The sequence below is a fragment of the Brachionichthys hirsutus genome, unplaced genomic scaffold, assembly GCF_040956055.1.
Source record: "Brachionichthys hirsutus isolate HB-005 unplaced genomic scaffold, CSIRO-AGI_Bhir_v1 contig_978, whole genome shotgun sequence".
NCBI classification, from domain to species: Eukaryota; Metazoa; Chordata; class Actinopteri; order Lophiiformes; family Brachionichthyidae; genus Brachionichthys; species Brachionichthys hirsutus.
Genome location: NW_027180388.1, coordinates 1 through 250,455, shown reverse-complemented (window position 1 = coordinate 250,455; position 250,455 = coordinate 1). Strand labels below are relative to the sequence as shown.

Sequence of the window (250,455 nt, the reverse complement as noted above, 5' to 3'; positions counted from 1 at the left end):
TACAATAGAAATAAATTAAAACTGTTTATAATGTTTGTTGCATGCAGCATGAAGATTAGGATAATAAACAAAATTAAATTAGTTTGCATTGAGTTAGATGTGAGAATTAAGTTTCCCTCATCGATAATTTAGAGCAGGAATCAGGTGATGGAAGCTTCTTTTTGCATAAATAGAGGGAGAAACAGCTTGGCTGTGTCAACAGGACGTAAAATCCGCCCACAGCACCTGCTAATGTCACTAATTAAAGAGTTATGTCATCTTATGTAAAAAAGAAAAGAAAAGATGGTTTCTCCTTCTGGTTGCCTGGCAACATCAACTACCAGAGTCAAGTTTTCAAGCACATTTTCCAAACTGTTGTTAAGTTCATCGGCTGAATGAATGATAATGATGTAGGATGTTTTCGCCTGGATTCTTTTATCACAGATCATCTTTTTGAGTAAATGTGCTGTGCATATGAATGTGAGCTAAGCAATGGAGTGGGTATTATTTACCCCCCCCCCCCCCCCCAAAAAAAAAAACCTGTACGCTTTTATTTGGTCCAAGGAGAGGTGCCAGGTCTGTACACCCCAGAGGAAATGGAGCCTCTCCTCTCCCCCCTCAAAGATGCTGCTTCTCAGGATGGATTCACCGGCCCACTCTACAACTACTTTTCCTATAGTATGTAAAGTGTATTTATTTTTATTGGATCCATGTGATCACATTCATAATTTCTGTCAGGGTTTCTCAAATGCTACCGGCAGTTTTTCTTGAGGCTTGGTCGGAACGGTGCAGCATTTGGTAAAGAACAAGTAAAACCTTGAAGGATATCCGAGAGGAAGATCATACTTTTGGTTGTGCCACTCTTTGCTGGATGAAAAGAGCGGTGGAACACTGAGCTAGAAACTGACAGAAGAGAGAGGAGAAGGAGAAAGAGAAGGGCCTTTTTTCTTGTGATTCAACACACCCACACCTCCACATGGCCTTGCGTGGAGGTGAGTCTTTGCTGGATTTTGTGTGAATTCCAACAAATAACACATCAAGCACCAACGCACGCTCACATCTTCATCTAACAGACTGCAGAGGAGAGAGACAGGGACGGCGATGTAACCTGCTCGCTGTCGCTGTGGACTAAAAAACTCACTATGCGAAGGATGCCCTGAAGTGCACTCAACGTGCAAAGTAATACCTGACAAAATAACACATGGGGTCTGTGCAGATAAGGGACCATGCTTCTATTGGGCCATAAGTAATGACTGGGAGATGCTGCTGGTGTTTCTGCTATGCACAACCATATTTAGACATGAGTGTAATGATTTTGAAATATATACTGTATCTGCCCGTATAGCAGCTCTTCTTCCAGAGCTTTGAAGGAGGTAAACACTCTCTGAGGGCCTTTCTGTTCCTCCTTCTGCCTCTCTTCTGTCGTTGCATCTTTCCCCCCCTGCCTCCTTTCTGTGCGAGGTGAGTGCAGTGCAGAAATAGAGTAGTGTCGCTGAGGTGGACGTTTCTGCTAAAGGATCACATCAGCGATGCTACGATTGTCAATGTCATCCCACTAAAAACCTCTTCTCAGTCCAACTCCCTCAGGGACGTACAAGCTAAACATTATCACCGACACTAAAGCTAGTGCCACTCTCTGTCTCTTTGTCATGTCGTCGTGACATTGTGTGAAAGCACCTCCCCACTGTTCTTCTTCACTATTCTGTTCCTTTCTGAATACCACACACCTTTAGGAATCCAGCAGAACCTCCACATTGTTCTGATAATGGACTGCTCCAACTCTAACTTTACCATCAATTGTGAGAGCAACCCAGCTTTCTACCGCAAGTGTTCTGTCCAGTGGATGGAAGGATGGTCTGAAAGCAGCATGAGGAAGGTGAGTCCAAGAAGAGGAGGACAGTTGTTGATGAGGGTCATTCAGTCTGAGATTAATAAATCTGCCTAAAAATGTATTTATACATCCCTGGAGAGATTAAAAAACAGAATCACGTCGCCCCGATATTTGTCAGTAGCTTGTATCTCCAGACCTCATACTGAACCCATTACTGCAGGGCTTAAGAAGTGCATTTCATTAACCTGCAATACCTGAAATTGAAAGTTGAAAACTTATTTTAACAAATTTGTTGAAGGTGTTTGTTTTTTTTATTTTGCATTTATTAAGGCTGTTTATTCAAATTATGAATGTGTTGCGTTTGACTTGTCAGATTCCTGAACTACTGCTCAGTAAGACTGAAGGAGGAGGCAGGCATGAAGGAGAAAAGGCCACCAAGGGTAAAAGTTCAGGTAGGACCAAAAATACTTAAAGTTGTAAAGTATATAATCATTTTAAAATGTCCTGTTTTGATAACCCATTTGAATTGTGTGAGTTTATTTTCATAAAAATTGGTAATTTCCCTGATTCTAATTGTTCTGGTCTTTTATGAAATTTATCTCACAGTTATCACGATTACAACCATAGTTCTATAAATAGAATAATACAGAAAGACATGAACCAACCATAAATTCGATTTTGGAAGAACTTAAATCTGAGACATATTTATTTTGACAAAAAAAATTGTTTTTTTTTGTTTTTAAGCATTTCCTACATTTAAATCAGTTTGCTGTCACAATCGTCATCCTTGTCTTCTCCCCGCAGGCTCAGCTCTGGGAGATCTGTGTTGTTCGTTCCTCATGGTTCATGAGTCCTGCAGAGAGCATGGAGCAACACCCAGCCAATACATGGCCTTTTTGAACGTTTACGCTGGGCTATACCGCAGAAAAAAGAGCCAGCTGACAACAAGACAGCAGCATTTACAGGTACAGCAGTGAACAGCTATAGTTGTTGTTGTTGTTTCTGTATGTTTTATGTTTTATTTTTTTTATTAAAATCTAGAAGTAAAAGCCCATTCAATAATCCAGTTTAACATTGTGGTGACATCTGCAGATAGTTTATTAGAAGTAGAATACAAATACTAATCAAATCTACACATCAGCATGTTGACAAAATCCACATAGATTAGTAAACAATCACTGGGTTTCGAGTATTTCAAGTCTTTCTCAGTCTGTCTTGATTAGTTTATTGATTGATAACTGTTTTTAATGTAATTACAAAGTGTCTCTATGGTCTCTGCAGGCAGGAGTTTCAAAGCTGAACGAAGCGAAGGTATTGGTCGATGAGTTGAAGGGGCGGGCTGCAGAGCAGAGTGCACTGCTCAAATCTAAACAACAGGAGGCAGATTCTGCCCTGCAGGAAATCACCCTCTCCATGCAGGTGTGTGTGTAGTTCAGTGTTTATGACTGGATGTAACCTTGACACTCGGTGGCAGCAGAACAGCTGCCCTGCAGGGATTCGTGTCTTCTCCGTGTGGCATCTATCCACCTCTCAACCCTCCCCGCTGGCCTCTTGCCTTCTCTCTGTCCTCTCTTTCCTCCCTGTCCTCTCTTTTGCCTCCTCATCAACATTGTTTTCCACTACACCAGCCACTCTTAGTCTGTCCATAATTCCATTCCCTCCTGGATGGATGGGTGGATTGTAGATCTATGCTGAGAACGAGACCCCCTTTTATCAATTATTATATCCTTTTTTATATCTCTATGGTGGGATGTTGCGTTTTGAGTGAGTTGTAGGGAAAGTGGAAGACAGAAGGAAAAACCGTCAGTTTGTAGAGTGATAATTAATAACTAGACTCATTGCATTGGGCTGTAACAGCCTTGTCTCCTGCAGCGATGGAATCAGCAGGGAGGGAAGAGGAGGAAGTCTGGGGACAAAGAGATGATGCGTTGGCACAAACCAGGTGGAAAAGTGAAAGAGACTTGGGGAAGATGTTGAGTGGGAGGAATAAGAATCAGTGAATGAAGAAGGGAAATAAGATTTAGAAAGGTAAAAGTGAGTCTATGGCTTGTGAGAAGAGGTCAAGACTTGACAAGGTGAGAATCGGAACAATGAAGTGACAGTCGTGAAGTGATTAGTTTTGGATAATGTGATGAAATTGATAGATTCCAGGCATATACTATCGAGCTGAGAAAGAGGGAGGTGTTGCCAAATGTTCATCCTCTCTCTCTCTTTTCATCTTCAATGCCTGTCTGACTCTGACACTTCATATTTTCTTTCATCTTTGCTCTTTTTATGGGGACTGGTGCTGAGTGTGTGAGACGCATGTTTGAAGTACTGAAAGAGGAGAACTCATTTACATTCTGAAAGGGCGTTTATCGAATTTGAAGCTGTCGTGTCTTTAGTTCCGGGGTTAAGTTTTCTGAGTGAATAGTGAGCATGTTGTGCTCTATAATATTGTGTTCTTTCAGAATTTTAAAAAAATAAAAATGTGTTATCCAGAATGCCAGCGACCAGAAGACGGAAATGGAGAAGATAAAAGGAAAGATGGCTCAAGAAGTGTCCAAGATTGAAGAGAGGAAGGCCAAAATAGATGACGAACTTAAGGAAGTGCAGGCAAGTTGTCAGATTTATTAGAGCAGTTGGCACAGCTGATGCTTTCCCCATACTTTCCATTCCTGCTGTACTCATCCCTACTTTTGTCTGCGTCCTCTCTCTCCTCATCATTGCTTCCCTCCAGCCCTTGGTAGATGAAGCAAAACGTGCAGTTGGAAACATCAAACCTGAATCTCTGTCTGAGATCCGATCGCTCCGCATGCCCCCTGATGTCATCAGAGACATTCTGGAGGGTGTACTGAGATTGATGGGCACCTTTGACACCTCCTGGGTCAGCATGAAAAGGTGAGAGGACAAGACAACAGGAAGAATATGTAAAAACACAAGTGTGTGTTGGTCTCGCTCTTTCAATCTAATGACTATTTCACTTCTTCAGCTGCATTGACGTGACATATAAAGTGAGACCTGTGAAACGCACATATCAGTCCAGTTCTCACTCTTCCTTTTGTCTCTCCGTGTTATTTTTCCTGTAGCTTTCTGGCTAAGCGCGGTGTGAGGGAGGACATAGCTACATTTGAGGCCAGGAACATCACCCCAGAGATTCGCCGGAGTGTGGAAGAGCTACTCAACAGGAACAGGGCATCCTTTGATCCCAAGGTTAGCTTGTCGCGATAGCAGAATAAGAATTAGATGTATGATTAGTGGATGTTAGCGACCACACTTTATTTTACTATAGGCTGTTGTAACTGAGTTGTTTGCGACAACATGCCGATTTTTCTGTTATGTTCAGAATGCAAAGCGCGCTAGTGCGGCAGCTGCTCCTCTGGCTGCCTGGGTCAAAGCCAACGTCCAATACTCCCACGTCCTCGAGAGAATAGAGCCGCTGGAGAGGGAGCAGGCCGGCCTGCTGGAGTACGAACACACGCAAATGCACAAACACGACTCCGATACACCTGAGCGCTTAATTACACCGAGATGTCAAAAACAATCTCGCTGTTGTTTGGCACTGCTCTCTCGGCTGAGTTTTTACATGCAAATTAAAAAAGGTGCTGTGATCACATGCTTTTACATTTGTTTTATATGATTGCTCATCAAGTATACATACAGTGCTTTAAATTATATACAAAGATAATCTCTTCATGATATATACATGAGATGCCTTTGCTAGTTGTAAGTGACTGTGTGTGTGTGTGTGTCGCTTCAGAAACCTGAGGAAAACAGAGAACAGGAAGAATAAACTCGAGCAACAGCTCAACTCTGTTGGAGCCAAAGTCAATGAGTTGAAAGAGAAGTATGACTCCTTCCTAATTTTCATCTATTATTCCAGGCAGCCATCCTTCTATTTTGACTGTGTTTGATTTGTGGAACGAAATACAGTTGAAATGACTTTGTTATTCCTTGTGGATATTTTTCTGGATTTTTTGGGGGGATTTGCCTAAACTTACTTCCCCTTCACTCACTGACATCCATGCAGGATGTCGCCTTTTCACCATTTATAATGATACAAACTTGGTTTTAATCAATAATTTCTCAAGGGCAGGTATTTTTCATCCTCTTTTAAGTTGGCTGGATATTGGCCATCCTCAAAATGTGACCAATCATAGTCCAACAACAATATATTTCTCCTTTGCAACTTGGCTCCTCATCCCACCTCATTGCTCATCACCGCAACTATTTTATGTGTAATGAGATTAAAAGTTGCTACACATGAATTAAACATCAGGGACATGATGATATATTTACAATGACTTTGTTCTATCTTTGTAAAATTAAACAATTGTTTACCAAAGCCCCAATGAACAAGCAAAAACAGAGAAAGATTTGCATAGATGTTATTTTTTTACCATTTATAAAAGCTAAGCATAAAAAGAAAAAAAATCTCCCTGAAAGTGCAAAACAAAACAGGGGAAACAAGGAAACTGCAAAAACAAAAAAAATGCAGTTTGTTGCCTTTGTATTGCAGTTCAGTCATAGATTTGTCCAACAATCTCTCTAACTGATGTCCTTCCAATGTTTCAGGTTTCAGTTGCGTACGACGGAGGCGGCTAAGTTGGAGGCTGAAGTGACAAAAGCACAAGACACGATTACCGCCGCCCAGCAGCTCATATCGCAACTGGACGGAGAACACACCCGTTGGAATGCACAGGTTGTTTGACATATCAATGTTTCAGTTTGTGTAGTGCTTTGGTTGGTTATATTTACTAAGAAAGGGGCCATTTGCCATGTAAGAGCAACAGGATGTGTGCTTGTGTGTGAGGAGAGAGTGATAGCGGGATGTATCCTGCTGTCTTGAGTCCCTTCTGGCTGTTTTTATTCGTCTCTGCAGCATCTGTCTGCACCTTAATTAAGATACTCAATCTCTTCCTGACACACACACATTCACACACACAGCCTCCCAGGCTTTGCTTCCCCTAAGGCCTGCACCAAAGAGCCTTTTTTTCTGGCCCCCATATTTTATATACTCAAATATACATGCATACATCCTTAACTCTTAAACACACCATGCAGTAATTGTGATTTTCTGTTAATGTCTGTGCATCGTTGTATAGCTTTGTCAAGGGAAGATTAAAGAAGGAAGTGTGCACGATTAGAGCGTGAGTGGTTGGAAGTATGGAAATATTGCAGAATGTTAACTATGCAGAGATTCTAGATATTGAGTAATAAAAGCAAAGTATTCGCCAGCCAATCAGACCTCAGAGGGACCTTGTAAGCTACAGGATCTTTGTCTCTCATCAGATGTCCGAGATAAAGAATGAGTTGGATACACTCCCAATGAGGACCATGTTGGCTGCAGCCTTCATCACCTATCTGTCTGCAGCTCCTGAAGACCGAAGAAAACACTGTCTGGAGACATGGATGGCCCAGTCGGGACTAAAAAGTAAATGCACTATTAGCAAATTATCAAGGCAACACAGTGCTAGCTCTTACACTAAGCTCCTGTACCTCCTTCAGACAGTTTCCAAATGAACAGGAACAGTGTGTGTAGAGTAACACATAAAAAACGTTAGTTCCTGTACACACATTTAGGTGCTGTACCTTCTGCATTAATGGCATATACAGCAGGGGGGGTGCTTAACATTTGTGTTGCTGTGGATTGTTGTAGGTAATGTAATGCAGTTTTCACATCATTTTTAATGTATTCTTTCACCCACATGCGTCTCATTCACTATTAAACATAATTATAGTTTTAACGACCTGGCTTGTCCAATCTACAGGAAGTCCTCATATCCATTGAATGGCCTCAGCACATGTTGGTTATCCAGATTGCTTAATGCGACACTTAAAGTGATGTAGTGTTCAGGCGTACAGGGGAGTAACTGTCTAACTGTTCATTACACAATGTCTGATAAAAAAAAAAAAAAGTAGCAGAAATGTTTTTCATGTGAAAATATTCAATTTACCAGAAGATCTGTTTGCTTTTTGTGTCAGAGTTTGACTTGAGGTCATTCCTGTGCTCGGAGAGTGAGCAGTTAATCTGGAAGAGTGAAGGGCTGCCGTCTGACGACCTCTCCATGGAGAATGCACTTGTCATACTGCAGGTTAGACATTAACTTACATGTGTGCCAAATGCTGTTATTACCTCTCTCCCTTTGTGTTTGGTTTTTAGTTACAAATCTGCCTTGATGCAGGATGCTCTCTGTCATTATTCAATTTAATCACAGATATTTTTTCTCTATTTTTATGAGGCTGTAGTTAAATTGATCATAAATTGAACGCACTATTTGTCAGAGTAGAGTGTAAAACAGAATCTCCAACTTCATTTTATTAGTCATATTGAAGATTCTGCCCTTGTCGCCCTTCATCTGTCCTCCGTTTGTCTGTATTGTGTCTGTGTGTTATTTTTTACCATCGCTGCCTTCAGATCAATGCACTCAAGTTACCGGTAAGACGTTATTCCACAATCATCCTTATGGCTCCTGCTTCATTCAGAGCAGCCGCACTCACTCATTCATTTAGCCTTTTTGTGTGTCTCCTGTTTTGTGTTGTATTCATTTGTGTGTGAATGAAATGGCAGCGTATTGAGTTAGTCTGCTGATTATAAAGACTTTAAAGATTTGAGATGGTTTGAGTGAGGAACCAAAATGTACAGGATGAATGGAGGGTGGTGGATTTTTTCTTTTTCTTTTGTCTATATAACTAGATACAGAGGACTAAATGTGTAACCCCACCACACAAACACACACACACACACACACACACACACACACACACACACACACACGCTTCTCCATTCAGTATCTGACCCGCTGTCTGAATAAAATTGACCCAAAACAACATAAACTGAAACTTTTTTTTTGTTGTCATTCCACTCCCAGAGCGTTGCCTGTCCGTTCCTGATCGACCCGTCATCCCGAGCTATAGAGTGGCTCTGCACACACCTGAAACAGCACAGACTAGAGGTTATAAACCAACAGGTAAACAGACACACACACACACAACAATCACATCAAACAACATTAAGCCGCCTTTACTCCGCTCCTCTGTCTTACCAGATATTTACTTGGCCATATTATATGATAGTTAATGATGTCATTATTAGTTAGTAATAGCAGCATGTTTTGGTAATAATTTTGAAATGGTATATTGACTTTGCCAGATGTGGCTCTACTGCATTATAAAGGCATGCCAATGAGTTTTTATAACAGAGAGGGAGATTTTGTGTTTGCTCCTGGAACTCAAACGGAAGGCCGAATTAGATTGATTGATTTGGAAATTAGCTTTAACCTTCCAAAAGGAATAAAAGGCAATTCTTTATCTGAATGTTACTCAAATACCTTTTCTTACATGTTAGTGGGGATAGTACAATATTGTTATGAAATGTTAGAGATGTTTAGGTCATCAACCAGTACTTGAATTTAAAATATAGTTACAATTCCTTCTCTGTATCTCTGCTCTCTTTAGGATAGTAATTTCATGACTTCCCTGGAGCTTGCAGTCCGATTTGGAAAAACACTAATCATCCAAGAAATGGATGGCGTGGAAGCTGTTCTCTACCCACTGCTGAGGAGGGACCTCATAGCGCAAGGTACAGTATGCACCCTCAAAAACACCAATCGCTTTCAAAGGGATTCATTATATACCACATATGGCTTGTCACATCCTTTATTCGTGCGCAGCTGGCTTTGAATTTGCTCTTCTGATTTTAATTGTGATGATTTAATTCAGAGAAGAGAAGAACATTCAAGGTCATGTAAGAAATATTCTCTACTGTGATGTTTAAACTGGAACGGTAGCTAGGTAGAAGTGCTACAAAGGCTATTGTAAAGTTTAATCAGTAGGTGCTTGTTAACAGAAGTTTTAAAGATGCCTTTAATAATTAAGACGATTCACACGGCTGTCTTCTAGGTGAAGATGAAGGTCTATTTGAAAGTAATTGGAAAGAGTGAGGGCAGAGGGTGGGTGAGAAGGATGCGTTTTCGACTTAAAAGCGGTGCTGAACAAGATAGAAAAAGTATGCCAACAGAACCTTGGAGTAACTGCATTGCAGACATTTATAATGGAGAGTTGAAGGGAAAGGCTACATACCTGTAACCGGCAGTGTTTTTGAGGCTCTCTCTCTCTAATCAACATATATGCACACAGGTCCTCGATACATTGTCCAGATAGGAGACAAAGTTGTTGACTACAACGAGGACTTCCGGCTCTTCATGGCAACGCGGAATCCCACCCCGTTCATCCCCCCTGATGCTGCTTCTGTGGTTACGGAGGTGAACTTCACCACCACCAGGGCAGGCTTGCGAGGACAGGTAACCCATGCAACCCTTACTCAAACACAAACCATTACACCACTAACTAACATCCAGATTTAATAATAAAAAAAATCCACAAGGTGAAGTCATGTGCACACTTTAACAGATGAAGTCTATAGTGGGTGGGGGTATTGTCCGTCAACATGTTGTGTAAAATAAAACAATACAAAGAGATGAAATATGTACACCTTTTTATGTATCATATTAAATAATATTAATGATACTAATGATAATAGCAGTAGAATAATATAGTGGATTTACCAGAGAGAGTACAGCATGTATTCCCAATCTGTAGGTCCACATTCTAACATTTTCTGCACGCGTGTCTGAATTAGCTCCTAGCCTTGACCATCCAGCAGGAGAAACCAGAGCTGGAGACTGAAAAAACGAGATTACTGCAGCAAGAGGAGGACAAGAAGATAAAGCTGGCTGGTCTGGAAGAGACTCTGTTAGAGGTACACATGCAGAGACACATTACCCATAATAGTAGCGCTTGTGTTTGTTGCTGCATCACTATCCTTTTATTGAATTATTTATTTTCATTTGTCTACCAAAGCCTAATTCTATACCCTGGATATAAAAATGTGACTCAGTGTAGTGTATAGTCATTATACACCGTTCAGTCACAGTCACATTTTGTGCCTCTTTGGACTGCTCTGTTCGCAGACTTTATTGTTGCCAACAATAAGGTTGTTGACAGAATGATACAATGTGTGCAGACCAAGCAGGAGGAGTTAATAGTGCTGCAACAAGGATGTGATCTGTCACCATATTTCCTCCATTGAACACAGCCAGATGCGTTTGACAAAACATTTACCGGTAGTTAAGCCAGACGCACCAAACATGTGTCTCTGTCATGTTTTTTTTATTTTTATGCACCACCTAACTTTTATAATGTATGCCCTAAATCAACAAAAATAATTTAGCAATTTTGTCTCCCTGCAAATTTCGAATTACCGGTAAAAAATTATGCAAGCTGCAAAAGTAAATTCTTGCAACATGCCTTTCTGCGCACACAGTCAGGATAACATTTTGGACACATGGAGAGCCATCCAAAAGCAGGATGTTAAGGCTTCAGTTATTCCGAACGAGCAATTATTCTAGCATTTTAGGAGCAGGTGTGACTTGACGGTTTCTATGCGCCCGTGGTTTTTCACCTTTTTTCATTTGAATGTATTTAAATGAATTATCAGTTATTTTCAGAGAATGGATCCCACAAGATTATTGGGATGGGTCTAGAAAGGCTGTTCAACAGGCTTTGGTAAAACAACAAATTGTTCCTGAGGCTCATAGATTGCAGAATTCAGGCAATTAACAAATACATGCATACTTTCCCTTTTCTTCTGTAACAATCCACCCCCACCCCTTTTATTTCTCCATTCTTTTTGACTGAAACTTACCTAATCTTGCGTTTGTGTCTGTCCGTCTGTCAGACTCTGGCTACAGCTCAGGGTAATATTCTGGAGAACAAGGAGCTGATCGACAGTCTCAACCAGACAAAGGCCAGCAGCGCCCTGATTCAGGAGTCGCTGCTGGAATCACACAGGCTGCAGGAAGCCCTCGACCAGGTACTGTAATGCATGCACACATAGATGCATGGAAAACCAGCCTCCATTCGCTGCATAAATAGCTACAAATAGACTGCACACTGCACAAGCAGGGGTGTTTTATATGCCTGACACAGCCATCCTCTAGGGAGCACTGTTATACCAGAACTGTTGTTTACTCTCAGTTGTCCATCATTTATCCCACTCCCTGTTTCTGTTCTCTGCTTTGATTTTCCCCTCACATTTCCTGTCTTATCACACCTTATGCTGTCTTTCCTAATGTATCATTTTCTCCCCTTCTATCTTCTTTGAAATAAAAATGTATCTATTGTACTTTTCTGCACATCCATACTCGTATAAATTCCTTCCCATGCCCTCTGTTGTATGTTCTGTAACCCTAAAACATCCATGAGACATCTTCTGCTATTTATCTCTGTCCTTTCCTTTCCCCCTTCTTTCTGTTTTTAACATAGGAGCGGGATGCATACCTGCCTCTAGCAGAGAGTGCCAGCAAGATGTACTTTGTCATCACCGACCTGTCCAAGATCAACAACATGTACCGCTTCAGTCTTTCTTCTTTTCTGCGCCTCTTCCAAAGAGCTCTTCAGGCAAAGAAGGTGACTGGAAGCCACACAAATCCGCCTTGTTGCAATTTTCATCCATTTTCATCATGTTTATCTTGCAGAATACGTTCAAATATTTTTTTCCCTCTAACAGAAAACAACATCAATCCAGCGCTTTCATGTAACTGAACAAATAAATAAATTATCCATCATTTTCTCATATGCATTTTTTCCACACTAAACGATGTCACGCATCAATGCAGCAAAGCTTGGGCAGAACATATGTCAACATTAGTAGAAGTCAATCATTATTTTAATTTCTCACTGTGTAATCTAATTATTCTACTTTGTATTTAATGAGAGTTGTTTGAATTGGTAATTATCCTCACGTAAACTCTGTTTTAAAAATGTGCTTCATCAGACTCAATGGTAGAGGAATAGCTTAATAGCAACTCTAAAGCTCATTAGTTGTTATAAATCTGAAACTTTATTAAGGAAAGCACTAAAACCAAGGTAAATCTTAGCAGGATTTTTGTTATTGTTAATCTGTACAAAAAACAATATGTAAACAGTAATTGGACATTTTATAGGGGTCTACATTGCTAATTACGAGCGAAGCACAGTGATTGGGTAAACTCTGGATTTGCTTGTTGCCTGGCAATATAATAACACGTTTTCCAAAAGGACAAACTATTCCTTTCAACGGCTGTGAACTTTAGGTTGGCCTGAGGACATATACAATATGTGACTTGGTATTTGAAAGAAAATATAAATTGTTGCTACCTTTTCTTTGGCCTACAGAAACACTGTCTAACTGGGCTGTTTTGGGGATTCTCAGCTCAGTGCTGTTGATTTTTGATAACTAAGTCAATCTTGTATGAATAGAGTTTAAATGATTTTATTTCATTTGATGTCAACTTGATTTATTTCGACACAATTTTATTTTCCTTTACAAGTTTATCTCAGTCTGTCCTGTTCAGCTGGACAGCATGATGGATTGTCTGTTTCACCACGGTTCTCTATCCTGAACCCTGTCAGACAGGCACACACACACACACACACACACACACACACACACACACACACACACACACACACACACACACGCACTCGTACACGCAGGCCATTTGGTGGATTGAGCAATAATTCCCCAAATCCTATGAGGATTGTTAGAGCCAGTGCTGTCATCCAAGTATGTCTCCAAGCAGCAGCTGGTCACCACTGTTACGTGTGTTGTGGGTACGCTTGTGTGCCTGTGGACATAGTGAGCGTGATCAGAATGCTGCCTTGATTCATGGGTCGTCACTCCCTTTGCATCTTCTACTTCTTCTTCCAGGGTTGAATCAATAAGTTTAATTTGCCGTCAGCGTCCTACTGTTCCCAGAATTGAGAGGAGAATTTTAGCAGCCATTTTAGCAGCCTGCTCCTACACCGCAGCACACAGGTCTGCGGGCGAAAAACCTGAGGAACTGTCATCTAGTTTTATCTATCTGAAAAGAAGTAAAGCCTGTTAAGGGTCCAGTTAAATGTGCCGGTTTGACGTCCTTAGTCTTTTCAGGTACACTGATGTGACAAAAAAAGACGTTGTTTACCTTGGAATTTCTGGGACACATAAAGCACATGACAAAGAAGTGCTTGTACTGTATCATAATAATGACTGCACATCCCTCCTACCCACTGCCCTTTCTTTCTTCTTTCTTGCTTTCCCCTCTCTCATTGTGTGGGTATTTGTGCATATCTTAGGAAGTGGAGGACACTGATGCCAGAATTGCTGCTTTGGAGTCCAGCTTAAAGAACATGGTGTATGAATACGTCTGCCGGTCGCTGTTCAAGGTAGCACACAACCTTACACGCAGAAATAGAACAAATACAATGATTGGAGTCTGTTTTAAGTTGGTAGTCCAAAATCCAAAATAATCCTGAGCCGAAGAAATATCTTCACTTTGCTAGTATTATTATGGCGGAACTGCTGCATGGGTCAGAAAGAGGACGCAGTATTGGAGAGCTCTAGTTCAAAAGTAGCATGAATGTTAGCGTCACTGCAGCTCAAACCGTATATGTATATATACATACTGACACACAACTTGTAAGGGAAATCAATATTTCCATGTACCTTAATGGCTACTGTAGAGTAGAATGATCCCTCCTTTTATTGTTGTTAAAACTTTGACACAAATGGCATCAACAGCGAGACTAAATACATTTGAACTGATACTTTTAAAAAGAACTCACAGAATGTGTTTGTTGGAGACTGAAATCCATATTTTTTCTTGAGAAAGAACAAAGCTCTTGTGTGTGTTTCCCTCTGTGGCTGATGGTGTGGATGCCGACTGAGTGTCTGTGACACACAAACTGACCCATATCACACAATAATGTCTTGTAAAAAGAAAGCAGCTTTGACACATAAGTATTAGGGGTCATTTGGTTTGGTGTACACGAGTCCCCCCTGGCTAGGTCCTATAGAACCAACACATAGTGAGTATGAGATGCATGAATGTCAGATTGAATTATAGCCTTTTCCGTGTTATAGTCTCACTAAAAGCACATGTTTAAGACTTTGAAGTTCACAGGGAGTCAAAGTAATCTCATGTAAATATTTGATGCTGTGCCCCTTGAATGTAATAATAATAACGTAATGTAATAATCCCATCTGAACGATTGCAGCTTCTGTGGCTGCAAGTGGTTCTTTTTTTGTAGCTAGAATATTATTACACTGATGTACTTTAGCTTTTAATCATGTCCATCGGTATCGATAGCTACTGTGAAAGGCTGAACTGATGCAGTCATTTAAATCATTCCCATACTACAAGGCCAGTATTGAATTGCAAGCTACTCCTTAATTGATTGTCTTTGCCAGCCTGTTGTTAAGTGCATTTGTTTTCCATGCATATAGATGACCAGCACAGATAACGTGTGGCTGTATCTCAGTTTGAATATTATATTGCTGCACTTTCTCTTATTGCATTTTGAGAGTAAATATCGGGATGAATAAAACATGTATTTATCTATTATTTATTCTATCATATGGCTTTTCTTTTTTGCCTCCCCTCTTCTTTTCTATTTTGGATCATTCTCTCTACCCCATTGGAGTCTCTTGGTCGATGTCTTTCTGTTTCGCTCTCTGGGTGGGAGTGGGATAAGCATCTTGATTAGTGGTTGTTTCTATTATCTCTTTCAAACTCCACCAGTGGATGAGAGACAGAAAAAAAAAGGATGGTGAGATCGTGCAGAGATGTTACAACAGCCAGTGTAGTTCTGGACATCACTTGTGCTTTTGTGTTTTCCAACCCTTGCACATGTTGAGCTTCATATTCTAACATGTTAATGAATTATGAGCTAAGATATGCTGAGCAAGTTAAGTCTCATCTTCCTTTTCTTCTTCTTAGGCTGACCAGTTAATGTTCGCTATTCACTTTGTGAGAGGCATGTACCCTGAGCTCTTCCAGGAGAGTGTGAGTATTTGCGGATTTCACATATGCATCATTTGAACACAGCAACATCTTCCAATTCTTAACACTGCTTTTTGCTGTAGGAATGGGACATTTTCACGGGATCTGTCGTGGGAGAAATGTTCAAGAAAGAGGTAAGAGATCTGCCTTTCGTTTCTAATAATGAGAAGATACTGGTTATTCTGTTTTTTGACTCACATTTCTCCTCTTTCAGCACGAGTTTCCTTCTTGGATCGATCAGGAGCGACATGGAGCGCTGGCCATTTTTAAAGTAAACACAATGATATACATGCTGTTGTACACAAACTTCAAGTGCACCATCTGCTGCATATGCAATGTGTAAAAAATAAATAGTTAATGGTTTGTAACCGATCTGCTGATCAACTTAAACCTAGTTCTTGACTTGTCCTCCAGCTTTGAATCTTCTTCCTTCACTTTTTCACAGACTGCATTCCCAGCCCTCTACCAATCGCTGTGTTTAAGTGACTCAGACCTTTGGATGTCCTTCTCTCAAAGCTCGCATTGTGAACAGGAAATCCCATCCTCCATTGCCAAGAAGATTACGCCCTTCCAGCAGGTCATTTTTTTCTTGCTGACTTTTCAGATATGCTGCAGTTTTACTTGATATAAGTGGGAGCAACCTTCTGTTTAACACATTTTAATGGATGCCTGTCTATTCTTTCCTCTTCATGTAACCCTTTTCTCTTTGGATTCCCCAGCTGTTATTGGTTCAGGCAGTCAGACCAGACCGAATGCAAAGCGCTATGGTAGCATTTACTTCCCAAGCCCTGGGTAAGTGTTTCATATGAGGGCTTTTGATTTTTTTTTTACTAGCATCTTATCATGCAGGAGCCAACCAGACAATAGTGGCTATCATGGCCATAGTCTAATGTTTTTTTTTCTTTCTATAACAAATAAAGGGAGGACTCATCATGACACAATCATTTTCAAAGTTCTATTTCTGGCCATCGAGAATAAAATACAATTGCTGCGGTTTCTAACGAAGATGAAACACACCAACGTTTCCAAAAATCTTCATTTTAAAAGTTGGAAAAGACTAAATAATAACATTTGGGACACTAGCCTTAAAAGGAACTAAACATAAATTAGGCTTCCTTTTTGTCACCCAGCCATAGAATGTGTTTTCAGCTTTAACTGATGTTTACAAGGGTTCTTTGTCTGTTTGATCTCTCTTGGTCATACCAGCAGAAGTATCACATCGAAGAACATAATTCTTAGTTGTATTGAAGCTGAACAACCCAAAAAATATACTCACTGAAATGATTAACTGAAGCTGTTGAAAATTACATTTAGCTTCATTTGTATTCTGATAAAGATCTCAGAAGCTTTGCCGGTGTGAATTTGAATAATGAGCTGTAAACACCAGGACTGGCTATATCCTCCTTTATCCCTTTCTTAACTCTTTTCTTCTGTCCTCTCTCTTTGTGCTTTTCATCACTGAGAATGTCAGTCTCCTTGAGTAAATCACAAAGACACACACACACACAGTTATGCTGTTGTTAGAGATAGGTTCGTTTATTGTGCTTAATTAGCCCATTCATTCAGTCGAGATCAAACTAATGGTATGTTGACTTCTGACTGCTGCTGCTAATTGGTGTCAGATAAAACTAATATGGAGATGTTAATATGCTACGAGTGCAAAACTGAATTTCACTCGTGTATGCTGCATGAGACGACATGCTCATTTACTTGTTTTTATATACAGACGCTTACGTTTCGGACGTTTTATGATTATGCATTCATTCAACGTATCATGTTGATCGTATAAAGCTGCATTCACTGCTCATTGCATTGTGCTTCGATATGACCGTAAAAGCTTTGCCCCGTGTGAGAGTCGAACTCACGACCTTCAGATTATGAGACTGACGCGCTGCCTACTGCGCCAACGAGGCTCGAAGCGCTGTGCTTTGTGGCTGAGACTTGTTGTGAGTGCAGTTCTTCTTTTGCAGTTTCATTGACAAGCCCAAAATGGTTGAGCTTTGCCAACACACCATAGGTGTGTTGGCAAAGCTCAACACACCTATGGTGCTTCAACGTATCATGTCAAATACAAATGTCCAAGTTGTTCTCAGCTAAAACTTGGTTCAAGGTTTCCAATTAGAACTTATTTTTCAGAAATTTGACGATTATGCATTCATTCAACGTATCATGTTGATCGTATAAAGCTGCATCCACTGCTCGTTGCATTGTGACGTAAAAGCTTTGCCCCGTGTGAGGGTCGAACTCACGACCTTCAGATTATGAGACTGACGCGCTGCCTACTGCGCCAACGAGGCTTGAAATGCTGTGCTTTGTGGCTTAGGCTTGTTGTGACTGCAGTTTCATTGACAAGCCCAACAATGGTTGAGCTTTGCTAACACACAATAGGTGTCCATAAATTCACATTCAGAAGAGGCCAAACTATTGATTCATGGGACGCTGGTTGAGTTTGCTGCTTTCGTGTTTTCTTTTTGCTCAATTCATGTACACATGACCTAGTTGTTCTAAGATAAAACTTGGATCAAGATTTCCAATCAGAACTTACGTTTTGGAAATTTGATGATTATGCATTCATTCAACGTATCACGTTGATTGTATGAAGCTGCATCCACTGCTTATTGCATTTTGTTGTGTTTTAATATGACCGTAAAAGCTTTGCCCCGTGTGAGGGTCGAACTCACGACCTTCAGATTATGAGACTGACGCGCTGCCTACTGCGCCAACGAGGCTCGAAACGCTGTGCATTGTGGCTGAGACTTGTTGTGACTGCAGTTCTTCGTTTGCAGTTTCATTGACGAGCTCAACACACCTATGGTGCTTCAACGTATCATGTCAAATACAAATGTCCAAGTTGTTCTCAGCTAAAACTTGGTTCAAGGTTTCCAGTTAGAACTTACTTTTCAGAAATTTGACGATTATGCATTCATTCAACGTATCATGTTGATCGTATAAAGCTGCATCCACTGCTCGTTGTATTGTGATGTAAAAGCTTTGCCCCGTGTGAGGGTCGAACTCACGACCTTCAGATTATGAGACCGACGCGCTGCCTACTGCGCCAACGAGGCTTGAAATGCTATGCTTTGTGGCTTAGGCTTGTTGTGACTGCAGTTTCATTGACAAGCCCAACAATGGTTGAGCTTTGCTAACACACAATAGGTGTCCATAAATTCACATTCAGAAGAGGCCAAACTATTGATTCATGGGACGCTGGTTGAGTTTGCTGCTTTCGTGTTTTCTTTTTGCTCAATTCATGTACACATGACCTAGTTGTTCTAAGATAAAACTTGGATCAAGATTTCCAATCAGAACTTACTTTTTGGAAATTTGATGATTATGCATTCATTCAACGTATCACGTTGATTGTATGAAGCTGCATCCACTGCTTATTGCATTTTGTTGTGTTTTAATATGACCGTAAAAGCTTTGCCCCATGTGAGGGTCGAACTCACGACCTTCAGATCATGAGACTGACGCGCTGCCTACTGCGCCAACGAGGCTTGAAACGCTGTGCATTGTGGCTGAGACTTGTTGTGACTGCAGTTCTTCGTTTGCAGTTTCATTGACGAGCCCAAAATGGTTGAGCTCTGCCAACACACCATAGGTGTCCATAAATTCACATTTACAAATACAAATGTCCAAGTTGTTCTCAGCTAAAACTTGGTTCAAGGTTTCCAATCAGAACTTACTTTTCAGAAATGTGATGATTATGCATTCATTCAACGTATCATGTTGATCGTATAAAGCTGCATTCACTGCTCATTGCATTGTGCTTCGATATGACCGTAAAAGCTCTGCCCCGTGTGAGGGTTGAACTCACGACCTTCAGATTATGAGACTGACGCGCTGCCTACTGCGCCAACGAGGCTTGAAGTGCTGTGCTTTGTGGCTGAGACTTGTTGTGAGTGCAGTTCTTCTTTTGCAGTTTCATTGACGAGCCCAAAATGGTTGAGCGATGCCAACACACCATAGTTGTCCATAAATTCACATTCAGAAGAGGAATGCAATGTACTGCCAAACTATTGATTCATGGGACGCTGGTTGAGTTTGCTGCTTTCGTGTTTTCTTTTTGCTCAATTCATGTACACATGACCGAGTTGTTCTAAGATAAAACTTGGTTAAAGGTTTCCAATAAGAACCTACTTTTCAGAAATTTGATGATTATGCATTCATTCAACGTATCATGTTGATCGTATAAAGCTGCATTCACTGCTCATTGCATTGTGCGTCTATATGACCGTAAAAGCTTTGCCCCGTGTGAGGGTCGAACTCACGACCTTCAGATTATGAGACTGACGCGCTGCCTACTGCGCCAACGAGGCCTGAAATGCTGCGCTTTACGGCTGAGACTTGTTGTGACTGCAGTTTCATTGACAAGCCCAACAACGGTTGCTTGTGTAAAATTTTCAAGTTGATTGGGTTACTAGTTTTTGACTTATGCGCTCGGACAGACAAACAAAGAGACAGACAGACAGACAGACAGACAGACAAACAAACAAACGCACCCAATTGCAATACCCTCGCCTCCTCTTCGGCAAGGGTAAAAACAACAGGATTTTCTCCAATGTAACAGTCGCATGTGAATTTTCCTGATCATGTGATACGATGTTAAAAAAACGTCTTTGGAGAGCTTCTTTGGTAAGGGGAAAAGTCCAACTGAGGAGGAAGAAGAGGAGTCGACGACCTCCAAGAAAAGAAAACTTACTTTCACAGACACACTGGAGTCCTACTTAAAACACAGGTTTATCTCCAGCTGGCTGGCTTCGTTAACGAGCAATGGAGGGTTCAAAACTGCTTCGGAACAGAGAGACCAAGAACCTTGGATTAAAAGACAGGAATGTGGAAATTATGAAACAAAAGAATGTGACCATAAAGGACAGAAGCAATTATTGAGACCGCTATGGTGAGTAGATATTGGTCTAATACTTGTTTAATAGTTACTGAAAGTGCGTAGTATAAAGTTTATTGGTAAGATTATATTCCTCTTTCTTAATTTAATTACCCCGAAAAAAATTGCCCGGCATGAAACCGGTCCGTGGCAGGAAAAAGGTTGGGGACCACTGTCCTAAACGATATACCGGGTTACTGTTCCAACATATTCAAAACAGCAAGATATAAAAATGTTCAGGCAGAAGAAATGGGGTCAGAGCACATGGCAGTAGTTTTCACTGCACATTTTTCCAAGATGCTCTGATAATTTTAAGCTGTCGGCAAGAGAATCCTCACCTTCAGGATTTGTCTTTGATTCCTTGATTCTTGCCATGATTTCCAATCACTAGAATTCTGTTGTTTTTTTTGCATGAAAGCAATTAGCCTTTGCACTGAGCGGCTCAAACTCTCAACCTGAGACTGAGATTGATGCTCTGCATACTGTGTGTGCCAACCAAGGTCCAGAGGACAGAGTTCTATTTGGCAAAGTAATATATATTTTGTTGTCACCTTGCACAGATAATTACTTTTAAAGCAATTTTCTGTTTTTGTCATATTTAAATTTGTATTTATATTGTATTTAATTTTTGTCGAGTTTTCTACCATCTGAATTGGAAACGTACGTTTTTTTGAGGCTTCAACTCTAGACCTGTATACTATAGTATGCAGTGTAGTATGCAATATAGTATCACATCACTCAACTGTCAAATATTGTAATAAATATGTCTTGAAGGATCCCAATGGATATACAGTAAGTGTGGAAGCGGATAAAATATGGACAAAGACAGATGTCTTTAACTAGTGTACTGTAACCGCTTCGGTTCCTACTGGGGGGAAACTATTGAATGGAAGTCAGTGTCAGCTGTTGTACAGCTGCTCCAGACTGCTCATAATCGTACTAGCTCACTTGGAGAGACGGTCAAACTTTCACATTGGTCGATTCATCGACTATGGCCAGTTTCCTGCTTCTAAATATTGCTATTATATCAGCCTGTTTTCAACCTTTATTTCAGATTAAGAGACTAATGCACCGCCAAGTGTCAAGAGCTACTATCAAACATGGTAAAAATGAAACGATAGCCATTAAGGGTGACCATGTCTTTGCAGTAGCTGTCTGTGTTTGTCTTATTTGCTGCTATCCAAGTCTTTTTCTCCTATCTCTCTCTCTCAGGGCATTCTGAGAGCACACATTTTACATGTATGTTTTGTTTCTTATTTGTTCATGTGTAGACTTAATAAAACAAACAGTTTGAACATACAGCAGCATGGCAAGGGTGAGTGAGCATTTTTTGAAAGAGCGAGAGAGAGAGGGAGGGGGATTCAAAAATCATGAGGGAAGAAGATTTTGTGTGTGTGTCTGTGTTTTTGGCTGTAAACCAGTATGCTAATGAGGCATGGTCTGTAATCCTTTTACAGCTAATCTCAGTCAATCCCTCCAGTCCAGGCCTGGGCACTGCTCACGCACACAAGCATACCTGGGTGAACACAACCATGCACACTTGTGCTCGCTTGCTGTCTTGATTTCTGAACCTCGCAAAGAATACAATTTCACTTTTTTTCTTTTCATATCTTTCTTATCATTTACCATTTCTGCAAGGGGAAGGCACTTTTTTCTGAAATGAAGTGAAAGGATATTACTGTAATAAAAAACCCGGAGTGCCAGACACCATGAGGCCTGTGCGTCAAATGTCATTAATTCTTAGCCATTCACCTTTTCGTCCACTAAAAGTTTAACTCATAGGGAAACTGTGGTTCTGTATTTTTCAAGTCTGCTCTGTCCTGTTTGTATGACATTAAGCAGGCAGACATTCTTTAAATGCTCCCTGTTTTTGCTGTCACACGTCGCAATCATGTCAGATGATTGTTGTCCTTGTTGTTGCCATGGTGATGTAGATAAAGGTCGCACTTAGATGTTCTACCAAGACCTTGTGCACTTATACAAATATGTATAGATGCAGCAGACTCCAAAAGAATGTTCAAGCTGGGTCGTTGTCCTGGCCAGAACAGAGAGCACTGTGATGCATCTGTCTGTTTGTGCCCGTGTGTGTGTGTGTGTGTGTGTGTGTGTGTCTCTTCCAATCTAATGAATATTTCACTTCAGCTGCATTGCCGTGCAATATGCTGACGTACTGTATATACCGTATACGATTAATGTCAAAACACAGCCACTCGCACTGTATCAATTTGCACCGCAGTTTGTGTGTCAACAATCACTCATCAGATATGAAAATGTATATATTACAGCAGGATTAGAGCTAATATTCAGTGAGAAAACGCACACATGCAGACAAGTACGCGAAAAAGCCTGGCTTCTCAACACCAGGGGGCTGACAAGGTATTCTTCTGCTATGTATGGTGAACACTGCTACACACCTAGCACTCAGTATGCATGGCACATCACCATTGTAATCTCTCTCACACAGTCTGTCTCAGTGTTTCCAGTGTCTCTCTCCATTTGTACAACATCACCAACCCTTCTGCTCTCCCACTTTTATTTTACCCCAGCGTCCTATCCTCGTCAGTCTCAATGTGTTACCACTGTCTATAGCTCCTTTTTCGTCTGCGTACCTCCATCAAATATTCCCTTTTTTTCAACTACTTAACTGGCTTTTCTTTGTCTCCTCCTCATGTACCCTGTCTGCTCAGCAGTTGCAGACCCTCTGACTTTGAATCGCATATTTATTGTACATAAAATATTGCAGCCCTTCTTTGCAGATGTGCATTTTACACCTGCCATTATCTCCCCATCTCTTGTCCTCTGTAGATATGAAAGAGCTCTCCCCTCCTCCCCTGAACCTGCGACGCCTCTACACAGACACCCTGGAATTGGAGCCGGTGTTGATTATCATCTCTCCAGGGGCAGACCCATCCCAGGAGCTTGCAGAACTAGCAGCTGAAACTGTGGGCAGGGACAACTATCACGAGGTAGAGGATAGACAAATAAATGAACAAAGGCATAGCATGTTAGCAAGTGCAACAAAACATCAATAAGCTCTCACACAGCTGCTTTTATGTGGTTAATGCAGCTATTAAAGAATAATGGGTTATTGTTTTGTCTTTTTTGTAATTACATAATTAAATGTACACACAATCCCATCAATGGGAGTTGCTTACGTGATTACTGTAAGTTGTTTAACTGACATAGAGGTATAAATCATTTTAATTACGAGTTACTAAGCTCCATGTGGAAAGTAGAATCTCATTTTGCAAGTATTTCATAATTGCATACATTTTTTTAAAGACCGATTAAATTTTCATTGACATTATCTACTTTTAATGAATGTTAAAAAAAACGTTTTCTCTTCCGATCTCCTCCTTTCTCTTTGTCGGTCTAGATCTCTATGGGCCAGGGACAGGCTGATGTAGCCTTAACTACGCTCAGAGAATGCTCCAGAAACGGAGACTGGCTTTGCCTAAAAAATCTACACCTTGTCACTACATGGTTGCCCCTTCTGGAAAAAGTAGGTACCTAGCGCATGTATGAAGTTTATTCGGTTGATAGAGGGTATGTATGATTTTTTTTTTCTGTAACTGTAATGTAATTATTTGAACTCTCAACTAAAAGATTTCTGTTGATATACTTAGTAGCCAAATTGACTCTCTTACCCTAGAGGCACTGGGTGGATTTGGATAGGCTCAACCTCAAATATCCCCAGGGTCAAACAGGTTAATGAGCATTTACATATAATACTGCAGCCACATTTGTACTAAAGCAGACGAACAACGGAAGCTGTGGATGTTGAATGAAAATTTACAAAATATAAACCAAAAACGTTTACCAAGAGGTTTCCCTCAGTCAATTAAGTAAAAAGCTGCCATCTGCAAACTTCTGGTAAAATATAAGAGCTTGCTGGTGGGCTTCAATGTTTAAACCTGCTTTGCTGTTTATTCATTACATGAAATCACTACATGTACGCAAACACAACAACACAAGACGACAAATTCTGAAGGCTGGAGAAATGTACATATCTAAAATTACCTTTTGTTATTTGCCTGCACATTCACATTTCCTCTCAACCTGTCTGCTCATATTATTTTCTGCGCAGTTGTTTGTGCGGTTGTGTATGTTTGGGTTTCCCTACGCAGTAAGTGTGTTTGTATCAGGCTTACTTTGCCTGTGATAAGCGTATGTGTGTCACTGCTCACTGCATGTTATTTCTTGCTAAATAAGTTCTGTGTGGGTTAATACGTGTCCTCCACTTTCTATTATTAACTCCTGCTCTTTGTGCCGGTGAGCTCTTTATCGCTGCTTTATTGTAGCAGGTCAGATCTCACTGGGAGGCTCAGCTGTTGGCACTGATTGGCTTGTCTGTCTGAGCTCGCCCATGTATCTGTGGGGAGCCCGTACCTCCAGGGGTTAGCCAGAGATCCTTCCTGTCCAGAGTCGTCTGCGCTCCCTGTGTCACTTTAACCTGAGATTATTACAGCTCATTTCTTCTTCTTCTCTACTCAGCTCTCCTCTTTGGTTTTCTCCATTTGTTTCTCCCTCTACATCCTGTCTATCTCCTCACCAGCTTTTCCTGCCGACCCCTCTTCCACTTCACTCTTTCCTTGTCTTATTCTTTGCACGGCAACCGGTGAGGTCGGGTCTTTGCAGTTTAGCTTGAGATGAAAAACTGATGCAACAAGTGGAACAGCGGCGATGGCGAACATGAGAAAAAAAGAAAAGAAAAGAAAACAGTCAATGTAGAAATATTGAAGTATGGAAAGATGAACCGAACCTCAACAAGCAGGTTGAAATTGTTGCAAAGCATCTCTACGTTTCTGCATTTGTTTCCATCTGTTCTGTCCTACTAGATTTCTCCATACAGTGTCTAACTTTTCCAACTTCTTTTGCCATCTGTCTATCCAATCCTTCGATACTTCACTAAATCAGTCGGTCAGTAAGAGCAGGAGAAGGAGAGTGACATACTCATAATTGAAGCTGACAGTGCCGATGTCTTCACATCCCTGTCGGCTTATATTCTTCCACTTGCAGAGCTTTCTGTCTCGTTTTTCACATCATCCACTCCAGCTCTGCGTATGGATCTATCTTTCAGTCTGAGTGCATGTCACTCTACCAATCATATGGAGTCATATGAGAAAAGATAGATACATTTGACTTGTTTTACTCCCACGAATAAATGAATCACTGCACACCAAACCTTTCAGAAATGCATCTATTCAGGCAGACAGTGTCTCCGGAGAAAGCACGGGCGATAGGCTTGTATCTGGAGTTACACTGCGTTAAGATTCTTATTCTTATGTAAAAAAAAAAAAATGTGTACATGCAAATAACACCGGTTTAGATGAAGGCCCAATCCCAAATGATGTAAAATGTGAGCACAAGTCAATGCGGTGTGTGTGTGTGTGTGTGTGTGTGTGTGTGAACATTCAAGCAGATGACCCATGATCCGGAGGCTGTTTTTAATCACAAACCTTCATAGAATGAGTGGTGGGAAGAACACAATGAGAGAAAGAAAGATTGAAATTGAGAGGATGCGATAGTGAAGGAGACGGTGAAAAGAATGGATGAACAAAGAAAAGAGAGAAAGATATAGCACAATAATAAATTACAATAAATAATAGCACACATAGTATGTATGCCATTATTTATGAGATAAATACTTTAATGCTTAGTATCCCATTAGTATCTTGCGTTGACTTCATTTTCCTAAGCGCACAGGGTATCCAAGCGGAAAATTAATTTATGAAGTTGGTTAGCTCAGGACTTTTCATTTCTGAAATGCAGTATACCCACAAAATCATGCTCCATTTTCCTGTGATGATCTTTCTTCGTGTGTTTGTGTGATGCGTCATCTAAAACGCATTTACTGTCACTTGTCCTCAGGAGCTGAATGTGCTTCACCCCAAACCAGGCTTCCGTCTCTGGCTGACAGCAGAGGTTCACCCTAGATTTCCTCTCATCCTGCTGCAGTCCAGCCTGAAGATCACGTATGAGGTACCCACACGTTCTCATGAATCACCACACGCAAACAGCTGTGCAAACAACGCAACCACAATACTCTGGTGTACTTTAACCTGAAACGCAGTGTAGGTTATTGTTAACTAATTCATTCTGAAAAACTTTACGCACATCCGTACATTCTTGTCAACACCCTGGGATCAAGTCCTTCATGATGTGGGTTATGTTCTACTCAAAAGAGAGAAGCGTGGGTCCGGACTCTGTGACTGAAATGTTATTTGTTTAGAACCATGTATCTTCCATTCCCTTATATAATGACTGCACACAAATGGAACCACGCATCTGTACATCTTTACAGAGCAGCATAGTTGTGCAGCTCGTGTGTTAGTAATGCAAGCTTTAGTGCTCAGTCTGTTTGCGATGGGAGTCCTGCTCAAGGGGTTGGCTGCTTCTACGGCCAAGCATTCATACAAAAATCCTCTCTCCTTTGAGTCTGTCCGCTTAGATTGTGTCTCTTTTGACAAATCTATCGTTAATATATGTGAGTATTTTATACTTTTTTGCAAATCACTTATATTCATTACTGCCTGTGCGTGCTGTCAAAATCTACAGCTGAAGCTACCAAATGTTCAGTGAAGCAGATAATGTGTGTTGATGTCATTTTCTATAGCAAGAGCACTTTGTTTCCAGAAGAATTTAATGTACATGACTGTTCCAGTTGAATGCATCATAATAAAATATTTTCGACTCCCTTTTCTCCGTCTGTCTGTCCACAATTTACGCCCCCAACTCCAGGCTCCTCCTGGATTGAAGAAGAATCTGCTGAGAACATACGAGTCATGGACTCCAGAGCAGATCAGTAAAGGTTGGCTCTCCTCTCCTCTCCTCTCCTCTCCTCCTTTCCTCTCCTCTTTTGTCATGACATATTGATCATTTGTTTGTAGGAGGCATCCTGGCAAGAGCCCAATCCTTGTTTTGTTTGGCTTGGTTCCATGCTGTCTGCCAAGAGAGACGCAATTACATACCACAGGTAAAATACACAGACACCTCCACATATACCTGAGTGATCAGAGTTCCTCTACTTCATGTCGGAAAGTAAACTAACACTGTAGTAAAAGGGGGAAAAACACAGTTCCTGTTTAATCGTAGCATGTCAATGTTGCGTATTCCATCTGGTTATCTTTCGAAAACATTAAGTAACCCCCATGTAAGAGATCACGCTAGCACATATCTGTGCAGGTTCTCAGTCATCCAGGTCGAGGTAACTCACAAAGAGCAAAAGCGAAGAATCAACTGGACTTGTTCAAGTTTGATTCTTCGTTTTTACTCTTCGTGATTTACGCTAGCGTAACAGTTTCCCTCCGGGGACAATGAACTATGTGACCTGACCTGACCTTGAAGGTAAATACCAATCAAACATAGATTCCATTCCAGCCTCACAGCAGCTCTAAATAACATTACCGGTAAGTGATACATTTTAATGCGCCACATACGTACAGCTCAAAATGTTCAGAGCTGGGGAACATGACTTTTCCTCATTTGACCCTCAATTCTGCTGATAAAGGATGTCCACATAACACAATAGAGTGTGTAAAAAATGGTTTAATTTGCATTCTTAGAGAAAAACATGCTATTTATTTCCTTAGTTGAACCTCAAGAATTAGCATAAAATGGATAGGAGATCAAAAATCATTGAGAGAAGTGATGCTGAAGAGTTATGAGGCCATAGGGATTAAGGGTGGACTGATTACCATTCCGGTTGTTATGTGGATGTTATATTCAGCATTTTATTCTGTCGATGTAATTTTTCGCTTGTTAGATTTCCATTAATCTAAATTAATTAAAATGTGCTGCGTTCACACTGATGCAGCATCCTCTCCATCTTGACACTTCTCTGGTTTCACTCAACAGCCCTACACACAATTTATCTAATGAGAGGTCTGTCTCATTAAATATTGCAACATCTCTGCAGTTATAAAAGGCTGGTATCGCTTTCTGTTTGTATAGCAATGTATGATTTGGCACACAGGATTATTAAACTCTCGGAAGAAGCAGAGAGAACCTCTATTTACTTGTTTTTTTTCCATCCTTAGTCTGCGCCATTACTCGCAAATGTTTCTTTTCTCTTTGTCTCTCAATCCTTGAACCTCTGCTAAGTGTCTTCATTTGAGAGTGTAATGTTATTTCCCATCCAAGAACATGATCACCCAATTACAGAAGCAGTCCTCTCCACCGTCACTTACTGCCTTCATCCTTCCTCTCCAATTTATTCTTTTCATCTTTTTTCAGTGTGCACAAAATATTTGAAAAGATATACGAGTGGAGTCATTATGGAAGACAATAACACAGTAGACTGAATTGAATGCTCTTTACTGGTACATAAGATCACTGGGCTGTAAGAGTTTGGAAATCCTTTTTATTGCTTCAGATATTTTGTTGTAATTCCTAGAAAATTAGGGTAGGTCAACCTCAAGGAGAAGACAAACACGACCAGAACAACAATCTTTATGCTTGATAAACAGTATGTCAGGGATTTAGACTGTAGTAAGGTAAGTCTTTGTAGTACCGGTACAATAAATATATTTTTTTCCCCTTTCCCAGGGTTGGACTAAGTTCTACGAGTTCTCTCTGTCGGACCTCCGTGCCAGCTTTGAGATCATTGACAGGCTTTTTGAAGGTAAGGGATTGGTAGCAAACATTATAGTAAAGTGGAGACTGCTGCAATGTGGGATTGAATCTGTGTGTTCTTCAATCAATTACCTCTTTAATTGAAGCATGTGGTAGATGCCCACTGTGTGCGTGTTACTGGAGTTTCCTTTTGTTTTCTGAATACATACATCTGTAGCTTTCATTAATCACCATCTACATTTCTACCTCCTTAAGGTGGCAGACCTTTCCAGTGGGAGTTCGTCCACGGTCTTCTGGAGAGCGCCATCTACGGTGGACGTATCGACAACCCCTCTGACCTCCGCATCCTGCGCTCCTATCTGGAGCAGTTCTTCTCCTCGCAGCTCCTCTCAGGTGGCCAGAGATCGAGCAGAAGGGGAACGTGTTTCTTTCCGCCTCAAATCAACCTCCCAAACTCTTGCTCCCTATTGGTAAGTTGTCAGGACATCACAGTTGTCAAAGAATGGATTTTAATGAATATTTGCAGCCATAGTGCTCGATGCAAAGCTCTTGAAGATATTCAAGAAGTATTTCTTGCCAGAGAGAAAAAGCCACTTCTATGGTTCCAATTTACTTAAATTCAAATGTTGTTGTTGGCTTCCTTAAATGGTCAAGTTGTATTGGCAGAGGAGCAAAAACGTAATTAATACTCCCAGTATTTTTCCTGAATAGTTTACCAGCTCAGTGATGGACTTTCCTACGTATTAGGTGTCAGTTTTATTTTAATTTAATGTATAAAGTTGCCAATGCAAATTCATCCAATTAGGTAACCTTAAAGTTGCCTTGCATTCTGTTGACGTAGTGTAGAATTCACAAAGATAAATGAAAGCCCAACCTATCGATTAGATAGATTGAATAAGTTATTACACTGCAGAGCCTTAGAAAGACGACTTCCTGCACAAATGAAGTCGATATGGAAATATCCACATTGAATGTAAGTGACATTGATAATTGATAACGTAAGGAAAGCTGTATCAATCTGTATAAATGCATAGAATTCAGGACTGTGCAGTATTTTTTACCTCCAGTAGGAATGCTATATTTCAAGATTACTATATTATTTCCTCTCTTTGATAATAACAGTAACAAACTGAAGAAACTTTGGGTACATGTTGGTTCTCTGCAGATACTGCGATGATACGCGTGGCCTTATTTTGACATAATTCCAATACTTTTTGGAAATCTACCCACACATTTAGTTGCACTTGCAGATCTACATGTAATAGGAGAGTGGACTATTGGCCTTGGCAGAGATACTCTATCCAACTGCCCTCCTAGTTTATCTTATACTCCCACATTTCAGCCCTAAGAAGCATGCTAGGAGTTTATACTTTTTCAATTTAGCAGCATTTTTGAAAAAAAAAAAGCATTGTGTTGTATTTTAACATGCTCAAATTGACTGTCTTCAGCTTTTCTGTGTGAGCTGTATGTTTTTGTGTTTCTTTCCAGGACTATCGGAACATAATAGAGAATCTCCCAGAGGATGACAGACCTGCCTTCTTTGGTCTGCCTGCCAACATAGAGCGATCCTCCCAGAGAATCATCAGCTCCCAGGTGCAGCCATCGACACAAGCAAACACACTCGATGTATAGCTGTGCACATGTCTTATTTTTTACATGCTCCGTGAAGCACTAACATCCCAGTTCACACATGGGCAGACACTCATCCTCATTGTGAGTTAGAGATGTGCTCTGTGTTTATCGTGAAAAGTGATCAGAACCGATCAGATATTTGAATTGATTACGATGCCTTATTTGCAAAATAATAATAAATAAATACCGGTAATACATAAAAGCATGAAAGTAATAGCAAACAGATCTTTCAAGGAAGAGACCTACATTAAAAGTATAGCACATGCATCAACATGCTGACGTTCTCCGACTTCCGGAGGTTCTAACAAAATGAACAAGTAAGCACTCCCTGCCATAGTGAAGTCAATTTTTCACTTTGGCAGCCGTGTTTTTGCAAGGTCACTGCACTCTTTGTACAGAAAGGCTATTTATCTCCTAATTGCTGTTTGCATTACACAGGATATTACTCAAGCATATTGTAGGTGAAACCTGTGCAGTTAAGTTTTTATGTAGTTCTCTTTTTTTATACAATCTATAGTCTTGCTTGAATCACAGTGTTTGAGTTAATGCATGTTTGAATGTGTATCCTTCAAACCAGCCAGCGACCTCAGTTGTGGTGGAGGGCATCACCTCCCTTCAGGAGACATGAAAGCAGTTTATTTCATGGCCAGGACTTCAATTTAAGGTTAAACCATTATACCAGGCAGCCATCCATTTCCATTTATTTCACTACAAAATAAAATTCACCTTGCAGAGACATGGAACTAGGGTTACATGGGTAATCCATCACAGTGCATATCGTGCCAGATTTGATCAAAGCGGAGGTCATGTTGTTGGTGTGAATTGTTGCCATAGCTCATAGGTGCAAGTGGCTTTTTACGCTGCAGCCATTATACAGGTTTAACAATAGTCCCAAGGCAATTAGTTTTCAAACAGGGTATCAATCAATTTGTTATGTCCTGGCCAAACTTTAGGCATAGAATTTAGCATCTAAGTAATTCCTGGCACACAATACTGATGTCATGCACATAAAAACTTAAATATCCCAGAGTTCTGACTCGATGAAAAAAAGAATTCAAGAAACAAGAGCAAAAAAATCAAAGAACCTCATTTATCTGTCAATGGAATAAAAGCAAAAATAAAAGCGAGTGACATGATGGATTGAGGATTATGCAATAATTATTTCTTCCTGTGTGAAACTAGCTCCAGTAAACTCGGCACACTCAAACCATGTTTAACCACTAGAGCTTGTGTTTTCAGGCTTCCTGCAGCCAACAACATACCATAGTTTAGAGCACACGGGTTCCACAAAGCCACACTCCACCCATGTCTACTTGTCTCTCTTCCTGCTGTCATTTGTCACATTCTCTCTCTATCTCTCTCGCTCTCTCTCACCTTGGCAATCCTCTTGGTTTGGAACTTAACTGTATCCAGTGATGATGTTGTTTCATATGTGACAGGTTGAGAGTTTTTAGTTGTCTTCATCAAATAACTTCTTCACTATGACAAATAGTTTATATGAGATGCAGTCCTGAATTGCACTTGTAATAAACATGACGGTAGCACGATGGTGCAGTGGTAGCACTGTTTGCATAGGATGTTAAATTATGCAGTTGCTGCTTTGTTGCCATTGGTTAAGATAAGAATGATATTTAATATATTTAAATCCCTATACGTTTGACCCCAAGTATATTTCAAATCTCCATCCTCAGCCGCTCTCATTTTTACTGTAGGTGAAATTCTAGATTAGCTATCTGTTTTTTCATCCTTCTCTTCTCTCACTCGTCCCCTCTCTTGCTGTCATTCTCACACACACACACACACACACCCCTTCTGAACAGAGAAGATAAAACGGGTGTTGGTAAAGAGTCCTCCTGGCCAAAATGAAAGCCATTTATCAGGCACTTTGCCTTCCCCATGACACACAGATATGTAGAAAATCACATTAACACACGCTGGGTCAAGATAAAAGCACCGTTCAGGACTCTATGCCTGCATCTAATCCTGCTTGACTAGGCGCTTAAGGGCCTGTTAGCTGATGTGTGTTTTTGGAATGTATTCCTCTGTAGTATTTTAGGTCATGAAACAGTGAAACCAGAGTTATCAATGATGTTGTTCTAATGATTTACTTCTTTAACTCTGCATTGAATGCTTGCTTGTTTATTCCATTTACATTTTGCACATTTTTGTAGAAGACTGAAGCCACACAGACCTATTTTGCATGCGACTTTATGGGTCTATTTATTATAAGGTGGTTGTAAGAAACCGCCGTCATTTATTTTTAGGCAACCTTTTCAAAGCCTGCTGCAGGGCTTCCTGCGTAAACAGGAATGGAATGTGTCAGTTGGAAAAAGGTGCCGCTCTGTTGCCACTTATTTTCTGAATGTCATTAATTTGTTTGTCTGTGTATTTGATTGACTCGTAGGTGATTTCTCAGCTGCGTGTCTTAAGCCGCTCTGTTGCAACCGGTTCAAAGTTTGACAGGGAGCTTTGGTCAAGTGGACTTGCACCCATCTTCCTCTTGTGGAAGAAACTCAACCAGGTTGGTTCAGTTAATATTTCCCATTCTCCTTTGTCGATTTCCACAACTGCTCGGTTTGCTTCCAACTCTGAGGCAGGATCAAACCTCCTTTTATGTTGCCGTTTACTTGCCAAACTGAAAAGCTGGCCAAATGTCAACTTTATTTCATCTTCAGCAAATTTATTAAGTTGACTCCATGCCTGAATCTCATCAGTTCATATTTTTTTCCTTAAAATTTAAGGAATGTGATAACACATCTATAGATCACACCATAATCTTTACATCATTGAAACACTACATGTCTGAATATCTTGTACCATTTTGTCATAAAACTAACTTGTATTTGCTAAATGCTGATTTATTATTCAACATGCTATTACATTCCCCATGCAGCAATAACTAGTCTAAATTAAAACCCGTGAAAGTTCATTGTGAATAAGTAGGGTCTAATTGAACAATGAGGATGATAGCAGGACTCCTGCGGTTGCTTGGAGACTGGCACCTTTCCAAATCAGAAGGACATCTACCTCTTTTTTGAATCATTCAGCCACCGTGTTCCCTCTGTTGTATTCACTCTCATGCTGTCACATACTCTCCTGTTTGCTCATTTGCACTGATGCCTCCCTCTCTTTCTACTCCCGCCTTCCCCCTCTCTCATTTCAAGTAGACGCATTGGCTGTGTTAAACATTGCTAGCGTTTCACTAGCTAGTTACCCACAGATTACAATCTACCTCCGACTGCGTTCAATTAGCGGACCCTTCTGTCATCGGCTAACATCTTGTGGTTGACCATCAGTGGATTTGTGTTCCCTGAATGCACATCCTTATCTTTTCAACTGAACACGGACTGATTGGGTGGCTGGTGGTCATTTTATGTCTGGATAATATAGCATTTGCCTGCTGTCTGTGTATTTCTTTGTACGAATTGAATGTATTTATTTCATCAAATCTTTATAAAGTCTGGATCAAGACCAGGGGAAAGAGACAGCATATGGCATTGTTGGCTGTTATGTGCTTCTGAATGGAGGCAATTGTTTATTGTCTCATTTATATCTCACTCGTTTTTTCTTTCCTCTATCCTGCATTCGCACCATCCCTCTCTCTCTCTCTCTCTATTCTCTACTCTGCCTTTCGCTGGCTAGGACTACATTAATATGGAGTAGTACGCACAACAGAATACATCACAATTACATTTTTTGTGTGTCTTTTTTTGCGCGTAGCATCTGTTGTGCACACACACACTTACAATTGATCCTTCTGCTGACAAATGGAAATGAACTCCCCTGTTTGCATTCTGGGGAAAAAAACCTAATCCAAATGTAATTACAGCTCATTCTTCATTGTGGAAAAACCATTTTAGTTCATGTATGATTGTGCTAAGGAAGCTCACAGGGAACAGAGATGACAGTGTTCAATTGATTAAATTGTCCAAACATCCAGAGCTCTAAGTCAATTAATATGACTATTGTCCAATTATATCTGCTTCCTTCATGCTAACCTGCTTGTCTGTCTACTGTTTGTCAGGGTTCTAAGCTGATACACCAGAACGTGTCTCCGCCTGCTGAAGGTCAGGGGTCACCGGTTCTGTCATTCATCACTCTGGAGCTGTTTAATGCTATCCGCCTGGTCCAGGTGCGTCAGAAATTCAGAAACAAAAATGTAAATATCTGTCTATTGTTTGAAATATAATTTAACAATATATATTACATTACCTTTTGTTTAAAATATTTGTTGTACTTACACTTCTTGTTACTTTCATTTACTTGTTGAAAGTAATTACATTAAAATAAGAACGCTAAAACCGTTAGCTCATTCAGCTAATAACCACTGAAATGGCAGCTCGAGGTAATAATGTTGTTTAATGTCGCTAACCTGTAAGTGTTGTCACAGAGTCTCCACCAATCCCTGTCCGCGTTGAGCAAGGTCACCAGAGGGGCCCAACTGTTGACTCCTGAGGTCCAGAGGCTGGCCACTGCCCTCCTCAATCAAGTGGTAAATTATTCAATCAGATAGTCAAATTATAAAAATGAATACACATGTCTTGGCTGCCTTTGTTTCAACAGCGTCAGATAGAATAGTGTCTGTTATTTGACATTCAGCAGATTTTCTGCTCTGACAGCTCAGCACATTGGATGGAACTTTGATTTATCTCATCATAAAATATACAATAAGTCTTATCTCTTTGACTTAGAGATGGAAGTAAATTATTTCTTTTGACTGGAGGCAAAAGTGGAAAATGTTCCACACAGAGAGGTTTTGTCCACAGGGGCAAACGCAGAGCTGACTGTAAATGTCGAACACACGCAGCGCTTACCCTCCTGCGTTTCAAAGTGGCTGTGATGGGGAGGAGGAGAGCTGCACAATCAAACTTTTACTATGTTTCTGTTTGTAATTTCCTGAGAGAGAGAGAGAGACGCCTTGGCCGTAATTCATTTCTCACTGCTTTGTGACTGTTTTTATTTTAATAAATGGTTCTTTAATCTCATTCCCATCTCTCTCTCCAAACCAATTTCTTCAGTTTTTGTCTCCAGTCAGTTTTTAATTCAGATTAGGCTTGGGACAGACCTGTTTGAAGCGAACTTCACCCAGAGTTACGCAGCAGATAATATCATCCACAACTCCAGATGTGTCAAATAACAGAACTCTTTCTAATGGAATACATTAGCGAGTGCATTAGTGCTTCTATACTGAATACCTTTTTTTTTCTTTTTTAAGAGCACAACGTAGGCAGACAAAAAATTGAAAGCTCCAGGACATCTTCGGCTGCCGAGCGCACCAGTTAAAGGACCACTTTTAAGCAATCATATCCATTTATTTATGTTTTTGGAAGGTGGATCATGGTTAAATTTGTAAAGGTATCGCAGGCACAACTCTGGTTCCATTAGCTACATTGCCCCTCTCCTCATTTGTGCAGTAAGAAATAATTAGATACTTAGAAACTTTCCAAGCATCAGAGGAGAGCAGTGAATGGCAGTGGAAAAACAGAAATAAATATCACCAGAGTCTTTGATCAGGGCTGCTATAATTAATGCGAAAGCATGAGGACAGATGCAATGATGGTGGTTTGACTGATTAAACAATCTCTATGATCAGTGATAAATCGGCACCAGTTACGATAAATTAGCATTTAATCTTAACATCGCGGTCACAGACAGGCTGGTAAGTGATAAAAGGAATGTTCTTATTCAAAATAATGGCTTGCCAGAAAGCCCCCACACGTGGCAAAATATTCAGGGAGTTACCGGTACCTTGAGACTGAATTTGCACCAATTTAATGCCCTGAGAACCGACTGCACAGTCACATGAATGTGTCGTTATTAGCACTGGATAAAAACGAATCTTCCATTCATGTTCACGACTGTCTCATCTACAGCCACTTTTCAGTTCACGGAAGTTGCTGGAGCTTATCCCAGCTGGCTATGGGCGAGTGATGGGGTACACCTCGGACGTGTCGCCAGCACATCGTGGGGCCAGACACAGACAGACAGAAAGCCATTCTTGCACACACTCGTACATTACTGATGATTTTGTAGTAATCAATTCACCTAAAGTTCATGTTTTTGAAGGTGGGAGGAAACCCACGTGGAGCGCATACAAACTCCGTACAGATAGGTTTCAGACCCGGTACTGTGAGGGGACAGCGCTACCCACTACACCACTATACCGCTCGAAATGAATCATAAATGTTTTGTGGGTTTTTTTGTGGGGAGTTTTTGTGGATACATTTTTTCCCAAACTATAAATGTGTATTCTGAAAATCTACCAGAACTTTAATTATATATTTTTTTACTACATGCCACAAAAATAAACAGAATTTAATCAGAACTCTCGTATAATGTTATAATTTATCTACTCTATCATAAAATATTCACAACTATTTTCTAATTGTCATGATTCATCACTAACAGATACTCAAATTTGCACGAATACCATCATATTTTTGGTGTTCAGCTTCCAATTCACAGTTGTTTCTAGGTTATTGACATCTAAAACTGCTTGGTATCTGGAAAGAGTCCTGCCTTTCTTCTTGCCAACCCACATTGGCTGGATCTTATTCCACCGGTCGTAACCAAAACTTAGAGAAAAGCAGGCATATGTTGTTTTCAGTATCAAATATTTCTTCTTCGGCAAAAACATTGTGAGTCTGATACATTTTTGTGTTGTTTCAGGCATATCTTGCAGTATTTTGTGCTCACCATGAGCTTATCTCTCCTGAAGAATAATAATAACACTTGTTTGTTTACTTCCTTCCTCCTTGTGCTTTTTCCCCTCAACAACAGTGCCCTTCAACATGGCAAAATAAATGGGAAGGGCCGGAAGAGCCGATGCAGTACCTCAGAGCTGTGGTAACACGAGCTCTCGCTATACAGGTAATAGCCCCCTGTGACGGTCCTAACAGGATGGAAACTTGGGTTTTCTAATCAGAATAAATGTAAGGATTGAAGGATCCCTTTAATTCATTTCTGCATTTATGTGCTGCCAGGAGCCTTGGCCTCCAGACATGTCGAGTGTTATAGGAGGACACTCTTAGTATTCAAGCAATTTAAAAAAGGACCTTGCATCCAAATACTCCACAGTAGTGCCAGTTCTTATTTTTTGTGTTTGCTTTCTTTCTGTTTCCTCTGGAAAGTGTCTTGAGCCAGAAAAAGTATGCTTTCTTTGCCATTCTTTTCAAATTGCAATTTGTGATTTTAAGCTACATAGTTAACATTTTCCTTTAAGAACCCTGTAGAGCTAAAGAATCCTAGCATTTGTCATATAATAACGTGAGGTTCTGTGAACTGTTTGTAAGTTATAAATTGGTGCTAGGAGGTGAAGATTCTCACTTAGAGGGCTGCAGCTCGGGTTAGGGTTAGGGGGTGTGGGAAGAGTTAGGGGTGCAGCTAGGTTTAGAGTTAGGGGGTGTAAGAAGAGTTGAGGCTGCAGCTCGGTTTAGGGTTAGGGGGGGTGGGAAGAGTTAGGACTGCAGCTAGGTTTAGAGTTAGGGGATGTAGGAAGAGTTAGGGCTACAGCTCGGTTTAGAGTTAGGGTTGTCTGTGTCCTGCTAGCTAATCAGTCTGATGAAGGCCAAAGTGTCTGCTATGCGGAGCTGCTAAAGAACAAAGTACTAGCGGCACTGTTGGACGACCTTGAACATAGTGTTCATACATCAACCATAGAATGCATATTCAGGCCAAATCCTTTGCACCCCTGTGCACCCTGGCTTTTACAGGAAACTTTAGTGCTGGACCTCTGATTAGAGGAGGCGGTCATCCACCAACGGGGAGGATAAATCATCATTTTTACCTTGATCATGCCGCCATGATATATGTCCCTTCTATTCTGGCCACAGAATCCTGATGTTCCATTTCAAATCACATGTTGGAGGAGCATAAAACCAGTATTATTATGTTGAGTGTAAATAAACACGGACTGTGTGACGAGTCTTCGTTACGTTGATAACATGTCGCTGTGTTTAAATAACTTGTGTGTGTTTGTACATAAATTCTTGTAATTGGGGTTCCTCCTTCGTCAGCTTGTTGATGCTGTGATAAAGAAAAAAGACAAGGGCACATAAAATTCTGTACGCAGCACATTTTATGGACTTGCTTTTGCATCTCTTTGTAAGCCTTTCTCGCCTCATTAAAAAAAACACGCCGACTTGCGTACAAATATCGAGGCCACGCACAGATCGATGTCCTCTATGAAAATTAACGTGAATTAAAACTCAGTTTGTAATCTTTGCAAAACTTTGACGAGAGAGAGAACGAATATTTAAATTTCATTATTAAAGCATTCAGTCACTATTTGTTTAAAAGTTCACCCCTCGACCTGAAGATGATTGTCTTATTAACTTTCATTGATCCACTAAATGGGCCTGACTCTCTGTGTAAAATAGGTTTTATGCCTGAACTATTTGCATCTCTGGGTGATTATTTGTTACATGCTCAGTTTATGTTTAATTTATCTTTGTGCGTGTGTGTATGCGTGATGATCCGCGTGTGTATCCAGACTTGGGTGGAACGTGCAGCAAGACAAGCTCTTCTGTCCGACGTCCTGGATCTATCGGAGCTCTTCCACCCTGACACCTTCCTAAACGCTCTAAGACAGGAAACTGCAAGGTGACGCTCGATGCTTTCGCGTATATGTGAGATTTATCGAGCATGCACCCTGACGTTAACGACGACGTGTGATTCTCAGGTCCATGGGATGTTCTATGGATAGTTTGGTGTTTGTCTCATCGTGGAGTCGTCCCATAGCACGGGCCGAGCTGCAAGTCAAGGTAAAACCACATGCAGATCATGCATGCAGACCAACAGGCTGAGTGATGAGTGATTGCAAACGTAAAGTTAAACCGCAAGAATAGAATGCAGAAAAGAAAAGAACGCAGTGCCTTCAGGAGAGGGGAAAGTTGGGAAGAATAGCAAAGAGTTTGCTTTTAGAGACATCTGCTGCTGCTGAGTCACCGCCGGCCTCCTGCGCTTTTGTAACGCATTTGATGGATGCAGATTCTCGCATGCTGCACAATGCCGTTCTTTCTTCTTTCTTCCCCTTTTATGCTCTGATTTAAAGGGCGATATTATTATTTCGTTTCCTATTCAAATCGTCAAAGGAAAAGCTTCTGTCGCGACAATGCAAAGTGTCTAACTTGAATTGTGTGAGATAAAATCTGACAGAAAAAGTAAAGGGGGGGGATAATTGTTGTGAAACAATAAGCTGCCCTACACACACACACACACACACACACACACTCTGGGATTTGTGTCCCACTCCCTCTCTTATTTTTCTTTCACGGATTATGATGATTTGTTGGTCGTCTGTATGTTTGGCTTGACGCCAGGGTTTCCTTTATTGTCTGTCCTCCAGTGGAAAATCCCTCCATCAGTGGACTGAATTCCCTCACATAAACACTCCCTCTCAAACACAATGTATGCTGCATGCTGGTTAATCTGGCGACAGAAATGTGTGTCATCTTTTGTTACATGCACTCCCTGTTGTGTGTCATGTGCAGACTTTTTGGTTTTGTCATCCTTTCATCTTGTTTTTCTGTGTCTCATTCCTTTGTCTAATTTTGTTGGGCTTTGCTCTTCTTCCAGGTCGGAGGTCTCCAGCTGGAAGGCTGTAGTTTTGATGGTGTTCATCTATGTGAGAATCAACATAACTCTCCCAGTGTCTCGGCTGTCCCTCTGTGCTACATGGCCTGGGTTCCTCAGGTATGTGTTTGTGTTTAAATTAGCATGTTATATTGGTATATTGTTGCGTTTGAAGATTTCATTTGTGTGTGTGAAACATGGATATCTGCGGTTCTGTTAAATTCAGTCAGACATGTTTTCAGGTCTAAAAGCCTTGCAGAAAGCTAACATCCCTCCTCAGTGGGATGTTTGGGGATTTCAGCATGGATGACTTTTGTTTGTTGCTGGCATTTGAATTCAAACTGTAACTGCCTGCAGCTTCCATAATGTGTGTTTTCATTCTAGAGCACTGCTGCAGACTCCACGGCATCAGAGGAGAGCATCTGGCTGCCTCTCTACACCAGCTCGGAGAGGGTGAAGGTGGTCACACACATCTGTCTGCCCTGTGGAGCAAACCCCAACCAGTGGATCCAGACTGGAGCCGCTCTCTTCCTCAAACAGCAGTGACAGAGGCTTCGGTCGGGTAAATAATGATTTCAAGAAAGACCGAGGCCACAGACTACTGGATTTTTGTAACCAACACAAAACAGCAGCATCTAAACAGTCATAAGTTTCCACATTTCATGGACATTTATACATCTGTAGATCAGTAATTTATTGTATTTAAAGAAATGATGAAATGTGTTTTGTTTTTTCATCAATGTTCTGTTGTAATTCTGTCCCTTTAGTGTGTTTTTCAACCTCATTTGCTCAAAAATAAAGAGGAAATAAATCATTATTACTTGGATTTATAGTCGTAGTCGTCATTTATATGTTTCAATACGGAGGCTAATGGAAATCTTCCTTATTTTAATTTCGTTTCAGCGTGTATTATTAGTGCTAAGGTGTAAATGATATTGATAAAGCACCAACGTGTGTGTGTGTGTGTGTGTGTGTGTGTGTGTGAGCGAGCGAGCGCTGAAACAGGTATGAGATGAAAGTGCCTGTTAGGTTGTTAGTTGAGGTTGAGTGGATTCAGTGAAGCTATGATGGATGGCCTCAGAGCGGTGGGTGGGAGGTGTGTATGTTTGTGTTTGCTTGTGTTTGAACCCGAGCAGGTAGCATCAGAACTGATTGATGGCTTAATTTAGACTTTCTCCCTCTGAATCCTCCCGTTGTGCGTTCATGTTTATGCTGTCATGCAAACGCTCATGAGCGTGAACGTCCGTGTGTTTGCAAGATGGAGGGGAGAGTTGGAATAAGGGAGGAGTGGATATTGTGTGTGCACTGCAGTGTGACAAAATGGTAGTGAAATGGAACAGCAGGTTTAAAAAAGAGAGAATTGGATTTCGACAAAACACAGCCCTCTGGGTCAGAGGGTGAAGAGAGGCACAGGGATGAAGCCGAGGCAGAGGGATGATGCAGGGAGTGAGTGAGAGTGAGAAAACAGGTAAAGAAAAAAACAGCATGAGAAAATTGTAGTGACACGGAGGTCGGGGGGGGTCAACGGGAAAGAGGTGGATGGAGAGGGTTAGGATGGGTTGTCAGGGAGAGATGGAAATCTAGTAGGAGGATTCAGTTTAATATGGACAATTGATGTCACGAGTTGTTCAGAAAATCTTAATGTCTCACATGTTCACTGGATTTGAAAAACGGCTGCCATTGTTACACTACTCCTCCGTAAATTGTTGTTTTTTTTTTATCATAATCCTGCAGGCAGAGGTGGTAAATTAAAATCAGCATTGCAGCAAACAGTAGGCGCTTGGCTCAGGGCTGGTTTCCAACTCAACGTGATTACAGAGTCTGTCAGGTATGGGAAACTAGCGTGATGAAAGTCGGACTCTGGTTTCGCTGTCTTGAGATGTTTGCTTGGATTTTTTTGATGGGAAACCCATATTTTTGTGAGTCATTTCAGAACAATGGTTCAAAACGCAGTTCATGACACTTTTCTGCCACCGAGGAGAAATAATAGTATGTAATGATATGTAATCATCCCGTCTCAGAGAGGTCGGATGAGTCTGTTTGGGTAATGCGTATTGATGCTCGCTGAGTCACCATCTCGTGGGGCCTGATGAAACAGAAGTGGTAAAGTGTTTTTTCGGCTCCTGCAAGGAGGCTCGGTTTCTCATTCGGTTTTTACGCATTTAAAATGTTCGTCTCTGCTGCAGACTGCAACCACATTCCGGTGGTAGAACCTCAGACGAGTCACAGCCGGCTTGTAAAGTTACGCCGAGGATAGATTTCACTTCAGCTGTAACCGAGCTGTCGTGTCATCGCTAATGGGACACATTATTCAAATAGGGGCATGTAAATGCACCCAATCACCATGTGAGTGGCATCCAAACATTTTCTGTATTCTTCACCCGCTTCATGTTGTGTTCAGATTTGTTTTAAATGCTGTTTCAGCTTAAGACCAGAGCCTCTTTGGAGTACGGACAGATGACGGCTCCAGTTCATCCCAGTGCTTCTCTACTTAGCTCCCCTCAGGATTCTGTAAAGAGCAATTTTAAACCTAAAGAATTGTGTTTCTCATTTTACAATTTCATTTCAAGGTTCTGTTTGGACTGCGTGCCCTTCTGGTTTATCTTCTTCCCTTGATGCCACACAACTAAACTGCCAGGTCTCTCTGAATATTCCCAAAAGTCCAGTCCTCGCTGGGAGTGCTCTTCAGGAACGACAGCAAACTTCATTAAGGCGATAGTCTGACTGTGATATTCTTCCTGTGAAATACAGATCAGCCAGAAGATAAGGGAAACAGTTGAACATAGAAAACGTGACCTGGGGATGTAATTCAGCACCATCCTGTTTATTGATCACAAACAACACACAGCGGTGTTTATTAGTGGGAATTGGAATACGCATACTGTATGTTCTCCCCAGTAAACTGTTCATTTGTGTGTGAGTGTGTGTGTGTGTGTGTGTGTGTGTGACTGTACTCTTTCCCTGGATAAATGTTCCTCCTCCAGTGGAGTCAGTGGGACTGACAGAAAACACAAGGTCACTGATCTGTGATCCTCTCCGGAGACAAAAACACACTTCACTGGCATTTCTTCCATATTTTGTCTTCGTTCCTTTCCTCCTTCTCTTATTGCTCCTCTTTCTTCTCCTTTTAGGCTACCGACTGCTAACTATGACATTTAAAGAACCTTTTCTGTAGAAATTGCTAACCTATAATTCTAAGATTGGATATTCCTCTCGCCTAAAAACTGCCTTAAACCAAATCGAGTTAGTGTCATATTCTCATTAATATTATTGCCTCCAAAAACAAGCTCGGGGTTCCGATTCAGAAAGAGAATATTCTGAAGACGTAGTTAGCATTGGCAATGTGAGTAAAGGGATCACTGTATTCCAGTGGATTGCGTTGTAGATGTATCGTGAGGATAAAGCTTGATACATATTGGTTGATGAATGTGTTTTATTAGGAGGATAACAGTCCCTATCATGGCATCTCATTAGCGCTGTCACCTCACACTAATCAGATCCGAGTTCTCCCCTTCACCCATTCGCTACTCTGCTCAGTCTAACGTACAACACCGGTGAACAGGTGACCCCTGTAGTTTAACCCGCCTCTCAGCCTCTATGGCCTGGAGGAGATCCTTCGCCGCCGTGAACTCGCGGAGGATAAATCTTGCAGGAAATGGATGGATGGATGAACACAGCCTGCATGCTGTTATTTTGTTGGGATGGCCTGGGATGACTCATCTTGGCTGCTGTTCTGATCTGAGTGCATTGAGGGAATTGCATCTATTAAGGTGAAGAGGTTGCCTCAATAAAGTCAATGCACTGGGACCTTTCATCGACGGGGGCAGAGGAGGCGTTCTATGTTCCCACAGCCCCTCAGGTTAGGTTTTTAGATTCACGCTGAGCTTGGATGGAAGCCATGTCTTTCAAATGATCTGCTGCGATTTCCCTCATCATCGAGTTTTGTGAAGGATGTTTGCCAGCTTCTCTTCAAAAGAAAAGAAAAATAACTTGAGTCATCTTCCCAAACAGAACTCGGTATTTAAAATCTGGAGCAGCAGTTTGAATGTATTTGTTTAGAGGTTTCTGCCCGTGACCCTTTTTAAAGTCGGATTCAGCAGTTTTTTTTGTTGTTGTCAGTGCCGCTGAAATTGCTGTCTTTACGAAAGAATTGACATTCAATACAGATGCTGAACAGATGGATCTGGTAGATGCGAAGATCACTTAACGCCATGTGTACCATTCTAAAACTACAAAACCAGCACGTACAGCCAGATGCAGCCATCACAACATCACATCCTCCTCTGTTTTATCTGTAGTATATCCTAGCAGTACCAAACAGAGTATGGAGTCCATAACTTTTTTTATTATTTCTGATAGTCCCACTGAATAGCCTTAGAGGAACGTAAACTGGCATCTTTTTCTATAATCTTGTGCCTCCCGTTTGAAGGCAAGATGGGTGCTGGCGGTTTATCCAGCTATTAGACGTGCTCTTTCCCCATCTGGATCAATGCGTTTGTCTCTGGCCACACATACATCTTATCTGAATCAATCTGATCTTGACTTCCTGCTACATGTAGTGTCAGTTCTCTAATGGCTTGTCACCCCTGTGCAGATTTAGCGATATTTCCATGCTCCAACCTTGCAAAATAAACTGGTGTGTGCGCTCTAACAAGCTTTCTTTTTCCCCGGTCCTAAATTATCTGCAGCTTGCTGCAGCCCAGATGTTGGCTGTAATACAAGCTGAGTTATTCTCTTTCATTGCAACAAGAATGCAGCTGTAAACAGATGCCCTGGAGCTACTGCAGAATCCCACTGCATCTGTGCTCCTATGAAAGAGAGGGGGAGGCTGGAGGAAGGGCTAAAATAAAAAATGGTTATGGGGAGGAGCAAGTGTAAGAATAAAAGCAGACACTCTTCCTCATGTTCATGCACATTGTACACTTTCTGTTTAGCACAAGTGCAGTCCACATATGTAATTTGAGTCTTCTGGGTTTTTTTTAATTTTGTTATTTCACCTTTGCGTTTGCTTTGCGTCTGATTTATATTTTCCATCTTACGTGTTGCTGCAGCCCAAATGTAACTTCTTTATTTTTGAAAGATATATGTTTATTTGCACCTTCTAACCAAAACATAAATAAATAAAAACAAATAATGGATCCCTCAACGCAACACGTGGTGCTAATTCTGCAGTGCTACATGCAATCCTTCAGTCATGCAGATGATGCGAACATAAAGCAACTAAAAAATAGGATTTTTCTTTCAAATAAAGCATCTAAATCATGAACAGTGCGAGAAGAACTACAGAGAAGTGTTGCGTGTTTGTGAATTTGGTTTTGCCCCAGTGATCCTCCGTGCATTCCATTTAATACTGAAGAATGCTCCGCGTTAGAAAGCTGACAGCGGCTAACTGACCAGCTGCATTGACCCCTCCCCTCTGCCGTCACAGCCAACGGAGCGGCATAGATTAATGCCCACTCAGAACGTCAGCCAATCACCGGGGCTGTGCTCTCATCTCCGGCCGGGGATGCCCTTGAGCAAACGCACATGCACTCGTGCATTGAAGCGGGAATGCACACGCTTGGCGCTCACAAACACAGCTGCTCACTCGCCACTTAATTCACCGTCCTCCGAGGGCAGCCGACCACTCAGTGCTGATGTTTATGGTTTCTCTGAACCTGCAAATCACCTTTGTAACAGCTGGGCAGATTTATAACAACGGCCCGTTTACCGCCCTTTAGACACACTATAGATCACCCCCCCACCCCCCGCCCGGCTCCCATGCGTACACTAGAGGAGGATGACACACATCCTCAGACATCAGGTGATCCGGTCCATGTGTAAACCATGCTTACCTTACTTTTACACATTTGCCTGAGCTGATATCCTTCTTTCTTTGTTTCCGCCGTCTGAATCCGCAGAATTGTCTGTTGAGAAGAAGGGGGTGTTGGGACGTGACGGACGCCTCAACGTGGTGTTTTCTTTATGACTGTGGCCTCAGAGGCTTTACTGTGTAAAGCACTGAGATGAAGGTGAAAATCCTTCATGGATTTTGCAGTTTATTTTGTCATTTCTTCAGCTTGCAGGGGTCAATCCCCAGCGGAGTCTTGTTAAAAATTGCCAACCCCATCAGTTTGCTTGTTGATTTGTGGCAAAAGTGCAAAGCTCTGAGAGGAATTGCGAGTTTAAAGAGGATCTATGTCCGTGACGATGCGTGCAGCGTGGTGTCGGGTGTGTGACGGCGCTGCAGCATTTTCATCATTTTTTTTCCCGCTCACCTGTGTGTGTTTATTTTTTGATGACTCATCGTGACCTTGCTGCAGGGAGGAGAGGCATAGCCAGGGAAGTGCCAGTAACCATCAGGCCTGCAGATTCAGGCTGCGCTGGCCAATTTGAGTCATTTGAATTCTTAAGAAAATTAAAATCCACTCTATTCGTTAGTGTGTTGCTCTCATCCTGCAGAGAATGCTCAGCGTGAAGATGTAGCTAATTTTTTCGTAATGCCAGGTGGTTGGCGGAAGCTTCCCCTCCTGTGCTGTTGGTGTCTACGTCGTTTCTCGCCGTCGCAGCGCCGAATGTGTCGTTTCCTCAAAAAACATTCTTATTTATCATAAGCGCGGCGATTCTGCACCGCCCACGTTGTGGTTTGTTCTCAAGAAGCGCAAATCTTCTCGGTGAAGTGGTCCAATATCTCGGGAATAAAGCACACAATACTCTGACAGCGGCAAAAGAAGCTTCACGAACAAGTTCTTCGTTATGTTTCTAGCTGCATCCTATGTGTCTAGATTTAAAAGTCAAATTAAAAGAGTTGCCGTCGTCCGCTGAAGATGCTGATTATCACCAGCCGCAAAGGTTCTTAGGGATTCAGGAATGGGTTCCATCCAGCCACGTGCGTGTTTATGATTCACACTTCAAACCAGACAGGCGTTCTCAAAATCCATTAAAGAACAGCAAATGATTTTTTGTGGAGAGTTTTATTCGCCGCTGTTGTGGAATGAGTTGAAAAAGGACTGCCAAAAGATAATTGATGAGAGTTATTGCCTTTTGAATTTTCCACTTATCTCACAAGGTTATAAGTTTGATCAAAATCCAATTGGAGGTATGAGATTGACACTTTATGAAGTGGATTACCGTCTATTGCCGTTGTCTGTTCTGCTTCTATGCTCTGACTTGTTTTTGATCATCTTTGACTTTCCTGTTTGCCATCAGTGTTGCATCAGCGGAGTCTCCTTCCAGACTTGCTCCTTTCACATCACCTGTCTCGAGGAGCATTAAATGCACCCTCGAAAATATTTGTTCCTTTCTAAATACTTTGCATTTGTATCTTTAAACACGCGGAAGTGCAACGCGTGTTTGGCGAGATGTGAGCAGAGACAAGTGGAGAATTTCAAGTCTGATGTCATTCATTCATTCAAAAACAGGCAGAACCATAGCAGAACACTATTTTAAGTACCCTTCTTCCTCTGTGCTAACTCCACGACTGAATAGTCAGTTTATCTGTGAGATGAAATTATCTGGACTAAATTTAGACGCAGAGCAGACATTTTCACTGGCGGGGTTTGGGCTTTCAAAAAAGGAAATAAGTTCAGTCAGTGAGGCGGAGAAAGAGGCTTAAGTAGACGTGGAGAAAAGGAGGGAAATCTAGGACACCAACACAGGAAAAGAAAGGAAGATAAGAAGCATGGGAGGGGGGGTTGGTAGATTTGGTAGATTTTAATAAACTTATAGAAAAGGAAAGATAGATGGAAAGGAAAAAAATATTTGTATTGAAAAGGTTAAAAAAAAAGGCGAGGCACACTGTAGCGCCAAGACTTTTATTGGAAGGAAATAGATAATAGATCAAGAGAAGAGAGTAGAGGAGGGAATGTAGAAATAACGAATCCCCGTCTTCTTTCTGCTGCGGAGGGGAAGGAGAACTAACAATTTGAAAAAGGACAAGGAGAAAACAGTATTAAGGATGCTGGTAGTAGAAGAGTGCAATGGCTAAAGGGGGGGCACTAATATATATAAAGGATGGAAATTTCAAATCATTAAAGCATTTATTTGACATTGGATCCTCTCAACGCATCATTAAATTGCTTTTATGTTTTAACAATTAACCCAAAGTCCTAATTTTGGGTCCGTTTGATTCACATTATTTAACAACTTAACATTGCTGAAAAACAAACCAAACAATATGCAACCAAGACCCAAAGAGACTCATTTCTTCCTCCTGAACATTCTATTACACTAATAAATATATATATAATGTATATAATATATAATATATAAATGTATCCCTGACTCAGAATTTTGCGCAGACATGAATAATTTCCTGGAAGTTTCCACCAACATCATCAAAAAGAGGTCAGACGCTCGCAGACTCTTCATAAATTATTTAGCTGGGGGGCATCCAGAGCAGCCAGTTGGGACTGGACCTCATGCCAGTGTGTGTGTGTGTGTGTGTGTGGATGTGCGTGCGTGCATGCGCCTGTTCACAGTTGTGTTTGTTTGGGTGTGTCCATCTAAGATTACACCCTTCAGTGTCTCTTGTGTGGTTACATATCTGTGTGTCGATGAGTTATGGCGGTTGGACCGACGTGTGAGAACAGACTTCCTCTCATGACGCACGCACACACACACATACTGCATTTACAGACTGATTGTCAGGTTCAGAAAATCACACACATTCAGGTAATTGCAATTACAACCTACGGAATACCGAAGGTCACAGCTGCGCTGCATTCAACATGGAGCCTCTGGTGCCGTTTGTGATTACCGCCGTGAAATTCAGGCCGATCCAGGAAAGCCGTCCTCCGGTGATGATTGCATAACCTCAGGTAATCTGAGATGCGGAATGGCCTCTCTGTGAGGTGAGTCCGACCGAACAGCTGGACCCGGAGAGGATCGACACCTTCCTTGGTCCTTCTCTTCAGTCTAACTTTGTTTCAGTCGTAATATTCTCTGATGGTCTGACATGAAATGGAAGGAAACGAATGAGAAAAGCAGCTCATTCCCCTCCTTAATTTGATTTAAACCGTCCACATGGTGATCTGGATCATCATCAAAAGGTTCTAAATTGTTCTTGGTATCTTTATACACCAACCATGAGAAGTAAAAGTGAATCAGAGTTGATGTGTATTTTTAACGGGTTTTTGAATCCATAAATGGGGTTTTCAATGTAAAAATGGAATATTTTTTCCTGATCTTATTCTGGGTCCTATCCAGATTAAATTTGGTGGTGAGATTGAGGCCCCCACGATACATGGTTGTGTCAAATTCCAGCCGCAAAATTGATAATGTTTCTGAACATTTCAGTCATCTACAATCCAGGGTCTCTTCTGGATTATTACCAAAGTGTAATCATCTGTTCCTGGTAACATCCCCAACATTTCCTGAACATTTCGTCAAGCTCCGTCCTTAACTTTTTGCGTTATCGTGCTAACAAACAGACAAACAGACCTCCGTCGAGGCAGGTGGCGCAGGTCGTTGAGCGGGTCGTCCTATGGTCGAGAGGTTCGATTCCCGGCTCCGGCACATGTGTACACTGTCGTTGTGTCCTTGGGCAAGACACTTCATCCACGTTGCCTGTGTGAATGTAGTGAACGAGTGAATGTCGGTGGTGGTCAGGAGGGCCCGTGGCGCAAATCGGCAGCCTGTCAGTCTGCCCCCGGGTAGCTGTGGCTAAAAGCTTACTTACCACCACCGAGTATGGTGTAAATGAATAATGCACAATGTAATCAACATGTTATTATTAACATGCCAGAGTGTTTTAAGATGCAAGAAGTCCAGTTGGAGTAAAAGATTATTCTGTGAAAAGACTTATCAGAAGCAAAGACAGTGCAAACAGGGCTTCCAAATCTTAGAGACTGGACGGTTATCTGTGCTGCAGTTACGTTATTGTTAGTGTGAACTAAAATTTAAAGTACGTTTTGAAACACCAGATGAAGAACAGAATACTGAATAGAAGAACCGGAGACAGAGACATGATAGCAAGTGATTTCTTCACCATGTTCATACGTTGTGTTGTAAGTGTACAACACTGTTACTGGCTAGTTAATGGTACCAGCAGAACCGCAGCAGCTGGTATGAATGAAAACCAGTAGGAAGTCCTTTAAACGGCGCATTTAATGAGGTTCCGTAAAATAAGACGGCAGGCGGGTTTGGATTAAATGTTTTACTGATGGGAAATAAGTGAGCCAGAAGAGGAGAGATCTATTCAAGGGTTTGGATCTTAATCATCTCTGAGGAGACATTTGCTGTAATTTGTACATTCGTTGATCTCCAGAGGATTGATTTCACCGACGCTGGAGATCGTCTGTCACATATGTGACAGATTGCTAATGAACACAGTTCACACTCTCATGCACTTCTGCGTTTTATATGAATCGTATAAAACTGTTTTTTGCAGATGTTATGTTTCATCTTTAGATTTGCTAAACCTTTCCAGTAGCCTGCTGGCACTCATACTTGTTTTAAAGCTGGTGAAGCTGCAGACGGTGGCGTGTTAATTCACAGTCTAGACAGAAGAGACGTTACAATTTCCTGTCAGTGGAGGAATTTGCTGAACTGACTTGGTTTCCTTCCATAGCCTTATCTCAATGATCATATTTGCCGACTTCAGAATCTTGTTTCGTTTGTCGGAGGCGTGAACTGATCTCCTTTGCTGGATATCCAGATGTGGTCGGGACGGGTTTATGTATTTCCTTTGTTGTTGAACTCATAGAAGCGTCTCGCGTTTGGTTTGTCGGGGCTCTGATCTAAAGATGGATAAATACAGCGAAGCGTTTCACCGCATCTGTATTCCAGTAATGTGATCAGGAACATGACCTCACAGCTACCAAAACGTTCCCAGAGAAAAATCCATTATGGTGTGTCTGTGTGTGTGTGTGTCAGATGCTCTTTGTAGCCTTCCTTACCATGTGCTTCCTGTTGTTTTCACCTTTTTCGGTCTGAGCAGACACAGATATCCCAGAAGGGTTTTTTTTCCCTCTCTCTTTCACACACACACACACACTCTCACCCCCCCCCCCCCCACACACACACAGACCTAGTACTTTCCTGCTTTTCACTAAATGAAATTTGTCACATTGCGTTGTTGTTGAAGGCAGGTGATCATTGCAGCACGATTACCTCACAGAGGGATGGGAGGAGGCGGGATCAGGGTAATGCCTGGCCAATTGGAAGTGATTTTAATCACATTTAAGCAATTCCTCTTCCTCTCTCTGTCTTCCTTCCTTCCTTTCAGTAAATGCAACGTCCCAAACGTGACTCTCCAGAAACTAAAGAAACAAACATACAAACACATTTCTTGTGTTCCTGTCTTCATTAAACTTTTCTCAGCATTCCTTGCATCCCATCCTCCTTTGGGAATATTTTTCTGCAGAGAATCCCGCTTGGAGCCTGAACTTGCAGCAGCGTCCCATCGACAGAGACACACACCTCACGTCTTGATGTGCACTTTGAGTTAATCATTTATTTAATGGAACAGCTTGGATCTGAGAATGTCATTTTTATTGGACTATTTTAAACGTGCAAGTGAGTACTTACAAGAACGACTGTCCTTTTTCCTCCTGATGTCTGCAGGTTCCTCACATATGGTCTTGCTCCATTATTCAAAGGACGTATCTAATATTCATACCTAAATGAAGGCTTTCCCATAATGTAGTGTGAAAGCTGGGGTAGATGGGAACAAGAAGGACCAGGAGGACGGATGGACCTGGGAATCCAGATGGATGGAGGAATGTGTGGGTTGTGGACGATGGCGATGTGAGAAGCTGGAGGACAACCAAGGAGAAAAGGAGGGCAGAAGTAAACGCTTCACCCACACTCCTCTCATCCTAGGAGACGGGTGAGTCCGAGGCGTTTGAAGCACTTCAGGAAATAAGTGACCGCATTTATGTAAAAGTGCATCAATATTGTGTCATGACGTTTCTCCTCGGGTGGACAGGCCGACTCCTGCTCCTCCCGCTCAGCTCCATGTGTGCGAAGCCGGGCAGTGCTGCCTCGATACGTTCTTCAGTCACGGGTCACATTCTCACCATCCTTTCCTCCTCGCCTCGATGACTTCATCAGCTCCTCTCCACCTCCTCATCATCTGTCTTTGTGTCACTTCTGTCTGTCTCTCTAAACACTCCCTTCTCTTCGAGTCTTTCTTCTGTCTCTGCTTCTCCACACCTTTCTCCGTCCTTCTCTTTCTCATCCAGCACCGTCTGACACCCTGTTCTCATTACGTACCCTGACAGGCCTCCTCCCTCAATCTCTCCCAACAGGCCAGTTTGAACTTTCTGTTTTATTACATGCTCATGTCAGAATTAATTTCGACATCATTCAACACATTACAGCACTAAGACATCCCAAAGCGACCCAAAAGCAGGAGAATAGAGACAGATTTGTCTTTGGGTTCCTCTTTCTGACTGTAATGTTTGTGCTGTTAGGGATTGTCATTGAGTCCCCCCATTTAGGATGGGGATCCCGAGCCGATTGGGGGACCCGGCGGTAGCTCCCATTACAATCAATCATTGCGTGCTGCAATCATCAAGTTCAGATAGATAGTACATTTATTTAGCTTTAAACTGGAAGTTCACGGTTCCTTCTCTGTTAATTCAGCAGCTCCTGAAGCAGCACTCATACCTCCAGAGGAGATAATCACGCCTTCCCGACAACCACTGACCAGAAAAGGAGATGTGGAAACGTTTTGAGCGCGGCAGAGAGGGCTTGAAGGCATCGTGCATGTTAGAAACCTCCTCCATGACTAATAGGTGATAAGGTTGAACATGGACAGTCCCTTTTCCCTGATGCCGCCAGAAGCACACTTAAATGAACATGAAAGAAAATACAGGAAATGAGGAATGCATGAGAAGCATAATTGGACACAAAGCAAAGTATAACACATGAACAGGAGAATAAACAGTAAAAAAAAAAGAAGGAATTATTTGGTTTTGATATCTTGATATTTTATTTTCCAATTTCTAATTTGAAACTAATAATACTAATAATAATTTTTGTTTAACTGTCCTGTTACACCATATATTTGACCAAACAAACTATTGGTATATAAATTATAATATTAAAACACAGGAAACTCACAGATCGGATAAAAAACAAAATACAAAGACACTGGTGGCAGCAACGCCAGAAACACTTTATTTATGAAGAGAACCAGCTGGTATTTTTGACAAAACAAAAAGAGAGAAAATAACACCAATAAATTATTTAAGTAAAGAACACATTTTATCAGGAATAGTTCTATGAATTCAGCAAAGCTGGTTGAGTTTCTTTTTATTGCATGACAACTATAAACAAACTTTCTCTGAGCTGAAAATCACAATCCTCCCGAGGGAAGCTGAAAGCCGGGACAAAACGAAGCCTGATGATAATGATGATGATGATGTGGTGGTTTAGAGGATCTGGGCTACAAAATCCAAACACAAGCAGGTCTGAAATGTCTAAAGCTGCTGCGGTTCTGGGAGTGAAAACAAACTGGATGTCAGGAATAAGAGGAATGTCACTTCACAGCACGCAACAATGGAATGTGCTAATAACACCGGAAAATTGTCAGACAGGATGCACATACGCACGCACACACACACACAAAGCATATCCCAAGTATCAGTTTCCAGCAGAAATGAGGAACATCAACCTAATCCAGCAGAGCTCCTTTTCACTGTGGGCCAGTTTTGATTCTGAAGAATGAAACTATGTGACAAAACAAAGTCCGACTCACTGCGGACGTGCACCGGTGCTGACCAGCTGCCAACTTATTTGTGCTCTACCTCACCTGGGACTCATCTGCTGGTAATCTATAAATAGGCAGCTGGCTTGATTGCCCCCCCCCCCCCCCCCCAAAAAAAAAAAACCCTCCAGGTCACTTTTCCTGAGTGTTTTAACTCTAAGCAGCGCAGTTTTATCCAAGTGAGCAGAATTCCTGCGAGCAGTCGGAATGTAAGTAACGCTCAGAAAACTGGGCAGAGCGCTGCGGCCTCATCTGACACATCCAACCAATGTGAGTGATGGAGGGAAGGGAAGAGAGGAAAACAGATAGAGAGAGATAGAGAAAGGAAAAGAGGAATTATTTGGGTGACCGAACAGAAAGAAGGACGTGTGGAATGTAGGAAAAACAAAGGGCTGCAGAATGAAAACAGCAGTGAGGAATTTGGTATAAATAACTGCACTTATCGTTAGGTTAGTGTGAAAGCCTCGGGTGTGTGTGTGTACGTGTGTGTGTGTGTACAATCCAGATCTGGAGGGTTGTGGTTAGCCTAATTTCACATCAAGATAAAGTGTTATTTTGGTTTACGCTTCCTCCAACCTCTCTCCCTCCTTCCGTCTGTCTCTCACTCGCTCATTGCAGCGTGCTCCTGACAGAAGCGCCGGATGATTCGAGAATCGCTCTTATTACGGCACAAAGAAATTGAATAAAAAAAGTTGTTTACACAGCAGCGGGATTCACTTTCTGTTGAGCTCCTCCAATAGCAAAGCAAAGCTCGTCATTTTCAAAGCAATGCATGCATTATCTTCGCATTAATATGTAGGATTTTCCTTTAAATCCATCACATTTTTGTACGTTATATGTTTTAGGGGTTGATTGAAAAGGATATCCATCATTTTAAGTGTCCAAGGTGCAGTTAAATTGGATCTCGAACATCTTTTGGCTGGACATTCATGCGTTTGCAAGCCCGGCCTGCGAACAGAGGAGGGTCGGTGGTTTACTTGCAAGAACAAGTCACTGAGCACGACGAGCGCTGCATTTGTCTTTTCTGCTGCAATGTGTTACTGCAATGATTTTATTATACAAAGTCTGTTGCAAAAATAGATGAGAGGAAAACAATTGTCCAACAGTTCCAGACGTGGAGTTTCTCAGCGAGGGGGCTGGGAGAGACACACACACTCGCACTTTTCATGGTGCGTGAGGAAGATCTCAGCGATGACCCAGCGCACCCGCGGCCTCCGGTGGCGCTGGTACAGCGTGATCTCTGGGGCGTACTTCAGCACCTGGAGGAGATGAGGAGACAAAGGCAGAGGAAAGGAAGTGGATTTATTGTCACCAGGTAAGTAAAATACTTCCAGGGAAAATATTCATCAGCTAATGACATGTCTTTTTTAAGAAGCGTCACTCTTGGTAAATAAGATAAGATGCACACAACACAAAATAAAACAAAAAAATAAATAAAGGACTTCAACATACACCAACAAGGTTTCAAATAATGCAGCAGTGTGCTGTGAAACTTGGAGGCGTATGAAGACAATCAGGAACCCACCCCTCCCTTTATCAAGCATAACCAGCCCCAGTGGAGTTTCTGTTCTGTTCCGTAGAAAGACAAAACAGTTCACAGTAACTCAGTCCAAACATCAAACGTGAGATTAAAAAAAAATAAAAATAATTGTTGACAATTTTCTATATTGTAATTTTTAAAAAAGGGGTTACATGAATTTACAATTAAATCCTACAAAATGACAGTGAACTGAAGACAGAGTTTGATTTCGTCAGCATTGTATTTTCTGTTTTTTTCTTCTTTTTTTTTGCAGGTGCCTCTCGATGATAAAAAAAAATAGAGTGAAAGCAGTAATTGTTCCACCACAGACTGAATTTGTTCTCCAAAGCGGCCCGTGATTTACATCAGGACTGTCCTGCACTGAAACAATAGCGTGAGTAATAATGCCTTTCTTCAGAACTTAATCCAGTGACGGAAGCAGTTACAGTTACTGCCTGCTGGGACACACACACACACACACACATCCATGTACAACTCCAATCCAAATCCCACTTTTGTCTAAATGTTCCATTGTGTAATTCCTGACGCAGAGAAAACCCCACAGACCAAGTTTCAATCATGAAGCTATTTGCTAACAAAGACACAAAGAGATGGAGGGAAAACGGAGAGAAGAATGAATGGCGGGCTTAAAGAAAAAGAATGGTGCACTGCAGAGGGATACATTGAAAATGGGGAAAAGGGAAGAATGGAAGGATGATGGTTGATAGAGAGCGAGAGAGAGATGGACTGCTACCGATACACCAAGAGTGATAGAAAGTGATGAGGAAGAGGAGGCTGACATATGAAGTAATAAATGAAAAAACGTGAGTATGAGGCTACATCCTGAACTCTTCATCCCTCCTCCAACTTCCTGTTCTTCAGTCTCATAGAATAGAAGCCACAGCGAATGGGTCGGAAGGCCGTGTCCACCAGCGTGTCTTTCTCTTCGATGTCCTACCTCGTGCAGCTTCAGCGCCGTCTTGGAGGCCTGACAGGCGCATCCGTTGTTCCAGTTATCGGTTCCGCAGCCACAGTTGCCTCCGCAGCGCTTCACCAGCAGACATCGAGGGAAGAAGACGGCGTTGGTGGCTCTCAACTCCTCGCGCAGGTTCACGGAGTAGTTTCGAGGAGTGCAGCTGTACCGCTTGACGTCGTCATAGAGACGGTTCAGATCAACTGGACAGTGAGGTAGAGACAGAGAGACAATAGCTTGTTAGGTTTTTGTCTCATCCCTTCCTGCTTTGCTGTGGCGTTTTCCAGATCGTCTTTCACTCCCAGCGGAAATGTTCGTCTTCTTTTTGTGAATAAGCACAAAGATATCAGGTACGAGTTACGAGTAAATAATGAAAACACTTTGTGATTTATTCTGATATCATCATAAATAGAAATGTGTGGCATACTGGAGATGGAGAAACACGAATGGAACCAGAGGAGGGAGATGAACGAGATCAATCTGCTGCAATTCACATGAGAAATAGGCTCAATATTGATTGAATGGCAATGGATGAGAGATGGAGTAGGACTATTAGATAGGAGGACAATCGCAACAAAAATGGACTGTCGAGGAACAGATGGAGAGAAAGAGGTGAAGAAACGGTGAAATAAAGGTGAAGAAAGACAAAATAAACCAGAAGAAGACGCAGGAGGGTCCGTCCATTGATTGCCGATAGAGTTATTGATTGCGGTGCTTCTTTGTGTCATCACAATGAACTTGTTTTGTGCATAGAACCTTTGCTCAGCTGCAATAGTTCAAAACTATGGGAAAAGTTAATGGGAAATATTGGATTCAAACGCTGGTCCGGGGAAGAAGACCATGATATAAGAAGAAAGGATAAATGCATGAAGGGGAATAAGATTCTTCTGAAGAATACAATGGTAACATTTATCACGCCTTTTATCTGCAAGCAAAGCACTGAGGGTACTTATTAGTGAAAACACCTCATTCATTGGTATCGAGAGAATTGGTATTCAGAAGCTTGATTAACATGACGCAGCACCAATAAAGGCGTATTTGGATGTAAAAAAATAAAGCACTCCCTTTTCAAAAACAGCTAAAGGCGATCAGTGCGAGCAGGAAGGACTGGAGCAATTTGTGTGCTTTACTCTGATTTAGTTGCGACACTAATATAAAGCTTTGTAAAAGGTTTAATGGCTTCTAGAGGTTCAGCGGAGAAGACTCGACCCCCCCACTGGTCCACAGCGGCGCTTCTCTCTCTCTACAGAAACCACTTTAGGAGGTTTAGGAGCGTTGCCCTCAGCGACTTCAAGAAGAAACTGTTGATGTGTTCACCTTAATGGCTGAATGCAACTGTCCTTTGTTCATTAGACGGAGACACGCAAACAAAAAGCACTAAACTGTTCTGACTGAGTAGCTCCTTTAAATCTCCCTCCTCAGGCATCGAAGGTGGATTGAATGTACTCTAACTGGAGAGTCGACTCCTCTCAGTGACCGTGACTGCATACCGTACTTCGTTTGCATACTCCAAAATCCATCGAGGTACAGAATAAGTTAACGGTAGTGGCAGACCATCCCATCTCTGTTCCCGGGCGGAGGCAAAAATAAAATATGGTAGAAGCGAGATTTGGTTGTGTGGGCTGTTTCCAGCGCCAGTACGAGCTGGACTTGGTTGGTTGCACAATAAGTAGAGTCTAAAAAGCACATCAAGCCAATTAGAGAGCGCAGCCTGGTGAATCCTAAAAAAGGCCATTTTCAGAGAAGATGAAGGGAATTTTCTTGGGTCATCATTTGTGTTTTCATCTGATGGAAGTAAAATCAGCTTCTACAGCCCTTCAGAGAACCAAAGGACTTATTGAGAGCTCTGTGGAGCTCGGAGAGATCGGCAAAATGATTTGTTGAGTGGGTTACTGTTCATGAGAGACGGCATGTAGGAAACTACAGTGGATCTGATCATAGACTGCGGAGACATAGACAGAGATGGAGGTAGAAGCTGCACGATTTCTCCTGACAGGCTTGGCTCTTGTTGTATAAAGCAGTAACGCAGCACAATAAATGCTAACATAATGTTAGATTAAAGATGGAAAAGAAATGCTGTTCAAAATGTCCTATTTTGACTAAAGTCAAACACCCGATTTGAAGCCAGTGTCATTTTCATGGTTGGAGTCCAGAATAGTGCCGGACCTCGGAGAAAGGCTCCGGTCATGCGGGAGTGTGTTGCTGTGTCGACTCTTCGGGTCTGTGAGCTCACAGAGCTGAGCTGGGCCCTTTTTCAGAGGCGTAAGTGCCATCTAAAAAAAAAAATCAATGAACCTTGTCAGAAAAAATATACGAAGAACGATGGCTAGCAAGATTCTGAGAATGACACGCGGTAGCCAGGATGAAAAAAGAGAAGCAACCATGAGTGTGTGTGACATTATAAAACACACTCTGTTCAGAAGCTGTGCACAAAGCTATGAATGTAAGAATATTACAGAGTTTAAATGTGTTTCTGTGTTAGATGCATGTGTGTTGGTAACGCAGATTTAACAATGTTCTATTTTGTATCGAGATTGGACCTACTGTCATTCACAACACCTATGCGTGTGTGTGTGTGCGTGCATGTGTGTGTGTGTGTGTTTAATATAAACAAAGCTAAGCTGCTGACTGTGGCATATTTCTGCTCGACTGCACAGGTTGAATTTCAAATTAGATAGACCAGGACAACAAAGACCTGCAGCACTGATGCACCTCTCAGCCCCCCCCCCCCCAATGTAAGGAACCATCATGCACAAAATATTAACTGAAGCACAGCTGTAGGAAGGCAGATGAAAGGGAAGAGGCTTGAAGGAAATCAAGTTGGAAGTGGTTTCCACTATGAAGAAATCTATTCTGCTACTGATTCCAGGTCAGCTGGTCCTGTTTCGTGTTAAATATGTCACCGACCGGTTTAGACCAACGGACGCACGTCCCTCATTCCGTGACGCACTAACATATTCAGGATGCGGCGGGTCGCAGGAGCTGGTTTAGTTTCTTGTGATGTTCTCTTACATTTACTTAAACCACCTGTTTCAAGTTCTAAGTTTTTTTTTTTCCACATCAAAATCCATTACATGTTTCTCTAATGCACCAACATTTCATGCAAAATGTGTGTGAGTGTGTGTGTGTGGGCAGATACATCTATTGATCAGAAATCAAATATCTTAGCAGGCTTTGTATGCCCCACGCTTCAGTGTGACCGGAACGCGCATAAGATGGACAGGATCATGCGTGGCTTCTGGAACCGAGATCGCTTACCTTTATTGCGCCTGCTTGCCAGATGATAAGCCCTGGATTTGTAATATATGTGTGTTTGAGTGTAAATGCTCTCCAGGTCCTGCCTCCAGGTGTCTGGGCTCAGGGTTCGGAAGAGCTGCTCCACAGTGTCAAAGACAGCAATGGTCTTGTCCAAATCCTCCAAAGAGAAAGGGACGACTGTGACTGTTTCTGGTACCTGCTCTCCCCCGGTGTCCTGCAAAGAGGTCAGAAATTCTTCAATTAGTAATTTAAATATATTCGAACTTCAGCAAAGGTGCATTGTTAGGATTTTAACTAAAACCTTGGAAAATAGTGTCTTTATTATTTCATGCACCATTATTCTAACTTTTATATAACATCAACTAAAGTGTCGGTGATGTATGTGAGCATCAGATATTATAATATGCAGAGAACAGACAGACAAATGTTTTGGAAGATTTGGAGATTATCAGCAACAGATTCGACCCTGAATTAAAGTTTTTCTTTATATTTTTTCAACGCATCTCAGCTTCACTTCTTAACATTTCAGAGTGAACTGAAAAACTGACTTCCAAGCCTAAGAGTTTCTCTGCAGTTAAAAGTTTTGCTGTAACTTGTAGTAGAGCGGTTTCACGCTTCGCATCTACATCAAGCAGACGACAGGCTACACTGCGGGGGGGGGGGGTTTACCGACGTAAGAGCTGCATTCACTTAGTTTGGCCACCCGTGGGTAAAACCATAAATCATTCCACATACACACCAATGGATTAGCCATAGGGAGCTATTTGAAAGCTCAGTATCCATCAGAGCCCCCAGGACTCTGTGAAATGTAGTTGGTGTTGGGGATCGAACAAACCATGCTTCCAGTTAATGGACAAACCGCTCTGCCGCCCAAGCCGCATCACCGCACATGGTTTATCATACGCGTTTCAGTATCCAGCCAAAACATCTGATATAGAAATGGATTTTAAGAAGAGCCACATTTTGTCACTTTCCGTCTCGACTTGGCCGCGTTTTCCTGAGGAAGAAGGAGAATGTGACCTTGAACTTTGGGATCAGTTCATCAGATTAGTGAATTCACGAGAATTGCAGACGTATGGATGGATGCACAATTAAAAATCTACATTATTTTTTTCACATTTTATTTACTACCTTAAGGGAAATTCCTTCTCTGCATTTGTCTCATCCCTGAGGAGCAGTTGCCCCCATGGAGCGCCGAGGGAGCAAATTGGGGTTTGGTATCTTGCTGACGGAGCTTTCGACAGGTGGACCGCAGGGGATGTGGATCGATCCACCAACCCTTCAATAAGTGGACGACCACTCTACCACCCCTGGGCTACAGCTGCCCTCAGAATGACAGCATGATCCCCCCCAAATTAATGTCAAATATCCATTAGGATACTTTTCTGATACAATTAGCATTCCTTCATACAATAACGTATTTAAAATGTTTTTCACAAAAGGGTCTAAGATGCTCTGCTTTCTAATAAACCATCACATTTGTAGCAGAAAACGTCAACACATCCTGACGTATATTAATTACAATAGTCGCAGATATCACAGATCTTACATATAGGTATGCTCAAATTACACTAATGCAGTTTTGTCCAAGTAAACATGCCATATTTAGCAGTGTCGACTACAATTGGGCGGGATGTTGTGTATAGGTGCTGCATTATCACGTAAGCAGATGTTCCATCTGCAGAAACGCGATGAAACCATCGTTTCTAACAAAGGAATTAAAAGTTCTAAAATCACCGACTCATCAGTAGTTTGAAAGCGAAACTTTCAGGATGATTTCTGTATTTCTAAAAGATTTTGCATTCATTTCCTGATCTTTCTCTGTGTGTGCACGACTCACCGACATGGGTCCGGTGACGGCCTCCCAGTTGCTGTTGGATGCAGGCAGAGGAGAGTCGTACTGCAGAAATGCACAGCAGAAATAATTGATCAGCAACTGCTCAACTGAACCAACGATGAATGAGAAGCAATACGGAAGAGACGACAAGGAAAGGAGGCAAGTGAATGAATAAAACACACCCATGCAGTCTCTTACTGGATATCAAATCTCTGTGAGGCGCTGAAAATGCCCCCAGGTCAATCTGCAACAGTTAATCTGTCTGCACCCGGGTTCAGAGACACAGCGCCCTCACTTTGTCTCAGCCTGTGCATCTGCTAATGTAATAACCTGTCAGTGTGTGAAGGCTTTAGTTTACCAGACCGGTGCATGCGGCCCATGTGGACGCTGCAAACCACATCCTAAACAGCTGTGAGGGTTTCCTGTGTGTGTGTGTGTGTGTGTGTGCGTGAGTGCATGTTTACAGATTCTCGGTCTCATTTCCTTTTAAGGTTATACGCTTCGTTTCAGACACATATGGGCCACTTAACGGGGTTTGAAGAGAGGTTGCAGAGCCAGGAACCAGAACCTCTGAACTCACAGACTGTTTTAGCGCCGCTCGTTTGAACCTAGGCAGCACGACATAATGCTAAGTTTGAAGTCTAAATATACACACAATAAAATACATTTACATACACAGTGTTCCACTTCCGTGATGAATAAATGCCAGAGTCACACCTTTTATAGTGTAAGGCCATTTTTTAAAGTGTTGTAGTTTGATTGACAGCTTTTACACATGCCTGAAGGAAGTGAAAGGAATTCTAAGTAGTCAACTGAGCAACAACTCAAAGAAAGACAAGCATTAAAATACGCAATTTGGCTGTATTTTATTTTGTGGCGTCTCATAAAATGAAATGACCGATTATGTACGAACTAAAGACGTCGTTTTTAAAGATATTCTGTTCGTGGATCTTTTTTATGGAAGATGTTTATCAAGAAGATGAATTGTTATCTGAATGTGCACTCTTTTATGATTTTCTATTCTAGAAACTAAAAGTTATACTTTCAGGCGCTATTTACCCGTAGAGAAGACAAGCCCTTATTTACAGTGGCAGTCCGGCGGAGTGGACACCGGTGATGTGCCCTTTGCAACCTCTATTTGTTACAATTGGACAGTGGAGCAGCTCAGGATTAAGTGTGTAGTAGATGGGGAAGAAGGCCAGAGCATTTCCCTGTCACCTTTTACTCTGCATGACCAGTTATCTCCTTTACAGACAGGGCATTAAAGTTAGTAGATAAATCACGCCGGCCACATTTATTGTGTCTCATCTGTGCCTCAGTATAAGCCAGTGGTTCTCAAATGGTGGGGCGCGACCCCCAAGGGGCGCGCGGTGCGATGTCAGGGGGGGCGCCTGTGACCGCGGAGAAAATGCTTTTTTTTGCCTTACGAGATTAAAGTGTAATTGCACATCCACTCCAGTAGTTGGCAGTGGCGCCCTGATTGTCACAGTGCGCGCAGGGTTGTAAGAGCGGTTGTAAACAAACAATCTACGGTGGGGGAAGAAGAAAGACCTGGCTTCCTCATTTTGCTAAAAGCACAATTCTTTTTTCATTTTGGTTTTATAGGTTAAAGTGTTTTATATTTTGTGCTCCCTAGTTAATGTTGCTGATCAATTTTAATGTGTTATTATTTATTGATGTTATTTAATTTAATTTATTATTTAATTGTATAAATTGTAGTTTAAGGATTAAAAAAAAAAGTAAGGCAAATTGATGCACTTCAAATATTTTATGTTGCAGACAAATTTTTTTTTAATAAAGTTATTCTTTGTTGTAAGTTGATCTATATTTCTTTCTTTTTCATATTTCTTTGTATGTTAATAAGGATACAACAGTGTTTTTTTTGGGGGGGGGGGGGGGGGGGGCGCGAAAAGTTTTTTTCCTTCCTGGGGGGGCGTGACAGAAAATAATTGAGAAGCACTGGTATGAGCTTAGGTCAGAAAAATGCTCTTTCCCTTGCAGCCTAGTGGCTTTTGTGCTTATGGCAGTTTAATGTGACGCTTCCTGTCTTAATATTAAGAGTCTTAAGTGATGCCTGAAAGAACACAATCAGGGACACAAACTGATTAAATGCGGTTTCCTCCTTATGACAGGTGAGGAGAGCAGTCATTTAGGAGGAGTTCAGTGTAGCGCCGGTGCTCCTCCACAACTTGAGGCGTCAGCTGAGGTGGTTTGGGCATTTGGAGGAGGTGGCTGGGGGAGAGGGTAGTTCGCGCTGCTCTACTGAGACAGTTGTCATGGGAACCAGGACCCGAATAAGCAGAAGAAAACTGATGGATGACGCATCCAATTAGGTTGTGTATTTAAATTAGTATAAAGCAGCAGCAGCAACATCACAAACGCATCATTCAGAAAGTTAGAATGTGATACTGAGGCCTATTTACCCATAAATGTCCAGAAAGCACCTGGATACTATTCCTTGAGCAGCAGTTTCCCCCTGCAGCAACTGCCTTTGCAGCCCTCCTAGGAATTTACCCAACAAAGATACCACCACAGTCAGAAAAATCCATATCGAGAGCTAACAAACGCAAGAAGAGGTCTATGAAGTTCTGAAGTTGAACAAAGTCAAACTGAGAGCTGCTTCTGGTCATATCGCTCAGGCACTATCACCCCAAAATGTTTTACTTGTGCAATTAAAAGCACCCCTTGCTTAATTTAGTTTGTACCGCTGACGACTGACGCAGCCTCTGAAAATAAGATTTGAAAAAGATCAGACAAAAATGATTTAGGGAAAAAAACAATGACATGAATAACTAGAAAAGCACGGCAAGCAGCTCATTCCCCTCCTAATTGGATTTATTGATCTATTAGGTGGATTTACACCGTCCACATGGTGATCTGGATCATCATCAGAAGGTCCGGACAGACGGACGGTGGAGATAATTACCAAAAGATACATGGACCGTGGAGACACAACGGTCCTCTGATTAAAGAGCATTCTTTAGAGCGGTCTGAAATAGCAGCAGTACAGATAATCCTTTCTGCATATCACAGGTTGTACTTTACCTCGAGGATCCCGTTTGTCTGTGATGATTACTGCCAAACACACAAGGTTGGCGCTGATAGTCAGTCTGCAGGGACACAGTTTGGTACCAGACCACACACCAAAAGTGTGTGGCGAGATTTCAGACTCCATTCATACTTAAGACTGAAGATACTTTGGGCCTGGTTCAAGTTTGATTCAATCAATATCCTTTGGTTTGAGCTCAACATTGGTAGAGTCACAACAAGCAACCCACGTTTCTCTAAAATGGGCTGACTTAAACATGCAATAACTTTTAAGATGCTCATTAACCACAACTCCAGCTGCTTTCATTGCTTTCATTCATTTCTTTTTTTGATATTTTCCTGTGTTTTAGTCATCAGGGAAGCGTAGAAGCAGCTTTCCTGTGGCTCTCTGGCTAAGAGTAAAATTGTGTTCAATGTTGATTTTACTTTGCTCCTGTTCTCGCCCTGTCTCCCTCGCCCTGATGCTGTTATCTACCTCAGTCCACTACCTCATGAATGCGCGGTTTCATGCCGCCTCTCTAAGTTCAGCTTGTTTTGGTCATTAGCTGACGTGCTGATAGCCTCTCAGACACATGTTCCATCCTCCCAGAGCTGCCTCTCCCGATTCTCTCTTACCGTTCCTTCCTCTCTCTGCTTCCTCACCCCATCTCTCTTATCAGCCCCTCTTGATTTAAACCCGGTCTACGTTTCAGCCACACACAGAGCTGGTTTGGCTGAAGGCAAGGTGTGTGTGTGTGTGTGTGTGTGTGTGTGTGTGCGCGTCTACATGCTAAAAATGAAATGAGATAACACAATACATGTTACGCGAACAAACTTTATACGAGATGTCATTAAAATCCGTCAAGTGGTTTATATGTAATAGACAGATAAAGCCCAATGGAGCTACATTAAAGAGGAGAAGATCCCTCCCAACCCCGCCTCCACCAAGTCTCTTAAAAATCCTTCAAGCAGTTTTGATCCTGCTTACAGGAAGATAAACAGTACAGTCAACATTTCCTGTTCGACTGGGCGGATTCTTCCTAAAATTTAATAAGCTGTTCCCATCCGCAATGCCTTATCTCCAATAAAAGATTCATCCAACTCTGTTCGTAACTAAATAATCAAATAAATAAAAAATGAACAGATTATTTTACCTCCTTTTGCAACAAAACAAAACAAAACAAAAAAGTGCTGCAGGGGACTTCAAATACGATCCCTTCGTTTGCGTCTTCGGTTCGCCTCGGCCCCAGTCGTGCATTCAAATTCCGAAAATCTTTTCGACTTCCGAGGCATTTTAAACTCAGTTTTTTTGCTCGAAAAGCAAGTTGTTGGAGAACCGAGTCGTCGATATCAAAACTAAATGAAAGTGAAGATTATCTGGAAATACAAAATCTCTCTATCTGTGCTCACCTTTCTTTTCTGTCATAATAATAAGCGAGGCCACCAGATCAATCCCGTTTGTGATGCATCCTCTCATAAAAAAGGAAGCCAGGGTAAGTCTTTAAAATCCTCTCTCCCTTTCCCCCTTCCGATAATATGATGGCAGTACATCTTCAAATCAGAATCCCTCTCTCTTTCCTTTCTTCTCCTGACAAAATGACAAAGCTAATCTCCTTATCTGTTCCTTTGACTGCCTTTAAGAGAACCTTTCCCCCTACCGCCCCCTATCCTTCCGTCTCCTCTGCTGTCGAGTGGACATGTGAGGAAGAGAACAGCTGGCTAATACGTTTTGTCATTTTACCGACAGTGTTACCAGATCCTACCTCTCTTCCTTCCTTACATCCCACCCATCATCCCGTCTCTCTCTTTTGCTTAATGCCGAGTGGCGGTGCTTTGTAAAAGAGTGAAAGACACATTCTTTGGCAGTAGCGGGACAAAAAAAAGTGTGTTATAGTGTGAGACGTCTCACCAGCAGCGAGTAGTAAACCTTGAAGCCCGGCTTTGCAACGAAGTAGTCGTCAGACTTGAAGATGACTCGGAGCATGTTGGTTTTGGAGTTAAGACTCGGCGGCGCCTTCTGCCCACACCAACGACCCCAAATTATAGTGCTGGTCTCCGAGCGGTCCTCCACTTCTATAAAGTCGTACCTGGAGCAAGAGACAGAGAGGTGCGGAGGCAGACGGTCGTGTAAAGATGTAGGACGGAAAATGGTGCAAAGACAATTTCAACTGGAAAAAGCAAACCCAAGTGGTGACTGTCTCGTGTCTATCCTCAGCGATGGCATGAAGGCGGCGCAGTAATATGTGTCAAAGAATGATATCGAACGTCGCCTTAGCAAAAAAAAGCCAACCATCCCAGTGGTCAATGCTTTATATCATCTGGAAAACGAGAAGTTTGGTTTGGTTTTACAGATGCAGCTCAAGTGGTGAGAAAAAAAAACACGAATGATGCAATTTCAAGTCACCACGCTGGCAAAGTATTTGAAGACTTTTCCTGTCTTGCAGGAAAGGTTTCTGGGTGAAAAAGAAGACATTCCAGCAATCAATACCCATGACAAATACATTTAATGAGTCCATGGAAAAAAAAAAACTGGGCAAAGCTACTTTGTGTGTTTTTCTACCTCTCCAAATCTGTCCTCCCCTCGTCCCCCCCCAACCCCACCCCCACACTATCGCCGAGATGGCCGAGGTATATCTGAGGATTAAAGATTTTCTCGTCTAATTCCTCAAGGACGAACTTAAACTGCCTGCCATGGAATGAATGTTGAACTGTCCATCTCCGTCTCAACATCTCTCGCCCTTTTTTAATTATATTCACTCACACGCTTTTAATCACAGTTTAATGTGAACACATTGACAAATCATCCACACACCTCGTCTTCTCGGCCCGAGTTTTGTCTCCATAAAGTTTTCCGGTCCTGTTTTTCATTGGACTAATTTTTTTCATTTGCACAAATAGACAACAGCCATTTGGATCCTCTTTCCCATTCCTTTTATACTCTGTTACTTCCTCCCTGTTCTCCACCCTTTTACCTCCATCTCTCGGAATATCAGTGTCGTACCTGCACACTCCGTTCTCAGCCTCCTCCAGGCTGAAGTGTCCATCAAACTCCAGGTGAATGCAGCTTCCCGGCGGCGACAGCAGCTTCCATGACAGCAGCAGGTTGCGGGGGTAAGCGTTGGGGAAGCGTGGGCTGCTGATGGCTCCGCCCACCGGCGTCACTGTGATGTTTTCCTCTTTGCGATAAAAGTCTGCGGCGAGGCGATTGCTGTCTGTTAGTGTTTACAACCAATCAGTTATCCCAGTTGCGGTTGTGGAACCAGCAACCGTGAAGATAATAACATGATAATATATAATTTATACAATTATTTTGTACCTTTTTTCTTTTTAATCAATCAAACTAGATATTTAAAATTGTTTTGCTTGGTAGATGTGTCAGTGACAGACAGAACCAGCGTAGCTACTTCCACTTCCTTGCTTCCTCGCTAAGCTAAACCCTAGCGTCGTATTTACAGACAGATAATGCAAGTTGAAGTATTTTATTATATAACACCTTACAATAAATTAAATAAATGCTTTTAAGAGCTGAAGTATTTATTTAACTGTGACCTTGTACCAGTGGGGTTTAGCATTTGTAATGTGAAAAGGAACAAACTAAGACAAACACAAAAATGTGGACCACATTGAAGCCAATGTTAGAGCAATCCTGACGGCACACACAACTTGGTGAATCTCCCTCCCTGTCTGCAAAACAAAATGTGGCTGAGTGACTATATATACTTTCTTTCTGAAGTTGTGTTTAAAATACAATCACACACAATCACAATCAGTAAGTACACTCACAGCTCATTTTCACAACTAGATCCCCATCACTTTATAGCTGAAATTAGAAAATAAATTACACACACACACAAAGGTCAGGCTGTTTGCTGAAGCAGGCTGACGGGGCTTTATTTTCTGAGCAGTGTGTGGTTTTGTGAGAGGGAGAGCTGAATGCCTAATCAGGGAACCACAGCCTGCTCCCCTGGGAGAGGATGATGAAGATTTAGCTTTCTCCTCCACCTCTTCACTGCAAACCTCCTCATTGCTCCTCCAGTCCTATCCCATTTCTTGCTCTCCTCCTCTCTCTCCTCCTCTCTCTACTGCCCCTCTTTCCTTCCATCATTGATCTTGTTTGATCTTCATGAATTCTTCTGGAGTCACACCCTCAAACGATTTTGAGGTTCAATAATTAAAAATGCAAGTTTGTCATGTGTGCATGTATGCATTTGTGTATGTGTACCTGTGCTCCTCGTGACTAGTGACTCAAGCCATTTGGGGTGGGGGGGAGTGCAACAAGCATGCCACAACCATGTCCAATTGAGTTCTGGGTATTCTCTTAAACATATTTTTTTTAGTCATCCGTGGATTCTGAGTTTATTTGGTTGTTTTCACGCATCTGATTTCTAATTTTTGCCTCCTTTAAAATGTTCTCCATGCTCGTCAAATTGGGGAAGATAATCAATTCATTCTCCTGTGTTTTTGTTTATTAGCATGAGTTTATTAGCATGAGGTGAAGTGAGCTGCCAGGGTCTCCGCAGTGTGAGCTTGCTGTGAATCTCGCATGCGTGAGTGCGTGTTCATGTGTGAGTGTTGAGGCCAGAGCTGGCTTGGAATGGAATTCTTCCACTCTGCTGATCAGGAGCCCAACTGTGGTGTTCATTCAGTTATAAAAGTGCTATAACTTTTTATTATTATCCAACATTGCAAGAGTGTGCTCCGTACAAACATTTTGTGTTTGTGCACATAACACAAAGATAGATAGATAAGTTGATATGATGTTTAAGGAAATAAAATAAAATATGTAGTGTGCAGAATTAAGCAAAAGTGATGAATGCATAGCAGTTTTACTTTAATTCTTTTTTTTTACTATATGACCCTAAAAGTTTTGCCCCGTGAGAAGCTTGAACTCTCGACCTTCAGATTGTGAGACTGACGCGCTGCCCACTGCGCCAACGAGGCCTGAGGTTACTTCCTCTGTGCTTGTAATAAGTTGTAACTGTCAACAGTTGTCCACTCCACACACAGTTTCACTTTTGAAAGAAGGGCTTGAAATCAAGAATAAAAACAGGATTCCAATAAATAAATAAATAAATAACAATATCTGTCCTGATAATTTAAGTCAAGGGTGTTAGCTTGCGATGTCTATGCATATCAGACTTGGCCACACGGCGTATGACCCTGCTGGCTCCATTGAGTTGGTTACACTGTGCTGTATGACAAAAGTAAAAGAAATGCAATAATTGAATTTTCCGAACGTGACATAAGACTTTGGGTCAATCAGTTGGATTTTTTGCTGTAAAAATGTTTTTTTTTAATTATGCAAGAAACCAGGTGGATAGCGTTTCAACATGACCGTAAACGCTTTGCCCCGTGTGAGGGTCGAACTCACGACCTTCAGATTATGAGACTGACGCGCTGCCTACTGCGCCAACGAGGCTTGTTCACAGTATGAAGCTGCATCCACTGCTCATTGCATTGTGTTTCGATATGACCGTAAAAGCCCTGCCCCGTGTGAGGGTTGAACTCACGACCTTCAGATTATGAGACTGACGCGCTGCCTACTGCGCCAACGAGGCTTGAAACGCCGTGCTTTGTGGCTGAGACTTGTTGTGAGTGCAGTTCTTCTTTTGCAGTTTCATTGACGAGCCCAAAATGGTTGAGCTCTGCCAACACACCATCGTTGTCCATAAATTCACATTTACAAATACAAATGTCCAAGTTGTTCTCAGCTAAAGCTTGGTTCAAGGTTTCCAATCAGAAATTACTTTTCAGAAATGTGATGATTATGCATTCATTCAACGTATCATGTTGATCGTATAAAGCTGCATTCACTGCTCATTGCATTGTGCTTCGATATGACCGTGAAAGCTTTGCCCCGTGTGAGGGTTGAACTCACGACCTTCAGATTATGAGACTGACGCGCTGCCTACTGCGCCAAAGGGGCTTGAAATGCTGTGCTTTGTGGCTGAGACTTGTTGTGAGTGCAGTTCTTCTTTTGCAGTTTCATTGACGAGCCCAAAATGGTTGAGCGATGCCAACACACCATAGTTGTCCATAAATTCACATTCAGAAGAGGAATGCAATGTACTGCCAAACTATTGATTCATGGGACGCTGGTTGAGTTTGCTGCTTTCGTGTTTTCTTTTTGCTCAATTCATGTACACATGACCTAGTTGTTCTAAGATAAAACTTGGTTAAGGGTTTCCAATAAGAACCCACTTTTCAGAAATTTGATGATTATGCATTCATTCAACGTATCATGTTGATAGTATGAAGCTGCATCCACTGCTCATTGCATTGTGCTTCGATATGACTGTAAAAGCCTTGCCCCGTGTGAGGGTCGAACTCACGACCTTCAGATTATGAGACTGACGCGCTGCCTACTGCGCCAACGAGGCTTGAAATGCTGTGCTTTGTGGCTTAGGCTTGTTGTGACTGCAGTTTCATTGACAAGCCCAATAATGGTTGAGCTTTGCCAACACACCATAGGTGTCCATAAATTCACATTCAGAAGAGGAATGCAATGTACTGCCAAACTATTGATTCATGGGATGCTGGTTGAGTTTGCTGCTTTCGTGTTTTCTTTCTGCTCAATTCATGTACAAATGACCGAGTTGTTCTAAGATAAAGCTTAGTTAAAGGTTTCCAATCAGAAATTGCATTTGTGAAATTTTATGATTATGCATTCATTCAAGTTATCATGTTGATAGGAAAGATGTATTCACTGCTCATTGCATTGTTTCGATATGACCGCAAAAGCTCCGCCCCGTGCGAGGGTCGAACTCACGACCTTCAGATTATGAGACTGACGCGCTGCCTACTGCGCCAACGAGGCTCACAAGCGCAGGCATGATCTGGTAGGTTGTCATTGTTGTGAGTAGATCCATTTATGTTATTAAATGTCGGTTTCACCTGCCAACAAGCACATGGGGAATTTGTTTAATATTAAAAGGTAAGTAGACTTAAAAATATTTGAGTCTTTCATGACAGTGGTGACCAAAGCTGTAGTCAGTGATAAATACAAAATATCCATACATTTTTTTTTTTTGCAACAGTTGTGTTTTTTCATCCATCCATTCTTGTTTCTTGGTGCTTTTGTTAGGATCCTTCAGACTTTTCTACAGCATCAAAACCACAGAACTGGTGGAATCCTCCTCTTTAAACTGCCTTTTAGAGATCCTGCCTGTATTCTAAACCCATCTTTCTTTATCTCTGTTCTCTTCCAAGTTTAAACTTCCACAGTCAGAGGAAATAAAATGCGAGATGTGTTGAAGATATCACCGACGGACTGACTCACACTCCTAAATTTAAACTTCTTTGCACACGCACAATGTCTGACAGTGGCAATTAAGCTTTCAGTCTCTCAATCCGACGCATTACGTGTGACAGTGATGCTGCACGATGGTGTTATGTGCATTTGTTTTTGGATTTGCCAGGTTTCAGGGGAAATTCTTCCTTGCCTGTGTGTGTGTGTTTGAATGGGTGCATGTCTGCCAGGATGTAAGGGGTAATTTCTAACTAATTACACTTGGCTCTCCCACCCTCCAGAGTCAGAGTGTGATGTTCTTCATTCCTGTGAGATCTATTTTAGATCCATGTGCCAATCACACTCTGTTCACACAGAAAACAGCACAAACAGTACCTCCGCAGAGGAAAAAGCTGAAGCCACAATATGAGAACAGACGATGAAGACGAGATATTAACCTTCATCCTAAAATTAAACGTCACGCGCTTTTCTTCCAAGTCGGTGTGCAGAGTGCATTTTTCCTGAGTGACAGTTTGCATACGTTGCTGCTTCACTCAGAGACACCGTCCCTGAAGACATTACCTATAACAAGACAGCCCCATTTCCTCCGTCTGCCTCCGTCTGCCTAAAACACCCCGTCTGACTTTCATCTTGTCAAAATGAATTCTCTTAGGCCTCAGCGTGAGCTTACAGGACACACATGATTCACTTTGAGCTGCACAAAACTCCCCAGAGAAATGTTGCTGTTCTCATTCTTGGTGGCATTCCCAGTTTCTATATGAAAAATAAGTTTGGAACTAAAACGTAAGCCCTACAGGCAGTGTGTCTTGTTTCATTGTTAAATTAATATATATATTTATTTTTCTTACTTTTTGATCTGTCCCTTCAATCTAAGGCGGAGAGAAACTACAAAATCTACCAGGCTGCAGTTTTGAGGTTCTTGTATTTCAATTTTTTGGTAATTTAATATTCGACTCCGCTGCAACTCGGGCATACTGGTATTTTGTCTTCACTTCATTCCTGTTACAGCTTTACCGTAGTTGCTATGGATACCTCCTGTTCTTGTTTTAGTTTAATAATATAAAATATAATCTATAAATAATTTAGGACATACCACTTTGGATTATGATAAATTAGGATGCTCATTACACATTAAAGCTTCAATAATTTAAATGCAATAACACAATAAACATGATTCTCACAAATGTGATTCATTCTTGCATCCTTAGTATTTTATAGGCTAACTTTTTTCTTTCTTTACTGATGCAAAATATGAATGCACTATTTCTGCTTTTAAAAGTATAATAAAGAATCCAAAAATGAAATAGAATGTTTAAATTTAAAAAGTGCTTCTGAGTAATATCCTTAATGAAATTGTGTGTTTCATGACAGTCTCACTGAGTCCAAGGATGCAAACGAAATCCACCCCTTCTCTTACTGAACATGTACAGGTTTATGAGACATATCCTTAGCCACTTCCATGTGGCTGACAAGGTGTGTGTGTGTGCGTGTGTGTGTGTGTGTGTGTGTGTGTGTGTGCGTGCATCAGTTGTCTGCATTTGAAATCTTTCATTGGCTCCTATGCTTTGCAGCTCTGTCATGACTAATCAGTATTAGATTAGGATCCTTATTTCCCACTAATGCTCACACAAGAACAGAGACATGAAACACACACACACACACACGCACACACACACACACACAAACACACACCTGGAGATAACACTGCATGCCCAGAAGTGTCAGCTTTAGTCAGCATCTGCTCTCAACCTGCATTTCCCCTTCTCCGTCTTCTTCGCTCTCTCCACCCTGCAGCATATTCTTCACCTTCATTTACCACTCTTGTTGACCCTGACAGACACGTTTTATTTTAACTGTTTGTTTTCAGAAAAGAATATTTGACATGTATGTTCGTGTTTTAAAGTCTTTCACATCTATGGAAGCAAAGTCAGACAGCAGTTCCTGAGGCGTGGTAGATGCTTGTCTTGGTCTTGTCCCTTTCTTTTGTGGAGGGAGGCTGCAGTGGAATGTGAGGCTGAAGCGGCGTGATTTTGTCGTAAAAACCGACTCGGTCATAAGTCGGCCCTTAAATTAATAAGTATATTATGCTGCATCATGATTCTGTAAATGAGGAGTAGAAAGGGACAATTTCCTCACGATAGACATTGTGGGTGAGACCGCAGAAACTGAAGCTTTCCTGTATGTCGTAAAGAAAGAACAGGCTACCTTCATTATGCTCCTTCAGTTGGACACAACAGTAGTGCCGACATTAGAAGGATGACCACAAGAATTTCCATCGGAATTTCTTCGGCAGTGTGTCCAGAAACCACAGTTAGCTCCAAACACGGAGCTGCGCCAGAGCTGCTAATGAGTCAACAGACGTTGATAGAAAATGAATATTAGGAATTCAAAAAGGGATCAATAATACTTTGATTCCTACCAATGACGCCAATTTGTTTGGTGATTTTATTTGTGTGTGTGTGTGTGTGTGTGTGTGCGTTACCGCATGTCACTTTGAAGTTACCACAAAGGCATGTCCTGTGACACGGACAAAAGAGGTTAAACCAACAGTCGCGCACAGCAAAACACGGTGCTCGTTCAGTCTGTTCAAAAACACACTAAGCTCAAAGAGTAAAGAGAGGGAGGAGACAGACAAAAGGAGGAGGACAAAAAGAAGCTGAGGAAGGTCGAGAAATGATCAGAAAGGAGGAGACGGAGCGTGGATGACAGAGAAGAGGGGAGTCGGAGATTGCAGGCGAGAAGAGGAGAAAGGGACGCATGAAATAAATGCTAACACAGACACACTTGTAAAATGACAACAAAGCACCGCGATAACTCGACACGTCAGAGCAACAAAGCCTTTGAGTTACACCCATAAATAGGCAAAGTTAAGAACTGCTTTGTGTGCATCGGTGAAATCACGCTCTTCTTTGTGCTTTGTTGTGATGTTTGTAGAATGTCATAACTTTTGTTGTGCCTTCTGTGTCACAGACAGACACCAGAAAGCTGACTCGTGATGCAGAATGGCCCCTTTCAGTTGGTCTGCCTTCTGATACATTCACTCACGAGTGTCATCATCATTATCATCCACTCATGCCGCTCAGGCAGCGCCGACGCGAGACCAGTTAGTGCGGACACATTTGCCTAATGGGCACAAAGAAGCGGAAGGAGCTGTACTCAGCAATTCAAAATACGATGATTGATACGTAGCTATAAATGTTTACTCCGACTCATTTCAAGGATGCCATTTATGAACATCTTGTTAATTTGAATTATCCACTTTGATGGAAACCAACCGCATTTGCTGGATGTTAAAGGTGATGTGCACCAAACCTGTTGTGGCTAAAACGTGGGTGCTGTCACATGGCAGAATTCACCTTGACTTGTTTTTCCTGTACAGCCATCCTTTCTTTTTATACGCCATCAACATAATAGCCTCAGTGTCTTGTAGCTCCGAGGTCGTGTCTGCATCACACTGAGCTGCCGCCTCTGCTTTCTCATTTGCCTTGTGTCAGTCCACTGAGCTTGCATCCATCCTCTGCAGTGATGTGCTAAATTTTAACACCTTTGTGAGTTGCTAAAAAATGCAGAGGGGAAGGGGCGGGGGGGGCATCAGTCAGCAGTGAGGACGCGTCAGCTGGGACTGGCATTACGGATGCACCGGACGTAACACGCAGATGCATTGGCAACACACGCATGGAAATGCAGGGGTATTCAGGCACTGAGGTTTACGCATTCATGGACACAAATACACGAATACACAAATATAGGCTGATGGGCATTGACACAGGAATACATACAGATGGAGTAAGGAGGGAAAAGAGAGAGAGCCTCGGGAAAAGGGTGGGATTCCCATCTGTGCAAAAATTCCATGAAAGCTTTCAGGGCAAAGAAAAAACGGACATGAAAAGAATGATCAACGCAGCCTAAAAGCGTCACAGTCAACAGCTCTATCTTTATAATCAGTGCTTTGCAGCATTTATTTCATTTAACAGCTTTATTAAACTCAGCAAACAATTATATAAGGTATCATACTTTAGAACTGTAAAGTTTACTTTTTATTTTTAAATCAGAGTATGAGGGTAAAATCATGTCGTGTTTATATGGTTGGTAAGCACCTATGCTGATTCTCGAAAACCCACCGATAGTCAACACAATATTAATTCACAAGGATCGTGCTGCTAAAACAGAGGGATGGAGGAGAAGTTGGACGTCTGGCAGAATGCTCTAGCTCGCTAAAAGTGACCACAAAAAGAAAAAATCATCGAAAAAGAAAGAGAAATGGATGTGACAAAGAGAGGTGAAGAAGAACTTGATAGATCAGGAAAAAGAAATCCATGAAAGCTGGTGGGTGTGGGAAGCCGGCTCAAGTGGTAACGACAGACAGGGAGGAGTAGGATAGAGAGAAGAAAACGGATGACGGATGAGAGAGCTTTGTCCCTGCGTAACCTCCTCCACTGTGATGGAGTGTATTCACCAGCACTTCATCAGCGACCCCCCCTCCCCGTGTGTGTGTGTGTGTGTGTGTGTAATATGTGGCTTGATTACGAGCATGGCATGTGCATTATCTTCAATGTCATGTCTTTGTCACGCCGTCTGGAATATGAACGGCAAGAAATTGGAGTGGTCCAAACCATGAATCGCTGCTACTGTAAATCAAACAAGTGCTACGTGTGTGTGTGTGTGTGTGGGTGTGTGTGTGGGTGTGTGTGCATGTGCTGGCTCTGAGCATTGGCTGTGATGATGCTGAGCAGATGCCGATGTTTTGACAGCCATCCTGCTTGACATCAGCCGTGCACAAGTGTGCATTGGTGTATGTGAATATGTGAATGTCAGGAAGTGTGTCCAAGTGTGTGGTCGGAGTTAGACACTGCTCCGCCCATCAGTGTGTATCTGACCTTCTATCGATCACTGGGATCACTTATCCTGCTGCAGGCTTCACAGTAGCACATTACGCCATCCTCTTGCCATTTCTTTGCCCTTCGACTGTATCCAGTCTCTCTTTTGCTCCTCTTTCTGTTTCTCATCCCCCCCCCCCCCCTCTGATATACTGCTAACAATGCGTTCCATCTTTTCTTCCAGGTCCCCTATCCCCATTTCTCCCTCCCTCTCCTCTGTATTTGTATTCCCCACACTCCCGTCTCCCCCTCTGCTCTCTCTGCCGCTCAGATACCGAATTCAGAGAGTAAATGATGAAATGAAAACAGGAGAGGGGACGCTAGTAAAGACAAGGGGAAACAGAGCCGCAGCGAGGGAGACAGCTGGAGAAACGCTGAGGTGCTCAGATGGAGAATCAGAGAGAGTACGGGAAATATGGGCAGAAACGTTGACAGTCGGAGGGGGAAAGATAAAAGTGTTTGACAGAGGAGGGGAAAATGAATCCTTTTCATTCGTGTCACAGCACCATTGTCAGCGTAACAAAGACATAGCTCTCACGGTGCACTAGAGGATTTCTCTGTTAGAAAGACATGGAGGCACACACATAAAACACACGACGTAAATACACAGTGTTTAGCTCAGTCCTTCAGCGAGGGTGAATCTCCCGGGGTGGAAGACGCTACTGCTCTCATCTTTCTGCAGTGTCACTTCTGACATTTGTCATGTTCTTACCCTCACTTAGCCCCACTAGCAGAAGCCCACTGGCACCAGATTTTGTTTTATATATATATATATTTTTTCCTTTTAGGTTCTGGATCTTTAACATGAAAGTTTCGGCGACATTCAAAGCTTCATTTATTGGTATCATTTTAAATATTCTTCCTTCACAGAGGCTTCCCTTTAAAGTGGACCATTAGCTACATGGCTCATTTTTCTGTACTCGCCGCTGTATGGACTGAACCATCCATCTTGCCTTCTCTTTCTTTTCTGCTCTCCTCGGCTGTAAACTCTGTCCTCTTAGTGACATGCAAACTGAGTTAGGGTAGCCAAAGGAATCCGCGGAGATAAGGAAATCTGAAGTGTGGAATTCATTGTTCTGGATTATCTGCATGCATGTGGATGATCAGAGGGGAATGCATCATTCATTTAAAGAATGATCAGGTTTCCTTCACGGTGAATATTCAGCTGTTGTCTGAATAGCCTTGAATTCTGATCAGACCATCTGTACACACCAGAAATTCCTTATCCCCCTCCCCACATGCACTTAACTGCTTCCTGCAATCTCCCACTTTATTCTCTGTCCATTTGGCTCGTCGCTGCTCTTTCCACCTCACCAAGCTGACGGGGCAGAAAGGTGGAGGGACAGAACTTTTAACTTGGCATATCTCTCTGTACACACCCTTTCCCTCTTCTCCTCCTCCTCCTCTGTGCCCTCCAACCCCTATATAAACTCCCTTAAAAACTCCTTTTCTCCTGCTGCCCTTTTCCTCCTACAATCACACCACACCCAATGAGTCTAAATCTATTTCCACTTTTGTTGTACAGTCTCCTCTTCGGCTTCAACGTCTAAATGGCAACCCTCCCTGCTTTCTCTCTCCAGGGCAGGAAAAGACCATCTGCCAAATGTTTACGGGGTGGGGTAACTTTTGCTCAGGTCATCCATGTGTAACACGTGTGGGTGAGTGTTTATTGGAGAGTTCCCTTGAAAAGGAGATCCTGCAATTGTTTGTGCATGTGTGTGTGTGTGTGTGAGTGTCCTCCTGGGTGGGTAAACTGCGAGTGTGACTCATGAATTCCAGTATCTCCAAGACACTCCTCCCTGTTGTGAAAGGTAATATTCAGGGTGTTTTTTTTTAGGCTTCAGATTTTGTTTTATTTTTAAATGATCTTATATTCACGTTAGATTTTAGGATGGTTTTGCAAAAGCTTCAAAACACAACAAATGTCTTGATTTAGAAAGGTAGACAAAATGTATTGTCCTTGTGCAGGCAGCATCGTTTGGGGTGACAGTGCTGCTGTGAATGGCCTCATAGAGCCAACAGGTTAAAACGGCTTTCGATTAAAAACAGCTGTAGATGAAGATGGGGGTGAGAAGATAAAAGCAGAAATGAGAAAGGGGGTGATTGAAGAAGGGGGGATCTGGATAGATGGAGTGATATGCAAGCAAGGCACAGACTGATAAGACAGCACTGAGAGAGGAAGGCAGCAGATAAGAGAATACCCATTGGAAGGAAGAAGAAGAAGAAGAAGAAGAAGATGAATGAGGAAGATGTGCCGGGAGCCTTTATAAATAGTAACATGGTCTTTGATATGTTGCATGGTGTCTGAAGGGTTCACCTCTAAAAGCAGCATCTCAGTGCCTTCATCCTTACGAAGGATGAATATGTGTTCTTGTGCACAAGGTCCAACATCCGCCTTTAAGTCAATCAATCATCGGAAACCAATCTCCTAGAATTCTAATATACGTTTGAGGTTACTGGGTTTGTAACAGCTCCCATTCACATTTGGTGAATCCAGATCTTTAATTGGATCACGGTGTGGGACGGAGGGAAGTGAGCGGAGAAGAATTACACCTGGGAGGTGACAAGCTGCCCATTTATTTTTTCCTATAGTGTGTGGATGTGCATACAACTGTCAATTTATATAGGGGAACTCAGAGATAGCAAGATTTAGTGCATTTAGTGATTTGTTTCATTCTGCTGACAATGAATTCAAACAGTCAAACAAACCAATAGACAATAGTTGAAACGACAAAATTCTATCCCCAAAATACAAAAGAGTGACGTTGCACATTCCAAGTCGCCCATGTGTATGGAAAAAAAGTAACGATTTCCACTGTAGCCTGATAACAATTCAAATGGCTTTATTCTACAAATGTTTCCCAACCCCTCTGACCTCTTTCCGCAATGGTCGGCAAAAATGAGCAAACAAACACAGTAGGAAAAAGCTTGAGGGGAAATTCCTTGAAGTGAGCAAAGGCATTTTGTCAGAACACTCATGCATACACACATTCAGCTACGCAAAGGCGCGCACACACACACACACACAAAACAACAACCGAACGCCGTCTTGTCTTTGAACCTCCTGTGGCAGGACGATTATCTGTGTCATTGTTTAATGGCTGCTGGTGCCGTTGTGATTGAACCGCTGCTGTGCCATTAAGCCCCTCCTGGAGTCTCTACATAAATGAAACACATTTTCAAGGCAGCGTCCGAGGGCAGGAGCCTTGGATAAATGTTAACGGCTATCTTACCCTTCATTTGAAGCACTAAAACAATCATTTTCTGACAACCTCATCACCAGGGAGTTCCCAAATGCTCCATTAGTTTGATAGATGACTTGTGTGGACAGCCCAGGGAAATGTGCAACGGAGAAATAAGTCCTTAACTTCCTGTTTCAATTTTTTTTTTTTTACCAAAATTGAACTCGAGCATCCCAACTGATGCGGTGTGAGAGGTGGGGCACGCCCCGAACAAGATGCCAGTTCATCGGAGAGCAAACACTCACGGACAAATGACCCTTCTCACACTTGCACACCTGTGGGAAATTTAGACGTTTGCACGCTTCCCTTTTGTTTCTGTGGTTTATGTGGGAACCCTGCAGGCATCCCGCTGTCCAGACAACATGCAGTAGTGGTGCATCGCAAAGTGCACGTCAATAAGCTCGTGTAAATGTCACCGGAATCCTCACAGGTTGAATCCAAAGCAGCTGGACTTCTTCACCTCTCGTGATGCGTTCACTGCCCTGATGGACTGGTGTGACTTCAGGTGTTTGACCTCCTCTGAGCTGTCATTCTTATCCTGACATTTTTTTGGCAACAAGCCGTTTTATTATCATCGCGCGTGTATTTTACTCCTGCCTATCTGCCCTGTGTCATGGCATCCCTGTTCAGAATTCAGAAACGACTTGGCTCCTCTTTATTAAGCTCACGGACTCTAAAGGCTTCATCTTCAATGTAGAAAACGGCCTTCATAAAGGACTTGTCTGGCAGATGCATTTAGATTTCACAATCTGACAGAGCAGCTTGCCATCCAACCGACACCCCCCCCCCCCCCCCCCCTCTCCTGTTTGCACCCTCTTTGTAGTGTTTAACTCTGTTGCTGCCTTCTCGCTCACAACAGGTCATCCACTCCATCGAATCACGTAGGCCATCTGCTACACTTATAATAATTGATTGCTGTTGTGAATTAACACCAAGAGACAACCAGTTACTGCGAGACGTCCCGGCTGCAGGTGGAAAAGAACCAGATTTGATACAGTAAAGTCTGATTATAGGAACCTTTTCTGACAGAGAAACAACAGACAGGACCATGTTATTATTTATAAACATGTTGCACATTAAGCCAAAAAGAGAGAAAAGAAAAAGCACAACAAATGGAATAATGAAGACAGGATCTCACCGTCTCTCCTCATGTTGCCCCTCATCACTCTGGCGGTGGAGACCTGAGCCCCCACGACCCCGCACATGGCCCCCAGCAATAAAACCATCCGCATGTGGAGAACCCCTGGTCCACTCATGGTGCTTAGAACAGTACAACGCGCGTTTCAGAGAGCTCGGTGAACGTCCTCCCCGCCTCGCAACTTTTATTATCCTGTTCTGCGACCCGCAAAATGAGCCTCTCGTGGCTGAATCCTGACGCACAAGATGTCCCGACGCGCCCCCGAAGCAAAGTGTCTTCTTCTTAAAGTTTGGAGGTGGAGGTGGAAATAGCTCCGTTCACGGTCAGATATCAGCCAACAGGCGCCGAACTTCTTATCGCCATGGAGTAAATAAATTCTCTTCAGTCATCGCATAGTTTCCATCTCAGGCGTCTGCGCTGAAAGGAGTCAGCGCCTCAAACTGTGCGTGTGCGTGCGTGTGTGTGTGTGTGTGTGAGAGAGCGAGTTGTTGGCGCGGGAGGTCAGTAGGGAGAAAAAAGTACAGTACACTTTAAAAAGCATCTATCTATCTATCTATCTATCTATCTATCTAGCTATCTATCTATCTATCTATCTATCTATCCATCATCTATCATCTATCTCTCTATATCCTGTCCATTTTTTTCTCATCCTCATATTTATTTATATATTTGCATTTTTATCATGAATAAAATGCTTAGAAATGAAAAACAACAAATATGCATTGATGCCATCTCACCATCTTGTTTATCTTTGTTTGCTCTCTGATGTTTTCGTTCCTCCGCATATTAAAAGAAGCCGTCGGTCCAACACGATGCTCGGCACCGCTGCACTTGTTGAATATTCTATTGAGTAAATCCTGGAAATGAATGAATCGGCTGAAATCGTTCGACAGGCAGCTTTGAATAATCCAAAGGCAGCCAGGCTTTCTGTTGGAAGTCATTTCAGTAAGTGCATTTCAGAGTGGTTTATTCTCCATTGTGAAATGTCAAGCTTCTACATGCATAGTTTGAAGGGAGAAACAAAGCGGTGCCATCAGCGCTTTCACTGAATTTGTGACCACAGACATTCTCTCAACACCACTCTCAAGTTTATCCATTACTCCCTCATTCAGAATCTGTTTTCCTCACCCATTGCGTCCCCCCAGCACCCCCCATTCACTCTCATTGCTCATCTCTTCTCATTCTAATACTCAGACCTTACGAGCTGAACTTGTGGGTTCTGCTGACTCAGCACTACCCACTGCTCCACCATTAATCGAGCAATCGGCTAATGAGTAACGGTACACCTTTAAAACTTAGAAGCACTTAGGGAATGATCTAGGTTATTAATAGAGAGAGGAAATTAATTACAATTAAAAGCTGTTAGACTACCCCGCCGCGCTTCAGTGGCAAACGCCCCAGGAGGGTGAATCTCTCAGTACATATAAGGATCAATGGCATGCACAAATATATCTCACACACACGCACACACACACACACACACACACACACAGAGATTCATTTGAATCTTCATTTATCTCTATTTATAAGGAACGGCATGTTAAGGTAATACTTTTAATCAGAATGATGCTCAGTAATAATACTTTGCTACTAGCCCTGCAATGTGTGTGTGTGTACCTTGCATTTAAAATGGAAAAGCATCTCTGCTCAAAATGCCACCATCCTGACACCATAAGCCAGAATTTAATGTGGCAGAAAGCATCATTCTCTTTTGTACTCTTTTGTTCTCTTTTTTTAACCTACCCTGTCTCAACCTTACCTCCTTATCGCTCCATCCTTCCATCCTTTGGCTTAATGTCAGATGTGGGAGGGGGGGATTACCTTTGGTAGAGGGAAACGTGACCAGTGTTCTAGTGGGTGCAGCTGAATGTGTGTGTGTATTTTTGTGTGTTTTGATATAATGTGTGTGTGCTGAGCAAAGGTCGCAGACTCCTGACATAAAAACTGAGGTAACCTTTTACTCTTGCAGTCAAAGATGCAGTGAAGAAAAACACATTACCTTTAGAACGAGTGAGTCATGAAGCAAGGTGGATGGAAGGAACATTTTATCCTTTACGTTTTAACTGCAGAATCAATTTATTATTACATATTTGGGAACATTTTTAGCACGCAGACGTTTTTTGTTTTTGTTTTTTGGAGACAGGCTGCAATTTAAAGTTATTGTCCGTGCTATAGAAAAACCTTTGCAGTCTTTTCAAACCCTCGGGGATTTAATCTAAATAAAATAACCCGCTTATCAGTCTGACACAGTTCTCTTTAGTTTACATACAGTAAGCACACATGTCCAGAAAAAGTGGACATTAAAAGCAAAAACTCACAGACATGTTCGCATAAGTGAAGTGTTTACAATCAAACATACAGATATTGGAGCCATTTGTGAATTTGATCATTTATTTACACCAACATGGGCAACCTTTGTGCACCTACAGGCTATGCAGGTGATATAATGAGCATATATACACCGAAAATAAGTCAATGCAGGATGATGCACTCTCAAAGCAGAGCAGATGGGAAAATGCATGGTTTAAAATGCGACTTGAATGCACTAGACAAATATTAAACATACACAACACCCACTGACACAGCTGATAAGATTTAATTACCACAGTTCAACCTCATTGTCGAGCCGTAAAATGTGAAACTAAATCCTTTACAGTCATTAAAATAATGTAAAACACTCCCTGCTTGAGCATTAAACACCGGAGTAAAGCACAGACACAAACAATCAGGAGCCAGTTAAATTTAACCCTTTACAGGCCGCACCATGAAGTAATCGTCAGAACACTCAAATTTTGGGAAAATAAGGTCTTCTGACTTATGTAACTTTTGCAAAATCCGGATTTTTTTTTCATGGATATGCATGTGTTGGCTTGCATCTATCGGCTTTTTTGGGGGGGGGGGGGGGAAAATCAAATTTCTGAAGTAGAAGGGTCAAAATCCTGAAAGGCCATGTGTATCAAATATGATACGTTTGGCAATTAAGGGGATAAAAAGTCATATTTAAAAATGTTTCTTGGAACTTCAATTTTGTGTTGGTTTTTACTTTTGATCTATTGTACAGATCATTAACTTGTATTCTTCTTATTTGTTTTTGATTACTTATAATCACCATTGACGTGCAGATATTTCCGAAGGCTGGTTGTTTCTGCGCCATGTTTCTGATACGGTTCAGGGGAGCAAAAGCTAAAGAAGAAGAAAGAAGCAATCTATATGAGGATATGTAAGGAAACAGGCAAAGTTTTAGGTGTCAAACTAAAGAAAGATTGATTGATTTTTTTTCCCAGGTAATGCATTGTCTTATTTGCTAAACAAGCTGTGTTTTTGAACTGAATTCTAAATATATATATCAGCGCCGCAGCAAAGAATCACTAATGTGTAAGAAATTCTAACTGACATTGACATGATAACTGATAGTCCAGCCCACTACTACGGTAAAATGATAAATGTGCTGTGTTTGTATGTGGCTTATAAAAGATCAATAAAGATTAAGGTTTGAATATTTATTTTATTGTTAAATCCCTGAGCCAACGTTTTTCTTACGATTGTCTCCATCGCTAATGTTCACACAACTGCAGTGTATTACAGATCTGCAATTATGTTTTCAGGATCCTTGCATTGCTTCCTTGTGTGTGTGTGTGTGTGTGTGTCTGTGTGTGTGTGTCTGTGTGGTGTGTGTGAAGCTGTAAATGCATGGGCATCCAAGGTTGTTTCTCATTCCCTGCAGGAGAGAGCCCCCGACGGATCATTAATCCCTTTGCTTCACTGGTGGTATTTAGCATGTTACGTGACTGGATAACCCGATGTCTCTCTCTCTCGCTCTCTCTCTCTCTCACACACAAGAACACACATTCAAACAAGGACTCCTTCCACATCTTCTTTTTCTACTGTTTACTGAAAATGCATCTGAGGAGTCAGGGATTTACGGAGTGTGGGATTCCCTGATGTGTGTTTTTCCCCAATTCTGTCCGAGCCTGAAGGACATCTACTTGATTCAGTGGAACAATGTAGCTTCTGGTGGAAATTTGCCCCTGGCACAAAAAAAAAAGATTTTGTTTCTTCATGTCATTTAATAATTTAAAATATTTCTGCAGACACCATGCAGTGTTTAAAAATCTGAGAAATATACAACAATAATTCTGTATTCTGATTCACAGGAAAGCTAATTCTGATTCTGAAATGAAATTTCTGCCAGTTTCTTGTCCAGTAACTCAATAATTACAAACTTTACTAGAAAAGCACTCAGAGAGCGCAGACCTGCGCCAAGCAGCTCATTCTCCTCCTATTTTTAACCTATTTTTGAATCCGTAAATGGGGGTTTCAATGTTAAAATGAAATATTTTTTACTGGACCCAATATTAATTAAATATAAATTAAATATGAATTAATTATTCATTAATTGTGGATCAGTTCTGTTCTGTTCTTTGGTCAACACTCACATTGCTTTGTTTTCATTTCATGTCAGGTAATTATAAAAAGAAAAATCTAGTCCGTGAATCTAGTCCACTCCTGGATGGTGAGTGCAGCCTCACCTGTGATATTTGTGTCACATCATGCCAGCGGGAGACGGCGATCATGTGACCACAACTTCAGTGTCCAAAACTTTTGATTCAGCAATATATTTTTCAGCCCATTGCGCTGTTGCCATCATTCGTAGCTGGAGAGTTCATTCCCTCTCCTTCTGTGCCTTTGTTTGCTCTGTTTCATGTTAATCTTTATATCCTCCTTGCATCTTCCCCTTTAACAGTCTCCCCTCCATTGTGATGGACTAATTGTCTCCTCTCTGTCCAACCTGTTCCAAATCTCTGTTTTTGTGTGTGTTTCCTTTCTTTAATGTCAGTTCTTCCTATGCTCATGTGGATTATTCCCTCTATGTTTCTGGTTCAACTCATTTTGGTCTTTGGACTCAATTCCTATCAGCACCCCTGTGAATGCTCCCTGTTTTCTTAAAATCACTGGACTGCTTTTCCCTGTCTCTGAGTATGCATTTTGATCCTGATGCTTAAATCTCTATCAGTGTTCAACAAGTGAAGGAAAATGTGATTACCATCAGTGTGTACAGTATTTAATACATTAGCAATTGGTACAAAAATGAATCTGATTGATTGATCAAATAAGTGAAGATAGAGATTGTAAAAGTCCTCTCATGCAATCGCAGATAATATGAGAAGCACCCACTCAATGTGGAACCAGGTCAGCCTTTAATGTTGGAGTTTGACATTTCTCTAAGCCACACTCATCCAGGAAGAATCTTTTGTGGAGCCACAACACGGAGCTGAAGTCGACGGTTGAGCGGCCCCTTAGAGTCAGCTGATATTTAGTCTTTATGCTTCAGGATCGAGCCAATCATCCGACTCTCACGGGGCTCCTCCTCCTCCTCATTCATTTCGGTCACTGCTCCTCGAATTGATTAATACAAATCTTAATTTAAGCGCAGATGATGAGTAAGGGCAAAGGACACCCTCAAGGCTCAGCAAGCTTACAAGTGCAGGTGAATGCTGACTCCTTAAGGAACTTGTCAGCTGAGCACCTCGAGGCTAACAGCTGTCAGCTGAGTTGTTGCCTGGGATAGCTGACTCTTAGCGCTTTTTAAGAATCAATATTGAACTTTCAGAGGTTCACAGTCACAAGAAAAATGTTTCAGATTCTCATTATGGTTGTGTTGCTTCTCTGAGAATGTGACTTTCTCTCTTTAAGTTTAATCAGTGCTTGCAGCGCCCAGCCCCTTAGGGTGTTGTCGCCACCCTTAAAGCCCATTACATTAATGTAACCACAAGCATACAGTTCATAGCTAACCGGGTGATTTATTTAGCGTCTTCCCTTCAAATTCCTCAAAGTGTATTCTGCACGCATTTCACCATTATTACAGCATTCTTGCAGGAAGGCATGTGATCGTTGTGAAAGCAGGGACGTACGGTATCTTGGATTATCTTTCTATCCACCTAATGTGTTATAAATGTCCCTGGACTGAGGAAACTGGGAGAAACTCGACACGTAAAAGGTTCGTTATTCAAGTGAAAGACGGCCTTTATGTGTCAGATGTACTCCGGTTACGAAGTCCCAGACAAATCAAATGTTCTGCCCTTTGAATTTATTGTTGAGGAAAGCAAATGGTAATATTGAAGTTGACACCTAACTACCGGTACTAATATTATAATTTTTGCTGTAATTTTTGAAAAACAATTATGTACTGTATTTATTTATTTATTTAATTAATTGCAATTCTATACATATTCTCTAAGGGGGGATGATTACGATTCCATGTACTGCACTCATAAAAAAACAGAAAGGTAGAGATTGGTGTTGTGGGATGAATGAAGTGAACAGATCAATTTCTTTTCCCTTGGCCCCGCCCATACCTGCGCTGTTGTTGCATAGAGGCGGGCCGGTGTCATTTCCCCGCTAACTCTCCCTGTCTTCCCCTCTCCGCTGCTCCTGCTATCACTTAATTCCCATCACCTGTGTTCCTGTCAGCACCTGCAACCCGTCAGTCATCAGCCCGGACTCTATATATGCTCAGCTCAGTCGCCACACCCTTGCCAGATTGTCAGTGATGTTTCCTGCTCTCCAGCACTTCAACCCAACCTCCCTCTTCGCCTTCCCCTTGGGATCGTTCTGCCTGCCTGCCTGGATTTCCTGGTTTGTGACCCCTGCCTGCCGCTTGGACCTTCCTTGTGCCTTCCCCCTCGGATCTGTCTGCCTGACCTGTCTGCCTGACCTAGCCGACAATAAAAGCTGTTTTTGTGTTTCCACTCGACCGCCTCGCATTTGGGTTCTTACCTGCCTTGGGCCGTGACAGAGAGATTGCTATCGTTTTTACGTCTCACCCTTGAAACAAAAAAAACAAGCAAAAATGTCTAGTGTTCATATTCCAATTATTTACCTGCTGATTACTTATTCATTTTGGGCTTTCAGTGCGACATGATTGGCAGAAATTAAATACATTCTGGTGAAATAATTATTTCAAGCAGTCACTCTCCAATGGAGGCGTACTTCTTGTCGGTGCAAATGCTGCTGTCAGCCTGTTGCTGTTATTACACTCCCCTTCAGGCACTCTGAATGAAAGCACCGGCTTACATTCACGTAATGTACATTACATTGTACGGTATATTTCCTTATTCTTACAGTAAAAGCCTCGGGGTAAGAAATTTCTTTTTTTCTCTTGGCAGGTATTCATATCTCTTCTATGTGTGGAAGCAAAATGGGTCTGTGTGTGTGAGAGAGAGAGATAGAGAGAGAATTGGTAAAGTGATGCCTATATCTGACTGGTGGACCAATCACAGCCCATGCTATGTGATGCAGACTGTACTCCAGAGAGCTAATATGCTAATACATACAGCACTGAAGAGGGATGAGTGGGCAGGAGGTTGAGTTATGGCCACTCCTAATGGGAAAAGGTTGAAGGGAGAAGAGGAAGGCATCAGGCTTTTGTTGAATTATGATTCATCACACTTAATCAGACCTTAAGCGATTTAATTTAACCGTAAATAATAATGGAAATATTATGGGTAATTTAAATACTAAAACTGAACTTTGGGAATTCCAATGAACCTCACCTAATGCTAGAGCCAAATAGAAAATGTTAGCATGCTAAGATGCTGAAGTAATGATGATAAATGACGTTTGATCTGCTTGCAGGTTTTGTCACGTTGCTGTGACATCTTTCTCAGGCTATCACTTCTTCACTCTTCCACCGTTTCTTTGCGTCAGCACTTCTCTCTTTTTTTCATAATATGTATTTTTAATACATTGTTTCAGCAGAGCATTCAATCTTTCAACATTTCATATAAGCTCCTTATACTCCTCTTCCCTCTGCTATCCATCTCAATTTCTTCTTCTTGCCTTTTGTTCCTGCATGGCTCCTATCGACTTCACGGTCTCTTTCATCCTCTGTTGTTTGCCATCCTTTCCCTCCTTCTCAAATCCCCTCCCGTTTTTTAAATTCCATCCTCAGTGCCTTTCATCTTCCATCCCTCCGTCCCGCTGTGCTCTGCCACCGCCCTCTTCCCTCCATTCTCTAATCATTTCTTTTTTTATTATTTCCCCGGCAGACAGCTCTACCGCTGGTCCATTTAGTCACAGGCTTTTAATTAGGCGAAAGCAGATTAGAAGGCCACTCTCTACCCTGGTAATTGTGCACACACACACACCCACACACACACAATGGAAATGTAAGGACATTATTTTCAGCTATGCCATTTATGATTTCTTGCTTGTCTTATTTTGTCCGAACATTTCCCAGCACCTAACATAAGATAATTGTTCCATTTGAAAAATTAATAAACTCCACCACACTCAATTTGTCAAACAGTGACCGGGGGGGGGGGGGGGGGGGGGGGGGGGGCATGGTGCGTCTATTCCTGTGGGAAACACAAGCTGGCTCAATGCTTTATATGTTATGCGGTGCATATCAGTGTGTATGTCAATGAGATTTTTGTGTTTGTACGTGTGCATGTATTTTTCCCCTCCTACCAATGACATAATTTGAAGACTCTGCAAATTCCGATCCATCGTGGAAAAGCATAGATTCTACATCATATTTGTGCCTATCATGGCAGGTTGGGCCTATCAGAGCTCTCCAGACACAGCTGTTAAGTCATTAAAAGGATTTAGATGATTCATTTCTAAGTCTAATGGTCTGGTTAAAGCGACGTCTAGAGAGCAGCAATATGGCAGATTGACAACAGGAATAACAACAGTTACTCCTGTTATGGTATCTGCAAAGTGGAGGCTTAAAGTAATCCCACTTGATCATGTTGAGAGATCGGAGTAAACAGAGGGAATTAAGACTCCTGGAAACCGTTCCTGTACTCGTGTGAGAGAAAAGAAGCCCAACGCAATTGTTGGAACCTCCATTGTTAAATGAAGAGATTGAAAACTTGAATCAAGCTTGTTCCAAAAGTTGAGATCATAGCTGGCAGGAAAGTTCATTCCCTTTCCAACGAATTCTGCGTTCCTGATCACGATACTGCAGATTGGCACTAAGCTCTTATTTAGATTAAATAAAATATGTTTTGATTCTTTTCAGTGCAAATATATCCTCCCTGGGAATGTTTGTGGATGATCGTGTGCATACTGTGTGTGTGTGTGTGTGTGTGTGAGCGTGAGCGAGCCTCTTAACATCCTGCGATTGCCATCAAACTCCTGTTAACCTGTGGTCTTCCTCCGTGTGCATGTGTTTTAGTGTTTGCATGAGCCTGAAGCATGTTAGGTGTTCTCTCTGTCTGTCTGTGTATTCAGTAAACATGTTCAAAGAGTAAATTGATGCACATTTGTGTGTGTGTGTGTTATTCCTTCTAATGGTGGAATGAATAAACATGAATGTGTCCCTTCTTGTTTCCTCCCAGCAGGCAGCCACTGTGATATGCAGCATCAACAGCTGTTGTTCCAGCAATAGGACAACGGAGCTCCACTTCATCTTGACATGCATCCTGCTGCACCTTTTCACTATGTGAGTCCTTTAAAGCTTAGATGATGACCTGATGATGCCAGTAGAACCACAGAATGTGTCTCTTGATGCTGTTGGACTGCCTAGGCATCCACAATCATTAAGAACTGAATCAAAAAGCAGAATTGGAATCAGACTTGTTCAAATCCATACAGTGCACAAGCCAATTTAGCTCTAACCTGCTACTCATAATCCGCCAATTTATTTATTCTCCAATGATACTTAAATGCCGCTGATTCTTAAAATGAGAAGAAAACACAAGCAGTGTGTTCGGTGATGGAGAAATTGTATAATTAACTTCAATGGCAAATTAACCTTTGGTTGGAATTTGATTTGAAGATTGTCGCCTTTTTCTTCTTCATGAATGTTGACTGGACTTAAAATTCCACCTCCTCATTTCAAAATACTTTTGCTCTCTCCTTCTGTTTATTTGCGGCTAATGAAGTGGTCCCACAGAGCGAGTTAGTGAGGCTTTAATTTGTTTTTTTTTTTTTTTTTACTTGAGTCATTTCTTGCATGTGTCAGCGTTTCGGAGAGAAAACGTCTATATTCTGTCTGTGCATTTATTTCCATCTCTATGCATTTAGGCATCTGCCTGCTAGTATCCCTTCCTCACCCAATCCGACTGAACAGTGGTTTCAGGTTCGGGTATTACAGAGTTAGGGTGGAACCAATGAAAAGTGTGCACACGCACAGACCCAGATAGTTATTAACGATGTCTGTTCAAACTCCAATAAATCTCTCCAGGGCTGTTCTTTTCTTACATCCTTCTTTCAGCCCTAAGTCAGGAGCAACATCTCATTGAGCAGCAGCTTACCCTCCGTATGTGTGCTTTTGTATTTCTTCAAGTGCGACGTCTCTACAATGAGCGCTGTTAAGTAGAATAATTATATTGTTACACTGTAAAGGGACGTTTTTAGGATGGTGGGCAGTGAAAACACTCCAAATTCCTCCACTTTGCTGCGCTCTTCTTAATTCCATTAATATAATATGATCTGATGTGTTGCTCTTTTACACACACAAAAAAAATATGACAAGTGGAACAAAGTATGTTGTCCTCCTTGGTTCTTGTAAAGTGCCTTGATGTCTGATTTGATGCTACATTAATAAAATATATCAAATTGTCAAGCAAGGAGCTGGGATTAATTTCTAATTATAAACCCACCTTTGTGCAACAATTTGTGGTTCAACATTTTGAATTTGCCATCAAAGTTGAAGCTGAGCTGGAAGGCATAGAGCTCTGATTGTAGCAGTCCGTCTAGAGTACAGTCCAACCCTCACCTGCTTTAAAGTCATGAGCTCTGATAGTGAGCAAAAAAAATTAAAATTAGACACAAGCAGCCACAATGAGATTCCTCAATTGAGGGATGCTGGGCTCCTCTTGGAGATAAGGTGAGGAGCTCTGACCTCTGAAGGGAGCTGGGAGGAGAGCCTCTCCAGGAGGTTCTGGCATTTAGTCTGGAATGATCTATTCTATTTCATTTGGCCTGGGAATGCCTCAGTATCCCTCGTAATGATCTGAAAAGTGCTGATGGATGGATGGATGGATGGATAGATGGTGTGTTTTGTACATTTCTCTAAGACAATCGGGTTTTAGGGCTGCAGAGGAGGTTAATCGAAGAGGCTCATTAAACAAAGATTCCCCTTGTCTCCATCTTTCTCTTCATCTCTACATCAGCTGCAGGACCGCCTTTATCAACCATTTACCTTCAGCCTCAGTAAGTCTGTCTCCATCTATCCCCATCGCTCTCTCCCTCTCTCTACACACACACACACATGCATTTTGAAACTTTCAACTTGACTTGAAATCCGACGTGCAATTTGAAGCAAGGTTTTTCATGCAAATGCCACAAAAGATACCAGAATAATTTTAGACATGCACATCTCTGCTATCGAATAAAGAATCCAAGGCTTCTCTTAGTGCCACATTGTCTGTGAATTCCAGTCTTCTTCCCTTCAATTCTTCAGGAAGGTCAACATTATCTTCCAAGCGACAAAACAGTCAAGGCCTCGTCATCAGTTATGTTTGACAACGTCCTAATTTTGTGCGAATTATCTGGTGTTGCGTGTCTGCAGGCTCTGTTTCTGTGCTCAGTGAATTAATACTGTAACTGCCAATAACACCCCCCCCCCCCCACCCCCCCTTCACACACACTCACACACACACATTCTAATGTCTTCTTGCATCTATTGAAGTGTGCGCCACATCATCTAAAGTAAAACACGATTTATGCAATTTGAACCGCAGCCAATGATCTGTCATCTGCATGCGGTTCTCATCTGTACGATTGATGCGTGCTTCTCCCACATGGGATCGTGGTGCACAGCAGTCAGCAGAACATGTTGACTTACACATTAAAAATGATGACTTGATGATGGAGGATATCCTGGAATTTTTTGTGCAGGCCTTTAGACATGCTGTACAATATGTTGGAGCACACAGAATCTCCTCTGGGTGGCATTTCGCCTTGAACTGAATCGCAATATTAATAATAGCCGAAGTTTTATTGCAGCTGGTTTGCTAGCTCACAGTGGTATTTGTACTGTGAAAGAAATCAGATAGAGACCACAATTACCTTCCATGTGTGTTTGTATGTGTGCGTGCATGTTAATCACTGTTTGTAATGCTGCTCCCAGTAAAACTAGAGCAGCAGTAAAACGACCCAATTACCCTCCAAGCCCTTCGAGATGGAGAGGGACAGAAGGTAAGAAGGGATGGAGGAAAGAATAAATGAATCGAGGGCAATTAGGTAACAGAGAGTTGGTAGCTTTAAACCAGCTGGAACAGGATTATTTTACCAAATGTTTCTCAAATAGTCCTTAAAAACAACTCAAATGGAATGTTGGGATGAGATGAAACATGGCAATAGTTTACAGATGTTTGGATAACACAAACACACACTTTCTTTTGTTGCTTAATTGATGCTCACATCAGAGGTTTCATCTTAATTTAATTCATCCCTTACATGTGTTTCAATCTACCTCTATCAATCACACAGATGGAATTCAATTGATGCTTGCATTTTAAGTTGAGGTGTAATTGGCTAATAAAACTGGAGACACCCATGCCGTTTGATTTTGGGTTAAGTCTTGAGTCATGCCTTTGAGATTAAAAGCAGATACTTATTGAGATTAAACTTTTACAAACTTATGTGATCAAAAGGGACACAAGTCAGATGTTCTTTGTTGCATTTGATGTTTCAGCTTTCACTGGTCAGGCTTTGTTAAAAATCTGTATCTGACATCAGAGTGACGAGTTCTGCACCATGGCCGCACTTTCACAGCAAAGCTATAAGAAATAAAGCATCATCGATAAGTCTGTGGGCAAAAACAGAATTTTATTGACACATTTTCCCATCAGTCTCAGAGGGAGAAAAACCAAAGGACTCTGATAGGCATCAGACTGAGGCTTATATTATATATGAAAGCTGTGTTAACATGATTTCATGTGGGTTCTGTTCACGACCTGCTTGTTTGAGCAGGTTGTTTGAGTTCCCTCACAATTATGACCCTTTTTTGTTTGCAGGCTTGAATTGTAAATGTATTTGTGTGCAATCCTGCCATGTCAGACATCTAATTAATTACAGATCGCGTGTAGCTGTCAATGTGAACCATCGAGATCCAATGAAAAGATCAGATTCCATATTCCTGAGTAAGATATAGGCCTGCAGTGTGAACACGGCCTCGGACAGCATTTGCAAAGGGCATGTCTGCAGCATTGACATTAATGATCATACTGCACGCTACCTGATCTCCTTTCAGATGTCAGCCGTGTCTCTTTGGACGTGGCATCGCTAGAAATGCTGCTTCGCCTGCTCTACGTATCACAGAATGACATAAATAATATGAGCGATCAGTTTAACTGGATTCATCTGGCTCTGTTAGAAGATGGCAGCTGAAACGTTCAGACACAATTTGGTGTGTGAGAAAACATGCGTTTGTGTGTGTGTGTGTGTGCGTGTGTTTATAAATATGCATGCACACCCAAAAGAAAGATGTGCATGCATAAGTCATGTTATGAATCATTTCTCCTCTAGCATGAGTGTCGTGTGTGTGTGTGTGTGTGTGTGTGCGTGCCTAAGCCTCAGAGGTTCCCCTTGTCATGCTTTCTGAAATTTGCCCGTCGGCTGTCTTCCACCGAACAGCTGCTCTCTCCTCAAAGGCTCTCTCTCATCTTCTGCTCTCTTTCCTCTCAAGACCTTTCTTTTCGCTCTTTCTATCTCATTTGGTATCATTTGTTGGTATGAGCATCTATTTCACACACGTCGTTAAACCCATGAGTTCGCATCCGATGCGACACCCCAACATGTCCAATCATTTGCATGAACTTGCAGAGTAGTTGCAGCCGTTTCATGTTAACCAGGAGTTGGAAGCGTGTTTCTAATCCTCACCTCGTCGCCCTCTGCTGTCAGTCAGGGGTAAGATTCATGGGTTTGTGACAGGAAGTGTTCGTATACCCAGAGATAAGATGCAAGGAGGGTTGAGATTTTGTTGAATTCAGCTCAGGTACAGGCTAAATCCTATTCAAGTCTCTCTTTTAATTCAGTGGGTGCAAGTTTCTTTGGGTGGGGGGGGGGGGGCAGCATGGTTGTGCAGTAGGTAGCGTTGTTGCCTCAGTGATTGTCTCGTCTACAAGTAGATGGATGGACCCCCCACACACACACACAATTTCTAGGAACAGATGAATGTTTATCATTAACCGTTACATTTGCTTATCACTGTCAGTGTTAATCCCACCTCACCTCTATTCCTCCATCTACCTTTCAGCTGGATGAGGAAGGGTAAATGAAAAATGCCAAAGAGGCAGTTGCCTCTTTCTGCTGACCAAACAGTAACAGACTGTTGAATATTGGATTAGAAAAGCAGGCATGGGTCCCTGCGATGATATGGAGGCGGCGTTCTCATGTCTTACGGCCTTTTTGCTCATTGTTTGCATGCCCTTGTGTTTTTCATTGCTGCTCCTAGCACACCTAGCCCTCTTTTACCTGTCCATCAGTCCTTCCATTCTCTCTGTGTGTTTCTGACAAACTCTTTTCCCATCTACATCCCCCCCCCTCCCTCGATGGGTCTTTAGATTTTTAATGAGTCTATATTTAACTTTGTTGGAAAGGAGGACTGCTTCATTTTACCCTGAAAAGCATTTCTCCTGTCACCTTGGACATTTTTCCTATCTGCCACATTAGGTTAATGTCTCTTCTTTGCCTTGTTCCGGTCCCTTATATTATTCTAAGAGATTCGTTATGACCTATCTGATACATTAGTCGAGGAAACGGCGGCCAAATCAGCTTGTAGCCAAATAAAAACCTGTCTTTTCCATTAAGAAACTCTAGTCCTGCTCATATTTCATGCATTTGTGTGAGTGTCTATATGGATTATCTGCTTTTAAAAAATGCAGCCATCCATATTTTAAATGACCAGCAGGGTTTTCACCATCTTACCACCAAATAAGACTTCATGGTTATCTTTGAAGACCTATTGAAAAGTTGCATCGTCTTTTCTTCTCGGTGACGGTCTGACCTTTTCGATTGCTTTTCAGCACTCCATTGTGCAGGAAACTATATCCCAATTCTTTTTTGTGAAAGAAAATAAAAACATAAATCCCAGGCTCAAACATAAGGACTAAGATGCAACTGGGAAGGAAACTGTTTTAGTTTTAATCAATTTTCTTCTTTTATATATATTTCTTTAAATAATTCATAAGCTTCACTCTGGCATAAAGATAAAAACATTTTTATGTGATTCTATTGCCCATAATATTAGATTTATAGATTTATAACTAAACTAGACAAAAAATCATGACTCCTCATGGAAACTGTGGCCATTTCAGGCAGGTTCCTCCGGCACAGAAAAGGTATAGCTGTGTGGAAGAGCTTAGGGAAAATACAATGGCAGGAAACACACACACTCATACACAGACACACACGAATGATATTGTGGACTGTGGAAAAATTATTTTGAATGCATAAAGGCTCAAGAGAGAACACAGACACAGCGGACTGGATACAAACAACCCAGATGTGCAGTACTGCGCTTGTCTCAGCTGTTCATGTTTGGTTGTTCTGCTGACCCGTCAAATTTTAAGCAGATTTTGGTGTCATGGAAGTTGTTCTTTTTTTTTTATTCCCGTTTGGCGCTACGTGAGCATCCCTCTTCTCTGGGTAGCGATCACTTCCACATTCTTCGCTCCTCGCAGGTCTTTTAGCCCCTTCACCTTCATTTCACCTCCTCCTTGCCTCCTTTAGATTGTTGCTTTGTAACAAAAGGGGAGGTGACCTGTTAGATGTTTTTGGTCCTTCATCTTTTTCTTTTTCTTTTGTTATTCATGACCTCTGACAAATGCAGCTCTTCTAACTCCTTTGTGTTGTTTCACAATTTTCTTTGCGTGTTTTCATATAGATTATTGCTATCAAAAATGTACTTATTCAAACAAAATTAAGAAATACTCCACCATGGGTTAATTTAACAAAGACAGAAAGAAGTTAAATAGCAGTCTTGTTGCACATCTAGAAAACAACAACAAATTAGAATTCTGAAGGCAGCAGCTTTTCTGTTTCTGAGTTCAACTTGCTCAAACTGTTCCTAATTAAATGAGTAGAATCAGACAAATAACTGACAATAAGAAACAGTTTTGACACTATTCAGATTGAGATGTGGTTTCATTCTAATTACCCCCTCTCCTACATGTACAGTATTCCTTCTGGTGCCCATGCATCTGTCGGAATGAACACGAGTGAATGTCTAGAGACAAATGCCTGCATGTATGCCAGGAAAGGGATGGGTTCCTTTTATAATATATCATCATCCTGCATGGCTCTGTGTGTGTGTGTGTGTGTGTGTCAAGGCCAGATGATGGAGGATGATAGCAGGTGACCAGGAAACAGGGAACTCAAAGAAATTCCTCAGGGCGTGGGAGAGTGCAGCCGCAGCAATGTGCCAACACAGCAACTACATTCTGAAAAATGGACTTCTCCAGATCTGTAGCTGTTTTTGTTTTTGTTTTTACTTGAAAACTTTAAAATTGGCCCCTTTGTTCCCAAAAAGTATTGTATTGTAGACAAATGAACTCCTGGTGTGCATCTCTCTGTCGGGGTTCCCGTGTGATAAAGTAAAACAGAATATCCATTATTTTTCTTCTTCTTGTACTTAGTCTTAACATCTGTGTCCATGATACTTGGATCGATGATGAGTCTTGGGACAGAATGGAATCTATTCAATCTGATAGGAATCAGGATAAAGGGCTGGTTCTAGGATTATTTTATGTTTCTATGTCTATGTCAGCTGTTGAAGTTATGTTACACGTCAGATACAGATAAGGATCCAACATTAGGCATTGAAAGACAATGAAAAGTATTCAGCGGTGAATGTGTGTATTTATTACCTCCGCCGAGGCGCGGGCGTTATGTGATCGCCGGCGTTTGTCCGTTCGTCCGTTTGTCCACCCACTAGCAACATAACTCAAAAAGTCCTGGACGGATCTTGATTAAATTTTCAGGAAATGTTCAGAATGTTACCAGAAACGGATGATTATATTTTGGTGATGATCCAGAAGAGATTTATCATTAGACAAAGATAAATGTACATACAATAAATACTACAGAATCTAAAGCTCCAAACTAACACCTAACTAGGAAACATAAAAAAACAAACTGACTGTCAAATGACACACAACTCCACACAGAAAGAAAGCGCCCAGGTGGAATTGAACCAAAGATCTTCTTGATGTGTGGTAACAGTGCTACCCGCTGCACCGACCATTAAACCACTTAAAAATGTATTAACATAACCTACCAAAATATATTTACAAACAAAAAGTACACATTGAAATCTAAAAATCAAACCGTTAAATAATGTATTTCAAAATATTTCAATTTCAAAATGTACAGTAGTACTACCCACTCGGGAGTGGGTGGGCAGCCATTACTCTGGAATCAGACAAAGTGCAGATGGAAGAGACTAGCAAATAGCCTCAAACGCCCTACACCACAACCTTGATTTGAAGGTCACCCTGCTCCGTGGTCAGATGCTTCTTCGCATCTCTGAGATATCATGAAGATCAAATGGCCACACTGACAGGTGTAGCGGGAATCCTTCTGCTGTAATGAGCAGAAGATGGAATGATGTATTGGTATAGGGGAGGCAGGATGGGGCTGTTGGTCTTAACCTGCAGTCTGCATGGGAGGGAGAATACTGATGAGACTGCAACACACAAATGGTGTGTGAGGAGGAGAGCGAGGTGTGTGGGGGGGGTAGAAGCAGAGAGAAATGACAGAAAACAGTGGGAGGTAATGGCGATGGTGAAAGGGAGATAAATGGTATAAGAAAGTTAATAACAAGCTTTGCAGCTCCTCGGCTCAGAGAAAAGCCGACGGGAGAGACAAGGAAAATGTCTGAAATGTGCATTCTCTCTAAGGTGAAGCAAATAAGATGAGCGACGTAGATACTTCTTCAATATGAAATAATGAAAAGCAAAGATAAAGCGTAACAACATTTATGAAAACTGCAATCACTACCAAAGATCACAACGAAATAAAACAAAACACAGAACAGAGTTTTTGCATCGAACCTTTATCAACCAGGAGAAATCTGCAGCTAAGTTAAAAGACATTATTTTCAGAGTGACCTGGCCAGCACATAAAGGAATATTGTCATGTAAAAAAATACCGGCAGTTTTGCACGTTTTCATTTCTACCCATGTGTGATGTCATAACATAGTCTCTTATTTATGACTCGTAAAGTTTTAATGTTGTGGCTCGGTATCAGAACGTCGGTAGTTCGATCCCCCCGGTCAAGGCAGTCTACATGTCGAGGTACTGACCATGACCCTTGGGCAAGATCCTGAACCTGTGTGAGTGGTCACCGCTCACTAATGAGCAGCCTCTACCGTATGGATTTAACTCCTCTTGCACTGATCTTTCCCAGAATGCCACAGTAGCTGGATGGTGACTATTCTCAGTCTGTTTTCCTTGGTTTTCCACACACGGTCTGTTTGACACCAGTGAGCTCAGTCGATTGTGTGTCTATCCTCATCTCTGTCTGGCGAGCTGGACTCGGGGTTCAGCACTTCCACTGCATATTTTACAAAAGTTCCTTTCTGCAGTGCAGCTGCATGAATTTCTCAAAAACTCAGTCCTGCCTCCACAGAGAGAAGTCCTTTTTTTGTGTGTGATTATACAGCATAGCAAACATTTGCACTGTGTGCTGCTAGTCGCGAAAAAAACACAGAAAACTTTGTATTCAGTACTCGGAGTCTCTGCTTAGTGTGTTTGAAAATAGGCAATTATATTCACAAGTAACATGAGGAAAAGGAGGACTCAAACGCAGACAGCTAAGGTGCAGTCCAGGATTTATTGGACTAAACTAGAACTTCTCCTTACTTTCCCTTTCAGTTTTCATCTCTGCACAACATCCTGACTCTTATTTCTCCTTCCCCCTGCATTGTCTCCTCACCAATCGCCTCTTCCCTCTCTTCTCATTTCATTCTCTTCTCATGCATCACTGTCCAACCAACTCACTTCTCCTCTCCTCTCCGCTCCCGTTCCTCTTATCCCCTGTCTCGCTCTCCGTGCTGGAAGGTGAAAATGGAACGAGAGTGAATGAGCGCCGCTGGAAATCCCACATGAGATTCTGAAGGCCTGAGCAGTTATTAATTAGTCGAGATATTCACATCTGCGTAAGCTGTGGGGAGGGGAAACGTGGAAAATCCTGCATGTGTACAGAAATGTATGCACAAATAAACTCAGCACGATGTGCACAAGGGAGATGAGAGGAATACTCTGGTCTTGCATCATTCATTGTTGAACCTACAGAACGGGAACGCCGGGGCTTGAGACAACTTTTTGGGGCATGATTAGGTTTGAAGTTTAAGACCTTGGCCTTGCAGATCTGAGCTGTAAAGGATTATTCTACTTAAAAGAAAACTTTTGACTAGCTTTGTCTCACTTCAGTATGATTGTGAGAATAAATAAGTTTAAGCCTCTCTCCATAATGCCCCACCCGAGCCCCCTGCTCAGGGCTGATCAAATAAGATCAGACAAATTATGTTACTGGAAGGCCTTTTTCTTTTCTTTTTGTGCAGGAAGCACCGGCAGTATTCTGTCCACCACAGTCATCTTTATCTGCTCCTTTTTTTATATATTTTATTATTCATCAATCCTTTAACTTCTCAGTATAAAATTTAAACTGTTTCCACTTCAGCCCTTTCTACTGGTGACATTTCCACTTTTCTCTGTTCACATTTGTTGAATGCTATTAATTCTTGGTTGTTATTATCATCTTAATCATTATCATCATCATTATGATTATTATCATTATGATCATTATCACAGTGTGTCTAACTCGGACCAGGGAGTAATTTATACAATCAGTGCTTGTGCCAGACAGATTGCATCAAACACTGTCATATATTTGGAACCTACTCATTCATCTTGTGTAACTGCTGGGGGGCGGGGAGGACGGATGGACGGGACCATGTAGAAAACAACCAATCACGCATTCAACCATCAATTTAGAGTCACCTATTCACTGATTTTACAAGCGAGAGAACCACACACCCACGGGGAGAACATGCTGAGTTGGTGTGAAGCGTCTTCACTGACCGGTCTAACAGCTGTTACTGATAAGGCAGTTAAAAAAAGAGGCTTCCAAATATTAATAACTAACCACAAAGCTCTCTGTATAAAACACGTATGATTAACCGTGCACTGCTGTCACATTGGTAATGGCTATAATCAAGCGTTTTGCAGTACTTAAAAGGGGTCATGTATTCATGTGTGTATGCGTGTGCACGCTCGTGCATGTCCATTCCCCAGTCATCTAATGGAGGAGTTGGGAGAAGCTTTTCGACAGGGACTAGGTCGTTGGGAATTTCTGCATTGAAGGAGGGACCAATTTCGCATGACAAATTAGTGGCTGAGTTAAGTGCGTTTCTACATCTCAGCTGTAAGGGCTCATTAAATTGACTTTAACCACAAGGCCAACACGACATGGTTATTTGTAGATCTGTGTGCCAGTTGGTTGTATTTATAGGTGTACTTCTTCACAAGTCTCACAAGCACTGACAAAAATATAATATATTAGAAGAAATTAGAGTCTATGAACGTGAATGTGTTGTTTTGTCATTGTTTGGCATCCAGATTGACTAAAAAATGAAAGAGCAGAAGCCACAGAAAATAGACGTCTTACACTTTTTACCTGTTCCACAGTTTAGCATATTTTTGATGCAACAGTAAAGTTGCTGTTCACGGCAAAAAGGTTTATTTATTAGCCTAACTCCTGTTTATTTTTTACGTCCGCCATGGAGGTTATGTTTTTCACTGTTTGTTAGCAGGATTGAAAACCCCATTTATGGATTCAGAAAACAACTCCGATTCAATTTTACTTTTCAATGGTTGGTGTATAAAGATATCAAGAACCATTTTTTAGAACATTTTGGTGATGATCCAGATCACCATGTGGACTGCGTAAATCTAAATACAAGGGGAATGAGCAGCTTGGCGGAGGTCTGTGTTCTCTGAGTGCTTTTCTAGTTTGTAAATGTAATCATGAACAATGGAATGATTAGTTTTAAAGAAAATGTCAACTATTGATGGAGTAAAGTCCATTTTTCAGGTTCACCTGTGCATACTAAGGTGCAACGCACAAACATTTGTCTTTATTTCCTTGATTGATCACAGGTGTTTTTGAATCAGAGAGCCAGCTCTCTTTCCAAAGACAGTGCACCTGTACCTCCCTTCTTGCTGTTTAATCCTTGCTAATTGTCTTAATTACATCACCTGCAGTGATACCCCAGCTGGAGAAATGGTAAGTGCACCTCTGCTGTCTGCCATTCATGCATGAGTCACAGCAGCTTAACGAAATGAATTGCTTAAATATCCCGCCACAGGATGTCATGTTAATTAATGCCCTGTCTGAAAAGAGGTCACGCCATCATTCCTGCTAAATGGTTTCAGGTGAATCACCCATCCTCCTATTAATGCCGAACCTCTGGAGGGGATACATTGAGATGTCCATGCAGGTGTGTCTTTAAATATTGTACAACATTTTTTCTCAGTTGGGTGCCAGAAAAAACGAATACAAACATTACCTGTTTTTTATTGTGTAATGTCATGAGCGATCCAAGCACCTCTAGTGCATTTTAATGAGCAGAGTGTAATTGTCTTGTGAGGCTTCCTGTGCAGACACCCTTTAAACAGCAGTAAAATAGAGCGCCATTAACTTTAGAACAGTTTTTTATTTGGGGGGGGTCAGTGGTTCTGTCATTTTCTGCTGCTTCAACACAGCAACGTCCCAAGCGACGCCTTGCTTCTCTCCAAACACCAGTGCTGAGAACGAGCATGAGAAATTTGCTGGACCCAAGTCGTAAGATGGAACCTGAAATCCTGCAGTCTGAAAAAGCATTTAACAAGATGTGGCCGAGTTAAAAACATTATCTTTGAATTCTTCCTATCTCTTTTGGAGACACACCTTTACTCGTGCAAGTGAATTCTTTTCATTAAATTGAAGTCTGAAGGTTACAGAGGCAGAAATGTTTGAATGAAACAGTAACCAGTTTTGAATGTTTTGTGATGTCTGATTGAGATGAAATCAGACTGAGCATTGCCGTTTTACTGTATGCGTCATCTAATTAAACATGAACATAACAAGCCTGCTTTTAAAATCAATATTCTTTGTATAAAATCCAAGAAAAGCACAGAATAATTGTCTTTTTTTCTCTCTCGAGGCAGAACGCAAATCAACAGTTTGAGCAAAATTTAAGAAACATTTTTCAGCCCTTTTTTGATTACCGATATATCGACGGAAACATCAAAATAAATGCCCCATTATGTCCATAGACCTGCGTGGTAACCCTAACCCTATAATGAAGCCTCACCTTTCATATGGCTGCAGAGAATTCCTCCAGTTTCTGCTTTGAGCCGGCCTGAGAGTAATTGGCCTCCACAGGGAGCAGAATCCGACCCTGCACAGACTCTCATCTTCTTACTTTAAGTTTCAATACGACTTATTTGGTTCTTCAGCATATTTTAAAAATAACTTCCGCAGATTGCCAGACATACACAAATATACATCATAAAGTCATCCTTCAAGGCATTTCACCCACTGAAAGCTCTTTTTTACTGCAATTAAGTTGTGTAAAAAGAACCCAAAGACTCTTCACGTCATGAATAATTAATAAGTCAGTTCCTTGCAGCTTACATACAACTGGTCACGCAAGTGTGTGTGCACGTATGTCCATGTATGTGTATTGTATGGTTGTGAATAAGTGTGTGATTGTGTATTGTTTTCCAGAGAAACAAAAGGGAGATAAATGTTTCAACACATTAACGTGTGTTTCACATGCAGCAGCAGCGGAACACGCATGAGCGACAGGCAGATCCGTGTATAAAACATGTTTTACAGAAAGACACAAACGCAACGTCAGACATGAAAAGAAGTTTAAGTCTCTCTACATTTGAATTTGCAAACATGTGCCTTATATTTAAGCTTGTTTAGTTTACATAAAAAAGACAGACTAGTTAGCACAAGAGTTTAAAGATCCACACCAGTGAACATCACCTCCGACTGACAACCTGCAGCTCAGCTACTTTAAACAGGTTGTGTGTCAGTAAATGAATCATCAGCAGATGTTCAAACACCCGAGACGCTCACACGATCCTAAACAACCTGAGCCCCAGCTGGCCCGACTACTAAATAGTGTGTTTCTATACAGTGTTCCTATAACCTTAGCCTTCACTGATGATGCGTAAATCAAATGTGGAAGGATCCAAAGCGAGTCTGATGTATAAAGAGTTGATTCACCATCACCGATACTGTGCTGCACGAGGCCCAGGCCAGATTACTTATTATAAGGATGCAGATTCAGTGAACAGCACATTGACTCACCGATACATCAGCAATGATCCAACATACATGCGGGTATATCACAGGCTGGAATAATTGAGCTGGCGGGCCCCAGAATGCAGAGACGGAGGCAAAATAAAAGAAAATGCAAACAGCTTTATTTAATACTGAGGAATATACAGGGTGACAGTAGTCGGGAAACAAACAACAACTAAATAACTAAAGCTCGGACTGGCTGATGTCCTATAAAAACGATTAAAAAAAAATAAAGCAGAAACTAAAGACTAATACTAGACGGTGGGCAGGCGCTGGAAAAAAACAAATCAAATACACTGCCAGACAAACAACACAAATCTTACGGTCTTGAAAGAGCAGGAAAAAGACACATGAGAGGACACATAATATATGGAGGCACACAAAGACATGATCTGACGCTGGAGCATCAGCAGGGCCGGGTCTAAAGAGCAGGCAGTAATGAGAGGGAAATGAATGCCAGGTGTGTCTCAAGGTGTTCTGCTGACTCTCCCGTGGCCACGCCCACAGTGCAAAACAAGGAAACACAGGATCAGAATGGCAAATCAAACAGGAGACCATGACCGAACATGCAGTAGTGTGTGTGCGAGAGCGGATGATCATGAAATGACAGGTCAGATAAAAATAGAGTGGAAGCGGTGCAGGCGATGGGGGTAAGTAAACCTGGAGTCTTTTATTATGAATGACATGACTGCACCACCTGTGGCGGTGCCGGCTGGCACCACATGAAAGATCGTGAAAATGCCAAAGTGGAATCAGATTGAAAGATGGAGCCTGGCTATACAGAAATGGTCGAAACCACGGAGACATGTAAAATAGTTATTTGTCTCAGATTCCAAGCAGAAAAAGGAACCAGTCTGTAACCAGGAATGATTTAATGGTGGAATGTTTCTACTTTATATCAGCCAGTGTTGAATCTGAGGGGTTTCCACCTATTGACAGCAAGCACACGAGGCGTTCAAGCACCCACGTCCTACGATTGGTCAGACGGCAGGTTTTCCTGTTGGTGCTTCCAGTAACTGCAACCTCTTTATTGGAGGTACTTGATGAACTGTTGCTGCACGTCGGTCCGGAGTGACTCGGCGGTTTGTGTGATGGCAGGATAAATGTCAGGAGTGGCCGTCCGTCATTCGGCCTCGTTTTTGCACACGTCACAACCTATATCTGAGTAACCTCTGCCAACTGGTAAAAGGTGTTTGCTGTTGTAAACATGCTAAGCCTCTGTCTTGGGTAATTGTCTACCCACACTGCCGTGCTGCTGTGTTCCTGTGCTGACACTCTGGTGATAGAACCACAAGGTTTCAGTGTGAATCTGGGGAGGCGGGATGCAAGCAGATGTGTTCACCGGCATGATCACGCACAGTATGTGCAGCTGAGACGGTGTAGGGGTAATTACAGGTGATATTCCCTCACATTACACAAACATATTAAATAACTAAAGGTCTTATTTCTATTTCAGCACCTGGGTAGTCGGCAGGGGACGCACCCACTGCGAGATGATTTATTAATGGCAGAGAGAGGAAGGGAGGGCAGCATAAGGGCAAGTCCCAAATGATTGCTCTTAATGAACACGGAGTCAGAAGATAGTTTGAGCTTTATAGTTTTTGCTACAACAAAGTTATCTTTTATTGATGGAACAAAATAAGCATTTAAAAGCTCCCTGCAGACGTTGTGTGTGTGCCAGACAGCGAGGCATTACAGGAGGATCGATGTCACAAAATGATTGAGACTAAATTCCTTTATTTATTTATTTTTTTCTCTTTTGTCATCTAAATAACTCGTGCAACCCGCTAAAGGATCTAGCAAAATCAATACAAAAAACACATGTTATAGGTTACTTAAGGGAAATTGCTTATTGACAGGAACATATTGATTTTATGATGCATGTCTACCTTAATAAAAAGCCTGCGTCCAATGCAACAGGAAATGCATTTATAGTTGAATAAGTTTCAGATTTTTGTTTTGAGTGAGAAATGTTCTCAAAGGTTTGCCGTTTAGGAGAGCAGGGTGAATTCACGGTTTATGTATTCATACAGTTCACACCCACAGGTTCTACGTCTGGAGAAACTCCAACTGAGAAATCCACACATCAGCCAGATTATTCCTCCTCCAGGCACAGTTTCATTTTACCAAGAGTCGGAAAAAGCGACACCTACTTACCCACAACGGAGGAGAAAAGATGGCCTTTTTCGCTTCCAGACTAAAAAACTTCCAGACTCTTTAGAGATATTCACTGGACAGGCACCAGCAACAAACCGGAACTGTAAAATCAGAGTAAATTATATTCTATCAAACAGCCTTTTGCAGATTAGTCACAGGAAATGGAAACCATATTCATGCTTTTAAAAGAAGTGGCAGTGTGCACCGTGTGAGAGGTCATTTGTCTTCCTTACATCGCACATCCTGCGATGCGATCGTTGCATTTGAGCACATGTTGAGAGCATCGTTCATTAAAGGCGCTATTCGCAAAGATTCATGCAGTAAAAGAGCTCTATACATTTTCAGGTATGGCATGACAAAGAAAGAATCCCTATAAATGCTAAAAGAAAATTACAATTACACACTAACATATCTAAATGTATCTTGGGTGATATAAAGAGAAAACACTCAGTATGGACAAAAAGGGGGGGGGGGGGGGGGTCGAGCGCAAATGCACGGGAGGATGGGAGTGGTGCAAGAAACTGCAGGAGCTAAAATGTTATTAGGAACATGCAATTATGGTCCACCAAAGAGTGACAAGGAATTTTATAGGAAGGATTCCTTGGAGGGACAGACAAAGAAAAAGAATCTAAGATATGTGTGGCATGTGATTTAGCGTCGAGAGGAGATGCAATATTCAAACGGCAAAGAATCAAATGAAAATGAGCTGAACAAGAACTATTAAGGAGACACTCATGATAGTGAATTCATTCAGAGAGAAATTGGAGGGAGACAGTTGTGAGGATGGTGAAGACAGAAGGGCTGGAAAAATGAGAGTAAAAGTGTGGTGCAGAAAGCGATGGAGAAGGGAAGGGGGTGAAGCGGCAGGTGGCAACAAGCTCAGAAAGGGGGCTCGCCTTCCGCTCAGCTGTGTGTCTTGGCCGACTGTGAAAGGCAACTCTTTTCCTGTCAGCATTGGAAACCCACAGGGCGCCATTGTGCCAGACTCGGAGGGACAGAGACGGAGAGCGACGGACAGGGGTTTGAATAATTTACAGGAATTATTGACAAAGTTTCTGAAGGTTAAGTGTTTGTTGATATTCAAGTCACGCTGGTTTGCTTTAAACTGCCTCACCTTTCATTTCGTTGTTGCTTATCTATGTGGCCGGGCTGATCCAGAGACAGATCTGTGTTGCCTCGAGTCCAAATCACCTTAATGAAAAAAATGAGGCAGCCTTCAAATAAGACAGTTACTCTCAGTGCAGCCGAGGCCCAAAATCCTCAGACCCCGCCCTTCCCATTTGTTTGTGTTTGCCAATAAATTACATTATGGGGAAAGCTGCCTGCTTTTTGCCTACAGTCTGTCCTCATGCCAGTCAGAGATCCCTGGCCAAGACGGTCCTTTAGAGAGATGTTTCTTTCAACCTGTTGAGGGGGAATCCAGAAGCACGTTTCAGATGGGTCAATCCCATAGGGGCTGCCATTGGAAGCCAACAAATAATAGCTGGTTGTTGTTGGCTACAAACACAAAGAGTGAACAACACTCCCAACATCATCCATCCATTTTCTTGTGCAGCCGCTTTTCCGGTTTGCGGGACACAGGAGTTGCTTGAGCCTATCCCATCTCGCTATGGGTGAGAGGCGGGGTACGCCTCGGGAACGTCCACACAGATGGACCAACCATTCTCACACACACTCACACACTACTGATGCTTTGAAATAATAATTTGGCTAATTTGCATGTTTTTGGAGGTGGGAGGAAACCGGAGAACCCGGAGAAAACCCACGCGGGCATGGGAAGAACAAACAAACTCTGCACAGATAGGATTAGATCCCGATACTTTCTTGCTTTGAGGCGACAGCACTACCCACTACACCATTGCACTGCCCCACTCCCAACATTTAATGAGACATTTCAGATTTGTTTTTATTTTTGTGGCGTGTTCAAATATCAAATGTGAACTATGTCATGAACGAAATAAATCAGTTTGGCTTCCATTGCGACTTCTGACTTTTTTTTTTTCGTTCTCAATCTCCAAGAATTTATGAGGGTTAGTGTAAAAATTAAATTAATTTTTTCCCCAATCTGTCCAGACAGTAGCTGCTCTCTATTTCTGTTGAGTTCAGATCAATTTCTCACAGTCTGAGGTCTGCTGCAGTGAATCTTACAAATGTCCAACCAGGTCGTTTTCCCACTCAACTGACTGTAACTGCACTCTGTGTCGTCTCACAACCATTGGTTTGTCTTCCATAGGAGGGGCGGTGGCATATATGTTGCAGCAGTGACACAACGCCAGATAATGTTGCTCGCAATAATTGAATGAAAGGGCGTAAACAAAAATCAGTAAGAACAAAGAAGGGGGTTTCAAAGAACGAGTGAAGATGAGATGCAAAAAAGGAATCAGTGAAAGAAGTGGTTCAGAAATATGTGCAGGAAGAGCCTGGAAGCAGTCGTGAACAGAAAAGGGAGATTCAGGCAGATGGATAAGGGATGTGAGAGAAGAAGTGAAGTGCTTGATGAATAAAATATGTTTCTGCACTCATCAGAAGGGGGCACAGAGAATCAGGGAAATCCCTCTGCTTTTCTGGCCGTTCTCTTGCTCCACTTTGTCACGCTTTAATTGCTTTTCTCGCTGTGTCTGTTATGCTGTCCATCGTTGCGGCTTTTCACATCCGCCTCTGCTCTTCCTTTACCTTTACAATCTTTCTCATACAATATCTTGTGACCTTTCCCCCCCCTTTCTCCCACCTTCTGCTGATTTCATGTTTCATTAGCCATTACCTTTAAATTCTCATTGCTTCTCCTTCTCTACTTATTTCATCCTTTTCTTAGCACTCCCTGATAAATGACAGGAATGATCTGATTCTACATATGAATTCTATGCATGGGAAATAAATTATAATCTGCAGATATTTATTTTTTTTGAGTTGTAATGAATCAACGTCATTGTCTGTTGGGTTGACTTTTTTTTTTTTTTGTTTCTGTCTCTGCTATTTTACTCCTCTTCCCTTTCCTCTTTCCATTCTTCCTTCACCTCTTCCTTGCCCACTCTGTTAACAATTCTTGACTTGAACGCTTACCTCCCTACGTTTCTCCCATTATCCTTGCTCCCTTTTCTGCCCTTCTTTGCTCTCTTTATGCCATCCTCTTTTGTTTTAACGCTCCGGCTCTTTCATTTCTTATCTTTCCTCATTCCCATTCTCCTATCTCATGCATTGTCCCATTTCAGTTTCTCCTCTGACATGGTTTGCTCCTTTGTCTTTCCTTCTAACTTTTCTCTCGGTCCCCTGCCCTCCCTTCCCGCCCATCCATGCGCCTCCCCCAACAAATGTCAGCATGGATGGGTTTTAGTCTAGCCATCTTTTTCTCCTTTGTATTACAATAATGTAAGGGCACACTACAACTGTATGTATTTACACATGAATGCTCATGTCAGAATAAAACGCCTCCGGCAAACTTCTAAGCATTCTTCAACACACACTGATGCTAATAGGCTGCCAGCCACTTAAGGCTACTTAAAGCTGTGTGGCACCACAACAGCATAAGAGCAGGGCTTCCTCTATTTTCACTCGAGGTGACAGTTCCCATCTGCAGCCAATGTCTGGGTTTCAGGTTTATTCACAGCAGCTAAGCTGACCCAAAGAGTTGTCGCTTTAAGATGTTTCTTTAAGAGCTTGTGTGATTTATAGGGCTCATTGTCATTGTAGCTTTTCTTTTAAAAATAAATCTGTAATGATTTTCTGCCATCTAGCAGATAATGCCCTCACTGTTTTCTTACACAAAATATATTGTCTTTGATATCGGTAGATTTCCTTACTCCCCCGAGACAAGAAACAAAAGGCAGACTCCGATGTTTCAGCCAACCTGAACCAGAGTGAGGTGAATGGATGGATCACTGCTTTCCTATTTCCTAATCATTCCCAAACCTTAACCAAGCAGTTAATAATTTAACAATAATAACCTGTGTTCCTTAATCTGTAAGAAAACACAGCACAATTTCTACCAAAAAGCTAACCTGGTCATTAAGCCCACCAAACCCAACAGAACATGCTCTACTGCATGTTTGTGTGTCACATGTAAGATCTTTAATCTGCATTACTGTAGCGAGGCTGCTAAGTGTGTTCGAGTGATGTTGGCAGACACACACATGCTTCTTTACCACACATCACTTCCTGTCACCCCCCATTATCATCAGGATCATTTATGAAATGTAGCTTTTGCAAGAATGATTGGGGCTAAAAATGAAGGAGCTCAAGGGATGGAGGGATTGCTTTCTCAATTAAGCGAGATGAAAAAATAAGGAGCATGGCGCCACAGGCTGGGCTTCTTTGAATAAAAAGATGTATCTTCTTTGCTGCGTTCCCCCGCTGCTTGTTTCTGCAGCTCTGATTTGGCTTAGTTGCTGTGGCAGAACCCCCCCCCCCCCCCCCCCCCCACAAAACTGACTCATTTTTCCATCTTTGTTTCTATCCAGGTCATAAGAAACTACATTAAATCTAAGGAGATTCTGTTTTCACCGGCATGGGTGTTGGGGCCTTCAATCTTCAGCATTGCAAAATGGATGGATCTAATTACAGGATGCACAATTTCCCATCTCCTTTATCGTTGTGAGATGGAGCTTTTTGAGGCATTTTGATCATGTATGTATCAACTGCATGGTGGATGGTGGAAAATAAACCACTCAGTCACATCTTTGAACACCCTGAACCCTCTTGCTACTTGCTGCCCTGTTCCCAGATTTACATACTGACAGGGAAGTAAATGGCACCTAAGTCCAGTAGCAGAATGTGACAACTCTGTCCAGTGGTCATACCGTAACTGGCTGCCTTCTTCTCTCATCCGACCTGCTGCTTCTTTTCTTCTGAGCTGGCAAAGAGCTGGACCTACTGGCCAGTATAGCAACACCTTTGGCTGATTCAATAAGGAAAATACAGATTCAAGGACTAAGAATAAATAGACCTCATCCCAGAGGATCGGTGACGACGGTTCTGCAATTGAGAACTTCGATCAGTTCTTAATTATAATTGATAATCTGTAAACAGCTCCACATGTGTAGTACACATACTAGCTGTGGCTAGTGGCCCTATACTGGCTAATAGCTGATGAAGCTGATGAAACTGAAGTGTCCGTGATGCACAGCGGTGATGTGGCGTTGGAGCTATCATGAATGAACGAGACCGAGAGAAAACAAATTTCAACCGGAAGCATTAACATGACTGAAAATTAATTTTGAGTTATTTTGCTGTTGGGTAGATCAGTATAGTCGATAGCTAATCAAAACTGACCGCCCCAGACGATGTTAGAAATTAGGTTATTAGCTATAGCTTATTGAGAGACTGAGTAAAATGATGACATGAACTACTGCTAAAGTTTGAACAGGAAAGACTGAACAACTGGAATTTCCCTGAAGCTTTCTGCGTGTTCTCCTTCCCAAATGCTCCACCCACCCGGTTTCTCAAGGCCAGGGGTCATATCAGGCTCCGTCAGGGGCAATGCATCAACGACTTTCCGTAAACAGAGCCGCCCCCAATAATGGATTGTCATGTTGATTTATGGAAAACCACTGGGAAAATGGACTACCTGGGTCACTTCTCTCCAGTCAGGCCTCTTAATGTGAAACGAGTGACATAATGGGATTCATCTCCTCATAGCTCACATATCATATTAATAAAATAAATGATTAATTACACCATCACTGGGGATGACGAAGCATTCTTTCAAAAGGAGTGTCCTGAGCCTGAAGAGGGTACGGAGCCTCCCACTCATTATATCTGCCTGCCATAAGTCAATGAGGCGAGTCCTGAACTCTGTCCAATGGGTCACAACGTTGATTTTGTTTCGTAGGTCTCAGTTCCCAGCTCGTTGATGGGCCTTGGGCATCATTTAGATGTTTGGTTCTGGTTCTTGACAGTTCATCGTTTCAGGTATTTGAATGTCAGGGTTAAAACAGGCCTTGTGCTTATTGAATTTTCATTTACCCCATTTTGATAAGGCGATGCGTGCTGTTGGGTCAGAGTTGAGAAGGTGCTGCAATGCATCATGCATGGTACACTTGCTGCTTTATACTTTATGAAGGCAAAGGTGCAAAAGTTGTGCATCCTCTCTTGCATGAAATAAGCTTGGTACAGGTGTTGTATTGGCAAAATGGCTAAATAAAACTACTGAATACTTTGGTCCATGACTGCTCAAAATACCCATCAGATCTGGGAGACAGGAAACGGAGCTTTAACGTGATGAGAAAATGAATGATGAGAAGAATAAAGATTTGCATTTCTTCATGATTTTGGCAAAATTTGAAGTTTTGGAGCCATTTCCAATTTGGAATCTGTTATTAAGGCCCAGCTCTATCTCCATGGATGCTGAAATATTTCCTGGAGCACAAACTGAGAGAATTTCCTTGTTTTAAAGAGAAACTCTCAAATGTAGAAACGGATAAATGCCAGTTTGTTGCTCTTTCTGTGATGGGATCCAATAGAACAATACATAAAGGGTGGGGACAAAGTCATTTTATGCTCCAGTAGTCACAAATGGATGATAAATTAAAGTAAAAGCCAAACATGAAGTGTGTTACTATAAAATTGCTTTAAAACATATTCCTATAGATTAAATGAATCTGTCATCAATGCAGACGAGGAAAATGGCCCTAAATGTTATTTCTTTGGTTAGCACGGTCCCATTGAATTTCTCTTTGGCATTTGCTCTGATTGGATTAAGAGACGGTGACAGTGAGGACCATAGCGTCTAATTTCCATCATCGATTCTTATCAATTTACTCCCGCTTTTCACTTAACTGTCTATCTGTTTCTTAATTGCATCTTTTTGTCAGTGGAAAATAAATGGAAAAGAAAAATCACAGATGATGAAAATGGATTCAGATTGAGGGTGGCAGTATACAAGATCATGTTATGGCAAATTATTGTCCTGTCAATGTTTAAGATGTTCAGTCGTCGAGCTCAGATACCTGTGGACTACAGAATGGTGCGGAATAAACACAGTCAAGAATAAAAGCAATTCAGATTTGCTTGCTGCTCTTAACCTACGGCCTTAAATGTTTTTTTATGCCTGGGTTGGCCTTGAAGGTTTTAGATTGTACCGCCTATTTTCTTCTCAAAACACAATAATAACTGTTTATTTATTTATCAGGATAAATACCTGCAAATAAATTAGGGGGGGGAAAGATAAAGGTCATCAAAGGTCAGCGACGACTCCTACTGCTCACAGCCGGCGCTCAGTCAGAGAGACAGCGGGAAGGAGGGAACTGATGAGAGGTGGCGCAGACAAGGAGGTGGAGTTACGGCAACATAAAAATTGCGGTGTTGGGAGCGTGAGAGAGACTGTGAATAATGTGAGCATCAGGATGGCTTAGAGAAAAGGAAAAATGGTAGACAGAGAGAATAAATGAAGAGCGAGGAAGGCAACTTGAGACGGGGTGGGGGAAGCGTAGCGCTGGAAGAGAGCAAAAATGAGACCGAAAAGGGCTGCGAGAAAACGTTTCACACAGTGAACCACTGATGGATGGTTGGCATTTGGCTTCCTTCTACCTCCGGAAATAACTAATTAAGTGTGTGTGTGTGTGTGTGTGTCAGTAGATGTGTTTATGCATGAGGACAAGGCTGGGAACTGTGACGGGGAAGAATTAATTTGAACCAGAAATGCATTTTATCTATTGATAGAATAGTTCTGTGAAAATCCAACATCTCGGTTAATTCAAGTTTCATCATTTTATGTTTGAATGTCCCTGTAATTGTGTTCCATTATGGCCTTTGTACTGGTTTCAATGATTATTCTTTGCACTCACCCACTGGACAAATGACACGATTGTGTGGGCATAAAATTAGATGAAAATGTGAGTAATTCTTACATTTAAATGTTAAATAAATCTGTATTAATCAACATGAACACTGCTCCTGATCTTGGGGAGAAATGTGTATTTAACATGCACACATTTTTACTGTTTGGAATCATTCTAAGCTAGCTCTGCTTCACTTGAATAATGTCCCACCCATTCACAAGTTGTTGTTGTTGTTCAGCAGTTTTCTGAAATTTAACGCAAATTAAATGTAATTAATCTAAATTTTGATTATTCCAAGGAGATTTTATTGTAATATAATGATACACTAACCCAATAAAGGTACGGTAGTCTATTTTCAGATGATGGTCATCTTTATAACTGCCTCTGTTTGCACTGTCCACTTTGAGTCAAGACACCACGATGCAGTCCATATCAATAAACTCTGTTGTCCTTCCTCTCTTTGTTCTGTTTGACATTCATATTTCATTCATTGGCTATAAAAGCAAAACACACCAGACTGCATGTTTGGAAAGACCCATTGTTTGCATTCAGCATATTGCTTTTTAAATAGTCACATAAAAGTGACAGAAAGCATTAGCTGCACTTCCATTTCCATCGGCTGGATGATGCAGGACTGCCTCTTGTTGCCAGCGTTTATACTGTCAGATTCTGTTTGTCAAGTTTGTAGAGTTTAACCACAGCCTTTCTTGTTAGATATTTATTCTTCCATCCATCTGCTTTCTTTCTCTGTGATTCATTTATACTGTTGGTTATAGGGCTGTCAATTACAAAATAATTAGCATCAGAATGATTTTGCTGTAATAAAAAGAAGAGTTTAGAATTTGGGAGAAGCTTTTTTTTTTCTTTTTTCAGCATTGATGGGGGGCTTCTTTTGTACAGTTTGAGAAATATGTCAGTAATTTACATCAGAATCCTTGATTTTGAAAACAGAATCTTTATCAACATCGCCTAGCCACTGACATATCCGCTGTAACACTGTTTTTACAGCTAGCAGCAGGGAGGCTGAGTTATAGTACTTATCACAACCTTCTAGCTTCGTTCAATGGCAAAATGCAGCAAGCAGAGGAGTGGTTTGGATTGCACAAGTGGGGTAACCATCAGCTTTATAAGTTCATGAGGATGTCAATGCCTCAGCTTGGATCCGCTACCTAAGCACCTCGTCTCTGACCTGGTAAGAATGGGGCAAAACAGGTAGAGGAGGATTAGGAGCAACTACTTATCTTCTGTTGCCAGCTCATTACTCACCAGCAGAGCCAGGCCAGGGGTCTAAGAGCCTGTTTATTATGATGAAGAGGCGGCTATCTCATCTGCTTTTCACATTTTTACAAACATAGTGTTTGCTAAAGTGAGAATCCATGAAGTTTGGGGCAGCTGGTTAACGCAACTGCTTGAACCAGGGCCAAATGGGCAAAGCAATGTGGGAGAGGAGGCTCTGGCCTGGCTTCAGAGATGCAGTGGGCATCCTTGTTCTTAGTGGAGCTAACAGAAAGCAGCGACAGATGAGCGTGTCTGGTCAAGTTGCCCATTGTGTTTGAGCCAGGCGCAAATTTAAACGCTCAATCTTGCCAAATAGTCCTATTTTCAGATTCTGGAGGTCTGGTTAGAATGGTCTTTTGGGACTTGAAACGGCATGTCCCAACAGCCCCCCAGGCTGTTCTAAAATGACTAGAAACCCCTTGCCTGAGGGCTGTGGCTACATCCTACATCCAGACTACATCCATTAAATTGCTAGATATGCACGATGGCTCACAGTAAAGCACTGGCAACAGAGGCTTTTGTCCGAATTTCCACCAATGTATCATAACTACACATTAGATTTCTGACAGCAACATATTCAATCTATTCTAATGATGCCTTGGGGGCGTCAGCTCTACATGTGTGCGTCAACTACATGGTAATGTGTTGATATCAGCATCTTTTTTTAATATGTCAAGACATGTGCGCCGTCAATATGGCTGCCCTGAGGGTTCTGTCAATGCTAAAGAAAGTGAGAAAATATAATCCACCCCCCCTCCATCCTGATTGACTCCGGAGTTCAGTTGGCTCTTCTGCTCCACCAAGTGTATTTAAAACTGATTAAAAAAAATGATGGCATGAGCCGACACTTGCAATAATAAAGGAAGTGAAAAAATTCAGGGCTCTTGCAATTAATTTAGATCTGCAACTAAAATCAGTGTATGTCTATAATCCTGCTAAAAGACAGACAGACAAAGAACAAAGGACTAAAACATCAACTGGAAGATATAATCAGTAAGTTAAGTTAATGAGGATTGTGATCAAAGGGCACATGGTGTCCAGGTACTGGTGGCGGTGGTGGATGACTCTACTGAGGCTTCTTCCTGTCTGTCCCATGATAGTTTGAGCCTCATAATATCATTTCTTGACCACTTAGATAATAAATGAACCAAATGTGGTTTTCTCCAGGACTTTGGATTTGGGCCATAGCCTGTCGTCTCCAAACAATTTAATCAACTATGACCTTCTCGGCAGAGGCTAAATCCATCGCGGGAAGATGAAAAGAGACAGGTACGACTTTCCTAATAACCCCCACCCAAAAAGAAATAAAGTCATGGATAGACTCTGTAGCGAACAGAGAGAGAGTCGAGGAAAGTAGAGTCAATTTAAGATTGAGTGGAAAAGGTCGGCTTCATACAGATGAAATCTTGCTACCAAGCAAATTACATATAATCTCAGCGTGTGTGCACGCACACACACACATACACACACACAGAGATAGAAGTTTCTACACATACAAAATCTTTATTTTGAAATAATTCTAGTCAAAATAAAGATACCACACACTTTTCATTTTAATTGCTTTTAAATGTTTGTATTTTCGACATGTTTACACGCAGACACGTCTCACCGGAAATCACAAGAGGAATAATTTGTCACACTTGCATTTATGCAGCATACATAAACTATTGCCATGCCAAGCACACATGCTTTTCGTTTCCTCGACATGTTCATGGAAGGGTACATGCCAGAGTATGTGCGGAGTACTGATATGATTTTCTGCAGTTCCCAGTGAAAACAAACAAGTGTTTCATTATTCATGGTGATTAAGGAAGCTGCTCTGCTCTTATGTTCCACTAACAAGCCAAACAAAGGACCAGAAGAGAAGGAAAACGGCAATTGCTTTAGATCCCCTCAGTGCATTCGATGTGAGACACACACACACACACACACACACACACACCTATATTCAGTTGACGGCTTTCCAGCCATTATTGACGGATACCTCATGTTCTTCATGCTTACATTGAGTTGCTTGGAATTTTGCTGTGTCTTCACGGTGTGCGTCTCTCCATGATCCTGGCTCCCAAAAAATGTCAGATCTTCCAGTTAGACAAATCAATGCAGTCAAAACACACACACACCAGATTTCACAATGTTGTGATTGCAGCCATGAATGCTAATTCAACCAATCTCCATGAATTTTCTGCTCGATCTTGAAATTTTGTCTGTGTTTACTGAAAGAATTGTTTCTCTTCCTGACCCTTTGAACTTCTTCTCTGTGGGTGTTGTTTGCCTGTCTTGGACTGCTCATCTATTTTTGACCTTTCGAGCCTATAATTTTTATTCAATCCCTGAACTCTGCCACGGTACGTGGAAACTTTTCCAGCCATCCTTGAAGCAGAAAAAAAATATAACAATTTCTAAGACAGTTTAATGAAAGATCAAAACATGGGGGGACATTTTACAATCTTAGGCACAAATAAATGTAAAATTGAAACAAATTGAAATCAATTTGCAGAAACAAACCGATCCAAAGCTATTCTTTCCAATTCATCATTTAATCCCACTAGTTTAAAAATCTCCTCTCGTTTCTTGTAGATGACCATGTAGTGATGACATGTCATTTGACGTGTGAGCATATGTCATATTCAGCTGACAGCAAAGCCTCGATCTGGGACCCACCGTACCCTTCCGATCCAATTTTCTGCAAGCACTCAGAAACGCAGTGGCGGCTCGCTCATGATTGAGGTTAAGCCTTGGCTTCTTATGGAGGAAGGAGAAGAAAAAGGGAGGAGTGGCAGATTGAACATGCGGATGGGCGGGTGTTTGTGTGTCACTGGAGGGATCGGCTGTTATTAATAATCGTATGATAAAATACTTCATTATCATTCAAATGTCTGGCACAGATGTCAGTGCTGTGATTGTGTGTATTATATGTTCTGCTCTTGACCGCCTCCCTAACTGCGGGACACCTATATGGGCTTTAAAAAGCCTCACGCCTCCTAATCATTCATTCCTCTTGCAAACCGCCTATCCAAGCAGTCAACGGGCGGAAGGTGGGGTTACACCCTGGACAAGCCGCCAGTTCATCGCAAGGCCACACATAGACAATCTTTTGCACTCACACCCGTGGATAATTTAGTAAATGCAGGTTTTTGGTGGTGGGAGGAGGACCCGGAGAGAACCCATGCACTGATGCAGACACACGGGCAGAACATGCAAACTCGTCGGAGAGGCCGCAAGTCTGATTTGAAACTGTGACCTTCTTGCTGTGAGGCTGCAGCGCTTACCGCTGCGCCACGGTGCAGCCCCGCCTCCTAATCATGTGCCAAACTGCCAATGGACCAGACGGCTGCGATCTTGTGATCCCTGTGTCCATATGTCTTTATTTTAAAGGACAGGTGATGTCCTATGAATATAGTGTTAGCTTGATACTTTGATACTGAATAATTGGATATGCTGTTTTATAAATGCAGCCTTTTTTCTGGTCATACTTCTTTTTACCTTATTGTCTTCCCCAATTTTAACAATTCAACAGTTGGCATCCCTTCACATCCAAGTCGAAGTTTTGTATCTGCTGCAGTTTAAATAATCGGCATGTTTTGAGGCTGTGTTGGATGATGCTTTAGGAGAATGAGGTCTATCATGGGACTATTGTGTTTACGGACTGCATCTTAAATTGTCTGCCTGAACTAGCTTGCCGATTTAGCGTCATTCCTTTGATTCCTGCTTTTTCTGAAAATTAGACTGAGCCATGCATTTGGGGCACTTTGGCAAATCACAGACGCTTTGCATTTTCCTATGAACATTTTGTATGGACACTTCTATTACCATGTAAGTTAAACGATAAAGCTCAGCAGGTTCGTTCTTCCGTCTCGGCAGAAGACAGCTTAATCTATCAAAAAGTTAAAGGTGCTCTTCTGTGTGTGTGTGCTTGCAGCGTACCAACAGCTTTTTAGAAGCTTAAAGTAAATGTCAGGCCACACGTACTCTGACTTTGTTTCAAAGAATGGAGCTTTATTTAATGGATTGTGTTTAACATGTAAATCTGAAGACCTGGCTTCTGTGTGGGAGCTAATGCTGCTCGAGTAATTCGAAAATGGTTTACCTGAGCGTACGGTGGTTCATCTAAATTTCCATGAGGTAATCGCTTTGCTGCAGGCCGCTATTCTGGCAGATGCGTTTGCTCTCATGCACAGAACTGTGTTTGTCAAGCATGAAGCAGCTGATGCTTCCCAGAAAGCTGGTGACATGGCAGTGACGTGCTCTAAAGATGAAAACAGAGTGACAGAAAGGTGTCTCTTATTGGTCAGCCTTTTCCACAAAAGCTAGAAAAAGAAAGGAAATGCAATTGTTGTTTTTTGTTTTTTTTAAACACCAAATCATATTTATAACTGTCATCTATACCAGTATACATTAATTTAACCTTCATAGTGTGGCCATGTTTTTATTTTAAAGCCCCAAAACTGCTCGATGAGCGTAGACCAGCTCGCAATGCACTTCAAAATAAGATTCCCTAATAACAGTTTTTGGGAAAACGTTTTTTCTTTTTTTTTTTCTTTTTAAGCCAGCCTAATAAAATATGCTCACGTAAGACAACATGTTTTCACTCGAGTCCGGTGATTTGTTTATTTATCATATCCTCGATATCGACTTGATTTCCATGAAAATTTCATGGGCCAGGAAAGCTAAACACTCGTGTGGAATCAATGACCCCATGTATTTGAATTACTCCAATGCTAGTTACTTTTTTCTTAATATTATGCGATATATTAAGCGAAGCGATGGTGCTTTCCCATAAATAATAGATTATGGTGTGATAAGTGTTACTGTGAGGGTGGAGCGCACACTGAAGGATCTTCAATTGGCCACGCAGGCTCAGAAACGAGTGACAGCTAATCAAAGCTGAAATTTGTAACTTGATTCAGCAGTGGAATGTTTGCATTTTCAGTCCCTTAAAGACGCTGCGTTGTGTGAACGGCCCCTAAATACGAATGTCCTCGACCAATGATGAGCGCCGCCAATAATCTCAGAAGTGTTTCATGCATAAACACATAATTAGTCTGGCTTGGAGAAAAATACACAACATTATAAACCTACAGCAACACTTAATCTTGCAGATGTTTGTCATTATTTTTTGTTGAAAAATATAAATGTATTTTGGGAATATTAGTTTTACCATTGGAGTGGAGGTTAATACGGAATAAAAGGGAACATCAAGAGACAGGAGGATCATCAGACTAGCAGGGAGGGAGAGAGCTAGATGGAGGCAGAGTTTTGTGACCGCTACATTAGCCTCTGTGCTTGTCTCCCTCCAGCACCATTAGCATATCATTAGAAAACATCTGAACCAACAGATGTTGGACTCTTACCCTGGCAGGCTTGCAGAGAAGCCAACAAACACACGTTCATAGCAAATGCGGCGTGCTCTCACGGCATGAACTCCCAGATGTTTTGTGTTGGCCTGTGGCAGGATCAGAAACCAGGAGAGAGAAGCTGGCACAGAGCTGACTGAAAGATCTGACTGAGGGATTTTCTGTGCACATTCATCCACAAAAAGGATATTAGCATACAAAATACTGAAAGAAGAGAATGTACACCCAAAGACTTGTCTATTTGAACATTTCTATGTGTGCAAACATATTGAGATAAGCATTTGCATGATTAAGTAAGCATCAATTGGTATCAGCACTGTGTGTGTGTGTGTATGTGTGTGTGTGCATGTGCGCTCTCATGCCCATTATTATAAAGGTTGTTTATAGCCATCTGCCAGCTCGTGGGGACGGCACTGTGATCTGTCAAACAGTCTGGATCTGGCCTACCTTGACAGAACCTGGGCAGAGCTTTTAAAAACGGTGTGTTAAAATCTAGGACCATTAGACAAGATGGTAATCATTATCTGACAGTCACCTTGGGATGGGACTTAATGGGTTTGGCAACTTGCCTTGCTAAGTCATTTGTATGCCCGTTCTATACCATCTCCGCAAAGACGCAGCAGAGAAAGAGGCGATGAGGACAACTTAAGACCTCCAGACTCATGTACAGCCAAGTGTTGTGAAGTCCAGTGGTGCAAAAGGTGATATTTTACACACTACATCAAATTAATTCTAATCTCATTTTGAAAATAATCATGCAGAAAATTCATAAAGCTGAACTTTAGCATCAACAAGCCCCAAGAGTGAGATAGAAGGGAGGGGTAGCTAAATAAATTTCAAATATGAACTGAAGAAAGCAACAATGAGAGGATCTTCACTTTCTTTTTTTTTACTTGCTTTGGAGTTCAATGTTTCTGAGCTCAGAAGTTCTACCTGGAATCTACTAGAAACTCTCTTCCAGTTTTGGTCACATCCCTGCAGTCTCTCGGCACCTCTGGGACCACTTTGTTTTCATTTCCCCACATCTGTTCCATAGCACATGACTATTATCTCTATATGCATGCTTTCATTCTAATGAGTAAACACTCTTCACACGTTAGACGATGTCAGATTTAAAGTAAAAAAGAAAAGGAAATGCTGTTACGTTGTCTTCTCAAGACAATGATGCACACAACTGCACCGGCTGAATCTCTGAATTACCAGCTACCTCGCAGTTCCAGCTGCCCGTAATTTAGCCTGACGTTAATTCTTGCCGGTAGTCATATTGATGTGGCACGCTGCCACTCGGTCACTGAATCAAACCATAATACCATTTATTTACAAGTCACGGTTTATCGTCACAGAGTGCTCTAATTTGACAGGTCCAAGAGAGACCAGAGTGGAGTGGGTAACCATGATGGGGATGTTATTTCAGCCAATCACCAGTGCTCTGCAAAGACCTTCAAATGCTATTCAAGCGGTTCTACTGCCGCAGAACAAGCTGCCATGAGCAGCCACCATTCAGCCACTTATCAAGGTAGCCACGGGTGATTATTAGTATTTAATTTACTTTGTTACATTGAAAGAAATTCATAGTCAGAAGATGCATGCTTGTTTTCAATATCTAGGAAGGATGTTGATAAAATATTCTGTTTACACATAGGAGTATGGATTTGTGTAATAATGAGATGAACATTTCTTACAGCGTGGGTTGCATGGTGCCTTCTTTCTTTTCTATGAAGAAATCAAGTCTCAGGACCTGAACAATTATGGCTTCATGTTATAAATTCACTGTTCAGCTGCTGCCATTGACTCGCATTGATCCTCACCTTACTTGGAGTAATGTGACAAGTCTCCAGCTGCAATCTTACAGCATAACGCCATCAATTGATTTGTATCCGCTAATATGCTCTCTGTCTTTTTCTGATAAGATGTAAAATAGCCACTGGGGCAGTGGAAGGAGGGGGGAAATGAGTGGAAAAGAAAGAAAGAATGAAATGATTAGGGGGAAAGTGCGATAAAAGAAAAGAGAGAGATATTCTTCAGCAGGACGAAAGAGTAAAAAGTGATTTAGCTTGGCAGTGGAGTTTGAGTTGGCAGAAAGAAAGGGCTTCAGGGCAAAAAGGAGATGAAAGGATAAAGTAGAGGAAGGATACAGAGAGGATTGACATTGCACTGATATAACCCTGTTTGGTGTGCTGGAGGGAATGTAGGATGGTTAAAAGAGAGATGAAAATTTGGACGAATGGAGAGAAGAGGATGAGAAGTGGCAAACTCAGCAAATTTGTAAACGGGTCCTCAAGACAGAACCGGTGATCATTTTTGAGTGGCACCAAATATCACTATTATATGGGCATAGAAATCTGTTTAATGTGGCAATACAGATATTTTTCTAGAACATATAGCTCTAACATATGGGCTGTTTGTACTTCTCGGTGAATCAGAATGCATCATCAGCTGGGGACAGGCAGTATTCAAGGGGAAGCCCCTTCCACCCCCTCCAAATCCACAGCTGGGAATGAATAATAGGTGGTTTTGCCTGAGGAAGAGCATAAGGCAGGAGAGGTGTGTTGAAGATGAGAAGGGGACGCAGGAGGAGGTGATGGGTGGGAGAAAAATGGCATTTACAGTGATTAGTTATCATGTGGAGCGGATATAGGAAGAAGAGGAGAAAGGGTGGGCGTGTAACTAGAGATGAAAGTAAAAGGAAAGGTTAATCTAGTCAGCCTTTGTAAATTGACAGGATGACCGCTGGCACAGCTGCAACACAACAGCTGCACCGTAGCCTAAAAGGACTCGTTAAATAGACAGACACCAAATATGATCTATATAGGAGGAGATCTTTCTTTGATGACCGCCCATTCTTCAATGGAGCACGTATGAAATTATAAAAAGAGCCACACTCAATTTACTCATTGTGACTTTGTGGTTTTGTAATGTTGTCAAGCTGAAAGACTGTCAGTATTGGTGTGTTTTAATTTACAGAGTGGACAGTGTAGGGAGGCAGTAAGCGTGTCTGATTCGCTGCCACTGGGAAATAATACACTCATTATGTTGTTGTGAAGAGACACACGAAATATGTCAGTGACACACACATTAAAAAGGGTCAATATATGGCCAAGCACCTGGAGAGATCAAGGTCATCTTGCAGAGGGGGGGCTATCGGGCCACAGCTAGCCACGCTAGCATCTCTGAAGGTGTATGTTGAACTAAATCCAAATGTCAGGTAACGTGGACTGGTATGCATACTATGACAATGATGCCATGTTGATGTTTAGCAGGCATAGTGCTAATTGTGTTCAGTAGCTCAGTTAGCACATTAGCATGCTAATGGATGATTAATACAGGCAGCTGTGGCTCCAAAGCAGAGCCAAGCATCGACTAATTGCAGGATTGGTAATGGTTGATTACCCTTGGGCACAAATGCCTCATGAAGGTGCTCGCGTTTGAGCCAGCACCTTGTATGGCATCAATTTATGTGTGAATGGATGAATGAGAGGCAAATTGGAAAGCACTTTGGAAAAATGTGCTACACTGATCAACCATGACAATATAAATACCTGCTTAATATTGTGTTCTGCCAAGAGAGCTCTGACCCCATTGAGGCATGGCCTTGCCAATACCTGTAAGGGAGGTGGCGTGGCCACTGTCTAGGATGCAACCACATTAATGGGAGGCCCCATCGCATCCGACAAGCGCATTGCCCGAAGCACCACATTCCCATTCCGCAGCGCATCCTGGTGCCATCCCTTCCACTGCTGAGAAACCCAACCAGCTGTCCACATGATGGTAAGGAAATTGTGACTCATCATGCCAAGCCCAATGGCCTGTTTTTCCTCTTAGGCCCATTGCAGCTCCTCTGAAGGGGTCAGCGGACTCTGACCAGTCGCAGGCATGCAGCACAGAAAGCTGTGATAAAACCAGCATGAACATTTTTTTAGACATTTGTGCTGCAATAGTAGACACTATAAAATAATAATACGAATAAGAAAGCCATTAGAAGTAATGCTTTGGGAAGCGAGAATGTCTTTATAAAATCTATTATGAATACATCCAACAAATGTTGAGATATTTCAATCGGGACCAAAATGTCGAGAAATTGAGCAAAAATAAATCAATACCGGTAATGTCATGCCCAGAGCCAAAAGGCTGAAGATATATAAAAGTCTTGCTCTGTTCTGGATTATGAGGAAAATGATGGTCTGTTTGAGCTTCATGACCATAAATCTCTCTCTGACTGGGGGGGTTGAAATGTATTTCAGTCATGGTCCATTTTTAGCAGATGAGACGGATAAGATTCCAGCGTGCGAGGTATTCCATGTCTTGCCAGTTGATGCTTGTTAGTTTGTTCTCCAAACATGCGCTGCCGTCTCAATCTGATTAAACACTTTCTGCTACAGGAATCGTTTGATTTGTCGACAGAGGTTTTCTCCGTGATGTAACGATGATCATGAGTCAGATGTAAAAGCTAATATCAGGGTATCAATTACAACGTGCCTTTAGGACTGTGCACTGACAGCTCTTTATTACCAAGGTGGTATATTGACTGTGAACAAAGTAATGGACTTTGGCCCATCCAGCAGTGGGAGAGTTTGCCTGGGAGGCAATTGATCTATGGATGAATGGATTTAGATGTATTGGATCCAGATGTATGGATTATACAAAGCAATATTTTCAACTGTGACATCATCCATATTGATTTACCGGTAGTACAAGGCGGACAGAAAGGTGTGCACTGCTATAAGTGTGTGTAATGTTAATGTAATGAGAAGATATTAGTCATACATAAGCGCTAAACATTATTCCTTTTAGGCAGCACTTGAGAGTTGATTTTTTTTTAAATTCATAAATGTTTTTTTTTTTTTAAACTAAAAATGCCCTACGGGTTAAATGAAACCAGGTTGTTCAGTGCTGCATTAAAAAATATTCCCCAGGATCACAGACCATTTTCTGCATTTTTAAACAGCGTTTTACATGACATGAACAGACTTCCTGTTTGACGCATCATTCTTTAGAATCAGTAGCTGGTTTTATTGATCCTCGATCTTCTGCTGGTCATCACATACAAACCACCCCTCTCAGTTTGTCTTTTTTCGATTGATTTGCTTCGATTGAGCAGGTTTAAATCCCAGTATATGAGCCAAAAGACCATACGTTTGAGTGCAGTTGAAGTTCTGGCACAGATGACAATCCCATTCAAATCTCGAGAGAGGAAGACCGTAAAGAACCAAGGAGAATATTCACATGTACAACCTTCTTCCTCTGAGGTTTTCCAAAGTATGCTTATTTTCTGCCTGCTGTATTGGAGATGACAAGTGTATATTCACAATTATCACAGTTTCATGCTCTAAAAAATAGTAAAACCTTTAAACACTTTAAATCTTATTCTCAAATTATTAAGATAAGAAAAGAATGCATTCAAATGATCCTTAGGCTTTCTTTTGAATGTCCTGTTTCATATACATCGTATTGCCTTATTTACTTGTATGTAGTAATGACAAAGAATAAAATAGGGATATCCATAATTAATATTTTTGCAAAGGCATTTATGTCATGTGGAGTTCAACAGGAAATAACACTTGTAAGATGCCTTGAAACGCCCACCTATAATCACCCCTCGGTACCAGCGTGATATTCCCACAGGGAGGCCTCACAAAGGTGCTTTGTTTCAGGTTCTGCATTAGTATGTGTGCCATGATGCAAGAAGATTAAAAATGCTTTATTGAAGCTTACAACATGTCCTGACCTTCGGTACCATTTCCACTTTTTAAACAGTCCACAGCACAAGTAAAACCTGAGGTCCCTGGAGGAAAACTCACTTTTAAGAGACTCTGGTAGAGCTTGTTATCACATTCATTGGCATTCGTCGTTGTGCAGATGGTTTCATTTTGGTCTGCCAAGAGAAATTTGGGGAAATGACTTTGGATGATTTTTTCCTGCACACTCTGGCAATCTGGCTGTCTTACGAAACCAGCACAAAGTATGGTGGCTTTATTACGGTGGAGAAGAAGATGCTGAGGTTCTCCTTGAGATTCAACCTTGACCAGGTTGGATAGGATTAGAAATGAGGCAATAAGAGGGACAGTGAAGGTTAGACGTTTTGGAGACAAGATCAGAGAGGCCAGACTTTGATGGTTTGGACATGTCCAGAGGAGAGACGGGGACTATATCGGTAGAAGGATGCTGAGGATGGAGCTGCCAGGGAACGACCCAGGAGAAGACACATGGACGTAGTGAGGGAGGACATGAGAGTGGCTGGTGTTGGGGAGGACGATGCAAAGGACAGGGTGAGGTAGAGAAGGTTGTTATGATGTGGTGACCCCTCATCCATCCATCCAGAGATGAGATGGTAATAGATAGATCGACATGCATGGTGGATGGATCGATGTGGTATTGAAAACACATTGATAGATTTTTATATTTGGTTATTTTGAAGGTCAACATTTCAATATGATCATTGCAGTACTAGAAGCATCATTAAGGCTATGTAGAAACAGATGGAATTTTGCCTGAAGAGGACGTGTATGCAGCATGGGGTCATTTTCTAATTAGTGCATGCTTATCTAGAGACATGCAGCAAATCAGTGTCCTCTCCTGTTGTGTTGTTTTGCTTTCAGCGGTGTCTGTAGATTCTGTCTGTGCTGTCAGAGTGGCACATGGTGCGAAAACGGTTGAGCCAGAAGTTCCCCTGCTCCCTGAACGCAGCGCAGTCAAATTTAATTTCAGCACCATGGACAGAGTCCGGCAGTCGGGGGCTGCACGCTGAGTTGTTAGAATTGTGTCTCAACACAAAACGTGTACTTATTCTGTGTAGCCTGCGTTAACATCCACTGTTAAAGCGCGCACATACAGACGATGCTACAGTCTGGCTTCTTATTGTGGCTGTAAAGACGATGAAGTTGTGCCAATAGCTTCACTCAGATCATAAAGTCAACTCCAACCGGGACTCGAGCCCATGTGTTGTAAAGAAGAGTCGCGCGCGGGGACGTGAAATGTAAAACCAACACACACACATATATGCTGAATTCGTATTTCTATCCATGCATGAGTTCCTCTCCGCTCTGCAGCCGACTGGGGGGATCCCACTCGGAGTCTGACAGACCGCATCCTTCACTGGGACGCGGCGTGATCCCACTTATTTTATTTGGCCATCTGGAACAACGAGTTTGTGCTCTCCACCGTGGAGCCGCGCGTCTGTCCGTTTTTACCGCCGCGCCACCGGCAGGCTTGGCATGCAGAGCGCCTCTGAAGGAGCTGCGGCAACAGTACGGCTCAGAGGACGAGCCTGCGCTCCAGGCTGGGCTTCATCCGCAGCGCACCAGATGTTTGCGCTCATGAGGTCGCGACTTTAAACATCCACAACGATTATGATGTCGGCGGGTCCCCGGGACGCCATCAACGTCCCCGCAGCTGTAGGCGGCCCGAGGTTTCCCTTATGTCATCTGCTCATTTTGGTGGGACGCACCCAGGCAGCTGCAGAAGTCGACCAATGCGTCAGGATGGATGAATGCGTTGAGACGCATGCAGGCGCAACTCCCCGTCTCCCTTTTATACTTTAGTCTGCTTCACTAACGAACTAGTGAAAAGTACTAAAATGAAAATGGATCAATTTTCTTTTATATTCTGTCTTTATTGCGCGCATAAACTATAACAATGTTAACAATCCATTATTTGGGGAAGTGGTTGCGGATATTAAACATTAGTCCTGCTGCAGATAAATTGAAGCTCACAAAAAGGAGATAAGATCAAAAGTAGTGAGCGCAAACACGCACAGTCAAAGGAATCCTGTTTTTGCCTTTCCCATTGCTGAAGCGTTTGAGATGAATTGATGGCGCGAGTTCAAGACAGTAGCGCGATGGAGATGAGGAGAGGGTTAGTGTGAAGAGAGAGAAGCCGAGCATCTGAAGAGGGTTAAGAGAGAAGGAGAGAGACGGGGCGCGCATGTCCAGTCCCTTCATGCAGGCTGTTCTCCGCGCTCGCCAGTCATTCTAGCGACTTTCCCCACTCTTTCTCTCTCGCCGCGTCTTTGCATGCGCACCGGACGCACAGCTCTCTCCGGAGCAGACACTGCTGCTGTGGAAGAAACGACGGGAGCGAACGAGCCAACCATGGAATAAGGATACCGCTGGACCAAACGAGGGGAAAACCTCTTTCTTCTGCTGCCCTTTCTTTTTTTTCCCGTTCTCCCTTCTCCCACCTCGATGTCTCTCAACAGTTTCTGAAGGGATTGAAGGACAGAAAAAATGAGGAATATAATTTTTTATTGGCACTTTCTCGGGGTGTATTCCGCCCTTTGTGGATTGGCGATGGGGGCTTTCCCTAGTTCTGTGCAGATAGGTGAGTTGCTGGTTTTTGCGCACGGACACTTAAGACTGAATTTTAGTGGATTTTGGCACACAGCGCTCACCCATTAAAGGAGCTTGGACCGGCACGCTCCAAAACACAGCCACTAAAAACTATTTAATTTCATGCAAGAATTAAAGAATTAAGAAATGAATGTAGACGTTTAAATAAGTTTATTTCTGTTTGGTTTTATGGAAATGTCTTTGCGCTCACGTGAGATCTGACGCATCGTCTCTGCTGTGACTTGTATGTTTCATATATAGCTGCGCGCTCACTCCTTTACTCTGCACTATCCTTTTACTTTATTTGTGAGTTGTAAAGGCTGCTCGGCGTCCTTGAATGCATCAGCGAGCTTTGTTCCTTCAGTCTTCATCACTAAGACCCTGCAGTCCCCCCCCTCTCTCTCTCTCCCCCCCCTGCCCCTTTTCAGCTCCTCTCCTCTCAGAGAGAGAAGCCTATCTTTCATCCCACCTTACAGTTTAGAGATAAAGTTAACTAAACCTGGATTCATCCGTCTTAGTGCATACAGACCACATCATCTCTCTCTCTCTCTCTCTCTCTCCCTTACACACACAAGCGCACACACTTCTACAGGCATATGTGTGATAATTAATTCACTGCATCACTCCTTTTGTGGGGGAGTGGGGAGGTCTTATAATGAGATCGACTCCTTGACTCTGTCACCCTACAGCTGCCAATAATGCAGCTGCTGCTTCACACACACACACACACACACACACACACACACACACACACACACTTATCTTCATGCCTATACACATGCAGTCATAAAAATGCACACATGATGCATGCTGAGTACACAGCTGCAAATTCACATTCGTTTGCAGAGTACGGGTGCAGACACGGAAAGCACATGTGAAAATGCATGCATGTGAGCACACACACACTGCAAAAAGCATGTCAGCATACACGTGCACGCTTTCTTTCTCCCCCACTGATACACACGGAATCATTCACTGGGCTCTTCAGTTCACTCAAGGAATTATTTGCATATCTCTGCATTGCACATTAGTGTAATGTCAGTGGAAGCACACACTCACACACACACACACACACATGTGCATTATCCTTACATGTGTAAGACAATACAGTCAGAGACTGAAACAGAGGAGAATGTTGGTGAAATATCTTACAGAAACTGGTGCGATATCAAGAAACTTCTCCACTCCTCATGCGGTCGAAGTGTGTGTGTGTGTGTGCCTCAACATAAGCCATACACATGTGCATTTACACATAAACTGAAGAGTGCATCTTGGTTTTTTTAGTGTCTGTCTTTGATTACTGGTCTTCTAAAAGGCATGCAGAGCAAGTCTGAGAAACGCAGCTCACTCTCTTCCAACACAACGTCGAGGCTGGACGGCCTGCCGGTGTAATCCAGTCCAGTCCAGTTGAGTTGAGTCTGATCCCGTTGAGCTTAAATCACAGCCATTTATAGCAGTGATATCAGTAGCAGTACAACCCGACACCAGGTTCAATACTAGTAATGAAAATATTAGATACAGTGGATGACTTTTATCTCTGGTCACGTCGGTCCTCATCCTCATCCTCTGTTTCTTTTTCTTTTTGGATGCCATGCCATCAGCTTCACTGCATCTTATCTTCTCTCCCCCCGTAATAATTTTTCACTTTGTCGGGGGGGGGGGCATATTGAGAGACATTCTCATTTTTAAAGGCCAACTGACATTTAGAGCTCGCCTCCGCCTCCCTTTCTTCCAGCGTGGCCCATGCTCCGCCCTTATTAAGATGACACCTTCTGATCGGGTTGTCTTATCTGCCCGCTCCAACTCATTATCCCTTTGACTGCTTGCCTTTCACTTGTCTTCTTTTTACGCTCCTCTCCTCCTGTCCCTCTCCTCCTTTCTCTCATTTCATCAGCGAAGTAGTCAACGTGGGTATACAAGTGTCTTTGTTTCTCATGGTTATGTGTGTTTGTGAGGGAGGGCGTGCTGAAAGACAAATGATGTTTAGCAGCAAAGCTAATGAAGATCTTGGCTTTTTCTATCCCCCCCCCCCCTCCCATGCCATTTATCTTTCATTCTCCACATTTCTCCCCATGCCATCCAAACACTCTCCACCCCACAATAACTCATGTGCTCTCCTCGCCGTCATGGGCTTATCTTCGCCGTCTCTCTTTGTCACTCTCTCTCCAGGTGGGTTGTTCATCAGGAATACTGATCAGGAGTATACGGCGTTCCGACTAGCCATCTTCCTTCACAACACCAGCCCTAATGCTACCGAAGCTCCCTTTAATCTGGTCCCGCATGTCGACAATATAGAGACCGCCAACAGCTTTGCCGTCACCAATGCTTGTAAGTACAAAAATTCCTGCAAGGGACTTAAAATTCTATTTTCTTTTTTTAATTTTTGCTGTCACCATGATGGAAATTTCAGTCTTTGCTTTCTGACTGTAAAGATTGATTACATGTTGTTTAAAGGCTCATATTGCAATGTTGTCATCTTTGTTTTAGTGGTCCTTCACGGAAGTGGTTTAAAATCTGGCTGGTCTAAGAAGTCGTCATTCTGAAATGTTGATTTTAAATCCCAAATCACATTTTAATGACTTTGACATAAAAACTCTCCCTGCCAGGCATTTCAAGGCCATTTCAGTGATCAATTTTGCCAATTCTGGTCAATACTGTTTTTTAATCATGCCGTATGTGCTTCACATCTTTTCCCAACTAGCAGCATCCCATCTGCGAAGAGTGTAATATCACCCATCACAATTATAGCTTAATGCAACTATAAAATTAGTCTCGGAACAGTTGGAAACTGTGATGAAAATGGGTCCTTTGTGTTCAGAACAGAGATGAGCAGTTGCTGCAAACGACCTCTCTGATGTTTAGAAGGATGACGGCTAATCTTTTGACATCCCTGTCTGTTCGTCGAGAGTTGAAATCTAATCCCTCGCACTCCCTCTTGACCGAGAAGCCTGCAAGAGAATGTATGTGATGTTTGCTGGATCCAATCCAAACATGTTTGGCTGTCATCAAAAGGAAATTGCGTGTTGCACTGCACATATTTGGTGGGTGGACTTTCTCTACCTGTGCTGTAGCCCTCTGTGGACTTAAGACATTTGGTTTCTTGCTCTCTGGCACCTGCTGAAGTGTTTGCACCAGATTGATCTAAATAAATGATGCTTCCTGAGTGTCTTTGGTGTGTGCTTGCGAGTATTTGCCTCAATGAAATTAGAGAGAATCTTTAATAGATACCCACCATGCATTTCTCGCTGTCGTCTTCCTCCTGGTGCGATATACTCATATCGGTGCAGGAGAACAGGCTACGGTTATGTTAGCGCTCGCTCTTTGATTCAGCACAATCACAGCAATTAGAGTGGCGTGCCTCTGTGTGTGGCGGTTATGTTGATTAATGAGGTTGGCTTGATAATATGAAAATTAATTTCCTTTATAATACAAGGGTGTACACAGCTATATCACGTGCCTTCAGTAACACGCTCAAAATGTGCTTCCACCTTACCGGTATATGGGATGCAATTCTGAGCGATTGTACTGATCTGTAGACCTGCTTATCTCATCCAATCGACCGGAGGTGATGTTAACTGTGGGAGGAGCAAACAGAATCAATAAAACAATGGAGTACTTCTCCTTGTGATATTATGTTACAGCGTTTAACACGATTCCTAACGTATCTCCATGATGACTGGAGACACAGGCCGCTCAACTGTCGGGCAAAGCTACAGAAAATGCAAGATGATATTTTTCAGAAGAGCGATTCCAACTCTGTAAGGTTTCCAGTAATCTCTGGTAATTGAGCGGTGTTATGTTTCACCTGGGGACAATACGTTTACAACACCAGGCTCCATTAGCATAGGATTTAACTGCAGCCAAATGCAAGCCACACCAAATGATAAAAACTGGACAAAGCAATTCCTTGGCTCTTGTATAATGGCCCCACATGAGCGATTAGACTCGTCAATGCAATCTTCAATGATTTTAACTTACATAGATTTTCAGCCTACACTTTCTCCCACCTATAGCTCCAAGCATCATCACATGCTGCATCTATTTAAACATTTTGAGTGGGACTGTACACCCTGGGCATGCAGGTATCTATTATATATTGTAATGCAAGGAGTTTAAATTCTATTAACAGTGAGTAAATGGGGTGTTATGGGAGAGGATTAGGCTCAATCAGTTTGAAATGTAATGTAATTTGAACCAAATCCAGCAGGTGTTTTAAAATGTCTGCATGACCTGAAGCTCTGGCAGCTGAGATATATAAAGGCGTCTGCAGGAAAATTCATTCTGTCGTTGTTCTCCCAGCCTTGTTGCTGCTACATCCACTTCAACCTCAGTGACCCGCCAGAGTTTTAGTCGTAACAAATTCATACTGTGTAGCCGTATGCTGTTAAAGCCAGAGAGCTTTGTTTTAAACCAAAGTAGGGTGAAGAACGTTCTCATGCAGAAGTGACTACAACCGTGCACTTGACATTGAACGTCACCACCAATGTTCCCTCTAATTTGTCATGTGTCTGAGCAAACACACGAACACCCTGAGCAGTCCCTTGGTTGGACAACGCCATAATAATACATTTCATTTAAACACATTTAACATTTGAAAGCAAATATCAAAGTGCATAATAGTATAAAATTAAATAACATAAAACAAGAGATAAAAATCAACAAGCAATGTGTGTGCTGTGGTCTCGCGAGAGTCCTGTAACTCCTCGTCTGCAAAACACAGTTTATAACCTAGTTTTTCCTGTGTCCGTCTCACTTCTCCACTGGTTGCGCACTTTGTTCCGGTACAAAACTCCTGTCTGTTTCTTTCACAATGGAAAACGAGCGTCGCTTGAAAAAGTAAAAATCACACCCAGTTCCACCGTTTTTTCTTCTGTTTGCGCTCAGACATTGTGCTCATTCCATCTTAAGAGAATCGCTTTTCCTTTTTACTCTGGCTTGGTGAGATGATTTGCCACCGTCCGTTGTTTTTGTCATTGTCATAAAGGGTTGACATAAGCAGCACTTCGTATCATAAGCGTGTCTTCCCTCCACATCGGCCACACCGCTTTGTTAGCTAAAACACCTGTGGCGGCGGCGCATTAGGACGTCGATCAATTACGTTGATGATCTGCGTAAAGATTTACGTGAATCTCATCATTCGCCGGAGCAGCCAGTCACCGGTCACTCACTGAAGCACAGTGGAAAATAGCGCAGAATTAATTTTTACGTGTTTATGTTATTTTCAATTTAGGTTGTATTTTTTTTAGTGCGCAACGCAGATTTTTGCTGCGCGAAGACCGTATCAGCTGTGCGTAATTACACACGAGCGCACCTTAGAGGGAACATTGGTCACGAACTGTCAGACACTAAAAATGAGCGGTTCTCATTGACAGTCCGAAACTGACAATGACAAACATTTGAACGTCCCAGTGGAGACTTGGGGGTCAGCAGGACACCAGTGATACCAGTACCAAGTTTTATGGTCCATCCTTAAAAATCCATCAACAGCTATAAAAACACTGGCAGGCGTGCTCCTTACCATTAAATCCCTTATTTTCCGTCCCAGTGCAGTGAAAACTGGATGTGCTCTCTAATATGCTAAAAGTTTATTCAAGCGTTGCTGAAACCGCTCCCCGTCAAATGTGCAATTTATTCCTGTTGGGGTAAGCTGGGTTAAACTAACGGATTTCGAGCCCAGCTGTTTGAGGTAATTAAGCAACCTATTTAAAAATGAAACCATATACTTATGACCAATGTTAAAGATTTATGCCTTCGTGGACGGTGTGGAGAGACGGTTTGGGCCTTTTTGTGGGACTCGCACACGTTTATACAGAGTCAGTTTCATCCTTCGGCCTTTGGATGGCATCTTGTTACTGTCATACCGTTTTCATTTTGTCTTCCTCTCTTTCTGTTTGGTTAGGTCTATTCCTTCATAGTCACACACACACACACACACAGGCCCAACAGCAGGAGAGATTGGGAAATGAAACTCTTCAATGTGAACTTTCTGCTCTCTCTCCACATTCTACACCAATTCCCTCTACCTTCCTATCACTCTTTCCATCTGGCTCTTGCCCTTGTGCTTTACACTTGTTCTAACTCTCCTCTGTTACTGACCCCCTTGTCTCCTCATATTGTCCCTCTCTCTCCTCCTTCGTCTCTCAACCCCTCATCATTTCTGTGCCCGCGCTCCCCTACGCAGAGGCGTGGTGAATGGATCTCTAAATTAATCCCTGACTCTTGCTCTGGGTGGTGAACAAAACGCTTCACATTAGAATAGGGACCTCTGCCTCTGACCTTGGCCGGTTCCTCCCCATTCTGGTATTCAGGAAGCGTGAACGGATCGTAAAAAAAAATCCCTCGTCCCTGCCATTTTCTCTTTTCACAAAGAACTACAGCTGCTTTTCTTGTCTCATAGTCAAACATGCATTTATGAACCTCTCCGTGTTCTTTCCTGTGTTTGCATGCATATCGGTGCACCTGTTAATTTTGTAGCACATAAACACATATCTCCATGTAGTGGTGTATTCATTCTTCACTCTGTCCTTGTGGTGTTTGTATTTGTGTATCTTTTGTTGTGCCTGCGCTGCATTATTCCACTGGGCTCGCCACTTCGTCTCAGGTCACTGGCTTATAGAAAATAATGAACGTGTGACAAAAAGCTGCAGTGTGTGTGTGTGTGTGTGCGCGTGAATGCAACTGTGTGCGCGGGTGGGAAAACAACCAGCTAAGAGCGAATGTGAAGATAGACTGAAAGTGATGAGGTGAATTAGGGATGGAGGAGAGCGAAACGGAGAGGTGAAGGCTGATCTATGATCCCACAGCTGAGAAACACAACAATGTGCTGCTATGACTGTAAATGTGAGTCTTGATATGTGGGATGATTCTTCTGCTTCAAATCTTTTTTGAAATAAAGACAAAACAGAGCTTGTACTCTGCTCTGCTCTGAAAGCTGCTGTACAGCTGCAGTGATGCATGAGGATAAGGATGATGCACGCCGTGGTGGTTCACACGGTTGATTTCCTCGTAATTCATCGAGTTAATGTACAGTAGATCATGTCTATAATGAATCACTCACAGATCTATACTGCTAATGCATTTAGATGGAGTCTGCACCTGATTATCTTTGACAGAAACTGTCTCTGTCACAATATCCTTGAGGTGTCAGTCTGGTTCTGTCAGTCAAGGACAGAGATAATGAGCGCTGAAATGCAAAGGCGATTATGTGTCCGAGTTAGGGATGGTATATTAGACCTGTGCTCAAATTCCCATCTTAACATTATTGATTTGCTGCATTTGCATTAAAATGGTATTTTAGTGAAATATTTACACATCACCTCTGTGCACCTCCTTGGATCTCCCGTTGGCCATTAACACGCAACACTGATCTCAGTGCAATTGCAGCACCAGGATCTGCATCATATGAGACCAGCGTTCAGTAGCAGGCAGGGTGAATCGATTGCATAAACGCTGCTGTGTGGGAGAATGGCAAGCTGTAAAAATAAAGTGCAGGAAGTTGACCTGCTGCCCCTTTTATTTTAACGTATTGTTGTTATCTGGTGAATTTAACAGTAATGCAGTTAATACAGTCTGTAAACACAGGAGTGACAAAGGTCAGTCGCAGGTAAAGCTTGATGTATAGTTCTGTTTTAATGGTCTTTACAGCGTAGCCAATACATGCGGTCGCCATAGCAACTGCTTGTTTTTACCAGGTGATTCTGATGCTGGACGAGATTGTTGAAAGTGAAGATAACATTAAGGAAGTTGAATATATATATATATATATTCAGCTGTTTTTTGCAATTATAATATATATATATATTATAATTGCAATTGTGTTCACACTTAACCAGGGTTGAATGACTGAGCCACGCAGTTTAGGTTGAATACCCCGGTACCTGACATTCATAGCTGTGAGAATAAAATGACTATATGAATGAAAATAATAGAAACAGCTGAATGTGTTGCAGTAACTTTGATGTCTCACACACACTGGGTGGTTAACAGTCATTAGATGCAGACGTTCTGGGAAATTAGCGGATAGTGGCAATAAAAGTTTAGCATTTTCTTTGCTAACTTATTGGGCGCCTCTAGTTTATTAGATCCTAATTTGGTTTTGCTTGATAAAACTCTTGATAAACTTCTCATAGAAGAAACTGTATTCCTGGGATGGATTTAGGCATTCTTTTTGAAGTAATATTTAGTTTTTATAATCATACATACAAAGCTCATTTGGTGTCCCCTGACTGCTCCCTGAAGAATCTCTTCTGTTGCATCATTTTTATAGCAGTTATGAACAAAATAGATGGATAGGAAGGCAGCCTGCCATCAGTCGACAGGCTCAGCCAGGGATTGTCAGTGGATGATCGACACCAGTGCTTAAAACATTGTTTTTATTTTCAGTGGTTTTTATTAATAATCAAATATAATATATGCATCTTCAAATTTATTGTAATGGATTTATATTTCCAAAGCCAAAATCAATTTTTTTCAGAATAAAAAAAAAAAATTACAATTCGCTCACACGCTTTTGAAAATAAAATGCAATCAGACATTATTTTATTTCTGATCTGATGCCGGTATCATGACGCACGTTCACCATCCCAACGATATCAGACGTTTTTCTTTTCAAACAAAGGCTGTTATCAACTAATAAGTAATCACAGGTTTTCCTCATCGAGGTCTCCCAGAGGAAATCTAAAGATCACAAACATGGATAGCAGAACGCCATGTAGGAAGTGCTTCACCTTTAAATTGATTCTGTAGCTATATGCTAATCTCAAATCCTGCTCCACAGCTTCCTGGCTCCATGTTAGCCATTGTGTTAACAGTTTCCTTTCCCATCACAGGGCTTCTATGAGCAGTGGTCTCCTCAGCCTGTAATAATAAAGGATTCACTGACAAAATATGCAGGAAGCTATCACTTCTTTTTTGTTTAATGAACAGTTACACCTGGCATTGATAGTAGTAACTAATAGGATGGTAATATGGCACTGAGTGTGTCCAGCCCCCGTCTAGTTTGATTTATGAGCTGTACATGTGACAAACTACACACAAAACATTCTTATCAGGGCGAAGTAAAAGCCAATGTAACATGCAGTTTGGAAATTGATTCCCTGATACAAAAGCAGCACTAAAATTCAGTTAATGAGCCCGTGTGTGTGTGTGTGTGCGTGCGTGTCCTTGAGGCGAGATAAGGTAGAGTGAGACAAGTCTTCTTGCAGGTTGTTACAGGCTGGAGAGCCTGAAGCTTGGTTGAGTGAAATCCTCCCACATAATGCCGCAGCGTTCAGCCTGCTTCTGCAAAGGGAAAAACATTTTAATCAACTAGATGTAGAGAATGTCCGCCAGAAGGATGGTCGATGGAAAGCGTTTATTGTGAATTCAAGGTTAGCTCCTTATGTTGCTCGCCTGTTTGTTCAAGCGCCGTCAGTAATGAATGGTGAATAATATTATTAGTCCATGCAGAAGTCTCTGAGAAGAGCCACGCTCCCTCCAGGTAATCTGACATCACCGGGATAAAAGGCAGGCCGCGTCTCCTTAACCCACTTGCTGACTCACACCTACGCACTAATATCCACGCACACACTTCGCCAGTGCATGGGCCGCCTTCCTCTAATGCATTTCATTAAGACCTCTATTCTCCCGCCGGGCACGATAACTGCGCTGTAAACATTAGAAATGTCTCTTTCTTCTGCGTTTGTTTTTTCACGCTCCGGCGTTTGGAAGATGAAAAGCACGAAACGAGATGACAGGGGATTTTAAGTGTTTCCCAACCCCTTCAGCTGAACACAGCGCCGTTTGTGCCGAACAGAGCCATGTACACTGTAATTGTCTTTGACATCTTTTTGCTGTCCTTCACTCTCTGGGCTTAGCTGTTGCTGCTTTCATGTTCCGAGCAGTGGATTTCCACTTCCCTTTCTTCTCTTTCACTCGGCTCCTTTCTTGAACAAACATCCTCTTGTGCATGAAATGCAAAGGTGGCGCTTCCCTGTTGTCTTATCTTCTGCTTCTCCTCCTTTCTTTTCTTGCATCTTTAATTTACGTGACTGCTCACCACTTTCTTCTTTCCTACTTCTCTCCTCTCTCTTTCTGCCATCGTTCATCGTTACTCATTCACTGTGAAGTAGCGTTTGGTGTCAGACGGCATATATGATCATAGTGTACACCTCATCCCTTCATCTTGAGCATCCACCTGCAGTTTGTCTTGTCATTGCCCACCCGTGTGTGTGTGTTTGTTTCCATGGATTTATGATGTGGATAAAAGGAAGGGTATTAGTTAATATTGATGAGTGCTGCCACTCAGACCTCCTCACCGAGACTCACCTAGAGATAAGAGGCATGACCTTTAAGACACACTCCTCCCACACAGATGCTGACCCTTGCAAAAAATGCTCTGTGTGCTTGTATTATTTAAGTTCAGCTACACCCCTACTGCCCCTTTAACTGGAGTGATGTCGCTTCATACATGCCGGTCACTATTGATTAAAACCTGTTAGCTCATGGGAAACATTAAGATTTCCCCCACACCTCAGAGTCGGCGTCGGCCCTGAACCGATTCATCCCTAATGGCCAATTGGTATTCAGCAAAAGTAATAGATTCCTAGGTAATTCATCTCACACACAAATAGGAAGAGACAGCGCAGGAAGAGAAAAAAGCTATTAAGCTGATCAGAGCGGGAGCAAGGTTCATAAGAGGAGAGAAAGGCTCTCAGGGAAATAGAGAAAAATAATTCATTACGCACTCTGTGCCGATTATTGTGGGGGCAGGCGCATGAGAACACACACACACAAACACACAGCAATGCAGCAGAAGCAAGTCATCCTTAGTGCCAGAAGTGAAGATGGCCGCTGTGAGCGTTTGGATGTGTTTTTGTTTTTGAGTTTACCGGTCTTAGGATTCAGCGTCTTCTTGACAGTTTTGGTATTCATCCTGTTAAGCTCACTGGTATACCTCGGCCTGTGTGTGTGTGTGTGTGTGTGTGTCAGATCCTTCAGGTAGTTACGGTGGTGGATGGATATTTCCTTGTTTCTATTTTTACCTCAGGTATATCTACATTCTTACATTCTTAAGAATAGAAAGATGGAGAATATCACCTCCATCATAATTACAAACACAAACTCTCCTGCCCTAGTTTTCAATTCATGCTGTTCTTTGACTGGAGGGAGTTCTTCCTCCCTCCCCAGCCCCGCTGAGGCACATCATCTTCATTCAACCACCTGACACCTCCTCCTGAGGCAGGAGCGGCCCGAGCTCCACACGGCACCACTTGCTGCCTCACAAGGAGGTGCCTGTGGATTATTACGATATTAGCACAGTATTATATTTATACTACTGCATTAACTACTTATTTACCTCTGCAGATACTGCAGTGCATTATAACATAGACGATCACTGTGTGGTTGTGACATCATTATCCTGAAAGCATAAAAACACCCACAAATCGTGCTCTGTAATTATTATTTAGTCCAGATTACAGATATCATTGAGATTTTTCTTGTATTTGGGACTACTGTGCTTTTAATATTAGAGAGATTATTTAACTTTATTGTTCTCTATCATGCCATTAAAATACTACTTCGTAGCTAATAATTTCCTAAATCAAATGTGGCACTCCGAACAAAGAGTTTGGTACTTTAACTTGTATGGTAATTTCCATCTAATATTGTTTTTTTTACTGATGACGTATCTACGAGAGATTTAAGACTATTAAATTAAATTAATCCGGTGTCGATCGACATATGTCTCCACAGGCTATGACACTGGCGATGTTGACACTCAGAGTCTAGAGCTCTTTATGACACAACTGTTACCTGTTATTGTGAAGCTCTCATGAAATAAGTCTTAATTGGAGCTCCTTAAAAATACAAGTCATCTATAGTCATTATATAAACGATCTGATTCAGATTCAGAATACTTGATGAGCATCCACGTTTCCCTTGGCATCGCGGAAAAGTTCAACACAAGGTCAAATCCTCCCCATCTGGGTCCCTTTTAGTTGAAGGAGTCACCAGAGGGTGCTTCTAAATGAGATCACCAACTGCCTGAAGGACCCACTGCTGTTTCTTTCTCTTTTTTGTTTTTGTCGAATTTTCTTAAGACAGAGGGCATTGCTCATTATCCATTCCAGATTCATCTATTCATGTCTAGACTGTTCCTGTAAGGTTTGAACAAGTTTGTATTTCTAGACTTTTTCTCGATGTATGTTTTGCCATGACAGAACCCAGACACGGGCAGAACATGTAAACTCCTCTCAGAAAGTCCCCAATTCTTTCTTTCTTCCTTGGACAGTGTAGAGAATAGAGGTGGAAGAGAAGGTAAAGGAGGTCTAAATAGGGTGTATGTACAAATTGTACATACAATGTACTATTTGTGTATATGTTCTTTTTTATCTAATCCCATGCATCTCACAGAAGCTCTTGCTGCTGTACACATATTGTTGTCTGCTTCAACAGTTCAACATCACAGGAGTGTTACACACACCATGAATTACACTGAACTAATGCACATGCATTTAAAGGCTCCATCTCATTCATGGATGGTACTGCATACACACACACACACACGTCCTTTCCTGATTCTCTATGAGGCTCTATTCCTCACACACACACACACACACACACACACACACAAGTGCTCATACACTGGAGGGGATGATAGGATGATGGTACAGATGGCATGTTGGAGTAATATTCTCCATATGGGAAGGTAATATCGTCAGAGGAGTCATCTGGGGAGAAGGAGAGAGGGAGATTGGAAGAGAGAAAAACGAAGGAGAGCCAATATGAATTTCTGTTATGCATGGCCACAGGGGACTATTCAAGACCGGATTTTGTAGTGTCCATTAATTGTTCCTTTCATTGTGCAAGCAAATAGCAGTAAATGTAGTTTTAAAAGGATTGTGCCAGTCTAGTTGTCCATTTTGAGGATGTCATATCCCTTGAGACATAATATGTGGTTTTATTTGGTGTTTATTTGTGGAGCCGTGGTGGTTTGCAGTTTGAATCCAGACCTGGGGCCTTCCCGTGTGGAGTTTGGACGGGTTTGCTGGATCCTCATGTGTCCGACAGTCCAAGAACATGCGACAAAGGTGAAAGGAAGATTATTTATTGCCTAGATGTGAATTGTATTTGACTTATGAGCAATAGAAACAGAATATATGGTCAATATTGGCCATTATTTTCAGCTGCATCACATTTGGTGAGACATTAGGAGGACAAGCAAACACTGCGCAGGAGGAGATGCCAAATTGTTTTTAATTACACCAACATAATTCGTGAAATCAATCAGACTAATGTACTGCACATAATAATTGGTGCATTTGATAACACATTGGAGTGGATTCATATATTGTTGTCATTATGATGGCGGTTTCTGCTAATTATATGAAGATTAAATTCATACGCAGATGCTTTTCGACCATTTTTTATGATGCTTGTTAACATACGATGTGGCATGAGAGTTAGGGTGGAGACCTCAGAGCCATTGTCTAGGGGTGACGGTCTTCAGTCAAGGTTGATCAATATTCCTTGGCAACAGCAGTGATGCTACACGACATTTCATTTTAAACAAGGTCTCATTGTCTTATGTGTTAGACCTGGGGTTATCTGAGTTTGAGCCTCGTCTGAATGAGTGAGGAAGAGCTTCCCAACTGTGAGATAAACAAGCATGACCTCGATCAGAGCTAAAAGAATTGACTCAAGTGTGAATAACATCATTCTTGAATGATGTCTGAGTAAACTTTGATTAAACAAATGAAAAAAATATATTTCTATCCTCACCAAAGTTTGTTTTTTTCTATTTAAATATAATCATTATAGTAATAACCCCATGCACTAAATCAACTCAGCAACTTCTTAAAAGCAAATGTAATAGATCTGATAGAAATTCTACAAAATACATCGAGTCTACAAAGGCTTTATAGGCAGAGTCTGCATTTACGTGACCTGAAGAGAATTACAGATTTGAGCTGCAATCACAAGACATTTTCTAATAAATCGTTCTTATTTAATGCATCTTTAGCTCATCTTGAAATAAAATAACAGGCAACTCAGCTTTAGCGTTTATGGCATTCTAAAACATACAAAGTTACTGCAGTATATGTAGAATCATCAGAATTGTCTATTTCATATTTAGGAGACTTTTGTTTCAGCATTGTGTCTTATGGATCCAAACATCCACCTCCTCACAGGCTCATAAATTAGGACTATATGCATGAGGATAGACAAAGACAAAGCACGCAATACGATCACATAATGTGACAAAATCTCAAAAATGCATCAACCTGTGCTTTCCTACAGAGCCAATGAAGATCTGTATCGGAAATCATCAAGACGATCTTCCCTCTTAGGAGACGCTGAATGTCATTCTCTTCCAATGCAGTTTCCAGTTTTGCAGTAACCCCTCAAACAGACTGGAGGATATAGATTGTAGCTTCTTTTTATAGAGCAAATCTATATTTCATGAGATGATTTCTGCATTTTGAACTCCCTTGACTTTTTTCACAATGTTCCTGCTCCAGATGCAGCGTAAGATACAACGCTTGCCAACTGAGGGAAAATGAGAGATGGGACAGCGAGATGCATGTGACAGCAAGCACACATTAAGCTTGTGAAACATGCTTTTTCTTATTAATGGGTAGAACTCAGTATATTTTCTCTCAGGCAGATTATAGATGGTGAACACGCATCATTTACTGAATCTATGCATGTCTATTTGACTGCTTGGTGCTCGTTCAACCATCCATCGAAACGGTTGTTCGTATCCTGCGCATGTCTTGGCACATTTCTGACATTTTTTTTCTGTGTGCAATTATCTGCCCGCTCTGCATGTGGTTATCTGCATGCAAACAGCTTACCCTCAAGAAAGAGGGAATATGACTCATTATCAAACACGGCTCCCGAGAGCATGATGTGCAGATAGAGCTTTGAATGTGTCTCTGTTCATTTGTAATGATATGTGTATCGGCCCAGGATGCGTGTCAATAGTTTGTGTCAACAGTAGTTTGTACTAAAAAGAAAATAGTGAAGCTGACCTGAAACCAGTAAATACGCAACATAGAACATTTTGCATACACTACTTATATCTTTTCTTTATTGCAGAGCTACAATAATTATTTTTTCCCAATGTCATTAGTGCTGATTTGACTTTGATTATTTTCCGTGGATGAGGCATAACCCAAGAATGGATTTGGTTGGCCAGCAAAGAAAATAGTTTTCCCCCAAACCAACTCCTTGATTATATTTACTGGAATCATGGGGCTAAATTACCCCTGTTCATGTCCTTATTTGGATTTTTATGTTGTTGTTGTTGTCTTTTGGGGGGAGGCAGGGGGGGGGGGAGATTCACATGCATTAATTGGCTTTGGCTGTACAACTATTTAGGATACTGTTGCTATATTGAAAGAATGCAATTTATTTTCATGTACAATCTCTGTTGAGGAAAAATCTGTTGCAGACAGCTTTCCAGCAAGGACATGCTGGTGCTTTGTCTTATTGTATCCGTTGCTACGCACCAGATTTCCATCTCAGGAAAAAAATGAATAAATGACAGCTCTGAATTTCAATACCCTGACCTCAAATCCATTTGACTCTAATGTTAACAGCTTAGGTTACCTTAAATGTTGACTATTTTCTTATGAGGGAAAACATTAGCCAAACATGTGCATATGTTCACCACAGAAGCAGATGCTTGTTATTGGCTGTTGAAACATTGATAAACGCATAAAAGAGGAAACCGCTTAAACAAATGCCTGTGATTTACCTCTATGCTCTGTGGCAGCACCAGAGTAGGCCGGTCAAGAGTTGGGTGTTGTGTTGGACGCGCACAACCATAAAGCATTCCATATTGTCACGGGAAGTTAACCAGCAATGTTGTGATCCCACCTATTCATTCATTGGATGCTCCTCTGTACACTCTCATGCATCTTTTTCGCCGACCACTCAAAAGTTCCACTGGTGCAAAATAGACCGAGCCCCTCGGTCAAAGGAGCTTCAGCAGCGGCTGATGAGAGCGCTCTTCATTGCGCTTATCTAAATGCACTTCATCCTGTGTTCACAGTCCTGTCATTCTATTTTCAAATCTGCCACCGCCACGAGTGGGTTGACATTTAAATGACTTGAGATACCCCATATTTTAGCAGATGATTCCATAATAACAGTTCCCCGGTCTCCTGCTGCCAGAGCAGCGTCAAATTGAAGGTCTGCTGGCCACCTTGTAATTCTTCTCAGGAAAGGCTGCAAGGTAAATTGAAATATTTTGTGAAATACAGAGGCTTGGATAGCATGTGGAAATCTTTGGAAATGCAAAACCTCTTGAGCTAATTCTTTATTCCTTTTTTCATTGTCAAATAATGCTGCACACGTAAACCAAGGCGAGCGTGCAAAGAAGATTTGGCCTGCTGTCATTTTGTAGAGGTCAGCTCAAATGCTTCAATTGTCCTGAATGACGAGGGGAAATGTGTGTTTAGCAGCACAAGCGCGTGGGAGTGTTTGTGAATGTTCTGTTAAGCTTTCATCTGCAGAGGTTCACCATGCTGCTCTCCTTCCATGTGTGCGTGTGTGTGCGTGTGTATGTGTGTGTGTGTGTGTGTGTGTGTGTGGAAGTCAAAGTGTAGTTACACTGAGGGCAGAGCAATGGATGTTCACGGCAACAAGGTGAAGGAAATGCCTGCTTCCCTCACACACTCCCTGTCTCTTCTTCTAGCCTTTTAACTTCTATTATTCAGATGAGCTTTGCTGAGACAACGGACACACACTGCACGGCAGGTTTTGCACATTGCATGTTGAACATGAAATCTTGCTAATTACACGATGCTCGGTTTTATTCATTCAGTGGGTTTTTGCAAACACAGTTAGACAGAAAGGAGGTCCAATCTGATCCGTGATTTTTATCTGTATGCAATGAAGACTCTAAAGACTATATTTTATACCAGCAGCCCAAGAAAATAACGATTTGGATCAGTGGCGAGTCCATTTGTCTTGCTAAGTAGAACCAACCGTAAATGTAAATATTGGCAGCACACATTTTATTGACTGCGTTTTCACCCATTGAATCATGGATGAACTCCAATCCTTATCTTTTCTCATATACTCAGTTGAAAATTGAGCATAAGTACAAATCCTCCCTTCAAGTCTGAATCCAAGTTGTCTTGGATAGGATGAGGAGCTACAGACTCAGAGGGAGTTAGAAATAGAGCTGGTCCTTCTCTTCCAAAGGAGACACTTGAGATGGCTCTGACATCTGATCAGGATGCGCCTCTGGGGACCTCTGGGGGCCTGTCTTTGGAGGCTTTCTGGACAGGTAGAATTAGGACGAAGCCCCTGGAGAATTTACTGCTGGAATTACATATTTTACACAAAGTAGACACAATGAGAACGACTCCACACGCTTGTTGCTAGCTGGATGATGCGGCGAATAGCATGCCGTGTAAAATCTCACATAGGTGCGCATCTTTATGTTTTACACACGCAGATCTGGAAATAGCTACAGTACCGTACTGTTCTGTATTTTATATGTTGCCATACTCTATGTGTTTATTTTTTACTCTCAGAAAATGCTCATTTTGAATATAATTAAGTCCGTGTTGAAACTGCCATATTTTTTCAGTACATACTTTCATGAATCTGAAACAACACAGGAGCCTTTTTAGAAGGCCTTCATTGAAGTGATCAATGCTTTACTGGTTTTACCCTGCAGCGATGGGCTTTACTCTCCTCCAAAAGCATGTCAGAGATTGCATGGTCCGTCACATTCCAGAGAGTCTGCAGACGCAGGAGGCATGCCATGGAAATGGCATAAATACAGATGCATTTCTATGCTCTTAATTAAATATCTGTCTTCCTTCTTTCTTGAAGCGATATACGAGACACATTTTTTAGCAAGCAGCAACACTTGGCAGATGCTTGGGGAAAGTGCTAGTCATGGCTCTTACTGTTGCTATGAGACAGTATGACACCATTGGAAGTACAAGGGTCTTTGAATTAAAAAAAAAAATCTGTTTTTGGCAGTTTGAGCAAAAATATGTTCAGCTTTTAGCATTCTAATCTTTTTCATTACAAACAAGGAGGTAAAGAGGCCAGCGACAAACACAGCTCGATTGTGTGCACGTAGACAACTTGCAGCTGAAACACAAAGAACACAATGTGAGACACACAACTCCTTCCTCTGCTTGCTCTACCCTTAGAGGGGTCCGTAGATTAAGTGGAATCTGAGTTGCTGTGATTGCATTGCGAAATCAATAGGCCATTTCAACTGCATTATTAAAATGAAATTGTTTTGTTCCTTGAATTTAAAGTAAATGTCTTGAAAACGAATGAAGGAAATTCTCCCAAATGCAGATATAAAATAAGTGATTTCAAAACGTACCTAGAGAAATTAAGCACACATGCGTTTGTGATATCCTCCGTTCTCCTTTATAATCGAATATTTAACAGCATGTCTTATCTTGCCTTTTTCTTGATCAGATTATCCACTCCTGCTTTTGGGATTAAACACTTATAATATCCATTATGGTAAAACAGCAGCAGCGTTGCCTGGATTTATTTTATCAACTGCAAATTAAAGTAATCTATGAGCTACTGCACCACCTCATTTTGTACATTTTCAGGGAAGATGGAAGTAGAGTTCACGCCACTCTTCATGATCGAACATGTGAGAACTCATTTTGAATACCAGGCGAGCGATTCAGAGATGAATCTTTGTTCAAGAAATCTTTCCGCTTCTCTTATTTTCAGCTCTTGAGGTTATTGAGACCTTCCTATGACATAGTTCCTGCATGCTGGTGTTATAGAGCACTTTATTTCCCTGCTCGTCCAAATAAATTTCCTCTCCTTCTGACACCAACGGCACTAAAATGTCTTCTTCAAGGACATTTTTGACACGTGGACTAGAAGGAGAGATTCAAGCCAACAATCATGCAATCACCGAGCGGCTCTCCCTGCTGAGCCACAGCCAGCTTGTATTAGTCTGTATTGAACTGACTTGAAGTGAATCAGATTTACTGAATCATATCGAAACAAGTCGAATTTAATTTAACGGTACGGAGGAACAGGGATGAGAGGTCAGGCGCTGAGGACAGACGGAGGAGACAGGCGGGAAAAAGAGATGGATGGGCTGAGGGAAGAGTGAGGAAATACTGAGGTAAGGAGTGAGACGGAGGAGAAATGGCTGTTGGGATGTCATTTCCTGCTCTATTTATCTTGTGGGCTCACTTAATCGCTGCGGACCTACTCAGCTGGCAGGACGTAAACAATAACAAAACGTGTGTGTGTGTGTGTGTGTGTGTGTGTGTGTGTGTTCTACCATATAGAGAACTCCAGCAGTGCTACCTTTGAATGTTAATCCAAATCCTCACCGATCCTTCCAAACTCAAACTAGAATGGTACTCGGTAGAGCCGACGCCTCCGCCAGCGCCGAACAATCCTCCACCGTCTGTTCAGCTCGTCTGGCCCGCGCTCCACAGATTTTGCACCATTTGGCAAGATATTGACAATTGTCCCAGAACTCTGCTTTAAGGTACACCTTAGAGAATGAAGAGACCGTTTGGTGTTCAATAATGTTTTGTGCTTTCCCCCCAGTTCCTGCTACATGCACACGTCTATAATGAAACCTGTGCTCTACTTAGTGCTTGCAGGACAGACCACTCACATTCGCAGTTTTATCAATCACACAGTGATGTGTCACAACAGAGGTATCCTCTTCAAAGAAACGCCGGTTCCGGAAATCCCGTCGCACCTGGAGCTGCCTTGTCCATGTGTGAAATTGACAAGATGAAAATGTGTTGTTTATGCCTGGCTACCAAACCACAAAGCAAATCAAAAAGGCACAACACAAGAGAGCTGTGCATGCCATGTGTGCTATACCACAGGAAAGCATTGGTTTAAACTCACGTCTCAGCATCGTTGCTCCCATAGGGGCGGATTAAAGGACTGTTCATACAGTCTGAGGCGAGGATCCTTCCCTCCTCTCTTTCCTCTTCTTTTTACCCTGTCTGTTGTGATGAATGGGTTTGATATCTGTGTGTGTGTGCATGTGATGAATGACTGTGTATGCACTGGACAGGCCCATAGGGCTTTAGCTACTGTTAGTAGTGCTTAAAGATGACTGGAGTAAAAAGGCTCTCTTTTCACATGTCTCTCTCGCTCCCCCCCCCTCTCTCCCTCTCTCTCTCTCTCTCTCACATGCACATACAGATTAGCTTTGTTTAAAGGGTCGTGTCCTCAGGGTACACAGCACAGCGCTATGACAGGTGACGTGCATTTTTTTTCTTATTATCTTTTCCTCTCCTCTCTCTTCCTCCCCCTATCTTTTATCTCTGTGGCCACAGACCTCATTGGTGTGGCAGCATGTCCACTGCACATTGCCATTAGACTTATTACGGCCAGGTTCAGCGTTACAATATTTAGAACACGCCTCACTGAACACGCAACCTCTGGAAACTTTTAATAACGCAGCCACGGTAACAGGCTTTGTTTTATTCCCAAAAGGAGGTTTGGGATGCAGACAGTTGGAATGCCTGTTTGAATTCCCGCTTGAATGTTTTTAAAAAAAATCTGATCCTTCGCTGAGGTTACAGATTGATTTTCTATATTCATTGTGGTTTAAATGTTTGTAGCGGCCATCATTAGCTTAGAAATCAATACAACAGTCAATTGTTGTGATTAGGGGCACCCAGGATGCATCATGTTTTATTCTACTCCATTCCAATCAGTTATTTACTTTACGTACAACTATCACAAGTTGTACAATAGCAGTTAACTCCAATTGCAGTAACTATATAGCTGTTTTTTTAATTTCTGAGTTTTGTTAATGCCTCTTGATCGTGTAACAACCAGTGTATTATGTGTCTCTGTGTGCGAGCGAGACAAGTCTGATGTCCCGAGTAATATGCTGAGCTAAGATATATGAACGTGAGGCACTAATGAGATGTCACCAAAATCTGTTCGTTTGTTCACGACTTTACAGAATTGGAAACAGAAGTGCTGATCAATCATATTCCACGGCTCATTGGATGGAGATAGTAGCAGTTACAGCTAACATCATTGTTCAGTCGCATTTGCATTCAATTCCCTTATTCCCCGTTTTCCGGTGATGCTCCACTGTTGTTTATTGTGGAGAAATAACCCAAATTTAAAATTAAGAACCATCATTGTCATGATTCGCTGGGTTTCACACCACATTCTAAAAAGGTATGAAAACTACAGCGTGAAATCCAAAAATGGCTTTTAATGAAATCAATTTCATAGTCTTACGAATCGCATAATTTATATTCATAAATCTGCTTCAATTATGTGTTTTTCTTCCATGTGTGTTAAAGTGATTAGTCTCAATCAAACACAAATCAAATAGACTAGAATAGAATGTAAAATTGAATGTTATAATAAGACATCATACAGCCTGAAAGGCAAACCCCAGGGTAATAATTGCACATTCTGTATTGCATACTGCATACTGTTTGACTTCCATGCCATTACGTTTATTACTTAGCCTATTATCTGTTGCTAATAAGTGCTTTATAAATGTAATTACTAAGAGATGTGGTCTTATTTTAATTTTCTTGTGCAATTCATTAACTAATACAGAAATGAGCTGCCAAAAAAATGCCACACTGATGAAAAAGATGATTATGAGAAGGCAAAGCTGGAAACTAAAAGGAAGGGTCGCATCCAAAATCATTATTACCTTTGATGGAATTTGGGAGCAATTCCATTTCCTGCTCCGTGGTGTTTATTTACTTTGCAACCATTTTAATTTCCAGGTCTAATCATCACAGCCAACTTTATTTTGACATTATTGCCAGCGATTCAGCGTTTCAGTTGCTTGTGGGCTATCTGACAGGTTGTCTCTTTATCATGAGCAAAAACTCTCCGGGCCATGGAATTTTATCAAGTTTGGCAGGAATGTCCAGTGGGAGTGGAAAAGAGTGGGAAGTCTTGTAATCAAAGAGTTTAATGGTAAGGTTAAAATATCCATTTATCCAAATCCATTTAGACCTTATTCTAAGTCAACGATTCATCCTAATAATGCCAAGTTATTGACAGATGTCCACTATAATAAACATTGGTGATGTTTCTACAGTCTACATCAAAAGGTCAAAGGTCAACACCACAAAAGCCAGGGATCAGAAGGAGAGTGGCCATATTTGAATAAGCAGAGAACAAATAAGAGAGTGTGAACGTAATCAGTGGGTGGTTCGACCCCAACATGAAGCAGACTCTAACCCAGATCACCAAGGGGAAGGCATCTGAAGCGTTAACCATCTTCAGGGATTTAGGGAAATTACAAGTGAATTTCAGGATGAAAATCAAACTTCTGCTGGGTGGGGGTTTGATCGGCAGTGTTCCGGGTTGTGGTGGTGAAGGGGTGGAGGTGGACTGTGAATCTGACTGCACTGTAAGGACAGCTGGCTGACATCAGTCTATTGAAAGTCTGACAGCTTATGATTAATAACAATGATTGGCTGAGAGGAGAACATGACGGGATGTGATCAGAGGAGGAGTGAGATATTAAAATAGTGGGAAAATCACCACTGAGCTTCAATTCTCATTCGATGACATGAATCTTAGGTAGCAGCCTTGAAACTCGGGCGATTGTATATATATTCTGCACGCATGATGTAGAAAATCCATTTATATGCGTCTGAACAGTCATGGACGTAAACCGCTTGACGACAACCACGGGGCAGTAATATAATGCGGGTTTTTTTAGCATTTGACAGCACAGTGGGGACGTTATATGCCAGGAACCATTAGCATATTCATTAATTAGTAAAACACCAAAGGCCTTTGGGACAGCTGTGCCCTCTTGGGTACCTGTCCTCATTTTCCCCAATCAGCAGTCTTCTTAAAAATCTTGACTCATGCAGCCGGAGGGACGGAGCCTGAAGGAGCAGTCGGGGTGGGACAAACAGGCGCAGACATGCAGAAAGAAAGATGTAATCAAATGAGATAAAGGACTGACGGTGGAAAACAGTAGATTCAGCCAGGGGCTTATTCTCCTGGTGGCCCTGACCTCTGACCCCACATTTAGGATCCGTGTTCCAATAAAGCAACAGGAGTCGAAACAGCACGTAAGAAAGAAAGATGAATTCTGAATGGCCTTCCAGACCGTTGTGTGTGAGAGGGTGTCAACACACACACACACACACACACACAGAGCTATGAAAGCATGTCCTCACATTCTTCTCTCATCTTCACCTTCAGCCTACGTCTTCTGCTTTCTGTTTCCTACCTCTCCCGTCTATGCTTGGCAGCATTACCCTCGCTTGTCACTGTCAGAGAGCCTCCTTGTGGGTTTGGGAACCACTCTCTTCCTCTCCAGCGTGCTCTTTGCTTTTGCTTTTCCTTTCTACTTGAGGCGGTTTTGTAGAAGAGGGATGGCAGATAACAAACGGAGGCAGACAGAGGGATGAATGGTCTTATTCACCAGCCCGGCAAAGCACACATACACACACTTCTACACACTCCACCGCACGATAAACCATCACTCCAGAATAATAACCGCTGCCCCATTTATGAAGCTATTTCACCTTGGTTATCTTGGGGCGAAATCAGATATGAAAACTATTAAGTGCAGGACTCCCCCATGATATCATTGATCATCGATCTACAACTTTGATCTGGCCTCCACCACGCTGCTGATGAACACAATTGAGGCCCAACGTCAATAGTAATATCTCAGTAATTGAACGTGTTGCATGTCAAATACATTTATTTTAATATGGCGGATATATGACATCATTATTTGTTATAAGTTATTGACAGAATAATTGTCTGGGAAGGAATCAATAAATGAATTGAGTCTTAAATTCACTCATTCAAAAGCGGTCCTGTTTTTTGTTCTTTGTTCTTTGACATATTTTCAAAGAATATTGATCCGCAAGCTTTTCAATTGTTAAATGAGGGGTTGTTGTCTCGATTAAAAATGACAAGTCTGTATTTAGGATAAGAAAATATAGGAAGTAATGAAGTTGCTGAATGAATGGTATACTGATCATAATATCTTACAAGCAATAACTTTGTATACTGTATTTCCTACTAACCTCTCAGTTGCCTGTGAGTTTTCCTGTTCTTTTTCTAAGTAGTTGCCCCTTTTTTCCGTAATCTTTGCTGCAAAGTCAAAGAACAAATATGAAATCTATGGAGTGGCTGTGCTCCTTGCCAGAGTTGATATAGATTTCTAGATTTCATTCTGTGTCCAGTCTTTGTAATGCTCCTCTTTAACAGGAGGCACAGTCCTGCTGTTAGGATAAAGGCAGCACTAAAATAACTTTTACTGTATATCAGCATCTTTTAAAGTAAACACAGCCCAAACACAAATATCTAAAATGATTAAATAATGTTAGTGTGGTAAACCATTATCGGGTGTTTTTGTTGTACATGAATTCTATGAGCCATGTTCTGTTTCCTGCCTTTAGTCCGTCTTTACAGCCGCTGCTTTGAAGAGCTGAGAGCCGATATTACTAAAGAAAATATCAAGTGTTTCCCAGCATGCACTTCCCATCCTCCGAGTGAGCGCTTTGGCTTTGAAATCACCACGGAATAAAATCTCCACAATCCTCTTCATTAAATCTTCAACATGCACAGATCTCCTCAAATGTCATAAAAAAATACTACTGCAGTTAAAAGTATGTAGAGTTTCCTTTATTGAATAATTCCCTTCAAAACAAAATGTGTCTGTAAAATGGGGCTGCAAAGTGTATTAATTGAAAGTGGGAGGGTTGCAGAAGTAGGAAGGGTAACCTTTTTTGGTTTTGTTTAGTATTATTTGCTCTTAAAATGCAATGCTTAAAAAGCCTTATTTAATATTTGTTATGAAGGCCATTGCAGTACTTGATTAAGAACTTGGAGATCTCAAGCTCTTTGCTTCTTACAGGAAAAGGTCTAAGAGCACAAGACACCATGTGTTTATTCAAATCTAACCGAGAGCGTGGCTCAACTTAACCTCTCTGATGTTCTGCACTCGGTCAGAACATAATTATCGTTCTCAGCACAAAGTCATTGGGAAAATAAATTAATATTAATATGTAGTCGGCAGGACTGAACAATATGCAACCCTTTCTGTGATTTGTATTTAATAGCACCGTATTGACCTTCACTACCAGCCAGGGATCAGTGCATTACATTTGTTCTCTACAAGTGAATGAAAACTCTGCTTTACATTTAATCTAAGTTTTTTGGACATGCAGAAACTTGTCCTTCAGCAATTCTGTTTGTGTTTGCATATTGTAGCGATCGCGCGATCGCTACAATATATTTTCGACGAGGTTAAGCAGATGGCGGAGCGACTGCTTCTCCTGCTGTCTTGTTACATTTGCAGTGTGGAGGATAAAGCTTTATGTTGTGTTTTTTTGTTTTGTTGAAAGCTAAACTTAATCTAACGATCGCCAGGCATTGTAGGAATCAATGTCGCTCGCTGTGTGAGTCAGCAGTTTCTGTTCCACACGGCGTTAGCATTAGGGCTCTGGTTTGGAGAATGATGGATATTTCAACGTTACTGTACTTGGCCATCTAGAAAAGTGGGATTCATCGCCTGTCTTTGTTAGCTGCCTTTGTAAGATGAAGAAAACCAATTACAAGGAAAATGTAGCGGCCTTTAGCAGCATCATCCCCATTTACATACAGTATAGATGTGCTAATGGTTACGAATATTTCCTTTGTGGCTTCCATGGCATCATTACCATGTTATTGTTGTACACACATTGATCAGCTACACTGAAGCAGAACAACCGGCACCGGTTCAAATGGACTCACTTCCTTGTCTTTAGCGTTCTCTAATTGTAGGCCCGCCCTTCACAGTTATCCTCTCCCGTTGTACTTCCTCATCTCGAGTGTTAATTTATTCGACACCGTGGACTAATTGTGTCGGCCTTCAGGCTTTGTAGCAACTCCTTGCTGCAGGATGCGCTGCTATTTCCTTTTCTCTAGAAGCAGGAACTTACCTCTCTTGAGAATTAGATTGAAAATGGCTTAAAAGTAAAATACATGTGTAAGACACTGGGTGGACTGTCTAATTATATAGATCATTAAATCTTATAATGGGGATTTACTTCCCTTCGCTCTGCAGGCATCACGCTAGACTGCAGGCAATGACAGGATGACTTTTAAACTAGTTTGTGGGCCTCTTTTTTCCCCCTTCATCTTGGCTTTAACCTGCAGGTAATGAGAGCTCGCAGTATTTTTGCAGTGTTTCTGTGGATGTCTGGAGAAATGCAGCTAGAGGCCTGATATTCACATTCTGCAGCAGAACGACAAAAAGTCAGGCGGAACATGTGCAGCAAAAGATGGTGGTTTATTGGTTTTTTTTGTGTTCATCATTTGCACTCTGTTGTTGACTGTCTGTTTGTGTCACGCTTTATGTCAGACTGCAGTCGGCGACGTTGGTAGCAGGTGCATCTGTTAGCATCTGTTCATGTTATCATTTGAAATACAAACCAGCTGAGCTGAGATGGTTATCATTCTAAAGAGAGGTTTGGTGAGGTTTCCACAAAGAGAAAGAAATAGAGAGATGGAGTTTCGAGGCACTGAAAGACAGGAAACTGTAAAACAAAAAAAATCAAACGTGGAGATGTGAGGAGGAGAAGAAGCGAGGCGAGGCAACAGGTGGTGGAGCAAGTCTCAGGAGATCTATCATGTCCAATGCTTTAACTGTAGCGATGATGCACCATGCCGCTGGTTCTGTCCCCTCATTAAAGCTTTATGAAGCAAGCTTAGCACACATTTTATTACGGTGACGCCACTGTCTGGCACATTCCATCCTTGCGGCAGCGATGAGATGGCGGTGGCGGATGGGGTCTGCAGAGGAACAGCCCCGTCGGGGGTAACATCAGAAAGGGAGGCATTGGGAGGAAATTACTAAGTGTTATTTTGTTGGTGAAAAATAAGGTTGCAAATTGTGAAAATCATAAGATGCATCTATTCTAGTTTTAGGTAGCTTTTTTTAACATCCATTAAATCCAGAGTGCATGAGAGCATGTGCAGGTCCTTCTTTTTGTTTTTCCAGGCTTGCTTGGATCTGAGAAAGCGAGGGAATGGCATTTTTCATGAATTGTGTGTTGCTTCTGTTTTGTGGTCAGGCTATCAGAACAGCCTCGTACATGTGCTCTGTGTCTCGATATGAATATATGCACCCGTCCACCATGCCGCCTTTGCCTCCTGCTTCAGTCCTCGTCCTTTATCTTTTTTCTTCCGAACAATTGCGCGTATCTTGTGAGCAATCAGTTACAACGAAATAGAATTTTGTGTTGTGCATCCTGGGTGCAGATGTATTGGTGAAACATAGTTTATCATATACAGTCTCATCTTTATATCCATCTTGCATCATGATTTGTGTGCTGAAAGACCAAAAAACCTGCAACTACCTCCAAAGAAATGTCTCAGTACAGTAGATGCTAGCAGGTTGACTTTGAGGACACCATGACTCAGCTGCAGCTGAATGACGCATGCTACGTGTGCTACTACGCTATTTCTCTGACTTAAATACGCTGAGCTCCTGTGACAATCGGAGAGTAAATCCTTACTTTATCTCCATCCGGATGCAGGGGTCACGGCTTTGTTTAATTGTCACAAGCCAAAACGGAGTTTACCCCCACTGCAGCTTATGGCTGATAATGGAATTACTCTCCTAAGAGGAGGAGGAGGAACAGAAAGTCATAGAGGAAAGAGAGGAGAGAAGAAGGAAAGCTAAAAGGAAGAGGAAGGATGCGTTCACCTTGGAATCAGAGGATGGAGGTAACGGTTTGGGGCGAAGTGATGCACAAGTTGATCAAGACAGGAGGGGAAAGAAAGAGTAAGTTAGAGAATTGTTGCCAAAAGCAAAGTCTGCAATCCCTCCCCCGGCCTTACAGTTTACCTCAGTGTGACGTACTACAGGATGGAGAGTGAATTATGACGCAGGATGGAGCTTGAGCTCAAAACCCGGCAGCCTGCAAGATTCGAGCTGAAAGGAAGAATGGGGTTTGAGAGGGAAAGGAAAGGATGAAAGAAGATGTGAAAGAGAAAAAGGGGCAAACAAAGATAAATATTCAAAAGTAAAAACACCCACTTTGCCAAATCCTTAGAGAGGGAGACAAATGTTGAACTGCGCTCTCCGATTCACACGCCCAAGAGCTTTTTTTGGCCATTAATGTTAAAACACACATTTGCAGAGCCGGATTGAAGGAACAACACACTGAAGCGGAGGAGAGAGTTTTGTGAAAGCGTGATAGCGGCGGACGTCAGTGCTTTTCACTCTCCTCTCTGCCATGCTTGAAAGCTTCAGGGCGTTTTGAAGACTGCGTTGCAATGTTGTAGTGGAAAATGACTTCACGTCTGAAGTGAGCTTCTGGCTCAGTCAAGGGTTTCGTGTGTGTGTGTGGATGTGTGGATGTGTGCGTGTGCATGTGTGTAAATGGATGCTCCAAGAAGATGAGATTATTTGAATGTCATTTCCTTAACAACTGCTATAATGGGGATTCTAATTTTGGAAAATGGTTTTATTTTTAGTCCAGAGGTTTTGGAAATTGCTTGCCTTGTCGGTCAGTTTTTCCCATCAGTGCAAATGTAAATGTGGACATTCATGCCGCATGATTCTATTTGCCTCTAGCCTAATATACAGTATATATGCTGTATATTCCTAATATACATTATATCTACTGTATCGCAGCTGCTTTTGACTTGAATTCCATGCAGAGGCAGGAGCATGCATTTTGGCTTTAATTAGAAGAGAGAGGTTGTTTAGAGAGGAAGTTGTGGCTCATTAAAATGTTTGGCATGCGTAGCCAGATACTGCAGCTTGAACTTCATTCTTCTTTTTTCCTCCTTTCTCATTTTGTCAAATCCTTGCAACACTCTCATGAACAGTGTTTAGTAACGTCCCACCTTCTTCTCTTTCTCTCTCTCTCCTCTTTTCAGTCTGTTCTCAGTATTCGCGAGGGGTCTTTGCCATTTTTGGCCTCTACGACAAGCGCTCGGTGAACACGCTGACGTCGTTCTGTGGGGCCCTGCACATCAGCCTGGTGACACCCAGCTTTCCCACCGAAGGAGAGGCCCAGTTCACCCTGCAGCTCCGGCCGTCCATCAGAGGGGCTTTGCTGTCGCTGCTGGACCACTACGACTGGAGCCGATTTGTCTTCCTCTACGACACTGACAGAGGTGAATGCACAGTGAGGAATAACGCAACATAAAAAATGCAACAGGCCTCATTAGTCCTGAGTGATGGAATGAATCATATAGTGGGTTAAAATATTTTTCAACTCAGTGTTGCAGAACAACTTCTTTTTCCGTCCTTGTTGGTTTTAGTCCAAGGTCAGTGAGGGATTTGGGGTAAATTTATATGTAATATATTTTATTGAATCCTTTATTTAAGCTTAGACATTAAATAAAAAACACATTTCCTTTAGATTCTGTGTAAACAGGAACAGCAACTAATCTTGAAATATTTTGTGAGCTGACTCGGTGTTCGCGGCATTAAAATTGAACCGGGTTGCAGAGAAAACGTGTTTGTTTTTTGAAGTTGCTCCTTATAAATAAACAAATGACAAATAAACAAATAGCAGTGACTGCAGCAGCATTGTGCCCCGGTGGCACATTGCCAGAGATGCATGTGTTCTCCGGTGATAACAAGAGCTGACTGGGTAAATGTGCAGTCTTCTTTGTCAGAGCCGAAATTAAAAAAGTTATGGAAAATTAAAACAGCTTTCCAAATTACCCTCATTCCAAACGCGTCAAATTACCGGTTGGTTTGAGTTCAGCTCGACATGGCACACTGAGAACAATATTTAAACATCATCAAGTCACAATGATGCTGTTCAAAGTGCATTTTGCTGAGATTATTTGGCATTAATTTAGCTCCCATATTTAGCTGTGCTTTCTTACCTGCACGCTCCTCGTGAAAACATACTTCTTGGAAACAAGAGGAAAGTACTTTCCAGGCACAAGCCAGGTTTGGCATCGACTCTTGCAGCATTCGGCACAACTAACCCGAACCCACATGCAGACTAATTTCCTGCCACAGGGAAAGAAACACACAGGTCAAACGTGACGCACAGTCCCCAGACCTCGGTAAAGTGGCATGTAGGGAATTAGTGCGCTCGGTGATGTGTGTAGTTGTGTGTAATATGTCTGCACCTTCCAGCTTCCTCCTGGTCCAGGATGTCTGAGTTGGTACCCAGGGGGGTGAAAGAGGAGGGAAGAGGGGCATTAGCAGAGACAGGTGAGGTGAGTCGAGCTGCTGTAGCAGCTGATAAGAGAGGAAGCAGGAAAGGCAAGTGAAAGAAAAGGGAGGAGGAGAAAACAAGGTGGCGCGGGAGGGAGGAAAGAGACAGTGGAAGTAGATGGGAGGCGGTGGAGATCAGAGAGTAGGAGTAATGGGACAGACAGGTTCACAAACCTCTGGGGATATCCAGTAACATATAACAGAGGGTGAAAGGAGGAAAGGGGGGAGAAATGGAGCGGAGGATGGATGTGTGGAGTTTGGGCTGTGCTCACCCATGACTAGGCCAAGTCAGGGCCCTTCATTATAGGCTACCATCAGGCCCTGCTTCTGGTAATGTGCTGGAAAATGGGAAGCAGCACTGTGATCTGTTTTATGTTCCATGCTCTGCTCTACATCACACACACACACACACACACATCCATATCCCTGCAAATCTGCACAAAAAGACAAATTCATACGTGTACCAAGACACAGATTCTTAAACAATACATGAATGTGTACGCAACTGTGTGTTACATCATATTAATGCAAGGTAATGTGACACACATAATCAACATGAGCACACTGATTTTAGTTGCAGACACTCACTTGCAGCAGGCGAAAGCACCGCAGTGCCTCCGGATGCAACTAACTCCACCTCTCAGAGCCATAAATCACCATGATACACATTTCCCATACGTACACACTGTGATTACTGAGGCATCAAATGTGCATTTTGTTTCAACTCAAGCAGTAAATAGCTGTTTCTCTGAAAGCAAAAAATCCCCCCAAACAAACAGGTAGTGATTGACACCATTTACCCATTTTTCTTTCTTTGTTTGAGAAGTCTCGTAATGTCTTCAGAGGTTCGACAGCGATTACAGCGACCAATGTTATAGAAATACATTCACTAGTTTTATATATCATTAGTATAATAACAAATTGTGTCTCTTTAACACCTGCTGCTCATTGCATCATATCATCTTTAATCTCATGTCATGCCGAGAAGCGCACTTAGCCTGTTCAAAATTGTCTTTCATTCTGTTGTAGAAAATGACTGTTTATTGTTCTGGGGTATGAAATTGATCGGGGCAGTGCACTGTAAAATATACAAGAATGAAGCACTGATTTCAGCAGGAAATGGCTCAATACTAGTGAAATTACCCATCCATGCAAGATGATTGTAAGGGCCAAGAAATCCTGGAATAAGTTATTTTAATGTAGGTTTTTTTTTGTAGACTGTAAATAATTGTAGATTCTCAAATGAGTCGTAGCTGACTAAAATTTGTTTCTCTCTTTGTCCTGATTGTCTCTTTGCCGCTGGAGTTGTCCCCTCTGCTGACAAATGCAATTTATGCCAACACATCCTGCTTTAGATCAAATGTAAAAAAATCAACAGGTTTAAATGTTTCCCGGCAAAGATTACCAAAAAAATACACCAGGTATGGATTCTATGTGGTGCAGCCTTAATTAGTCCCCCCTTTCTCTGTCTTTTAGGTTATGCAATACTGCAAGCCATTATGGAGAGAGCCGGGCAGAATGGCTGGCAGGTGAGGACATGCAAACACACCCGCTTCCAGAAACAGGCCAAAAACTGTGCACACACATTCTTTAAGTGATTTTTTTTTGTTGATACTTCAAACATGATTGTGAACATCTCTATGGTTTGCATTTCTGCTTTATTACTGCATGTTGTTTGTGTTTCTAAGAGCATAAATGCATCTTCTGAATACATGCGTGCTTCAGGTCAGTGCCATCTGTGTGGAGAGCTTCAATGAGGCAGCGTACCGCCGGCTGCTGGAAGACCTGGACCGACGTCAGGAGAGAAAATATGTCATTGACCTGGAGCCTGAGAGACTCCAGAGCATCCTGGAGCAGGTATTATTACAATCATTCGCTTAAGAAAGAGTTTCTTCGTGAAGGTCACAGGATACTGGAATTCTCAATGTTCCTTAAGGGAGTGGTTAAAAGAGCAGTCAGGTATTTAAAGCCATCTTCGTTAACTTAATATGGCACAAGTTCTACACGAAAAATGAAATTGCTAATAAAGGTACAGGATTATGCATAAAGGACACTGCATGATATAGACATCCTGCTCCCAAAATCCTGCTCCCAAAAATGAGACTCAGCAACCACACTGACGCATCACTGCCAGAACAAGCGTAAAGTAAAGTAAGGGTTGCGTTACCCTTATAGCGTCCCGTGTTTGTGCGTTGTGTCACTGGTGTCTGTCTGCTCGCTGTCTGCTCCACTCAGCCAGTTGTTGCGATGCCACTTATGCTTTCTGACATCTGCAGCGAAAACAAGATTTGAGTTTTCCCTGGAGTTCATGACGCAGAGGGAAAAATGTGAATGCCCCAGCAGCGACATCAGCGTGTGATTGCAGCAAACACTGCATAGGCACACACACACACACACACACACCACGCCACCCAATGCATGTCTATGCTCATTACATTTTCTGTCCTGCTTGATGTCTGAGCTCTGACAGGTGGCAGCACACACGCACGCGTGTGTGTGTGTGTGTGTGTGCGTCCGTGCCCTTTGACTCAGGTTTCAGCGTAACATCCCTTTGGTTCTGCCTCCTGTCATCATATCTGATCCTCTTTCTGCACATCTGACAAACATGACACAACTAAACACACACTCATACACACGATGTATAAGATACATGCCACACACACATCATGGCTATTAAATACTCATAGAGCTACACACACACAAACACACACCAGTAGCAGTGTTCCGGAAAGACAGGCAGACTCACAATTTCTTAATTGGCTTCTGTGATTTCTGAACATCTAGACAGAAACACACACAAACAAGTGTGTATTAATGCATGCAGGCACACACACACACACATCCCCATAACAGTGAGCTCTGCAGTGCCACCATTGGCAGTCAGCCCTGCTCTGACAGAGACTTCTCTGTTTGGCTGCTCCTGCCAGCTGCGATCTGTGTGTGTTTGTGTGAATATGTGTGTTCATCAGTGGCGTCGCTGTGGATGTGGATGAGAGACACAGAAAGAAAATGTGTAAATGAATTAGTTGCTGCATAAACCATGTTGATATGATGCTGCTCGTTCCCTGTTTGTCAGAAAGCCTCATGCCATTTTTCACCTCTTGTTGCATAAAACCGACAATAAATGTCCAGACGCCCTCTGGCGCATCGCCCTCACGGGGATAATAACGTTTTCTGATTCTGATTTTGATTCTGACTTCAGTTCCTTGCCACGCCGTCAGCCACGCTTTCTCGTGCAGCCACACAGACGTTCACTGGCAGAATGTATTGTAAAATGGCGTGGATGTTGATTGATGCTGCTGGAGCAAAGTATTTATTTTTTTGACATCACACACCAGGTTATGTGCTTTTGGTCTCCTTAATTAACTGGATCTTCATCTGGCTTTGGCTGAGAGGTTGGGAGGGATACCCACTGCACCCAAAGGGCTGCCCTGCACTTCATTTATTCATAGAATTAAATCATCTGTCAAACATCCAGGGATTTTTTAACTTGCTGCGGAATCTGTGCCGACCCACCACAGAGAACAAGTGAAGTCCTCACAGGGTCCTCGTGCTTTCTACTTTATTTAAGCGTATGACCGCAGCCACTGCTGGCTGGTGTGAGACGGCTCCAGACAGGAAGCCTCTGTTGCTCTGCTTCCATTACATTCTCCTATTATTATGAGGGAATCCTGCATGTCTCCTGGTCTGCCCCATTGTTTTCACTGTCAGCAATGGCATGATGATATTTCTTCTCCCCTTTGTTTCCAGGCTGTCAGTGTGGGGAAACATGTAAAAGGATACCATTACATCATAGCAAACCTGGTAAGAAGTCTCAACAGATTGCAGAGATATCATTATGGTTTTATTATCAGTTTGTTCTGTGATATTGGCATGAAATGCGGCTTACAGATAACAGAGCCAGACAATCAGGAGTCCATATAGTATGAGGCAATGCAGGTCACTGAATCTGGACTTTTTACTATAAATTCCCACAGCTGAGAAGGTGTGAAGAAAACCAGACGGAAGGTTATATCCATCAACTGAAATCGTAAAGACACGGTTTTTAATCTGACTTCATGACATTGTTGTGGTTTTCACTTCTTTTTTACAATGAATTTGTGGCCGTCCAAACATTGCTGTATTTTTCTTTAGTTATCATAAGCAGAAACAGAACAAGCCTGTCATTTTCAGACTATATATGGTGCCGTTTTCTTCTTGTACTTTAGAATTAGCACATTCTGATTTGTTCCAACTCAACAAATTAGTGCTACAGGTATCCACCGCAACTCAGTAAATGAAGCATGTTTTAAAATGTCATCCCTAAATTGCGTATCCCCTTGCATTTCTCTCTGGGACAGTGACAAAAAGGGGTCGGCGCACCCAGGTCAGGCTAGATAGGCGGTCGGGGCTTTTAGCAATTACTATCCATCAACCCAGGATAACCTCAACATTGCTCCCTATCTCACTCTGTGGCCCATTCCCAAATGGATCCCTCTCCGCCGCCGCTTCACTGCTGAAGTGTCACTCTGTGTGAAGTCACACTTACAAATGTGGCGGCCACTCCATATTACATTTTTGGTTTTGAATAATCTTGTAAAGTGTCGGCGTAGTATGGAGTATAATTTCTGCAAAAGTGCACATATTTTATTGAAGCGGTTTTCTACTTGGCTTCCATTCTGCTTCAGCCGGTTTGCGATATTCTTATATTCTGTGCTTGCATTCTTATCTTTCCTTCTTTCTTTCTCTGTCCTCCTCAGGGGTTTAAGGACATTTCTCTGGAGAGGTTCATGCACGGCGGGGCCAATGTTACTGGTTTCCAGCTGGTGGACTTCAGCAGACCTATCGTTATCAAACTGATGCAGCGCTGGAACAAACTGGATCAGCGAGAGTACCCTGGGTCTGAAAGCCCACCTAAGGTGATACAGATGCTCCATCCCATCCCTAATTACACTGATTGGGAACTTGTGCCTGAAAGTGCTGCTATTAACCAAACAGATGTCCTTTGATACAGTCACAGCAGTCAGATTTGTTTTTTTGCATTTTTGTCCTCAGCAACTCGCTTCGACTTTCTCAAACTCGGTTGATTCATTCATAAATCAAATATGTTCATCCTCGCTTTACTCAAGAAATGTAGCTCAAGCATTTCTCCTTGAAAATGTGCTTTCAGTTCACCCGAGGATGCAGACGCACACACCCACTGAGGCGGTGCTAGTGTAGCGACATTTAGCAGACAAGCCAAACGTAATGCTGATGACGGGGAAACCCTGTGAGTGACATATGGACCGGTTCAGCTGAGTCAGAGTGTCACCTCGGGATGTCAGATCGTTTCATTGGCTGATCCAGCTATAATTGGATTCATAAATTCCTCTATGATTGTGATTTTGTGACAAAGTTAATGTGATGCATCCAAATTTTGAAGACAGAAGGGTCACATCAGTCTTGCATGATATTCCTTCTCCTTTTTAAATTCTGTTCCCTTATCTTATCTCCAGTTATTTCCCAATGCCCACTTGCTTTCCTTCCATATGCATCTCATTTCCTTTTTAACCTTTTGTCACTTCTCCGCTCTGCACCCTCACCGTCTGTTTTCTGTTACCGCTCATGCCCCTTTCTCCGGGACATTATTACACCTCTATTTAGCCTCTACCAATTTCCCTTTCAAATCTGTTCTCTCCTTCCTCAGCACATCTCTATTGGCCAGGGACTGATCTGCAGCCAATTGCATTTGATTTGTGCATATTTTAACTGGAAATATGTCCACCTACCAATTAAAAATACATCATAGTGCAGCTTTTTGTCCCTTGGTCTTTGGCTCCGATCCATGCACTCTCAGAAATCGCAGACTCATGCATAATGTGGTATGAGCCTTTTATTGCTGCAAGTGGTAATATTCAGTATTGGTTTTTCATACAAGGGCCGTATTAATTGGCTAATTATCTTTTGTCAGAATGACCTGATGAATGTGAATCCTTTTTGTGGATGTTAACTAAATCAGCCAACTCTTATGAGATGCATGTGATATATTGATGTAAGAGCAGGTCTGTGATCATAATTTGATGAGATGCATTCAAAGAATAATAAATGTTGTGCCTACTTTAAACAAGTAAACTGGATTTCAAATATTTGCCATAATACAATAGCACGAAGCCAGACATCTCCAGTGACAACTGATGCCTCCAAATTGCTGTAGGCTAATTGGAGCTGTGTAGAAACTGAGCTCATTTAGCCTTTGGCTAACTCACAGCCTCAGGCCAGGTTGAACCGAGGAAAATGAACATTGAAAATACAAACATGAACCATTTTACACTGCGGACTAGATGTTGGGTTAGAGGTTATAACCATTAATCATTAAGATTAGCTAAAAAAAAAACGGGGGGGTGGGAAAGTGATATTCATTTAAAATTATAATTCAGTCATAGGACTCAATGCTACAGCCTCTTTTTCGCTTTGTCTGGGCTTCTTTTTTTTCACGCACACTTCCCCCTGGCTGCTTGACCAGAATATGAACAACATGAGGTGATGAGGTTATTTAATATCATTAAAAAGCAAGTCTTGTATGCAGTGTTTCTCTTTATAAATAGCCACATTCATATTATCCTGCTGCTGCTGACATGCCTGACACATAACAGAATCATTTTGGGCACAAACCTTGGGCGCTATTTAAGCCTCTAATCGCGCTCAATGAACTTTTGTGTTTGGATGTAGTGAGTAACAACAGCTTCATGATGGCTTCTAAAGTGTTTTCATCAGATACGTATCCTCTGTATGCCTGTATAAATTTACAATTTGGATAACACCATCATTTATGTCACATATAGTCTGCATCGTTCTGGGTCTGATGTTATCCTAAGGCTGGGCAGCTAATCAAAAATGTATGGAAACAAAATATAGAACCGCTCACTGACTTATTTATTATTTTTTCCTGGTGTGTGCACACAAACTCATTGAAAAATATTACATCACGTTTAGATGCATGCCTCCGTTCCGTCCAACTGACGTTAGCCCATGCTCACTCAAAATATAGCTGAATGCAAATCAGCATGGAGCATTTATGCATGGATATCTAAATATAGAAATATCTGTGTATTGCTCTTCTTGTTTTTTTCCAGCCTATCCTATTATACAGTTAATTTCCTGTGTATATGCTCCACAACAAACTTCCGTGTAATTGTACAACCAAACACCGTACACGGAGAGATAAATTACCATGACCTTGACCTTGAACGGGTCCAGAAGGCCTTTTTGCCCGACTCCTGGTGCTTGTTGGATCCATTTGTTGTTGTTTTCTCCTTGGTTTAGATTCCACGGTCAAGTGTCACTCACACATCCGGAGGCTTTTTTAGTTTCAAAAGGCAGAGATGAAGGGAGGACGATATGGCTGCGCCGCTTCACAAAACAAGTGCATTGGAATAAAAATCAAGGGGTTTCAGTAGGAGAGAGAGAAATCTACCGGAAGAGGCGTAGAGAGAATCGGAGGCGTCTCGGCCGACTTCTTTCTTCCCTCTCGCCACTTGTCTTCCGTGATGTGACAGCAGCCCGCTGTGTGTTTGACTGCCTCCGTCTGTGTGTCTTTGTTGGCGCTGTCCCCTGCTGCACTGTGTCTTACCTTTAATGAATGTGTCCAACTATATGCATCAAGATCCACCACCACCTTGAAGAGTTTCATTCGACAGCAAAGTCTGATCGTCTCTTAATTGCCGTCACGTTTCACACGTCTTCTGAGGAGTTAATAAGTGAATTCTACATCATTTAAATCAATTAAACCTCATTTATGGGAATTTATATTTCACAATGAAAGGGAATCCCCTTACAAATTGGATTTATAATATAGTTCAAAGTCATGTCTGACATTTTTACAGCCTAGTCACTTCATTAAGAAACTATAAATAAGCCGACCCTAACCCGATACATTTCCACTGATGTTACATTTACAGTGTTGCTTGATCACCGCTGCACACTGGAAGTCAAATAAAAGTCATAGCAGTGCGAGGCATTAAGACCCAGGTCACGATGTTTGCATGCTGGTGATGTTAGCTAACACAGTCCTATCTACGGTGATGTCTACCATGTTTAGACTGACTAAAAACATATCTCAGAAATGTGTCGCAGGGCTAAAATGTCATTCTGTGCTTGTCTTCCATTTCTCAGTATACCTCATCTTTGACGTATGATGGTGTCCTTGTGATGGCCGAGGCCTTCCGCACTCTACGCCGGCAAAAAATTGATATCAGTCGCCGTGGCAATGCCGGCGACTGCCTTGCCAATCCAGCTGCTCCCTGGAACCAAGGGATAGATATGGAGCGTGCTCTCAAACAGGTCGGCACTATACTGTTTTTAACGATTTGAAAGAACAACCTTGCAAATTTGAAGTAATTCCAATAAATAAATACATGTTTTTTTTGGTTTCTTTTTTTTCCCTCTGATTGGCTTATTGTTAGTGTTTTCCATGGCAGAATTGGGAATTGCAAAATAAGGCGTTTGAAAAAGTGAATCAACATCTAATTTAATCAATGTTACTCTTTTCCACTCTTTTGTACAACCAAGGGGGATGCACTCTGATTGGTGGATTTTTTCTCAAGTTTACCATTAATTCAATCATGATTAAATGTTCTGAAATGTTGAAGGTTATTTGACATTAGGAAAACTGATTTATTCTAATTGGCAAATCATATCCTTGAGAATTTGAAAGAATCACAACCTATTTTTGATTCTACCTCTTTTTTGCATTTGAATCCTTTGTGTCCAGTAATAATTCTCTTTGTAGCTCTTGTTATTATTGAGCTGGATCCCTAATAGTCTGTCTAAAGACAGAGGAAGTGCAAGAACTGATGGGACACATGTGATTTAAAGTCACTTTTTATTAAAACGAATCAATTCTGGTAAAGATATCATCGCTTGCTTGAAATCAGAAATCAGAAATCAAACGTTCTATCTTTATAAATCCAGGTGCGCATTCAAGGCCTGACTGGGAACGTTCAGTTTGATCACTACGGCCGGAGGATCAATTATACAATGGATGTGTTCGAGCTGAAGAGCAACGGACCACGCAAGGTAGGCTCTCCTGAGGGACTGAGCTGAACAACAATACACTGGAGGGAGTTGGGTCCGACTTATTCCATCCAATATCTGTGATGCATTTTCAGAGGTGTTGACGAGTGAGGTTCACTGTTTATCGTAATTGCTGTAAATGTGACCCCTGAGCAGGAAAGTTTATTTTAATCATCACTGAAAAGTCATAACCTTACTCTGACTCTTCAGGGATAACTACTGTAGTTTATAGTAAGTGCTGCATTTTCATTATTTTTATCCCTCTTGGTGACTGATTGTTGAAAAGGATCTCCATTTTATATCATAGCTTTACATAAAAGCAATTATCTAAATTGAACCGCTTGCGTTGTAAAAGCTTTTTCGAAGTATTCATTGGAGAGCAGCTCTCAGACGACCTGAGTGCACATAAAACTCTATGGAGACGTAAATAAGGAAACTTTCAACCTTATCCTTCATAAAAGGAAAAAGGAGAATCACGAGGCCTCACTTGAAAGTAATTTCACTTGGTGGGGAAAAGAAATCGTACTTGCATCACATAGAGCAGAGAAATAACACCATGTTCCAGCTTCTAAAGTGTTCCTTCAACAGCAACGTCTGTTTATTGAAAGGTCGACGCTCACATTCAATCCCTCTTGATATCTTCTATAGTTCTATTGGGAAATCTGATGAAATGAGCTCATTCTTTTTGCCATCTCACATCATCCTCTCTCTCTCACACACACGCACACTTTTTTCTCCCTTAGATCGGCTACTGGAATGACATAGACAAACTTGTGCTGGTCCAGAATGAAAATGCTCTGTCCAATGACAGCTCAGCGATGGAGAACCGAACAGTGGTTGTGACAACCATCATGGTAATGCACCCTCAGACTGCTTAATTGGGATGTTGTTTGAGACTTGGGTAAAGCTTTCCTTTCCAACAACCTGATTTCTCTAAAAACATGGGTCCTACTTTTTTTAAGCTCACACTCTCCTTAAATAAGAACTATGGCGAGCAAAAGTAGATGATAAATGATAAACTGGGATTCGGAACATCGACTAGTGGTTGCAACGCACAACGACTGTAAAGTCTTAATGTCGAGATGGAGCAAATAATTTCAGTTTTCATCATTTAACCAACAATTTTTCATTTCACTTTATTGCCCCTGCAAAGCAGATGCGCATACAGTATGTGCAATAAGTGTTTAGGAGTTAGGTGTAGGAATTGCTTCAATTCTAGCGTTTACCCATACAGAGCAGAGTACAGCAGTTTCGTCAGGTCGAACAAAGATCAGGATGGAGCTGGTAGAGCTGTACGATTCACAGTGATCACTCAGGCCACGGCCAGGAGGGAGTGACGCTTGTCCAGCTGGAAGATTACTCTAATGTCTCATTAGTAGGCAAATACAGAACTGACCTCGAATCGCCGTCCACTCTCGTCTAATGGCTCTCACACAGACACTGGTCTGCAGCCCAGAATAGTTTTTCCTCTTTCTCCCACAAACACAGATAAAGTCAGACTAATCAGAGGATTTTTGCATATCTTATGCTTACATTTGATTTCACTTCACCCATTTGCAGCATTTTTACGGTGGCCGTCCCCTTCCTGGAAATGCAATCAGTCTAATTCAATTGGGCATGCAAAATGAAAGCGACTCACAGAGACTAAATTTGGCTGACTGAAAAAACAAGTCACGGATGCTGGAACCATTAGAGTCCTAAGCCTGGTCAGAGTATAAATAGTTGTACTCGCATGGCTGTAGTGCTCTTATATACACGTAGACATGAACATGATGCTGATTTGATAAGTCTACAGTGCTTCTGGTGGCCAGAAGTGGTAGCAACCAGTCCGGTCTGGTGGAAAAGGAAACACATGCTGCAGGCAAGAGTGGAGAAAAATGAAATCTGCAGGACGCCGTGTTCCAATGTTTGTGTGGTAATGTGCTGAGCCTCAGTACAGAGTGCTGCGGTGTTGTCAGGGAGACCCAAGTCAGGCTAATACAAACACAATAAATTAAAGGGCAAGGTGTTCAAATACAGCTGTCAATTTATAATATATCACAATCAGCTGTTATTTGTGTCGTTGTTTGACTTATGCTTCAAACTAAATTCAGTTTGTGAGACTTTTGAAAGTGATCACTGTGCGAAACAGAATGTGCCATCACTACGTCTTTTCGATGTTTGTTTCCTCCCATTTTTTTCCCTCTCCTGTCGGCTTGCCATCTGACTTTTCTCACATCCATTCTTTTACTGTCTTTCTTTTTTCTTTATTCCTTTCTTCTCACCTCTTCAACCCACATTCCCATCGCTCTTGCATCCATGCCCCCCCCCCTGCGCATTTCTCTGTGGATGGTGACCTCAGCAGCCCTTGGCTAACGTTAGCTCAGCCGCCTCCTCCTCTTTGCAGCCTCTGATGATGAGGAAGCCTATGCTGCGACACTGATGGCGGGTCTGCAGACAGAGCAACAGACTGAAACGCAGCTTCACTTAAACCCGTTGGGAAAGAGAGGACAGACAGGCCGACACTGTGTCTGATCTTCTCTACAAAGACTCTGTTTGTTGCTTTTGTTCTGTCATGTCTTTTAACTTCCTGTCTGTTTTGCATTAAAAGGTGATGTCTTTTTTTTCCCTCGCTGTTGAGAAGGAATTCACCTTGAATGGACATAACAACACCGACAGTCTGAACAGATGAAATGGAGATGTCGTATTATGGACTGTCTTGCTCACTGTACTCCTGTCTCACATGAAAAAAGTGACGAGCTGTGCAAAGATTCCTATCAAGAGTTGACATTTGGTCATCATATGGTTGTTTCCATGCCAAAAAAAGGATGTTTTATTCTCGGCTTCACATGTTTGGCACTTTTCCCAAGGGAAAGTATGTGATGATGCCCGTTTTGCATGTCAGTCCTGCATGTTAGAACCCCCCTCGCTCTGCAAATCTACTCTGTCATGTTTATTCAGTATAATATGTTAATCTCCTCTGAAATCTCAACACCTGAATGGAAATATACTCAACGGTAGGAATGCTGCGCTGCACATAGACATGATGTCGTTATAAATGATCAACTTGTCTGTATTTTAATTTTCATTGCTGCTGATTTTCTAACACTCGAGTTGAGAGGAAATTATTTCCAACTGCACACTAATTACAACTACACCTTAAAGTTAAAAGCATCATCGATATCCGGAAGACATGCATGCAGGGCATTCTACACTTTACGTGCACATGTAACCGAGCAACCAACTTGAAATCTGTTCATACATGCAAACACATACAATTGATTGTGTGCATGCTGCCCTTTTATTTCATGTACTGTAGGTTCTTTGCAAAACTTTTAACAGTGTTTTTATAAATGAAAGTTTGACGCTCCGTTGATGACACAAGATGTCTGGCCAACCTGGACTGAATGACCTGTCACTATTTACAGCTGACTGAGTGTGGCACGCTGTTGACTAATTGACTCGGTACCGGCTTACTGACTGCTGAACTGTACTCTTTATGGCTGAATAACTCTGAGACAATCATGCTTATACTCACGGGCATAGCATGTGACTGGATAGATGATTTTGCAGTGTAATTGCACTAATTAATAAATGAATCAACTTGCTAACATGCAGGCTCTGACTAGCCGACTCCCTGCATGCTCCCTGCATCTGAATGGACGTCTTGCTGGCTGATTAAACATCCCAGGGGCTGCCCAGTTCATCGCGTGCTTTTTAAATGCTGAAGTGATGACAGCCTGAATGAAAGTCTGGACATTTAGGTGACTGTCCTGTCATCTGCCTGTATTTATTGGCTATAGCCAACGTTGCAAGTCCTGTCCACCTCTAGCGCTGGCGTGAAGCGTTTCATGCCCGGTCAGCCCCAGTCGCTGCTTCTACAAAGCAGCTACTGCTCTTTTACCCATGCATGCATTTTCATCCTGTCTATCCTCTTGCATTTTCTCTTCATCTTTCACTCTGTCATAGTCCTCCTTTATCTCTCCTCCACGCGTCCCATTTATTGCTGGGATATCACCTCTATTCTTCCTCCGGCAATCTGTTTATATTCTGCCTCGTCATCATCCTTCAGTCGCTTCATGCAGCCAACATGCCCCACAGCCCTCTCTCCATCTGCATTTGCTTCACTTTTCCACGCCTTTTCCTTTCAACCTCCTTATCATTCTCTTCTTTCACCTCCTGTTTCTCCTGTCGCCATTTATTTTGTGGCCTGATGGGTACATGCAACACCCGGGTGTGGCGCTTTCTACCCAGCGGTAAATGCATGCAATAAAATCGAGTCACTCATGCACACCACTGGCACTACTAGAAAAACATATCTGGAGCAAACTGATAACAAACCTTAAGAAGGCTTCCCAGTGAAACAGTGCCAGTGTTGGCGGAGCTCCCACTGGCATGATTGTTTGTATGTGGCTGCTTCCATAATCAATGTGTTGACTAAAATGAAATTGCCTGTTTCCAATTTCAAACACTTGACCATCCAGCATGATGAGCCCGTTGGTCATGTGATGGAGGCAACTACAGTGTTGGTATTAACCCTTTAACGAATGGTTCCACTTCGGATCTTTAAAGATGATAAGGGTTTTGTTTTTTTGTTTTTTGAAGGGAATGTCACTGATTAGATGATCATCCTGATATGAGACACCTTTGTGCTCCCCAATCCCCTGGAATTTGACATTATCTCATCAAAGTATTTACCATCAATTGCAATGTTGCAAATGGTCCACAGACAGTGTGTAATTGAATTAATGTATTATTTTTTTTTACCCTTATCCACAACCATAAGATTTAATAAAAACAAAGTCTGTGTGAGAACTAACTGCAAAACAACTGCATTAATATGCTTTACTCTGTAATTATCAGAGACATGCATGTATAACTTGTTGCATTATGCAAACCATAGTCTAGACAAAAACGAATATACTAAATACACATCTTATAAAACTGGTTAAACAATTAGAACAGCTGACGCTGGGAGCAACGACTTCTTGAAGTCTCTGCTGCTTTCCGGCCTCCTGTCAGGTTTGTCAGCTCACACTTTCATTGATGCTAGCCCGACAGAGATCAGTCTTCTTGACTGCGTTGACTCATCAGAACAAATTTACTTGAACCAATTTTGCAGCTCATTGACATAATTTTTTATGATGAGTCAATGGAATGAATGCCCTGCTAATTTCACAGATAATGTCACATTCAGATAAGTGTTTTATTGTGAAACAATTTGTTTGCATATGATGATGATGATGATGATAAAGGTTTTCGGCAGAAACTAATTATCAAAGTCTAATTTTTGTTCTTGTTTTTGGTTTAAATATATATTTGATTGAAATAATTTTGCACTGACTGATTTTGTATTGCGTTCGAAGAAATGTGGCATTGCAGTGTTTTGTTTTTGATTGTTTTTCAACCTTTTTTGAGTGAAAATAATATAATTCTTCCTATTTGTTTCTTCACAAATCAGTCAACACAATCAACATCCTCGAAAAAATGTTTGACAGCTTCTGGGATTGCATATTAACATTGAGATTGGAGGAATCTGATGATGAATCGCTCTCAACTGAGAAACAGTCCAGCAGCTCGTGTGAGCCGGCACCGTTGATGCTCATGCTAACATGCTAACACGCTCACAATGACAATGATAGCATGTTAATTTCTGGAAAAACAAAATCAAGCTAAATCCAATCAGTTTATTAGGTGCTTCGTCATTTAAAAAAAAGAAATTTGAAAGCATAAAATAACCATAACGATGAAGTAGTTTTTGCATCTACCGGTAGATATTTAAAAACAAAATGTATAAGCCCTACGTAAGAAGAGTAAATCTTATCTTTCAGTCGTATTGGTATTATTCAAGGAAATTGTTTTCAGCATGACTTAATTTCCTGGAAGAAGCATTGAATCCAAACTAGTCCATCATTTGGTTTTATTTTGTTTGTGTTTTAATTGCCAGGGACCTTTTTATAGTGCTGCATATTACAAAACTGTCTTTGATTAATTAGATGAGATTAGTCTTTGATTAAAAAGGGTTTGATAACATTTTAATTGGCTTGGTTTGTGTTAGATTACAGGGTGAGCAGCTTCAGGCAGACTCACATAACTCACACGCTAATGATGGATGTGGTGTCACTCAGTGTGTGTGTGTGTGTGTGCGTGTCATTCCTAATATACCCACCATTATCACCACCATCCTTGCTTGCTTTCAGCTGTTAACTGCATGCTCAGTAATCATTCCATCGTCCATCCTACTAACGCAGCATCACTCTTCCTCTCCTTTACCTCTCTGTGTGTTTCTTTCTTCTCATATTCCTCATCTTAACGTTGGCGAGCTAATGATTCATGTGTAAATCCCAGCGGCAGCCTGTAGATTTCGGCAAAACAAGTAATTCAAAGACACAAACATATTAAATGCCCTCCTGCCATGCCTTTGTAAATCTGTTGTAATATACTGCTGTGATTTGTTTGGCTTTAAAATAAAATAAAAATTGAGCTGTGTGACCTTCACTGTCCTATATATGACTTTATATTGTGATAAAACATTTATTTTCAGTCTTCATTTTAAGGTTCTTTTTACAACCAAACTTCTGGCGGCTCTTTATAAAATTTCACTTGGCTGATTTTTTTCAAATCCTTGCTGTCATGTTCCTCCAAACAGTTGTGTCTTTCTCCCCTTATGCCGGCTTTGTAGGAGGGCCCTTATGTGATGCTGAAAAAGAACTGGGAACTTTATGAGGGCAATGACCAGTTCGAGGGATACTGCGTGGACTTGGCGTCGGAGATTGCCAAACACATCGGCATTAAGTACAAGATCTCCATCGTACCGGACGGCAAGTACGGAGCTCGAGATCCAGAGACAAAGATATGGAACGGCATGGTTGGAGAGCTTGTGTATGGGGTGAGTTTCAAATTAATTCATTCATTCATTCATTCATCTTCTGAAATGCTTTGTCCGTTAACGGGTCGCGAGGCTATCCCAGCAGTCTACGAGAAGCGGGGGGACAATCCGCCAGTTTATTGCAGGGCCACACATAGACAGACAATTGTTCACACCTACGGACAATTTAGAGAGTAACCAATTCACCTAAATTGCATGTTAATGGTGGTGGAAGCCCCCCCCACACACACACACACACGCACAGGTAGGATTCAGGACAAACACATCAATATGTAAATTCAAACTGACTATTTATTAAACAGAAGAAATGAGGCATTACAATAGTAAACACAAAAAGATTCATTTCCCGAAAAGAAATCATTTGATTACCGAAATCGTTTTTGGTAAATTTCCCTTCATTTAACTAATATAAAGTTTAAACAGATTAGCTTTTTCTCCATGAAATTACACTCATACAACTAATTTGCAACACAAAACCTATTTACAAGGGAAATGTAATGCCAACCAGTTACCGTTTCTATCAACATAATGAACAAATGCTAATTAACATGTGTGCCAATTGGCAGAAATGTTAGGGATGCAGATTATATCAGTAATATAATCACTGGTAATGTCTTAAATTTCCGGGACATTTAGCCCAAATAGATTTTATTGTTGTTTGTTTGTTTTTTTGCTTTCAACTCAATCTGAAATGCATTTGGTGTCACTAATTCAACAAACATCATTTGTAGGAGAAAGAGTTGTAGAGCTAGAGAAACTTTGAGTCAAAGCTTTCTGTCAATAACAAAATAACATCCTAAGGACAAATGAACGAAGCAGCAAACGGTGATGAAGAATTCAATTCATAACGCTTTGTACAACAATGCAACAAATGAGCGCCCTCCCGGGAATTACGCTTCCTCGAGACTGCGCAATTTCAGCATTATCTGCATTTGTAATCGCCATGGAGATGAAATACCACAGCTCTATTGCATTGCATTTTGTGTATGTGCTCCTGCCATTGTGACTCCCACCTAAAGCCATTAAACAAATGCCATCATCTCACGAGAATTTAGCAAGGAAGCTAATTACGCCGCTGATGCATCGTCTGAGATTTCCCTCTGCTGTTTCAATGCATATTTGATCAGCATGCAGACAGACGACATTGTCGCCCGTCGCTTTGTGGAAGAGTGAAAGTGGAGATGTTGTCTCACAACAGCAAGATAATTAATTAGCTTACGTGATCCATAGTGGAAGGTGACACAGCAGAACTGCTGCACTGACCGCCGGTAATCGGGTTTGATTTGTTCCACTCGCAGTCCTTTCTGTTGACTCCTCCACGGCTCAGGGAGAGGACATTCGGGAATGTTCAGCTCGCTGTCCTCCCCTTTGTGTGTCCTTCACATTCTGTTTAGTTTGCATTCACTTTTGTCTTTAGTTGTTCCATCTCTTTTTTTTTCTTGCTTCTCTGCCCTTTCCACCCCTGATTTCATTCGTTTGCAGTTTGTTCTCATTGCATTCTAACATATTCTAACATTCTCTGTCATTCCAGAGGAGGAATACACTTGTTACTTGATATGCTGCTATTGTAGACTTTTCCAGTTAAGAATCCAGACGCAGTTTCGACACAAGCCGCTGCTCAGAATCCCTCCGTGTGCTGAATGAATCTTTTTGACTCTTTTACATAGTGTGTGTGTGTTCTCATGCATGTAAATGTGTGCGAGACCTTGCAGACTTACTTTCCATACATTCTTCTCATGTATGAATTGATTCTCTATCATTCTGCGTGTTGCCTCTTCTCTTCCAACCATTCTCTCTCCACCATGCCAGGCTTATTTTATTCCTCCTGCTATTCCTTCTATTCTTCCTCATGTTGCTCCTGCTTCAAACGCCAGTGATCCTGTTCTTTGTGCTTTACCGGCCTCGTACTTCTCCAACCTTGTTTTCAGCCTCTGCAGAAAAAAGTCTGACTCTCTGCAGACCAAGGAGTTAGTAGACGTGCTCACCTTTGTCTCCACTGTTTCTCATGAAGTTGCTCCATGTTAATTCCATCACCGTATATCTGAATTAAACTTAACAACCTGCATGGCTTTCTCCTCAGAAAGCAGAAATTGCGGTGGCCCCTCTGACCATCACCCTGGTGCGAGAGGAGGTGATCGACTTCTCGAAGCCCTTCATGTCTCTGGGAATCTCCATCATGATCAAGAAGCCCCAGAAGTCGAAACCAGGTGTTTTCTCTTTCCTGGATCCGCTGGCTTACGAGATCTGGATGTGCATCGTGTTCGCTTATATCGGAGTCAGTGTTGTGCTGTTTTTGGTGAGTGACTTTTACAAACTAATCAGTACTTGAGCAGGATTGCAGTGTTCTAACAGTTTATTTAAGTTGTTTCGCGTTTAGGCAAGGAGAACCTGTTATATTTAAATCTATTAAAAACCATGTTATATTTAAATCTATTAAAAACCTTCCACAGATTATCGCATTATTAATGCAGTTTTCCCCAAATTACTGCATCTTTTAAGACAAAATATGTGCTGGAAATGCTAAGTTGTGTACTTGCACTACATCCAATGATTCCTTGATGTTGTTATTCATTGTCCTTTTTACAGCTGTGACTGCATCTTCTATTAAATGGTCAGGAAATGAGAGTGAGGAAAGAAGTCAGAAAATTTGAATAAATGTAACCCAAATGAAACATTTGCCAATGAGTCAGCCCGACTCTTCCATGATAGATTCTTATCTGTAATGATGTTTTGTTTTGTTGTTGTAATGACCATAGCTCCTATCGTCCCGCGTTACTTCACTGCATCGTCAGTTTACATCTTGCGCTTTCAGTGTTTTGATTAAAACACCCAAAGGTGCAGAAATCACGTTCTGAGTCAGCGTATTTAAGACAAGGGAGTTTCAAAGACAACTGTCGCCAGAAAATCTCCATATTCTAGAAAACCTTCCCGTGCTCCACATCACAAGATATTCACCCTCCTTAATTGTGTGTGCAATAATCAGCTTTAAGCCTGATCTGTTGCACTAATCTTCCATTTCAGGTGAGTCGCTTCAGCCCGTACGAGTGGCATGCAGAGGAACCGGAGGAAGGGACAACGGAGCTGGGCCCCACTGACCAACCGCCCAACGAGTTTGGCATCTTCAACTCCCTGTGGTTCTCTTTGGGAGCCTTCATGCAACAGGGCTGCGACATCTCGCCGCGGTGAGGGAGGGGAAACGGCCTCTGTGTGTGAGAAAGGATGCTTTTTGGTGCATGCTTGCTTCAGGGTGATGAGTTCTGGGTGTGTTCATGCGCTTTTGTGTCTATCTACTGCCTGTAGTGTGAGCACTTTCTCAAGCGGTGCCTGAACCACATGACTTCTCCAAAAACAGCGTGTTACAAATGCTTAAGATTTGCTAGAAATTCTCACAAACATGCACACAAACAAAATAAAGGTGAGGAAGAAAACACCCCTCCATAGCGGTGCCATCATGTCCGCGTGGCTGTGTGCGAATGTTTCATGGACCACCGAGGAAGCCGGGTTCGCCTGTATTTTTAGAATATTCATAGGAATATGGCATTATATAATTGATGACCTAAGAATGCAGTTTAGTGAAATATTCAAGGCCGTCATCCTGAAGACCTTTAGGGAGCCGGGGAGAAGACTAGGAGTGACAGACGATGAGCCGGAGCAGGGGAGAGGTGTGAGTGGTTGAACAATGTGTGGTTGCTTGAGAGAGGAATAAGAAACTGCTGGGAAGAATGTGAACAAAGGCTTCTCATGTCATCGTACACGGGGAGCAAACATGGCCGCTGGGTCTCAGTGCCGCCAATAAAAAGTTCTAAATGTTTGTTAGTTTCAATACAGGCATGACATTTGATCATCTGTGTCTGGTCACTGGTGGCAAGTCAGTGTAGGTACTAAAATATTGTGCCTGAGGCTACCCCTACCCCTCCAGGAGTGAGTGACCTGAACGCTGAATAAATGGCTGCTATCATTATAGTTGCCATAACGTAACTTAGCTGCTGATGATGTGACGATTGGCGTCCCATTGACTGGATAAATTATTTCAACCATCACTGTTTTTGAGAGGCAAGTCAAAAAGCAGGCAGCACTCACAAATGAATGGGAGGGCTTAAGAAGACACCTTAACGGTGGCCTTAGCGTCGATTGCAGCTTCTTATATATATCTTGAACTTAAATGCTTTCATATATATGCAGATTTGCTTAAGATCTAGTACAATTGAATGCCTGGATAGCGTTTTTTCTTTCCTGGAAATAAAGTTTAAATCGTAGATGTTCAGAGTAGTAAACGTTCCATTTATTTCTCTAACCCCAAAAGTCCCTTCTCTGTGTTTCAATATTTATATAAATTCATGACCAGGCTGTAAAACAAGATACAATTAACATGCACATAATCTTTCACCTTTAGTCTTTGCTTCGCCTCTGAATCTCTCAAGTGTCTCTTTTGCTTTTCCCATTAGCATTTTACTGTCGGGTGGGAGAACAAAAGTTTTACACGAGCTGCCCAAACTTTGTTTCTGTCTTACTTTTCACTCGCTCTTTCATCCATCTCTTTCACGCTTTTCCTTCACGCTCTTCCTTCTCCTCTGCTCTCTGGCACCTGCCGTCTCCTACTCCTCCACTCTTTGTTTATGACTGACAGGCCAATTCTAACTCTGAGACACCAAAGTGAAAGAAAACACTCACACCAGCTGCACGCACACAAACACACACTTACACACAAGCAGAAAAACATCACCTAGTGTGTACTTTTACAATAAAACGACACACGCATGCAGACCTCTCCATCACTCTGCAGGACTTGTTATAGATTTGTGTTCATAAGCTTCAGCTGTCATAGCGATAATTTGATACTTAACACGAAGCCGGCGTTTGTCATAGAAATCGCCCGACCCTGTCACCTCCAACGAGGCACAATTCCTCCACGGTCCAGAATTTCCATGGTCTTAAATGTCAGATTATATAGTTTTTCATTGAATTTATTTGACACAAAACACGAGTTTCCAAAGCGGCCCTAATAAATCCAGCATGAACCAGAGCATTTAAAGCGATGCAGCACAAGTTAGTGCTGCCTTGTTTATGAGAACTCTAAAGTTGCCTGTTATTGTTTCGCTATAAGTCTTTTCATTATTAATATCCATCCAGATCTGCTGCCATGACTGCAGCTTCCTACCTGAACAGCTTGTCAATCTTTTTCAGTGGCTTCGGTCTCTCAGATAATCTATTCTCCGCAACGCAAACCCATCACACTTGTAAATTTAATCAATCATGCTCCATTTGTTCTTTCATTCGTCCCCAAATGTTCCTGCTTCACAGCTTACTGTTCACATCTCTGCATCATCATCATCATCATGTTGCTTGCACATAAATCAGCCTCGCCTCCAACCTGAAGCTGCTGATTATAGCGAGACAATTCCTTATCATACAAAGCGTCTATGCTGCAGGGAGTGGTGCGATTTGACGTTCCTTGAATATTCAGCATGTTCAGTCAGGAAGAAGTTCAGGGTTGATGATAAGCAGACGGGACAAATCAGTCAAAAAAAGGTTACTTTCATTGTCCATTATTAAGGAAATCAGTCCGTTGACCAGGCTTTTACCCATAAAACCATGTGATAAATGAGCTTTTGGCGTGATAGCTCGCTCTGCAGAAACACAAGCTCATGTCCTATAGAAAAGGAGTCATGCCATGCAATTCACCACGTACAATCATTTATTTGATGTCCCTTCAGGGCAGTTCCTTAAATCTTCCCTTCCCTCATCGACCTTTGCAGACAGATTAAGTTGTAATGGTAACTTCGGCCACAATGAAAGAGAAAAAGAGCATCAGGACAAAGGAGATTGCCTGATTGAGCACAAGAAGGTCGAAATTACCTTTTCTTTTTAAGTTGGAGTGCAATTCAGAATGTCTGGTGTGGCTTTGAGGCTCAGTGCTTTCCTAAGGGACACTTAAGGAGACACACTGTACCAAACAAAGATATTGTCTTATACCAAGCTTATATCTGCTGTCTACAACTGCCATTTATTTTCTCACTTTATGGAAGGATATAACTTAATATCTATGTTTTATGTGTCATCTCACAGCCTTTATGAGCCCCCTTCTTTCTAACTGATTTTTTGATTTTGTGCATTATGTACCTGTGTGTGTAGGTGTGTGTGTGTGTGTGTGTATTTGACACTGTTGTATATTGTGTACTGAGCTGCAATGGCAGGTCAATTGGTATTCAGCGTGGGTATCTCTCTTCCTGCTGCAGTCATCTCTGCAGTCTAGGAGACAGTGCAACACACACTCCCATTCAGCTCTGCCACTTTCTGTCTCATCTATCTAACTGCCTGCCTGTCTGCCTGGTTTCCTTTTGTTCCCCTCAGCCTTTATCTCTTTATCTCTCACTTAGTGCTTGTTCTTACTTCTTCATAGTTGAATTATCACCTGTGTTAATTTACATCACTCAAAATCTTAAAACATTTGCATGATAAAACGAACACGTCTGCTCAACTTGTGAGATCTTTCACCTGCAGTCCGATGAAGCAGAAGGTAAAAGCTGGCAGCGCAACATGGACGCTTTCATTTACTCTCATTTTCAGGTTGACCTTGAGATATTTGCATCGTTCAAACACATGCCTTTGGAGTTGGTAGCGCCTGGTCACCGCCCGAAAGGGCGGTAATAGAGCCATGGTTTCGTGCCAGAACTGATTTTTAAAAGGGATAATTTAATAAATGGCAGAAAAACGACAGGGTGTGAACCAAGAAAAAGCAGTGGAGGAAAGAAGGAGTGACAGAGAGGGAGGGATAAACTCTCTAAGGGACTAAAGCTCTCCCTGTCAATAAACATCTGAAATTACAGCTCTGTTGGGGGGGGGGGGTCACTGGTGCATATCTGTCTCAGTGTGTGTGTGTGTGTGTGTGTGTGTGTGTGTGTGTGTCTGTTATTGAGTGTCATGTAATTACTGCGTAAACGGCCGTGGGTGTGCTGAATAGTTGATGACGGCAACTGATCCATCTAATGGTTCGACTAACTAACTGCAGTGGAGCGCTGAGCCTTGCTGATAATTAATGCCTGGTCTCAAGGTCACCAATCAAAAGTCAGCCGCCCTGACTGACTGTGTTTATACATTTCAACAGTAATACTTTCTATAAATCGTGTGAAATATTCTGCCACGCGTCTCACGTCTCCCCGGCTTCACTCCATGATCCCTCTTATTGTTTTATTTAATTATGGCTTTCATTATCTGCCTACTGCATCTAATCTTCAATCTATTAATCTGTCTTCCCTCCACGTGTGACTGTTTGTCTGCACGCCCTTCATTCCGCCTCCATCTACTTTCAGCCTGTTTCAATCAGGCGGTCGATCAAGTTTATTTCGCACCTCCAGTCCCTGTGTGAGAAGATAAAAGAAATACGAGACCAGAAGGAGATAAGCCTTTTTCTCTGTCACATTTGTCTCTCTTTTATTGTGAACCAACATGCATGCATGCATGATTTCCCCATTAATCATTTCTTCTCATGTCTGTAACATCTTGATGACTTTCAATCCGGATTTCAGATGACTGATGGAGAGATGATGGCTTATATGGGATAATAAGTTTGTCAGAAAGTGTTTGGAGCTCGGATTATTTAGGGTGGTTGCAATTGCAGCAGCAAAATAGGCATATTCACCATGAACTCCAGTCACAGGTGGTGGTGGTGGTGGTTTTTTTTTGTTATTATCCCTCCACTCCAGCTCCATACAGAAATATGGTCCGTCGGAACGTAAAGAGGGAATTTTGCCATTAACAGATGGTAACTTTGGTCGATACCTACTTGAAGCGTCTTGGAGCCAGAGAGGAGGAACAATTAAAGCCAATAAGAACTGTTTCATTGTCCTCGTGAGTAACAGGCAATTACTGAAAGATGAAAGTAAAATTATCTTATAAAACTCAGCCAAAAAAAAAACATTATTCCGACTGCCAAAGCTTGTTATTTTCCAAAATGCTTATTTTCTTATTTACACTTCGAATCTGAGAGTGCAAAGCGTACTCAGGGGGAATTTGCCTGCCCTGGATCAGCTTGTTAATGTTTGTATATCTGGCATTCATACTTATCCGGTGTATTTTGAACTGCATGAACAGCTGAATATTTATGGATCAGGATCAAGCAAAATAATGACATTTAAATACGTGTCAGGTTTTATGCAGCCAAAACTTTATTCTGTTGGGATACATATGAAAAACTGTGGTTTAGTCCTGCGTGTGTGTGTGTGTGTGTGTGTGTGTGTGTGTGTGTGTGTGTGTGTGTGTGTGTGTGTGTGTGTGTGTGTGCGTGCGTGTGTGTGAAAGAGGAACAGCATGCCATTAATCTTTCACACAGAGGATTGCGGAGGCAATCTGTTGCCTATCGTAGATGATACATGACCCTCCATAGAATGATTCGCCTGTTGCATACTAACGCACGGCGCACCGCCATAAACACACTTTCCACCATCACGCTGACATCACTCCCAAAGCTCGCCCACGCACAAGTGGAGCAGAACGGCATCAAAACACGAGCACGCATGATGCAAGATGAATACATGCAGGCTGCTATGCATGCGTGCACAGACTCACACAAGAGGTATTCCCACAGCATGCCGCTCCCTCCTATAGGTAAACTTCCACATCAAATGTAATACACAAACACACACACACACACACGTCAATAACGTAAGGGCAACACACGTGTTATTAATCATGTTTTCCACAACCAATCTATTTTTCTCTTTCATTGGATGATAGTTTTTGCACACCCTGAGGTCCAGAACCGTTTAACGCTTTCTCATAATTCAAGATGACGTCAGCCACATTCAGGGTGGCCTCCACCAGAATTCTTTTCCACTGTGATTTATTGTGTTTGCCTCAGGTTTCTCTGTAACCTTTACCTGAAGCTAAGCCACTCTGAATTCATTTTCCGAGCATGCGGCAGGTGTTTCATACAGTCCCTAACTTGAATAGATTAGATTTAAAAAGTGCATTTTTTGCAGGCACATAACATACATACAAGAGAAAGGAACCTAGAAGAGCAGTTTGGGGTTGACAAATGTAGCGTACTGGTGCAGGGTAATGAAGCTAATGCAGGAAAAGAGAAGTCTAATCAGCTTGATACACAATTCAACAAACTGATTTCACACACACTTAACAATCTTGATTAGACCCAACTCTAACTCTAACAAAGCAAAGTAGCGGATTTCCGACACATGGAGTTAATCTGTTTAACGGGTCTGCGTTACTGAACATTAAAAAAAAAAATTACTTTTGTTACTGCAGTCAGTCCAAAATGTTCATGCTGCCAAATCAGACTTAGGGCCACTAAGTTAATTTTCACAGCTGAACAGTTGGCAGTTGGTAAAATTCTATGTGCTTTGCCGCTACAGAGTTCCTTCCCACAGCAGAAGACATACAGTTTGGTTATTAGCAATACCAGAAAAGCTTTACTTCACCCCCCGAGAGGCAGCATATGATAAAAGAAAGAAGTTGTTTTATTAATATGTACTATTACCTAACAATGGAAATGTCTCTGATGAGTGCATTTTTCACATTTTATTATGTGTTTTACTATTATCTGTGGAAACCTGCAACTGCTCGCGGGTGCCCACAAGCACATTTACTGGTGTTTAAAAATACACTAAGAAATAACCGATACCTTCCCAAACTGAATATGAGGTCTCATAAAAGGATTATTAAATGTGTATACTGCTAATAGAAGCTGAATAAGAGGTGGTTAGAGTAAAGCGTCACCCTATCAATCACTTAAACATAAACGCTATTAAATGCTTTACATGTGCATCTTTCTACCTTGACCCCTGCGGTTCATGGGAAGTGCACATTTCTTTTGCCCAGAAATGTTTTTAATCCTGGAAGATGGTCGAATCGAAAAACAGCTTCCAGTCCGTCCTAATAAGTACAAAACAAAACCTAACAACGCTTCATCTGGAGAATCTATCATAAGATGCAGCAGGTTCATTAAGTCAGACAAACAGATCAATGCAACAAGGACTCATGTTGTTTATCCATTTGTGTGTGTTTGTGCATTTGTGTGTTAGCTGGCTTAGCAGCAGAACGGGAAGTTGCTTGGAAAGTTTAGATTGCATGCAAAGCCGGGTGTCACAAACACACGGATAATTGGCACCCTGTTCTATTTGGGCTTTCTGCTTCCTGCTAACCCCACCGGCAGGCAGCTGTTGTCGGTGAGAAGGATCATGGTAAAGACCTGCCGTGCACTACTCCACCAGCTCAGGAAATAATGACACACGACACTCACCAGTAAATAATATCGGAGCATTACTCAGCCAGGTATTTCCCTCAGGGGCCGTTAGAGACCAAAAACAGAGCCGGAAGGAGAGCGCCCATTGGACTTATATTTCCCAGGGGCACCAGAAACACAACTCTAACTGAATGATAATATTGTTGGATGAATAAATGGGTTTGCTAACTCGGCTTTTCAATTGCTGGAATGTGTGAACTGGTTTCTACTTCCAAAGCTGTCAAAAAAAAAAGATTAAAAAATGAAAAAGACATTTAGATAAGTCGTTAGAAAAATGAAATGAATGGAAGAATATCAAGATAAAAAAGATGAACAAATCTAGAGAATAATCAAAGTTCTCAATTACAGCAGCAGCAACAGCATCTGATAGTTTTGCATTTAAACGAATGGTGCAATACCTTGTCCAGTAAAGTGGAATATTGGTCCGATGAGTAGCAGCGAGGTCAGCAACTTTAAACCATGAATATAAATAAGTAGAGCACAACTGGAATTTAAATGGATACTACCCCCGGACAAAAGCACAATTTTACAAAGTCATTATGATATTATTCAAAATGACAAATAATTCACTCGGGAACACAAATAACTTGGAGGTATTCACATTTACAACAAAGGCACTATTCCACGTTTTAGTCATGGGTTAGATAAGACTTTATTCTCCTGGCTTTAATTTAATTTTCCTATTTTTTTATATAGAACTGTCCTGCAGCGAGTAAAGACCAGACACCGGTCAGGACGTGTTGAACTCTGCACAACCTGAACTGGAAAGCCACGATTTTTACTTCGGCATTTCAAAGCTTAAAGTTCCTCACATATGTGTTGTTGAGATATGCGTACATGCAGGCACCTGCAGAGATTGGTGGCATCATCTATAGATTGGATACATTTATGCGTCTTCTTTACACTTCCTAAAATGTGGATATTTTTACTGCCTCTTGCACTCATCCAAATTTCAATGTCTTTTATTGACTACAGCATTTAAAGGCTTAAAAGTCAAATTGCCATTTTGCTACCTTCCTTAATCATGTTTTGCCCTTCCTCTCGTGTGCTCACTACTGCTTGCGCTCTTTGTCCTTAACTCAGTGGGAACAAATCCAACAAACGAAATGAACTGAATTCGCTCTGATGCACAAATCGCAGGTGAAGAGCACAAACATGGAGCCACAGAAAGATGGTGGAGAATCCAGATTACAATCAGTTTCTTGTTGTAGTGTTGATTTGGTTGGATGGCTCAAAGATCATCACTTTAAGTACTGTCATTTTCACAGTCTTGCACACAGTGCTCATTGTTTTGCATATCTCTCAGGAGCTAAACTTGAGTATATTTCCTTCTCCGGTCCCTCTGTCTTGGTTTAATGTTCTTTTTTTTTATCTCTTTAACCTTCACGTTAATCTATTCCTTTATCATCCTTTGCGCCTTCTCATCTGCAATATTTTTCCTTTATCGCCATAATCATGCAATATCTCCTACATTTCTCAAATCTCTTGCCTTGTTCCTCCCCTCTTCCCCGTTACTGCCCCTATACCTCACCTCCATCTGTCTTCTCTCCAGGTCTCTGTCTGGACGTATTGTCGGAGGGGTGTGGTGGTTCTTCACCCTCATCATCATTTCTTCTTACACAGCCAACCTGGCTGCTTTCCTTACTGTGGAGAGGATGGTGTCACCCATAGAGAGTGCAGAGGACTTGGCCAAGCAAACAGAGATCGCCTACGGGACTTTAGACTCCGGCTCGACTAAGGAGTTCTTCAGGGTATGGACTCAACAGCTCAATTGCTTAATTATTTACATTGTTTCTATTGATGTTAATTATTATTCCAGATTTGATGCTGAAGGTTTTTCTACTACGCTCAAACTGTGAAAAAGACATTAAGATTGAAGCAACCTGCTGGGGGACTCTTTGCACCCTGTCAGTCTCACCGTTGATAGCATTAACAAGTCCGCCAGCTCTGCACAAGCATATAAATAACTTCTAGTCATAGAAAGAAAGCGAGGTTCCACTTTGACGTGAAAACACATCATATGTACATTCATAAAATAAGGGTGTAGATAGGTGGTGACAGCAGATATATATAGGATGTTCTAAAATGTATGAATCCACAATTTTAACAAACAACTCATCCTTGAAGTCATTTAAGAAATTAACCGTAACCTCGGTAAGAGAATTCAAATAAGAGGCGGACGTCGCCTGCTTTATTTGAGACCACACAGAAGCCAAGCAGCAGTCATCTTCTCTGACGGTGGCTGGAACAAGGACGAGTGACTAACGGTACGTTGTGTATTGCTTTAGAAGAGACCGGGTGGGAGGACAGGAATAAATCTGCTACTTTCTAGTGATGTTAAAGTAAGAGAGGTTGAAAGTTTGAATGTGATGCTCAGCTGAAATGGCTTTCTTTCAGGTTTTGGCTAAATGATGGTCAGATTAAAGTGCTATAGATGTCATGTATTTTTTTATTATCTAATTTCTTGAAACATTATTAGATTGAACAATGTTTAATCAGTAATCAGACAGCGCTGAGTGCAAAACACCCCCACAGCAGTGTGTCCACAGGAACTAGAGGAAGATTCATCAAATGTGACCTTAAACTAAACTAAAAAAAAGAAAAAAGGTTCCTTGGTGGAGGTCATTGTGATGGCAGTAGGCAATTAAGTGCAGAGAAGTAGAAGTTGAATGAGAAAAGAAAAAACTGACATAGCTGAAAGAGTTAAAAAGTAAGGGGAAATGATAGCAGAAGGCAGTAAAGTGATCCAGATGAGGCCTATAGTGGCTTAACCCGTTTGACCTATTCACCCAAGTGGATTGCAATTACATAAATTCCCATAAACATGCGCCAGCATGGACACAAAACACACACAACGCTGATGAAGACATATTTTGCTGCTCACATGCAAAACGGCGGTACCGTCGCAAGCGCCAGCCGAGCGCCATCACACCTTCATGTTTGTCAGAGCCATTCAAGCTTGTTTATGAGCTGAAGACGTGTGCACGACAGAAAGTGCGTCTGAAACTGTGGCAGAGGGGGTGGGGGGTGTTTTAGCAGACAGTTTGTGCATCTATGATCGGCTCTGGCATCATCGACATAATGAGCGGGTTGAAATCTGTGGAGGGTGAAAAAGCAATTTACTCTCCTGCAGCTGAAAGGAATTCACCACCATTAATTATCTGTGTGTGTGTGTGTGTGTGTGTGTGTGTGTGCGGCGTGTGTGTACATTTTTACAAGTGTGTAAGCATGCATGTATGCTTATTCACATATACGTATACTGCACGCATGTTCTCTTCCGCCCCAGAGCAGATTTGCATGCGAATAGATATTTTAAAATGTTTTTGCCTGTGTAGGCGTCTGAAGGTGACTTGCAGCATCCATTCCCTCCTTCACAGCCTCACGCATTGTTCAAAATCTGGAAGGAGTCACACCGTATCGTCACACATCCATCCCTCCAAGGCCAAACGCAGTCATCATCATTACTGTCTCTCCATCTCCCGCGCTCTTCAACACAGAGAAAGCACTCAGGCGGACACAAAACTGGACGCACAGAGGAGAAAAGCTATTGCTTTAGCCTGATGGAGAAATGAGTGGGTGCCAAATAAGGGATGGATGCCTAGATGGATAAACGGATGAAACATGATGGCTAGAAGATGGGGTTAGAAGCGAGTCCTGCTGGTCCTCTGGGATGTAATTGACTTTACTATGAGACAGGTATCCTTCGGGTGCTGGGAACACAATCAAACGCACCCTATTGCTCCGGGTGCTGGTTTTGGCGGCTGAGGTCATAGCTAGTTTCTCTCTGAGGGACAGAGTAACATTTTATTACCAAGAGAAGAAATAAATAAAGCACTACGCTTGTTATTTCCACCCCCGAGTACACGCACGAGATTGTTGCACAGATGTGCACATATTCATGGTCGAAACAATAAAATCCGTCTATTTCTAAATGGCCAACAGATGAAAAACTCCTCTGTAGGAGAATGAAGTCACAAGAGCCCAGCTGAATGGGCGCGCCGCCAGACCAGTCGTGAACCGGTAAAGTGAGATTGATGCGTGACGTGTGGAGGGAGTTGTAGCGTTAGATCATAAACGTTATTACATGCCAAAGGAGCAAAATGGAAGATGGACAACCCTCCCCCCATCACGGGTCTAATTTTATTCAAAGGCTATTGGAGTGAAAATCACCCTCGGCAGTTTGTTCTACTTCATGAGGGACATTAGCAATAAGTGAGATACAGTAAAAAAAAATCAACGATCGCAGTGCTGTCCTGCAGCTTATCAATAACTGGGCATCTCTGCGCCGACATTATGAATAACATGCATCGGTTTCACCTCCTCAGCTCCCATAGTTACGTCTGTGACTCATCTTATTTGTCTCAGTAAAAATGAAGCATTGATTCGAATAATCAAATCTGTTGGTTGAAACTTCCTTCGGTGAGATTCCATGGCCGTCCACACAAGCATGCCGAGGATGTGTCTTAATTAATAATTAATAATAATAATAATAAATAATAATTACTAAGCGGCCTGGCATATATAGCATCTCTTCCCTTGGGAGTCTTCTCTCTGATCTGTGAAAACCATAATCTCTGAGACAATCTGACCTTTAATTTCAGCAAACTGATGTCAATCCGTTCCCTATTCTCTCCCTCTCAATCCCAGAGGTCCAAAATAGCCGTATACGAGAAGATGTGGTCGTACATGAAGTCTGCCGAGCCGACTGTCTTCACCAAAACCACGGCGGAGGGCGTGGCGAGGGTCCGCAAGTCCAAGGGGAAGTACGCTTTCCTCCTGGAGTCCACCATGAATGAATACACGGAGCAGCGCAAACCATGCGACACCATGAAAGTCGGGGGGAACCTGGACTCCAAAGGATATGGGATTGCGACGCCAAAAGGCTCACAGTTAAGGTGGGTGGAATAGTGTAACAATAGGAGGCAGTAACAACGCTGACGCTGCACTATTGCTGCTATATTCCACCTACCCTGCTGTGCCTTTTATACATACTCCAGCCAGATTGACCTGTCACTGCTGTCGAGTGAAAATGTCTCACCCCCAAAAGAAATTGACTTCCAAAGAGGAATGAAATAACTGTAAACTGTGGCGGCGTTACAATTTATATATTTATAATTAGGAGCTCCAAAAGCAACGGAGCAGTTCTATATTTTCACTCAGCAGCAGCTATATATAAATAAGTTTGTTGAATATGCAAATTGTGTTTTTCATCATACTTTTTTCTTTCATTTTGTCAGTCTGGCCTAAATTTTCTTTTTGCCTTTTGTCTCTGTGCTGTGTCTTTCTTCATGTGTTTCTCTGTTCATTTAGGGCTCATCACCGCCATTCCTTCGTCCCGTGTCCTCTCTCTCTCTCTTTCACTCGCATGTCTCTTTATGACCAATCCCCCCGCCCCGCCTTTCTTTCCCCTTTGAATCTCTCTCTTTCTCCGCAGGGCCACCACACAGGTAACTCTGTCCATTTTGTCTGTCGTCTCGTCTCTTTTGTTCCTCTCCATTCTCAGAGTTGCCGGTCATGATGCTGATGATTATGATGATTGGTATTATTATAGGAGCGATGCATAAACTGGATATGACTGCAAGGACGGCCAGAACCTCACACTGCTGCCACACTGCATCCTGGGCCATGAGAGGGAATTTATAGATGAACAGGAAACAAAAAGTGACACTCAGGAAGTAGAGGGGCCTGGCCAATGGGGGGACTAGAAACTAATCATGATGAAGGGCAAGAAAAAAATACAGTCTCAATCTACATTTAAAAAATAACTGAATTTGACTGTTAAATTAAACTCAAATCAACGGCCACATTAGTATTTTAATCCTTTAATGATATGCACCTTAATGAAATAGAGCATGAGCTGGAGGAGTCCGTTGAATGAGACTCTGGCTGAATTCTTAATTTGTTGATTGTTGACTTTCCCTTAGCAGACACATGTTTATCTATCTTGTTAAGTCGAGTCTACAGTAAGAGTTCCAAAAGGTTTCTCTCAGGTATGCAAATAATGCATTTCCCATGCAGGCAGCTGTGACAGCAGTATAGAGAACTTGTCTGCTGGGGGAGAATAATTGACTAAATTCAGCAACGCCCGGCCGCTTGCTCTCTCGTCTCCCCCTCCATCTCTGGCTCTGTCAGCATTTCGGATTTGCTTTACAACAGGCAAAACACAAGCAGCCCATCATCCTCACATCCTGTCCTATAACTTCCCTCTGTGTGTGATGCAAACAGACCCAAGTCACCGGAGTTTATTCCTCGCTATTCACGCACAGATATTTTTTCTGTTTATGAGAGAAAAGTGACGGACAGCGAGTGGATGGGTCCCTTTTTAAGCCCCGCCCTTCCCCAGAACACAATCCTGGGCCTATCCACGGTTGTCTCTGGCTTCTCCCAATCAGCGGAGACCTGACGACACCTGGCAGGTGCACACATGGCTGGGAAGTATGCACATCAAGTGATTCTGCCTTTCCTCTCGGTGCCCTAATTAAAGCTCCAATTTGAACTGACAGTGTTGATGAGGAGGAGAATGAATGTCCTGATGATTACTGTGAATGTTTAGGAATGTCTGCTTCCTTAAGTATAGCTATTTTTGATAGGATTATTGATATGTGACTGTTGTTACCATGATTGATGAAGATTGTCGTGTGTTTCAACTGTTTTCATCAACACCCGTTGGAATGATGAGATGAGTCATGGCTTGTGGATTAGATCACCCCAGAGAACGTGGACTCTATCTAAATCTCTTGATTGCCTTCATTTGTAGTCAACCCTCTCCTTTTGATTTCACCATCTCTCCAAATTGACAACCTTTCAGTCACAAGCCAGCTCTTCCTGACACACTCCGAGACGAGGCAGGACTTCTAAGTCGGCGGATGTATTGTACAGACAACAAGGCAGACTAGCATACGGGCCAGAAGTGACCTTTTTTGGAAAAGAATAACCTGGCTGATTGCAGCATCTCACAAACTAAAAAGGTGGAGGCAGCAGAACAGAATGACAGGAAAGACTTTCAAGAGTTTCTGTAAAAAATCTGCAATTTACAAAACAAGGAGAGGTCACAAAACTTACCGTAATTCATGAAAGTATTGGTCTAATTCGCCCCATTATTGTAGTCTCTGATTAAAGTAGATGCAAATGATTTTGCAAGTGGGCTGCTGTAACAAACACTTTAGAAAACTTCTCATGCAAGTTTGGACAATAAATATTCGGTCTGTCCTAGGAAATGAAAGTCAGACTGACTGATAATGGTAGCAGCAATAGTTTGTATAGCGTTATAATACTTCCATGTTTTCAAGGGACGCCTGAGGAAAACGGGCATCTGATCTGATTTCCAGCATAAAAGAGTCTGCTGCTTGTACTGAATTAATACTTCCATACAGGCAAAAAGTGGTTCCATCTAAGCTATTGCTAGCTTTTAATGCAATAACCTGGCCCTGGTGCATGTACAGATTTGAAAAGTACTTCCATCTGAGATTCGAGACCAGAATGTTAAATGACAAAGTGCATAAAAACGTTGGGCACGTTCTCAAATCTTACATAAAGACGATCTAGTAAATCTGATCATAAAAATAATGGCATCCTTTTGTTCTGACCCGATGAATGTGAAGCTTTAAAAACAGAAAAAGAAAAACAGCCTTAAATTGAAATCCATTTTTTGTACTGTGTTGCAAGGCAGTGATTGTTCCTATTTTATTTATTTCCAAGTAGGGCTTTGAATATCAGCATAAAACACTAAAGCAATTAGTCGGAGCTCATCTCCTTCCAGGTTTAAAGGGAAGAAAAAGTTCGAAAGCTGTGCCCGCACCGCGTGATATTTAGCCTTGTGTCCCTGAATTGCGCTTTGGAGGTCAATCCCTTCAGGCGTGTGACAGGAGGCATGTAGGAAACTGCAGCCACACAGTCATAACCACACATACACGGTAGCAGAAATGTAGGGAGCACCAGGAGGCGACAAGAGCACCATCAGGAGGCTGCAGAGGCCTGCTTAGCACACTTTATTCTGCTGATCTGACACTCGCCATGGAGCATCCTGCATTACTACAGCCTGGTAAAGGAAAGTGACAGAGGGGAGATACGGTAGAGCAAAACAAGAACTGATACTGAAAGCTGAATTAAGTAAATATATGTGCAGTTTTTCTTAAAGTGTATCTCAAGTAGAGAAAAAGAGTGTTTTCTGGGGTGTATCCTCCACCACTAACCCACCTTTGTCCCTTCAGCCCCCCCCCCCCCCCCCCTTGCTCCCTCTCCTTCTCGTTTCCCTTCACGCCCTCCTCCTGGCTGTGGTCCACGTCCATCCTGTCTGTCTGTCCCTCCATCCTCTGCTCTGACCAAACTCTGTCCCTCCTCTTTTACTTAAAGAAACGCGGTCAACCTGGCCGTGCTAAAGCTCAACGAGCAGGGCCTGTTGGACAAATTGAAAAACAAGTGGTGGTATGACAAAGGAGAATGTGGCAGCGGGGGAGGGGATTCCAAGGTTAGCCCTCTCTGTCTGCCCACCCCACCACTAGGAGGATAGGGGTCGCTCACCGGCTACGTCGCCCGTGACGGCCCCCCGTCCTGGGAGCGTAACACATGCATCTGCCTTAGCACGGAAGCAGCAAACTTCAAAGTTACCCTGCAGCCACAAAAATGGGCACGATGTTGCATCTGTTGTCCGTGGTGTGTGCCTTTTTGCATAAAAGGTTCAGACCCAGTGGCAAAGGTACAACACAAAAAGGGGAATATTGAAAGATAAATATAATTTATTTCATAGAATCATCTGAAAATGATTCCATTTCAATCTTGCAGGGAATTATGCACCTTTTAAAGATAAGCGCCTGCCAAGATAAAGCAAGAATGACTCATGATGAGAACAATTCTGGCACATTTTAGTAATGCCTATGTGAGAGGCGTGTGAGGTAATGTGTGATGTGAGGAATAGGTGGAATCTCAAAGAGAGCAATTACTGTCAAGGCCGGGATATTTGCCCCCTAGTGGCAGCCCTGAGGAGAGGCAAGAGAAGGAGAGAATGCCCCCCCCACTCAGGAGTTAGAGGGAGGTGATTGGAGCAGATGGCGGCATTAATGCTGACCTTTGACTGCGGTCAGTAGTCAGGTTCAAACAACAAAAGTGTTTTGGTCAAGATGAAGTAAAGTTTTCATTAAACAAATGTGAGAAAATGAATGAATTTTCTGAAGATCTGTTTCTGAAGCACAGAGCAGATGAAACGATTAATGGACAGAATGAGACCCGAGCGTAATTGTAGCGCTCAGATTCTTTCAGGCACAGATTGACTTGAGGCAGAGGGGAGCATAAATAATTGATATCAGCAGAATGCAATTACGGGATAAAGTTTCCGACCTATTTCATTTGTTGTCCTATTTCAAGCATTTTGTTTGGAGGTCAGCTTTCTGTTCAGTGTTAAAGATTCCAAACACTCTTTTCTTACTTTTAGGTCCTGATTCAATTCAAGATTTAATTTGATTCATACAAACAAATAGAGAAACAGCTCTGTCTGTATAATCTGTTTCTTCTTTTGCCTTCATGAAACACTCACCTACATTTTCAAAGCTGCAGCTGACTCTCTCAATCGTTGCGTAGAGCTAGCCTCGCGGCGATAGTCCAGGCTTGACAGTACTTGCCCATTCAATTACAGGCATAGAACTGGCTGGGGCAGCATGGGTGTGTTACCTCAAGTGACAAAGGTGGGTCCCACTCATATGTCTGTAGCTCGATGTAGCTCTTCGATCACCCCCCCACCCCCCAGCCCCTCCTCGATGAGCATACACACATGTACTCAGTGGGATCCATGCTAGGTCACTCAATCTGTGCAAAGTACCTGTCTATGTGACTGAGCTGTGCAATGCAAATGTCAAATACCCTAATAACATAAAATAACATGACCTATGATGTTATTTATGTTATTTTTACACGCAAAGAACCCCGGTAAACCTTGCAGTTTTGAAACTGAGCGAAGCAGGCGTCTTAGACAAACTGAAAAACAAATGGTGGTATGACAAGGGAGAGTGTGGACCCAAGGACTCTGGAAGTAAGGTCAGTCTCACGCTGTTGCAGCCCACAAAACGCTAGTCTGAAACTCTCATCCTGAATACGCTCCAGATTACTGCAACTACTGTTTTGTCAATGCCAATATTCTCAGTTAGCATGAAGCATATTTTCTTCTACATGTCCACAGTAGCCTGAATCTCTTTTGCATTCTGCCTTCCTTTTTAATGGTGGACCACGTTAACCGTAATGTGCATCAGATTCAATGAAATTCTTATTCAGTTTCTGTAGCAATCTGTGGCAATCCCATTTCCATTCCAGTTATCTTACATATATTTTAAATTGAGGGTATCATTTACCACTTTCATGCTTTTTTGTTTGATCCCATACACTCGCCAAATTTTGGACTCGCTCACCAGAAAATGCAACTGATCTTGATCTTTAGCAGTAGCAACCTGTTCGCACCTGTTATCCTAGACTCTGCCTTCATGCTTAAGCTTCATTAAGACTTATTATTTTCAGCTTCGAAACAAAAACATGGCAACACTCTATTTTACAGGTACAATTTTTCTATTTTAGGTTTTATTTAAATTATTGGTCAAATGAAATGAAATAATAATAACAAAATGCAAATCACCTTGTTTTCAATGGAAAACGTATTTTTCACGTATTTTGGAACAAATAAAATTTCCTATAAAATTGGTAAAAAATAAATATTGGCCTGCAAAACAGTGTGTTCCCATATGTTCTGCTATTTACAGCCTGACCTGTATTTTCCTATATTTACAGTTTAAAAAATTATGTTGGAGTGTAAAACAAGTAATTAATTATGAATATTCTTGTACTTTCTTCATTTAAATATTTAGCGGCTGCTTGTTTTGACAAGTGGAGCCTTTAGATTCTATTAAAATTGCAGTGAAGTGATGTCACGGCACAGATTAGATGCTGCTCTGTGACTGTCTTTGTCTTTAATAAGTACATCAGAAGCTGCTTTGAGATGTAACAGTTGTAGAATGTGTTTGTACCGTGTTACAGCTGTGTAGTCATATGGAGTAGTTGTGATTATTCTGTAGTTAAAATGTCAGAAATCTTCACTGAATACTTTTTCTTTGACAATCTCTATTTCTGTCTGATCTCTTGTTTCTTATTTTCTCTCTCTCTGCTTTTCCATCACTTCTTTTTCCATACTTTTACCTCCTACTTTCTTTTTCCTTCATGATTTTCTTCTCTTACATTACCTACCTGATCATTCTCAATGTTTACCAATCCGTCAAACTTTGGTCCAAACGTTTCAATCCTCCATCATCATCATCACACTCATGCCTTATGTTTCCCATTGTTACCTTCCTTTTCTAACACCTTTTCCTTTAACTGCTGCTCTCTTTTACCTTTACCATAACACCTCCCCTGCCTCGCATCTTCCCTCACTTTATCCTCTTCAAACTCCATCCCTCTCCCAGGATAAGTCGTCCCAGGCTCTGAGCCTGTCCAACGTGGCCGGGGTCTTCTACATCCTTGTGGGCGGCCTCGGCCTCGCCATGCTGGTGGCCCTGGTCGAGTTCTGCTACAAGTCGCGTGCCGAAGCCAAGCGCATGAAGGTGGACCTTAGCCCCCCCCACTGCCCCAGCCCCTCCCCCAGCACCCAGAATCTAGCCACTTATAGGGAGGGGTACAACGTGTACGGCTCCGAGGGGGTCAAGATATAGGGGTAGGATTTAGAGGCTCCCATTAGGTGGGGAAATGGTGGTTTTGATTTGATCATGGTGGTGGTGCTGTAGATTACTGTGTTGTCGATGTAGAGGCTGACAGCAGCCCCCTGCTACCGTGTTGCTCTTCATGTGGTGATCAGAGCGGTCAAGCATTGTGGAACCAATATAGTTTTAATGTTTTTTTCATTTTTTTCATTTTGAACTTTCAATTTCCTTTGTTTTGTTTTTCATTCTTTATCATTTAACTCCCCCAGCAACGGAGGGGGCTATATTTATCTTATTACAGCATTGGTTCCATCGTCTTTGGCTGCAAATGATAATGATGGTGATGATGACAATGATGCTCTTGGCTGATGACTTGAATAGGCACCTGCATTGTTATTTCAGCTAACAGTTAATAAATAACGATGGCACAGGGATGCACAACTCCTTTTCAGGGACTAGCATTCAATAGATTTTTAAACGCTGCCCAGAGATGCGAATAGAAATCATTCCTCAACTGGCATTATTATCAATGAACGTATCAGTTATTGTCTAAAGAACTTATTGCTCCTTTTTTCCAACGAGCTGTCAGCACCTTAAACTATTGCATAAATTACAGAAGCACAAAAAATTTAGAAGATGAAATGCCATTTTTACTTTAACATTTTTTGAGCAGTTAAACAATTGTCCCGATTGATTCTGATTAATTTACTGCTTGAGATTCATCAATTCATCAATACAGTGTTACCTGATCCGTCTTTGTTCTTATGATCAGCGTAACAGAGTAATGTCTTTGTGGCTAAACTGTTTTAAGTTCTGTAAGTGGTCTAAATGTATTCAAATTAATTAGCTAATTGTCACTGCCTTGGATCTGGCTAAAACTTTTTCAGCCATAATGTGACGGATATCCTTAGAAGACATTTTAGGAGAATAAAATTAAAAGCTGTTTTTATATCAGTGTATGTTCACATAAACTTTGATAACCAGACTAATAATTCCTCTGAAGTCTCTCAAAGACACGAACACGTGACAAGTCTTAATGTGAAGAGCCTTTTGAGGCCGGTTCACACTGAGCCCATTCAAAGGAATTTAAGGTTAGACGAAGGCTTTTACACAGTGTGAGCAAAATCTCAAACATTAGCTTGAAGGACTCATTTAATCTTCATCATTCGGCTTCCGTTTAGAGGAGTTTGATTTTTTTAATGGAGGTTCGAAACAACAGGATGATTATTGCGTTTTACAGATATTAGCCAAGCTGGAAATGTAGAGTTTCTCCACTTCAATAACGCCTCCTTTTTACTAGCTATCAAACATTATATCAAATATAGCTAGAACCTAATAGAGCTAGCACAGCAGCTGGTTTTATTTTTATTATTTTATTTCTGTATTTAGCCGGTGTTGAAGGGGATTAATTTAATTTAACAACAACAATCCAGGATATAAACCTTTTTCTCTGCTGAAACCGGAGTTGTGTGCCCCTGTTGTAGAGAGACACTGACTTATTCCGCGCCTGAGAGCTGCAAAACAGCCCTGTTATTTAGCATTAATGCAGAGGAATAATTGATGAAGCAAACACTTCACTCGACAGGCTATTTAGTGATGTTGTAGTAAAAGCATAACTCAAGTTTACGGGTGCTAAAGAGCAATTAACTGCAAAAGAAAACATTGGACTTTGATTTGCTTTAAAAACCTCCCCATGTATGAGACATACGGTCGTTATTCTGTCTTTTTGAGGACGCATTTTAATCATTTTCAGCATCGATACCCTTAATTCAAGCAGAGAGGCACAGAAAAGATTGGCTGTTAACAATGTGGATTGTCGAAAGCGATCTGCTCAGGGATTTCTTCTTCACTTTTAATTGAGCTGTCCATCCGCATGACGGCGCTCATTAAAACAAGGGTGGAGTGAACTTCTGTCTACACCTCTTCCAGAATCACTTGGTTGTGTGTGATAACTGTTCTAAATGCCTTCTATCAAATAGCATCCCCTGCTTCTTAAAAGTGGCTTTTATGCATCGTGTGCAGGCTTTTAGTTTTAACACAAAATGCCTCTTTTGGTGGCGAGTGACCTGAGGTTTTTACCTGACAGCGTCACCGAGTAGCCCGACTGTGTGAAGTGTGTCCATACTCTGAGCTATAAAGCCAGTAAATCCCTCTCTATAAATCTGACAACCCGAAAATCACTCCTACGTGTTTCCCTTTTGTCTTTTCCAAATCGTTGCCTGAATTGCTCGGATTAGAGAAACACAGAACCCTGAAATGCATGGCCATTGAAGAAATGCAGATGTCTACAACACAAATCCTGCACAAATCTCTGTGCATGTTCGTTTGATTGCTGCCTGCTTTGGCATTCACTTCTTGTCGTTGCAGCATTTTGCACCTTTTGCTGAGATTTGAATCAGTGACATTGGGTGCATTCACACGACGCCTGTTTGAGGTAATTCGTTAAGTTTTGGGTAATTATTTTCTCGAGGAAGGAAAATACCATTCAGAATTTAACGCACAAAAAATAATTGTATATTGAATCTGCAGAATCTTCAACAGTCATATTTTAATTTCCAATAGCTTTTATTTTTAAAGTAAGTTTGGAGGCTGTAAAATAATTAACTAATTATTAATCAGGAAAATTGAAGTTGATTGGTTACTTGGTAACTACTCAGCAGCACCAGTTTGTAGATTAACTTAGAGCTCAACATGCTCAAATTTATGCAAAATAAATGTTAGCAAATCAAGGAAACAGTTTGTTCTACAAGGAGACAAAATATTTGTGGCCTCTCAGGGCCACCGTAGATTTTTGGATATAACATCAGATTTAAAGAAAAGAAAGATCTAAAATGCGAACAGTGAAACTTTCACTGTATTGTCTCCCAGGTGTGTGACTGCACCCACAGTCCTCTGGCATTGTTAGCACCTGTGAGTTCACTGTGTGTACAAGCACATGCATGTGCTTGTGTGTGTGTGTGTGTGTGTTTTATGGTGCATGTGTGTGTTGAAATTTCTTTGTCTTGGCAGCAGTTTTCTTTTATAGTTTCTGTTCAAGAGGTGACTTTCTTTCAAACCGGATCTCCACTCTGCCACCTCCACCCTCTTCTCCATCTTTCCTTTCATCAGCTGTCTTTTTCTGAAGCCATGCGGAACAAGGCCCGTCTCTCCATCACAGGAAGCGTGGGGGAGAATGGCCGCGTCTTGACGCCAGACTGCCCCAAAGCCGTGCATGCTGGCCACGCCTCCCTCCGCCACCCTGGCCTTGCAGTGATCTCCTCCGGACTGCCCTGAAAACCAAAAACACCTCCTGTGCCTTAACGACACGCAAACATACAGCCATCGACACACTACTTACATCCAATCATGCATAACCCATACACACATGTAATTACAGATACTCAAATGCAAATACTCAGACACTGAACGCACACTTTAACACACTGCACATTGTCATCTCACGTTCCTGCTGCCATTGACTTATTCCAACAAGAGAAAAGTGAAACACGAAAAACAAACAGAAGATTACTATGACTGTCACACTTGCCTGCAGCATTAATTTCTTTGCTTTTTTCTTTTTTTTTTGTCTTATTTTGGGAGGATCCTGATATCAAGAATACCAACAGGAACCAGCACAGACTTATTGCGTAAACTGAACTAGAAGCTGTGAACGCGACCACGACGCAGATCGTGATAAAGATCATGATCACGTCTGTCAGTAAAAAAAAAACCCGAAAACAACTCTGGTCTGCTGTCACTTGACAATGTTGGCCAAAAGGCCACACCCCTTGACGACGCCTTACTAAGACCACTTCATCATCGTCATCTTTACTTGCCTGCAAAGACTGAGTGCCAGGTATTATCACCCACAGAAGACCAGAAAACTGTTATCCTGAACGTTCGGACTGTGCAAACCTGCTACTTTGACACGGACTGTTCAAAGTGAATGAAACATTTCTTTCTAATCACAGATATGGAATCCTCTCTGGCCCACAGGCCAGCGAGATAATCAGCCAATACAGAACAGAAGCAACCTCTAGACACACACATGTGTGTGTGCGTGCGTGTGTGTGTGTCTGATCTCGGCCACAGACGTCACAGGGGTTTGAAAGCAGCGATAATTAACAATGAATTCCTTCATCAACAGCATCATCATGAGTAGAAATGCTAAACAGCAAAGGGGTGATTGGCCAAGCGGTGAAGGCAAGTGTATATTCAAGTGACCGAAAGAAAAACTCAAACACATGGGCAGATCTTATAAGGCTACCAAACAAAGCACCTCTCAATCTGAACACTGGGACCTAATTGAAGTTTGCAAAATCAATGATGGAGGAATGGAACATGTGGCGTTTTATAAATTATAGATAAAACAAACTCAGCCTCCATGTCCTCATCAATTATTAATCCAAATAACCAGGCAGTAGAAGAGGCAAATCAAAGATCATTATTCTTGTCATGTCCTCCTGCAGTGGGATAAAACCATGCGTTTCAAGGGTGGTAATGACGTTGAGGATCACTGGTCCATGCTGTGTGAGCTTCATTTGAGTCTAACTAGAAAGATCTACGAGTCCAATTTATCCACAAGTAACGACTCTAATGGGCAGTTTGGTCGTCATTGGAGGTCCGCGGTCTTTTTTCAGTAGCCGGGTTTAAAAAAAAAAAAAAGGTTTGTCAGAAAGCTTGCTTTTTAAAACTATTGTAAATAATGTAGCAAAACAGAACTCACTCTTTTGTAATCATCTTAAATAACAATTCATTGCAATAATGAGTATAAAAGAAAATGCCACTACTTGATTTTTTTTTTAATAAATCTACATATTATATATATATGACAAATAAATATATATCTATACATCTATAGAGAGCTATAGAAAACATTGATCACAAATAGTCGGAGGCTATGGCATACATTATGTTTCATGGCCGGGTTTTACTTTTGATTTTGTTTTTTTTATATATATTATGCCACAGTCTTTGTGTGTCCTACGCAACACTGAATGTCCATCTGGCACTCACACACACACACACAATTGTTATTACATACACAGGAGCCGCTCAGGGCGATCACTCCAGCATCACGAGAGGTTCAGATGATTTTTATTTCTACCCATCTGTCTGTTTTACGAGTATTCACTATTCTAACAGTGTTTTTATACCAGCATCTTCTATTGGTGGGCTGCAAAGGCCCCTAAAACAGCTAACAATATAGTCCATTCAATGGGAACACTTTTAAGCAGGCCTCTAGAGAAGATGGGCCACAGAGGTGAAACAATGCTGTCTGATATTTTACACTTCAATATCGCCTCAGTGCTTTTAGTTTCTTCCTCACACCAGATGAGCACAGATTGTTCTAAAAAAAATTGGGCGGGGGGGGGGGGGTGATTAGATCCCTCATTCCAGCAAAAAAAAAAAAAAATCTTAAATATCATCGTAGAAGAGAGGAAAAATAGGTATATCTCAATAATATCCAATAAAGAACACATTATTTTGTGGATCCTATATGCTAAGTCAAGTTAGCGTTCTACTTGTGGTACTTTCTCTTGATTTGTCATCCTCTTCATGGGATAGAGCAGAAGTGAGAAGTCTAGACACCCATTGACAATCTGACTTCCTTTAACCTTTAACATTTCATACCTTTTACATCGTGACTGTTGAAATGTTGCAGGAAAAAACTTCCCCTTCTATGCTGAACTCGGACACATAACTGCATCAAATGTGCGTCGAATGTATTTGAGTGAAACCATTAATCTAAAATAATATCTCAAACGAGGATCCTCTTTGTGACTGGAGCTAACAGGACGCACTGGTGCCGGTCACTTCCTGTCAGCCCGGTGGATCTGCGACGCTGCAGCAATCCAGCATGAATTTAAAGGATATAATGTTTCTCTAGAGTGGACGACATCCACGCCCACTCCACGCCCTGGCAGTTAAAGTACAAAACCCTCGTGATCATTTCTTTGCCACCTCCAGCGCATACGGTTCCAAAAAGAAAGCTGTTTACGGTTGTCGACACTCCGGCCTTGACAACCGTCTCTTTCGTCCATTGTTTCTGTCTTTCCATCTGGTTTGTTTTTCTAGTAAAACATCAATGCTGAACCTGCTTTCACTGTCTGGTTATTGATCCACAGATTTTCTGCTCGTGTGTTGTTTTACTAAAACCAGCGACCCTCAACCACAGACGCATCAGAGAGTTGGCGTTAACAGTGAAGTACGCATAGGATACTCGCTCTAGGAGCTTATGCTTGTGCTTGTGTTGCAGCACAGCTTGAGGCAAATACTGCAAGAATATGTGTTAAAGAGAAACGCAGTTAAAGGCCCCTCATTGTAACGTGGATGCCAACTAAAGCAAAGTGCGCTCGGACTATTTCTGGCCTCAATGAATAAAGTAATAGTAGTAGTTCATTTACAAGAACTGTCTTACATGGACAATGTTTGATTTAGTGATGCATGTCTTTAACCGTTGAATTAATGGCTGCAGAAACAGCAGCATGTTCAACTTTTAATTTTCATTAGCTCATTTTATCTTTTTCAATCTGTCTTTCCATTTCTCTGCTCTACATACGTCTTAATTTCTCCCCTGCTGTCTTTCTATATTCCTCTGCACATTCTCTTTAACCTTTTCATACTTCATTTCTCTATTTATTTTTTTTGCATTCCCCCTCAGAGGATCTTTTTTCTTATATTACGGCAGCTTCATCTGGTCTCCCATCATCAGTTAGCTCTTGTGGTTGAATATGAAACAGAATACCACCAATGCTCAGCACACACACAGGAAGCACTTCACAGTTGTTGTTTTTGTACATGGTGATGGCATGTTCTATTTACTGCAAGAAGTACACACTTTTAATGTACTCAAAAAGACAAAGCGCACACAAATCTGTCATTACATCCATTAATATGAAGCCATTTTCTGAGAGGATAATATTTTTCATTAATTCTAATGCCATCTGAAAACCATAAGTAAAATATTCTGCGTTTAAATTAAAGAAAGGCTTCAGTTGAATTAAAAGCACAAGGGCGAATTAGTCGTTTTCTTCGAGCAGCATTCTCCCATTCTCTTATTAAACTTAACACTAAATGTAAACTTAGAATACAAGAGCCCACTGACCCTCAGATACAAATTACAAATTGCCTATAAATCACAGGTCCCTTCTCTTCATCATCAAGTCAACCTTTTAGCTATGTTTTTTTTAGGCTGGGTGGAAAAACAGGAATATCACATGCTCCTTTTGAAAACTACTGACAACCTCAATGCAGTACTCTGTAGAGACGGTTCCAATTTTATGCAGCAAGCTTTCTTGTAAAGACCCAAGATCACCTCTAAGGACCATCCACTCTTTCTCAAATCTCAAAACACTTGGGCATACCGAGCATCAGACATGCTTTTAAGGCATTAGACCTCTGAAATCCATGAGCAGAGACCTTTTAACTGTGACAAGAGTGAGCTCTGCACTTATGGGCCGGCAGCTTTTCGTTTTTATTATCACTGCCTGTGGAACTTCCTGTAAATGGCATGTGTTCAGCTCTTTCTGCTGTGATGTTCCTCTAAGAATCCTTGATGCTCCTCTTTCATTTTAAATATAAAGCTTTGAATTGTAATTTTGTACAGCCTGACTCGATGTTCCCAATTTACCTTTATTGCATCTGTGTGGATTTACCCCTCCGGACTGTGCCTCCACTTTCAGAGGGTCCAGACAGAAGTTGGTTGGGTCATTGCAATCCCCTTTTTATGACAACATTGTGGATTTTCACACCAGCTGTAAATCCAAAGAGAGCTAAAGAAGTACCTTTTATAAAAAGCTTTCATCTAAAAGGCAGCCAACAAACCCTGAAATGGAAAATGAAACTAGTCTTTGTGATTCGATTTGCCAGTTTAGAGTCCCTGTGTTGTTTGTGTGTGTTTATATCTATTGTGTGTGTGTGAAAGGTTATGTCGGCGCTTGGGTGACTTTCAATTTGAAAAGACATCAAATGAATTGATTTAAATATTGCATTATCACATCAACATGACATTTTGCAGCTCAGGTTTTGCAGTAAAACCTTGATCAAGGTTTTTAGTCTCTGTATTGAAGAACAACTACTTGAATATGAAATGTAAAAAAAAAGGCACGTGTCACTGAGATGCATTAGCTTTTTTGAAATCATCAGAATTCTAGACAGATGGAGAGTTGCGCTCTCAAAGTGCTGTTTTCACTCTTGCCGTCTTCTATTAGCATTGATCCAGGGAGTTAGGATTCCTGATGAGCATCGCCGCAGAGAAGTATTCTCTTTACTGTATTTCTTTAAAAGGTGGCACAAAGGCATGAAAGAGACCAAACGGGCTGCTTGTCAGAAGCAACAATGTGGAGCTTGAATGTTTTTACACAGATTTTATTTGACTCTGATCATTACAAACTGTATCTGGGAATTAGAACTGTGATCCTCAACAAATTTGCACACGTACTTAGATAGAAGTGAAGGTATTAAATAGAATGCATAAGCAATAACAAGAAAAAATAGATAGATATACAAGTGAATATATGTTTAAAATTGGTGGGGAGGAATCTGAGAGGATTGTGTTTTAGGACCTCCTCTGTCAGCGTGCGTGCTAAAGGCTGTAGTCACAAGGCCACCGGTGGCTAACGTGGTGGCAACCAAAGAACCAGCAGGTGTACGCCGGAGAAGAAGGAAGCCCTCAAGCTGGAGAAGGAGGCTTACCTGGCACCAGAGAGGTCAGTTACCTCTCCAGCAGCAAGGCACCGGGTGTGGATGAGAGTTGCCCTGAGATGCTGAAGGCTCTAGGCATTTTGGGATGTCTAGGTGGTGATGGAATAGTAGACCAACTCTTTACCCTTGCAAGACTTTCAGGGGTGACTACTCATCTGCTCTCCGTGTGTTTTTGAGGACTTTGGTGGACTTATGGGGTGTAAAGACTTTTTCTGATGTGCAACTCAGCCCCAATATAGGTAAAGTGAGTATCATGTCCCGTTTTTCAACATAAATCCAATGTTCTTAGGGTAGCACTTGTCTCCAGTCCTGTTTCTTCATGAACAGGATCTCTGTTGGCTTTGTCTGTGTGCGATCTTCGGCACACACTGGAGACATTTGCAGCAAAACATTTGGGGGAGGAGACCCTGGAAGTAGTCCAAGAACACCCTGGAATTACACACTTCATCTAACCTCGGAATGCCTTTTTTTTTTTTTTTTTGCTGTTGGAAGATAAATAGATACAAATGTATCCTGTAGATTAAATAATATTGTTTGTGCACACAAAAGAAGACTAAGACATCACGTTCCATTTTGCTTTCTGCATGCGTTACATTATTGCTCCAACCTTTAATGTTTTATATGGAACATTGTGTCCATCTAAAGGAGGAAATGCCTTTAGATGCCTTTTTGGAGCAATGTATTCAGGATGTGTGCCAAACAAGTTCTATATTTTATTATCTCAACATCTTTTCTGTCCTGTTGCCCATTTTGTGAATCTTAAGGCACGGCTTTATCATGTTCGGTTCAGTCCATCATCACAGCCTTGGCCAAATGTCTTGATCATTTAAATGCCTCATCTTCATCTATGGGTTTGAGAAACTTGTAACAGCCACTGATATAAATCCACATGTTGTGCATTGTTTTCAGAATGAACAGTTCCTCTAGCTAGCATCTCTTCGTCATTTTCAATCTTCATCATTCCTTTACATTTTTTTTGTCTTTTCCTCAGTGACCTTGATGCTCTTTGTGCAGCTGCATTCTCTCCTTCTCCACTTGAAGGCGCTCTCTCTCAATCTGCAGTCTGCCTGCCTCGAATGTGAACAACTGCAGCCTCTCTTTCTCCAGCTGCAGCCTCTCCCTCTCCAGTTTCAGCCTTTCTGTCTCCAGATCCAGCACTGACATCCAACCTTTACGTTCATTCTCTCTCTCCATCTGTCCGTCGTGAGTGGAGGATACGGACGACAGAGACGACGAGGATGGGCCTTCCTGTGACGGCGGGCAAGAGGAGGAGTCGACAAGTTCTGATTGGTTCATGAGCAGAAGCCTCAGCTTCTCCTTTTCCACCTGTAACCGCTCCCTGTCCAGTTTCAGTCTTTCCCTCTCTACCTCCATGTGACGAAGCTGCTCCTTCTCCACCATCAACAGCTCTTTCTCCACCGCCAGACGTTCAGTTTCAACAGCCAAACGCTGCTTTTCCACCTCGATGCGCTGCTTCTCAAAGGCGGCTGCACACTCAGCTCCCATGTTTTCACTGTCGGTTAGTCCCCCCGGCGCATGGACCGACGTCCCCATCCGGCTTCCAGAGAGCGGCAGGTCTCTGGTTAAGGTGAAGTTAGGAGACTTGGGGCGGAGGATTCCCAGGCCGTTGCTATAGTAAGCATCTTCATCATGCCCCTCGCCGTGTGACTCAATATCACTGAGAAGAGACGGAATATCATCTTCATCCATTTCTCCACTTCCGACTTCTCCATTACTATCCAGCTGGGAGGAGAGAGTAATATCAGTAAATTTACGCTCAGTTTACAGGCCATGGAGGACTTTACGAAAGCTGATTATATCACTGATAAAATATGAGGACGCGTGTAATACAGTTGCATTTTGGGAAATGCAAGCGTTTTAAAGATTAACCAAAGCTAGTGGCTTTTTCTTCCTCTGCAGCTGTAATTGATCTCTATAATTTATAATGTGTAGTTTTACTACAGTTATTGAATGCAAATGTGAGTATTTTGTACATTATGGGATTTGGTGGTATTATTTAACTTAGATTGGCCCTTGTGGGAACTAAAGTGAAATTTTCCTGAAAAGGCTTTTCCTTCGATTGTCTGGCAGATAAAAGTTGTTTCTTTTTTTTGTATAATCAACCTATTCAACAATACTTTGCAATAAGCAATAACAATACTTAAGCGATGAGGTGTAAAATGGAAGGAGAATGGATTAGAATTATTTTAATATATGAGTAAATTCCACAGTGTGAACAGATTGGGATTTGAAATGAATACAGGTCTTAATACTTCCAGGAAAAAGTAAAATTCTAATTAAATCCTAATTAATTAACACATCCTTAATTCCCAAGTTGAAGGGCTAAATTAAAGATGAGCCACTTCTGCTACGCAGTGTGCATGATGTGTCAAACACAGCTACCTCTGCTGATGAGGACATCGTGAAGCTAATTAAACCATTAGCAAATACACAACAGGCCAATTTTCTCAGAACAGGAATGGTTATGATGTGAGCTCTATATCAAAAAATAGTATTAAGTTGCTTGAGAAAATCATTTTGTCCTCATTTGCATACACATTTAATTATCCAACTTTAATCAGTATAACTCTTCTAAAGAGGCAATGAGTGTAAGAGTGAAGTTTTTATTGTGTACTATGAAGCACACACTTTTGTGGCACAGCGACAGCGATAATGAGTTTGTTTCTTACTCTGAATTCGCTGGCATTATCCTCCATCTTTACATCGGGCGGTGCCATCGTGGCCTGTCCGCTGGGCTCACCCAGAACCCCCAGTCCCGGCCAGTCACATTGACAATCATTTGGGAGGCCTGAGAAGTTTAGCAGCTGATCACAATCAGATCCCAGAGAAGCTGGCTCACGCTCAGAGGAGGACTGATCATACTCAGTCTTCAGGGCCACAGATGAGGACGAGGAGCAGAGAGACAGTTCAGTTTGAAGCTGTTTTCTTTTCATCAATGCGCGCCAGTCCAGGTAACGACGCTTCACCTGCACATCAGGACGGAAAGGAAGTAGCGTGCAGAAATTGAACGCATGAATGTGTGAATTGCACATAGACGTTAACTCACCTCAGTAGCGGTGCGCAGCTCTCCCTCCCCAAGTGAATTGACACCTTGTGCCACTTCCTCCCATGCCTGTCTCTTCAGCTCATTAATGGCTGTGTTCTGTTCACACACAAAGAGAAAAACAGGACTCACTTACCAAAACACTAGGATGTGTCATAACTTAAGATCCACTTTAGGTCTGTTGGGAATGTCATTGATGCTTAAAGCACAGCAATAGTGCCCAGTCCGGATCTCTGAATGGCCAGAGGCGCCGCATCAAACAGGCAGGCGGTGTAGGTTGGCTAGAGCAAGAATAAAGAGGTTATATTTCAAGGTGCTTGCTAAATGTCATGGGGCAGCACTGAATTTCGTGATCTTTTAATGATGCTGGCATCAGACACAGTGTGAGATAAAAGAAAAGAAACACTATTTTAGGTTTCAGGTGAAACAAACAAGATTTGACAACAGTACTAATATAAGGATAAACATGTAAATTGCTGTCTGCAGACTGATAAAATATGACTATGAAGTTCTGATTTATCGTCATTACATTTTTATTTAAAGACATCCAGCATGGCAGGAGAATTATCTTAAGTGCATGGGTTGCTGGATTAAGGAGTGTCAAAGTACTGCCTATCATCTGTCTAACAGTGACAGGGGGGGGGGGCTCAAGATAAAGAGATGATGCATTATGTAAAGAACAATAGAGGGTTTAGAAACGGTGCATGAGGGATCCCATAGCCGAAACCATAAGCAGAGGGACTATATTGCATACTTTATAGCTATAATAACATATCTAGATGGTGCAGGAGGGTGGTGTAATCAACAATGTCTCAAATCATAAAGCACAAGGGCAGAAAAGTCACCTCTGTCAGATGACCTTTACAACGGCTGTCTGCGAACTGCAGCGGTCATTAAAACCTGACCGGAGATTTAATTTAAAAAGGCTGTAGTGCATAAAATCAATTAACTGGGTTGACATAACTTTCTCAAGTGCCTTGGTTACAACAAAGTAATGGGGATGAGTAATGAAAGATCCAGGTATAGCAGATTCTAATTAATTATAGAGATGAGTGCTGATTGGTTGCTGATGACTTGTCCAACTTGTCTGTCACTAGAGAAGACATAGACAATGGAAAAAATAAGGGATATGGGAATGAGAAGTCTGTGTCGTACGTGCATCGGTTTTAAAATATCCGCACTGCAGACAGAGAGCGTAGCCTGCATTACGGCACTGTTTATATATCATGTGACGGCAGTCAATCATGGTGGTACTGCCATAGGGCATCTTTTTTTTATTACTGTGTATTATTACCTCACAATAAACCCTTCAATCTGTTACATTAAATGAGGAAAAGAAGAAGAGGGAACGTAAACCTGCTGTCTTGAGAACAACACGTTCCTCCTCTTGTCGATCTCCTTGATAAGCGTTTGTGTTTCTCTCACACTGTAGTTGCTCTTCCTTTTTCTCTTCAGGTGCTTCACCTGTAGGAAATCCATCTTGGGGGGGGGGATGCAACCCCCAGAAATGCCAAGAAAGAAGTCGAAATGACAGGAGAGAAGTGGGAGAAAATCAAAATAAAGGAAAGCGAAGAACTGAGGTGTCTGGGAAAAATATGATAGGGCAATTAAGAAGAAGAGGGGGGGAATGAAAAACACAACAACTGATAGATCACAGGTAAAGCTGGTCCTCGGATGGAGATGAGTGTGGATCTCCAGTAGTGTGGCTTTCCTTCAAATGTGCGGCGATTCCAGCAATCCTGTTAAGAATCATGCCGGGTGTTACAAGAGGTCCTGGATCTGTTTGAAGGACATGGAGAAAATGACAGGACGTAGTGTGCGTTGTGGTTGTGAGTTTGCAGCTGTCTTTGCTTCCCAATTTGGAAAAAGATTCCACTTCTTTTTGTCTCAGCAAGGATCTACAGAAATGTCATGACCCAACCTGCCTTACTGGACCGCTGCCATGTGGGCTTACGGGTAGATCTTCCTGTAGGAACAAGACAAATGTGTTCACATTACTGGGATACAGGTTAGTTAGATCAAGTCTTTCACATCTGTGGTGTGGGTGAATCATTACAATACATGACGTTTTACTGATGGAAAAAAAAAAAAACATTTTTATATCAGACTTCAAAAGTGGAAATAACCTAAAAGTGTTTTTCATGGTTTCCAGCAGGGGGGTCATTATTTCGGTTTTATCTGCAGTGGGGGGAATCTGCAAGCAAGGTAGAACAGTCATGTGTGTATGAAGGTGGATATGGGATATATCATGTGCGTTTCTTCTGTTTGCCTTCACGTGCAGTCAACAAAATGCCTGGAGCAAGAATGATTTCCGATATCTCTGAGAAATTCACAATTAAAATAACGATTTCCCCGGTTCAGTGGGAAATGGCATGTTTGTAACTACTCGAGTGCAACATTTTTATTATCAGAATCAGAAATATAACGTAATCCCGTGTGAATCTCTTACCTTCGTCTCCATAATTAATACATTTGGTGTAGTATATTGTGAAGAAGCTCACCTCACGCACACAGATGTACCGCAATCAAAACAACACCGTACGGTACAATTTTAATGCCGCGTTCACTTGTAACTCGGAAATATAGAAATCCCACTCTAAATGTGACTTTAAAAGCGCTGGTATGATAGAATGATTGTGATGGAAAGACTTCATCCTTACAAAAACTATTAATATATTATTCACACGAAAGATACTTCGCAAGATTAAGTAGTTACGTTTAAGCTAATTAAAATCAGTAATGATGCAGAAAAAGAAATATAGGAATCTTATTAAATTGGCTTGTTTGATGTTTTTATTGTGGAGGTTAAAATATGTCATATTTACATATTTATCTTGTTTCAGTAAAATGTTTCGTTATTCCTATATAGTCAGAAAACTGTGATATTTACTGCGGTTCCAACATGGTCTTTTAGATTTCCAATATTCATAAGAGCATTTGAAGCTATCTTTCGTTTTGCACTGATTCCATCGCTCCGATTGGCCAATCCTCCACCGCGCCCACTTATGACGACATTGAATCTCGCCGGGATCATGCGGGCGTGAGCGCTGCTGTCAAATCGACATGTAAACAAAGAGGGGAAGTTTGTACAGTAGTTAAATACATTAATTTAATTAAACCGCTGCTCGACCGCTCCGCTGGTGAAACGTGAGAGTAATAGGTGTCGTATTTCCACATCTGAGTCGCTTCCTGCATGCTAATACGCGATGCTAACATTAGCTCACTATCTAACTGAGTAGCGTGAAGTTTACATTCAGTCCCCGGGACGGAAGTGAGGAGACATGGGCTCTGTCCGCTGGGCGTTTCGCTGCAGTTCGTGGACTCCGAGTCGGTCGGACTGGTTGTTTGCGGCTCGCTGCATTCAGCGGGAGGAGAAAGACAGAATCGGGCGCTTCGCGTTTGCTAAGGATGCCAAAGCCGCCATGGTGAGTGTCTCTGTTCGTTTCACCGGTGCACGTTGACTTTATGGGCGCATCTGAACGTGCATGGCGGCTCCTGTGTTACCCCCCACCAGGCTGGCCGGTTGCTGCTGAGGAGATTTGTTTCGGAGCGGATGGGGGTTCCCTGGTCAGAGATCCGACTCGAGCGATCTCCCCGGGGGAAGCCTTACCTCGCAGCGCCACCGGAGGTACAAAGAGAGGCGTAAATGTCAATGTCATGTTTTTATTGTTGTTGTTTTTTACTAAACTACTGTTTGTCTGCATTCAGGTCATTCCAGGTCCGTCCCCAGAGTCCCCGTCCTGGAGCTTCAACCTGTCCCACCAGGGGGACTTCGCTGTTCTCGCTGCAGAGCCGGGGCTGCAGGTCGGGGTGGACATCATGAAGACCGTCATGCCAGGCACGTTTATTTATTAAAATAGGGGCAAATGTTCAACAATTTGAACACTTGTGGAGATTTGTAAATATTTTACTGGTAATTAAGCGATAACGTGAGTTTAATTGTCTGTTTGAGTGCAGCGATAAATAGAGTGAATTCACATTTACCAGTGATTTGTTTCAATAACGGGCTGGTCATCACTTTTTAGTTCGATTTGGTTTTGAATTGTGGATCACCGCAAAAGACTAAAGAACTAGTCTAATAGATCTGTTAATCTGTTGTTAAATTATTATTCCTGATACAGAACAGAGCGGCTTTGTTTGTGTATTCTCACACGCGACCAGCAGGGCGCGCTGTTGCCTTTTCTATGTCCCAATCCAGGGCCGCTTGTGTTTGCAGATGTGTGGATCTTTCTCCCTCTCACTGCCTCTCTGTTCTAATATAATAAGAGATGTTGCATAAAAAGCTGAATATATTATTATAACCTTACGAGTCCCTGACCTCGCCTTTCTTACGTAGGACACCCATTTCCCTCTGTCCATGTTGTTTCCTTTTCATCTCACGTGTTCCTTCTCTTTGTGACTCCTCTCTTTTTTCCCCTGTCCCTTTTTATGTGGCCTTTAAACCTCCTCTTCTTCCATCTCTCCCTCCTCCTCCTCCTCTCCTAAAGGTAGCGGCTCGGTGCCTGAGTTTTTCTCTATCATGACTCGTCAGTTCACGGCGTACGAGTGGAGCGTCATCCAATCGGCTGGCTCGGAGCACCAGCAGCTCGCCGCGTTCTACCGCCACTGGGTAAGCATGGCAACTGTACTAACCTTTCGCCACATTGCATCGCGTGTGTGTGTGTGCGTGTGTGTGTGCGTGTGTGTGTCTGTCTGTCTGAGAAGAAGCAATAACAAAGTATTTCAAGCACAGTTTGAACAAATATGCGAAAACTATAGAATTTATTTCATTCTTTCATTCTTTCTTTCATTCTTTCGTTCATTCTTTCTTTCAGTAAAAACTGTGGTGAGATTGAGAGGGTGGCACGGAGAGCTCAAGCTCTGATATCATCGGCGCACAGTTGACTAATGGCAGAGTTCGACAGTTGCCATAGCGATTAGCCATGCAATCCTGTTATAGTGGCTCATTGGCTGCTGAGCGGGGTCTGTTCTGGCTCAATGCTTGTGCTTCTGCGTGGATTTGTACACACACTGTTATACATGGGCACATACATTTCCATCTGTCGTGGTCTTAAGTTGTGCTGCTGAGCCCGAAGGCACGCACACACACACACACACACACACACACACACACACACGTAGACTGTCCTCCTCAGCTTCACCACACATGCTGAATCCCCTCTAATCCTTTGCTGTGTGTCACGCCGACGCCTCCGTCTCCCACCCAGGCCCTGAAGGAGAGCTTCATCAAAGCCATCGGCACCGGTCTCGGCTTCAGTCTGCAGCGGGTGGAGTTCCACCTGTCTCCCGAACCTGTCACACGGGGGCGCGTCCTGCGCCAGACCAAGATGCATCTCGATGAGGAGGAGGAGGAGGACTGGATATTTGAAGTGAGTCTGTCTGAGAAGCGATGTGAAGACTCGGGAGAAGTCAGAATTTGGCGATGCTTATTTACTTCCTCCTTTCATATTTATAGCATCGCTGTGATATAAGACTGGAGGGAGATTTGTGCCCAGCCATAGTAAGACAGTCAGAACAAAAGCAAGATTTAAATTCAAGATATAAAAAAAAATACGACGCAACACCCCAAAGAGATCTCTGAGCGCCGTGTGCGGTTTTCTACGTCTCCCGTTCTCCACAACGGTCTGCTTGAAACCGGTCTCCAGTTTCTTTTACTTTCAGATCAACTGATTTTTCTGACGTGATGAAAATTTTATAGCTTATTTTGGATTCCGTTTGTTTTATGAAAATTGTTCATGCTTCATTTGGGACCTTTTCAGTCTCTCCCCTGCCCGAGATAAGCCTCGTTTTTGAGAATAAATCAAACGACTGCTTCGACATTTCGGAGGAAACATTTTTTTTTTTCTGTTTTCTTTAAGAGGCGGGAGTCAATTACACCTAATTTTTATGTAATAAGAAGAGATACATCTCACAGCTGCATCTTTTCCTTTAGGTAACACGATGAGTCCTGTAAAATATTACTTGGCTACGTCTTTATGAGATGGCTTGCACATTAAAAAAAAAAAAAAAAAAAAAAGCAATGAGTGTCAAGCCATTTTTATATAGCGCCGTGGAAATCAATTACTTCAGAAGCAGTGGTTCAAAGTGCTTGGCGGCGCCGTGGGGGGCCGCCACATCCTGCTCCCCGGCGGCTGACTCCTGGAAAGCATCAGCAAAGTGAATCACAGGTGGTCTCACAGAGGAAAATACACACTGGAAAGTGCAACAGGGGGGGTCTCAAGTGGTCCTTCAGCCCTTCTTACACTGGCAGAGGAATTCCATTGCCATCACCCCCCCCCCCCCCCACTCTAATAATTCCACTTCCCATTTCATCTAGTTTCTCTCCTCTTAGTGACTCCTCACCTTTATTTCTTCATGTCTCTGTCTATCCTTTGTTTACTTAAGTATCGCTTCTTTTTTTATTTTTCCACCCCTGTATCCCCCCCCTCCTCTCACTCGCTCCATTGTGACCAGTGGCGGAGGGCTTAACAAGTGTCTGTGAAAAGGTGATGTCTCCTCTCCCCTCTGGGTGAGGGAGGCTTATTGCTCTTTTAGTGTCTGTGGGGTTTTTTTTAACGCCAGATAATAACAGCTCGCTCAAATCGATCGCACGTAGAAGGTAATGAATGTGTCCCCGTTTAATTATAGACTGCAGGGCGAGGTAAAGCGAGCCGGGATTCAGGACGCGGCGGTCGTTTCGGATACAAATGAGGAGCGGATGCGAGAGGGATCGTGAGAGAGTGAGACAAAGAAGGCTGGAGAGACGAGTAACGTCTTCATGTTGTTGCAGAAGAAAAATGTTGAACGCAACATCTGGAAAATAGACTAGAATAAATAAATAAAAAATATTGGATCTGATGCTATTTTTAGAATCACGCTCACCAAATCTGAACAGACACAGCTCGTCTGGAAGGTTTTGGGGGGGGGGGGGTTTGGTACATTTTAAGTCACTGTAATTGACTTAATCAGGTTTGTCTTACGTTCTACAGACAAGAACCGATCAAGAAAATAATCAGCACCTTCACCAACCATGAAATCAATCGTTTGTTGCTGCAAATATTCATCACAAAATTCATTTCAGAAGCGTCCTAAACCAATCAGAGAGCTTTAAGAATGACTAATGGATTGTCCAAAATGTAGGAGATCAAAGGTGGATGTGCTCGTAATTCCAAATATGCAGATCTGGTTATGACATTTTGAAATGATTTGCTGCAGAATAAAAGCGAGGGACGTTGAGTCCAACCTTGAGACTGTCCTCAGCGGAATGGCCAGATGTGCAGCTACTGGCGCCGTGTGCCTCGCATAACACAAAATAAAAAGGACATTTTTAAAGGACAAAATCAGATTTACCTATGAAGTAAAGGATCAAGTTCTTTAAACACAAGTTCACGTTATGTGCGGGGGGGGGGGGGTGCTTGCTGGTACCTCCTCACGAGAGCAGCGGCGCACATCGTCATTCCTCATCATTGTGGTCACGCAGCGGTCGGATGAACTCAAACGCAATCGATTTGTGTTATTTACTCAGAGAGCCGCTCGGAGAGAAGAGATGCATTTTCATTTCAGCTCCATTATGAGCCACTATTCTAGAATGGACACCCCCCCCCCCCCCCCCCCGACCCCCACCACCACCTGTCCCTCCCACATAAACACTCAGCCTTGGCCTTTAATATCCGAGTGTGTTTTTTGCCCATTACAACCACAATTGGTATTTGGAGTAGAGGTTATTGCATGTTTTTAGGCCAATGAAACCGGCTGTATGGTGTGTGTGTGTGTGTTTCTGCAGGAAAGCCTGCTGGACGCCGACCATCACGTCGCCGTGGCGCTCGGACCGAGCGACGAATCGGCATCTACGGTAAAGACCGGACATTCCAGAGCTTTCTATCGAGCCGTGTGATTGGTTCTTGCATTAATGAAGCAGCTTGTTGTGCCTCAGAAGAGTTGACATTCCCCTACTGATGCATTTGTTGTACTATTTTGGAAAGGGGGGGGGTCAAAGGGAATATGTCACCTTCACATGACTTTCGTTTCTTCTTCTCTCCTCTCAGTCGCCTCCTCTTCCTCCCACTGCATTCGAGCTGCTGTCATTCAGTGAGCTCGTCGCCTCGGCCTCGCCTCTGACGGAGGAAGACTCCTCTTACTGGGACGGCTTCGAGACGAAGGCCGAAGCCCCGCGGAGACAAAGAGACGCGCACACATCCAGATAGCGGCCTGTCTCACCTGCCGTGCGCACGCACACGCACACGCACACGCACACGGGCAGGGTGCTGGCGTGGAAGCTGCTTCCTCATTTGTCTCGGAGGACTTCAGGATCCAGGCGGAGTCTGACAGCGGCCGCCTTTAAATCCTCAGCTTGGATAAAACTGTACATACACACACAAAAAACCGCATTTAATGTCGTTGTTAGGTGATCTATCTTATATTTAAAGTTTATATTTAAAAACAATGTAATTTCAGGATTCTGCACTGAGCTCCTCCTTATTGATCCAACAGCCTTGAAACAAAAAATGCCTGGAGGGATCTTGAATGATAATTAGACCTGCAGGATTATAAGAACTAATTCTGTGAGCCGCTGTGGTCCTAACGTTCCTTCTGTGGTGCGTTTACATGCACAGAGCGCACAGTATGGATTCAATACCGTTTATATATCTGTGACATTTTAGTTCATGATCATTTCATGCATTTTAAAATGTAAAATTAAGTGTTTTTCAAGTCAACTCTGGAATTAAAATTAAATAAAAATGACTCCTCGTCTTTATTTGTATGTCCTCTCTTTTCTGTCTTGTCTCTCCGTGTGGAAGGGGATCTATTTTAATCGAGGACATTAAGTCGGACATGGCGTCCTCTCTCTCTCTCTCTCGCTCTCTCTCTCTCAGCAGGATCTATATCGCGGGATTCTGCGGATGAGAAACAAAATAGAATTTTTTCATCCAGATGTTGGAAATCTAGATGGTTGTCAATTTGAAGAGTTGTGATTGATGTATTTTCTTGAGCAGTTGATTGATTTCATAGGTTTATTTATTTATCGCCGTTGACTGTTATGGGCACAGGCGTGGATGACTGACAGAATAAAAATGAGCATGTGTGATTAAAGGAACTCCGATTGAGTTGCGTGACTCTAATGGAGCGAATGAAGCGTGACGTGGGGAATGGAGTAAAGCAGCCAAAAAGAACTTCTCCCCGTCGGGGAATCGAACCCCGGTCTTCCGCGTGACAGGCGGAGATACTGTCCACTATACTAACGAGGAAGCTACGAAGGCGTGCGGAAACTAGATGTTTTTATACTGTCATGACCGCCTGTACAAAACGTATTTAACTGCTATCCTCATCCTGTCAGCTCCTCTTCCTCATTTCCACAAGGTCCTGTGTGTGTCATTTGCGACCCCCCCCCCCCCCCGTTTCTCTTCCTACCCATGGATTCCTCAGATAAAGGAAGGGATGAACAGTCAAACCCGCTGTCCAATTAGCGGCGTCAGATCCTTCTGTTTGTTCACGGGACGTGCGCGAAGTACAAAGAAGGCACGTCGGCTTGTCAGCCCGCGCACGTTGTGCGTGAACGGCGCGGAGCCTGACAGCGCAGGCGTGCAGGCGCTGCCTCCAGCTGCAGCGAATTAGTGGGCCTCCTCCTCACTGTCAGCTGCGAAGGAGGCGAGAGGAGGCGGCGGGGTCAGACTGGGGTCATGCAGCACCTCCTGAGAGAGGGGCAGGCCATTTTGAGTTGCCTGAGGTTTACTGGCGTGTCGGGGAGGAGACCACTGGAAGATCCCCCAGAGAATATGACAATATGGTGGATGGAGAGGAGGAGGAGGAGTTGCTATTGGGAGTTTGAGACTTTTACTAGAGACCACCTGCCTCCATCGTCTGCCGTATCATTTCATGAATCTGATTAAAGAGAATCTGCATTTAGAGCCACCTCAAAATGTCTTACACAAGATCCACCCGGGCAGGCATCACTTTGGTTCTGATTGAAATCTCTCAAGCCCAGAGTGATTTCCTTGCGGCAGATTTAATTCCTCTCTGGTCAGAGGGAGGACATTTTCAAAGGGCTTTTCTTCCTCATGGATATTTGATTCTTTGGCGGGAGGCTACTTTGATGTAGCTGGCGGGGCCTGCGGCGGCAGAGGGAAGGTCGACTGAAGCCTTCCTTTCTCAGTCGAAGCTTTGAACGTGTTGTGGTACGGCGTCGCCGCCCGCGAGTGAAGACGACTTGGATTCCTCGCACCATGAGAAAATAGTTCCGGATGGTTTAAGCTCTTTGCACTTCAATCATGACCTCAGAGTCCGTTTCACCAGTTCCATGCATTAGGCATGCTCGTTTATGGACTGGAAAAGGTCAGGATTCAAACCTAGAACCTTCTTGCTGTGAGGTAACGGTGAGCCCTGACCGCTGCACCAACCCCTTCAGTGGTTTATATATATTATAATAGTGACATTCATTAAAAGGAGATCAATGTTACAGTTTTACGTCCGCCGAGGTTGGTTTGTTTGGCTATTATAGCAGGATAACTCAAGAAATTTCAGACAGATCTTGATGGACTTTTCAGGAAACGTTGGGAATGTCACCAGGAACATACATTTTAACATTGAAACCTCCCTTTAATGAGCTGCTTGGCAGAGGTCTGCGCTCTCTGAGTGCTTTTCTGGTTAATATTTATATAAAGAAAGAAAGGTGAACGTCTTATTTTACTGTTTCAATGGAAAACATTTAAAATACACACCACTAAAATAAAGCTCCTCGTTGCGTGACTCCGGTTGATCATTTGGACCAAATGAACGATCGAGGGAACATTTGGATCCGGCTTTACTTGTCTTATGAGAAGCACTGGGCTCCGATCAGCACTCGTCTCTGTTCTCCAGACAGCTGGTCTGCGTGTGTTTATGTCGGAGCATGTGTGTGCGTGTGCATGTGTGTCATTAGTCATCATCACTTGCTTTATTTTCTGCCAGCTTAAAAGCGTGTCCTGTGCAGCCCGATGTGTGATTAGAAAGTTACGCCGCCTTTGACACAGTCAGAACAGACTCGGAACAGGCCTGTAATACCGCCGCAGCCTAATCAGAAACATGTTTACACTTCTCGGCGCGCTCTGATTACAGACGCATCCACTGTGAGTCTGTCTGCATGCTTAAATAGCCATGGATTTGGGTGTTTCATAAGGTATAATAGTGGCAGGATGGGTGCAGGATGTGGGGACTATTCAGGGACCTGAATGAAGAATCTAATGCATAATCAGGAGTGGAAGGAGATGATGGGATCTGTGGGAGGGGGGCAGCTATTTGATGTTAGCTTGAACGAGGAAGAGGAACGATCTGCAGCCTTTATAACTTCTGCAGGAAGACACCGTTCACCTTTCTATGTCTCAAAGTGCGCATTGTAGGGTCTGTAGTTAATGAATTTTGCGTGGCTTTAATGTCCTCTGTCATGATGTTCAACAGACATTCCCTCCTTAATCTGCATTTGTGCTGCCATGAATGGGGTATATAAACTATAAAAATCCTTATATCCTGTTTGAACAATGTTTTTGAGGCCGGCATCGACATTGGAATCTACCTCAATAATAAGTTCAAGTATAAATTTAATCGTTTAAGATTTCCTTCAGAGGCGAGTTTCTCATTTGGCTCTGCAGCATTCAATCTGCTGACTGTCTGTATTGTGAGTTATGACAAATTAAACCTTGTAATCCTGGCGCTAATCCCAAACCCAATATCTTTCACCATAAATCAGATCCTTCTAGCATGCAGTGAGAGCTAACAAAATAATCACTGCCGAGGATTTACTTGTGTTTGTATCCGTGGAAACACAGAAACAGAATCTCCAAGTTATGACACTGCAAACGCGTCCTTTATGTGCAGAACAAGCAGCCTGAAGACACACATTCACACAACGTAATCACAATCTCTGATGCTGCCCTGTTCTCCATATGTAGCACCTACATCCATCCAGCTGTAAGACAGTGTGTGTGTGTGTCCTTTGCCATCTGCACAAAGGACACACACGCTTGCAGGCGAAATTCTGAACATTTGTTTGCGCAAAAGGTGAATTAAAGCAATTATAGAGAGACATGATTAAACGAAGGCCAGAAAGTAGTTCCGTCACTCTAAGCAAGGATCTTCTTCTGCCAACATTCAAGAAGACTTTGGTTAAATCTGCTTGAAATTCTCTACAAACCAGCAATTTTACGGGAGGCATTTGGACTTCATTCAAACTTTCATCCTGCCAAATGTGTCAGCAGGAGAAGGACTCGGAAATCATTTCAGAGCGTCTCAAACCCAAAGTGTTTTCAGCCCGTCGGGGGAAAGGCCTACTGCTGCTTTGGAGCTTTTAATTGGCAGGAATAACTGATTTGTAGAGCGAAGGTGAAGAGAGAGAGGAAAGACAAGCAAAAAAGCAGTTTGTGTGATGTTTAGGAGAAAACAAAGCAAAATGAAATGAAATGAAAAGACAAAACTGCTGCGAGGACACGCCCAACACAAGCCGATGTCGAGTTATTCAATCTGACAGACAGCTGGACTGGAGTTACAAACACACACACACACATACACATGCATACACACGCATACACAGCAATGACATCACATTTATCTACTGCTAATTAACAACTAACTCATTTATAAAGAAAAAGTAAACCAGGACATCAAAATAAAAGCATGTAAGAGGCTGAGACTGAAATCACTGAAGAACAGCAGGAACATTCTGGTTCACAGGCTGAAGTCGCTCCGCTGGAGGGGGGGGGGGGGTCAAACAGCTGCATTTCACATCGTGCCCTGCACACATACACAATAAAGTAATCCATGTACTTTTGTGATTTGTGTTGACATTAGGAGTTTCCTGTGGGATCGAACCCTCAGACCCCCCCCCAATAAACCTCACTGCAGGGTAGGAGGCAAAGTGTGTGTGTGTGGACATTCCCATGTATGCTCTACGTGCCATTGAATGTCAGTATAGGCCGTCCTGCTCGGTTCTTTTTTATTACGACGACAGCAAATATTAGTTCTCAGAGGATAAATCATGGGGTATAAAAAACAACCCGTCCCGGGCTGCTTAATCCAAATACTCCACGTGACGGATGATCCTCATCCAGACGGCAGCAGGTCTGTGAGTTTTCATGATTGGGTTTTTCCTAAACGATCCGAGTCAGTGACCTCCAGGAGCGCCGCCAAACATGCAAGGAGAGACAGCAGCTTCGGACAAAGAGGAGGGCCGGTCATCACTGGAGTTGCAATGTGGAAGCAGCAAAGAGCTCGGGGGGGGGGGGGCTCATTTATCTCTGAAATGTTTTCTGCCTTTTCATTTGTTACAGAAATGACCACAATGCTTTCCTCAAACTAATCCCAAAGGCCGCTACGTTGTTAAGATGATCCGCTCCACTAAGAACGCACACAATGATTTGAGAGAACGTTAGATCATCGAGGACGCCGCAGTCAGCCGACGCGGCCGGGGATACAGTAAAGCTGCTTCACCTTGGACATTTATGACACCTACAATTTTACTATTGTTGTTTTTATGCCGCTTTGTTTTTATTACCAGTTAAAATAAGATAATCATTAAAACGAACAACATATATGTTTTATTTGTAGGAGACAGAAACTACCCAGAAAAAATATGCAAATAACCACAGAGGCACACGCTTAAAGTAAAAATAAATAAATAAAAATCCCCTCACTTTAAATCCCTCGAGTGTCTTTTATCTATAATATGAAAACATGCAGTTTGAGTAAACACAGTAATCCATCATACTATGTCAAAGCCAGCCTGATAAATCACTGTGTAGCACCATTCTTCACCACCAATCACAAAACTGACACAAGGATGAAAGCAGACATGTAAATGTTTTAATGAAATGCAAAAGACGTCCTCCATGAGGACGGCGGCCATTCATCACCGCAGCCTGATGGCAGCTCGCAGGTCAAAGGCCTTGAAGGCCTGAGCAGCGTTACAGGGGGTCAAGTGTTACCTTGCTCTCCCTCCCAGTGTTGTCACTACAGTCGTGCCTCGCCATATCGGCGCTCACTTTCCGCGGATTCACTGCACGTGTCGCGGATTTTCTTGCCGAACATATGAATTCATATATCGCAGATTTCCCTCTATATCGCAGGATCTATAAATCTATATCTATAAATGTTTAGATTTCTATTACTTTCATTAATTTATGGATAAAATGGGCATTTTCTAGCAAAAGAAAAATGTGTGGAGCGATTGAATTTAAAGTCCTGGATGGCCTGATAAATGCACGTACACACACTCATTCTCACACGCAAACGCAGCGAGAGCTGTTGTTTCAGCTGAGGACAGCAGACCAATAGAACAAGTTCATAAAGGCCGCATGTCAATCAGGCCGTGGAGACGCTGTTTATTCTCTGCATGCTTGTGGGTGCAAAAGCACAAATGTCCCCAAACAGAGGACTCGTGTTTGAATGAGGTGAGGAGAGGCTGCATGTCGATGCGCTCGTTCCTCTGCACAACTAAGAAGTACTGTTTTCATTTTATTTTTCTCATGTGGAAAAACTTTTGCAGCAATCAACTTTTCCAAGATAGAGAAAATTAATGTTCATCGCTAGCAGATTGCAATGTTGTCTCAGTGTTAGATAAATGAAGCATGTTGGAAGAGTTTTTAAATTCTAAGGAGATGTGTCATTTTGGCTCTTTAGATATTTGGGGGGGGGGGGGGGTTTACGCTGACCGTGGCTGTTAAATCTCATATGACACAGAATAAGGACAAAATTCACACTTAAATGACATCCAGTGTGGCGTTGCTGCTATGAGAGGAAGCCTTCTCCATGCATAGACTTGCATTTGGTTGCAAATATCAGCCTACTTTTATTACTAAGCATGTTGAATTTTAGTCAGACATAATATTAAAGTAGTCATAGTAGTATTCGTTCAAGATTTAGGTAAATGTAAGTGAAAACAAAACTCAGGCTTTTTCTAGCCAAGCATTCTTTTCCTAGAAAAATGTCCCGATGGGATGTAAGCTCCAATTTGGCTCAACCCAGACTGCAACATATTTGAGTGTCCTGGCATCTTTTTAAACCTCTTATAAACAGCTTGTAATTTGGAGTAGCAGCAGATAAAGACTCCATCAACATTCTTGTTGTTGCGCTTTGGGATATTCAGTCATTTGAAAAATATAGAATTGTTTTTGTCAGCTTATTTTAAAGCTTAAAGAGAACAACGTTTTGTTCTCTTATATGGATTGTTGTGCCACCGCTTTGAGGGGGCTGGAACCTTTCACAGGTGGGGCGGGGCACCTTCAATGCTAAATGGCCTCTTGTTGACCTTTTAACAAATTCTACTGAAGTAATTCAAATATTTATTTCTTGATAAATCCCCACTCTCTGGTTTGCAGAAGTTCTAGCGCCGTGATTTGTATTAAACTGATGAGTAATCCTCTCCGGCCTGATATTCCTCAGCTCTCAGAGAAAAACGTGGTTTCATTCCAACAGTCTCCAACAGATAACAACCAGGCAGCATGCTGGGAGTGCGCGGGCTAATTTGACAAAGAATTTGGATTTGTGTATTTTTATATTCAATACATTTCTCTCCCCAACTAACTCTTAACTTTTCTCCTCTCATCCTTTATTCATTCTCCTAGATTCAAACTAAATCAATTTCTCACATTTCTACTCCTCCCCTCTCTACTGGGGGTCAGACGAACATGTCAGATATCACACAACACGCATTGACTGACACCGGAATAAGAACACCGACACACAGAGGATCAAAGCAAAGATAAAGCAACCCTCAGCATGCAACACGGCCTGGCTGCTGTGTGCTGAGTGATTGGGTCGAGGTGGCCGTGTCCTCCACACAAATCCACACAATCACTTATCCATGCACCCTTTCAGGCCTCGGCAAGGCGGTGAAAACCCACAAGAACCCAGACGTGCAGCAGGTGGTGTGTTCCACTTCTAATTAGCTGGCTATTTGCAGCAATAATGGATTTCTCTTATAATTTATACCGAATGATTACATTACAGAGCAATCTGATTTGGTCTAAATGAGTATCTAATGAGAGCATGCTAATGAAATTTCAGGATGCTCCAGGAAGTAGGAGGGTATGGAGAGTGTATCCTTAAATTACACCCACAGTACACACAAATATGTATTATGTAATGAGTCCACTGTGTTGTATACTACTTATCAGCTGCAATAAACAAATTGAAAACACACACAAAGCGATAAACTTCCTATTTATTCCAAATTCTAATTGTGTGCTGAGAGCGAGTCAGACGCTGTAAAGCTGTGGGGCTGGATATAAAGGACGAGCGGACCCCCAAACATCCCCTACACACTCCCTTTAAATGCTTTCACATTAAATGACACTATTACCATCATTATTGCTACTAATTAATGCTGATTTAATTAGAGCAGGCAATAAACTTCCTTCGGTTGATTGCACTGTTGTATTTATCAGAAGGGAAGCAGGTCCGAGACGTTCGGCTGGGCTTGTGTTGCGTTACTTACCAACCGACACAAAAGCAACATGAATGTGTTTGATCACAGCGGAACATCCAGGCTGCACCTTACGTCCACTGCTCCTCCACAGCAGGCTGGACTCTGATGCACAGTGAATAAATCATAAAGACATGCGACAGGTGGACTTGTTGGGATGGTTTCGGCTCTCACACGCGTGCAGATTTGTGCAAAGGGCATCCTACGAACACAGCATTGTGAGGTTGCCTCCACGATCTTTTAATTTGCATGGATCAACACTAATCCTCCAATCCGGCCGATCTCTGGTGACCCTGGTGGAAAATATCAGAGCGAGGCGGGACATGGGGATTATTGCTTGTTTGGGATGAAGCGAGCAAGCCTTTCGTTTAGTTTGCAAAGATTCTCAGCAGTGTTTTCCGCTTGTGTGGTTTTTGAGGGTTGCTGAAATCATCAGTCGGTTAAAACTCGTCAACGAAGCCTCGAGATCTTTACACAGATTTTAATATGCAAATCAAAGATCAAAGATTTGTTATGTTGGAATTTGAGCTTCTCTGCTGGAATTAAAGCTGAATGGGGTGTAAAAAAGAACTTGGCAAGGGAGGAGGGTGAAATGAGAGAGCTGAAAGAGGAAGTGAAGGACGGGAGGAACATTGAGGTAAGAGGGCAGACGTGACAACAAATAATAAAACAATACAGAAATACACACAGAGAGGCTGGCGGGGTGGGGCGGGGCATTGGGCGTGGCCACGGTGTCTGTAGTTTATTACCTAAAAAGATCCATGGGGAAGATGAAGGTCACCCCTTCCTCATATATCTTATCCACGTTTTTAATGGTCGATGCTATACCTCTTTTAAAAATGCATTTTTGTTTTTGGATTGAAATAATAAAGATTATCTTAAATGGTATATATGTTAATTTTAGAGTGTGACCAAACCTCTTAAGACAAGACTTATGATAAATCCTCCCATACATGTTAATACACATGCATGTTAATACACAAGCAATTTTGAAGTAGAGAAAAAGAAAAAACAACTTAGTAGCGGGTTATAATCCTATCTGTGTGGAGTTTGTATGTTCTCCTCGTGTCTACCTGGGGCTTCTCCGGGATCCTTCCACCTCCAGAAGCATGAAATTTGCACCAATAGATTACTCTAAATTCCCGTCCAAGACGTTGGTCACGCTAAATGTTTTTTTAAGGAAAGCTTGATTTGCGTACAATCTGCACACAATTAGCATCTAGTGTGATTTAAGCTCATTAAGCCTATTGACCCTGCTTTGCGCTTCATCCACTAATGAAGATTCATTGAAAGAGAAAATGTATTTGGCAGACCTTCAGTTTGATTTCATGCTTTTGGTCCAGCGGATGTTGAAATGACCTCACAGCCAGAAATATTTGTTTTAACTATGCTACAAAATGCAAATTAAAAGATGTCGCAGTAATAGATAAGAAAAACAAACAGTAAAGCCGCAGATAGAGATTAGAAATATATGAAGCAAGCAACAAAGCATTCATCGTCAAGAGGTGAAGCTGAAAGGGAAACACACCAAACTATTTCCTGCGCTCAATACAATCACACAGATCAGAAAACGTTTCCGCCACAGACGCACCCATGAATAATGAATGTATAATTCTCTGAGAGCGAGAGCGCGGTCTGACATTCACACACTTCCATGTACAGTCTAGCCCCCGTACCACCTCATAACCCGGCCCCCGCTTAATTGGGCTGATACAACAGGCACCGTGTGTAAATTACATGGCCTTTGATCGTCTGCTCAGGCTTTCACCGTGCACGATTTCCTATTAGCATGCCAGCTTGTGATGAAATGCCACAGCCCATACTCATCTGTAATGTAGCGAGGATGGCCCATGTGAAATATGCAAACCTCCCCGAGCCAACTAGTGGAATGGAGATATATTTGCATATGCAGAGGCTGTGAAGGAGGGGTGGGGGTAGGATAGATGGATAAAGATGAACCCTACTAAAATTGCTATAGATGACTTTCCATATTGAAGATTTACCTAAACAGTTCAATTTAATACGCTAATGCATAATGAGAATGAGAATAAATGAAATCAATTAGAACACTCCAGTCAGTCGCTCACACACATGTAAACACACTAACAGCCAGTCTACCCAATTAAAGATACTTTGTGGGTTTTTTTATTTTACTTTATTTACATATGAGACAAAAGACGGGCCCTTAATGTCAGTCGGCAACCAACAGCTGTCGTCAAGCCTCTTCCACATACAGTATGAATCTGATTCCACCCACAGGGTCAAACATTGTTCATGTCCAGGGTCAGGCTCGGCAGGTACGGAACGCTGATCAGGTTCGGATTCGTGACGACAAGTATAGCTCCACAAATCCAGAAGAGCTCTCGGTGATGAACCAATTAATGTCGCAAAACAATTTGACTAACTAAACTGAAACTAAACTGCTCAAATGATGCAGAAGTTATTCCAAGGTGGATGAAGATCTGTGGAATGTGTATTCTTTAGGACCCTGGACATGTACAACAAGCATCAGCCACGTGTGTGTCTTCAGTTAACACCAGGTTAATGTTAATCCAGTGGGGTGGGGGGGGCAGATGCTCATTAGATTAGTCCCAACTATGTGTCAGATGGGGTGGAGTCGATCTTGGTGAGTTTATAAAGATGTCAGGTTAGGTAACTCCTGTTGTCAGTAAAAATGACCGTGTCATGTTCATTCATTTGAAGTAAAAGGTCAGAGAATGCAATAATTCGACATTAAATTGATGTAGAATGACAAAAATACAAGTTTCCATGGGGGGGGGGGAGATCTGTCATTTTTTTCTTACTTCTTGTGGAATACAAAAAGACAATTGTCGAGTGTTTCTGTGGAACACCGTTATTCCTGGGACGTCCGACCCGGCTTTAGAAGGTGCACACACTGACAAAGCATCTGGGTCACTTAGAAAATGGACAATGAAGCAGTGGAAAATGTGACGGCATAAAATCACTGATAATATTTAAAAAAAAAATACAATATCATTTTATTACAATTTCCATTTTTCAGCTTGAATATATTGAATAACTCTAAATTGCACAGATTTGTTATAGTAGGCACAACAGCCCTGAACTAATTATTAACTAATTATTACATTTGTACTGCTGCACGGAAACATTTTTGTGCACACACACACACACACACACACACACACCAGCTGCTGGATGTACACTGAACAAGAATATAAACAAGACACCTGTTTTTGCTTCCATCTTTAGTGACTTGAAATAAAAGCTTTAAAAACTTCATATGCACAAAAAAAAAAAAAAAAAAAGAGCTGTGCATTGCAAAAGGTGCTACATACGTTTGTGCGTGAAGTTGATCGATTATTGATTGATTCTGTTTTGAGTGGCCGGATGCAGTTGTGAGTCTGGTCTGAACAGTTAATGGGACTGAACTAACAACCAGCTCACAGGAAGTAGCTCTGAAATGTGTTGTGTGATGAAACCACACCGTTCACGTCGTTCCTCTGGCTTTACCAAAGGCTTACGAGAATAAAACCACGTCAGGCTTATTTCGGGAGAAGCGCTCAATTATATGGATATTAATACATTTGCCAGTAAAATTCGGTTAATTATGTTTTTGTTTTTTTTTGGCACAGAAACAGAAAGTCGTTTTAACTGGTGAAAACTGGAAACAAAACAAAAAAAGTGTTGCATTCACATTTTTGTTCAGTGTATTTTGGCTTTGTCTCACTGGACCCTCCCACACATGACAACATTTGTTCATGTTCACTTTTTGACAATGCTAATACAGTACAGCTCAGTTGTATTGCTACTGTAACTGCGGTGCACGCCTGCGTTTGAGAAGTGATCTGCAGTATGTCCTGGAGGTGGCCGCTCTGCAGGGGAACCAGTACCTGCAACACCCCCACCCCCCCGCCTCATGTCAAACAGGACTTCTCAGATCTGACCAACTGTTTAATATCATGCCAAGAATTTACAGACTTGGAGACATGAGCGTTGGACACAAGTTGCGTGGGTGCAGCGCTGATGTAATGTTCTTTATTTAGCCTTGGTGCAGAATTCTGGTGCGGGTAGAGTTGAGTGTGAATGAGACCTGCATTACATTTATGCTGCAATATATTCCGCACATTAGAATTTATGGAATACCGCCAGAAGGGAAGTCAGTTCATAATACGTCAAATGCAATTAAGAATTGTTCCCCTTCCTTATAAATTTTCTCCCAGTAGCGGGATACTTACGTTTGGGTTAATGGAGACGTGTCCAAGGTCGGTGCTACAGTTTTGCATCCTGATAATCACAAAACAAAATGTGATTGTCAACCTTTAGGTCTGAGGAACCGTGTGTTGTTGTTTTTTTTTACCACAAGGTGTTGGTAAGCCTCAACAAACACATCTGCAAAATTAAAACTTAAGTCGCCTCTTGTCTTTAACCAAAATGAGGTCAACTGAAGATACTTTTTCCAGGTTTAAGAATTTAAGACTGACCCCACTAAATGCCTAGTTCAGACTTAATGCACTTTTTTTTTCTTTGTGTACAATTCTTAATATTTTTATGCTAAAAACTATGCTTCCATGTGTTGGACTGATCGGCTTTATTATTAGGTGTATTGTTTTCTAGTTCGATACTGCATAGTATATTTAAAGAGAAAGCATTTTGAGAATATTTCCTTTTTATTTTCATTTACAGCATTAAATATATAAGACTATGGGGTATATCAAATGTAACTTTCATTGCCAACATTTATCACAACCTGGACGGAACGTACTGTAAATGTGCAAGTGTTCGATAGCGCTCCGATGCCCCGTCTGTCAGAGAACCTGATGAGTTACTTTGAAGAAATATTTATGGCAACAATGACCATAAATCTAACCCATCTCTGATTCAAAGGAAATCCTTTTCAAATATGGCACATTGCTTTGTTATGCTGGTGTTAATCTCAGAGATGAGGCTCTTTTGTGGATGAAGATGTCAGGCAGACAGTCATTAGTTTTTGTGTCTGATCTTCAAGGTGTGTTTTAAATAGCATAGCCTACATCCTTACTCGTCAGCTTCCAGATGGTAGTCGCACCATTTAACAAACAGAGACTTTACAAATACGACTGGTCGGTGCTTATGGAGTCTTAGAATTCAACTCTCCCTTTCATTTGATGCTGCAGAGCATCAGCAACCAGTTTGTTGTTGGGTAAGATCCCACCCCTGGTAGAACATTGTGATTTAAAAGTGAATTATAATCTATGCTGCATTTCTCCATTGACAAAGATGTCTGACAGTGTGAATTCTTTACAGAACAAAATTATGTCATATTTAATGGAAATGTATGCCTTCTAAATGTTTTCTCTTTGGGCATGTAAAAGCTACCATTTCAAACTGACGTCACGACTCGGCGCCGTCAACAATCTGAACAGAGCAACGGTACCAGTTTCCTTCGTCGCCTGTTTTTGGGTTGCTGAGAAGTGATAAGTGATTTAAATCCTATTGGGACTGCTTGTTAGCTCTATATCTGTGGTTAAAAAAAAAAAAAGAACTGTAGTATATGAGGTGTGTCATGTATACATACTGTGACTGTGTACAAGTTAGTATATTTCCATTACTAGTATCTCGTATTATACTATGTGTATTATTGGTTAATTTGTTTAAACACTATTTAAATATAATTTCAAATATTTGAACCATTTAAGGAGCGCTTAATTTATCCTGCCATTTCCTCCAGACTCTTGAAACGAAGGAGAACTGCTCAGGACTCGTAGAGCTCCGCGGGGGATAAGGCGCCTCGCTGTGATTTGCAATGTCACAGGTTCATAACCTTTGGCATGTCATTCCCTCACTGAGGTTTTCTCACTCTCCGCTGTAGTAACGATGCAAAAACAATTCATGAATAGAAACGTAAGATAAATGAAGCGCGCCTTGTGATTTCTTTTCTTCTCTTTTTCAAATATCAACGGATCCATTATGTATTTGTCCTGATTGGAGCAGTAAAAAGGCACTGAGCTCAGAATCATTTCAGTCCTAAATGTATTGCCAACAGTGAAATGGCTGGATTGTTATAGTTTGTTGAGAGTTGAAATAGGAAAGGCTCTCAGATCATCTTAGTGCTAGTCTAATAGGCATTTGTCCCCCCCCCCATCTCAACGTGATCTACTATTCTGTGCCAGTTATTCATCCCTCCCCACCAGAGCCGACTGACCCCAGGCTGACGGACAGCAGCAGATGTGAGTCACATGTTTGGTAAAGCGTGGCGTGATTTAGGGACAGCTGGACGGGGAGCTGGATTGTTCTTCTGTCGTGGTCTGTGTACAGGAGGCCGTGATGCACAACAAACATTTGCGGCAACGTAGCCATCTTCTTAAGTTCGTGCATCTTCATTGCTCAGCATCCACTTTGCTAACAGAAAGCGGATTTGTTCTTTTTGCACAATTCCGTTGCCATCAAGTGCAACGTTAGCCATGAATTGTCTCTGTCCAGGTTCTATCCAAGCAATAGGTGTTTTCGGACCAAAGGGAACCTTTTCATAGTTCTAAGAATCTGCCTTTTTTTTTATTGTATCTGAAAAGCAAGAACTGGAAACATCGTTAGTTTTTAGGAAGCCATTTTCAGGGACTTCAGAGTTCAAGAAGAGCCTTGATTGAGGTGATTGGTCCAAATGTAGATGCATGTTAAGTGGCTGAACGGATGAGCGGATGAAGCCTCAGCAAGTGACATTTTTTAAAAACCTTCCCTACATCATTGCTCCATTATCTTTGGCAGGACAAATGCAAAAAGGAAAAGCAACCCTCGAGTATATTTTACTCCCAGTGGGTTGTTCCTCTCAATCTGCGGAAATGTTTGGTTCGAAAACACCTATTCTTCCTCCAGAACCAGTCAGGGAACTATTCGGAAGCGAGGACCAGTGGAGAAAGCGAGACACCAGTTATAGAGCTGAGGAATCCAGCTAGATGATTAGGTTTCATTTTAAGGATCGCCCGTTGGAAACTCCAACATGGCTGCTGTTCCTCTTCTATCTTGAACAATGTCTCCCTTGCTCAGACGAGATGAGGGCATGTTGTTCTTTTTTCGCCTATGAAAGCAAGTTCATGTCATATAGGACATCCCACGGGTGTGAATTCAAGTTTTCACATGTAATGCATTTGCATATACAAAGATCCATGTGATCCGTTTCCTGCGTGTTCTGCAGGTTCAAATCCAGCGTCTCACGTGACAAATATCTGCATATCCTGCTCGGCGTACAACCTACAAACTCGTTTCTCTTAAAAACATGGTCCCGATGCTGTAGGAGACTTTCCTCATAGAGGCTGGGGGAGCAGAGCGAGAGCTGGTGAGTGAGGCGTGGCTGTGGGTTGTCCCCGCCTCCAGGAAATAACACGTTCCCGGGATCTCTTTCGGGAAATTGTCCGGGAGCTCCAGACGAGAACGAGGGACAAAGGAAAAAGAGCGGTCATCCTTCAGCAACCTGAAATGAAGAACACGGTTATGGAGCAAGATGGTGTCAGCTTGTGTACGAGCACATGCGTATCTGTCACTTACTGGTAAGTCGTGGGACTGACGTTGATGCACCTCGGATGGCTCCCAGATTCAAACTTGCTCGCCAACGTCACGTTGTTGCCGAACAAGCAGTACCGCGGCATTTTAACCCCGACCACACCGGCCAGCACAGAACCCGTGTGTATTCCTATCCTTAGCTACGAAAAAGAGAGTCAGGGACAGAAATTAGAACAATAGCAAGATGTACCGTGTTTAAAGATGATCCAAACGCACTTACAAACCTAAACTAGGAAGCTGCTGCTGTATGTTCATTTAAATCTGTATTTACATTTGTTTTAGTTTGTATAAATGTATAAACATCGAAAACATAAAAAATGTATAAAGAAAAAAAAGCAAGAACATTTGCTGATTCAAACATCTAGAATTCATACTAGATAAAATAGACCATCAGAAAACATCACCTATAGGGAAATTATATTGGGAATATTTCCCTGTTTTTATATTTTATTTGTGCTGCACATTAAAATGAGTAAATAATTAGAGGAGGCCTCCGGTTAGATTTATATAACTTATACAACTCTCTGTTGAAAGTATTCATTCCACAAAGGTGAGCTTACTTTAGCCCAGCTCTGCACACGTTCATTCGCTGCAGCCTAGTATTAACACAATGTAACAATATAACTGTTATTGCTATTATCGACGATCCCATGGCAGCAATGTTTAGAGCGATGAAAGTTTTAAAATAGAAAGAAGGAGCCAGGGAAATTAATTAGAGATATAATTGCTTCCTGTTCCTCCTGGTAACAGATGCGAGGCAGCAGCACGGCGCTAAGGAGTGAATCGCTAAAGGTCCCGCTGAAACCTGCATCGTCATTCCAAGCTGACCGTTCCGCTTAACGGCCGCTCGATCAGCGACCACTGGAACAAGTCATCATGCAGACGCGTATAAAAAGAACAGTGAAACCCAGAGGATCGCTTGAGCAACTCATCACCAAGGTATCCATCGCTGCTGTGTGCATGCCAGCGCACTGAGGTAGCCATGGCAACAAGGCAGGAAGAGCGCAGACAGACAGAAAGAAGGAAAGACAAGTGCGAGCGTGGGAGCAAAAAAAATAAACTTGTAATTAGATGACAAAGCCTCGACAGCCGAGGAGGAGAGAGAAAGAAAGCGAAAGGGATGTAAGGGCACTCGCGTGACCTATTTTTCAGCTAAACTGCTTGCAAATGGCCGTGCACTTGTCTGTCTGTCTGTCTCTACAGCAGACACACACAAACAAATCTGCATACAGCGCCCACTCCACTCCTTCTAAGTCTCAAAACACAGACACAGTTAACACTCGTGCATTCTTCCCCTCCTTTTCCTTATGAGTCAGCGACGCACAGCACACGGTCCTAAGTGAGCCAATGAGCAAGTGGCGCAGCGGCTCAGACGACCAATCGCGTCCTAGCCCCTCGTGAAGCAGACAAAAAAACACATCGCAAAGAAGGGAAAATGCAAAACAGGAACGGTGCCGGTTCCAACATGTTGGACAAGATGAATATCAAATTAGGAGATAATTAAAATAACATAGTTCTAGCTCTGCTGGCATACGTGTAGAAACAAGACTGATAGAGGCAACGTTACATGTTGATTTGAAGCGTGAGTGTACTTGAATGATTATTTTTACATTTAATCCAGTATGATTTACGGTAAAGTCGACTTCTTGATTCCCTCACATTAGTATGCAAGGACAGCAGGGATCTGAAATGTGTATCTACTCTCCAGAGGATGAGGAGAGAAAGTGGTGGTGGGGGGGGGGGGGGGGGAGGAGCTTTGTGCACAGTTTGTACTGAACTATTACTGCAAGGTGAAAATGTAGCCAGAAATGCAAAACTAAATCCTGAGATACACACTCATGTATGTTATTGAATATACACCCACATGAACACACAAATAGCACAATTCAACACAACCCAAGCTTGCCTTGAGAGAGAGGACACCCGAGCGTGCACAGGAGATAGTTTCTAAAATGTTCATGGTTACACAACCATGATCGTTTGTTCACAATTCATTAGGCAATAACTCCAGTTTAGCTGGAAACAGCTTTCAATGTGTTTGTTATACAAGATTCTCTCTTGACATCTCACTCCGGCGTACACTTCTCTGTGGATCACTCGCTAAACACTTCCTCAGCTCTCTCTCACAGCTCTTACGCTTGTTTGCATAAGAGCGTAACACTGGATGGAGTCGAGTGCATTTATTATGCTGAAGTGTCAAACATCGCCCTCTTTCACGCAACGTGAGGCAAAAGAGACAAAAGAACGAGGAAATCAGCACAATGTAGCCACTTTCTAGCGGCTACATTTAATGGCATTAAAGTTGTTCAAGATAGGGCAAATGAAGTTTAGAACATGACGACAATTATTAAAATGCTGTGTCTCCTTTGCTTTTCGATGTTTGTGGATTGTGATTCCCTGAGAATTTGTGCAAAATGCAACCATTGCAACATCCTGACTCATACTTCTGACATTGCATGTCAGCACAAAGCCCAAAGCTACAAAGACAGATTCATGACCTTGACTGGGAACAGACATAAAACATTTTATGTCCCGGCGCCTCTTTGATTCCACCAAATTAACACAAGAAGTTTAACTCAACTCGTGCAGTTGTTTTGTTTTTCTCATAAAAATCATCTTGCATTTTTAGATCTAATATCTTTGTACAGTCCCGTTAAAAGATGTTTCATATGGACACAAAAGTGCATTTTTCTGATGACTGATGTTTGAAGGTAACCAACATTTGTCAAATTTGAGAATAATAAGAGATTAAATGTATTTATTCATTGCATTGTCTTGTGTTTGCAGTACAGAACAGACATTACTGCAGTATTAAAATGTTGTGCGGCTTCATCTTTCTACCCAGCTACATTTAGAAATACTTCCTGCAACAATGTCAATCTACATACAAACCCACAGACATTAAAAAGGGCAATAAGAGGTAAGAATTAAGAAAGGGAACGTGAAAAACAGGGAGAGGAACAGACAGAGATGGAGCGGGTCGGTATGGCTGGACAGCCGAATACTAAAGCAAATGGCAAACACACACCACCCTCAGAAGTATAAGAAAGTGCAAATGCAGAAATAGAACAAAACATCACATTCATACACCCACACAGCACACATCAGGCATCATCAGCCCCCCCCCCCCCCCCCCCCCCCACTGTAACACAAATAGATCAGCATTAAGAAACATCCCACATATTTCAGAGGCTCGGTGCTGGCTGAAATAAAGTCGATAAAAATCAGATTGTTTCTCAGTGTGTTTTGCCTCGTGTAAGTGAGTAGTGGGTGGTGCAGTGGGTAGTGCTGCAGGGCTTCTCTTCTATACAAATGCCAGGCTCTACAGAATATCATTTCAATGCATGTTAAAAGTACTCGGTTGCATCTGCGATTGACTCCGCTCTGACAGTTTGGCAGGTGGACTGTGCATTCTGAAGTGTTTTTAAGGTGAACCACAACTCGAACACTCCGGTGAACCACTTGCACTTAAGATCAAAAACTACTCTGCTACACGACATCTTTTAGGCTAACCATTCTCTGGTTTCCTACCTTCACCATTAAAATGAGTCGCGGAAACTTTCCCTTGCAAGTTCAGAACATGAAAATTGCCCGTTCAGAATTAAAAAGGTATCACAGTGTGCAGTTTTCTATTCCGATGCATAAATATATCCGTCTTACTGTTCCAAAGGGTTTTGACTATTAATTGATGTGTTAATACAATAAGCAGCAGATGATTCAACAAAGCATTTTATTTGTACTGTTTAGTTACTGTGTTAATGCCACTCTTCAAATGTCCATCGATCTGTTCAAATCAATAGACCTAATTATAATACATCTACTTCTGTTCCATCCATCCATCCAGAATAAATTAGGATATTTATCTGCATTTGAACATTGATGGATAAACTTGGGATAATGTGAGTAATGCAACAATTAAAACACTTGGAAACACATTATAGAAGTAATAAAAACAAGGCAAAAAATGTGTTTACCTTTTTCTTATTACAGTGTTCACAAACAACAAAAGATCTTTAGAAATGAAGGCTTTGCAGGGTGCGTTTAATTCAGCTGAGGCCGAGTTGTCTCATGCTGTGCGTCTTCCCCCTCACTGCTGTCTTCATTTTAGCTGTCCTACTAACAATAAAGGTCAAGAGATACCCGGGAAAAAAAATTGATTTTTGTTACGGAGCTCAAGCATGAAATTGGTTGGAAGAAAGTTACCGGTACAAATATTTATAAGTCATGATAAACAATTAAAAAATGAATTGCCATGGTGGAGACGCAGCTCAGTGGATGATGTCACTGGCTTCATGTTACACAGTTGTGCGCTCCTATCGTCGCGTGTGTAACGCATGTATGTGTATGTAGTGATAACTTTGGGAGACTTTCTATACGACGGTTCTCGTGTTTAAAAAAAGGAAGGCTATTTGCTACATGGACTAATGTATCCATCAATTTAAAGAAATTAACACAATATATAATACTATGTTCACAGGAATGAGAAGTACAACCAGATGAAAGCACAGGCAAACCATGAAAACGACGCTTCTGGCTACGGCCGTGAGCCGACTCCTTCAGACACTCAAAGGAAACGTACCTTGATAGGTTTCCCATCAGGTGTTAGAACTTCCTCTGAAAGCTCCATCATCTTCAGAGCCATGTGTGCAATGGGCTTCGCATGACTGTCGACCTTCTTGTGAAGTCCTACTGCCACACAGTACGCATCACCTATTGTCTCGATCTGTGTGATGAATGAAGCAGGGGGCTCAGAATGTCATTAAATGTGGGTGAGATTCCGATGCAATAAATCAGTCGCACACCTCCAAATTAAAAGCACTCCATCCTTCTATATTTAATTGGTTATTTTTATCCATACAATGGAACCAAGGCCTCCCTAGTCTATATTTGACCTTATTTCAGGACATGAGATTAACATATTCGTCTCAATCACTATCCAAGCAGCAACATTATGAATATTCACTGCCTTTTTGATTTTGCATGCTGGTGGCAAGTCTTTGGCAAAATACTTTTCAAATTGAAATGAGCACTTATGAAAGAAAGAAATAGGCAGTCCCACTTTCAGGGATGCGTCGCCATATTTCCAGCTGCTGAAGGGAGCTCGATGTCCTGGCAGTTGACACAGAATACAAGAGGAGAAAAGGAGGAAAGCCAGCAGACAAATAGCTCTCATTTAGCCTTGCCACCAGCTAAATCGTTTCGAGAGTAACCATGACAATGGCGACATATGGGTGCCTCAATCTCCTTGCCATGTGCACTAGAAGTGTGCGGCGGCGGCTTTGCTGTGTGCAGACGCCATGCACTGGCTGCATGTTCATTGTAATTTGAGCCGAATTGGAATGTCGCGTTAACCAAAAGCAGTGAGAAGTCCTGCACGATCTTTTCTGATAACCTCATTTTTGCGATGCCTCGTCCCTCCCAACAACAGGATGTGTGCCCCTTGATGTCTACTGACCTTATAAACATCCAGAATGCCACACTGGTAGTCAAAGCGTGTGTAAAGTTCGTTCAGCATGGAGATGACCTGCATAGGCGTGCACTGGGCGCAGACAGCGGTAAAACCCACAATGTCCGAGAACAGCATGGTGACATCGTCAAATTTGCGGGCGGGAACGTGCTGGCCCTGCCAGAGCTTCTGTGCCACGTCACCTGGAAATATGGAATAAAGGAGATCCACAGTTCTCCTCTTTTCCTCCTCCAGCGCCTGGTGTGTTCGTTCTAACGTAGCCTGGGAGAGGAGAGGAGAGGATTAAGAGGGGTTTTTTTTATGTGTGTTTTTTTGGTTGTCTTTGATGAAGGCACGATGAAAACAGTGCTCAGATGTGGGAGTACTGCGCCAAATTAAAACTGCTGGTGGATGTAAATGTATTCTTGTATTAAATTGATTTATTTTGGATTCTGCATATGCTTATTACGTCTGTGGACAAGCTTCTTAATGTCAAATCTTCCTGATACAGCGCTATACCATTGCTCAAGCTAGAAAGTCAACCAAGCTACAGCCTATTTTTAACAGTGGCCTGGGGGGAGTTGCAGTGAGAGAATGGTGCAGTGAGCAGGGCAGAGGAATGGGTCAAGACTCAACTGAATTGCAGAAAGGTACTTTGAAGGTAAATTATAAGGTCAAGTCCCCAAAGCCACATACTGTCAGCCGATATGGATTTTAACAGGCAACACTGAGATTCAACATTAAGTTTAACAAGTGTGCTTCTTATTTATTCTAAGGATTCAAGTGTCGCTGAGCTTTTCTCATCTCCCGAGTCTTCCTCGAATGAATGAGCAATTGTAATACCTTAAGTTTGTCCATCCTCTTCTTTAGGCCATCCTGGGCCTTGGCTTGTTCCCCCACAAGGATAACATCCCGTGTGGCATCGTGGATGGGAATATCTGACAAGTGAAGTCCTCTGCCCATCAGCTCCTCCAATTTATCAACTCGTGGCGAGCCCAAAAACATCAGGGAGCAGGATTCGGGAACATGGATCATCTGACCCTTCAACTCCATCACCTAGACACAATCACAAAACTGGGTCAGTTTTCATGCATTCGATTCAACTCATTGACAGAGGGGCGATACAGTATTGACAATCCTGATTGAATACCGTTTTAGAACTGCAATAATAATATCTATCCGTTAGCTGCCTGGTCTAAAGTCATTGGCAAGTACTGTTTTACTGTACTTGTACTTTACTGTATTTCTTAAAATAGAGGTCATGTTCACCTGTTACCTGCTGTTACCAATCTCCTCCATTGAAGACTCTAACAAGAGTGTTCAGTTCAGTATGATGTTCACCTGCATATCGCGCAAAATACTATTAATATTATAAGTATACAAAGAAGAACTCTGCCTCAACACAAGCCCATTGTATTGTAGAAAAGCATACCGGTACATACAAATACGCAAACAATGGCTATTACAAATACCAGACCTCACAGAAAGCAACATTCTGAAAATACTTTTCCTCGCCCTTAAGACAATTTCTCTCTCCTTTGCCAGGTTTCTTCCTCTTTTTTTTGTTTTTCTGTTTGCTTCTCTCCATTTTCCTCGTTCCATCGATGCTCCTCAGTCGCTCATTCTCTTTGCTTGTGCCTCTCTCCCTTTCTCTCTCTCGCTCTCTCTCCATGGTGTCAGATAGATTATTCCGCCAGTGAACACACTACTGCTGTGTTGTATTTATAGCACAAGGCTCTCCTAAGTCTGCATAATACATACAATCTACATCCATCCTCACACAGACACACACACATTGTGTCAACTGTTTCCCAGAAATGCTGGCATACACACAGTACATATAAAAACACATGTAAACATACAATAATGCACCCTACAAGCTGCAATCGGACATCGCCACGAATAATGGCTCGGTGCACTTTTACATAACACGACAGGAACAATGACTAATCACGTCTACTTTAAAATGGGCCTCATTCACAGCGAATAATTCGTTATGATGCAAGCGGCCGTCCTTCCGTTGATTGAGAGTGTGGGTAGAGCAGTTAGGATGGCAGGAGTCTGCGCCACAAGCAAGGGAATATTAATACGCTGCACAGCTGCTGGAAAAAATGAGAGAAAATCTTCTTTAGAAGAGCCGTTGCTCCCAAAGCAGGAGCAAGAAACCAGAAACACCTGATTTGTTTTCAATCAGGCCTTAGTTCCCTGTTTTCACTGTGAAAACTCAATTTAAACCTATTTTCTATCCTGAGGCTTTGTAACATTCCAGTGAGAATTTTTATATTGGGTGTTTACGCATGATTAAAGTTCCTATTGTACTCTACACGTCTACATGGAGGTTATTATAACATATAATAGAAAGGCCTGAGCATATTCAGATGCACTACAATTATCAAACTCTACAGACGCGGGTTTCTATTGCCATAGGCAACAGGGTGCCGAAGGAGGTAGATAAAAATGAGACAAGGCAGGATAAAAGCAGCTGAAAGGACGAGAGGTGGAAATCAAGGCAGAGGGGGAGAGGGGGGGGAGGAAGGCGATAGGGAGGATGAGAGAAAGCGAAAGTGAGAACGCAAGGAGAATGAGATGGACTGGATGTGAAAAATGGAAACCAGGTACAGCAGAGGAACACGAAGAGAAGAGAAGAGAAGGCGGTTAAGTGGAACGGACAGTTAATGGATTATCTTTCTGAGCAGACTCTGGCATGTCAACAAAGCCATTTGCATGAACAAGCACTGAGCAGCAAAGAGTCACGCAGTCAGCCACTCTTATCCCTATCGCTCGCGCACACACACACACATGCACACAACGCTGCAATGTCCATACACCCTATATGTGTCGCCAACGCATCGCGGGGGCCACACAATGTTCACTTTTATTTTAAACTATCCAAGTGGTGTTAAATCAGCTACACAGATACTGATATAGAGTATATGAGTAAATAAAATTAGCTTAATTTAGTTCCAACTTCAATCAAGCCAACAGTCACATTTCAAACTTCTCTGTCTTTGTTTCAACAACTTGACAGAAAATGTCAAGTCGGCTGTTTTGTCCTCGTCTTCATTCCTCTTCTTCCCGTCACCTTGTATTTTCACTCAGATGGTTTCGTGAATGCATGAAGAGCCGACAGAGGCAGACAGACCCGTGATTCTCAAAGCGCTCTCCACTGAACAAACAAACCATCCTGGCAGTGATTTATCAAGATCAAAGTTTGGCTCTAATGTCACGATTTCCCTGTTGTGCGTTTGTAGTCAGACACGCAGGTGCACAAACACGTCTTATCCAGCAACCCCCCCTGCAAGGTGTCGTTAAAATAACAAGCATCAGATTGCATATTTGAACATCGTGATTCTTCCTCATGTCAGCCTTTAAAATTCTTCCTTGTCCTCTCTCTGACTTTTTGGACATTTTTCTAATTCGTCTGCAGAGGATTACTGGCCTTTGCAGCAGCTCGCTTAAGTTTTAGAATGCACGTAAATGCTGTCTCACTTTAAGTAGATCTTTCAGAAGTCAATCAATTAATCACTTAATCAATCAAACCCACTTTGCCTCCATTTACTGTACGATGCTTCCCAGGTGTGTAAAAACAGAAAGCTGTGTTATGCAAGGAAACGTGATGATCAAGATGATGCACTGGTTAGAGGATAGCTTTTGACAGCGCAACCTGTGTGCACTCCCCTGTATGCTAACAACCATGCTCACGCTAAGGCTAAGCAAACAGAGAGAGAGACTGCGATTTGACCTTTTCAGCAGGTCTTTGGGTATCTCTAGCACAATCCATGTCCCAGAGCAAAGACAGGAACAAAGACAAAATGAGAATCCACTGGCCTCTTAAACACACACAGTGCAGCACAGGAGAGTGCTCTTTTGTGGGCTCTTTTGTGGGCTCTTTGACTTGGCCTCTTGCCTTCTCTTGGTGTCCTTTCTGGTCTAAATGTCAGCGAGTCCCTCTTCGTTCTGTTTGTTACGCTTCTCAGCCCAGGCGACACAAGATTGATGTGATCACCAGACAGAAACCCAATCTCGGCAAAATCAGAAATCAAGACTGAGTCTTGGGATTTTGTATTACAGAGAAAAGCAAAATATATGATATAGGGAAACTTCCGATCTCGTAAAAAAAAAAAATCTGAAAAGATTATGCAAAAATTACTCCTAAAAATAAAAATTAAAAAAACAGATTTTATTTAAAGGCACATAATACGTTTAACTGATATAAACTAAGGTAATGATCCATCATATTCCTTAACGTCATAACGCATGTACAATGAAATACAATGTAAGATCTGTCTCTAATTTAGAAGTGGAAACAGGAAAAATAACTCATAAATGAGAGCATTTTGATCAGTTGTTATTTTTCCATTTTCCACAACTATAATGCCTTTTGAATTCAGCCTAGGTCTGACTGCAAGGAAATAATGTGACAGGAGAAACAAGAAAGCTGTGCGAGGAAATAGCTGGAAATTGGTAAGCGCAGATATAGAAAGGGAAGAATGAGAATGATGAGAATTTATGAGAGGCACTGGCAGAAGGTAGATGAAAGCTACTGTACAGAAGAGATGAGCTGTAGTGGCACTAGAGGTCTCGCTGTGCAGAGGAGAATTCTGGGTAACAATTTACACATTTTGTGTTGTTATGTGAGCCTGTTTGCAGCAGCTGCATTTTGTGACCACTGTAGGGCAGAAACACGAGATTTCAACTGAATGAGTCACTTTTTTTGGTGATTAAACAAAAAGAACATTTCTAATGGCACCTAATTTCTAAGTCCACAGGTTGTGCTCAAATGTGTGAATTTGTTTTAAAACGTCTCATAAATTCACATTTCTGAATATATAATTCAGGTCGTGTATTATGCATGCTTGAATTGTTGCATGCTGTGATTTCCACACATATAATATTGTCATATTTCTAATCAATCAATATCTCTAATCTGTGTTCATAACACTGACAACACAAGCTATGAGTAGCAAGCTTGAATTTCATCACTGTTCTTACAATCGATATGCAGCCTCCTGGCCATTCAATCAGCGTCTTTCATTTGTCTTATGATGAACACCTTGACTGCACATGATAGCTGGACTACCATGGAAAATTGCAATATGGTGCAGTGCATTTGATGCATTTCCACTTAATCAAACCAAAAATGATCACTGATAACTTTACAACTTATACAAGCACAACTTCATAAATTCAGTCAATTCAATTCTGGTCAAACTTAATAGTTTTAAACGGGTAGAACACAAGAAGAATTCTAATAATGTACGCAAGTGTACTAAAAGTATCTTTAACTGACTAACTTTGTCCTGTCCTAACTTTGTCCAGTGTCTGACTAACTCAGACACTGTATAAAGTCTTACCATGCATGCTGCAGAAGAGAACACTCTGTAACCCTGAGTTAGCATTCTTCGGGACAGTTGCAACAAACTGCAAAATTCATGCAGCTTTGGCATTCCTGCCCAAGTTCCTCGTTTGATAAGACATTGGCAAAGATACGGTGATTTTTTTTGTTCAGCACAAAACATTTTGTGCTTGTCCCTGACATAGACTGAAGGCATCATATATAAAACAATGGGTAGTTAGAAGCCTCATTTAGCAATTAATAAATGTGCAACTGAAAAAGGCACATGGTCAGAGTAATTAACGTCACTCAGCAGAAACACGAGACCATCTGTCCAACAAGAAACGATTTACCAGACATCAAGAGCTGAATGGAAGCTTCATTTAGCAAATAAAGTACTCAGCATTTTTTGTTAAAATAACAACAACAAACATTTGTTGTCTTTACCTTCTCCTTGGTGCCGCCCTGCGTTGTATCAGGTCTACTGCGGATGGTAAATGGAGATGCGAGTCTCAGAAGGATGCCCTGGAATGAAGGTTCCATTTTGGGTGAGACGATCTCAAAGCAGTCCCTGAATGAGAGACTCCTGTGTTGCTCGATGCGGGCCTGTCTCCTCAAGCCTTCTCCAATTTGCAGTAGCTCCATGTGGGGGCCCAGGCCAAGGTGAAATGGAAAGGCACGGCAAAAGGTGGCCAAGCCAATGCACAAATCACTGGGGTTGGTGGAGAGCGAGAGGGGCAGCCTTTTAGTGCTCGACGAGGCCGCATTTTGGAGGAAAGAGAAGGAAGAAGGGTGCGTTTCCTGTATTTGGAATGACAAGCAAACGTTGGGAATAGAGGTTTTGAAAGGAGAGGGAGGGGATGGGGATGAGGAGGCTGAGGCTGTGGGGGAGGCAGTTGGGGAATCACCGTCTTTGTGTTCTGTATCTTCATTGAGCAATAAGGGAGTTAGAGGTGGAACCTCTTCCACCTCAACTTCTGAATGAAAGATCCGCCTGGCAACAGCCCGGATCAACCCTGGCATGAGCAGTCCAACAACAGGAGCGGGGTTAAAACAATGAAGAAGCAACACCTTTCCCCTTCCAACTCTTTCTCCACCTTTGGCCAATTGTTTTACTCCTTTCTCCTCCTCATAAGGATCCTTGCACTGGAAGGAGGGGCTCTCAGAAGAGGCACGGCGACCCGTGGAGGTGCGTATGTGTTCCAAAATGGCATCAAAGCCATTGAAGAAGTCCTGGAGGTTGCTACCCACAGCCCGAAGCACGCGCTCATTTTCCTCAAAGCAAAGGCCAAAGAATTCCTCTCCAAAATGCTCTCGCATCTCGCAGAATGGGACTCCTAAAAGACAGAATACAAAATGCAGTTGCACAAGTTCTTAAGTCTTGCCGTATAATATCTCAATGCAAAAAAAAAAAACCTGTAAGGGTCACTTGTAGCTTTAACAACGTATAACAGTCTATAACTTCCTTTAACAGGAAACATGACTTTTTCTTCATGGCATGTTTTTACCGAGATTTAATTCGGAAGAAAAATAATTTCAAGCATATCAACCACAGAAGATTAATGTTCAGAGTAATCAAACATCAAAGCCTTGCTCAATAATGAATATTGATAAAGCAATCATGTCACATGTCTGCTGACAATGATGAATGGGAACATAAATGAATTAGAAGATGAGAAGAAAATTAAAATTAAAATTTATATTTTATATAAATAATCCTGACACTGGATTGTGCACCCCCTTTATAGAGGATGTCGTTCTTGCTACACTGGTCAGGGGTTCGATTCCTGCTCACGGCCCATTGCTGCATGCCTCTCCAATTCCCTGTCATACATCAGTGTCTGCCCCAAAAGAATCAACTGGACTTGTTCAAGTTTTATTGAGGACGTTTCACTTGTCATCCAAGAGGCTTCCTCATTTCTGAGAGACTGGTGGAGAGTTTAGATACTTATACTCTTGTTGGAGCAGGAAAAAAAAGCAACACAGAAGGGACCGACTGTTTTTCATGCTGGGCCACTCAGACAATGGAGAGACTGGGAGTGAGTACACAGTGTGTGTTTTTGCATGTGTAAATAGTACATTTTACCTACATGCATGCTATTTAAACCATGATACCTTATTTTGTTTTTCATTCAAAGCGTCTACAATGTCTTGGAGAGATCTGTCCTCCAGGGGACGGTGTCATCCGATAGTCCACACACACACATCTCACTTAATGTGACGCACTTACCCAGTATGGTAGCCGTATACTGAAGGATTTGTAGGACATCTTCCTCTGAATCAGAATTTTCCAGAAATGGACATTTATCTTCTCTCTTTTCTCTTCGCAGCTCTTCACTGCCAACTTCTCGACACCTGTCAAGGACACAAACCAGACACAGACGCCATAAACAACAATGTCACCATGAATCAGCAAACAATAATGCAACCCTAAGCTAACAGGATGAACCGCCATCTCATCCCCTCAAGAGCTAACATGGAGGATGTTTTCTTTTTTGGTGCTGTACTTTAGGAATATGTCTTCAAATGCAAAGTAACTTCAGATCCATGAATACATTTGGACAACAGAAAGAAAAAAGACGTATCCTCAAGGTCAGAGAGAGACAGTGAAAAAGAGGCAGAAATGAAATGAAGGAGTGTGTTTCTGCGTGTCAGTCTGTCTGCATGACTTCAAAAGAAGGTAGAAAATGTGATATCAGAGGCGGTGAAAGGCTTCCAGAGACTAAACATGTGTGACAGACACAAACGCTGACAGTGATAGGATCACAAACACAAAGGCGACCGGTAGACAGCAAAAGACTGCTACGATTAATACAAGAACTCAGGAGCCTGAAAGAGAAGCAGCATGAAAGGCTGATAGGAGATCGTCTCACCTGATCTCTTGCTGTCTGTAGAAGTGCAGGGTTCGCTGTAGAGCCTCCTGAACAGTCTGCGTCTGCAAAAAAAATAATATCACACAAGTCTACATTTATTTGTGCGTGCTTACTTCAGACATTTTTACAATCTATAGTGCCGCCTGAGTTCCTATCACAGATGAGAAGCATTCTTCTATAACAGGCCTTTTATACGGAGCAGGGAATGCACAGAAATAATGACATGAATTTGCAATATCCTGCTAGCTCGACTAGTTCCAAGGAATTTAATGTGTTGGATCATTGTCAAAGTGTCACAGCTATGTGAATAAAAGCATGCATTAATATTATAAGAGACACCTGTGCTATTCCCAAAATGACAAGTCAAAATATCAGCTGGGGGGGGGGGGGGCATCTGTAAACCGGGGGTATTCATGAGGTAATAAAAGGGGATTACCCAGTTACAGTAGAATACTGTTCTTAAATTTAGTTTGAGTCAAAACTGCTTCCAGATATTAATTTTATGAGGAAAAATACTATTACTGCAGTTATTTATTTGACGTAAAATTCTACTGCCAGCCACGTGTGTGTGTGTGTGTGTGTGCGCGCGCGTGTAAATCTGGCATACATTTGCCATGCTGGCTACCTAAGCTTGAGAGGGCAGCTTCAACAAGATTAATGTGATACAGTTCAAATTCAAGGCTGTAGCGACATTATTAGAACACGGTGTGCCAGCTGAGGGGGGGCATTCTGCAGCCCCCACCCACTCTGGACAGTTATGGGGGGGGTGATGGAGATAAAGACATGCAGTTGGGCAGAAAAAATCGTGATATTGTAGCTCCCTAAATGGACATCATCTATGCTTGGAGCTTCTATTCTCTGCTGACTCATTCTTTATTATGCTGCATCCAGGTCCACAATAACGCCAGCGACCGAGGATACCGCCACAGCATGCTGAGGCAAAAATATTTTCAGTTTTAGCTACAGTGAGCCTTAGCAACAAGCGTAAAATGGGAACTTTACCAGCAACCGTGTAGCTAAAAGACGCACCCAGTGGGGTACGATCAAAGTTCCTCTGTTACATGTGTGACTGTCTTCAGTATGTAGAAATAAATTGTTTTGATGTCATACGTCATCCTTGAATAAGTTACACTAATTGTAGTGTGTGCAGAATATTCTGCAACATGACCAGCACACACACGAGAAAACACACTCTACTCATTCATCATCATTAGCTTCCATTGTTAGAAGCACCGGCATATTCACTGTGCACAACACATTCATCTCACACAGCCACACACACACACACACAGGGAAAAACAAAAATAAAATACAAAAATTGTGTTCCTAAATGACATCAGGAGGGACTGTAAGAATTGTGGAGACATAGCTGTTTGAAGGTGTTTCAGATACCCCTCCTCACAAAAGCCAAACAGACATTCTATACATTTTCACTTGCTGCTGTACGTAATATTGCATTCAGTAGACTAGTGTGTAACAATAGCAGCTCCCATAGGCTTTCAAATCTAATGTTCTAAACGTCTGACGAAGCCACAAGCCTGAAATCACCACCGTTTTGTTCCAAAAGTTTCAAACTTGCAGAGTTATTTATTTATTTTTCATTATATTCACCGATGCTGGTTATAGAAATCCAAGTTGTGATGAAATGAACATTTTGTTTTATATCACTGCAGACAAATAGAACAATAGAACACATTTAAATAAATAAATCACTGAAAGGATCTGCTTATTTTGGGAAAACAGCCCCAGACAACAAAATTGCTAAAATAATATTAATAATAATAAAATACAGACAGGCAATCACAGCAGACAGCCAACTTCAACAGGTATTCCAGAGCAGTGTGAAGAAACTCCAGCCAGCTGTTCCACTGCAGCACAAACACACACACACAAACACACACACAAACACACACTTACACACTACTTTCACGCTTTTCATATTTATGACCAACACTCGGGGCCTATTGATCAGCGATAAGGGTCACGAAACTAATGGCCACCTTCCAAGTGGATGCACAAAACTGAGACAGAAGATGAATGTTTGGACACATGCAAGTGTGTGTGTGTGCGTGCGTGCGTGCGTGCGTGCGTTGTTACTTCTAGGTCAGGGTGGAAGCATCCACAGAGAGCATGCTCTGTTCTCTTTGTCACGCTTCATTGCAGTCAACAACAGTCACCACTACTGCACGCAGCCACAGTGTGCGTGTGCGTGTGTGTGTGTGTGTGTGTGTGCGTGTGCGTGTGCGTGTGCGTGACAGAGTGAAAGGATGAGAGAGACCTCAACAGTCTGCTTGCAGCAATAATGAGTGAACAACTATAGAGTCCGTGTCTATCTATCCTTCCTGCCCGACACACTTTGTGCAAACATATTGTACCGTTACCATTACGACAGCACAGTAACGGTATTTGCATATTTATATTGCAGCACGTACTTGAACGCAGAGAGACGTACACAAACAGCACAACGCATAAATACCAGATAACATTGACATTAACCCGTCATAGATCTATTAAAGATCCTATTCTCTCCTACAGTAAAGCCTAATCACAGTGTTCTGATTATATAGGGAACTATTATATACGGATCTTAGAGCCTTCTGAGTCCAACACTCATCTATTGTCATACTGTGCAACAATCTCCATTTCTATCAGTACTTATATTTGGGTTAGCCAAGCCGCATGGACGGGATTACTTCACTTGCGTATAGCTTTTGAGTTCCCTTTGAACAGGACACACAATTTGGCAATACTTGTTACACACTTTCAGATCATCTCAACTAAAAACACAAAAAGCTAAAAGAGATGTTATACTGACGTCATAAATCTGTCCTCTCGCAGCTGGCAGCTCTTCGGTTGTGCAAACATGAAGCTGAGAGCTCAAGTTTAGAGGAGGTTGGTGAAGACTTTAGATCTAAACATCGGGCCGGCCAATCAGAAGAACGCAGCCACACAATGTCAGGGTTGGAAAGCCTTAGACATCTAAAATGGTGCTAGTCGGAAACCACTTTCACACTTTTTACACCGGTGTGTGCGCAGCTATAGCCTTTGAGATCGCCGTATGATTTAGTCACTCAGACCTCGCCGTTCTGCTCACATCATGAGCATCTGCTTGTCAATCTGTCTACTTATCATTACAGCAACGCAGCAGGGGTCTTATTACGAGAGATGGGATCACACCGGACCATGCTATAGGAAATCTCCTAATCCCGCTCCATCCATCCGTCACAGATTACATCACAGCCTGTAATACAGCCGGCGAAGAAGAAAAACCCCCAAAGACTCAGAAACAGACTCCGTGCATCAAATACATTTACACAACTTCCTCTCTCTCTTCCCGTAACGCGCTGGGACTCCTACCATGGGCGAGGTGAGTCGCCTCAGGCTCTCCCCCAGCGAGTCCAGGTTCACCCGTCTCCTCCTGGTGACCCTCCTGTGGGGGCCGCCGGCCCCCGGATGCTCCTCTCCCGCCGGGCAGGCGTTCCTCTCGGCGTGGCCGCGGCCGTTCCAGAGCGCCGCTCTGTGCGTGGAGAGAGAGGCGAACGGGCATCCTCGGCTCTCCTCCGCCGCCTCCGAGCCGCAGTCCCCCCCGTCCCCCCCCCCCGGGGCTCTCCAGCCCACAGTCCGAGCCCACCGAGCTGCTGAACGACTCCGATGAGATCTTGCGCGACGAAGAGGACATGATGGTGGTGGTGAGGAAGAGGAGGAGGAGGATGAAAGTGGTGGTGCTGAGGATACTGGTGATGCTACAGTCGGTTCAGTACCACGTCCACCTCTC

The 250,455-nt window shown here is 42.1% G+C and overlaps 6 protein-coding genes and 14 non-coding genes across 20 annotated transcripts; 3 read left to right on the top strand and 17 right to left on the bottom strand.

Annotated features, from left to right (window-relative positions):
- Window positions 1-543: 543 nt before the first annotated feature.
- On the top strand, window positions 544-40,864 carry LOC137914448 (cytoplasmic dynein 2 heavy chain 1-like; the record flags this gene model as incomplete). Its single annotated transcript, XM_068757998.1, has 42 exons — window positions 544-657; window positions 1,713-1,855; window positions 2,184-2,262; window positions 2,615-2,775; window positions 3,092-3,229; window positions 4,292-4,405; window positions 4,530-4,690; window positions 4,879-5,002; window positions 5,136-5,257; window positions 5,550-5,636; window positions 6,365-6,491; window positions 7,082-7,223; window positions 7,775-7,884; window positions 8,208-8,228; window positions 8,662-8,760; window positions 9,248-9,371; window positions 9,929-10,092; window positions 10,431-10,550; window positions 11,529-11,663; window positions 12,116-12,259; window positions 13,949-14,038; window positions 15,592-15,657; window positions 15,738-15,788; window positions 15,869-15,925; window positions 16,100-16,231; window positions 16,374-16,446; window positions 23,345-23,505; window positions 23,916-24,041; window positions 26,411-26,521; window positions 27,281-27,350; window positions 27,430-27,515; window positions 29,087-29,162; window positions 29,369-29,583; window positions 30,602-30,706; window positions 33,150-33,266; window positions 34,770-34,877; window positions 35,136-35,237; window positions 37,526-37,615; window positions 39,237-39,346; window positions 39,426-39,507; window positions 40,322-40,438; window positions 40,703-40,864. Coding segments are annotated over 42 exons (4,736 nt in total), but the record flags the coding sequence as incomplete, so codon positions are not given.
- trnam-cau (transfer RNA methionine (anticodon CAU)) lies at window positions 17,495-17,567 on the bottom strand. Its single transcript has one exon. It is a non-coding gene; the product is annotated as a tRNA-Met (tRNA).
- On the bottom strand, window positions 17,879-17,951 carry trnam-cau (transfer RNA methionine (anticodon CAU)). The gene has a single exon. It is a non-coding gene; the product is annotated as a tRNA-Met (tRNA).
- On the bottom strand, window positions 18,311-18,383 carry trnam-cau (transfer RNA methionine (anticodon CAU)). The gene has a single exon. It is a non-coding gene; the product is annotated as a tRNA-Met (tRNA).
- On the bottom strand, window positions 18,647-18,719 carry trnam-cau (transfer RNA methionine (anticodon CAU)). Its single transcript has one exon. It is a non-coding gene; the product is annotated as a tRNA-Met (tRNA).
- trnam-cau (transfer RNA methionine (anticodon CAU)) lies at window positions 19,079-19,151 on the bottom strand. Its single transcript has one exon. It is a non-coding gene; the product is annotated as a tRNA-Met (tRNA).
- trnam-cau (transfer RNA methionine (anticodon CAU)) lies at window positions 19,447-19,519 on the bottom strand. The gene has a single exon. It is a non-coding gene; the product is annotated as a tRNA-Met (tRNA).
- trnam-cau (transfer RNA methionine (anticodon CAU)) lies at window positions 19,901-19,973 on the bottom strand. Its single transcript has one exon. It is a non-coding gene; the product is annotated as a tRNA-Met (tRNA).
- A 14,271-nt stretch (window positions 40,865-55,135) lies between the features above and the next one.
- Window positions 55,136-81,249, bottom strand: LOC137914451 (platelet-derived growth factor D-like). The gene is made up of 7 exons (XM_068758002.1): window positions 81,132-81,249; window positions 67,627-67,816; window positions 66,535-66,712; window positions 61,602-61,661; window positions 59,762-59,975; window positions 56,489-56,706; window positions 55,136-55,270 (listed from the first exon to the last, which is right to left on the bottom strand). Exons 1-7 carry the CDS (start codon window positions 81,247-81,249, stop codon window positions 55,136-55,138), a joined length of 1,113 nt encoding a protein of 370 aa, XP_068614103.1.
- Window positions 69,494-69,566, bottom strand: trnav-cac (transfer RNA valine (anticodon CAC)). Its single transcript has one exon. It is a non-coding gene; the product is annotated as a tRNA-Val (tRNA).
- On the bottom strand, window positions 69,972-70,044 carry trnam-cau (transfer RNA methionine (anticodon CAU)). The gene has a single exon. It is a non-coding gene; the product is annotated as a tRNA-Met (tRNA).
- On the bottom strand, window positions 70,111-70,183 carry trnam-cau (transfer RNA methionine (anticodon CAU)). Its single transcript has one exon. It is a non-coding gene; the product is annotated as a tRNA-Met (tRNA).
- On the bottom strand, window positions 70,479-70,551 carry trnam-cau (transfer RNA methionine (anticodon CAU)). Its single transcript has one exon. It is a non-coding gene; the product is annotated as a tRNA-Met (tRNA).
- Window positions 70,933-71,005, bottom strand: trnam-cau (transfer RNA methionine (anticodon CAU)). Its single transcript has one exon. It is a non-coding gene; the product is annotated as a tRNA-Met (tRNA).
- trnam-cau (transfer RNA methionine (anticodon CAU)) lies at window positions 71,370-71,442 on the bottom strand. The gene has a single exon. It is a non-coding gene; the product is annotated as a tRNA-Met (tRNA).
- A 47,985-nt stretch (window positions 81,250-129,234) lies between the features above and the next one.
- On the top strand, window positions 129,235-200,609 carry LOC137914445 (glutamate receptor 4-like). Its single transcript, XM_068757996.1, has 18 exons — window positions 129,235-129,328; window positions 131,506-131,664; window positions 158,206-158,445; window positions 160,985-161,037; window positions 161,234-161,365; window positions 163,259-163,312; window positions 164,248-164,406; window positions 167,639-167,806; window positions 168,437-168,541; window positions 169,282-169,392; window positions 175,200-175,406; window positions 177,487-177,702; window positions 178,428-178,588; window positions 187,217-187,415; window positions 190,312-190,559; window positions 194,017-194,131; window positions 197,103-197,240; window positions 200,445-200,609. Exons 1-18 carry the CDS (start codon window positions 129,235-129,237, stop codon window positions 200,607-200,609), a joined length of 2,724 nt encoding a protein of 907 aa, XP_068614097.1.
- A 6,399-nt stretch (window positions 200,610-207,008) lies between these two features.
- On the bottom strand, window positions 207,009-210,564 carry LOC137914447 (myb/SANT-like DNA-binding domain-containing protein 4). Its single transcript, XM_068757997.1, has 4 exons — window positions 210,442-210,564; window positions 209,089-209,184; window positions 208,712-209,008; window positions 207,009-207,764 (listed from the first exon to the last, which is right to left on the bottom strand). Exons 1-4 carry the CDS (start codon window positions 210,562-210,564, stop codon window positions 207,009-207,011), a joined length of 1,272 nt encoding a protein of 423 aa, XP_068614098.1.
- Window positions 210,565-212,123: 1,559 nt separating this feature from the next.
- On the top strand, window positions 212,124-217,775 carry LOC137914450 (L-aminoadipate-semialdehyde dehydrogenase-phosphopantetheinyl transferase-like). The gene is made up of 7 exons (XM_068758001.1): window positions 212,124-212,510; window positions 212,600-212,713; window positions 212,794-212,927; window positions 213,577-213,694; window positions 214,293-214,454; window positions 216,848-216,916; window positions 217,110-217,775. The coding sequence occupies exons 1-7, from the start codon at window positions 212,367-212,369 to the stop codon at window positions 217,266-217,268; spliced, it is 900 nt and encodes a 299-aa protein (XP_068614102.1). The 5' UTR covers window positions 212,124-212,366; the 3' UTR covers window positions 217,269-217,775.
- A 462-nt stretch (window positions 217,776-218,237) lies between these two features.
- trnad-guc (transfer RNA aspartic acid (anticodon GUC)) lies at window positions 218,238-218,309 on the bottom strand. The gene has a single exon. It is a non-coding gene; the product is annotated as a tRNA-Asp (tRNA).
- Window positions 218,310-232,717: 14,408 nt separating this feature from the next.
- On the bottom strand, window positions 232,718-250,359 carry LOC137914449 (guanylate cyclase soluble subunit alpha-2-like). The gene is given in 10 exon segments (XM_068757999.1): window positions 232,718-232,937; window positions 233,012-233,166; window positions 237,606-237,749; window positions 238,482-238,754; window positions 239,316-239,528; window positions 244,255-245,144; window positions 246,038-246,162; window positions 246,681-246,742; window positions 250,038-250,280; window positions 250,282-250,359. Coding segments are annotated over 10 exon segments (2,403 nt in total).
- Window positions 250,360-250,455: the final 96 nt, after the last annotated feature.

Excerpts from the sequence above, each read along its gene's own strand:
- LOC137914451 (XM_068758002.1), bottom strand. The coding sequence starts at position 81,249 with ATGAGTGGACCAGGGGTTCTCCACATGCGGATGGTTTTATTGCTGGGG. Across the intron at positions 61,662-66,534 it reads AGGTTTACTACTCGCTGCTG|TACGACTCTCCTCTGCCTGC; the intron begins GTGAGACGTCTC and ends GCATTTCTGCAG. Across the intron at positions 55,271-56,488 it reads CGGCGCTGAAGCTGCACGAG|GTGCTGAAGTACGCCCCAGA; the intron begins GTAGGACATCGA and ends CATCTCCTCCAG.
- LOC137914445 (XM_068757996.1), top strand. The coding sequence starts at position 129,235 with ATGAGGAATATAATTTTTTATTGGCACTTTCTCGGGGTGTATTCCGCC. Across the intron at positions 177,703-178,427 it reads TCAGTGTTGTGCTGTTTTTG|GTGAGTCGCTTCAGCCCGTA; the intron begins GTGAGTGACTTT and ends CTTCCATTTCAG. Across the intron at positions 178,589-187,216 it reads GGCTGCGACATCTCGCCGCG|GTCTCTGTCTGGACGTATTG; the intron begins GTGAGGGAGGGG and ends TCTTCTCTCCAG.
- LOC137914447 (XM_068757997.1), bottom strand. The coding sequence starts at position 210,564 with ATGGATTTCCTACAGGTGAAGCACCTGAAGAGAAAAAGGAAGAGCAAC. Across the intron at positions 209,185-210,441 it reads TGTTGTTCTCAAGACAGCAG|AACACAGCCATTAATGAGCT; the intron begins GTTTACGTTCCC and ends GTGTGTGAACAG. Across the intron at positions 209,009-209,088 it reads AGCTGCGCACCGCTACTGAG|GTGAAGCGTCGTTACCTGGA; the intron begins GTGAGTTAACGT and ends CCTGATGTGCAG.
- LOC137914450 (XM_068758001.1), top strand. The coding sequence starts at position 212,367 with ATGGGCTCTGTCCGCTGGGCGTTTCGCTGCAGTTCGTGGACTCCGAGT. Across the intron at positions 212,511-212,599 it reads AGGATGCCAAAGCCGCCATG|GCTGGCCGGTTGCTGCTGAG; the intron begins GTGAGTGTCTCT and ends ACCCCCCACCAG. Across the intron at positions 216,917-217,109 it reads GCGACGAATCGGCATCTACG|TCGCCTCCTCTTCCTCCCAC; the intron begins GTAAAGACCGGA and ends CTCTCCTCTCAG.